The 287,639-nt window shown below is 50.7% G+C and overlaps 1 protein-coding gene across 4 annotated transcripts; it reads right to left on the minus strand.

The window, feature by feature from the left end:
• CARD11 (caspase recruitment domain family member 11) lies at positions 10,465-131,664 on the minus strand. 4 transcript variants are annotated; one of them, XM_021086018.1, is made up of 25 exons: positions 131,404-131,664; positions 53,648-53,777; positions 43,142-43,354; positions 41,473-41,610; positions 40,102-40,427; positions 37,045-37,224; positions 35,476-35,628; positions 34,961-35,086; positions 34,141-34,338; positions 32,189-32,365; positions 31,244-31,295; positions 29,535-29,617; positions 28,336-28,433; positions 27,309-27,361; positions 25,186-25,318; positions 24,680-24,881; positions 24,134-24,260; positions 21,683-21,923; positions 21,091-21,187; positions 20,631-20,726; positions 19,128-19,263; positions 18,083-18,262; positions 17,662-17,786; positions 16,100-16,215; positions 10,465-11,162 (listed from the first exon to the last, which is right to left on the minus strand). In XM_021086018.1, the coding sequence occupies exons 2-25, from the start codon at positions 53,652-53,654 to the stop codon at positions 10,958-10,960; spliced, it is 3,462 nt and encodes a 1,153-aa protein (XP_020941677.1). In that variant the 5' UTR covers positions 53,655-53,777; positions 131,404-131,664; the 3' UTR covers positions 10,465-10,957. The 4 variants fall into 4 exon arrangements, with proteins under 4 accessions (XP_020941677.1, XP_020941674.1, XP_020941678.1 ...); XM_021086015.1 differs by having other exon boundaries at positions 28,336-28,436; XM_021086019.1 differs by lacking the exon at positions 131,404-131,664 and adding an exon at positions 70,900-72,532.

Below are 287,639 nucleotides of genomic sequence, written 5' to 3' on the forward strand. Positions count from 1 at the left end.
CACCAGTGGAAACTGGGCATCTTCCTGGCACAGGGGGCTCCATCACCTTGTGCTCATCACGACTTTGAAGTAACGACAGCCGTCGGCCCCATTGCTGGGTCCTGCTGTTGAATCTTGTTATTTAAGGTATTCACAGAAAAGCACAGAAATTACCAGATTACAAGGTTGCTCTTTAAATATTGTGATAACTGTATTTCAACAAAGACAGTTTCCTTTGCAAGCCGGTGCATTTTATTTTATGCATTTAAAGCTGTTCCTCGGAGGCCGGAGAGGGTGTGGAGAAAAGGGAACCCTCCGACGCTGTTGCTGGGAACGTAAACTGGTGCAGCCACCGTGGGAAACAGAATGGAGGGTCCTCCAAGAACTGAAAATAGAGCTGCCCTATGATCCTGCAACCCCACTCCTGGGCATGTATCCAGAAAAGACGAAAACTCGAATTCAAAAAGATACGGGCACCCCAGCATTCCCAGAAGCACTGTTTACAATAGTGAAGACACGGCAGCAACCTAAGTGTCCGTGTGTGTGTGTGTACACACACAATGGTATAGGCACACACAGTGGAATACTGCTCAGCCATAAAAATAGGAAATAATGCCATTTCCAGCAACATGGGCGGACCTAGAGATGACCACACTGAGTGGAGAAAATCAGAAGGACAAATATTCTTATTGATTATAATTATAAAAATTAATAATAATGTTATTCGCTATTGCTTGCATGTGGCGTCTAAGAAAATAACGCCAATGACTGTCTTTATCAAACAGAAATGGACTTACAGACGTAGAAAGCGCGTTTCTCGTCACCCAAGGGACAGAGAGGGAGGAATAACTTCGGCGAATGGGGTTAACACATGCACAAAACCATATACGGAGACAACCAGCCAACAAGGACCTACGATACAGCACGAGGAGCTCTATAGAGCCAATACCTTGTAATAACCCGTCATGTAAAAGAATCTGTAACTGAATTACTTTGCTCTACACCCGAAAGAAACACAATGTTGTAAATCAATTACACTTCAATTTTTTTTTTTTTTTTGGTCTTTTGGCCATTTCTTGGGCTGCACCCGCGGCATATGGAGGTTCCCAGGCTAGGGGTCTAATCAGAGCTGTAGCCGTCAGCCTACACCACAGCCACAGCAACGTGGGATCCAAGCTGCGTCTGCGACCTACACCACCTCTCATGGCAACGCCGGATCCCTAACCCACGGAGCAAGGCCAGGGATTGAACCTGCAACCCCATGGTTCCTAGTCAGATTCATTAACCACTGCGCCGCGACAGGAACTCCAATTACACTTCAATTTTTAAAGATGTTATTTTGAGAAGGAGGACGTCTCTGGGCTTCCAGACGGCCAAGGGGTTCATGGCAGAGAAATGGGTTAGAATCGCTGCTGGCCGACCAACCGTCAGGGGGAGAGCCGGGCCGGTGGGCTGCGGGGAGCAGGGGTCGGGGCCGGGGCGTGGAGGACTTTGACGGGCACAGCGGGTTCAGTGATGAATAGAGGCTGTGTGTTAGGCGTCCAGTCCGAGGGACCAGTGGGGCATCCCTGGAGCGGAGCGAGGCAGAGGGCTGGGGGGAGCAATGGAGCGTTGGTTTGGTTTTGAACATTTAATTTGGGCAAATCCCACTGGAGCCGCCGAGGGAGGCCAGGCCTCAGGAGACCCGCCGGTAGCAACCACGGAGCGGCAGGTGATGCCCTTTCGGGATTCCCTGCGTGCCCTCACTCGGGCCTCTCAGCGACGCCACGCGGAGTGTCTGTCACCCAGTTTGACGTCTCAGGTGCCTTTGGTGGTGGTGGTGGGGGTTACAGAGAGCTATCTTAGAACTCAGATGTCCCTTCCATCCCTGGGTCCTGCCTCCTCCCGCCCCCAGATGCCCAGGAGCCCTCTGCGTGCAGCCCCACCTGGACACAGATGTCACCAAGACGCCAGATGTCCGGCGGGGGCACAGAGGGGAAGAGGGATCTTGTTCGGGAGGTGCTGATGGCTCTCGGGGTCCTGAGCGCTGTCTCTCCGGGTGTCTGTCTCCTTCTGCTTCTCTCCTCCGCTCCATCTTTCCCCACCCCCACCCTCACCCCGAGGCAAACACAATTTCACCGCCTCACACCCCCGGGCCCATTGGATCAGAGACACCACTGCTGGGGGAGGACACACAGCATCGGGCAAAACAAGATCAGAGCCACACGTGACATGTGATGGGAAAGAGAAATTCCTGTGGTAGAGGTTCGTTTCCAGTCACCCCAACCGGCTCGGAAACTTTCAATACAATTTTCAGGCAAGCACCTGGGGTTTCGCAGCAGCCTCTGCTAAAAGGGGAGTGTGAGGCCTCGGCCCCTCACTCACAGATGGCTAATTTTAGTACCCAAACAAACCAGGTCCCGAAACCCTTCTCTCCTCCTCCTCCCCGCCCGCCTGGCCCACCCCCGAGAGCCCCAGACTTCCTGCTTCGCGGCAGCCCTGCCTGGAAGGGCAAGCCCGGGGACCCAGGGACCCAGGCCGGGGCGCTCCTGGGGGTGAAGGGCTGGCTGGCGCTTCAGGGAGACAGGGTGTTGGGTCAGCATGGATGAGTGGCCAGGGAGGGGACAGGGAGGGACAGAGGCAAGCCCACCTGCATCTCGGTACATGTGGCCTCTCCCACAGGCCCCCCAGCACGGGGGAGGGGCTTCCCTCTCCCTCTTCACGCTTTCCTAAATTTTATCTGACCTTGACCCTGCCCCCTGTCCCCAACTGGAGCCTAATGTGAGCTCCGCGAGAGCCCGCACCCAGGAAGCCACAGGTGGCTCGGACGAGCGTCCCGTTTCCTCTGCAGATGTCAGCTCTGCCCCTTCCTGGTGAGGCCCCTCCCAGACTCAGTTTCCCCATCTGTTAAATGGGGGTGATATGTGCCACTGGCACAGATAGGTGGCAGGCTTGGAAACACCAGGATGTGCCTGGCACGCAGTGGGTACACTGGTCCGCTGGAGGGGACGGCACTCTTGGGCTGGTGTGGGGGGTCTTTTTTGAGGTCAGAGGTCTGGGGCCCCCAAAGCAAAAGGAGCAGGCAGTCCCGCATGGCTTACCTGAAGCGGAGCTCAGAGGCAGGAGCCAGCAAATGACTAGGGGGACAGCAGGCAGGCCCACAGTGTGGGCTGCGGCTGCTCTGCTACCAGCACAGTGCTGCTAACCAGAGGCAGGGGAGCGCCCAGCGAGAGCAGCGGCAACCTGGGCTGACCAACCGCATCCTGACCCAGGCCTGCGAGGGGCCGGACTTTGGCCCCTTAGGAGCCCAGCCAGCCCAGCTCCCTGGAGACCCCCACCAGCAAAAGTGACCTCTGCCTTCCGATTGCATTTTTCTTTTTCTTTTCTTTTTTTTTTTTGGTCTTTTGTCTTTTGAGGGCCGCACCTGCGGCATATGGAGGTTCCCAGGCTAGGGGTCGAATCGGAGCCGTAGCTGCCAGCCTGCGCCACAGCCACAGCAATGCAGGATCCAAGCCACGTCTGCAACCTACACCACAGCTCACAGCAACACCAGATCCTTAACCCACAGAGCAAGGCCAGGGAATGAACCCGCAACCTCATGGTTCCTAGTCGGATTCCATAACCACTGAGCCATGATGGGAACTCCCTACATTTTTAAAAAAGGCACAAAAACACAACAGAATAACTTGCCCTGGAGAGGGAGTTAGGGGAGCTCTGACGGCTCTTCCAACACCACTCTCCCAGGGTCTGTTTGCAGCCAGCTACCTTGTTGTCAGCGGGGTCTGTGAGTCCCCCGATCCTTACAAGTCACTCTCACACACGACAGAACACCTACTTGTTCTTCAGTTGCCCTAAGCTGGTTTCTGTAACCCACCAAGAGTGGATCTTAACACACCCGCAACTGTAGCAATGAGCATCCCCTATAAACCTTCTGTTATTGTAGTCGTCAGGAGAAATAAAACCCAGTTGTTGTAAAGCATCGATGTTATATGTCGATTTATCAAATCATTGCTTCTGGATTTTTTAAATACTAACAATTGCATGACTGAAAACACTGTTTGTTTGTTTGTCTCTTTAGGGCCGCACGCACGGCCTACGGGAGGTCCCAGGCGAGGGGTGGAATTAGAGCTGCAGGTGCCGGCCTACGCCCCAGCCAAGGAACACCAGATCCTTTAACCCACTGAGCAAGACCAGGGATCGAACCCGAATCCTCGTGGATAACTAATCAGGTTCGTTACTGCTGAGCCCTGAAAATACTATTTTTATAATTTTTTTTTTTTGTCTTTTTTGCCTTTTCTAGGGCCACTGCTATGGCACATGGAGGTTCCCAGGCTAGGGGTCGAATCGGAGCTGTTGTCACCGGCCTACACCACAGCCACAGCAACGCGGGATCTGAGCCGCATCTGCGACCTACACCATAGTGCAGGGCAATGCTGGATCCTTAACCCACTGAGCAAGGCCAGGGATCGAACCCGCAACCTCATGTTCCTAGTCAGATTCATTAACCACCGAGCCACGATGGGAACTCCTATTTTTATAATTCAAGATTCTAGGCAAACTAATGCCTCCACACATCAGCCCCTTCCTGCCACTGGTCAGTCTCTGAGCCCCATGCTCCACTGCCTGCGGCTGGCCAAACCAGGGATGGGTGAGAAGTTTAAATGCATGGCCTTTTTATAACCTGTGCCTTTTGAACTCTGAATGTTTGGGCTATTAAAATGGATACAATCAATTCTACTTTAATAAAACATAAATTTAAAACCATGGATACGAAAATTCGACACTAAGAATGAAGGCGAAGCACACATCTTCCTGGAAGCCTCTGCCCCCTCACTCCCGAGGCTCCCAGTGCCGGGCAGCTGGCCTGAGAGGTGACAGGTGGATGCCCCCAGTCCCCATGTCCCACAGCCACTTGGGGATGGCTCAGCAGGTGTTCTGCACTTGGAGAACAGTGGGGGCCGGGCAGGGAGCCCTTCCTGTTGCTTTCTGTTTGGGTCCCTGGGGTTTGAAATGAAAACTAAAAGCCAAGGTTCAGCCTTGGTTGGCACGGCCCCTCTCCTCCTGGAGATTCTGCGCCAGGCCCTCAGAGCACAGAGGCAAGGCTTTCTGGAGGCTGCTGGAACTGTTGCAGAATCTTCTGGGCAATAAAAGGGGCTGGAGCAGCCGCTGGGAGCCGGGCCACCCCATCAAGCAGCCAGAGCATCCTGGTTGCCCTTGGCGGGCCTGCCAGACACAAACCTTGGAGACGGAGCACAGCAGGCCATGCAAGGGATGCCAACTCAGAGGGACGCACTTATAGGCCAACGAGGCCCTCAGATGCAGCAGCTTTTGAGAGCAGCACGATGGCAGGACGCCACGGCGCAAAGATACTCCTTTCCTCCATTCCCCACCTTCCCCTTCCCGGCTTGTGGCCTTGAGGTGGACACCCAGGCCCGCCCAGGCGGCAAGACCAGGCAGGGGAGGCTGCCCCCATCCCAGAGAGGAAGTCTGCCACCTCTCGATATGATCATTAGGCGACCTGGCCCCAAACCAGACACTGCCCTGGACAGCAACCCCTTCCCCCGTTGCTGGACGAGCAGAGAGGCACACAGATGCCACAGGGCCCCACACAGCACCTCTGAAGGGGAAGATCCAGCCTGGGAGCCTGCAGGTGGCCAAGCAGCCAGGCCTGGGTGGAGTTCCAACTATCAGCTGTGTGACTTTGGTCAAGTTGCTTCATCTCTCTGAGCCTCAATTTTCTCCTGCATAACGTGGAGAAGCATTTTGGAATCTGTAAGGACCAGGGCATTTGTAAAATGCTTGGCCCAGAGGAGGAACTGAAAAACAAGTTAATATTTGCCTAAGCCAAGAGCAATGGGCCTTCATCTCTTGGGGCTTACAGGATCCCTTAGGAATCTGAGAAATCCTGGCTTTTGTCCCTAGAAAAATGTAGGTTGACACACACAGCACGCTTGCTGGGGCTCTGAGCTGCGTGGCTGGGGTCCTTGGAGGTAGACCAAACATTTGTCACTGGTGTTATCGGCCTGGCCCAGGGCCCTTTCCAGAGCCTGGGACCTGGGCTCGCTCGCTGTGTGGGTGGCATGCCCCACGGTGTAGCTCAGGGCGGCCTCCCTGAGCCCTGGGCCGGCTCCAAAGGAAACCCTCAGTCTGCAGGCCCCTGGGTGATAGCTGGAGCCGCAGCCAGACTCTGCAGAGCTTATGCTCTGCCTCCCCGGGCCCTGCTTTCCTTCCCGGGCGGCTGACAAACGGGAGCCTGGGGCTTGAGCAAATGATGTCAGGGGGTCTTCCTTGAAATCATCAGGGGACCGATTCCCCGGGGTGCCACACCCCGGGCTCCTGCCAACTTTGTCTGACCTTCACCCAGAATGCAGAGCCCGTCCTCCCGTCTCTTTGCCCACCCGGCTGATGGGCACAGACGCAGCCCCACGGCTCTGCAGCCTGCAGCCTGGCTAGAATTACTTGGGGGAAAAAACACCCGCTACCAATTCTTTTGATGTATCTTTATCCAAGGGTGGCCTGTCTTGCCCCCTCCTTGTCCAGCCTGCCCCCCAGTTCTAGGCCAGCTGCAGGTCTGCTTCTTCTGCAAAAGCCCGAGAATGCTGAGGTCAAAGACATACATATAAATAAATCAGAGGGCACCTTCTTACTGCAGGACTCTTTTCCAGGCATGTCTGTCTCCCTGGCGCTCTTGACATACGTTACAAGGAAGCCTTGTTTCTAAGTGGGAACACGACTGCCTCGGTGCGGGGAAAATTTATTGTTGAACTTGGAGCTCTAACAAGATGGAGGAGGAACACCTGCGGCTCTCACGGCTCCTCAGGTGGCAGTTTATCTGGCCCTAAATAATCACTGAACCTCTGGAATCATGGCCTCTCCAGACCCAGCACATCCAACTTGTTCCTGGGGGCTGTTTGGGAAGAAGAAGAATTGCTAACTGGCTCTTGTGGGAATTTTATTTTATTTTTAAAGGCATCACACTTCTGGCAAACTCATTCAAGCGATGTAGAGCTGGTTTATCACAAGGAGAGGACCAGGCCCCCTCCTAGTCAGTCCCCCCCCCCCCAAAAAAAAACCCTCATTACTCCCAAGGCTTTGTGGTGCTGATGTGATCTCTAAGAGTCGAAAGGCTAGAAAATGCTACAGGATACATGCTATTGTCTTTTTGGGATGAAGTATTCGTTCGTTAAGAGTTCTTTTATTAACAGTTTATATCTCTAATGTGAGGCAAAAACCTACCAGAAGGTCCACTCATGTCCATGGTATCTGAAACTACAAAGGAAAAGGTTGTTCCTCTGTCTGTGAAGAATTACTCTAGGCTGCAAGTAACTCAGAACCGAAATGACAGTCATTTGGGACAAAATAAAAATTTACTCCAGTCTCATGTAAAAGAAACTCAAGCATTACCAAGAAAATTTTTCAGAGAACACGAACAAAATATTTTAAAGTTTGTTTGGAAGCACAAAAGACACAGAATAGCCAAAGATATCCTAAAAAAGAAAAATGGAGCTGGAGGAATCAGGCTCCCAGACTTCAGACTCTACTACAAAGCAACAATCATCAAAACTGTATGGTACTGGCACAAAGGCAGAAATAGAGATCAGTGGAACAGGATAGAAAGCCCAGAATTAAACCCATGCACCTACAGCCAACTCATCTATGACAAAGGAGGCAAGAATATACAATGGAGAAAGGATAGCTTGTTCAATAAGTGGTGCTGGGAAAACTGGACAGCCACATGGAAAAGAATGAAATTAGAACACTCCCTAACACCAGACACAAAAATAAACTCAGAATGGATTAAAGACCTAGATATAAGACCAGACACTATCAAACTCTTAGAGAAAAACAGGCCAAACACTCTCCGACAGCAACATCTTATCAGATCCACCTCTTAGAGTATTGACAATAAAACAAAAAATAAACAAATGGGACCTAATCAAACTTAAAAGTTTCTGCACAGCAAAAGAAACCCTAAACAGAATGAAAAGACAACCCACAGAATGGGAGAAAATCTTTGCAAGTGAATCAACTGACAAGGGATTCATCTCCAAAATTTATAAACATCTTCTGCAGCTCCATACCAAAAAAACAAACAACCCCATCAAAAAATGGGCAGAAGACCTAAACAGATAGTTCTCCATAGAAGACATACAGGTGGCCAAAAAACACATGAAAAGATGTTCAACATCACTCATCATTAGAGACATGCAAATCAAAACCACTACGAGGCACCACCTTGCACCAGCCAGAATGGCCATCATCCAAAAGTCTACAAACAAGAAGTGGAGAGGGTGTGGAGAAGAAGGAACACTAGTACACTGTGGGTGGGATTGTAAATTGGTGCAACCACTGTGGAAAACAGAATGGAGATGCCTCAGAAAACTAAACATAGAGCTACCATTTGATCCAGCAACCCCACTCCTGGGCATCTATCCAGAGAAAACCATGACTCACAAAGACACATGTACTCCAATGTTCATTGCAAGTGCAATAGCCAAGACATGGAAACAACCTCAATGTCCATCAACAGAGGAGTGGATCAAGAATATTTGGTACATATACACAATAGAATATTACTCAGCCATTCAAAGGAATGAAATACCAGCATTTTAAGCAACATGGATGGACCTAGAAATTATCCTGCGAAGTGAAGTCAGCCATACAATGAGACACCAACATCCAATGCTTTCACTGACATGTGGAATCTGAAAAAAGGACAGACTGAACTTCTTTGCAGAACAGATGCTGAGTCATGGACGTTGAAAAACTTATGGTCTCCAGAGGAGACAGTTTGGGGGGTGGGGGATGTGCTTGGGTGTGGGATGGAAATCCTGTGAAATTGGATTGTTATGATCATTATATAACTACAGATGTGATAAATTCATTTGGGTAATAAGAAAGAAAGAAAGAAAGAAAGAAAGAAAGAAAGAAAGAAAGAAAGAAAGAAAGAAAGAAAAAAAGAAAGAAAGGAAGGAAGGAAGGAAGGAAGGAAGGAAAGAAAGAAGGAAAGAAAGAAAGAAAGAAAGAAAGAAAGAAGGAAGAAGGAAGGAAGGAAGGAAGGAAGGAAGGAAAGAAAGAAGGAAAGAAAGAAAGAAAGAAAGAAAGAAAGAAAGAAAGAAAGAAAGAAAGAAAGAAAGAAACTCAAGTAGCAGTCCTGGGCTCCAAAGTCTCACCAGTGACTCTGGTTTTCTGTTCCACCATCCTCTGTATAGCGTTTTTGTCATCAGGGTCACCTCAAGATCTAAGATGACTGCTGGAGCACCAGCCATCACATCTGTATTCTAGATAGGAAACCAGAGGAAGGGCTCTTTATCTGCCCTGTCTCTACCCTAAACTTTGCCTTACATTTCCCTGATCAGCCTAGCTGCAAGGGAGTCTGAGGACATTGGTCATTTATCTGTGTCTCAGGATAAAATCAGGATTCTGGTGGTGAGCAAGGGCATGTAGCTATCAGACTGTCAATGAACAGTTGTTCCTACAAGCCCCTTGAACACAGAGATCTAGGTTTGAACCCCAGCCTGCCCCCTACCAGTGGCTGGATACCGGGCAGGGTACCAGGCTGAAGCTGGCCGGGTCTGGCTGTGCCTGTTGGACCTGAGCCTATACTTAGAAACTCGGCACTGAGGAGGTCGAGGAGCACATGGTTCTAGAATCCAGAGCCTTTGCAGTCAGTTGTCCTGGGCTGTGGGCAGCAAACCCACCACGGGCCCTTGGTCCATATGTCCCCCTCCTGAACCAGAGGATGGAGTGAGGTGACAGCAAGGAGGAATGCTCCATGCACAGAGACGGAGGACACGTGCAGGGGGCCCTGAGTGAGGGGGGGCCTGGCCTTGGGCTGGAGTCGGGAGACGCAGGGGCCTAGGCAGTGAGACCTTCCAAAGCAGCCTATTAAAGGGGGGGCCCTTCTCAGGGTGACAAAATAATCTTCCATCCAAACAGGACACCTCTTCGTCAGAGGGGTTGCTATTAGTAATTAGCCCCCAAGCGGAAGATAAATCAGGCCTGTCTTGGGAAAACAGAGGCAGGTCACCCTATCTTCATGCAGCATGTGACATGGGCCTGAACTTGTAGAGGGGAGGAGGAAGGGCCCTCCCAGAACAGAGGAAAGGCAACCTGCCCTACCAGCATCTGTGCACCTGCGCATGCGCAGTTCTGCAACAATGTAGCATAACCTGTATCCATGAGCGCAGGCGTATGTATAACTGTCTGCTCAAAATTTATGGAACACCTTGTAAGGGGGACAAAGGAATTTAGATGTAGCGGGAAAACTAATGGGGTATATAAGGCGACGTCCCGCTGCGTTTGGGGCTCAGCCTTTGGATATGAATCCGCTGAGCCAGGGCCGGCGGATAAATGATGCTTCCTAGCAAAACGGTCTTGGTGGCCTGTCTCCCTGGCTGAGAATCCTACAACAAACTGAGCTCGCAGGGGGTGGTCTGCATGTTAGCAAGGCGGCAAGAGCTGAAAACCTCTGCAAACTACTACATTTAAAAAAAAAAAAAAAGGTTGAAAACAAGGAAATAGAAAGATTTTAATGCAACAAAAATAATACCACGGTGCATGTCCCCTCCTGCCTGGGACTGTGCGGATCGTGTGTCCCGAGGGCCGGCGGGTGCCTGGCTTTCAGGGTCCCCACCCTACAGGCAGCACACCTGTCCCATGCGTTACATTCAACTGCCACTCTGGCTTCCAGGGGCCACTGGCTTCCGACCTGGCTCTGCGTCCTTCGTGGGGGTCCCACCTCCCTGCTCATGCCCGCAGGGCTGGCCACAGACTCAGGAGGTCAGCCCTGGGCAGAGGAGACGACTCGCTGCCCCGACCCGCGTGTGACTGTCCCCCCAGCCGCAGCCGCCCCCGGGGCTGCCTGGAGGGGCTCCCCGACTGAGGACGGAACCCCTAGGCCGTCTAGGCAGTGGGGTGCCGCCTGGCTCCACGGCGCTGCCCGGCGGAGTCCGGACACCCGGCCCGAGTCCTGCTCAGACTCAGCGGCGCCCCCGCCTCACAGCTGGTCCTCATCTACCCAGACGGTCTTGCGCTGCTCTTCGCAGATCTTGTCCTTGACGACGCGGATCAGCTCCTCCACGCTGCCCCACATGTCAGCCTCCACCGTGGCGTACAGGCAGGGCAGGGCCTCCAGCTCCTTCTCCTTCAGCCGGCACAGGCGCAGGAACTCCTCCTCCGTCTCGGGCCGCAGCAGCATCTTCCTGCAGGCGGGGGCAGGGTGAGGGAGACACACGGGGGCTGTGGCACCACTGTCTGCCCACCCTGGGAGTGCCCGGCCACCCTTGCTGGCACCCACCCACTGACCACTCGGGCCCTCCCTGCCCACCCACCGACCTCCCTTCCCGGCTTTGTTTCTCCAGACCGTCTATCCCTGAGCTTCCTATGTCCTGGACTCTTTTATTCTGTTCTTCGTGGAATCCCTAGAGATGTCCATTTTAGAAAAATGCCCTTGACGGGAGATCAAGATGGCAGAGGAGTAAGATGTGCTGCTCCCCCTTTTCCCACAAACACATCAAAAAAACACATCTACGTGTGGAACGATTTGCACAGAATGTCTACTGAACGCTGGTAGAAGGACTTCAACCTCCAAAAAGGGCGAGAAACCCTCCACCTAACAGGTGGAACAAAGGGAAAAAAAGAGAGAGTGAGAAAAAGAATCAGGATGCGACTAGCACTCCTGAGAGGGAGCTGTGAAAGAGGAAAGGAACCCACACCCCGGGAGGCCACCTAACCGAGGGGGAGATCAGCCGAGACGGAGGGACCTCAAAGTCACTGAGAAAAGCACCGCAGCTGGACTGAGGAGGGCCAAGCAAAGGAAGAGCCACACAGACCATCGGCACCACAGCCCCAGCTGGCACAGCCTGAGATGCTTGGGTGGGTGCTGGGCGCTGAGCCTCAGGCTCCGGAGGTCAGTTCTGGGGAGAGGACAAGGGCTGGCTGTGTGGAGACAGCCTGAGGGGCTAGGGAGTGGTGCACCACAGGCTAGGGAGTGGTGTGCTACTGGCTGGGGAGCAGAGCACCACAGCAGAGGGAACGTGGGAGCTGGGCCTGCAGGAGAAGCAAGGCGCCGTTGTTGGGGAGGGCGAGAGGAGGAGGGCGGACCGCCATAGGAATCTCTTTCCCTGAGCACGTGTGGGCTCCCAGAGGGCGGGGCACCTCTGGCACAGGCCATGGGTGGCAAGAGGCCACTTGCTTGGGCTGCAGGAGACTGGGTGCCTCTTGTGCAGGCTATGGGTGGCTGGGCACCTCTTGTGTGAGCTAAAGGCAGCAGGAGGACTAGCATGAGACAGCGCTTCTTGCATGATCTACAGACAGTGGGAACAAACCACAGCAGTCATCTCAGAAACCAGAGGGGGGCATGGCCTGCCACCACTAGGGGTCTATGGACAGGCTCCACCTGCAGCCCCAGTCACCTCAGAGGTTGGCAAAAAAGAGGGCACTGCAACCAAGCACCATTGATGTTCTCATTCACCTGGGAACACACCCTCCCTGCTGCTGCCAATGCCAAATGCTTGATCACTGTCACTTCCCAGGATCCTGCAACCAGGAGCAGCTTGTGCAGCACTTCCTGCATTGGCTAAACAGGATGGGGTGCTTCTTGCATGGTCTACAGTCATCTCTGACTCAGAGGTGGGCATGGCTTGCCACCATTAAGGGTCTGTGACAAGCACCTCTCAGACACAATCACTTCAGAGGAGGGCATTGTGACTGAACACCACCTATTGTTGCTCTCACTCCCCTGGGAACTCACACACTCTGTCACTGCCACTGCCAAGTGCTCTGGGCACCACCTAAATCTGCCTGAGGCTCATTACCACTTCGCAGAGCCTTGCAACTGGGAGTTGGCTGTGCCACCTTCTGGCAGATCCTTGCTACTGGCAAGAGTGCAGCAACCAGGCACTGACCACTAGCCTTACCTATTGCCTCCTTCTCCCTGGAAACACATTCAGCACCCTATCAAGGGGATAACAGCCTGCTCACACTGAAGAAAGAGACAGCAAATATCCAAACCCCCATGCCAAAAATAAATAGTAACACCCCACAAAATACAAAGGGGTGCTCTTACATAGAAAGACCTTCAAGACTACAGTAGTTCGTTTCCCTAAACTCACAGGAAAAGAAAAATATAAGCAAAACGAAGAAGCTTGGGAACCATTCCCAGTTAAAAGAACAGGAGAATTTACCTGAAGCAGCAGACAATGAAAGAGACCTCTGCAGTCTAATAGGCACTGAGTTCAAAAGGGAGATAGTGGAAATACTGAAGGAATTAAGGGTGAGTATGAAGGAATTAAGAGCAGATATAAACAGTACTTTAGAAAGGAGCTAGAAAATATAAGGAGGGACCAAGAAAAATTAGAAAATTCATTTGCAGAGATGAAAACCAAGCTAAAGGCACTAAAGGGCAGAATGAATAATGCAGAGGAACGAATTGGTGACTTGGAAGATAGCATAATAGAAATCACTCAATCAGGACAGCAGACAGAAAACCAAATGAAAAAACATGAAAGCAATATAAGAGATCTATGGGTTAATACAAAGCAAGCCAATCTAGGCATAATAGGGATTCCAGGAGGAGAAGAAAAAGAAAAGGGGATTGAAAATATATTTGAAGAAATTATGGCTGAAAAGTTTCCAAATCTAAAAGAAACAGATATCAAGATACGGGAAGCACAGAGGGCCCCAAACAAGTTGAACCCAAAAAGGCCCACACCAAGACATATTATAATAAAAGTGACAAAAGTTAAAGAGAGGATTGATTCTAAAGGCAGCAAGAGAAAAACAAAGTGTTAATTGTAAGGGAACCCCCCCTAAGGCTGTCAGCTGATTTCTCTACAGAAACACTACAGGCCAGAAGAGAGTGGCAAGATATATTCAAAGTTCTGAAAGGGAAAAACCTGCAGCCTAGAATACTCTATCCAGCAAGACTATCATTGAAAATAGAAGGAGAAATAAAGAATTTTTCCAACAAACAAAAGCTAAAAGAGTACAGCAATACTAAACCCATTCTAAAAGAAATACTGAAAGGGCTTCTCTAAATAAAAAAGAAGTAACAAGAAACAGGATGGAGGAAATCACTCTTGGGAAGGAATTCCTTATATAAGCCAGTATACAGACCCAAAAGGAAAAACAAACCAAAAAAACCCTACTGTAAAAGTGACAGTAAACATAAGGAACAGCAAAAGGACAAAAGGGAGGATGTTAAAAAAGGACTTCGACATCCCCGAATGTGGGGAAGGAAAGTAAGGAAATCTAGACTTTTTTTTTAAGGGTGCACCTGCGGCATATGGAGGTTCCCAGGCTAGGGGTCGAATCAGAGTTGCAGCCACCAGCCTACACCACAGCCACAGCCATGTCAGATCCGAGCCGCGTCTGCGAACTACACCCCAGCTCACGGCAATGCGAGATCCTTAACCCACAGAACGAGGCCAGGGATCAAACCTGCCTCCTCATGGATGCTAGTCAGATTTGTTTCTGTTGAGCCACAATGGGAACTCCATAGACTCTTTTTTAATAATGTGTTTGAGCCCATATAGGACTATCAGGCTAAAAAGCAGATATAGAAAGGGGTTAACATACTTGAAAAACAGGGCAACCACAAATCAAAACCAACTATTACTTTCTGCCCCCCCAAAAAAAATTGAGACATGTCCCCGCCCCCCGGCCCCGTTTTGGCCACACCCATGCCATAGGATGTTCCCAGGCCAGGAATCAAACCCAAGCCACAGCAATGACAACACCAGATCCTTAACCTACTGTGCCACCAGCGAACTCCTAAAACTGTCTTTTTAATTTAATTTTCTTAAATCTCTCTCTCTCTCTCTTTTTTTTAAGGGCCACATGCACAGCATATGGAGGTTCCCAGGCTAGGGATTGAATTGGAGCTACAGCTGCTGGCCTGCACCACAGCCACAGCAATACCAGATCCGAGCCACATCCGCGACCTACACCATAGCTCACAGCAATGCTGGATATCCTTAACCCACTGAGGGAGGCCAGGAACTGAGCCCACACTTTCTGGGAGACCAGTCAGGTTCTTAACCTGCTGAGCCACAACGGGAGCTCCTCTATGTTTAATTTTTGAGGAGCCTCCATGCTGTTCTCCATACAGCTGCATCCTTTTATATCTCCCACCCCACTGCAGTGTGCAAGGGCTCCAACTTCTCCCCGTCTGGGCCCACCTGTGTCAGTTTCTGGTGTTTGTGCAGCAGCTATTCTGATGCATGTGAGGCGATGAGGTAGGGACTCTGGTCTCATTGACTTATGGTTCCCTAAGCCTGGCACCTAATGGGAAACCCTGGGGGAAGAATGGAGTGGCCTGGCCACCCTCAGTCTCAGCTGCAGCTGGTGTGAGGAGAGGTGGGGACCAGAGACGCCACCACGTGACAGGCAGGCCCCCAATCATGTGACAGGCAGGCCCCCCACCTCGGCATCATCCTGATTTCCTCCTTCTATTAAATCCCACAGCTGACCCCTCCCCCAATCGCACAGGCTTGACCTTGATGGATCCAGGATCGGACTTTCCTCATTGCTCACCAGATGGGACCCAGTCCCGCATCATGGTCCTTTGTCCAGGTTGTCGCCATGCCCGTCTTGGCACAGCAGCCAGTGGGCCTTGCCATCCCACGTTAGATTATGTCATTCCTCAAAACCACCAGTAGCTCTGTCTCACTCAGGAGATGTCACACTGTCCTATGGCCCACATGGGCTGGCGTGGTTGGACCCCACTTGGCTACAAAGTCCCTTCTCATGGCTCTGCCCACACTGGCCTCCTCCAGCTGTCCCACCTCTGGGTCTGGGCGCCTGCTGTGCCCTCTGCACCCGCCCGACCTGGCCTCACTGTAGTGGGTCTGTGCCAACATCAGCTTCCTGGACCACCTGGGTCCTGCGGCGCCCACCTGGCTCTCCTGGCACGCATCCTCCTGGACACCTTCCACCTACGTGTATGTTACTGTCTCTGCTGCTGGAGGTCAGGGCCATGTCCCTGGACTGGGGACAGACACTTGATAAGGATTCACTAAAGAGGTGAGCGGGGCTGGGGGGAACCCAAGCAGCCAGCTGTTCTTGGTGGGACCACAGAGGCTTGGTGGGGTGGGGGTGGAGGTGGTACTTTAAGGCCCTGGGGGTCCTGGAGACCTACCTGAACTTCTTAATGTTCTTCTCTGACACGCGGATGAAGAGCACGATGGGGTAGATGCGGGACTTGATCAGGTCTCGGGTGCAGCTGATCCCAGCCTCCAGCAGACAGTGCTTGTTCTGCAAGCCCAGGGGACAGAGGTCAGCAGGGCCCATGCCACCTCTGCCAGGCTGGGTGCCTGGGGAGGGGCCCGCGGTGCAGGATGCGAGAGCCCCGAGTGCCCCAGATGGACCCCAACCTCTGAGACACATGGCCCTGCTCATTTAGACCCCTCGCTCCCTCTGCCACGCGCAGGGATGGGCACTGCCAGAGCCCCAGTCCCCAGCCTGGGGTGAATCAGCTGGCATGAACGAGTCTTAATAAAAAGCAAAGACAGCGAGAGAACACCTGCTACTCTGTTCTGCCTACAGATGCGCTCTTGGTACTAGATGGGGTGGAAAATGCTTGGGAGGTGAGGTGGGCTGGCTGTCCCCGGGGGGGTGTAAGGGTTCTCAAGCATGACTCCCTGGTGCCCATGAGCTCATCATTTCTGAAAATGATCCCTGTTTTGCTGCAGGTGCCACTTCAAAAAAAAAAAAAAAAAACCCACAAAAACAAAAACACCTTTGCACTGAAACAGAACAAGAATACCGAAACGTACACATGCTCCTAAGCTTGTAGCTCAGAAGACTTGTCACAAACTGAATGTGCTGGTGGGATGAGCACCCAGGGCCAGAGGCAGAGGTGGCCCTGGTCCTCCGGGTCACTGCTTCCCTGTCTCACCAGTGTAGCCACTACCGGAATTCTAACAGCAAAGATTCTTGGACAGTATCACCTTTGCACCTAAAACCTTCGTGGCTCCAACTCTGCCCACTCATTTTCCATCCACGCTGTCTGTGAAAACTTTAATACCCAATAAACTCTTCAAGGCTGGCTAATAGCCTGGCTGTGCTTTGATCTGTGTGACAATGGGGGCAGGTGCTTGAGTGACTGTTGGTTGGACAGCAAATCTGGAATTCCTGGCTGGACGCTTGCTCCTGCCATCCCCCAGGTCACTGCCCACCAGGGAGCCAAACCCCCAACTCTGGGGCAGCACTCATCCACTGTGGACTGAGAATCTCACCTTCGTCCAGACCTGGAGCAAGGAAGAACGCCATGCTCAGGGCTGCCCAGGATCACGAAGCCTGGCTCCAGAAGACTCTAAACCAAGCGCAGACGCCTTTTCTGCATTACTGCCAAGAACCCTTCCGATGCTCCATTTCCCCCTTTTGGAGAACACAGTCCCTACCACCTGCTCGCTCGCCATTTCCGGCCCCTGCTATCACAGCCAGGCTCAACACATCCCTGAACAATGTGGACCAGAGCACCAGCACCAGGGAGCTACCAGAAACACAAGGGGGTTCTGAACCATAAATGGACATTGGAGCCGGCGAACAGGGCTTGGAGAAATTAGCACGTGGCAGAGGGAGAGGAGGAGAAGGTTCACACGCAGGGAGGTGAGAGCAAGTTCTGCTCTAGTCTGTGGCCCAGGTGGCTCACAAGACGATCAGGCAGTGTCAGCCCCACCAGCCTCCAGCCCACCTCACCTTGGCTGCCACTGCCTCGATGTTGGCAGGAACGACACATTCAAAGGTGTTGGGGTTCTTCTCTCTGGAGTAGATGATAGTCTCTGACTTCTGCTTTCTGAGGAACTCTTCTCTCGTGACAACATCTGCAGAGAGAGGGACCAGTCCTGAGGGCAGTGGGATCACCATCCCATCCAGGCGCTGCCCTGCTTCCTGGGCTCCACAAAGCTGCATGGCTGACCCCCTTCCGGCCACGTTTAAATGAATCTCATCTCCTCCACTAGATCCTGAGGTTCTTGGCCGAGGGCAAGGTCAGGGTCACACTTTACACTCCCCCCAGCAGCCCGCTGTCCACACGCTTTCATTAGCTCCAGGGCCCTTGATGGAAGAGGAAGAGGAAGGAGAGGAGGGGAGGGAAGAGGGGGGCCTGCGGGGCACGCACCTGGCTTGCATATGGTGAACTCCATGGCGCCCCCTGAGTTGAGCAGCTTCTGGACCAGCGCCTTGGCCAGCATGGTGGGCGTGAAGAGGACGGGCCGACGGCGCTCGCAGTAGAAGGCGTGCACCGGGCTGTAGGGGATCAGGCTGAGGTTCTTGCCGAGCTCACTCTCAGGGTCCAGCTCTGGGAAGGGACAGCGAAAGGCTGCCTGTGGCTGGGTAGGGGGCACCCCTGGGTGTCCTCTTGGCCCCAGGGAGCTTTGGAAGCCATTCTGGAAGGGTAGATGGGACCCTGGGGGCTGGTTCTCCTAAACCACTGCACAGAGTGATGCAAGCCGGCAGCCCTGGACGCCCTTGGGCCACCCAGGAAGTGTATGAAATGACCTGTGGGTGGGCCCTGTTCTGGGAGCTGGGTCGACAGCGCTGAGTCAGGCCCTGCTCAGAGGCAGGAGGGATGGAGGTGGCAGGAGGTGGACAAGAGTGGGTGACATGGGTGGACGATGCTGAGCTCCCCACGGAGGAGCGTGGCCTGAGGCCCGCCCGACCAGGAGGAGCCCAGGTGAGGGGGAGCAGGAGCAAGGACAGCTGGGGGCAAGGGGTCCCTGTCCTTCGTCCCCTGGCCTGGCCAGCCTGGAGAGGAGCCCCAGGCCCCCCGGCCATCAGTGCGAGGCCAGCAGGCCCTGGGAGGCAGGCCAGGAGGGCTGGCTCGCCACCAGCAGTGCCTTCTATAGGGGACTGTGGCCCCTCGCTGGCTTTATGATAAGTGGCAAGAGGCACTCAGTGGGGAGAGAAATCAATAAATAAATGCTTCATGGCAAACAGCTCCAATTAACACGGCATCTGGGCTCAAACCAACTACAGCAAGCGTCAGCTGGGGTGAGCTCGGCGGAATGCGGCCAGCAGGCTGCTGGTCCTCCCAGCAGGACCCCGCAGCTCCTCCCCAGGCGGCACCCCCTCCCCACTTCAAAGGAGCAGACAGGCTGGCTCTCGGGGACACTGAGGCTGCGGGCATGCGGGAGGTGGGCAGGGGCCGGCAGTCAGCACCCTACCTTCCTGCTTCTCGGTCAGGAGCTTTGTGGCGTCCAGCGAGGCCCGGCCCAGGCTCCCCCGCGGGCTCCCGGAGACGATTCGGACTCGCTCGTGGCTGTTCATCCGCTTGTACTTGTTCTCAGACCTGCTGACGAACTGGGGACAGTGGGGGCGAGGATGGCTCCTAACCCAGATCCCAGCTCTGCCCCCGGGGCCTGGGTCAGTCACTCCCCCCAAGGACAGGGGCCACCTGGCAGGTGCACGTTCTCCTGCTGTTTGGGAGCTGGGAGTCGGCAGGTAAGGAAACAAACGCCTCCTCTCTCCTCCCCAGATGGGCAGGACCTGCCGGGGGCTGCTCCCGAGCAGGCTCCCAGTGGAGCCCCCTGCAGTCTCACCCACTTCCCCAGAGGCGAAGACCCCTGGCTAGGAGCCTTCAGAGGAAGAACCCTGAGTCTTCTGGGGGTACCTCACCCTCCTATGATTCAGAGCTGAGCCCTGGAGGGCGGAAAGTTTTGCCCGGGGTGGGGGCCTATCCCCTGGGTGACTCTGCGTCTCTCCTCAATGTCCCTTTGCAGGCAGGAAAGTCCAGGGAGCGGGGACGGCAGCCCCTCTCTGTCATTAACCGGCCTTTGGGCGAGTCACCTGGAAGCTCAGGGTTTCGGCCTCCCTCGAGCCACGTGGGCACAGAAACGTGTGGTCTCACGTGGTCCTGTGTCAGACTTCACCACGGTGCCCCTCCGCCTCCCTAAGTGTCTTTCTGCTGCCTGTTCACCTCTACCTGGTTTTAGGGTCAGGTCACCCACCATTTCTCTGGGTTTCCTATGTTCCAACATGAGGACAGAGCAGTGGAACAAATGCATTAGTCCCTAATGAGCACAGCGCCAACCCAGGACCTCCTTGTGAGGCTACGTGTTAATACTACTCTCAGTTTTTGTCAGCCGGTGACAGGGAAAAAGCCGGCACACACTGCTCCTGCATTTATGTGAAGTCACTTCTGAATGCCTTACCCACTAAGCTGTTCCTCGTATAATGATCCATGCCAAAAAAACCCACCCCTTTTAGAATCAAGTACAAGGAAAAATCCTTCCTGGTCCCAAGAGCTAAAACGTTTCTGCATCAGCCACGGTTTAAAGTCTCTGCTGGGTTTCCCTTTTTCCCTTGACTGCTGGGATGCTCAGAGATAACAGGGCTGAGTCTGAGGGACGAAATGGACCTGGTGAGCTGGAATGTTTGTTTCCCTCTCCTGATCTTTCTATTAATATTTCAACAGCTAAGGTGTTTCCATTTCTTTTAGCTCTAAGTTGCCCCAAATCTTTCACAGAAGTGAGGTTTGCTTCCAACAGGGACAGAGGCTGTCTGTCGACTTGTCCCTGTGAGGATAAAACGGGATGAGAGAGGGGAGGTGCCGTGAAAGGACAAACACAGCACAGTTGCTCAGATCCAGCCTCCTTTTGCTGGTGCGGAAAGGGCAGGGCAGCAGCAAAGTGGGCCTGTAAAGTCAGCAGGTGCTCCGCGCGCTTTACCTGGAGGAGCTGGCCGAAGAGGAAACTTGCTCGGGAGAGGCGGGGGCTGACCCGGGGGTCTGTGGTGGGAAGGGGTTCTTCGGGCTGCAGGGTGTTCTGCAATCAGTTTATCAACCAGTGAGACCCCTAACACAGTAGTGCCACTGAGAACAGGAGCTCCCAAGCCCCCCACCCCCCACCCTCGCCCGCTCTGCACTGATGGAAGCATTTCAGATGGGGAGCAGGCTCAGGGCTAAGAGGGGACTCCAGACCTGTTCCAACAGAGACCAGAGAGCAGCGGGGCGTGGGGGGGGAGACTGCATCCCAGCTCGGAGAGGGGCTCCTTCTGGCGGGGGTGGCCGGCTCCTAAGGAACCTAGTCCCCTACAGTCATCCCACGAGACTGATGGCTCCCCCTTGGGATCACCCCTCAAAGGGCCCCAGGAGGTGGTGATTAGCTGGCAGGGCGCAGGGCGACCTACCCGGAGGGCCCTCAGCGTGTGGTGTGCCGTGTCCGCCTCCTCCCGGCTGCCCCTGTGCATCAGACGTTGCAGCTTGACCAGGAGCAGTTGCTGGGCGCTGGGGAGGGAGGGGGCGGAGCCTCAGGGGCCTGGCCGGGGCAGGGGGCCCTGGGCAGGGTGTGTGCTCTGAGCCCCAGGCCTACCCCAGGGAGGACTCAGCGTTGGGCATCTGGCCTTGAACCCTCCCTCTGGAGCCGACTCCTCATGGTGCTGGGGTGAATTCCCTTAACCTTCCCGAGACTCGGTTTCCTCATCTGGAAATCGGGTCTACTGATGCTGCCCTCGCAGGGCTGGCCTGGGCAGCAGTGTCAGGGGCTCAGGATGCTTTATGGATGCCTGGGCGTCTGGCCAGAGGATGCTGGCTCAGCCCCTGTGTCATCACCGAACAACGAACAAGGCTGGAGAGGTAAGAGGCCACATCCCCGGGTAGGTGGGGAGGGTTTAGAGGAGGAGGAGGGACTGGCGGGGCTCACTCTTCAGCAGGCAAAGGCTCCCCCTCTGCCGAGCTGCTCCATCCCCCTGGACCCGTCCGCCCCGCCGGTTCTGGCCTCACCGGCTGTAGCTGGGGATGGTGCCCATGTCCAGGTCGTGGTCCGTGAAGGGGTCGACCCGCGCACACAGCCACTCGTGCCTGTCCTGGTACATGGTGTCCAGGACGTGCACGACGTCGTCGCACTTCAGGGACATGGAGCAGGCGTCCAGCTGGCTGGAGATGTTGAGGTTCAGCCGGATGTAGAAGGAGTCGCCGGACGTGATAAGCCCCTCGTCTATGTCCTTCAGCAGCTTCCGGTACCCTGCGGGACCAAGGCGTGGAAGCAGCGCTGGCCGGCTGTGGGCCACCCCCGTGCAGCCCCCGGGATGGCCCCTTTGAGTCCGAGGCCGGGGACCCGTCCTCCCTGCCGAGGGAGCAGCTGGGTCGCTGACTGGGTTCCCTCTTTCTCTTGGCTGCCAGGAAGCTCGGAGCACACCTCTGTGCCACCGTACAACAGATCCAGTGATCCTGAACCCAAGTTCGCTCTGCTCGCTGCAGGACAGGCCAATACATTGTTGGGGCAGGAACGAGGAATCCCAATTTTTAATCAGAAAGCCAGCAGGCCCAGAAGATGGCAGACTCGTGTCTCAAAAAAAACCCCCATCTTCTCTCAGGCCGAATCAGGCTCCTTTTACCCAGAGGAAGGGGACAGAAGGGGCCGCTGGTCACTCCCTAACAGTCCTTGCTTGGGGGCGGGCCCACTGCAAGGCCGACCCGTGGCGGAGTAGGACCAGTCGCTCACACTGGGACCTCTGCTACGATCTCCAAGTCCCCCCCCCCACAACCCATGGTCACAGAGCTTGTGTATTATCATGCTGTTCTTGAATCGATAGTCCCCCTCCACACACACACACACACACACACACACACACACACACACACACACACGAGCAGGCATTCTGTGCTCTTCCGCATCCAGCTTCCACCGCACAGCGCCACGCCTGTGAGATTCATCCGCGATGCTGCGCTGCAGCTGCGGGCATTCTTTTTCTTTGCTGTAGAGTATTCCACCCCACCCCCGCCTCGTGCTGACCGACCTGTGCTTCGGTGCACATCTGTGCCGTTGCCCGTTTTGGCTATTACGGCTAGAAACATTCTTATACCTTTGTAGAGCTATGTATGCTTTTTCTTAGGCATCGTCACAGGAGTGGCAGGACTAAGTCACTGACTGTCTGTAGGTTTAGATTTAGTAGACGCGGCCAGACCGGCTTTCTAACGTGGTGGGACCACGGCACGTATTTGAATGTTAGTTAACACTGTTGCCCTTTCATGTAAATTTTCACCAATCCTTTTGGAAGGAAGTATGGCATAAAGCCATACATACGGTAAAGGCGGGGAGCTGTCAGCTAACGTCCAGGCCATAAATCCCAAATTTAAGTCCTGAAATCGGCCTCACACGCAGAGCGCTACTTAACACGGAGGAAGCTAAAGCAGTCCCGGTAGCCAGGCCTAGAAACAAAGGCCCACACCACCCATGCCCCGGAGACTTGAGGCAGCAGGCTGGCCTCCACCTTTGGTGGAGACGGGGATTCGGGCGCCCTTCCCACTCACTTGGTCGGAGTTACCTCGCATCGCTGTCTGAGCGCCCCTCCCCCGCCCCGGAGGAGAGGCCCTGTAAGACCTTGCTAGAGGGAGCTCTTCTTTCCCTGACTTCCAGACGCAGGGCTCCGCAGCTGATGGGTCCACGGGCCACTTCTCACGCTGCGTCCTAGGGCACTGGGGCCGGTGGGCAGGGCAGCGCCCAGAGACTCACTGCCAGGCTGGAAAGCCAGGCCTGGCAGAGGGGAGGAGCCAGCCCGCGGGTTGGCAGGCTGGGCGCGCTATCTGGGGACAGAGGCTCATTATTATCTGCCGCACCGACCGGGCGCTGCCGGGAAGGAGCGGGCAAGCAGGCCGCCGTGTGGAGAGTGGCTATTTATGCTCTGTTGAAACATTCATGAGCCCTGCTGGGTAAAAATAAGATCCAGCTGCAGAGATAATCATGCAGGCAAAAAACCCAGAGGTGAGAACAAGAACTCAGTTTGGGAGGAGGAAGACAAAGCCTGGTGCCCCCTGCCCGGGGGGCTTGGCCGAGAAAGAGGAAAAAGCTGCTGGGGGCCAGACGAGAAGAGGGGTGAGCTGGCCTGGAGCCTGGCCACAGAACAACAGCCTGCTGGACCCGCCACCCCAGAGTCTCTGCCTATGTCAGGCTGGAGAGAGGAAGCAAACCCCAGCCTGGCAAGGAGAGGGGCGGGCTGGCCAGCAGGGATGCGGCCATCGCCCAGCAGGCTGCTTGGGGCTGGACGTGCCACCTGCACCATGAGCAGGGCGGGTTGCCTGAGGCACACCAGGGCAGGTGTGGGTCACACCATCTGCCCTCCCCTGCCTGCTGCCCCACAGTCCCCTCCGATGGCAGCGGGCCTGCGTCTTTGCTCACAGAGCAGATGCAGAGAGGGCGCCGACACCAGGTCCCACGCCGGCTGGTGAACTCACCTTCCTGGTTGGCCTTGTAGTGCAGAGTGACGGGGCCGCTGCACCTCTGGATGGTCCAGTGCGCCTCCTCTTTGGTGCACGTGTCCAAGGGGACGCTCTGCCTCTCGCCTTTGATACAGCCCTCGAGCTAGAGATCAAAGACACGCTGTTCCGCTGGCGCCACGGGGAGCAGAGCTGCGGGGGCGAGGCTGCCCCGCGGGGAGGAAGCACCTCTCCCGACAGAGATGGGCTCAGCGCTGCCGCGGGAAGAAAGCGTCCGGCCAAAATGCGGTTCCCGCACCTCCCGTCCATGGCCCGGGGCACGCGCGTGCTGCGGTGTGCCCTGTGCGTGTGCACAGGATCTAGAAACACGAGCAAGGAGTGGCAGAGAGAAGGGCCTGGAGAAGGGCTTCTGGCGAGGAAGGGCTGCTCCCCTCCGCCTCCCTCCCCAGCGTAGCACAAAGCCTTGGCCGGGGATGGGGGGGCGGTGGTCCATGCGCTGTCAGCGGCAGATGTGCAGAGGAAGCAGAGGGAAAGCCGTGGGCACTCCGGTGCCCAGCCTCTCACCAGCAGCAACTGGTGGCCCTCGTGGAGGCCGGCCTTCTCGGCCAGGGAGCCCGGCTTGACCGAGTGGATGAAGCTCCCGCTCGCGTTGCCCCCGAGCAGGGTCAGCTGGGAGATGAGGCTGTCCCCGTTCAGCGTGGTGTGCTGCACCGCGGGCCCGGGACCCCGCACGTGCCCCACGGACGTGACCGATGGCCGGAAGGGTCTGGGTCAGGAGATAACGTGGGGGTTAGGCGGCTGCAGGGCGGGCCCCCTGCCAGGACATGCCAGAGGGCGGGGCCCAGGGCTGGTCCTGTTCCTTGTCTCCATCAGGCTGTGTGGCCCTGGGCAGACCCCTCCCTCCCTGGGCCTGACTGGGGGTCAGGGGAGGCGATTTCTGACTCTGGGAGGCTCTGATTCCAGAACGAGGGTGACATGGACACTCCCCTTTGCAGGGGATCGAGGGGTGAAGAGCCTTTACCTCCTCCCTGCCCCCACCCCAGCTGTCCCCTTGCCCACGACCTTGGTACCTTTCCAGCGAGAACTTTCTGAACATGAGGTTGACCTGCTCCAGGTCATAGGCGTCCAGGCCCTCAGACTGGTGGGAGGAGGAGGAGGAGTGGATGGAGGGGGGGCCGAAGGAGTACCGCTCGTGACTGTCATCTGCAAAGGAGGGACGGACGCGTCAGGACCCCAACTGGCCAGCGGAGCAGGGAGGGGCTCCTGGACTTGCTCCAGCCCCTGCCCCTCCCTGCCTGCCTGCCTCCTGGGACATTCTCCTCCGGATGAATGAGGTGGGGGGGGCAGCCTCAGTCAGCCAGCCCCCAAGACCCAGGGGGGCAGAGGGTCCAGCGCTGGCAACCTCTCCTACCCCGCCACTCCCCTGCCCCCAGGAGTCCCTTCTTAGCAGGATGCCTCACCAGTTTTTTTTAAGACTTTTGTTTGTTTGTTTTGCTTTCTAGGGCTGCACCTGCACCATATGGAAGTTCACAGGTTTGGGGTTGAATCAGAGGTGCATCTGAAGCCTACACCACAGCCACAGCAACATGGGATCCTTAACCCACTGAGCGAGGCCAGGGACCGAACCTGCATCCTCATGGATGTGAGTCAGGTTCGTTACCACTTAGCCTCAATGGAAACTCCAAGACTTTTTTTTTTTTTTGGTATCTAGAAAAAGGGTTTCCATCAGCAGGTGCTTGTTCTGCTTTGGAATCGGGTCCGTATTTTCCACTGGGGACCTCAGGTGTCACCAACATGCACTGGCCTCCATGGGGCTGGAAGAGCAGCGTCTGGAGTACAGAAGCCCCTCTCCTCCCAATTCAGCAGGATCCCGAGGCCCCAGGGGAAAGACGCCCACTCTGCTTAGCTGGGGTGGGGGTGGGAAATATGCCAGCCCTGCTCTGGGCTGCCAACAACGGCTCCTCTGCAAAGAGAATCTGTCCCGATGCTGCAAGGAAAAAAACCCCGCGTTGGACCGCTGCCCGGAATTCTCTTCGCAGCGCTCCCCTGCCCAGACTCCTTTAGTTCTTGCCATTACCCAGCCGCTATTAGGTGCTGACCTCCCTTTAACACTTGATAGCTTCTGATGGTCCCCAATTAAGGAGAGCCACTAATCTTTCATTGCATCTGCTGGCAGCCTGAGCCGGTGCGGGGTGGAGGCAGGCTGGGGGAGCACAGGAGTGGGGGTGGGGGGTGGGGCCTGGCAGGCCACACCCGCAGAATTCTGAGCCAGTCTCCACGCTGTCAGCTCTGCACCACCACAAGGCGCCGAGCCAATTCCCCAGAGGCTGGAACCCTCCCTGCTCCCCCCTCTCTCCTATCGGGCCAGCCAGAAGCTCAGGTTTGTAAAATCCTCCCCACTGGCCCAGAATAAAGCCACCACGAGTCTCTGAGTCCCATGCACCTGTCACAGAGCCTGGTGAGGCGTGGTGTGCTAGGGTGACCTGGGCCCCTGGCTGTAAGGGGTGGTGGCTGGAGCTGCACCCATGCGTACTCCCTGGAGACGGAGCCCTGGGCCGAGTGAATATCCCCTCCCTCACCCCCACTCCGCCTGTGGGCTGTTTTAGGGCTGCCACCTCCCCGTCATGTCCCCAGTGCTTGCCTGTCCCACACGTCCAATTTCAGGGAATGAAAACCACCGTATCTCCAGCCCAAGACCCCACCCCATTCCTGCCCCTTGTCTGGGTGAGACTCACTAACAGCTTAATTAATGTGCGGACTCTCAGAGGGTCCCCTGCTTCCAGGCCACCCTCCACCACACTGCTCCTCGGTTTCCCCAAGACTCTGTTTCTTCAGCTGCAACATGAGGACAATAGCATTGCTGCAAATGGGTGCTAAGCGTCACTGGAGTTGATTCACACAGCAAGCACGTCCACATTGCGTGGCTGCAGCCACAAGCACCGTTCTGTCTTAGAAACCCACACCTGGCTCTGAGTCCACGCTCAGCCCCGGGGTGGCTCCCACCACCTGTAAAACAAAAGATGGACTCCTCGGGTGCTTCCTGGCTCAGGCTGCTTCCGACGGCATAGTCAGCTCTCTTCCTAAAGACCTGCCATGTGCAAGGCTTCGCCCTGGCGGGCCCTGGTGGAGGGTCAGGGCACGGCCGGTGTGGCTGCCACACCTGTAAGGCCTCTTGGATGGGCCGGGTACCCACCGTCAAGGTCTAAGCCGTCGAATCCACCGCTGTCGTTGTCTTCTTCGACTGTGCTGCAAGACATAAGGGAGGAACAGGGAGCTCTCCTGGCTGTGTGTGCAGGTGGTCAAGGGAGGAAGCTTCTGGAATGTTCTGGCTATCCAAGAGGCTTTGGTTCTGAGAGGGCAGGATGGGCGGGAGAGGCAGGTCAGCAGGTGGGTGGAAGGCCATGGGCCAAAGGAAGGTGGTGCAGGCTGGACGCTCTGCTGGGAGGGCAGGATGGCCCCAGCAGCCCGCAGAGGCCACGGTGCCTGAGGACGGACACAAAGAGCCGGTGAGCCGATTCCCAGACACCTTCATCTGCGGTTTCCCACTCACTCTTCTCGGATGCAGACGACTTAATATTTCTCAGATATCGGATGAGCTGCACTGTGCCATGAGCCCCAAAGAGCTGAGCCTCCAGGCAGGACTGGGTGGGAGGGAGGCACATGCTCCAAGAATTCTACGTTGTTCCTGGGTGGTTCTTGCGATGGAGCCGTTGGCAGGACCGGAGACACAAAGCCAGCCCGCCAGCCACCCGCTGCTCTGGCCTTTCCAGGAAGCCCCTGCCAAGCTCTAACTCTCACTGCGACAGGTCAACCATCAGCTGAAGTGTATCAGGAACATCTGGGTGCCCTAGGGCATGTCTCACTGGGGACACCGATGGCTTCCAAGAGGTGAGGAAGGGGCGCCGGGGGGCAGGAGTGAGGGGCCGCTCAAAGGGCCTCTCACCGTTGGCAGAGAGAGCCAAGCCGTGGAGCCATGGGGTGGAGAAACCCGATGTCGGGGTAGCACGGGGCAAAGTGACAGAAGTTTCGTCCCTTGCTAGCTAGCGGCGACCCTGGGAAAGCCGTGTCCCTTCCTGGAGCCTCAGTCTCTTCATCTCTGAAGTGGGCACCGTCCTGCTTGTGTCTTAAGCCTACTTTAAGGACGGCCAAGCTAGTGGGTGTTGAGTGGCACAGCAGGCATCGGGCAGCTGCCCTACCTCCTCCGTCGCCCTGTCACTCACCTCCGATGAGGCGCGTCTTCCTTATAGCGCCTGACAATGGAGTCGTTTCCTGGGGGCTCAGCCGTGATTGACATGATGCTGGAACGGCTCCGATGCGGCTGCTTCAACACACGCACACACACACACACGTGTTACAGGGAGCTGGGTATGTCTATGCTGCGCCTCCATGGGCATAAATATTACACACACAGGGACTTAATTTAACTCAGATGGGTCCTGCCTCCTACACAGGCAGTGTGGGCCCACAAGCTGGTTCTCGGCAGTGACCTTGGCCAAAGAAGGCTGGGGTGGTCAGAGCCCCTGAGCTGGGCGCACATCTGCTTGCACATCTGCTGGCCTGGGGAGCGAGGTGGGGCTGGGGGGTGCTGAGATCTGCCAGGCAGTGCCTGGCTTCTGCCCTGCACAGACTGAACTCTCTGTCCCCAGGGCAGTCCGGGCTTGGGCTCCTGCTCCGGAGGAGAGGACCTCTGGGTCTGGTGGTGGTGGGAGCAACACACGGCGACGACGACGCGGACAGCTCAGCTATTGGAGGAGGGTGACCCTTTGGAGCGAGGCTTGTGGGCTGGGGGAAGGGCTGCCTTAAATAAGAGCCTGGGATTTCACCTCCGAGAGCCACGCTCAGACAGGGGTCATTCATGGTCACCTCTCTGTCACCCCCAGGGTCTGATTTTGGAAGCAGAGCTGATGAGCTTCCCAGCGTGTCCCCTGGGGGCTGGAATTTCTAATCCCATGCCTTCGGCTGCCGGCTGGGGGGAGTAGCACCAGGCCGGTGGTATGGTGGTGGGGACCCTGCCTGGCCTGCCTGGGTGAGCTGGAGGGCGGCGTGGGGGCACGGGGCAGGCCCTGCTCTGCCTCGGGCGGCCTCGGCTGCTCCAGCCTTGCCTGCCCCCGCCACCAGCAGAACTGCCAGGGGCTGAGGAGCTGCGGCAGGACTTTCAGTGCCTGTGCCGTGCGCTGCGGCCCCACTGAGGCCCTCTCTTCCTCCCGCCAAGTGTTAAATTGGGAAAGGTGGCGGCAAAAGGTGTAAACACATGGTGAGACAGGGACATATCTTTAAATAAACCTAAGGGGGGCCTGGGCCGCGGCCCCGGGAGGGGAAGGCCAGGGGCGCCGGGCCTGTCAGGGCAGATGCAGCCTGGGCTGGCGGGCCTGGGCCGAGCTCTGAGCTGGAAGCGGGGGGCAGTGGGGACCCTGCTCACCATCTTGGAGAAGGAGCTGGTGACAGGCAGGGACCTGGAGGAGCCCGGGCTGACGTCCATGCCATCTTCTTCATGTCCCCTCCCTGTCCTCGGGGACACACAGGGGTGCAGAGGGAGGAAAGAGAAGGGGGAGGAAGGTCATTGAAGAAGGCCACTGGGAGCCCCTGGGCACTGCGCCACTGGGGGCAGTGGGGGCACACCCTTCCTGGGGGTGGGAGGCGCGTGGAGGCACAGCCTGGTCTTTTCACCAGCACGTCCTGCCTGGCTCTCTGTGTGGAACAGCGGGAAGCAGAGGACGTGTCTTTTGTGGGGCAGGAAGATTACTGCACAGCCGCCCCAACATCAGAAGGGACCCCACTGTCCCCACTTCACAGGCCGTCTGGGGACTGGGGCCCATGGGGGCAGGAGGTGTTGCCTCCAGCAGAGCCCCTAGCGCCCCATGCTCCTCTGGGGCTGCCTGGGGGCTTCTGCCCACTTTTGTTGGCCCTTATCTTGCTGCAGATGGGGAGTCAGCCCATCCATGGCCCCAGGCCTGTGTGTGCATGTATGTGCGTGCACAGTAGCCCAGACTCTGGCTCCTGCGGGGATGAGCCACAGTTCCCTTCCTGGCCCAGCACCGCAGGCCGGGCAGTCGGCAAGGCTCCGTCCCTGCTGGAGTCCTTCCCTCTTCTTGGCACAAACGCCCTCTACTTCCCGCAGGCCACAGGCCCTTTACACCTCCCTTCCATACGAGGTCCTGGAAACACGTGGTCTGGCCCCTAGGGAGGTAGCCGGGCCCCCAGCTCGGGGCTCTCCTTCCCCCAGTGCCCCCACCAGGCCCAGGCGGGATCTGGACCTCTGGGTCCCCTGCTGTCCTCACAGCCCCCGGGAAGGATGAAGCCCACGGACCCGGGCCTGGCCATCCACGTCTGCAGCCTCGTTCCCAGGCCTGTCCCAAGCGCTGCCTGCTCCAGCCCTGGAAGGCGGTGCAGCCTTCCGTATCACACCCTTTCCAGGCTCCACATCTTGTCTCTGCTTCCTGCTCCATCCTGGGCGCCCCTCCAGAGGCCCTGCCCCGTGGCCTAAGTGCTCCCTCTTCCAGGCCCAGTCTACACGTCCCTTTCGGGACAGCTCCTTCTCCGGCATTCCTCCAGCCGCTCTCTGGGAGTCTGAGCCATTTCCTCCTCCTTGCCGACGGCCCCGCCTGAGCACCTGGGCTGCGGAAGTGCCTACGTGGACCTGCCAGCACCTGGCACACCACAGGGGCTCCCTGCACCTGGGCAAACCCTCGCTAGCCAGCTGTCACTCCAGAGCTGTGCTGGGGATGAGGGAGGGGAATTCTGAGCACAGCGTGTCTTGGGAACCAGGGGCAGCTTGCAGGCTGGGGGCCGCCTGGCCAGCAGTCTGCGAGGTCAAGCTGCCCTCCGGCCGACAGGCCAGGAGCAGACATGCAAAGCTCAGCTGAGGGCTCGGGGGCCCTGGATGGACCCCTGGTGCCGGGGGTGGGGGGGTGTGTGGAAGGGAAACCTCAGATAGGACATTTGTGCAGGCAGACTCCTGCCCTCTCCGATGCCGTGTCCATCTGGACACCCCGCCAGCCACCCTGGGACCCCAGTGCCCCCAAGACCCATCCCGAGTTAACCTCACGGGATTGGTGCCCACGATGGCAGAGACAGAGGGACCCCGAGTCAGAGTGACAGCCTGGGGCGGGATCCAGACGTCTCACTAACCTGGAAAATCGGAGGCGCGCTTCAGGCTGATGGGGGACTTGGCTCTCTGCAGCTGGAGGTGGGGAGCAGAAGGAAGAGACAGAGGACACGATCAGACAAGGCCCGAGACGCGTGTCATCGGAGCTCGGGGAAGAAGGAAACTGAGTCGAGCCCACGCCGGCCCTTGCCACGTGGCTGCTGGAATCACAGAAGGCACAGGATGCCCGTCTCCACGCGGCTCCCCGGCCCCACGCGGGCAGCTGCTGGAATAAACAGCCCCCCAACCCCACCCTGAGGGAGGCTGTGCCATGTGGTCTGGATGGTACATGGAGCGGCAGGGGGGAACGGAGGGTGAAGCTGGGCAGAGCTGGGTATAGGACACAGGAGGATGGCAGGAAAGGAGGTGGCATCGCGGCAGGCTTTGCCGCGCCACGTGTGCGAGGGCGGGGGAGCAGAGGCGCTGCCCGGCCCCCTCGTAGGAGACCATTCCCGTCATTCCTTTGCTCACTCGTCCACTCGCTCACGCACACGTGTTCATCCCTCGGCCCAGGGGTGGCGCAGATACTGGGCACAGCGGACGGGTTTGCTGCTGTGAGTCCAGCGCCCGTCACAAGCCACTAACATCCATAAACGCGTGACAGGTACTCAATACCTATTTGTTCGATAAACGAATGAATTCGGAGGTAATGCCTCTTTCATTCTCTCTCCCTCTTGCTCTCCTTTTTTCCCTTCTACTGCAGGCACGAGAGATGAGGGCATGGATAAAAACAGCAAAGGAAAAAGCACAAGGGGGCACGAGTTCCGTTCACAGCACGAAAACAGGTGGAGAGGCATCTGGGCTCCGAGACCCACTGCGGAACCACGTGGGGGCCCCCCCGCTGCATCCTCGCCCACCCACCCCCATCTCACCGGCCCCACCTGCGACGGTCCCGCCGCCGCCGCCTGCCCTCCTCCCCCCGCAAGCACCTGGATGCCCTTGAGGTTCATCCTCCGCTTGGGCGGGTGGTAGGGCAGGAAGTATCGGCTGTCTTCCGGGGACTCCTCTGAGGTTGAAGAATCGTCAGCCTCCTGCCCGTTGGTCCTGGGGCTGCTGTCCCCGAAGTTCTGAGAGATGATGGTCACGGGCAGGTTTCTGGGCAGACTCTGGAGGCAAGGAGGGAGCCGGGTCAGTGATGGAGCCCGAGGAGCGGATGCCAGCCAGGGGAACGGCTCTGCCAATGTGCCATCATTCCCTCAGGCACCCAAGCCTGAAACTCAGGATGACCTGCTCCCCTTTCCCAACCCCCGCACCCAGCCCGATGCCAGGACCTATCATTCTAGCTCTGCTCTCCTCCCCACAAGCCCTGGTCCCCTCCCTCCTGCCAGGGGCTGGAGCAGCCCTAGTGCTTTTTGCAAGGGCAAAGGGACTGCCTCCTTGCTGGTTGCGGCCCCTCCTCTGATATGCCCCCACTGGATCCCTAATTTCTAGCCCTGCACTGAAGCTGCGAGTATAAAAATTGCTGCTGTGTAACACCAGTGCCAGGCACCGCCCTAAGGGACCCATGTCACGATCTGGGGCCGAGGCGCAGGGACCCTCTCAAAGCTGCACGACACCCTTCTGCTAAGTTGCCTCCAAACGCACAGCTTTGGGCCGTGCAAGAAGTACGATGCAAATCATCACAGTCCAAGAATAACTCAGACCAAGGTCCTTGGCTGACGGGCCACTGTGCTCCCTTCTGCTCCGCCCTCCAGCCACACCTCCCGCCTGTCCCCGCCACCCACTCTACAGATGGCAGAACCGCCAGGGGCGGCCCGTCCATGGCATGCCCTGTGTGTCACACCCCCGGACCTCGGCTTGTGCTGTCCCTGTGGCCTGGAACACCGGCCCCATCCCCCTGACCTAGCGGGGGCCTTGGTTCCCGGATTCGGCAGGCGTGCCCGGAGAGTCCACCCCGTGCCTGGCCCCGCGCCACGTGCTGGACAAACAGAGGCGCCTACAGGGAGCTTCTGCATCATCACACACCGTGGGACATGCCCACAGGGACAGCCTAACACAGAGGCTCCTGGTTTCCATTGTGGGGGTCGGGGAAAGCCTCGCGGAGGAAGTGACACTTCAGCCATGCCCAGGAGAAGTCAGAGGGGCAGCTTTCCAAGTGGGGATCTTGGCCTCTCCTGCAGGGAGGCTCTCTGGAACCCTGAGAGAATGGGGGCCCCCTGCCCTGGGCTCCCGCAGCCCCCCTGCACTCATAATTCACAATCTGGGTTGGATGCCGTGTCAGTCTGCCTCCATCGCTGGCTCTGAGTCCTCGGCGGGGGGCGGGGGCGGGGGCGGGGGGTGTTGTCCCAGCTCCTCCAGGCCACGGTCTCGTGATGCCCTCAGGCAGGTGGCTTAGCTATTTGTATTCCGATTCCACCCTTGGCCACGGGAGACCGTGATCTCACCATCCCGGCAGGTCAGTTCCGTGGCCTAAACGAGACCCTGGCACAGCACCTGCATGAGACGGCGCCCAAACCCACAGCTGCAGGAGTAGCAGCATCTGTTCTGATGGCAGGAACATTCACGTCTGGATGCCTGGGACCCTGCTGTGACATGTGCCCTGAACTTTCTATCACCCGTAAACGGCAGTTTCCTTACGGGCCCTGGTGACTTTAATGGGAGCAGGGCATCTTAAACCCAGCGACCGTCCCGATGGGTTTAAGGAAACCCAGGGGCAAGGCTGAGGGCTGGCAGAGGGCAGCCGAGCACGAGCTGCAGTCCTAACGTGGACGTGGCTTGCCTGAGCCCACCCGGCCAGGGGTGGCCAGGCCAGGGTTTTGCTGCATCTTCCAGCTACAAAACGAGCGGCTTCTGCTCATCGCTACCCAGACGCAGGACGGTCCCGGGCCCCGGTGGGGAAGGGCACGGGTCTGCAGGGCGGGCGCAGGCCCGGCCAGCCCACCTGGTCCAGGCTGCTGCTGTCCTTGGAGAGGCGCCGGAGCTTGCTCTCCAGGTTCACGATGCAGGCCTCCCGCCGGACCATCTCGATCCGCATCTCGTCGTTCTTCTCCTCCAGCTCGCGGATCTGCTTCCGGTACTTGTCCTTCTCGATCAGGCACTGTGAGTACTGCGTCTGCGCTTCGTCCCGGGAATGGAAGGCCTGCAGGGAGGAGGAGGAGCAGGACGAGGAGGTCAAGGCCAACGGGTCCTTCGCTCCGACACACACACAGCAGATCCAGGGCGCCCCTCCCCAGCCCCCGTGGCAACCACGCCGTCCCTGGACCTTTTCTTGACCCTGACACTTAAGCGTTTCGGTGGCTCCTTTAACAACAAGTGCCCCAGGCCTGTCTGCCTGTCCAGCCCTGGCTGGGCATTGGGCGCTGGGTGCGGGGCTCTGATGCAGCCCCTCTCCGAGCCCACCCTCTGCCCTATCAAGGGGTGCTCTTCTTATCACTCCCATTTCACTGATGAGGGGACTGAGGCTTCCAGGGAGTGGCAGCTTGTCTGCAGGCACACGTCTGATGAGTGACAGGGCCTGGACTTGGTCATCTTGCTCCCAGGATCAGGGCCCTGGAGTCCAGCTCAGGCCCCCGTGCTCTGCAAGTGCCTGTGCCTTCTGAAAGCCTTTGGGGATAGAATTCATCTTTGGAAGGGAGGCAAGGAAGACAGATTCGTGAGCGGTTCCTGCATGGTTAAGGACAGGACACCAGACACCCCCTCCTGCTGGCCCCCGGGACTTGGTGCCTGCAGTTCCACCGCGCAGCCGCCAGGCGGCCCCGTACCTGGTCCCGCTCCCGCTCCACCTCCTCCAGCTGCAGCATGACCGTGTTCATGCGGTGCTTGTACATTTCGCAGTCCTTCCCCAGTGTCGAGCACTTCAGCTCCAGGTCCTCCTTCTCCTCCAGGTACTGGAAGCAGCAGCGAGAAATCAATACGACCCGCAAGGCAGGGCTGCCGGCGTTTTCGAGCTGGGTCGCCCTGCTGGCTGGCCTGAGCGGGCCTGCCCCTCCCGACAGCGCCTGACCTTCTGAGCATCAGCTAGGCGACTAGAAGGGACCACGGCGGGAGGCCAGTCCACCCACTGGACTGGGTCGGGGAACGTGGTGGGGGACAGGGCGGACACCGCGGGTGTCCTCCTGGGGCCGGTAGTGGGGGAGGGGAGGCAGGTTCCAAGCTGACACAAGGATCCCAAGTACCGGCCAGGTGCTGCTGCTCAGGGTGTTTATACAGGCGTCAGACCCAGTCCCTGGAGGAGGGAGGGGCCTGGACGCTGCCCTGACCGCCCTTGGGCTCCCACCTTGTCTCGCAGCTCCTCCGCCTGGCGGACCTCCTCCTGCAGGTTGTAGATCTTGTTAACTAGCTCCTGTCGGTCCTCCAGGGCCTCCTTGCGGTCATGCTCCAGGATGTCCAGGATGGCCTTGTCCGAGTCCGGCAGGCTGCGCTTCCCGGCCTAGAAGGGTGGGGACAGGTAGGGAGGGAACATTTAAAGGTGTGTGTATGGTGGCGGGGGGGGGACAGGGATCAAGGCACCCCGGAAGGTGGAAGGCGGCAGACAAAAGGGCCAGAGGGAGTTCCCATCGTGGCTCAGGAGCTAACAAACCCAACTAGCATCCATGAGGACGTGGGTTCGATCCCTGGCCTTGCTCAGTGGGTTAAGGATCTGGCATTGCTGTGGCTGTGGTGTAGGCCAGCGGTTGCTGCTCTGATTCAGCCCTTAGCCTGGGAACCTCCATAGGCTGCCAGTGCGGCCCTGAAAGACAAAAAAAAAAAAAAAAAAAAAAAAAGAGGCCAGCGACTGACTCTGAGTGAGCAGAAGGTTTTGTGCCAGGGAAGCAGAGGCAGGAATCACTGTCTCTTGGGTCCTTAAGCAGCTTATTATTTATGAGTTTTATCATCTGCAAAGACGCATAAATCCCACCTCTGCTCAGAAACATCCTGACGCCTATTGTTCTGCCCCAGCTCTTATCAGAGCCAAGAGCAGCGACTGCTGCTCCTCCCGACACTTCACGGGTGACAACAAAGAGAGGGCTGATCTGCCTTCCAGAGGCTTCCCCTGAAATATCAGTTAATCTGCTCCGATTAAACTGGGACTCATCCTCTGCTCTGAATAGGAGCCTTACACGCCAGGCAGCCAGTCCTGGGGCGGGGGGCAGATTCTGGGGGGAGGGGTGTATGTTGGGATGTGATTTCCCCGCAGACGTAGGTCGGGATGTCATTTCTCCACACCCACAGATGATTCCCTGATGACACCGGGGAGGAGCTGCTCTAAGTTTTAACCAATCCCGCTGAGCTGAGAGCTGCGTTTCATGGAATCTTTTTTTTTTTTTTTTGGTCTTTTTGCCTTTTCTAGGGCTGATCCCATGGCACACGGAGGTTCCCAGGTTAGGGGTCCAATCAGATAGCTACGCCACAGCCACAGCAATGCGGGATCCAAGCCGCATCTGCAACCCACACCACAGCTCACGGCCATGCTGGATCCTCAACCCACTGAGCAAGGCCAGGGATCGAACCTGCAACCTCATGGATTCATTAACCACTGAGCCACGAAGGGACCTCCTGCGTTTCATGAAATCTTTAAGGGCAAGGCTGTTTCCTGGATGTCTTTTCCTTACAGCCCTCGTGCACTGATGTCGTGTGAATTTCACGAGGTGCTGCCACCAAGGGAGCAGCGGCACCAGGCCGACGCACATAAGGTCGGGGCAACAAGAAGCAGGTGGGATGGGCACTCTGCACCTGACAGGCGGGGGAAAGGGAGGGGCCCAAGGGTGACATGAGGTCTGTGCGGTCCTGGGCTCAGCAGGCGGGGGCTCCGGGCCTGCAGCCAACCGGCGGGGTGGGGCGGGGGTGGGGGGTCCCCGGCGCTTGCCTGGATGATGGACTGCAGCTCCTGGATCTTGGTCTTCAGCATCTCATTCTCCCGCTCCAGCTCCAGAACCTGCTCCTTCTTGGGCCGATTCTCGATGTCGTTCTTGAGCTTCAGTGACTGATTCCGCTCCAGCTTGCACTCCTCCTCCATCTTATTCAGCCGGTGCTTCAGCTGATCGATCTGAGACACCCCAGGGGGCAGAGGGGAGAAGGCAGTTGGCGGGGAACAGCCAGAAAAGGCAGCGCCTCCCGGAGCCTCCGGAGCTTCCAGCAGGACCTGCATTAGGCTCCCTTCTTTCCTTCCTCTGGCTGCTGACAGAGGAGGGCTCAAACAAACCACCACCTCCTTCCTGAGGAAGGGGCCCCCGATTCGTGCATTTACTCAGGACACGCTCTTGGGCAAGTTTTGTGTGTGTGTTGGGGGGACAGGTTACAGACGAGAATAGAAGATACCCAAGCGGGTGTTTCCCTGAGGTGGGCTACCCATTTGAAAGTTCTTTTTTGAGGGGTTTCAAACTCTGATCTTCAGAGCCAAGATTCCCCGAAGAACGCCCGTGTGACTGAAGCCAGCAAAGGGACGAGGAGGGCGGGTGAGGCCCCTGCTGCATTTACACCCCAGAGCAGCTCTGCCTGCATGTTTTGGGCTCTTGGTTGCACCCAAGATTTTTTTTTCAGCCATGCCCGCAGCACGTGGACGCTCACAGGGCAGGGATCGGACCTGAGCCACAGCAATGATGACGCTAGGCCCTTAACCTGCCGAGCCACCAGGGAACTCCTCATGCAAGATTTTACTTGAACAAATGGCACTGCTGCTAGTAGAACCGCTTGAGATCCACTGGGCTACAGGTTGACAGGCTCTCTGGCCTGAAGGACCTGCCCAGACTCAGTGCAAGACAGAGTGGCTTCCCGGAGGTGGCAGTGTCTATTCCTGGAAGTGGGACACCTGGAGATGTGCTCAGCATCACCCTCAAGAGGTGTCAGGACCTGGGACCAGGACGAGGCGTCTTAAACCGCTGGGACTACACGTGTCGGCTGCCCCGACTGAGCAGCCTTGGCAAAACACCCCAAACAGGACCGTTTTCTAGGGCTGCAAGGAAGGGAAGCCCCAAAGGGCGTGAGTGTCCTTTTTCAACTCTGGGCTTCACTTCAAGCAACCTGGCAGGGGGAGGGCCGTGGCCTTAGCAAGGAGGGGACTGCGGCTGCACGCCGGAGGTCCGAGGGAAAGGAGATAGAGGGAGGGAGCCCGGGCTGAGAAATGACCCAAGACTCAGCTGCCCAGGGTTCTTTCAAGTCCTAGGAGTGCTTGCTCACTATCAATACATGTCCAGAAAACATGAAACAGAAGATATTTGTCAGAAAGAAAGTTCCAAGTCTCTGCCACAGGTTAACCTCCCCTAAGCCTTGATAACAGCACAGAAACCTTTTCTCCAGGTCATGGGGGGAAAAAAAAAAAAGGCCCTCCCCAACATCTTTGAGGATGAACCCAAGTGCCCTGCTATGGGTCCAGAGCCCCAGCCCTATCCAAGCAGACATGAAGTGGGCACTGACGGCGTCAGCCTTTTTGCCAAAGAATTACTTGTCAGTATCTCAGCAATCCTAGGGCACAGGTATTATTCTAAATGTCACTTACAAATGAGGAAACTGAGGCCAACTAAAAGGTAAAGTGAGACGCCAAAAGCCAGATTGGAACGCAGGCCCAAAGACTGTAAAACTCGTGTTCTTTGCCTGCAAGGCCGCTGACGCAATTCACCCAAATTCTAAGGGATGGTTTACTGATCTGTCTGCTTCAACTAAATTGTAAGTGACCCGAGCAGAAATCAGGTTATTTATCCCTCTGTCCCCCACAGTGCTTAGCACCATGCCTTACACGTGGCAGGTGTTTAATAAATATTCCCAGAGTCTATTTTCCACTCCGCAGCCAGAGTGATCCTTCCAGATATAAATCAGCTGTCACTCCCAGCTCTCAATCTTTCGGAGGCTTCTATCACAACTGGAATAAATTCCAAAGTTCTTACCAAGCCCCCATGCCCTGGACCCCAGCCATCTCTCAGGGCTGCTTTCTCATTTGGCTCCAGCCCCACTGGCTCTCTGGCTGTTTCTCAAAAACACCAAGCATGCCCCCTACCTGGGGCCTTGGCATGCTCCCTTTCCTCTTCCCCTGAGACGTGGTACAGGGCTGGCTCCTCCCCTTTCCTCTGATCCCAGCTGCGACACTGTGTCCCCTCTGGGGAACCTTTCCTGAGCATCCTCCTTAAAACAGCATCCCTCACACACTCTCCCTGTACCATTTTTTCCCTCTTCTTAATAGCACGTATTACTACCAGGTATTGACATGTTTGTTTTCTGATTAGAATGTGAGCTCCGTGACAGCAGGGTTTAATCTTGAGTTATGTGTCCCTGGAAAAGAGCCTGGTGCACGGTGGCACACAATAAATAAAACGAATGAATGAATTAAGCCAATTCCCTTCTCTGTGTCCCTTTTGGAGGTAAACTCATTAACGACGTCCATCATTTGGCTACTGGATTATTCACTGATAAGTGTACTGACCATGCCACTGTGCCACGCAGAGCTTTGTGGGTACAGCTATGAAGGGCAGAGTCCTGGCCTCAAAGACCTCATGACCCGCAGGACAGGTGCTGTGCTCGTTTCCTCACTGATCTCCCGGAGGGCTGCGGTCTGGGTGGGCTCCTGGGTCCTCCACCTCCCCTCTCAGGGCAGGCCCTGTGTGCGCATGTCTGGTACCTCTGGCAGGTGGATCTGGGCTCTGGAACAAGGGAAGCCCTACCCGCCTGGCGGCGCTGGTCTGCACGCAGGGGCGCTGGTCTGCACAGGTGCCTGGCCGATTCTCGGGCTCCTGAGCAGGGTCTGTGTGCGCATGTGCAGACACGTGCGTGGTGGATCCTAAGCTGTCGCGCTAGGCCTCCCTGGGTGGGCGCACGCATGCGCACTGTGGATGCAGGCCCTCCTTGCTCCCCCACCTGGCCAGCTGGGAAATCCGGCACCTGCCTGCCTGGTGGTCTTCACTCTGGCCCGTAGGCCCTGCCCCGGGCCCCTCACCTCGAGCTGGAGGTCTCGGCTCCGCATGACGGCCATGTTTTTCTCTTCGCTGAGCTGGGCGTAGCGCATGGCCAAGTTGTAGTTGTCGTCCTTCACCTTGACCAGCTCGTCGTTGTAGCTGTCCCGCTCCTCCTTCATCTTGTAGTACCGCTCCTGGAAGGTCAGCAGCTCCACGCGTATCAGCGTCAGCTGCTTCTTCTCGTCCTCCAGCTGTCGGGACTTGGCCAGCAGCTCGCAGCGCTGCAGGTCCTTAGCCTTCATCTGCTGCTGCAGCTTGATGACCTCGTTCATCAGGAAGTGCGTGAGGCCCTCGTGGCCCTCCTCCACTGTGGAGAGGGGGCACCCAGTCAGGCCCGGGGACTGGAGAGGGGGAGAAGGGGCTTCTAGACGCGGGGCAGGAATCATTCGTTCACTCATTCGCTCACCAACATTTTACTGAGCTCTCACTACCCATTAGGCTCTGGGGGTTCAGGGTGAGCAAGACAGCCTTGATCCGGGTAGAGCTTACAGTCTGGTAAGGGAGACAGACATTAAAAAAACAAATGATCACACACAGATCTAACTACAGATAGGGTTTCACAACGCAAAGGTATTGGGGTCTGAGCGTGTGTAACAGGGGGACCAGATCCAGCCCAGGGGACAGAGGCATCAGAGAAGGCTCCTGAGGGTGAGCTGGAGAGGTGAGGTGTGAAACACGTTCTAGGAAGATGGAACAACATTGCCGAGGTCTTAGGGGGAGGAACTTGGCACATTTCCTAAAGTGAAGGAAGCCCCAGCTGGCTGGAGCCTAGTGAGGGAGGAAGAGGGAGGGAGAGAAGAGTGTCTCAGGGGCTGGACCATGTAGGTCCTTGTGGGCTGCACCTGGGTCTTTAGATGGAAACAATGGAAAGCCACTGAATGGGGGCTTTAAGTGGGGGAGGGTAACAGGAGGAGGAGAGAAACTATGGGAGCAGTGCAGGAGTGGGTGCAGAGAGTGGGGCGTTGCAGAGGTCTTGGCTATGGGAGGGGTATAGATGGAGAGAAGTCTGGCTCAAGAGTATTTAGGAAGGAAAACTAAGGCAGCAAGAGGGCCATGGGCGCTGGCTCATGGGACACTGATGAGAGAGTCGTCAAGACAAGTTCAAGATCCAGGTGGTACGAATTTCTACATGTTCCGTGAACTCCTTTTGGCTCTGCCTCCGTGTGCTCCTCCATCACCTACCTTTCAGCATCAGGCAGAAATAAGGAGTTGACAGCTCCCAAGTGCCACAGGGGCACGGCCCCGATGTCACAGAGCCATAGCCTGAAAACTGTCCCACCGCTAAACACACACACACACGCATACACACCTCCCACCACAGTCCGAATGCTCCTGATGGCAAAGCCACTTACCCACAATGGTGGAGAATCTCCGGGTGGGTTCCTTCCCAGTCACCAGTTTGTACAGTTCTGGGTAGTAAAATTCCAGGCTCTCCAAGAAGACCACGTAGCCCCTTTGCCCCTTGGTATGCAGAATGTCCAACAGTCGGCCTAGAGGACAGGACAGATCCCTGAGCGAGGAGAGGTCATGTTGGACTGGACACACGTCTCCGAGTGGAGTCCTATCCTGGCTCAGGTCCCTCGGGACACTCCTGAGAAGACGGTCTCACCCCGTCCTGTGGCTCCTGAGTTATACCAAAGTGCCAAGCCCTCAGCAGGGATCCAGTGGGGGTTCGTTTCCTTTCTCCAGGAAACTGGTAGAACCAGAATAAATGGAACTGCAGCCACAGGAAACCAACAGTTTTAAAGAGCTTCCCAATCGAGCAGGGCTTCAATTAACCACATAGGCATCAGCTCGTCTGTGACGGATGGAGGTACAACAGCAATTACGGAGTCATATATGGTTCTCTGGGATTCAGACCAGGAAGACATATATTTGGTCAGGGAGCTAGGAAAAGTCATAGGAAGCAGGGATAGCTCCATGTTCTATGGGATTTTCGCAGAGTCTGGAAACATCTTTAATCTAAATGTAATCTGCTTGGCAGCCTTCGATTTTTATCCTACTGGTTCCACTGATTGTTTACATTTCTGCCCCTTCCTTAAGCATCTAACTTTCAGCTACTTCTTCCCTTTGGGTCCTAAAACTCTACCTCTCCTCTAGGAGAGACATAATAAATAAATTTCCTCTCGTGTCAACTGATGGTCTGTCAAAGCTGCCGGGAGCACTGTGTTGAAAAGAATTCTGAAGTTACAAGCACGCTGGGTGGGAGAGCATGCTGTGATTAGTGATGTCTGTCAGGTATGCAAAAGAGAGTCACAGCCTATGAGCTGCTTCTCACCAGTCACACTGCGGGCAAGTGATTTCCCACCTCTTATTCCACGGGGAGCCACAGGAAAAAATGTATTTTACACTGTGACCTCGAGCTTACACCGAGACAAATACACACACATTTGTGTGTGTACACACACACATGTATATAAAACCAAAACAAGGCTCACAAACCACCTTATTCCCCTTAATGAATGTGATAAAGTGTGGTGGAGCCCTAGGCAGTCTAGAAAAGCCTAGGTGTCCTTTATCAGAATAATGCTTTAAACAGATAGACTGCACTGGAATACAAAGGGAATCAATTATCATGAAGTCCCGTTATCAAATATTAAATTTGCGACTCTAATAAATGTGCTTCTTTATTAATGCATTAATAATCCAATCTCTTGGCAGGCCTAATAACTATTGTAATTTCAAGGGAGAGATATTTTGGAAGATCTGTGAGAGCTGTACTGTGATAGGAAGCTATCTGTACTGTTTCCTGTTGACAAAGTCACAGGTATTGCTCATCTCTGTGATCTGCCACCTGCCTGCATTCATAATCGGAGGGGATGCAAAGTCTCAATGTAGGCTGGTGAAATCAAGATGCCATCTCCTCACCTCCTGCGCCCCGTCCAAGTTCATGGATCCTCGCTACCCCTGGACAGCTTGGTGGGGGACCGGGGGAGGGCAGAGGTCTATGGATTCTAGTCAAAGCAGTTCCTGACTGAGAGAAACCATGTTGCTACAGCTAACTGTGGCTCCTGAGGTTACCTGCCCTGTTGATCTTGGATGGCAGCATGGGAGCGTTAAGCACTTCGTCTTCATCTTGCTCATCGATGACCTTGCACTGGCGCAGGTAGGGGGTGAGCTTGGCTGGGTTGATGTAGCGACTCAGCATATGCCGGTTGCACTCCACGTTCTCCCACAAGGCCTCCTCCTCATCCTTCAGCGTCTCCATGTAGTCATCCATCTCGGGCGCTCCTCCTTTTAGACACAAACCCCGACAAGGTGAGTAAAAGAGCCTCACTGGAATAGTTCTATCAACTTCGGCGAGACCGTCAGTACCTAGGAAGTTAAATAAAGTAAAGCAAAGCATGCATAGAGTGTTTTACTTTTTATTTAAGAAAGGATGGGATATGAATACAGGCATATATTTCTTAACGTACTAAACATCCACAATGGATGAATAAGCCATAAAATTTTAAAAAATGATAGGGAGAGAGGGAAGATTGTGCAGTTGGAGTAAATCCTTTCCATCCAAGTTCTTCTATCTTCCTAAGAATTTCTCTCTCCAAAAACAGTACATGCTATTTTTGTTTTACAGTTCCCCATAAACGGTGTCAGACTCTATGCTTTCCTGTTTCCCCTTTCAACTTGCTTCTTTCTCTCTGCGTTTATTGAGATTTTCTGAGATTGGTACATGTACACATCATTCATTCATTTTTTTAAAGCCGGGTTTGTTGAGATGTAACATGAATCATACAATCCCATTTTAAAAGCGTGCAAGTCAGTGGCTTTTGGTATATTCAGAGTTGTGCAACCATCAGCACAATTTGTTGCAGAACACTTTCACCCCCCCCACAAGAAACTTCCTTCCTTTAGCAGTCTTTCCCTCTTTTCCCTTCAATACCTGCCCCTCCAGCATGAGGCAACCACTATTCCACCTTCTGTCTGCAGACCTGCCTCTTCTGGACATTTCACATAAATGGGGTCACACGACTTGTGGACTATCGTGACTGGCTCTTTCCCCCATGACTTATATCATTTTCAAGCTTTATCCACGTAGCATTCTTTTTATTGGTGAACACCTTTCCACTGTACGGATATATCACATCGGATTTATCCATCCACCGATGAGCCTTTGGGTTGTCTGCCTATTATGAATTTTGCTACAATGAAGATTCACGTACACGGTTTTTCTGTAGACCCACGTTTTTCTTTCCATTGGTCAGATATGCAGAAGTGGAATGGATGAGCCATACGGTAATGCTATGTTTAATATTTTGAGGAACTGCTAAACTGTTTCCCCAAGTGGCTGCACCATTTGACACACCTGCTAGCAAGATATGAGGTTCTAATTTATCCACAGTCTTATCAATGCTTGTTACTGTCTTTTTCTATTATAGGCATCTGAATGAGTGGGCAGTGGTACCTCATTGTGGTTTTTGTCTCTATTTCCCTAATGACTAAGGATGTGAGCATTTTTCCATGTGCATGTTGGCCATTTGTGCATAGAGAACTGTCCAGTTAAATCCTTGGCCCAGTTTTACATTGGATGGTCTTTCTCATGGAAATTTTTTTTTTTTTTTTTTTTTTTTGTTGTTTTTTTTCTTTTTTTGGCCACTCCCGGCATATGAGTTCCAGGTTTGAATCGGAGCTGTGGTAGCCAGGCATGAGCGGTCTCCATCGGAGATGTTAAATGGTGGTTTTTGTCGGACGACCAGAGGTCCTCAGATTTATGTGTTTTGGAAAGTCAGATTTGCAGATTCTTTCTCCTGTTGATTTTCTTTTCACTTTCTTAAAGCTATTACTGGTAGCATGAACGTTTAAATTTTGATGTGGCCCAATTTCTTTTTTCACTTGTGCTTTTGGTGTAAGAAACCATTGCTTAATTCAAGGTTATAGAAATATACTTCTGTTTATTTCTTCTAAGAGAGTTATACTTTAAATGCTCACATTTAGGCTGCCGATGCATTTTGAATTAATTTCTGTGTGTGGTGTGAGGTAGGGGTCCGACTCTGTCTTTTGCAGGAGGACATTCAGTTGTCCCAGCACAGTTTTGTTGAAAAGATTATTCTTCCCCCATTGAATGGTCTTTGGCACCTCTGTCAAATCAACTGATCAATTTCTGGACTCTCAATCCTATTCCATTGATCTAGATGGCGAACCTATGCCAGTACCACACGATCTTCATTGCTGTACATGTGTAGTAGGTTTTGAGATTGGGAGTTAAGACTCTTGCAACCATGTTCTCCCCTTCGCAGACTGTCTTGGTTATTCAGGGCTTCTTGCAATTCCATGTGAATTTTAGGAATCAGCTTATCAATACCTGGAGGAAAAAAGTAGCTAGGATTTCAATAGTGAATCCATTGAACATGTAGCTCAATTTGGAAAGTATTACTTTCTAACAATTAAGTGTTATGCTCCATGATTATGGGTTGTGTTTCTATTAATTTAATTCCTCTTTAATTTCTTGCAACAATGCATTGTAGTTTTCAGTGTACACTTCTTTTGCTAAATTTATTCCCAAGTATTCTCTTTTGATGGCATTGTAAATGTGAACTGTATTCTTAATTTCATTTGTTGAATGTTCACCACTAACATATCAATATGCAATTGATTTTTGTATATTGACCTTCCGTTATGCAACTTATTGAAATCACTTATTAGTTCTAATGGTTTGTTAGTATATTACTTATGATAAGATTTTTCTATATGATCTTCTTATATATAAGACAATGTTTATGCATTTAGAGATCATTTTACTTCTGTTTTTTTCAATCTGGATGACTTTTTGTTTCCCCTGTAATTTCCTGGGCTAGAACTTCTAGCACAATGTTACATAAAACTGGCAAGAGTGGACATTCTTGTCTTGTTCTTGATCATGGGAGAAAAGTATCAGATCTATCACCACTGAGTATAATGTTACTTGATTAAGTGTATCTGTGTTTCAGATGTCCTTTATCAGATTGTGGAAATTCCCTGAGTATTTTTGTCATGAAAGCATGTTTGATTTTGTCAAATGCTTTTGCTACAGCCACTGAGAATATCATATAGTTTTTAGTTTTGATTCTCTTAATATGGAATATTACATTAGTTGATTTTCAGGTATTAAACAAGCCTTGCATTCTGACATAAATCCCAGTTAGTTATGGACTTGGTTTCCTAGAACACTTTTGAGCATTTTGCCTTCATTTCGTGAGAGATATTAGTCAGCGGTTTTCCTTCCTTGTGATGTCTGACGGGTCTTGTTATCAGGGTAACTTTTGCCTCAGAATAAGCTGGGAAGTGTTTTCTTCTACTTTTTGGGAGAGTGTATGAAGAACTGGCATACTTTTTCTTTGGTGGAGCTCACCAGGGAAAAACATCTGGACCCAGGCTTTTCTTCCTGGGTAAGTTTTTGATTACTAATTCTTTACTCATTATAGGTTTGCTCATATTTCCTGTTTTTCTCGAGTCAGTTTCAGGCGTTTGTGTCTTTCTAGGAATTTGTAAATTTCATGTAAGTTACCTACTTTATTGGAAACAATTGTTCACCTTATTCCTTTGTTTTTATTTTACCTTTTATTTCTGTAAAGTTGGTAGTAATGTCCCTTCTTTTAGTTCTGATTCTAGTAATTTGAGCCTTCTTTTACTCCTGGTCAGACTGGCTAAGGTTTTATCAATTTTGTTGATATTTCAAGGAACCAACTTTTGGTTTCATTGCTTTTCTCTATTGCTTTGCTCTTCTCTAATTCGTTTGTTTTTGTATTAACATTTATTATTTCCTCCCTTTTGCTTGCTTCAGGTTGGCTTTGCTCTTCTTTTTCTAGTCTATAAGGTGGAAGGTGAGGATACTGACTTGAGATCTTTTTAGAATATTAACATTTATAGCTATAAGTTTCCTTCTGGGTCCTGCTTTAGCGGCACCACTTAAATTTTGGCACGTTGCACTTTCATTTCCTCTCATCTCAAAGTAAATTTTCTGCTTTCTTTTGTGATTTCTTTGACCCATTGGTTGTTTAGAAGTGTGATGGTTAATTTTTCCATATTTGTGAATTTCCCAAGTTAATAATCTGTTACAGATTTTTCATTGGATTACACCTGTGGTTGGAAAACATACTTTGTATCACTTTTAAATGCACTGAAGCTTGTTTTGTGGAGCAGCCTATGGAGAACCTTCCAGGAGGCATGGACAAGAGCGTGGATTCTGCTGCTGGCAGGTGGCTGTGCTGTGGCTACAGGTGTCTGTTAGACTGTGCTGTGGCTACAGGCGTCTGTCAGACTGTGCTGTGGCTACAGGTGTCTGTCAGACTGTGCTGTGGCTACAGGCGTCTGTCAGGCTGTTTGTGCTGTGGCTACAGGCGTCTATCAGACTGTGCTGTGGCTACAGGCGTCTGTCAGGCTGTTTGTGCTGTGGATACAGGCGTCTGTCAGGCTGTTTGTGCTGTGGCTACAGGCGTCTGTCAGGCTGTTGTGCTGTGGCTACAGGCATCTGTCAGGCTGTTTGTGCTCTGGCTACAGGCGTCTGTCAGACTGTGCTGTGGCTACAGGCGTCTGTCAGGCTGTTTGTGCTGTGGCTACAGGCGTCTGTCAGACTGTGCTGTGGCTACAGGCGTCTGTCAGGCTGTTTGTGCTGTGGATACAGGCGTCTGTCAGGCTGTTTGTGCTGTGGCTACAGGCGTCTGTCAGACTGTTTCTTTGTAGTGTTCACATCTTCTATTTCCATGTCAATCTTCTGTCTATCGTTCTATCCATTACTGAAAGTAGAGTGTTAAAATACCCATCTATTATTGTTGAATTTTGTATTTCTCCCTTCAATTCTGTCCATTTTTGTTGCGTATTTTGGGGCTCTGTTGTTTGGGTTAGGGTTATGCTTGTAATTGTTATAACTTCCTGGCGGATTGACACATTGTCATTATGAAATGTCTCTCTTAATTTCCAGTAGCACTTCTGCTTTGAAGTCTGTTTTGTCTGATGTTATCCACTCTAGCTCTTTGATGACTCTTGTTAGTGTAGTATATCCTTACATCATTTTACTTTCAACCTCTTTGTCCCTTTGGACGTAAGATTTTTCTCCTGTAGATAGAATATAGGTGGATCTTATTTAAATCTAATATGATAATCCCTTAGTTTCTATCGGTTTATTAATTTTATTTTTTTATTTTTAGGGCCGCACCTACAGCATATGGAAGTTCCCAGCTGCCAACTGATGCCACAGCCACAGCAATGCCAGATATGAGCTGCATCTGCAACCTGCATGGCAGCTTGCGACAATGCTGGCTCCTTAACCAACTGAGCAAAGTGAGGGGTTGAACCCGCATCCTCATGGAAACTAGTTAGTCAAGATGGGAACTCCTGGTTTATTCTTTTTTTTTTTTTTTTTTGTCTTTTTAGGGCCGTGCCTGTGGCATATGGAGATTCCCAGGCTAGGGGTCTAATTGGAGCTGTTGCTGCTGGCCTATGCCACAGCCACAGCAACGCCAGATCTGAGCCACATCTGCGACCTACTCCACAGCTCACGGCAAACGCTGGATCCTTAACCCACTGAGCAAGGCCAGGGATCGAACCCGAAACCTCATGGTTCCCAGTCAGATTTGTTTCCACTGGGTCACGACGGGAACTCCACTTTTCTTTTCTTTTCTTTTTTTAAAAGTAAAGTTCAGAATACACACGTGTGGTATAATAACAAATATGTTTGGTCTTGGCCTCCGGTTCCTGGCACAACTCCTAAAACTCCTGGAATCTCCAGAGTGGTCACAGTGGGTTTTTTGTGTGGAATGGAGGTGACGCTTGGGTGAGGGGCCCTGGCAGCTCCTGGATAGAGACTGGCTGCCAGAGAGACAAAGCAAGTGACGAGGGGGCTGTAACTTTCAGTCCCACACTCCCCCTCTGGGGTGGGGGGCAGCCTAGAGGCGGGGAATCAGTCATCCACAGGGGGTGACTTAATCCATCACTATAAGGTAATGAAACCTTGATTAAAAACCCCTCAACAGCGGGGTGCAAAGAGCCTCTGAGTGTCTGAATTCAAGCACAGGCTGGGAGGGTGGGGACAGAGGTTCCTGTGCTCGGGGCCCTTCCAGACCTCCTCAGACACGTCCCCATCTGCAACCTTGAAGATCAACCGTTACAACAAATGTTGTGCTTTCCTCAGTCCTGTGAGTCAGTCCAGCCGATTAGAGAACCTGGGGAGGAGGCAGCAGGACACCCCACCTTCCAGTGAGCGCTCAGGTGGACCTGGAGCTGGCATCTGAGGCGGGCTAGGCTGGTGGGGTGGAGCCCGCACCTGGGCGTCCATGCTGATTCTGGACCTCCAGTCGGGTGTCAGAGAATTGGCTCATGTGTGAAAAAATGACACGTGTCTGGTGTCAGGAAAATACTGTTCATTTGATGTCAGAAAAATAACACAATACGGTATAAAATCATTCATGTAATCCAACACTGGTAATGAGATAGGTGTGTGTGTGCGCGCATGCGTGCGTGCATGTGTGCACCCGTGCACATGTGTGTGAAAGGGAGAGAGGAATGGGGATGGGTGGGGCAACGTGATTCCACTGACACCACAGAGGAAGAGGAATGAATTCTGAGGTCAGTGGTCAGGAGGACTTGGCTGTCACCTACACTGGTCTTTCTTCTTCTTCTTTTTGTTTTTGTCTTTTTGTCTTTTCTAGGGCTGCACCCAGGGCATATAGAGGTTCCCAGGCTAGGGGTCCAATCGGAACTGTAGACTCTGGCCTACACCACAGCTGCGTCTGTGACCTACACCACCCCTCATTGCAGTGCCAGATCCTTAACCCAAGGAGTGAGGCCAGGGATCGAACCCACAACCTCATGGTTCCTAGTCGGAACCATGCAGCCTTGTGCTTTAGGGAGGCTGGGCAACTTCCAACCTGCGAAGAGTGGATATTATCTGGTCTCTACTACTGGCATAAGAATAACTATGTGGAGTGCTTTATAGCCTGGAGAACCCACCAGGAAGTCTGCTGGGGCAGTGCTGATGCTTTTCCTTGATCTTTGACAGGAACACAAGGAAGGAATTTGGTCATGGAACTTTGGGACATTAGCATGTGAAGATGTGTGTGATGTTGGGGGTTTCTGCAGCCATCCTGTGACCTGAGGACTTACCTGAGGACAAAAGCTAACATCCCTAAGATGTCAGAGCAGAGAGATGGAAAGAACCTTGGTCTTTGATGGTGTCACTTGCTGGGCACTGAATTAACCAACAATGGGTCCCTCCCACCACTGGAGTCCTTTGTATATAAGACAATAGATGCCTTCTGCTTGAAGCCATTTAAAGCTGAGTCTATCCTTATTCACAGAGCAAAGCCTCCTGACTAGGAGATGCATCTTCCTAGCACAAAGACTTGCTAAGCACAATGAGTGCACAAGAGAACAGAGGGTCAGATGTTAACATGCTTATGCTTTTGGGGGGTGGGGTCAGAACCCCGTGCTTAGAAATTAGTGAAATGGTTGCTCAAGGTAGGAAGACAAGCAGGCTTGGATGGCCCAGAGAAGTTTTTGTTACTGCCTTCACCCACGAAGGAGATTGTGCCAGGCATGTGAGAAACCCCAGCTACGAGCATGCTCAATGCAATGGCAAGGCTTCCTCCAGGGACCAGGCTGGCAATGCAGCCACAGAGCAGGCCTGTTGGTGACCTCCACTGGGAAGAAGACGGAAAAAACCAAGCAGGGAATGAGCAGGGTAAAACAGATGTGAAAGGGACCCTCCTACCTTATATGCAAGGAAATCATGTGACTCATTCTAGCTTAAATCCATCAATACTACCTGTGCACCTCAGCTGCTAGTGAAGGCTGGCAGCACAGACCTCCTGACTTGTGACTGCTTAAGGGCAAATGCCTCAGTAACACGGCCTGAGCGCTGTGCTAAGAACAGGGCATGCGAACTGTTTCTCCGCAGTCTCTGCTCTCGGGAGGTGCTGAGTCTGTGCTAAGAGTGGGGGCCTGCACCACAGCTGCATCAGGTCATGATGAGGCTCGAAGAAGAGGCTGCCGTGGCCCCTGCCAGTGGAATGGGAGGTGCCCTCCAGGTGGGCCTGCCACCACAGTATCAATCACCTCCTTCATACCCATTATCTCCCCCTCTAGTTCCCTATGGACGGAACCGTGTGCCCCAAAGTCCTAGGTTCAAGCCCTAACCCTCTCTGTGGGGCCCTTTGGGATGCATTAGACTAGATGAGGTCACGAGGATGGGACCCCACGACGGGATTGGTGCCCCCTAAGAAGCGACACCGGAGCTCGCTGCCATCCACCAGGTGAGGGCGCTGTGAGCAGGCGGGGCCACCACTCTGATCTTGGATTTCCAGCCCCCACACCACATGACATCAACGTCTGCTGTTTGAGCCTCCCGGTTGGTGGTGTCTGGTTTTGGTGGCCAGGGCTGATGAAGACAAGAGAGCAGCCAAAGAACGTGCTCAAGGTCACACGGCAAGTACAAGGTGGGCTTCCCGCCCGGACCTCCCTGGACCCCTCTGAGGTCCTTCTCCTCGGACAGCAGGTGGTATTCTAAGGGGCGTTCCCTGGGGGAGGGGAGGTAAATTAAAGCGGCCGAGTGAACATGAGCGTTCACCCTGCACAGATCCTGAGCTTGAGAGGAACTATGACCCAGGCCCGCCTGTTCCTCTTCAAGGATAAAAGACTACGGTGATCGGTGATCCACCAGCATCTGTTAGTGGGTAAAAGAAACTAGGATGGGACGACAGGTCGACTTGACCTAGTAGGGTTGGACGTGCATGCCACACACCCCAGCCTTCCCACGTCGGCATCATGCCCACAGAAACTGCCCTGTACACCAGGAGACTCGTGTGTGCATCACGCAGTGGCATCACACGCCCCAAACACCTGGGCACCACACAGAGCTCTGGACACAGTAGAGAGGACAAGGAATGCGTGGATTCAAGAACGGCATGCTCTGTGCTCGCTTTGGCAGTGCATAGACTAAAACCGGAATAATACAGAGAAGATCAGCACGGCCCCTGTGCAAGCAGGATGCACAAATTTGTGAGCGTTCCACATTCTTCAACAGACTCACAGACATGGAGAACAGGCTTGTGGTTGCCAAGGGGGAGGGGGAAGGGGTGGGATGGATGGGGGTTTGGGGTTAGTAGATACGAACTATGACATTTAGATGGATAAGCAATGAGGTCCTGCTGCATAGCTCAGGGCACTATGTCTGGTCTCTTGGAATAAAACATGACGGAAGATCATATGAGAAAGGGAATGTATGTGTGTGTGTGTGTGTGTGTGTGTCTGGGTCACTTTGCCGTGCAGTGGAAATTGGCACGACATTGTAAATCAACTACACTTTAATTAAAAAAAAACAAACAATGATGGACTCTACAACCGTGGGGAGGGAAAGAAACCCAGCTCATCCGGGTGCATCAACATACAACATGAGGCTGTGACATTTCTAAAACATACAGGTGTACGCTACACGGTTGAGGCTATAGAGCGAACCTGTACCAAAGGGCAACGGCGGGAGGGGATGGATTAGGAGTTTGGGATTAAAATGTACACACTACTATTTATAAAACAGATAGTCCACAAGGACCTCCTGTATAGCACAGGAAACTCCACCCTACATCCTGTAGTAATCTTTAATGGAAGAGACTGGAAAAAAAAGGAATATACATATTTATATATACGTATATAGGAATATATATATTTATACATACATATAATGGAATCACTTGGCTGTATGCTTGAAACCAGCACAACATTGTAAAGCAACTCTATTTCAATACAAATATAAAAACAAAACCCAAAAGCTCCCACTACACTGAGGAGCAGAGGTCTGATAAATATCAGATGTGTCCATTTTACGGTTCTGTGTTTCATTGGTAGACACATATATTTTTATATGTGTGTGTTACAAGGTATGTGATATTTCATAGGCAAAAACTGTGGCTAGGGTAGCAAGCGGCAACAGAAAAAACTATCTTAGACACGATTTCAAGTGTATTTCTCTTCCTGAACCCTTCCCTGTAACTCAGCCTGACTCAGCCCCTCCGGCTGGATAAACCAGGATACAACAACCTCCTCTGAGACACACTCTCAGACACGGAGGCCCTGACCTTCAGCAGCCTGGCAGGCTGGATCCCTCCTGCCCCCTCGTTGCAGCCAGAGCTGGTGCGAGATGCAACTCTGACCCAGCCCTCAGCAGGCTCCGGCTTGGGCTTGAGTTAAACCCTAGACAACAGCTGTCTTTCTACAAACAGCAGAAAGGCAGGTTGCAGTTCCCGGCAGGAAGAGGCAGGAAAGGCTACTCTGCTCACCTTTTTCGGTCAAGGAGCCCCCCTGCCCGTGGGCAGGCTCCGTGGCAGCTGTTGGTCTTGCTTTGCTCCCGCATTCACTGCAAACATCGATTGTGGGGCTCCTACTGCTGCTGCGACCCAGCTCAGCATCTGCACCCCGACCTCCAAGGCGTGGTGGTGAGCCTCCCACCGGCCCCCACGGCCTCATCTCTGCGGATCCCTCTGCTTCTCCACAGACTCCCGCTCGCCTGGAGCTCTCCCCTGGCCAGTCTCACTTTATATTTATTTGATAAAGGGAGGGAAGTACCTGGCATGCAGTCGGCGCTCAATGGACGGGAGGTGCCCTCCTGTTACTGAGGCCCGGTTTCACTCCTTCTGGCTGCGGCGGGTCCCTCCCTGAGCCAGTGTCCTGGACATGGAGTCGTGATGGGCCGAACCTGCAAGAGGAAAGATGATGGGACTTGGCCCAGAGGCAGAGGCGGGAGGGGGAGAGAACCATTCAGGTACCGAGGGGTGCCCTGCTTTGGAAGAAAAGGCCACACAATCCTGGGGCCCGCATCTCTCCAGGTGATGGTGACACGGGGGACGGGGGCTTCTGTCCCCACCCATGGGCAGCCCGGAAATCCATGGGCCCTGGGCCCTGAGAGTCTGGCAGTGGAGGGAAGCCAGATGGTAACTATAGGGCTGCTCGGGGCTGGGTGGACAGTCTTCAGGCATCTGCTCACTAATTCAGCAGGTGAAAGCAGCAAACCATCTCCCGAGAACAGCAGAGCTTCCTCCGCTGTGAATTACCCCTGCTGGCTGCAGGGCTGGGCAGGAACAGGCTGTCATTTATTTCCCCGGTTGGCGTTCCTGATGGTGGCTGACAAGGCGGAGTGCCAGGAAGCCTCTCCAGGAGCCTGGCAGGGGCTGGGGGCTTGGGGAAAGGGCCGGTTCTCCTTCTGGAGATAGGGGGGCGGGGGTGGGGGTGGAGGTGAGGCACAGACCCTGAGAAGGGGAGGAGGGGCTGACACCTGTCCTGCCAGCTGCCTGGGGACCCGCTGCCCAGAGCCCCCAGCAATTGCTCCAAACCCATGGCTCCACTCGGGGGTGATGGGGACCCTGGGACACCATCGTTTAATCGGGAACGTGCTCGGTTTTGGCTTCGAGGATTAATCACAAGTGACACCAGAGCTCCCAGGGCTGACAGAAGCGCCTCTCGTCGGGTGTCAGCTTGAATCGGGCTGAGCTGTCACAGACCCCATCTCCGGGAGGGGGCGGCCACGTGTCTCTCTGGAGGACACCATCTCCTTGGTGTCCTCACAGCCACTGGCCGGGGTTGGGGAGCAGGGGAGGGACCAGCTGGCGTCCCAGCCTCGAGCAGCAGGGGTGTGCTCAGCCCAAAGGACAAAGGCACCGGGAAAGGACACTTGCATTAGAACAGAAGAATGCATTTGCATGTCCCTTCTTTTATAATCAGAAGAAAAGCCTTGAAGAAAATTAATTTCAGAGAGGTTCTAATTGCAGGAAAGGAAAAGCAGGTCTCTACTACCCGACATGTCAACATAGGTTCGGAAAACGGAGGCACAAGACACTCAGTAATGAGGCTGAACTTCCTACGTCTCTGCCCTTGGAGTTCTGAGTACGCCCTTGAGAACGTGGTCCTAAGTCGGGGAGAGTGGAGACGATGTGTCTCCTGGGAGACGGACTCATTGGTAAAATATGCAACTGGTACAAACATCATCCCTGGACTTATGGACTATTTTCTGTGCCAGGCGCTGTGCCAAGCCCAACTGCTCAAGGAGCCTTTGAGAAGGGGGGGTGTGCGCAGGGGGGTATCACCCCCACTCCCACCACCATCACCTCAGTATAGCCAAGAATATAAAACTTGGGGCGTTCCCATGGTGGCACAGTGGTACCAAACCCGACTAGTATCCAAGAGGATGCAGGTTCGATCCCTGGCCTTGCTCAGTGGGTTAAGGATCCGGTGTTGCTCTGACCTGTGGTGTAGGTCTAGATGCGGCTCAGGTCTCACGATGTTGCTGTGGCTGTGGTGTAGGTGGCCACAGTTCCAATTTGACCCCTAGCCTGGGAACTTTCATATGCCACGAGTATGGCCCTAAAAAAAAAGGACAGAAAAAAAAAAAAAAAAAAAAAAAAGAGGAACGAAAATAAAGCCTGTGAGAGTTCAAAGAGTCATATAATTAGCATGAAAGGCAGGATTTAGATTTCCTCTTAATCCTTTTAATCACTATCATATAGTTCCTAGAATTGACCTTTTTTTAAAAATTTTTACTTTTTATTTTTTTTATTTTTATTTTTTGTCTTTCTGCCATTTCTTGGCTGCTCCCGTGGCATATGGAGGTTCCCAGGCTAGGGGTCGAATCAGAGCTGTAGCCACCGGCCTACACCAGAGCCACAGCAACATGGGATCCGAGCCACGTCTGCAACCTACACCACAGCTCACGCCAACGCCGGATCCTTAACCCACGGAGCAAGGCCCAGGATTGAACCTGCAACCTCATGGTTCCTAGTCGGATTCGTTAACCACTGCGCCACGACGGGAACTCCAAAAATTTTTTCCTTTTAAATGACTCTCACCCAAAAGTGAAAAAAAAGAAAGAAAGAAAGCAAGAAAGAAAGCGTATGCACCAAAGCTCCCTGAAACATCACTTTTAACACACAGCTTAAGAGAGAACTAAAACCAAGCTCTCAGAGGGCAGATGTTGGCTCAGGGTTCAAAGGAATAACTTTTGCTTCTCGGAAGAGGAATCGAGGGCTTTTTAGTGAGTTATGAGCTCCCCGTCTTTGGTGTTATTCAAGCACAGTCAGTGAGTATTCTGCCTCCAGGAAGCCCATTAGTCCACAAACAGAACTTAAACACACAATTTTGTTGCCTCGCACATAAGAATAAACAGAGGACCAAGGATCACTTGCTGTTCAAGGAGAGCCTCCAGATGAAAGAAGGGATCAAAAGAGACGAATTGATACATGGAATCTGGAGGGAGCAGACAAGGCACAGAATAAGGGAAAACAGAAAAAAACCACAATCCAATAATTAAAATCCATTAAGAGATTAGATATCACAGCCATAAAGCAATAGTAGGGTGCTTTGATGAGGGAACAATCAAAGAGCAAGAGAGAGTTCTAGCAATTAAAATCACATAGGGGAAGTTTATAAGCCATAGAAAGTTTGGAAGATAAAATGGAGAAAATCTCCCAAAAGTTAATAAAGAATTTAAGAGAAGGAAGAAAAGAAAGGGGGGAGGATGAAGTCAATTGAGAGGGTTTAATATCCAATAAATAGAAATCTTAGAAAGACTACAGAAGTCAGGCTTCTTTTCTTGTATGTCTTTTGGGGATATGATCAATTACAGGATGAAATTATCAGTACAATCAGTGGAAAAGAATATCATTCTGAAATTTCAGGGCAGCAAGGACTAAGAGAGGATCCTAAAAGCTTCCGGGCAGAACACAGGAGGTCACGTGCAAAGGACTAGACGTAAGATCACATCAAATCTTCCAACAGTAACACTGGACGCGGAAGATGATGAGAGGATTGCCTTTGCCTTGGCATTTCTGATGGAAAAGATTTCCAAGCCTAGTGTTCTAGTCCTACCCAAAATATCCTGTGTGAAGACAGGATTATGATATTTTCAGAAGGGCCTAGGTACCTGTTCTTCGGAAGCTACTGCAGGCTATGCTCCAGGACAAGGAGGGAATAAAGCAATGACGAGGGAGGCAGGACGGGCAGGAAGCAGGGCAGCAAGGAAAGTTCCAGGACGAGAGGGACGTGGCCAAAAACAACTGGCCTAGATTCTGGCAAGATCAGGGAGGAACCACCAGAGGGAGATTGCCAGGGGGAGAACAAAGAAACGTCATCTAGTATATTTGATAATTCGGGAAAAACTATTATTAGGCAAATAGGTCTGAGAGTCAGAAAAAAACTGACCATAGGTACATTAAAAAAAAAAAAAAAAGCTTGGCAAATACAAAAAAAAAAAAAAAAAAAAAAAAGACAGAGAGAGAGGCACTATTAACTTTGAAAGATACAAAAAGATAAGAAAGGAGACATAGTCACAGCATACACCTTGCCCGGACACAAATAATGTGACCTGGTCACAAAGTAACACACACAATTGATCTACACGTCCGGAGGGAAAGTGCATGGAGCTGGGAACTAGGAAGAGGGAGCTAAGTTATCATTTACCTAACGGTGCATCAATAAATAATGTCTTAAAACCGACACATCAATACGTAGCAACGTGAGCGTACTATTTAGGAACAAGGAGGTAAATAACAGAAGGAAACAACATGCAGCAGAGTTAGACCTGCCTGCCTCATGGGACAGGACTGGGGATGAGGAGAGCCAGGTTGAGAATGGGTGTTTTTTGGGTTGTTGTTGTTTCTGTTTTTTTTTTTTTTTTTTTTTTTTTGGCTGTGCCCACCGCATGCAGAGATTTCAGGGTCAGGGATCGAACCTGCACCACAGCCGTGACCCAAGTCAGAACGGTGACAACACCAGGTCCTTAACCCAATGAGTGGCCAGGGAACTCCAGGAATGGATGTTTTCATTACATGCCTACCTTCCTTGGTAACACTGCATGACCTATGTACGGTCATGGGAAAGAAAAATCATGAAAAATTACAGGTTGATGGTTAGACATTTGGACCATGCACTTGAGTACAAAGTCTGACAGAATGAGAGGCTGGCGGTAGCAGATGTTAAGCTACTGTGTATCGAATAAACAACAAGGACCTACTGCGCAGCATAGGGAACTACAGTCAATATCCTGTGATAAACCATAGTAGAAAAGAATATTCAAAAAAGAATGTATATGTGTGTATAACAATCACTTGGCTGTGCAGCAGAAATTAAAACAGTACACATCAACTATACTTTGGTGAAAAAATATTAAAATAAAATCGGTTACCTCCATTCTCTACACACTTACTGTATTCCACCTTTTGTAACACCTGTCAAACAGCTCACCCCCTCACAGATCAGAAATGCTAGATGCCACCCCACTTAACCTTCACAGGAGCCCGATACGCTTGGTTTTATCATTTCCGTTTCGTGATGAGGAGGTAGGGTCAGACAGCTAAACAATGAGGCGAGAGGCCATAGCCACTAAGTGGCAGAGCAGAGATTCCAACTCCCATTCAAGGGCTAAAAAACGGCGACCCGATCCTGCTTAGCTTCAGAGACCAGATGAGATCGGGGCGTTCAGGGCGGTGCAGCCAGAGACCAGAGCTTCCCACTCAACCCTCGCTGACTCAGCATCACCTGACCTTATTAAACTAGCCACCATCACAGCTAACACTTAGGAACCTTAGCATCTAATCTAACCAATCAGACTCCTCGCGTCCTAGGCTCCATAGCATCCTCTGCTTTGCTTTATTCCTTCATTTTGCTGGAGCGTATCCTCTCAGAGCTGCTTAGGAAAAGGCACACGGGAGCTGCTAGCGGCAGACGCTGTGCTAAATGCTCCATGTGGATGAAGTCCTTTAATGCAACAACCCTGCAGGCTGGATACTGTGCTCTCCCCATGGGATAGAAGAGGGAGCAGGTTAGAGAGGGTCGGCTACCTGCTACACGTCTGCCACATTCTGCATCCTCCCTTCCCCCCATCTCCGCCACAGAGCTCAGCACGACGCCTTCCTCTTAGAAGGTGGTGTTCAGTATGCATTTGTTGGGCGAATAAATAAAAATCCGGTCCTGCATAAAATGAACACCGAGGCTGCTATCACTTCAAATCCAGTGCCAAGCCCTTTGGAAATGCGCTGTCTCTGGGGGACAGACTTCTCCGAGATCCGCCCCAGAGCAAAACCTCGGGAATGAGGAGGGGGTCAACCGTCCGTTAGATGAATGCATCTCTGGTTAATTGATTTGCCTGGATGATTGGAGTGAGAGGCTTGAGATGAAGGGTTTAATTATTCCAATGAAACCTCCACTTAATTGAAAGGACTTCTGGCAAAAAAAAAAAAAGGAAAAAGGAAAAAGATTATTGAAAAAGATGGTCTAGTGCCTGTGAGAAAGTGAGGGAGTCATGGGTGCGCCAGCACTCCGGTCTCTGGTGTTTACCTCCCAGAAATGAAAGCCTTATGAAAAAGAACAGAACCTGCCTCTCCTGCGTGCCTGCTCCCTGCAGTCCCCCGCCCATCCATACCAAGGGGCACCTGGAGAAGCAGCTAGAAAACTCCCCCTGCAAAGTTCTTCTCTGGCCTTCCAGTTAACTTTTTAACCTCTCTCTCAGCTCACTGAACTGAAATATTGAGATGATAATATTTCCCATGAATTAACATGTGTATGGCAATCAGCAGAGCGTCACTGATACATATTTTGAAAGTAGCAATTATCATTTGACATTCACCGTGGAGTGGCAGACACTGCCAGCTGCCGACCCAGCATCCATCCTCTCTCTTACTTATTAACAGAGCCTTGATTTTGTTTGGAACATGACTGGGCTCATCTCGAAAAACCTTATTTCCAGGCTCCCTTGCAGCCAGACTTGTGGGTGTGACACAATTCTGGCCAATGAGATGTCAGGGGGGCAGAATCAGGTGAGAAGCACCTTTTGTTTGTCTCTGTCTTCCTACCTGGAATGTGGATGCAATGCCTGGAGGCAGAGCAGCTATCTTGTGAGCATGAAGACAAAGGCCACACTCAAGTAAGGCTGCACTGAATGCTACAAGGACTTTGGGTCCAAGCCAACCTTTGAGTTCTTGCTTCATGAGAAGAATAAAATCCCTCACCTTGTATGTATAAAACTCTTATTTTGTTTCTATGCCTTGCAGCCCCGAGCCATTCTAGCAGATACACACGGCAAAGAAGATCTAAGCCTTTTGAGAAAATCCCATAGGTCCCAGCCATAGACTTTCAAGACTACAATCTGGGCAGCTTCCGTATCTATTTCTTCCTACTTCTTTTTTTCTAGATACAAAATCAGAGTAAGCAAGCAATCAATATGGACTGACCACTGCCTGTGAATAAAGTCTTGCAGTGACAGAAATGGCACGACTCCGAGGGCCGAGCCCAGGAAAGGGTAACAAACACTACACCCCCGTCCACCTGCTTAGCCATTCCCAGCTGCCAGTGCAGAGGCAGGACCATCTATCCTGCCTGCTAGGTTCCGCCTCAGATCCCTGCTGAGCCCCTCACATTTCAGCCGATCTCTAGTCACGGTTCCCGCTTCTATCACATCCAGTGAACTCATCTCTTCTCTCCAGCCCTCATTATTCCATGTGCACCCCCCCATCTCAAGTTACAGCGAGACCTCTCAGCCACCACCCCAGGCATATCCTGGCCCTCAGCCCAGGGCACTGCCCACCACCCCCGAGCATCTCCTTGGGCACCAGGCCGCCTATAATATTTCTACCTGACACTCCCCAAGGTGCTTCGTCCATCCACCTGCTTTCAGGTAACCCGGGTGAAGGGCCAATAGCCTCCGTGGACTAAACATGCCTCAACTCAATAGCTTTTAGGAAAGAAAGACATAACAGTGGGCTGTCAGGGTTTGGAGGTGGTGGGGGCACACTTACTGAGCTCAGGAACCAAGACGTGGCAAACACCACCCCCTCCCCCTCCGCGGGCCCTGCCACACGTCCAGACGTCTGGGGTAGTGGCTTCTGACTTGCACCCAGGAGGCAGGGCATTTTATTTTATTTACTTCACTATTTGTCTTTTTAGGGCTGCACCCGAGGCATATGGACGTTTCCAGGCTAGGGGCCGAATCGGAGCCACAGCTGCCGGCTTACACCACAGCCACAGCAACGCGAGTCTGAGCTGTGTCTGCGACCTACACCACAGCTCACGGCTACACCACATGCTGGACCCGCAGAGCGAGGCCAGGGATGGAACCCACGTCTTTGTGGATACTAGTGGGGTTCGTTACCACTGAGCCACGATGACGGGAGCTCCCAGGCAGGGAATTTTAGAGGGGCGTTCACACTGCCAGTACCAAAGGAGAGGCTTTTTCTCCCCCTCCGGCTCTCACTTTGCCAGCACCTGCAGAGGAGCTGTTGTGAAAAGCACAATTAGGAAGGACAGATTTAAATTGTCCTGAAATGTGTATCAATGTATCGCATTGGTTCTTTTTTTTTTTTTTTTTTTTTTGTCTTTTTGCCTTTTCTCGGGCTGCTCCTACAGCATATGGAGGTTCCCAGGCTAGGGGTCTAATCAGAGCTGTAGCCACTGGCCTACGCCAGAGCCACATCAACCCGGGATCCAAGCCGAGTCTGCAACCTACACCACAGGTCATGGCAACGCCAGATCCTTAACCCACTGAGCAAGGGCAGGGACCGAACCCGCAACCTCATGGTTCCTAGTCGGATTCGTTAACCACTGCGCCATGATGTGAACTCCTCGCACTGGTTCTTTAGAAGTGTTTGCTCTGTCTGGTTTCCAGGCCCGTGCACACAACAAGCTGACAGCTCCGATGGTCTCTGTGAGCCGTGCCTGGACACCGCTTTCCAAACCCCCGTCCCAGGGTGTGGGCTCACCCTCCCTGGCTCCTGGGAAGTATAGCCTTGCTCCAAGCTGGGCCCAATGGAGATGAAACTCTGCTCTCTGTGGCTGTCTTCCAGGCCCGATCGGCAAGCCCGCCTCGCCCACGGGGCCCTCAGCTCACCCAGACCGCCGGCTGGTTCCAATCCCAGAGGGATCTGTGCTTTCAGAGAGAGATCCTCGGCTTCATCCACCCGCCTGAGAAAATTCCCCATCACTGCCAAACTCTGTGCTGTCTTGGCCACCATTGGATGATCTGGGTTGGAAGCTCGGAGAGTCCACGGTGCGTCTGTGAATTCTTCACGTCCGCCTCACGGCCTGGCGCTCAGCCACGCTGACGGGGAGTGGGTTTTCCATAAACATTTGTTGAACTGGGGTTTGGGGATGAGCACATTCCGTGGCTGCAGAACTGTATTCACTCAACCGAGAACTGAGCGAGTGCCAGTGGCATGATCTGCCCAGGCTGGCGGTTCTGGGGACTCCAAGGGCACGGGCGCGCCCACCGCCCCATCCACGCTGTGCTTTCCAGCTGGTTTGGCCCTTATTTCTTCATCTGCTGCAAACTTGTCATGCTCCGTGTGTCTCCAGCCGCCGCCCACCTGCGGGTTGGGGTCAAGGTCTCCTTCCAGAATCCACCTTGGGGAGAGACTTGGTTTCCACTACTCAGAAGCAACCCTGAAGTGGGGCACGCAGCAGGTATTTTGTTTTTTTTGTTTTTTTTTGTTTTTGTTTTTGTTTTTTTGTTTTTTTGCTATTTCTTGGGCTGCTCCCGCGGCATATGGAAGTTCCCAGGCTAGGGGTCGAGCTGTAGCTGCCAGCCTATGCCAGAGCCACAGCAACGCGGGATCCGAGCCACGTCTGCAACCTACACCACAGCTCACGGCAACGCCGGATCGTTAACCCACTGAGCAAGGGCAGGGATCGAACCCGCAACCCCATGGTTCCTAGTCGGATTCGTTAACCACTGCGCCACGACGGGAACTCCGCAGCAGGTATTTTGGTGCAGAAACTGCAGAGAAGGTGAATTCTAGCACAGGAAGGGTGGGCGGAGACCAGGAGCTCCTTTCCAGGTTGGGGTCTACAGGGGGCTGGCAGCATGGAAGGGACAAACCCGGACCCAGGCAGCCCTAGCCGTGAGCACTCACGGGCAGAGTCCTGCCCCAGTGCCTCTGAAGCTGGCGTGTGAGTGTGGGGTGAGCCCGGCGGCCCCGAGAATCTTCTCAGTGAGAAGCCTGGGTCCTTGCGTTTGGTAGGAAAGGTCGCCAGCATCATCAAATACGAGCCCTCCTGGAGGGCAGCCAAGAATGAGACCTGGAAGCTTCTGCGGGAGCCACAGGCAGACTTAAATCTTCCCTTTTTATCTTCTTGTCTCGCTTGGCTGCACCGCATCCCACAGGAGCGTGAGACAAGGTTAGGAGACGGGATGGCCGGGGCCCCTGGACGTCCACGGGGGCCGAATGCAGAGTTTGCTAAGAGGGTACTTCGGAGGCGTCTTGAAGCAGGCGAGGGGGAGCCTCACTCCCTCATTCATTCACTCACTCATTTACTCACTCACTCCTTCATTCACTGGATTCAATGACCATTACTAGCTGCAGACGACAGAAGACTAAGAAAGAGGAACAGACTAGAGAAGGTTCGGGAGAAAAAAAAGACAAGAACAAGTGAGGCTAAGATACAAGGGACACATGTAGGGACATTCGGAGCAGAGCAGAGGAGGCAGGGAAAGAGAAACTCAAAGGGACAGAGGTGAGAAAGCCTCGCAGATTCCCTGGAAGAAAGAAGGGAGGCGGGAGAGAGCTGGGAGCGGTGGCTGGGGAGGAGGGACAGAGGCAGAGGACCCCGGCCTGGCCTGGCCCTTGTTTGAAGGCAAGTGCCCTCTCCTCTGAGATGCAAAGCTGAGGCCCGGCCCAGCCCGCCACCAGGGCTGGGAGGGCAGTCACTCGGGTACCCCCTGCAGCTAGGATGGAGTTATCTCCTGTGCCCAGAGCTGGCGTCCTTTGAGGCCTGGAGCCAGCTGCACACAGAACATGCTCGGGTCTCTCTCTTCTGCATTTATAAGCCACACTGAAAATCTACTTAGGTTCGATGCGGTCATCAATTTCAAATGCATTTTCAGCGGTGGGGCCGCCTACTTTATGAAATGCCTTGGGGACAGGGAGACGCAGGAACACTCTGAAAAACCCATTTCCATGTGTTTGAAAATAACTCCACCAGAGAGTTCAATCAACTAGAAGGTTTGTATCTAGAAAGAGGCACATTTTGGGTTTTCTTATATGGGAGCAGGGTGATGGTGGTGGGGGTGGGGTGCCTCTGCCTCCAGCTTTGTAACCTCCATCATCCAGGGAGAATGCCGGCAGGTGCATCAGGGCTGCTTCCTTGGCAGCAGCGGGGAAGCCAGAGGCGCGAAGCTCTGACTTTCCCAGCTGCCAAGGGCTCCCAGGGCCTCTTTTCTTGAGAGGCCTTCGGGGCTGGTGGAAAGGCTGAGCAGGAAGCAGCAGACCAGGCTTTTGTGCAGACCTCAGACTTCTGCCGACACCCCGAGGCGCTCAGGGCTCAAGGTCAGAACTGTGCTTCCCCAGACCTCGGCCCCTGCGAAGAGGAAGGGGAAGTAGGGAGATGGTTTGGGGCTGGTGGTGGTGGTTGGGGGGTGACTCTGTGAAGATGGGAGTTTCTCCTTCAGCTGTTGACTTAGAGAGCTGGGCTGGGGGAGGCGACAGGTTCCACAAGCGGGTGCCCTCCCCCCCAACACAATGACAATGGAGCACTTGCTGGTGTGAAGTGACGTCATCCCCCCAAAAAAGGCAGGGGCTGTAGGGGAGAAGGACTGCAGGAATTCTACGCTCATCAAGCAAAAAAGAGTCAAACCCCCAAATCTTTGCATCCAGAGAGAAAGCCAGCTCCTGCTGCTTCCCTGGGCTCTAGAGGAAGGGATCCGGCCCTGAAATGAGAGAGTCCTGGGTTCTGCCGTTTTCAGCTGTGTGCCTCAGGCACCCAGCTTAACCTCTCTGAGCCCCCATTTATTGTTCTGCAAAATTGGACACGCAGCACCTACATCCTAGGGTTGCTGCCATGCACACAAGGCACTTAATCACTATCACTCAGTTCCCCCTTCAGGAGCCTCTGCCTCGGCGTGCCATATACTTACCTCCAGATCAAACGGATCTTAGAAAAGCAGCTTTAAAAATCTGTCCTCAGTCCTTTTGCCTGGGCTTCTGATTTGCAACTCTGCCCTCCGGGGTTGTCAGCATCTGTCTCCCGTGTTGCCTACGATCCTCCAGGGACGCCCGCCTCCAATTTCCCTGTCCCCCTGTGGCCTAGCGAGCATCCTGCACCAGGAGGCGTTTCGCATTTATGAGGTGATCACTTTCCAGTGGATAAGTGTCGGCGCTCCTCTCCCATTTGAGCTCCCTCTCTTCAGTGGGCCGGACTTCCATCTCGGCGTGTGCAGGGCGGCTTTCCCAGGCAGCCTGCTGATGGGATCACACGCCCTTCGTCCGCATCTGACTTGTTTTGCTGAGACGGCAATTCAGATCTAAGTGCCAATCTATCTTGTCGCCTCCATCAGTCAGGGACGGGAGGCCCAGAAGACCCACCCCTCCAGCTTCTGATCTGCTGCGACAGAGCCATCTCATCACAAGCCATCTCTATGGAGAAATGCAGGAAAGCCAGTGGGCCCTCCCACCCTGCACTGGCTGGAACGGCCAAACCTCAGGTCCAGGTGATGGCAACAACGGATTTCTGCAAGGTGCTCCTGCAAGGAGTCTGAAGGACCTGCTGCATTTTCCTTCTTTCCTTTCTTTTATTTATTTACTTTTTTGGCCATGCCCTCAGCATGCGGAAGTTCCCAGCCAGGGATCGAACCGGCGCCCCAGCTATAACCAGAACCACCCAGTGACAACGCTGGATCCTTACTGTGCTGAGCCACGAGGGAACTCCCTGCTGCACATTCAAGGAGAGCCCATTCCGGCCACTGGCGTGCTGGAGTTCCATGTGTGGAATCCTAACTCTTTGAAAATGGAGAACCCAACAGCAGCCAGCATTTGGGGGAGTCGGCCTAAGTAATGTCCCTCCCTCACTGTAAGAGGTCACAGGACATTTACAGAAACCTCCTCACCTGCTGACACCTGGGGGCACTCGTTCCAGGTCAGAGGTGGGGACAGGATGACTCAGCTACAAGCCCCAGGGGTGGGGGCAGGCTGGTCTAAGAAGAGATGCTATAAGGCAAAGAGCTGGCTAACCTGCCCCCTGCAAGTTCCACGTGTGGGACTGGCCAGACCTCGGCCCTGCTTCCCGGCAGGAAAGCAGCAATCCAGACGGCGGGCGACGGAAAACTGCAGGACGCAGCAGCGATTTTTTAGTTTTTAGTGGGGCAGGAAGACAAGACGGGCGCCTCCCTCCCCAGCACATCTGCTCGCTCAGGAAAGGACTCGGGCGGGAACGGGGACAACGGCCCTTTCCCAATCCTTCTGGGACGGACGGCAGCCTGAGGAAGTTCCAGATGCCTGATCTGTGCCATGCCCCCTTTTTCTGTGTGTCTTGTGGCAACATCACCATTTACCGGAGACATTTTTGGAAGAATACAGCGCGATGCCTACAGCCGGCGCACTTACGGCCACTGTTATTATAACAATGAGTGTTTCCATACGACAGAAGTGAAATTCAAACCAGATTTTCTCTCCTGAGATGCTCTGCCAAAGAGACCGCGAGGGAGTAAGTTAGTTTAAATGCATTAATCGAGCATCCACTGCGCTGGGAAAGAAACAGGCGTGTGTGTTCAATTAAGCGTCAGGCTTCAGAGAGGGAGAGAGAGGAGGAGGCTCAGGAAGGGTCTCTCAACTCAGAATTCACTCCGAAATCAATAGCTCTCTCGTGGAAGGGACCCCTGCCCCTCCTCCCACCCCTGCAGCCCCACCCTTCAATCAGTCCTGGGCTCTTCTGGTTCCCTTTACTTGGGTGAGTCAAGGGCTGGCTGTAGTTACCTGTTATCATGCACTCAGGAGCAGACCCAAACGGCAGCTTGGCGAGGCTGGCTGTGGCTGCAGGCTTCTCCCCCGTCAAAGGGGCCACCACAAAACAGAGCCACCCTGGGGTGGGCGGGGGCCATGGGCCGACTTCCCGCTTCTCCCACCTCCCTCTGCCCAGCTTCCCTGCCCAGACCTGGCAGCCATGAACCTCAGGGCCAGTGACCTTTAAAATGAAGACATCTGTATACAGATGGCCAGCAAACACATGAAAAAATGCTCAACATCGCTGATTATAAGAGACATGCAAATCAAAAATACCATGAGATACCACCTCACACCAGTCAGAATGGCCATCATTCTTAAGTCCACACATAACAAGTGCTGGAGGGGCTGTGGACAAAAGGGAACCCTCCTGCACTGTTGGTGGGAATGTAAACTGGTACAGCCACTATGGAGAACAGTTTGGAGATACCTGAGAAATCTATACATAGAACTTCCATATGACCCTGCAATCCCACTCTTGGGCATCTATCCGGACAAAACTCTACTTAAAAGAGACACATGCACCCGCATGTTCATTGCAGCCCTATTCACAATAGCCAGGACATGGAAACAACCCAAATGTCCATCAACAGATGATTGGATTCGGAAGACATGGTATATATACACAATGGAATACTACTCAGCCATAAAAAAGAATGACATAATGCCACTTGCAGCAACATGGATGGAGCTAGAGAATCTCATACTGAGTGAAATGAGTCAGAAAGACAGACAAATACCATAGGATATCACTCATATCTGGAATCTAATATCCAGCAGAAATGAACATCTCCACAGAAAGGAAAATCATGGACTTGGAGAAGAGACTTGTGGCTGCCCGATGGGAGAGGGAGGGAGTGGGAGGGCTCAGGAGCTTGGGCTTATCAGACACAACTTAGAATAGATTTACAAGGAGATCCTGCTGAGTAGCACTGAGAACTATGTCTAGATACTCATGTTGCAATAGAACAAAGGGTGGGGGAAAAATGTATACATGTAAGAGTAACTTGATCCCCATGCTGTATGGTGGGAAAATATATATATATAAAATAAAAAAAAAATGCCAACTATCAAAAAAAAAAAAAAAAAAAAAAAGAAGAAGAAGACGTCTGGAGTTCCCATCATGGTACAGCAGAAACAAATCCGACTAGGAACCGTGAGGTTGTGGGTTCCATCCCTGGCCTCACTCCGTGGGTTAAGGATCCGGCACTGCCATGAGCTGTGGTGTAGACTGGCAGCTGAAGCTCCAATTGGACCTCTAGCCTGGGAACATCCATACGCCACGGTGTGGCCTTGAAAAAAAAAGCCAAATAAATAAAAAAAAATAAAACGAAGACGTCTTGCACATACAATGGAATATTACTTGGTCATGAAAAGGAAGCAAGTACCGATCCACGCTACAACACGGAGGGAAATCTCGCAAGTGTTATAATGAGTCCAAGAAGCCGGACACCAAAGGGCACAGACTGTGCAAGTCCCTCAATGTGACAAGTGCATCAGGGGAAACCCACACAGTCAGAAAGAAGACCGGTGCTGGCCAGGGGCTGGGTTGGGGGTGGTGCTGATGGGAACGGGGTATATCTGGGGGTAATGAGAATGTTCTGGAACCAGAGAGAGGTGGCAGTTGCACCGCATCGTGGACGGGCTAAATACCATGGAATCGTTCGCTTTGAAACAGTGAAGGTTGACATGCAAATCTCGCCTCCTATCAAATCACATCGCAGCAATAAAAACAGCTACAATTCCTTGAGCACATGCGAGGCATCAGGTTGTGAACCAAGACTAACCCCAACCCTTTGAGAGCCCTGCCGGAAGGCATCTGGAAGGCCTGGTTCATTCTGATGAGGAAATAAGGAAATTGAGGCCGGGGGCGGGAAGGGGGGGTGCGGGGAGGGGAGTCAGGGAGTCCTGTGCTCTGCTGTGTTCTTCCTCCGCTAGTTTTTCACAGCTCAGGTGCTGGAAGACGTGGGAATCGGGAGCTCAACTTCCGTGGGATGCTGCGAGAGGAGCAGAGGCAGCAAAGGGGGTTGGGGTGAGGGTTTGAAGAGGGGATGGGGCCAGAGAAAACGGAACAGGAACTCAGAGTTTTATTTAGTACCCACAGGTGCGGGGCCGAGAAAAGGACAGAGAAATGAAGCAAGATGCCAGTAAGGGGAGGCGAGCCGGTGGCAGGGAGCACGGCGGGGGGCCGGGGGAGGGAAAGCGGGGTCCGACGAGGAAGGGCTGCTCCCCTCTCAGCATCCCCGTCAGTCGCATCCCTCCCCTGCCAGCTCCTGTGACCCTTGCACTTGAACTTGAGCAACAGCCTGCAGTCCGGCTCACCTGTTTTAAAAGACGCCAGTGAGCTCAAAACACAAATACTGAGACTCACATTTTCCACGTATCTCTGCATGATCAGGGGCGTCAGAAAGACAGCGTCACAAGACATCTCCAAACACGCGGACTTTCCTTCTGAGGCGCGCTGTGCTGCGACGCCTCCCTTCGCATGGGCTGCTGTGCCAAAGTGCCTTTGATTGGATTTGTCAGGGTTGGGGGCCGGTGGGCGTTTCTTTTTCACTTTCTCTGCCACCAGGAACCGGCAGACAGGAGCCCATGTTTTTCTGATGCTTCACGCTTCCTACACAGTTGTGACGGAAATAACTCGACCACGTCTCTGAAAGTACCAGTGACGGGAATTTGGGAATCGTTGTGCTCAGAGATCACCTCGAGCTTCTCGCTGTGTAAGCGAAAGCTTTTAAATCAGATGCAAACCGGAAAGACTTTTTTTTTTTTTTTTTTTTTTTTGCATGTGCCAAATGACACCATTACCAATAATGAAGCAAGGCACCCCTCCACACTGCCCCCAGACACTGTAGACAGATACAGAGTTGAAGCCGTCAGGGAGTCGGGGAGCCTGGTGCTTCTGTGGTCCATATACAAAGGCCAGACGTGCAGGCCGGCTGGGGCTTCATCTGGCAGGAGGTGACATTTCTGCATCAAGGGGTGTTCTCTGTTGCGTGACTGCGATGCCATGAGTTTATCCCTGTTTCTCATTTTAAAGGATGCCTCTGAGACCCAGCTGGCTTCAAACCAGTGTGGTCCGCTGACCTCCCCAAAGTAGGCTCTAGTCTCTAATAAACAAAAGTTCCTGGAGCAGCGGGGCCGGGGCGGGGGGAGCGGGCACAAAAGGTTTTTCAACCCCCCGGGACTCAATGGATTCCTGAAACATTTCATTAGGAAACGAGGGACCTTCTCAGATGCCTCCCGGGTGGGGAGGGGGAGGGGAGACCTCCCTGGGGGCTGGGCCTCCTGCCTCCCTGGTAAGCCCTTTGCCCCCCTCCAACTGGGCCGGTCCTCCTGGGGATTCTGGATCAAAGGTCTCCTGCTGGGCTCAGCTCTGCCATCTCTCTCTCTCTCTCTCATTCCATCTCACTCGTGGGCAGGGACTGGGCTTCGCTGTTGGACAATGTTTAGCAACAGGCTGGCGTTGGCATCTTAAAACACCTGGGAGGGGCTGATGGACAGGTGCTGCCCGGGGAGGGCAAGCCTGTGGGGCTGTGAGCTTCAGATCAAGGGAAGGGCCCCCGCTTCTGGGAACAGGCGCTCACACACTTCCTCTCCACCCAGCTGGGGCTGGGGGCACCTCACTCCTTCCACAGGAACCCATGGCGGATGCCCACCCCCATTCCTCGGCCCCTTGCACCGGCATCCCTTGGAAGAACGTTAAAAACCCCAGGACGTAAAGATGAGGGCATTTTGGTCCAAATCGCTCATCAGGCATTTATTGGAAGGCTTCTCTGGGCTCCAGTCCACGCTCTGCAATCAAAGCTACAGCAGAAAATAGCTGCCCCGCCACCTGCCGTTGAGAGTCGGCTGTGTTGTTTAGGAAATTAAGACGGAAAAAGAACATGCATGAGCCCGAGAGAGCACATGGCCGGGACGAGGGCAGGACCAGCAGGCGAGCGGCTTGGGAAACAGCGGCAGCTCCCTGACCTGTCGCAGAGGTCACCTCGCTGACCGAGGACGTGGACGCATAGCTTGGCGCACGGGTCCGAGTAAGAGCACCAGCGGGTTGGAAAACATACTCACGTGTTTGCAAACTAGCTCTGCCCAGGTCTGGCCAGGGGTCTCTCCAGGGTCTCGCAAACTCCCTCTCCTCCAGCGCGGTGGCTGCCAGGCCCCAGAAAACGCTGATGCTGCAGGGACGGGTGGCCTCCCCCGGAAGCCCGCACAACACCCTGCTCAGAGGCTGCCTCTATTTTTAGCAGGGGCAGAGGTGGGGGCTGGGGTGGGCTGCCACACTTCCCTTTTTATTTTTGTTCTGAGCAGAGGCTGTGGGTGACTTTCCGCGGAGGGGGAGGCTGGGAGGAGGGGCTGTGCTCTCTCTGGCAGGCGGGGCACTGCAGAGAACAGGGGGGCGTGTCTGCCATGGGGGGGCAGCGAGGATGGGGGGGAAGAAGGAGAGGGAAGAAGGGCCAGGAGCTCAGGGTCACCCCAGCCCCACCCTTCCTGCTGTCCCTGCCCCTGGGCCAGACCTCAAACCTCGGTCCTGAGTTTGAACTGCCCAGAGGAGGAAGGCCAGCTGATGGGAAGTGCGGGGCCCAGAACATCCCAGGAAAGATGCTTCCATGGGCGTCGCTGGGGCTGCCCAGAGCAGATGCACCATCGCGCCTTCCTCCTCTGGACATCTTGCTCTCCCACTGACGCGGCTCCCCCGGCAACGGTGCCTTCCCTTCCCCTGCTGTCTGGATCTCACCCTGCAGGCTGCCACAGGGTGGGGACCCCCCCCGGGGGGGGGGACCCTGGGCACAGACGCCTGGGGATGGATGGGCTGGCAGAACTCTCAGGCAGAGAGCGAGCTGTTGGTGGGGGATGGCGGTGATGCGTGACAGTCGCCTGTCCGAGGGTCCTGCACGCCTGGGTGATCCCTGGCGCTTGGCCCCGTCCCCTTTCCCCGAGGCCTGCGATGCTTCCCTGTTCCCACGCAGCCAAACCCACGTTTCTCACCTTCTGCTCTGTGGCCCCACACGACAGAGCCCGGAGCTACCCATTCAGCCTGGTTCCTCTATTCTCAGCCTGGAGTCTTTCCAGCCCCCTTTCCTTTTCTAAAAAAACCACGGTATGATGAGTAAGCTGCACGCATCTTAAACACTCAGCTTAGCGAGTCTGAAGAGAAGACCGCTGTCACCAAGACCCCAGTCGAGAAACAGGGCATGCCACCACCTCCTCTTCCCCACCCCCACCCCAGAGGCAACTTCGACTGAGCTTTCTCAGTTTTGCCTTTTGCTGGACCTCGGGAAAATGCGTCAGCACGGCAGGCTCTCTCTAGGATGTGGCTTGTGCCGCTCAGCACGTCGAGGGCATCCGCAGCAACATGTCCTTCCGTGTCCACAGAGGTGTGGACCACTGTGTGTCCACTCGCCTGCTGACGGACGTTCGGAGTACAGTCCCAGCTCCCCTCCTGGGACCTCCCCGTACGAATCTTCACGTGTTGTCGGGTCTGTTGCGAAAACGACCCCACATGCTGGGTCACACGGTCCGTGCGCGTTTAACGCTGCAAGAGGCCCAGCCCTGTCATTCTGCGTTCTCGCCAGCAGGGGGCCAGCGTTCCAGTGGCTCCGCGCCCTGGTCAGCGCTTGGCTGTCAGGTTCTCCCATCTCAGGCTTGCCATGCTGTTCCTTCTCTCTGCACACCCCACGCTTCTCGCCTCATATCCCTTCTTGCCCTCCCCCCCCGCCCACCGGGACCACTCCTCCTGTTACATCCGCCCCTCCCTGCCCCCGCCCTGAGTACAAGGCTGAAGAGCGTCCCCTTAGACCCCTGTCCGTCTGGAAGTTCAGAACGTGACCTTTGCCTGGAATCAGGGTCTTTGCCGATGTACCTGAGTCAAGAGGAGGGCTTCCTGGATTAGGGTGGGCCCTAAATCCAGTGACACGCACAGGGCACAGAGGCAAGGTGGCCATGTGAGGACGGAAGCAGAGACAGAGTGATGAGCCCACAGGCCAAGCGCATGGAGCCACCAGGAACGGGAAGAGGCAGGGAAGGCTCGCCCCTAGAGCCTTTGTCCCGGGCACAGGCCTGCCTTGGTTTCAGACCTCTGGCCTCTAAGACTGTGCTAGAACATGCTTCTTGGGTTTTTAGCCATCCAGTCAATGGGCATGTGTTATAGCAGCTTCCAGAAACATGCACACACTCAGAAACATCTCCAACCGTGCCCCCCAGTCAACCTCCTATCCAGCCTCAAGACCCTCCCTCACCAGCGCCTCCTCCTCCATGAAGCTCTCCCTGACTGCCCTCATCTCATGCATCTCCTGCCCACCAGCGACCTCTAGAGAGGACCCACAGTGGCTCCAGGCAAGATGCTCTGAGCACCACTGACCAGGTGGGTGACCCTGAGCAAGCCAGGGGCTGCTAGGACACACATGTCATAGAGCTGGGTCTGGGGAGGGAGTGATGAAGGGCCATCTGCAAAGGTGTGGCAGGGAGGTGACAGGGATGGAGTGCACCAGGCCTGCGATCCCTGGAGTCCCGCTAGACTGAAGGGCCAGAGGGAGGGGGTGTGGGCACTGGGACCCCAGAGCTGCCCTTCGAGGACTAAATGCCTGACCTCCACCCCCTGTGCTCTCCCACAGGCCAAACCCAAGCAGAAGCCAAGGTCAAGAAGCCATGGGCGGGCTTGTTCAGGTCAGTCCCGGGACACAGCAGGGGGGCGGGTCTGCAGGGCGGAGGGAGACCCGCCAGCACATCTCTCAGGTCCTGGGTGTCTCCTCTGTTACGTGGGGACAGTGCCTGGGTGTCTCCTCTGTTACGTGGAGACAGTGCCAGTCTGGCAGGGGAGCGTGAGGACAGAGAGATGATGCCTGGAAGAAGAGAGGCCGCCTGCACGTGGTGGGTGCTGGGGCCTAGGAGCCGTGTTCTCTGTCAGGGACGCCCCGCCAGGCTCTGCTCAGTGCCAGCCGCCTTCCTGAGCAGTTTTACGCATCTCCTGCTCATTCTTCCATGTGCTGGGTGCTCCCAGCATGACTACTGCTTTGAACTGGAAGGGAGTGTGGTGGGGTGGGAGGGAGAAGTAAGCCTGCCCGTCTCTGGGCAGGGGACTGGCTTTCAGAGGGCCTCTTAGAGATGCTAGAACCTTCTTCCTCCTTGTTCCCAGCTTCTGCCACAGCCACCCCTACAGGAATGCCCTGGGGGAGGCCCTGCCCCACCACATTCTCCAGGCCGAATCCCGCGTGGCTCAGGGGAGGTGCAGGGCTTGCCTGAGGTCATGTGATATTCGGGGTGCCCAGGTGGCTTAGCCAGCAGGTGTGCTGGAGGCTGGATGTCTGGGATCAAGGCATTGGCAAGTGGGCATCTGGTGAGAGAGGTTCCTGGTTCATAGACAGCGCCTGCTGACAGTCCTCACGTGGCATTTCCCTGGTGTAAGTTCCACTGTTTCTGCTTCTAGGATCACCCATCCCATCACGAGGGACCCCCCCCCCCAAGACCTCATTAACCCCCATCCCCCCCAAAGGCCCCTCCTCCAAGTACCACCCTGCTGTGGGTCTGGGCTTCAACACATGGATCCTGGGACCCAGTGTTCAGCCCACCACACGGGAGAAATGCTGATGGTTTGGCTCCGCGTGGCAGAGAGGGGCTCTCGCTGTGTCCCCCACAGGGTCAGAGCCCCATTGCCACCTGCTACGCTGGGAGCATCACGTTGTCAATGAGTGACAATGCCCTGGGCCAATCGGTGGGAGGTAGGCACGATGCAAAGGTTCAGCCTGACGCGGTCAGAGCGCAGGGAGTGGCGTTTCAGGGCCGGTGGGGGTCTCGGGTGGCAGTTCAGCCCTCGCCCGGCGGTGTCGCAGCCCAGGGAGGGAGACAGACGTGCTGAATTACAACCATCCACGAACCGTTCACGTGTGGAACACGGCCCTCTGCCCTCCGTGCTGCAGAGGAGGGTCTGGAGGTGGGGGTGCGGGACCTCCTCGGGGACCCCCGGGGGAGTGAGGGGACGGGGACCAACCCTGGTCTTCCCCGCCATCACCGCCACCTAACTCTTCTTCCCTTGGAGGACGCTGGACCTTCCAGGCTCAGGCAGGACAGACAGCAATGATGACAGTGCCCAAAGCAAGCAGAGGGACGCTGCCCAGGCTTGGGGGATGTTTCGGGGCACGGGGGTCCAACCACGCGCAGGTGGGGCCAGACGCCCTCGAAATCCCTTCCAACTCAGGGATTCTGACACATGCCCTGGCGAAGAGACCAACCCAGATGGCAGGGTTTTTCCATGACGGGAGTGAGGAGATTCCCACTGGCCTGGCCGAGGGCCCTGCACAAGTGATGGAGCTGACACCCAGGGGCCCAGGGAGCCGAGCTCCCGGCCAGCCACCCAGAAGAGAGGTTACTCGAGACCACAGTGGAAGGCGGCCCGGGAAGCCCTCGGAGAAGCAGCAGTGACTAAGGGACACGTGGAAGGAAGTGACACCTGAGAGCGTCCTGCACACCCCCTGGGGAGGTTTGCGCCTGAGCGTGGTGGCAAACATGACTTTTCTGGCACGGCAAGAAGGAGAAAGAACAAAACCAGCTGTCTCTGCAAAAACACAGCCCGACAGGAGCTCAGGGGACGAAACCCAGTGGACATGGACCCTGTCCCAGAGCCCCGACCCTGTCCTGCGTCTGTCCTGCCGAGGACCAGTTAGCTCCCCCCAGTGATGCTTGCTTTATTCATCTCTGCCTTGCAACCGAGGTTCTAAATGGAGCAGGTCCCCCGCTGCTGACTCAGCCGCCAGAGCCCAAACTCATAAAATCCTATTTCAAAAAGGTCCAATGATTTTATTTTCTGATCATAAATATGAAATTTAATTAGCAGCTTGCTGCTAATGAAGTCGCCGAGAAAGCAGACAGGGGACGAGAACGTCCCGGGTAAAACAACCCGCCGCGTGTTCACGCTCGCCTCCCCCTCGTCCCCTCGCCCCCGGCAAGGCCTGCAGAGCAGAGGCGACAAGGACAAGGGCCCGGCGCCCGTGCAGGCAGGGAATCAGGTGTGGCTCTGGCACACGCGTCCCCTCCTTGGGTTGCTGGGACATTGCCAGGCACGTCGGCCTTGTGAGAGGCCCAGCTCTGTCTCTACAGCAGAAGGAAGGGGCTGGGAAGAAAACGGAGTCTCTGGCAAGAAGCTTAAGGAAAACCCACTAGAGCTTAGAAAGAGCCCAGTTACTCTCTTGGACGCTGGGCATCTGAGGGTGAATGACCCTGTGAGAGCCACATTTCACCCAACACCAGACCCAACACCCACCCTGTTCCTGTGCTATCCATGCCCTCAGTTCTTCTATAAATAGGAACCCATAAATAATCTAGGGACGGTTTATCTATAAAATGGGAATGGGAATGCCCACGGCTGGCAGAACTTCAGTGATGATGAAACACATTTCGAAAGCACCGGCCTGAAATACAGTAGGTGCTCAATACACGGGAGCTTTCATCATGATCATTCTTGCACGAGGTCTTTGGTTAAACCCAAAGTCCAGAACTTACGAACATCTCAAGTCCTATTATGAAGAAACGGACTCTTCTGAGCATCATCCAAGACGCTGAGGTTAAACATGCTTGCTAATTTCTTAAATGTGACGGGGAAATAACTCATTCTGCGTGGTGAGTGGGGAAACACGGCTAACATCGCCCCAAGGGGGTTCTGCATTCCAGTGCCTAAAACCCAAGTATGTATGGAAAGGCTGATGTGTGCCTTTTACACGTGCAGAGGCCACAGGCATGCACACCGGTGTACACGGGAGCAGGTGCATGGACTCTCCAAACACCAGCACCTACTAGCTGTGACAAGGGACGTGCTCCCTCCCGATGGCGTCTGAGGCATCAAACTAGGACCGTGTGTCCTCAAGGAACATGAGTCGATATTCTAGAAAAAGGTTTCTGACAGAAAGTAACAGCATTTTTGTTTGTTTGTTTGTTTGTCTTTTTGCCTTTTCTAGGGCTGCTTCCCATGGCATATGGAGTTCCCAGGCTAGGGGTCTAATAGGAGCTGTAGCTGCTGGCCTACGCCACAGTCACAGCAACGCGGGATCCGAGCCATATCTGCGACCTACACCACAGCTCACGGCAATGCAGGATCCTTAACCCACTGAGCAAGGTCCGGGATTGAACCCACAACCTCATGGTTCCCAGTCGGATTCGTTAACCACTGCACCATGACGGGAACTCCTTCTTTGTTTTTTGCTTTTTAGGGCTGCACCTACGGTATGTGAAAGTTCCCAGTCTAGGGCTCGAATCAGAGCTGCAGGTGCCAAGCACAGCAATGTAGGCTCCGAGCCACGTCTGCAACCTACACCACAGCTCATGGCAATGCCAGATCCCTGACCACTGAACGAGGCCGGGGATCAAGCCTGCATCTTCATGGACACTGGTAGGATTTGTTTCCACTGTGCTGTGATGAGAACTCCATTTTTTTTTTTTAATTGAGGATTATTTCCATTTTCTGGCACGTGGGTTCTGGAAGTAGGGACAGCCCATGTTTTGACGCCTACAGGGAATTCTTCGAGGGTCGTGGCTGAGATTCCTGGGATGCTAGGCCCTGATGCCCCTCAGGTGGGTAGAACTGTCAGCCCTGCTGGTGCAGGTAGCTTCAAGAATGAAATGTTTTAGCTTAACTAAATGTGTAAATCAAACCCTCCTCTCTCCATTTACAGGTTTAGCACCGTGGTCTCTCCTGGGGTCCAAGCACCAGCAGAGTCCCCAGGAAGGAGCTGCCTGGTGTGAGCTCTGGCTCACAGGTTCAAAGTCCCCACCAGCCAGAGTGTTGTCTGTGGGCCCCCAGCATCAGCACCACCTGGAGCTCGGGATTCACCTCGGACCGGCTCAGACAGAGTGGGCATTCTCACAGGCTTTCCAGGGGGCTGACCACCCTGCTCACCCCCTTCTGAGTCTCCTAGAACCTTCTAGACCCATGCTAGTCTCTCCTGGCCCATGCCCTGCCTTGTCTTTGATGGTGTTGCTGGCTTCCCATTTTTGGCTCTACACACTCAAGAATCTTTGGGGTAACTGAGCCCCAAGTTGGACCAGGTCTTCACACTTCATTCTGCAGCAGCCCTCGCTTTCTTGGGGCCTTGCTGGTAGGCCCTAGATACCCAGACACGTTGACATTTCAGTGGTACATTAACTTCACTCCTGACTGACAACACCTGAATGCAACGTCCAGGACTTGAGGCTGTGGGGCTGTGCTGCCCGTTGCCTAGCTCTGCTCAAAAATCACCATTCAACTTCCTAAAAGGGTCAAGGAAGAACTCTGTTGGCCTGTGGCTAGCCCTTTTGTTAAGTGAAAGCTTCTGCAAAGTAAGAATTAAGACCCACAATTATTTCCTATGAAAATCTAATATTTCACACACCAAGACGTTGAGGTGTACTTAAAGTCTTACCTGGGGACAAGGTGCTCAATGAACCCTACCTACCAAGTCCTACTTCACTGCCAATCTTTTATGATGCCCTCTTATCTGCCCTGGTAAATTCAGATCACTTGTGAGGTTTGTGGAAAGTAGCACATTCTGAACAACAGTGACAATACTGAACAATGATAAAATGGAATCAGATATCGGAAACAACTGTTGGTAAACGCGGACCAGCAGGTGGCTAGGGATGACCCTGGAGGAAGGTAAATCTATGAGGTTAGCCTTAGGATCACTGCTTTTTTTGCCTGCAGATACTTTACATCTCAGGGGGCAGAGCAGTGGAATGGAACTCAAACTGATCCCAGTAGTCCTGCTGACCTGAGGTGACAGACCAAATACAGGGCTGCTGAGGTCTGCACTTGAGGAAGTGGGGGTACCACGAGGAGGCAAATGCAGAAAGAGAGAGAGAGAGAGTTTGGCTAAATGGCAAACTATACGTGCACAAGTAGGATTCCACGAGCTGAGCAGAGAACAAGTACCGTGGGGTTGGGAATGGAGAGATTTCAGATGATACGCAGGACAGACAAATGCTGGAGCTCCAACTAGCCAGACTGGGAAGATCACACTGTTCCCTGTGAATTCAGAGACCTAGAAATTCCACAGCTGAAGAGCAGGGCTACTCGTGCTCCAGAATATGGACCACTCTAGATGTAACAAAGTTTAAAAACAAGTTTAGAAAGAATCAAGCCTATTTATGTATAAATTAACTATTTGCCAGATCAAAACTTACCACATCTTACAGACAACAAAATCCAGACACTGGGCATCCGCAATGACTAGAATTCAATAAAAATTTTTTACTGGACATGTGCATAAGCCAACAAATTTGACTCATAAGGAGAAAAACCAGTCAATAGAAACAGACCTAGAAATTACAGCAGTGTTGGAATTTGCATACAAACCCTTTAAAACAGTTAATTATAAGTAGGCCAAAGATTTAAAGAAAAATATGAAGAGAATAAGGAAAAAGATATGAAACAAGAAATAACCAGGAGTTCCCATCATGGCTCAGTGGTAACAAACCTGACTAGTACCCATGAGGATGTGGGTTTGATCTCTGGCCTCGCTCAGTGGGTTAAGGATCTGGCATTGTCACGAGCTGTGGTATAGGTCACAGACTCAGCTCAGATCCTGTGCTGCTGTGGCTGTGGTGTAGGCTGGCAGCTGTAGCTCCAATTCTACCACTAGCCCTGGGAATTGCCATATGCTGCAAGTGCAGTCCTAAAAAAGCATAAAGAGAGAAAGAGAGAAAGAGAGAAAGAGAGAAAGAGAGAGAGAAAGAAAGAAAGAAAGAAAGAAAGAAAGAAAGAAAGAAAGAGAGAGAGAGAGAAAGAAAGAAAGAAGGAAAGGAAAAGAAGTAACCAAATGGAAGTTTTAGAATTAACATTTAGAATTTATGGATTACAAATTCAATAGATGGGCTTAACAATCACTGGAGATTGCAGAGGAATAAAATCAGTGAACTTGAAAACAGAGCAACAGGAACTATACACCTAAGGCATAGAGGGGAGAAAGGCTGAAAAGGCTGAACAGAGAATCAGTGAATTGTGAAATAATATCAAGTGGTCTAACATCCATGGAATGAGAGTCCCAGAAGGAGAGGAGAAGGAGAAATTGTGGAAGAAAAAAGATTGCTTTAATTTTTTTCCAAATTTAATGAAAAATATCAACCCATAAATCCAAGAAATTCGATGAACTCTAAGCAAAATAAACATGAAACCATACATAAGCATATCTTAAATTGGTGAAAATAAAATATAAAAAGAAAATCTTTAAAGCAGAGAAAAGGAGTTCCCGTTGTGGCTCAGTGGAAATGAATCCGAGTAGGATCCATGAGGATGCAGGTTCGATCCCTGGCCTCGCTCAGTGGGTTTAGGATCTGGCGTTGCTATGTGGTGTAGGTCCCAAACAAGGTTTGGATTCCAAGTGGCTGTGGCTGTGGCAAGCAGCTGTAGCTCCAATTCAATCCCTAGCCTGGGACCTTCCATGTCCCTCTGGTGAGACCCAGAAAGCAAAAAAAAAAAAAAAAAAAAAAAAAGAAAGAAAGAAAGAAAGAAAGAAAAAGGCAGAGAAAGGATACATACAGTGAAATAGTGATACAACACAAATATAGATTATTCCTCATAAGAAACAAAGCAAGAAAGAAGACAATGGAACTACATCTTTTTTGGGGGGGAGGTGGGGCACTGGTATGCAGCTGCTTTATGTGGGATCTCAGCTCCCAGACCAGGGACTGAACTCAGGCTGCAGTGTTGAAAGCACCAAATCCTAACCATTAGGCCACCAGGGAACTCCCTGGAGCTCCATCTTTAGAGTGCTGAAACAAAAGGTCCACTTGGAATTCTTTATCCAGTGAAAAATACCTTTCAAAAATAAGATGGCACATAGACTCTTTCTTTGATAAATCAAGATGGAAAAATATCCATCATCAGCACACCTGTGGTACCAGAAATGTTAAGTGATACTCTTCAGACTGAGAAGAAATACAATGCCAGAGGGAAACTTGGATCTGTGCGGAGGATTGAAGAGTGTCCCAAATGGCAACTATGTGAGTAAAGATAAATGTCTTTCATTTGCAACTTCCTTAAAAAATAATTAGTGGCTTAAAGCAAGATTAACAACAATCTATTGAGTCATTTGTAACAGATGTGGGTAGAAATACATGATAATCAGTAACCAAAGAAGGGATGAGAAGTGGAAATACACTGTTCTCCCTCTTCACACTGTGTGAAGTGATGCAATATTAACACGTGGGCTGTGATCAGGTAAGGGTGCATTTTCTAAACCATACGCGACTGCACACATGCACAAATAAGGCAAGGAAGTGGGCTAACAAGTCAACAGAAGAGATAATATGAAGTACCAAAAAAGACCTTGATTCATTCAAAGGAAAGCAGAAAAGGAAGAAAAAACAACAAATAATGGATCCCTCAAAAAGAAAACACTTAGAGGGAAATGTAAATGGATTAAACACTTCAGTCGAACGGCAGCGCTTATCCGTGGATCAGAGCATGATTCGATGACACGCTGTTTCTAAGAGACACTTTGAATATAAAGACTCGTTTAAAAGTAAAAATATGGAAACAGGATTCATAGCAATTGGAATGGCTACACTGATAACAGAAAAGTTGACTTCAGGAAAAAGAGGATTCATAGAGATAAAGAGGGGTTTTTTTAAATGAAAATAGGAGTTTCCTCCGTAGTGCAGAGGAAACGAATCCGACTAGGAACCAGGAGGTTGCGGGTTCCATCTCTGGCCTCGATCTTTGGGTTAAGGCTCTGGCATTGCCATGAGCTGTGGTGTAGGTCGCAGACGTGGCTCAGATCCCGCGTTGCTAGGGCTGTGGTGTAGGCTGGCAGCTGCAGCTCCAATTCATCCCCTAGCCCAGGAACCTCCATATGCTGCTGGTGCAGCCCCCCCCCCCAAAAAAGGAGTGAATTTGTTAAGAACATGTAACAATACGATCTGTGTATCACCTAATTATAGAGCTTCAAAACACATATGGCAAAAAAAAAAAAAAAAGGGTAAAACTGAGAGAATCTGATAAATCCAAGATCATAGTTATAGACTTCAGCAGTCCTCGCTTGGTACCTGTGTGGACAATTAGATAAAAATTAAGACCGGAAACGACAATCACAAAAGGCGCCTCTTAAGAGCGGCGCGAGGCCCACGCCACACATCTGCTTTTCACATAAATGTGGAATATCCCCCAGGACCTTATGTTGGACAGAAAACAGGTTTCAGCAACTTTAAGAAGCATTAAAATTATATGTTCTCTGACAAAAGGGAATTAAATGGGAAATGGATAATTAAATGGCACCCAGTAAATCCCTGGATATTTGGGAATTAAATGACACAGGCCTAAATAACCCACGGATCAAAGAAGAAACCAAAGGGGAAATCGGAAACTATTTTGAACTGAATAGAAATCAAACCGAAATATCAAAATGTGCAGGACGCAGCTAACACAATGCTTAGAGGGAAATGTAAACTTTTGAATGATTATATCCGAAAAGGGGGACTTCACATGAATCGTGGGCGTTTCTACCCTGAGAGGCCAGAGGAGCCAAAGTAAAGAGATGATAAAGATATGTGGAAACCAGGAAAACAGAAAGTGCAGGTGCAATAAGGAGCAAATCCGTGAAGTCCAAAGCTTTGGAAGGATCAGCAACACTGGCAACTCTCCTGTGAGACTGATTACACAATAAAAGAGAGAAACAAAATCACCAATCCCAGGAAGGAGAGGTGAGCTATGACTACAGATCCACCAGGAAGGGAGAGGATGTTACGGGGATATCATGAAAAACTTTGGGCCCGCAAATTCTATGACATTGATGATAGGCACAAAAAGTTCTCAAAAGACACAGCTTTTCCATTAAGGAATTGGAAGTCATGATCAGAAACCCTTCCACAAAGAAAGCTCTAGACTCATATGGCTTCACGGGTGAGTGCTGTCAAACATAATAAGGAAGACACAACACCAGTTTTACGTGAACTGTTTCACTGTATGTGGCCAACATTATGCTGATTCTAAAACCAAACAAAGGCATTACAGGAAAAGTATGAACGAGTGCCCCTTATGAATATAAGTACCGCAATCCTCAAAAGAATTTCCGCACAAAATATCCGAAATATTAAGGATTACACATCATGACCAAGTGGGGTTGACTCATGTCTTTACAATCTCAACGCAATATCTTTATGACCTTGAGGGAGGCAAAGATTTCCCAGGCAAGATCCAGAAAGTTCTAAATATAAAACTGCAAAAAAAAAAAATCAATTGGACTTCATCAAAACAAAAAACCTAAAAAAATGAAAAACTGCTCATCAAGAACACCAGTAAGAAAATGAACAGGTCAGAGAGAAGAAACAGTCGTAACATATGTATTTGATAAAGGACACGTGCCCGGAACATATAAAGAACGTCTCAAAAACTGAAAGTAACAAGTCAAGAAAAAGAGGACCAAAGGCTTGAACAAGCATTTCAAAAAGGAGGAACTACAAACAGCCAATAAGCACTTGAAGAAGGGCTCAAGGTCATTAGCCAGCAGGAAAAGGCAAGCTGGACCAAGAACGAGATACCCACACACATCCGGTAGAACGGCTAACATTTAACAGCTCACGACACCCAGTGCAGCGAGGACAGGGAGCAACTGGAACTCTCAAACACAGCTGATGGGGTTGCCAACAGCACAGCCACTGTAGGATGCAATCTGTCATTTCACATCGAGTCAACCCTACACTGACCTCGGGCCCAGCGAAGACCTAGGAACCTGTGACCCAGGACCCCGTCACTCACTCAAGAACAATGATTGCATGTTTGCACAAAGATTTGCCCATGAATGTTTGCACAGCTTTATTCGCGACAGCCCCAAACTGCAAACAACCCAAACGTCTGTCCAAGGAAAGTGGATCAACACACCACAGTCATAAAAGGGAATAAAAAGGAACCAACTACTGATACACACAACAAGGATGAATCCCCAAAATGTGCTGAGCCAAAGAAACCAGACACAAAAAGCTACATTTTGTGCCATGTTGGTTCAGTGAAGTTCTCAACAGCTCAGCTGTCCAACACGAAAGAAATCAGAGCAGTGGCTTTTCTGGGGGGATCCGAACTGACCAGAGGGACAGAAGGGAACTTTCTGGGGGTGTTGGGAATGGTCTGTATCTTAAGGGGGTTTGGGTTACCTTTGTCACTGAGGATTAAAACGGGATACTCGGCACTTGGGATCTGTGCCTTTCACAGTGTACAAGTTATATCTCAATTTATTTTCATTTTAAATTTTTATTAGTTTTATTTATCAGTTTTATTTTATTTTTTATTTTTCCTATGGATACTCCTTTCACTCACTTGAAATCCGAGACATCTCAGCAGGTGGTGGGGCGGATAGGTGGAATTTCAGCAAACACCCTGGGGATGGACTCAACCCCATCAGCACCTCGGCACTGTTCACACATGGGAACCCCCCGTCCAAAGGCGTGCAGACAGAAAGAGTTCGGACACAGCTACATGCGACGACACCTGAGTCCGCTTCCCAGGGCGGCCGCAACAAATTACCAGAGACAGAGGGGCTTAAAAGAGAAGAAATTCAGTCTGGCTCCCATCAGAACATTTACGACCTCAGCCGGACTGGTTCCTCCCAGAGGCTCTCAGGGACAGTCTGTTCCAGGCCTACGGACTTCTAGGGGTTTCTGGCAACCCCTCGCATTCCTAGTAGATGCAACGTCTCTCTACTTTTGCCTCCACTGTCACCTGCCCCCCCCCCCTTTTTGACCACACCCATGACCCGTGGAAGTTGCCTGGCCATGGACCGCACCCATGGCACAGTAGAGACCATGCTGGATCATGAACCTGCTGAGCCACCAGGGAACGCCTCTGGCCTTTGTCTCTGAGTCTCTGTATGTCCTCTTTGCTCTTCATAAGGACACCAGCCAAGGCATTGAGGGTCTGCCCTTAATCACGCGCAGCTCATCTCAACTGAGGAGAGATCTACAAAGACCCTATTTCTAAGTCTGCTCACCTTCTGCGGTTCCAGGTGGGCGTGAATGCTGGACAACACTATCCATCCATGAGTGTCTGCCCATAATCCCCCCAATTCACACCCACCCGACGTGCAAAGCGCGTGCCCCTCCCCATTCTGGCATTCCCCAAAGCCTTCAGCTGTCCCCAGAAGGCCCCTGTGACACTCACACGTTCCTGGGAAGAAAGGCTGCAGGGGGCAACCCTCTTCCAGGTGGGTCCCATTAGAACGGCGTCATTTGCCTAGGAAGGCTCAGGGAGCCTGGACCCTGGAGAGAAGCACAGGTCAGGCAAGGTCCAGAAGAGGTGAAATAGGAAGACCCCCCCGGGGGATGAGCACCGAGCATCAACAGCCCCTGTTTGGGTTTGGGATGTGCAGGCCTGGGCAATGGAGAAGCAGCAAATGCATATTTTTCAGCATTAGCATTCAAAAGAGCAAGATCCGTACACAGTCAGGCCGCCATCCCATCAGATGCAGGGCTGTGGGAGGCACCTGTTGAGGCTCCTGGGAAGAAAGGGGCATTTCCAGTGGTCATCCTGGATCCGTCTCTGGTCCAGCCAGAGGCAACGCTGAAATCTGTAGGTTCTGGGGACACACCTCTGATACCTGTTAGCCCTACAGGTAAGAGGAGGGGGCTGTGCCAGGGCCAAGCTCAACGAACACAGAGAGCCAAAGGCTCGCCCTTCCGTTCTGGCCAGAGTGGCCTCTGCGTTGCTCTCAAGGCCATTTGTTTCCTCCAGAGGAATTAAGCTTGAGCAGGATGAGTAACTGCTTCTCAGCTGGGGAACCTCCTGCGGCTTCGGTGGCAGAGCTGGCAGTCAGTAAACCTGTCCTGACACACCCTGACCCCTGACCCCTGCTCTTCTTCCAGGTAGGGGGGCCGGTTCCACCCACCAAGTACTCGGAGTCGTTGTGTCTCTTTAATCTTGTCCCTCAAGCTCCTTGCCCAGAAAAGCATGGAGGGAGCCACAGCCCCCTCTCCAGGAGGAGCGTGCTCACGACCCCCAGGGTGGCACATAACCCTCTGCTCCTTGGGGCACCAATTCCCTGCCAGGCCCCAGCCCCGCTCAGGCATGTCTGGCTCGGGGCCACGGTTTCAGCAGTTGGCCGTTTCATGTGTCACCTCTCTACGAACACCTCTTTCAAAACAGTTGAAGTTCACTCCCCCTGGCCGAGGATTTTCATATACCAGTGATCTGAGGGTGTGTGTCGGTGGCAGAGGAGAGAATTTTTCCCAAAAGGGGGGCTTCAGAAACATACCATGCTTTACGCACGAGAAAAGATGCATTTAAAGGGTTGAGCCGGAATGGTTTCTGCCTGTGAATGCCAGACAGAGGCTCAGAAATCCCCAGGAATGTTTAAAGACACCCCTTAAACACGCTGGGTTCTCTGTTGTGATGTATGGGCCAGGTGACTGGGTACCAGGCAGCTTAGACAACAGACACTGACTTTCTTACAGCTCTGGAGGCTGGAAGTCCACGGTCAAGGTGATGGCAGGGCTGTTTTCTGGTGACGCCTCTCCTAGCTTGCAGGAAACTCCATTCCCACTGTGTCCTCATGTGGCCTTTCCTCTGGGTGCATTCACCCCCTTATCTCTTCCTCTTCCCCCAAGGATGCCAGCTCTACTGGATGAAAGTCCTGCCCTTATGACCTAGGGTAACCCTACCTGCCTCCTTAAAGGGCCCCGTCTCTAGACAGGGTCATGTTGGGGCTTCGGGCATGAATGCATGAATTTAGGGAGGGGCACAATTCAGTCCCTAACAGTCACAGAGTACCCACCTCTTCCCCCCAACATGACAGGGTTCAGGAACCAAAACAGACTTTTTGAAACAAAGAAGGCGTCATGGATGACAGACACTCAAGTGACCAGCCCTTTAAGATGGCCCTTCCAACAACGCTGCGATTGCTCAGTTCATCTGAAATGCACTCTGTGGGTTTATAGGCAACGGTCCCAAAGCTTGAAAAACAGCTGTGGGTGTGACATCAGCCCTGGAAAACGGGGACAGCCCACTGGCAGCCTCACCTCCGCCACAGCCTGTGCTGCTCCCTGGACCGGAACGCCTGTCCTGGGCATGTGTGCTTGGCAGACCCCTCCCTGCCCACCAGGGCCCAGGGCCACCCCTGGATGACCCCCGCAGCAGGGGGTCCCCGTTCCCCCAGGTCTCTCCAAACCCTAACTTGCAGGGCAGCGCTTGCTGCAAAGGCTCGTGCTTTGCCCGTGTGCCTCGTCCCATCCAGGATTTGCCCTCGAGGCAGGAGACTCTCCTTTTCGCCAGTGCAACCAAGGCCTCATCAATGGGCCACCGTCCCTTTCCTGTCCCTCTGCTCTGCCCTGTGACCCTGGTTCAAATCCTTGTCTCACAGAGGGCTTTGGGGGAGCCCCAGTGTAGCCAAAGGTCTGGATGGGAGACAGCTCTGGGCAGGCGAGGCTGACGTCAAACCCCAGCTCCGACCAAGGCTCCTGGGGGCTCCGAATTCACACCAGACACACAATCTGCACCCTGAAGTCTTAAACCAGCACCTCAGGCAGATGGACACGCACCATTTCTCAGGGAGGAGGACGCCAGGCAGCCCAGAAGCCTCCCGCAGTCCAGCCCGCGTGGGCTGGTGCAGGTGGGCAGAACTGCCAGAGTTTGGTACCCTGCGATACTGTGGCGGTGTGGACGTGGAGACAGTCCTGGGACCAGCAGGCCCAGAGCGGAAAAGGCAGCTGCTGCCACGCCTCAGGCCTGAAAGGCAAGCTCCCCAGAGCTGAGCCGGCCTGCATGCAGCTCCTGGGGGGTCCTCTTTGGGAACAGGGTGGTGGTCTGGGCCCTGGGCTCTCAGCTCAGGCCATAAAGGGAAAAGATGGGGTTATTTTCATTTCTCTGCAGACTCAAGCTGACGGGGTCTAATTTTACCCAAGGAAAGATCTAGACCTAGAAAGAGCTCTGTGCTGGATGCCAGTTCTCATAAAGGCCTCCTGCGGCCATTTTCAACAATGACCCCCGATTCTCTGCCACTCCTCCCAAGGATGGGTCCTCACCTACGCCTCCCCCCTCGGATCTGGGCCCTGCAACTGACTTGCTGAGCACACAGCAAAGAGGAGGGGGGCAGAGTGGAGCCTGGACCCAGGCGCTAGGGGAACTGGCAGCTTCCAAGCCTGACTCTCTGCGACAGTCCCTCAAGGCCCAGCCACCATGCAGGGAGGGAGTGAAAGCAGCCGGGAGACCCCGGCGTGCGGAGGGAGGAAGGTTCCCGGCCTTCAGACCAGCTCCCAGCCCTTGGCCCTGTGAGCCCGCCAGCTCGGGGGAGGGGCCTCCGCCCCACCTGGTGTGCGTGGGACAGACACGCTTTTGCAGCCACGCTCAGCCCAAATGGCAGATTTGCGAGCTCAATAAATGATCGGTGTTGTGTAAAGGCATTAGGTCCTGGAGTCGTTTCTATGTCACAGCATTTAATGAGAACACCCGCTCTGCAGCCTCGGGCAGACGCCTCACCTCTCCAGCCCTCAGTGTCCCCCACGGTAAAGAGAGTACGGTTCAAAGCCTTCCAGCAGAACTTTCAGCTCAAATACTCAGCGCATTCTTTTAGTGGGAATAATCTTTTTCCCTGGTTTTCTCATGAAATAATACCTTTTCTCTAGTTCTCTAAAAAATGCCTTATATGGAGTTCCCATTGTGGCTCAGTGGTTAACGAATCCGACTAGGAACCATGAGGTTGTGGGTTCAATCCCTGGCCTTGCTCCGTGGGTTAAGGACCCGGTGTGGCCGTGAGCTGTGGTGTAGGTGGCAGACGCAGCTCAGATCTGGCGTTGCTGTGGCTGTGGTGTGGGCCGGTGGCTACAGCTCCAATTAGACTCCTAGCCTGGGGACCTCCATAGGCCACCGGTGCGGCTCTAAAAAGACAAAAGACTAAAAAAAATTTAAAAATGCCTTATATGTTCAAGAACACGGTGTCAAGTGCTTCTTAAACACTGATGTGCAATTGTCTCCCTGGGGGATCTAGTTGGGTGCAGACTCTTTATGCAGGAGGCCAGAGACGGGGCCTGGGAACCTGCATTTTTAGGGCCGCACCTGCGGCGTACAGAAGTTCCCAGGCTAAGGGTCTACAGCTACTGGCCTAGGCCACAGCCACAGCCACACGGGATCTGAGCTGTGTCTGTGACCCACACCACAGCTCACGGCGATGCTGGACCTTTAACCCACTGAGAATGGCCAGGGATCGAACCTGCGTCCTCATGGATACTAGCTGGGTTCATTAGAGTTGAGCCACAGTGGGAACTCCACTCCAGCATTTAATGCAATGCTAGCCCACCGGTAGCATTTTGAGTGGCAGGGCCTTTGTCCCCTTGTCACCACCAGCAGCCACTAGCCACGGGACTAAATATGGAAAGACAGTCTCTCGTTTAATCCCTGTGACAGCACTCTGAGCAAGGTCTTGGAATCACTTGCATTTGACAGACCGGAGACCGGAAGTCTGGAGAGGTCAGGTGACTGGCCAGAGGTTGCAGTTAGTGCATGGTGTGGCCAGGGTCTGAGTCCAGGTCAGCTCGCAGACACACATTCCCGGGCTGCCGTCTTGTAAACACCAGGTGACATGAGATGAACCATTTTGGGGGGGAGGTTAATCTCCCCCCACCCTTGTGCCTGCAGCTAGCCAGCTGGGATGAAAATCTATCACGTAAGGACAGAAGTGGGGACGTGGGAACACATCGAGAATAACAAAACAGAGTTACCAAAGATAGAGGTGACTTTTTCAGGTTCCCTATCCCCAGCCGTGATTAATTTACAGCTTTTTACATGCTAATGTTTGCCTGCCTTCTGCCAGTAATAAATAACCAATATGCTTTAATACCTAGTTATTATTCATCCCTTCCGGATATCTGGATTTTGATTCTTCGCCGCAGCTCAATCACATTGAATTTCTTTAACCAGGACAGCTCCATTAAGAGTCCCCTCCAAGGACATCCTGGCAGGGCAGTGACAGTAATGGATAATGAATGGGTGACAAGGAAGAGTGGGGAGCCGAGACACAAAATATTTAGCATCAGGGCCGGGAGGGGGGAACCTTAATAAGAAATGCCACCAAACGCCGCTGGAGTCACGGTAAGGTTATGACACTGACCAATAAAACCAAGAAGCGTCACGTTACGGCTGATGTGCCATCTGTCACATGCCTACGTTTGCCTGCTCCTGCAACAGAGACCGGGGTCCGTCTCCTCTCCGTCTGGATGTGGGGGCTCCCCTCTTTCCCCGGAAGGAGTGGCCCATGGCTCGCCAGCCCTGGCCGTGTGTTTCAGCAAGTTCCTGGGAGCTTTCTGCCTCTTTCACGTCCTCAACGTGTTTTTCAAGCAACAAAGGCCAAGCCCTCCAAGCCAAGGCTGGGAAGAAGGACCATGCTTTTTGGAAGAAGCGGTCCTTCCTTTGTCCTAATACTCCAGCAGCCTCTGGCCATCTTGTCCTCCATCCAACACAGGGCAGCTCCTATTCTTTAGGGTCCACGGAGGATCAGACGCACCCAGCCCCATTCTGCCCTGTGGCCACAGAATGCCAGCCTCACTGCTACGGTCCCTGGGGCGGGTGGGGGTTGGGGTCAGGCTGGGCCCTCACTGGACAGTCCGCTGCCTACCCAGGCCAGCCTCCTCCCTTCATGTAGGAACTGCAGGGTGGCACGTTTCCAGAACAAGGGGCCTTTCCCCGAGGGGCAGCACCTCTGAACTCTCCAAAATCCATTTGGTATCTGGAACGGCTCTCAGAAAAAACGATTTTCAACACACGAAATAACATACAGAAGATGACAAATTATATTGAAACAGTTATCAAATTTTTAAAAAATTGTGGTGTTCTAATATGTGTGTCTGCCTACCAATGAAGTCCACGTGAAATCTAGCACTGGGGCCTCAAAGCTACCTGGATTTTGAAAGCGGGGGAGGCAGACGATATTCTGAGTTATCTGCCAAAATCGTAATGGGATACGAAAACATTTGTGATTTCTGCGGGCGACAAAGTTCAAAGTGTCGCTGATATGACTGTCTTGTCACCTGACTTCCCAACGGAAAGATATGGCGACTCCGCATTAGAGTGAGAGGAAATAAAGATATAATTTCTTCCATCCAAGTTCAGGGACCTTCTGAATTCTATCCACGGATCCCTGACGGAGGCGGAGCTCTGGGCTCCAGGGTGAGAGACCCTGCTCCTGGGGTCTCCTTCCTGCCGTTTCCTTGCCAACACCTGCAGAACCACCTGTCTTCCCTGCAGGGCCCCAGGGTCAGGAGCCCCGTCTGTCTTGTTCCCAGCGGCAACATGATGCCTGGCAAAGCGCCTGGCATATCTGCAGATGCATGAGAAATAGCGGATAAAAAATGACTCGTGTGCAACTTTGCTTTGCATCTGTGCACAGCAGTTCTGGGGGCTCCTTGAGAAAGGCAGGGAGTCCTGGGTTTTCCCATTTGCCTCTGTGGGGATTCACTCAATCAGTACACTATACATTTGTTGATTTTAACTGCGCTCTAATTCACATATCGTAAAATTCAGCATTTCAAGTGTACACATCAGTGTGTTTTAGTATGCTCAGAAGGCTGTGCAGCCATCACGACCCTCTGATTCCAGCACACGTCCATCACCCCTGAAGGAAACCCCATTAGCCATCACTCCCCGCCCCTTCTCTGCCCCAGCCCCTGGCAACTACTAATCTGCTCTCTGTCTATGGAGTCCCTCTCTGGACATTTCTTAGCAGTGCGATGCTACACCGTATGGTCTGGTTTATTTAGTGTTATGGTTTCAAGGTCCATCCATGTTGTAGCATCAGCACTGCATTTCTTGGTACGGCTGAAGAGTATTCCATTGTGTGAATGGACCACATTTTTTTTTTTTTTGGTTTTATTTGTTTTGGATGCACCCATGGCATATGAAAGTTCCCAGGCCCGGGATCGAACCTGTGGCACGGCAGTGACTCAAGCTGCTGCAGGGACAATGCTGGATCCTGAACCCACTGAGCTACAAGAGAATTCCAAGAATGGACCACATCTGGCTTCTCCACTCATCTGTTAATGGACATGCAGACCGTCAACAAATACTGATTTAGCACCAAAATGCGCCGAACGGGAACTCAAGGCAGGGAGGGTGCGTGCCCTCAGCGGGTCAGAACAGCAGCCTCCGAGGCCAGATCCCTGGGTGTGACCCCTCAGTTCCCCCGTCTCTAATGTGGGGGAAACATCCTTCTCCCAGGGTGGTGTGGGGGCCTGAGAAAGTGAATAGGCCGGAAAGCTTTAGAACAGTGCTTGGCACACAGCCTGGTTGGGGAATAAATACAATACATTGTAACAGTTACATGACCATTCAGGCTAGGGAACGAACAGGTGCTGAAAGGGACGAGGGGAGTTGTTGAGAGGCCCCAGGAACTTAGACAAGGCGGTCAGCAAGGCCTCAGTCAGTGTTCGTTTAAGACCCAAATGAGGAGGGCAACCAATCTAACGAAGCATTGGAGGCCCAGGGCCACTGGCACAAAGATATGGAATAAAAAGGCCGGTAGTGGTCCCGGAACTCGATGTCCAACAGGAATATGTTGGCCAGGAATGCAGGTCACAGACGTCGTCTTGAATTTTCTATGAGTTCCCGCTCTGGTTCAGTGGGTTAAGAATCTGGGCATTCTCACTGTGGCACAGCAGAAACGACTAGTACCCATGAGGATGCGGGGTCGATCCCTGGGCTCGCTCTGTGGGTTAAGGATCCAGTGTTGCCGTGAGCTGTGGTGGAGGTCACAGAGGTGGCTCGGATCCCGCGAGGCTGTGGCTGTGGTGTAGGCAGGCAGCTGTAACTCTGATTTGACCCCTAGCCTGGGAACTCCCATATGCTGCAGATACCGCCCTAAAAGAGAAAAAAAAAAAAAAAAAAAAAGAATCTGAGTGTAGTGGCTCAGGTAGCTGCAGAGGTGAAGGTTCAACCCCTGGCCCGGCACAGTGGGTTCAAGGATCCAGCATTGCTGCAGCTGTGGTGTAGGTTGCAGCTGCAGCTCAGATTCAATTCCTGTCCTGGGACCTTCCATATGCCACAAATGTGACCATAAAATAAAAAAATAAAATGAAACAAAAATAAATGTTCTATGGGTCATGTTAAAGCACGGCAAAAGAAACAGGGACAGTTAATTGGAATCACATACCGTATTTCACCTAATATAGCTACAACATGATTGTGTGCACCTGTGATCAGCATGGAGCACGCTGGCAGAATCTCCAGCATCCCTCTGTCTTCCACGCTAAGACTGAGCCTGGCGTGTATTTACACACACAGCACATCTTGGTTTGGACAGAGCATCTTCGAGGGCTCGAGAGCCTTGCTGGGGCGTGGCCCCCGTGCTGGACCTCACAGAGGGAGGACGTGTCAGAGGGTGAGCTGAGGGGGGCTGGAGGGTTGGGACCACAGGGAGAGTGGGGCCAGATCATGCGGGGCCCTGACGGTCCTGGGAAGGACGCCGGAGAAGCTGTTGGGGGGTTTCGGGTCGGACAGGGACACGATGTGGTCTGCATGTGAAACAGACTGAGGAGGCTCGGATTGGGAACAGACCCTGCGGAGACAAGGGTGGAGGCGGGGAAGAACCTGGGAGGCCAGGATGATGGTGACCTTGGATGCTGGATGTTGACGGTGGACGTGGAAGGGCTGACCATGTCCATGGAGTCAAAGGACAGTATTAAAGTAGCAGATGGTGAGGGCATGAAGACATTACTGCTGCTGCCAGCCTGAAGGTTTCTTGGTCCCGGGGACCATGTCTGTTTCACCCCCGCCCCTCGTGCCGCTGCAGAGACAAGGGTGGAGTCCTGCCTGGTTCTGAGCCCCAGTTGCTTGGAGGCCGTGCAGGCTGAAGCACATGCACTGGCTTCCTGTGTGGTCTACTGCTCCCCTGCCTAAGGAATCATCACAGCCTGGCCTATGAATAATGAATCTTTGCCTGAAGGCCTCTCATTCTCCTTAATCCACTGTCACATCGGCTCAATGATGCACTTTTGGTAAGAACCCAAAGTCAGGAAAGACATAGGAAGAGACGCCACCATCTGCAATCCACCCCCCAGAAGGCGCCGGGCCTCCTCTTTCCCACACCCCCCATCACTTCTCCCCCTGGGGTCCCTGAGGGGAGGGGCCCCATCCAGGTGTAGGTCCCAGGCTCTTGCGATGGAGGTCACTATGGAGATGAGATGTCGGGTCCCCATGGGGACAGGAGGTCCGCAGAGTTCCCAGGTGAACGAGTGTCTTGGGAGAGCCAGGACTGGCCAGAGTGGGGATTCCAAAGCCCCAAACAGGCTGGGAAAGAAATGGCAAGAGAGCCCCAAAGAGAGGCAGCTGAGGTCACCTGCTGGGGGGCGTGGAGCCGAGGGTAGCATCCTGGGGCGTTTTGAGGATAACAGATGGCCACACACCAGAGGGCTAAAGAAATCAGACCCTGACTGTCCAGTGCAACTATGGGCTAGGAGAGAGGCCAGCAACTCCCCCGAAGCTCTCAGTCTGCCACCACAGCCTCACGTGCCTTCCCAGGTAAGGACTCAGCCAGCTCATCTCCAGGGTTGCTTGAGCAGCTGTCTAAGGACGCCTGAACACAAACGGCACCCTGCCAGGTCTCTTTGGGCAGGAGAGTTTGACCACAGAGAGACAGGTGAAGCTTCCAGAAAGAGACCAGGAAGCTGGTGATGCTTTCATGGGGTGACCCTCCAGTTGGGATGTGGGCTCAGCTTTAATTTTTTTTTTTTTTGTTTTTTGTCTTTTTGTCTTTTTAGGGGCCCACCCACAGCATACGGAGGTTCCCGGGCTATGGGTCCAATCAGAGCTATAGCTGCTGGCCTACACCACAGCTCAGGGCAACGCTGGATCCTTAAGCTACTGAGTGAGGCCAGAGTTTGTGGATGAGGTGGGGCAAGGACCCATCACTCCAGCAACCAGCTCGGTTCAGCCCGCACGGATGACCTTCATTTATTTCACCCCAACTCTTGTCCGGTGGAATGTCAGGATGGCGTTTTCTGAACCTGTTTCCACACCGTGAGACGGACAAACGCCACCAGAACCAGCCGGGTAACTTATGCAAGGTACTCCCCCATCTATAAAGTTAAAATCATAACATCGCCTCCACTTGGGTATGATGAGTGAGTCTTTACAAAGCATTGACTGCAATGGCTTCCACGTCAGAATGGGTGTGTGCATGTACCTGCACCCCCCACCCCTGGAAATGACATCAATGACCTCCCCCAAGAAACTCACCCTCCAGGTGGAGAGGCAAACCAGTACGCCAGAGCAAGCAGGGCACGGCAGGACGATGACGTGCCAATCTGCGAGGGATTAACAATCAGTACATCCTGATGGCAGCGGCTCGCCAATTTCTTATGATAACCTTGAGGATAAGATAATAGCATTTGGAGGGACTGTTTTTCCTGAGAGGTGAGCTGGCAAGTTGTGGAGCAGCGTTACCCAAAGGGTCCTGACCACAGCTCTGTCTTCATAAACGTTTGCTGAAGAAATCAACAAACCTTGGGCAGGGTCTCGAGTGGGGAACCCAAAGCGCTCATGTCTGGGTCCCGCTGGGTTTGACATTTTGGGCAATGATGGCAGTGAAGATGCAAAGGGGTCTTGTCAGACTTGCAGGTCACACGGAGTCGGAGGAGCGCTGATGTGATAAATGCGCTCATCGCCCTTCAAAGAGATTCGACAGACAAAACTCTAAGACCCACACCACACAGTGGAATCCAACAGAAATGGATGTAAAGTACTGAAGCCTGCCTTTAAAAAGTGTGCAAGGATCGGATGGGGAGGACTGGCAAGGCAGAGGCTTGTGGGGAGGAAAAAGAAAAGAAAAAAGAAGCCACACCTCTGTTCTCCATGTGCTGTACCCTAGAAAATGGTCAGAGCACTGTACGCCAGCTGTAATGGAAATAATAAAAATTATTACAATAAAAAAATAATAAAATGTGAAAAAAAAGAAAAAAAAACAGGGTGGGCTTTTTTGATCAATTTCATGTTCAAAGTGACAGTAATGGAAAAATGATAAAAATTACTGAATGTACTTAAAAATAATGTAAGAGTGTATAAAGAAGGAATTCTGCATGTGATGCAATCTCTCCCCTTCCTTCCACCCCTAACTCAGGGGAAGAGAAATTATGAAGAGTCTTTCTTCATAATTTGTGATAATGAGGAGACTGAAAGAGAAAAACCGAAGTCCAACTGGCAGCAGAAAAGGCCACGTCCAAGCTTGAAAGTGCCAGACACAGGAGTGGCCCTGGGGTGATGAGCCAGAGCCCAGCTCAGGACAAAGCAGCCAAGCCGGCTGCCCCACCGCAAACCCCTCCACCTCCCACGGCCAGAGCGCAAACCTTGGGGAGATCTTCCCGCAGGTGGGAGCTGTGATGGGGAGCTTGGTGCTCAGGGAGGCAGGGCGGTGCCTGGGGTAAGAGATGGGGTGTGCAGGCGAGACCCACCAGGAACAGAAATATCTTTTGCCCACAACCCACCTGGGATCATCTGGCTCACAAAACGGCTGCGAGTGAAGGGATGCAGCAGTGGAAGGTGGGTTATGGAGAAGCAAAGTCCGATGTAAATTCAGTCCCCTCACCCAGGAAACACTAGATGTCTGAGCAAAGTCAAAACCATGTGCAACCACGTGCAACAAACAGTACCTGCACCCGGGAAGCTGTTTACAGAGCCAGCAGAACAAATCACTGGCACACACACACTTAACACCCCCTTGAAAGGTGCAAGTAATATGGGCTCAGCCAATGGAGATTTAAAAGGGCTGACACAAGAATCAGCAGGCAGACTGAATTTGCAGAGTTCAGACACAGCCATGACTGAATTACTACTGAGCTGGAAGACTGAATCAAGGAATTCTCCCAGGATCCAGAAAAAAAAAAAAAAAAAAGAAAAAGAAAGAAGAAAGGAAAAGGCTGGGCAGAATGAAAGAAAAGTCAAGAGAATGGAAGCTACATCCAGACTTCCAACATTTCTCTTATAGATGATCCAGAAGGGGAAAAATGAAAAAAAAAAAAAAAATGGAGAGAAAGACAAATCCAAAGGCATTCTAAGAAATACATTTTCAGACATGAGAAAAGACACGAGTCCTCAGCTTAAGAGGACACACGGAGTGCCAGGAAGATGCAAGAGACAAGACAGCATCTATTTACATTGTGGTGACCCCAAAGCTCACAAGAAAAAAATCCTCAAAGCTGGAAGAGATACATTACCTACAAAGAAACAGAATCGGATCGACCAATTGGCAATACCCAATGCAAGAAGATAAGGGGGGCATTATCTTTAAAGTCTCAAGGAAAAATGATTTTTAAACTAGAATTCCATATTCAGCTAAACAATGACTGGGGTGTAACATGTGGAAAAATGTATTTTCACACACACAAGGACCAAAATGTTTACTATCCACAGACCTTCAGTCAAAAATCACCAAGTGGGAGTTCCTGTCGTGGCTCAGTGGTTAATGAATCTGGCTAAGAACCATAAGGATGTGGGTTCGATCCCTGGCCTTGCTCTGTGGGTTAAGGATCCGGCGTTGCCGTGAGCTATGGTGTGGGTCGCAGACGCGGCTCGGATCCCGCGTTGCTGTGGCTGTGGTGTAGGCCGGCGGCTATAGCTCCGATTTGACCCTTAGCCTGGGAACCTCCATATGCTGTGGGAGCGGCTCAAGAAAAGGCAAAAAGACAAAAAAAAAAAAAAAAAAAAAAAAAATCACCAAGTGATGCACATCAGTCGGGAGGAAAGAAATGCCGAGGGGAAAAACAGGATTTAAAAAAATAATGGTCCTTGCCTGTTATGACCTGAATTGTGTCTCCCAAACTTATATGTTAACAGCCTAACCCCCTGTACCTCAGAATGAAAGTGCATTTGAACATAAGATCTTTAAAGATGTGATTAAGTTAAATTAGGCCATTACGACGGGGTCCCAAGAAGACGACACAGGTTCTAAGTTAAAAATGTTTCAGGAGACAAAGAAGGATGTCATACATTGACAAAACGGTCCATCAACTGATTAAATGCAACAGTTTTAAATGTATATGTGCCTAACAACAGAGCCCACAAAATCTATGACGCAAAAATTGACAAAATAAGGGGAAAACATGAGCTCTCCAGTAACAGTGGGAGACTTCAAAAACCCACTTTCAATAATGAACAGAAAAACTAGAGAAACGATCCATACGAAACAAATTCTTCTCAAACGCACATGGAAATTTTACGAGTTAACCATGGATTAGCCACAAAGGAAATGTCAAATAATGAACAGCAGAAAGAACGTATGGCATATTTGCTAATGAAATACAACAAATAAAAAACTGCAAAGGAATAACCATCTCCAACCTAGACATCAAAGAAATTAAAAAATATATCAATATATTAAATATCAGTATAGTAATATTTAAATATAAACCTGTTGTTTAAATATATCAAATATTAATATATTGATATTTTAAAAATATAAATATATAAACATTATATTAAATATCAGTATAGTAATATTTAAATATAAACCTGTTGTTTAAATATATCAAATATTAATATATTGATATTTTAAAAATATAAATATATAAACATATTATTTAAATATACAAATACATACATTAAAAGTTGATTTATATACATCTATAAACTAAAAGTTATTTGTAAAGGAATAGCAATAAATGGCTAGAACTAATAAGAGTTCAGTAGGTTGCTAAATACAAGATCCACTTATGTCTCTCCAGATATTAAAGCATATGGAGGAACAATAGGCCGTAGCAGTACAGAAACAGAAAATCAGATTGAGGAATAAAAGCCTGATAAACAGCTCACTCACGTGTAGACATTTAGTGGTGACATTTCAAATCAACAGTATTCCATAACTGCTGGGGTAATTTGCTAATAATTTGGAGAAAACTATCTTCCTACCTTGCCGCTCTGCAGAAATAATTTGCACCTCTTCATGACTTAAAAATTAAATAATGAATTCCGAAAGTTTTAGAGGAAGCAAAGTTGAAAATATGCTAATAACCTTGGGATAAGAAAGGCCTGCCTCGACCAGGCATAATACGCTAATGTCATTTGGGAAAAGATTGATGAATTTCAGTACATCATAATTTAAAACTTCTGCGTGATGGAAAAAAGTGCAACCACGTTCAAGTGTAAGCTATATTCTAGGAAAACAGCTGTAATACATGAAATAAAGATTAATGTGCAGAACGACGACACGAAAAAGACAAGGAACAAGGTAGAAAAGTCAATTAGGAAAATGAACCAGCCAGTCAGAGACTTTTATGTGATCAATAAACATGAAGCAATACTTTGGCGCAGTAATAATCAAGAAAAATGTTGAAACAATAAGATGCTCTTCCGCACCTGAGTTTTCTCAGCTATAAAACAGGAGCCATAGAGAACCCCACCTCTCGGGATTGTCGTGGGATGAAATGAGTCAATATACAAAAACAAAGGCATTGGGGCAGTGGCCGGTACATGCTCAACAACCTATAAGCATTTGCTATCATTATATCTTTAGCACACTGCTGCAAGCCGAGTGGCAAAGCTTTTCGATCTTGGTAATACAAAGTTTTGGCAATGGTGTAGGTAAAAAAAACAAACAAACATGCTCACGGTGTCTTGGTGAGACTATAAATTGGTCTCAATGAATAGAAATATTCATTGCAATATCTTTGGGCAATCTGGCAATATCCATTAACACATATAATGCATGTACCCCATACCTGGCAATTCCATGTTGGCACCTAACCTGGATGAACGTACACCTCTCTGCACAGGAGGCATGTGCAGACGAGGAAGGGCAGTGCCCTTCAGCAGAGGACAGATTACATGAAACATGGTGCTTTTCTTTCTCTTTTTTCTTTTTTTTGCTTTTTAGGGCCTCACGTGTGGCATATGGACGTCACCAGGCTAGGGGTCGAATCAGAACTGCAGCTGCCAGCCTCCACCACAGCCACAGCAGTGCGGGGTCCTCGACCTCCACTACAGCTCACGGCAACGCTGGAGGCTTGACCCACTGAGAGAGGCCAGGGATCGAACCTGCATCCTCATGGTTACTAGTCAGGTTCGTTACTGCTGAGCCACAATGGGAACTCGCTAAACATGGTGCTTTTATATCATGGGAGACCTTGCAGGTGTGGATAAGAATGAGGTGGCACTTACACTACTAGCGTGGAAAGATCCCTAGGACATAATTTTTAAAGTGAAGAAAGCAAGTTGCAGACCAGTGACCACTGTACGATGCTCCTTAGGAAAACAACCACCCCCCAAATAAAACCTGTATTTCTGTAGCTACATCCATATGCCTGGAGAGAGGTCTGGAAGATGATACCCGAAACCGACCATGTTCCTCTGGGGGGTGTATTGGCACGGATGATACGCTTGGAAAGAAAAATTTAAGAGCCTAGGCTACGTGACTTGAAAAACTTAAAGGAATAGTTGCATGTATGAACTTTTAGAAATAAAAATAAGTAAAATATAAAACAAAGCCTAACACCAATGCAATCTTGGCTACTTCATAATTGTGGGAATAGAGTGTCCAGGTCCAAAGGTGGGATAGACCCATTGCATGTGGGAGGGTCAGACAACATCTGGAGTTCTGTGTCCAGCTGAAGCACTGTGCCTTATTAGGATACGTCCCAGTTTTCCCAGGTCAACACTGGTTTATTTTTTTTTTAAATTTTTTAGTAATAAAGAAGTTAGATATTTTACTTAAAATTTAACTAAGGTTTTACAAGTTTTTAAGGAATTAATGGAAAACATATGAATTCTTTTTTCTTTTTTTTTCTACTTTATTTTTTTAAAATTTTCCCACTGTACAGCAAGGGGATCGAGTTATCCTTACATGTACATATATTTTTTCCCACCCTTTGTTCTATTGCAACATGAGTATCTAGACATAGTTCTCAATGCTACTCAGCAGGATCTCCTTGTAAATCTATTCTAAGTTGTGTCTGATAACTCCAAGCTACCGATCCCTCCCACTCCCTCCCTCTCCCATCAGGCAGCCACAAGTCTATTCTCCAAGTCCATGATTTTCCTTTCTGTGGAGATGTTCATTTGTGCTGGATATTAGATTCTAGTTATAAGTGACATCCTATGGTATTTGTCTTTGTCTTTCTGGCTCATTTCACTCAGGATGAGATTCTCTAGTTCCATCCATATTGCTGCAAATGGCATGATGTCATCCTTTTTTATGGCTGAGTAGTATTCCATTGTGTATATATACCACCTCTTCTGAATCCAATCATCTGTCGATGGACATTTGGGTTGTTTCCATGTCTTGGCTATTGTGAATAGTGCTGCAATGTACATGCGCGTGCATGTATCTCTTTTAAGTAGAGTTTTGTCCAGATAGATGCCCAAGAGTGGGATTGTGGGGTCATATGGAAGCTCTATGTATAGATTTCTCAGGTATGTCCAAACTGTTCTCCATAGTGGCTGTACCAGTTTACATTCCCACCAACAGTGCAGGAGGGTTCCCTTTTCTCCACACCCTCCAGCACTTGTTATGTGTGGACGTATGAACGATGGCCATTCTGACTAACACTGGTTTATGACAATTTCCCTGATGTAATTATTAATGGTGCTCCTTCTTACTCTTAGAAGTTTCCTGGTTTGATTTAAAGGAGTTCCAATACCCCCCCAAACAACAACAACAAGAAACCACCAAAACTCAAAACAAAAAACAACCAAAACTCAAAACAGCCAAAACAGGTACAAGCTCTATAACTGAACAGACACTGATGAAAGAAATCCAAGAAGACCCAAAGAGAGGAGGAAACATACCATTTTCATGGATTAAATAACTGGACATGACCAAGATGTGAATGCTTGCCAAACTCACCTACAAATTTAATCCAATGTCAATAAAAATCACAGCAGGAGTTCCTGCAGATGCAGTCAGGCTGATTCTAAAATTTGAATGGAAAGGCAGAGAAACTAGAATAATCAAAACAATTTTGAAAACCTGTATTTGAAACTGCTTTAATGCCACATTCATCAAGAGAGTGTGGTATTGCTGAAGGGACAGACACACAGATCAAGGAACAGAATAGAGTTCAGAAATAAACCCATAGGAAGAAATACGGCCAAGTGATTTTGGACCAAAGTTCATAAGCTACTCGATAGAGGCAAGGCTCTTCGACACATGGTAAAGGAATAAAAATGACATTCCTATGCAAAAAGTGGACCTGCAATGTATACCTTATGCCTTGTACAAAAATTAGCTCAAAATTGATTACATATGTAAATATAAAACACATAACTCTAAACATTTTAGAAGAAAACAAAAAATATTTGTGGCAATGGGTTAGACATGGAGTTCTTAGACAAGATAACAAAAGCACAGCACACGGAAGGAAACGTTGACAAGCTGGACCTCCCGAAATTAAAACCTTTGCTCTGCAAAAGACACTATGAAAAGAATGAGAAGACATACAGACTGTATGAATTTAGCACACTTTATCCATTCACCTGCCAAATGAATGTATTTGGGTTATCCCCACCTTTGGGCTGCTGTGAACAGCACTGCTGTGAACCTGCGTGTACAGGATTTCTTCGAACACCAGGTTTCAGTTCGTTAGGGTACAGACCGGGATGGGATGAGAATTACTGGGTCACATGGCAACTCTGTGTTTAACCTTTTGAGGGCGGCCAGATGGTCTTCCACAGCACCTGCACCTTTTTACATTCCCACCATAATGGCCTTTTTTTTCCCTTTTCTTTTTAAAGCCGCACCTGCAGCATATGGAAGTTCCCAAGCCAGGGGTTGAATCAGAGCTACAGCTGCCAGCCTACACCACAGCCACAGAAACTCGGGATCCAAGCCTCGTCTGTGACCTACACCACAGCTCAAGGCAATGCCGGATCCTTAACCCCCTGAGTGAGGCCAGGGATCGGACCCACATCCTCACGGATCCTAGTCAGATTCGTTTCTGCTGTGCCACCACGGAAACTCCAGGAAGTCCTTTTAAATCACAAAGTGCAATAGAAATTCAGAGAAGGTAGACAGCAGAAGCTTTCATGGGGCTTGAGGGAGAGGCAGGATGAGAAGTCTGCACAAAGCTGACGGATGGGAGGGGGAGGGCAGGGGGACACCAGGGCAGGGGCCGCTGGGGGAGCAGGTGGGCCTCTGGCCAGGGACTAGCTGGCCTGAGTGCATCTACTGAGTCTAGGACGTTTCCTTGATTGCTGACTCAAGGGCCTCTAGAAGAGGCTGGCCTGGGGCATGCGGGCACTGGTGCCCCTTGGCCTCTGAGTGGATAATGGGAAATGTACAGTAAGAGGCAGGCGGGCCACAGGGAGGGTAGGGGAGCTTGCAGGAAGGTCATTCTTTTGTCCTGAGCTCTCAAGTGCAGAGGCGGGGCACCCAGAGCTGTCATCCGTCTGCTCCCAACTGTCATAAAAGAGATGTGCCAAGCAGGGCAGATACCAAGCTGGATTTCGCCTGCAGCTGAATAAAGGAATGAGCCAGCTCCCGTTTCTCTCTCTGACTTTAAAATGAACTCCCGGAAGCTCCCACAGTGCGTCAGGCGAGCCAATTTTTAAAAAACTAGGAGTTCCCTGGTGGCTCAGCAGATGAAGGATCTAGCCTTATCACTGCTGTGGCGCGGGTTTGATCCCTGGCCTGGGAACATCTGTGAGCTGCAGGTGCAGCCCCCTTCCCCATATTTTTTGACTGTAAAAAATTAAAAAAACATTTTTTTTAAAGTGACCTCAGCCCCATGCCCGGGGGAGGTGCCTCGTAACAGTGGGTAATGGCAGTGGGGGATGGGCGCGAAGTGTAATCGCCTCTCAGGCAGCAGAGCCCTCCGCCCTGCTCTGGGGACCTAGGGCGGTACCTCTGTTAGAATGAGCTGCACTGAGCTCAGGAGCCTGCACCGCAGCCAGCTGCAATACTTAATGCTGCACCACGATTTCTGGTACCCACGGGGAGCGTGCGGTTCTCACCCTTGGGTTGGCACAGAGGTGGGGGCAGGGAGCCACAGCAGAGAAAGGTCAGCAGCAGGGCTCCTGCACCTGTTTGCTGGGGCTGCCATAAGGAAGCACCGCAGATGGCAGTTCCGCAACAGACATTTAGTGGCTCCCAGTCCTGGAGGCTGGAAGTCCAAGATCGAGGTGGCAGAGGTTGGGTCCCTCGGAGACCTCTCCTTGGCTCACGGACGGCCGCCTTCTACCTGCGCCCTCATTTGTGTCTGCGTCCCGACCTCCTCCTCGTACAAGGACAGCCGTCCCCTTGGATGAGGGCCCACCCACGTGACCTCAGTTCACCTTAATCACCTCTGCAGAGACCCCACCTCCACACACAACCACATTCTGAGATGCTCAGGTTAGAACCTGTGTCTTCAGGGAGTGGGAGCACAATTCAGCCGGCTCCCCCACCCTCGGGGCCCTGCTGCTGAGCTGCTCCCAGGCCAGCCCCCCCTCACTGGGGGCTGCGTCAAGCCCCTCTGGCTGGGCAGCCCTTCCGGACTGACTGCAGAACCCACCCAGGGAAGGAACCAACTGCGCTGGGGCTCTGTTACTTAAAACAGCAGCGGCAGGCACTGACTCACCCCAAGCAGCATCCAGGAATCTCAAACCACCCTCACGGTGCCATTAATTAAGACTCACAGCATCTCCGGGGCCTCTGGGTGACTCATCCACCTGGCAGATGAGGAAGCATTGCTCTCGGGGAACAGAACTCTGAGTGCCCGCCATTCACTTAGGAATCTGGGACACATGAAGGTCTGGTTCGGAGAAAAAGGGAAAACAGGGGGCAGAGGGAGAGGCAGCCAGAGGGCCAGGGCCACCCGACTGACCTCCCCTGAGAGGGAGGGCTGGCCCCTCCACCTCTGAGACCACGCAGGGCACCAGAGCGCCAGTCACGCGTGTGCGTGAGAAGGATGGGGGTGGGGCTCGATGGCACCTGTGCCTCCTGCTTCTTCCCATCAGTCCTGGGTCCCACTGCGGTTCCCGGACCCAGTGATGGAGTCCAGTGAGATGACACTGTCACCCAAAGCCTGAGCTTGGCAGCCAGACACTGAGAGCTTCAGGAGTTCCCGTCGTGGCTCAGCAGTAATGAAACTGACTAGTGCCCAGGAGGACGCGGGTTTGACCTCGGGCCTCACCCAGTGAGTGAAGGATCTGACCATGAGCTGTGGGCAGGTCACAAACGCAGCGCGGTTTGGCGTTGCTGTGGCTGTGGCGTAGGCCGGCAGCTACAGCTCCGATTCGAACCCTAGCCTGGGAACTTTCATATGCTGCACAGGCAGCCCTTAAAAACAGAAAAGCAAAAACAAAAACGAAACACCGCCGAGAGCTTCAGATGAATCCAAGATCCCAGGAGAACAAAGTGCTGGGACTTCGACAAGCAGGTGTCTGACTCCAAAACAACACTGTGCTGGTGTAACAACATGTCATTCATATTAAACGCGCAGGAATCTACTCGTTGCCCTCTAGGGCCGTTTCTAACTCTCCAGAATGTTCTCCCAGATCCAGGCTGAGAACTTCTCAAGGCCACGGGCTGTTTTTTACCGTCTCTGCATCTCCTGGGTATCTACCGTCTGTGAAGATCTTACAGCACCACACTCAGAGCCCTGCTCCAAATAAGGATGTGACTGGCTGGGGTGTGGACCAGGCTTCTAACTTCCAAGCTCAAAACCTCTGCTCTTGAGTTCCCAGCTTTATCAGGGACACAGGCGGAGCAGGACAGGGAGTCAGTGTGAGAGGAGAGGCAGGCAATGGGGAGGGGCCCAGGTGGAACCCTAGGTACGGACCACGCTTCTCAAAGGTGTTTCAAGAGCCACAGGGATAACCTGGGGCTCTTGAAACACTCAGAAAGTCTGGGGTGGGGTCTGGGGGCCTGAATTTCCAACAAGAACCCAAAAGAGTCATCTGTCCTGTGGGCCCGAGGACCACACTTTGAGAAGCAGGAGAAAGGAGTACCAGAAGTCGCCAGTAAATACAGAGAAAAACGTTACTTAAAGTGCTTCTAGCTGAATTTCCAGTTAAACCCGTACACATTTCGCTCTGTTCCCTCCTGAAACTGCACTAATTCAGCTGTACAAGGATGGTGCACACACACACTCTTTGCATGCATGTGTATGGGTGGGCGTGCATGCATGCGTTCACATGGATGCAGAGAATGAAGAAGCCCACAGCAGGTGAGAAATGTCAACAAAATTTTGGAAGCCGGAAAGCAGAAAGAGACCACTTTCTCTGGGAAACTATGTGGTCTAAAAACGCTTCCCCCTCATGCATCCAAAATGCCACATAAAATACTTTAAAATATTTACTAAAGAACATGAGTGACCTGGCAAGACACTAAGGGAAGTCCTTGGGGGCAGCAGGAGTCTGGGAAAGTCAGAGAGCAAAGAGGCTCTGGGGCCGCCCCGACGGCCTCTCGCAAGCCCAGGTGAACGAGCCAGGGCCAGATGGCGATGGGGAGTCAGGCCAGATGCCGTCCCCTGAGACACGGAACCCCCAAGGGCTGCGTTCCCAGAGAGTGGTGAATCACACAACCCACAGATGGAGACAGCGGGGAAACCCACCCGTCTTCGCAAGCCCTTGTTCCGAATTTGCAGGCACCAGTTTCCTGTGACTTGGGGACCTTCTCAATTCGCTGGACTTCGTGGACCCAAAAAGCACCAGGCTGAGGATTTGGTTTCCATCACCCTTTGCTCTCGTACTGCTGGGGAAATACAAGGTAGTACAACCATTCTGGAAACCTGTCAGTTTGAAAGCAGAAACGCAATATCCTGTGGATGCCCTCTGCCCACAGTTCCATTCCTGGGGTGAGACTTGAGAGGAAATCAGCATATGCGCACACAAGACGTGCACAGGAAGTTCAAAGAGGCACGTTCGTCATCCCCCAGATGGGATGCACTCAGGTGCTCACCAGCCATAGCAGAGCTGAACAGAACGGAATGCTCCACGGTGATGCCCGTGAACTTGCCCATGAACCTGCAGCCTCAGCATCCACCTGGATGACACTTGTGGGCATAGGCATAGGCCGAGGGAAAGAGGCCAGGTATGGAAAAAGAGCACAGCCTGGACGATGCCATTTACATGCAAACGGGCCAAACTACTCCATGTGCAGGACTGTGGTGACCTTAGGGGAGGAAGGGATTATGCAGAGCAGGAGAACATTCTCTAGTTCTGACCATGACCGGCTTCCTGGCCGCAAAAGCTATGTGTGAATCATCTGTGGATTTTTTTTTTTCTTTTTTGGATATCTGCCACACGTCAATAAAACATTTATATTAAACAAACGATCATTGGCAGAAGCAAACCCGCATCATCTTTGGGGGAGCAAACCCTCAATCAGAGGTTAAAAATTTCCTGCAGGTAACATTTCAAAGAACACGAGCGCATGAATTTAAAAAAACCATAAAAGGAAACAAAGCCCCATAACCACTAGTTAGCAGAACAGCAAAGGCAGCATTAGCTCCACAAGGAATTCGGATGCAAGTTGAATCTGAATGCAGCATTATTATATTTTGTATGTTTAAATAAATAAAAAAGAGAACACAAATACAAAAAGTACATAACTCCTCAAAATAAAATTTGAGGCAGACTTCTAAAAGGACCAAATAGAGAAAGTAGTGAAAAACTATAATGATTGAAATTAAGAATTTATGGAGTTAGAACGGTTAGAGATGAGATGCTAGGGAATTTGGGATTTGCTTTAAACAATCCCATGAGGGCAGCTGTGGGGCGTAAAGATACACAGGAAGAATGTAAGTATAGATAATTACTGAATTTGGACAATGGGAAAAGGGAGAGGGTTCATTATTTGAATCTCTCCATTTTTGTAGGTTTGAAAAATATCCTTAATAATATGGTTTTTATAGCCCTCAAAGAATGGGTTAGCATAGCTACGCCTGAGGTGAGAATGGGTCAACCAAAACCTAAATATGGAAATATTACCTAGCCATAAAAAAAGAATGAAATATTTTGCCATGTGCAACAACGTGGATGGACCTAGAGAATATTACACTTGGTGAAAGACAAATATCACATCATACCACTTATGTGCGGGATCCAAAAAAATAATACAAGTGAATTTATATTCAAAAGAGCAATACATTCACAGACATAGAAAACAAACTTATGGTTACCAAAGCGGGGGATAGGGATACATTAAGAGCATGGGATTAACAGACTAACTACTATACATAAAATAGATGAGAAACACGGATGTGCTGTGCAGCACAGGGAGTTATATTCAGTATCTTATGATACATATAATGGAACATCATCAGAAAAAAACCGTGCATCATTATGGTGTAGACGTGAAACGAAGACAATACTGCAAATCAACTATAGGCTTCTATAAACAATAGATGTGGGCAATTACTAAGATACGAAAGACCAAGGATACGGTACAGCAAGGCCAAAAGATGGAAAACACTGGGGAGGCGGAGGCATGTGGAGAAACAGGTAAAACGACAGCACACGCGTCAAGAGATATCTCAGAAGAGAGACAACACACAGAGGGAAGGGAGTTGAGAATTTTGCAGAACTGATGAAAATGTGAATTTTCGCATTCAGGATGCACCATGAATCCCGAAATGGAGAAATAAAATGTCAGTCCAGACCCAAATATTCTGTGGCAGAACTGCAGAACAAACACCCTCAAACAGAAAGCATTTATAAAAGAAGCCACCGGAGAGAGGTACAAAGCATTAGGTGTAAACTAGTCTACAAGGATTTACTGTGCAATATGGGAACTATGGCAAATATTTTACACTAACTATAAATGGAATAGAACCTTCAAAATTGTGATCACTACAGTTCATACCTGTAACATAAATATTGTATATCAACTATACGCCAATTAAAAAAAAAAGAATCAGCAGGAGAAAAGGACTAGCCTCAAAGGAACAACAATTAAACTCAGAGATGAAAAAAAGTGTATATATATGTGTGCCTGGGTCACTCTGCTGTACAGTGGAAACTGACACCACTGTAAACCAACTGTAATGGACAAAATAAAAACCATTTAAGAAAATAAACTCAAGAGAGGACAAAAATGTCAGCCTGGGTGGAAACCTCGGGCAGGCGACGGACGTATTTGATGACAGAGCTGAAAGACCCCATCAGTCAACCTAGTATCCTCTGTGAACCACAGCGAAATCAAGGCGTCTGCAGACCAACAAAAATACAGAATTTATCTCCAGTGAACCCTCATGAAAGGAATGTCTCATGGACATAATTCTGGAAGGAAGAAAAATATTCTCGGGTGGAAAGTCTAGAGGTGAGAAGAAATAGTGGCCAAAGAAAATGGTGAGGATGTAGATACGTCTAGACAAACACTCGATCGATAAAACAAAACCACTAATGTCTACTCTGGGGCTCAAGAATAACAGAACTCAAGTGTCGGACAGCAGTGCCTGAAGTGGCATGCTCAACATTTGGAAAATCATACTAAAGTGGAGTTCCCGTCATGGCGCAGCGGAAAGGAATCCGACGGGGAACCACAAGGTTGTGGGTTCGATCCCTGTCCTCGCTCAGTTGGTGAAGGATCCGGTGTTGCCGTGAGCGGTGGTGTAGGTCCCGCGTTGCTGTGGCTGTGGTGTAGGCTGGCAGCTCTAGCTCGGATTGGACCACTAGCCTGGGAACCTCCATATGCCACAGGTGCAGCCCTAAAAAGCAAAAAAAAAAAAAAAAAAAAAAAAAAAAAAAAAAAAAAAAAGAAAAGAAAAAGAAAAGAAATTAATATTAAAGCCCTTGTGTTTTGGGGGAGAAGGGCAAAGATATTAATGCTATTAAATATGAATGTTAAAATGTCTAGAGTATCCAGGAGGTGACTAAAAAAACAGACTGCGTAACTTTTGGACCAGAAGCTAGTGGGTGGGTAGGAGGATAAAATCAGGAAAGAAACAAAACAGAAATCCCAATCGATTCTGAAGAACTAGGAAAAAAATACTCTGAAGTGGGGAACAGAGGAAGCATAAAATGAGTTAACACAAAAAGACTGTCCGACTGGCAAAAAAAATACAGCCACAATAAATGAAATCATGACCAAGTTGGGTTTGTCCCAGAAATACAAGGTTGGTTGAATTTTAGAAAGTATGACGTAATTCTATTCCCTAACAGAGTGAAGGCAAAGGGCTCTATTCAGACAGACCTTGGTTTACTGCGTTTCACAGATCCTGTGTTTTTTTGTTTTTTTGTTGTTGTTGTTTTGTTTTTTTTTGTTTGTTTTTTTACAAATTGAAGGTTGTGGCAGCTGTGTGTCAAGCAAATCTGTTGGTGCCATTTTTCCAACAGCTTTGCTCACTGCATGTCTCTGTATCACATTTTGGTAATTCTTGTAACATTTCAAACTTCGTCCCCGTTATTACGTTTGCGCTGGAAACCACAGACCTCATGTTTGCGCTGTGATCAGTGATGTTTGATGTGACTGCGATGCCTTTATTTGCTGTAGGCTCAGATGACGGTTAGCATTTTTTAGCAAGCGAGAAAAGTTAAAGTAAGGTATATACTTTTTTAAAGACATAATGCTGCTGCATACTTAATCGGCTACAGCATAGTGTAAAAATAACTTTTATATGCACCCCCAAATTTGTATGACTACCTTTCCTGGGATGGTCTGGAGGCAAAAACTGCACTATCTCCAAGGTGTGTCTGTACAGTCACTTCAGGAACTGCAGAAAAAGCCCCTGATAAAATCTGACATATGTTCCTGATAAAATATACGGGCAAACTGTGAATGGAACGGAAATAAAAGCTCTCGACCTAATTAAACGTATCCACAAAAATCCTTTCACGAACGCAATCGTTAAGGGTGGAGCTTTGAAAGCTTTTCTTTCAAGAGAGAGCCCAAAACATAGATGCTCACTATTATTGCTGTAATTCAATGCTTTATTGGAGATGCTAGCCAGAACAGTAAAAAAATAAGTAAATGAAGAAAAGAAAAAGACATAAAAGATCAAAGAATGGAAAAGAAGAAAATAAACAACTGTTCTAACTCACAAGTGATATTATCTACCTAGAAAAACCAAAAAGAATCTAGGGACTAATTATCAGAATTTTAAAAAGAGTTTAGTATAGTTATGAATTCAAGATTAAATATAAAAAAGATTGACTGTGTTTCTCTACACTAGGAACAAACATAAATGCGAAGTTTTAAAAGATATTCTTTATAATAGCAGTAAAAAACGAAAGACATTAGGAATAAGTTGAACCAAAACTAAGGAAGCCTTTTACAGAGATGCTTTTAAAACTTTATTGAAAGACATTATAGAATACCTTTACAAATGGGCAGATAAGCCAAGTTCATAGATGAAAAAACTTATTGTCATCAAGATGCCAGTTCCCCCAAACTGATCTATAGAGTCAATACAGCTGAATTCCCACCAGTGTTTCATAGAACACGAGAAGCTGGATCTGAAGTATCAGGAGAAGCAAAGGACCCCAAAGATAGAGCCACGCTGGATAAAGGAGAAGGTGCCATCAGACACTAAGATCTACTAGGAAGTAGAAGTGGTGAGGATGGTAGCTTTTCCTGAAGATCCATTTTCTGTTCCTTTGGGTGCAAAGTCTGAGCTCTCTATGCACTGTGAGCAAAGGCACGGTGTTGCTTCTGGGCTGGGTCCATAATAAACCTGCCATGGGTGCACCTTTCTGCCCTTACCATTCTGCTGCCCGGATGCAAACGACACGAATGACGGCTGGAGGAGGGCTGTCCTGCTGACCCCCCCACCCTGAGTTGTACCTGTGCTCTTTAAGACCTCGATATTGGGGGGGGGAGCTATTTATTACACAATGTAACTAACTAATCTCTTACAGCGACGCTTGGTATTTTGACCCACGGTTTCAGCTGCAACATGTCAAGGGCTTGGAAGTTACCACTTCTCTCCTTACAAGAAAAAGCTGGACAAACTGAAACACCAACAACGTCCTTGGGTCCATCAGAGAACCAAGGTCACAGGACAAATGACCACCCTGAAAGCCCAAGAGACGGGGATGTCTAGAGGGATACAGCAGCTGAGATCCGTTCACAGGGAGAAGAGGCCCCGGGAGCCGTGCACTGGGGGGGAGACTTAAAGGGTGATTTTGAAAGAATGAAATGGGGCCACTTCCAGCAACATGGAGGGACCCGGAGATTGTCATCCTAGATAAGGTCCGTCAGACAAAGACAGACAAATACAATACGGTATCACTTCTCCGCGGAACCTGGAATATGACACGAAGGAGCCCATCTATGAAAGAGCCACAGACTCAGACAGAGAGAACGGACGTGTGGTTGCTGAGGGGAGGGAGGCTGGGAAAGGGAAGGACTGGGAATTTGGGATTAGCAGAGGCCAGCTATTATATGTAGGATGGATAAACGGTAAGAGTCTACCACAGGGCACAGGGATATTCAATTGTGATACACCATGTGGCAGAGAATATGGGGTGTGAGTGTGTGTGTACAAATATGCTCCGGAGCAGAAATTAACACAACATTGTACACTGACTATCCTTCGATACAGTAAATTTTAAAAAGAATAGTGATTTTTTGATGAGCGACTGGAGGCTGGGGACTCATGGGAGAGGGAAAAGCAGGGAGGGTGGCGGCCACAGCTTAGGGGCCACCACGCTTTGGGGGCTTTTCAAAGTTCTCAGGGTGAGGATCCCACAAAGACCCCCTCCCTGGTGGCTCTGGCAGAGGATGGGACAAGGGACCCCTGGGAGGCAGTCCCAGAGCCTTCGTCCTAACAAAGGCCTCTTCTCCAGGGGAGAGGACATGGCCAGATGCAATTCAGAAACCTTACCCCCACCTCCAGGGTAAGAAGGTCCTGCCTTCTTCCCCCCCCCCCCCCCGCCCTCCTGTCTCACCAAATGGGGAGGGAGAGCCCAGCCACCAGGATCAGACATCAAGGAGACAGCCTGGGGATGCTGCAGCTGGGGAGCGGGCAGGGGGCAGAGGGGAAACTACAGCAGCCGAGGATCCCTTGGGAAAGCCTCAGCCCCCAAACGCAGCCCATTAAAACACTAACATTTCATCATAGTCTATACACCACTCCCCTTCCCCACCAAGGGCCACAAGGCTTCAGCGATGTTGTGTGTTACAGCAGAAAGAGCGCGGGACGTTCCTGTGTTCCCGTCGTGGCTCAGTGCTCAACAAAACCGACTGGTATCCATGAGGATGCAGGTTCGATCCCTGGCCTCGCTCCGTGGGTTAAGGATCCGGCATTGCTGTGAGCTGTGGTGTAGGCCGGCAACTGCAGCTCTGATTGGACCCCTAGCCTGGGAACCTCCATATGCCGCGGGTGTGGCCCTAAGAGACAAAGAGAAAAAGAAAGAAAGAAAGAAAGAAAGAAAGAAAGAGAGAGAGAGAGAGAGAAAGAGAGAGAGAGAGAGAGAGAGAGAAAGAAAGAAAGAAAGAAAGAAAGAAAGAAAAGAAAGAAAGAAAGAGAAAAAAAGAAAGAAAGAAAGAAAAGGAAGGAAGGAAAGAAAGAAAAAGAAAGAGAAAGAAAGAAAAGAAAGAAAGAAAAAGAAAGGGAAAGAAAAGAAAGAAAAAGAAAGAGAAAGAAAGAAAGGGAGTTCTCAACACCAGCCTCTCTAAGGAGGAGGACAGAAGGAAGCCCAACATCAAGAAGGAAGACACACACGGGGGAAGTGGAGAAGATGAAGCTTCTAGCACCTGCTACTACAACAGGCAAAGCCTGGCCACATTAACATCTATCCTCGCATGGAAAGCCTTCTCCACCTCCGTTCCTCCTGCCTGACACAGCGTGCCGCCTCTCCAAGGAAGGCACAGCTACGCCAAAAGGCAAGAAAACATACATTTTGAAGTGACAAAGCCTCGATCAGAACCGGACTCCAAGATGACACAGACGCTGGAATGACCAGACAGGGGATTTTTTTTTTTTTTTTTTTGGGCTTTTTGTCTCTTTTTTTGTTGTTGTTGCTATTTCTTGGGCCGCTCCCGCGGCATATGGAGGTTCCCAGGCTAGGGGTTGAATCGGAGCTGTAGCCACCGGCCTACGCCAGAGCCACAGCAACGCGGGATCCGAGCCGCGTCTGCAACCTACACCACAGCTCACGGCAACGCCGGATCGTTAACCCACTGAGCAAGGGCAGGGATCGAACCCGCAACCTCATGGTTCCTAGTCGGATTCGTTAACCACTGCGCCACGACGGGAACTCCCAGACAGGGGATTTTTTAAAGCTATGTTTTTTGTTTTTTGTTTTTTTTTTTTTTTTTCCTGATGTTTAGAGTAGCTTTATTCATAATTGCCAAAACTCGGAGGCAACCAATACGGCCTTCCGTAGGTAAATGGCTAAATAAACTGTGATCCATCTCGACAACAGGGCATGATTCAGTGCTAAAAATAAACGAGCTATCAAGACCGGAAAAGATACAGAAGAACCTTAAAGCATCTTACGAAACGACAGAATCCAATCTGAAGACAGGACAGACCGTACGATCCCACCTATAACGTTCCTTTGTTTGTTTGTTTGTTTGCACAGACCTTTCATAAAGGCGTCATTTAGAAAAATGACCCAGAAACACCTGGCTTCTGCCCTCTTCTTCCTCCCTATTGGCTCCTCCCCGCCTGGAAAATGCAGAACTGTTTGTAGAGTAAGACAGCTATGGTTTTTTTCAAGGAAAGTTTGTCCGGATATATGCCCCAGAGTGGGGTTGCTGGGTCACATGGTAGGTCTAGGTATAGTTTTCTAAGGCGCCTCCATACTGTTCTGCATAGTGGCTGCACCAGCTGACATTCCCACCAACAGTGCAGGAGGGATCCCGTTTCTCCACACCCCCTCCAGCACTTGTTCTTTGTGGATTTATCGATGGGGTTCATAGATGCAGACTACTGCCTTTGGAAAGGATTTGCAATGAGGTCCTGCTGTGTAGCACTGGGCACGCTGTCCACTCACTCAGGATGGAGCATGAGAATGTGAGAAAAAAGACTGTGTACTTGTATGTGTGACTGGGCCACCATGCTGCCCAGCAGAAAAAAACTGTCGTGGGGAAACAACAGTAAAAAATTTTTTTACATTTTTTTTTCCCCACTGTACAGCAAGGGGGTCAGGTTATCCTTATATGTATACATTACAATTACGTTTTTTCCCCCACCCTTTGTTCTGTTGCAACATGAGTATCTAGACATAGTTCTCAATGCTACTCAGCAGCATCTCCTTGTAAATCTATTCTAGGTTGTGTCTGATAACCCCAAGATCCTGATCCCTCCCACTCCCTCCCCCTCCCATCAGGCAGCCACAAGTCTTTTCTCCAAGTCCATGATTTTCTTTTCTGAGGAGATGTTCATTTGTGCTGGATATTAGATTCCAGTTATAAGTGATATCATATGGTATTTGTCTTTGTCTTTCTGGCTCATTTCACTCAGTATGAGATTCTCTAGTTCCATCCATGTTGCTGCAAATGGCATTATGTCATTCTTTTTTATGGCTGAGTAGTATTCCATTGTGTATATATACCACATCTTCTGAATCCAATCATCTGTCGATGGACATTTGGGTTGTTTCCATGTCCTGGCTCTTGGGAACAGTGCTGCAATGAACATGCGGGTGCATGTGTCTCTTTTAAGTAGAGTTTTGTCCGGATAGATGCCCAAGAGTAAACAGTAAACAATTTTTAAAAAGAGATGGCTATGGTTCATGTGCAGAGGGGTCTCATGGACAAACTGGACACCCTGCCTATGGTAACGTAAACAGAGAATGAAGCTCTACATGGACATCAGACACACGGTATCAGAAACACAGTGCCTTGGACAACCTAACCCATCGAAGAGCTCTGGTCATGGAAAAAATCAGTGAGCTTGGTATATAGGTCAGCACAACTTTCAAGCTGAAAGGGAAAGAGAAAAAAGAATGGACGGAAAACAGAATGCAATAAGCAAGGGTTACTGGACGATATCAAAAGTGTGGTATATACAGGAGTTCCTGCTGCAGCACAATGGGTTGGGTAGCATCTCTGCAGCGCCAGGACGCAGGTTCGATCCAGGCCCGGCACAGTGGGTTAAGAATCCGCTGTGGCTGCAGCCGTGGCGTAGGTTGCAACGGTGGCTTCGATCTGATCCCTGGCCTGAGAACGTCGTGTGCTTTGGGGAGGCACACACTCAAAAAAAGGGGGTAAATATGCACAACAGGATGAGCAGAGAGAGAAGAAAAAGAGAAGAAAGCAAAAGAAAGAGCTGAATGCATAATAGCCAAGAACTTTCCCAGCGAAGGACAGCAAAACACACAGACCAGGAAGTTCAGAGAACACCAAGCAGGGCAATAACAAGAAAAGCATAGCTCGGCACGTTAGGTCCAAAATGCAGACATGCAAAGACAAACAGAAAATCCCAGAAGACGCCGGAGACGGGGAAAAACACCTCCCTGTGAAGAATTAATGATGACAGCAGACTCCGTATCAAGAACCCACGCAAGCAAAAAGGACCAGAGCGAAGCACTGCAAGACAAAGGAGAAAAGACTCAGAAGCCTAAGTCCAGCCAAACTGTCCTTAAGCGCAAAGGAGAAATAAAAACCTTCTCAGATAAACCAAGACGGAGGGAACTGACGGCCAGCAGGCTTGCCCTGCAAGACGTCTTAAAAGAGGAGCTTCAGGCAGAAGAAAATATCAAGAAAGGAAGAACGCTGAAGAAGGAATAAATAAGAATAAAATATGACCTTTTGTTTTCCTTATTCTTAATTGATCTACATGATAACTGCTTTTATTTATTTTATTTTTTTTGTCTTTTTAGGGCCGCACCCACGTATATGGAGGTTCCCAGGCTAGGGGTCAAATCGGGGCTGTAGCGGCTGGCCTGTGCCACAGCCACAGCAACGCAGGATCCAAGCTGCATCTGTGGCCTACACCACAGCTCAGGGCAACGCTGGATCCTTCATCCACGGAGCGAGGCCAGGGATAGAATTTGCATCCTCATGGATCCTAGTCAGATTCGTGTCCGCTGAGCCTCGACGGGAACTCCCAGTAACTGTTTTTAAAGCAATCATAGTATCAGTACATCTGGTGATGACAGCGTGTGGCTGCATGAGATGAACAGCTATCTCCAGGCTTGGGAGGGGGAACGGGGGCTCACATGGGAAGAGGGTCCTTTCAAGGGGGACCTGGCCTAAACATGGATTTTCTACTCTATGGGGCAACCGCTGAAAACAACGTAAAAAGAAGGAAAACTGATACACGGAGAGAGGAGTTAAAATGGGATCATAAAATGACCGATTAAACCCTGAGAAGATGGAAACCAAAGGGGGGGAAAGAGAGCCTGGTATGTGGGGGCAAAGGCCAAGCCGACCTAAGGAACAGAACAGCGAGCTCAGACGCAGCGCGGGGGACACGAGGGCACCGGGACCAGAAACTCAGCACTGCAGGTCAGAGGGGAAGGGATGGATGGGCTGAGCGAGCCCTTTGGAAATTAATTTAGCACGTGTCCTTGGGTTTCAAACCATTCACAAAAATAAATTCCATAGACGGAAATAGGAACCCTTTTTGTTAGTATTCTTCATAACATATATATTTATTCTTTTGTTGGGTTTGGGGGGGGGATGTGCAGGGCGAGCCTATGGCATGTGGAAGGCCCAGGCCAGGGATCGAACCAGCGCCACAGCTGTAACCAGGGCAGTGACAATGCTGGATCCCTCACCCGCTGACTATGAAGGAACGCCTTTGGTTTGATTTTTTAAAAAGAAATTTATCCTTTTAAAATGTCTAATGAATGAGAGGAGAGAAGGATGAAAGCTAAGTGCTGAACGGTGGAAGAGCCGGAAAGAAAAAAAAGCCAATGTGCTTTGGCAGAATCCCAGAAAAGTCCAGAAAACAGAGGCACCGTGGACCACACAAGGGGGGGTGCAGGGTGGGACTGATACAAGGAAGATCCGGCCTTCCCGTCGTGGCGCAGTGGTTAACGAATCCGACTAGGAACCAGGAGGTTGTGGGTTTGATCCCTGGCCTTGCTCCGTGGGTTAAGGATCCGGCATTGCCGTGAGCTGTGGTGCAGGTCGCAGACGTGGCTCGGATCCTGCGTTGCTGGCGGCTACAGCTCCGATGAGACCCCTAGCCTGGGAACCTCCACGTGCTGCAGGAGAGGCCCTAGAAAAGGCAAAAAAAGACAAAAAAAAAAAAATATATATATATATATATACGAGGAGGATCAGCTGAAGATACCCCAAAGGAGCAGTTAACCCCCAGATTCTCGCCCCAGGCCTGGCAGGAGAAGCGCGGCTTACTTAAGGAGAAGACTGGACTTTAGGTGTGCGGGGTGAGGGGCCCTCCAGAAGGAGGTGACGCAAATGCCAGGGCAGTGGGAGGGGTGGGCTGGAGGACGGCTCTTTCTAATTTTAAGCCTTGAGGAAGAATCTGACCTTTTCAAGCAATACCTACATTGCTTAAAGATAAAAATTAAACTTAAAAAAGTAAAAAAAAAAAACAAAAAAAAAAACCAAACCCCCAAAAACACCCCCAAATTAAGGTCTCCACTGGGTTTGGTCATTGGGATGGTTTCTCTGTGCTGGTCCAGGGCATAGATTAGGAAGCAGCTGCACCCGGAGCCCGCAGCTTTGCAGGGCATCAGTGGGGCCCGAGGTCCAGCAGAGTGGGGTCCGGGGAATAGAGGGTGCTCCTGTAACGACTTCAAAATTTCTTCCCAACTTAGGCTCTCTCTTCCCTTTCATTTTTCCCCCAAACTCGATAATCTATCATGTACTTTGCCTCGCTTCAGGCTATGCCATTAATAACAATAGAAACAGCATTTTTTTTGCCTGTCGCCTTTCTCCAAGGCAACTTAGATGGTGTCTAAAGCTTTCCTGTGCATACAGAGTACTTGCGAATTTTGTTAAAATGCAGATTCTAATTTAGTCAGTCTTGGGTAGGGCCTGAAGGTCTGCATTTCTAACCAGCTTTCAAGTGAGGCCGTGGTGCCCCTCCATGCACCACGCTCAGAAGCAAAAGGACACGAGGCAAGTTGATGGGTGGTGGAAACCTTTTATATCCTTTTTTTTTTGTCCTTTTTGCCTTTTCTAGGGCCACTTCCCGCAGCAAATGGAGGTTCCCAGGCTAAGGGTCTAATCAGAGCTGTAGCCGCCAGTCTACACCACAGCTCATAGCAATGCCGGATCCTTAACCCACCAAGCAAGGCTAGGGACTGAACCCATAACCTCATGGTTCCTAGTCGGATTTGTTACCCACTGCACCACGACAGGAACTCTGGAAGCCTTTTATATCTTGATTGTGGCAGTGATTACAAAGGTATAAACTTTATCCAAATTCCCTGGACGGTATAGTTAAAATGGGTGCATTTTATTGTACATAAATTATCCTTTATGCAAGATGACTTTCAAGGAAAAATCCATTTTAAATGGATTATAGATATAAATGTGGAAGATGAACCAATCAAGCTTTTAGGAGGAAACACACACCTTGGAGCCAGCATATCTTTCTTAAGCAGGACTCACAAAAAAAGGTGAGCCATGAAGAAAAAACCACATGAATTGGATTCCATGAACTTAAAACCTTCTGAGTTTGATAAGCTCATAACGGAGTCAAAAGGCAAACAATAAACTGAAGGAAGGTGTCTGCAATCTCTGCACCTGACCAATGACTCCTACCTGTCATATGTAAAGAACGACTCCAACTCAATAAGAAAAAGACGAACCAACCAAACAACACAGGCAGAACCCTGAAGAGACACTTCACAGAGGAGGACGGGCGACACGGCTGAGAGACACGTGGAAAGGCACTGGACTTAGTCACCAGTCACAGGTAAAGTGAAACCACAAAAGGATTTGTTTTGACTGCACAGCCTTGGAACAGCTCAAATGAAGAGACCAACAACCCTGCATGTGAGGAAAGTGTGGAGCAACCAGAAGGCTCATCCATGACGGACGGGGGTGTGGTTTGCACCAACATCCTCAGAGAACTACTTGGCTGTATTGATTAGAACTGGATATAAAGATACCCTAAGATCCAGTAAAGCCACCTCTGGGTGGAAATACAAACCCGTGTCTCCAGAACGCAAATATAAGAATGCTCAGAGCAGCCTGATTCATAATGGTCTCAAATCGGAAATAACGCAATTATCCATCAATGGTGGTCCAGATAAAACGTGGAATATCCAGGAGTTCCCTGGCGGCTCAGTGGGTTAAGGATCTGGCACTGGCACTGCTGTGGCTCTGGTTTCGGCTGTGATGGGGGTTCGATCCCAGGCCTGGGAACATCCCCATACTGTGGGCGTGGCCAAAAAAGCGGAATATTTAGAAAACAGACTCTCACAGGCAGTAAAAATAGGAAAGCAATACTGCTCCTTCCAGCAGGATAGATGAAGTCAGGGCTGTCGGATAAGCTACAGGGCCCCCAGGTAGATCTGTATTTTGAATAAACAATGAATCATTTTTTTTTTTAAGAACATGAATGTCCCATGCAGTATTTGGGGACATAGACACCCTAAAAATGATCATTCTATGAAAACTCATTACTCTTTTTAATTACAATATTATTTTTCAGCTGGTCTCGTTCTGTGTCCTGTCTGGGTGCGGGGGGCGCTTTGTGAAAATTGGCTGTGCACACACTGAGAATGCGGGCAATTTGCCGGACAAATGCTAAGCTTCAATACAAAGTTAATTGGAAATAACGACACAGCTAATCCTGGCCCTCGTCCCATCAGGAGGGCCCTCCCTGCCTCTTGCCCTGAGTCTCCCATCTGTTCCCCACACCGCTGCTTGTGATCTTTTGAACCTGCACATCCAGCCTGGCTCCCGGCCACGGCTCCGGCGCCCTCGCCCACGGGACGGCATCTGCCTCCTTGGCGCAGCATCTGGGGGTCTGGGGGCCCCTCCTCCCCCGTCCCCACCTCTCCACATCTTTTGGCCAACGCCGATGCTCATCACACCTCCATGGCTTTTGCCACGTGCTGCTTCTCTGGGGGCCCTCCCCGCTTCGCTGCCTGGTAAAAGCCTCATTATTTTCCCAGTCTCATTCCAGCTTCCCATCGGCCCTGGAGGTCTCTCCGTCTCCCTGGGGCAGAGCTGGGCACCCATATCCCTCACCTCCACCTTCTCTGTGCGTCTTCAGCTTGTAACTGGCTATCTCCTCCCTGGACTACAGGCTTGATGGGCGGGGGCGGGGGGGAGGGGCGGCCCTTATATCTTTTATTCCTGGCACCTAGCGGAGTGCCCGTGACTGGCAGGTGCCGGGTACTTGCTAAGGGCTGAAGAAGTGGGTAACGGGGGTGATGCATGTGAATGTAGGGCTCCGGCGAGGAATGTAAACAAATGTTATACAAACGGATTGTGCTAGACCTTAGGTCTGGTCAAAGGCCTTCAGAACTTGCTACCTGAGCGGCACACCTGTCCCAGGAGTGCACACCTGTTCCCCCAACCGTGCCTTCCTGAGGGCCCTGCACAGGGCGTCCCAGCCATCTTCCTTGGTCGGGAGGAGGGATGCTCTTTCTACACCTGTTTGTTTCACTGATGCTTTCAGTGACTTGTCCAAGGTCACCTGCTGGGAGGGGCAGAGCCCACAAGCAGTGCCCTTGTTATTCTGTGAAACACACCAGGCGCTGAATCACTAAAATGCCCCCACGGAGCAAAACAGACAAGAGAGAAGGCGTCGGTGGCCACTCTGCCTCTGGCAGCTCTGTGACTCAGGCAGCCTTTCTGGTCCCTCTCAAATCGGTCTCCGTGGGTGGCCACCCCCTCTCGTGGAATGGCCCGTGGGGAAGGGACATCCCCCCACCAGGCTGCCAGACACAGCATTCAGCTCTGTCCAGGGGCTCTCAACTCCTGCCTGAGATTTTCAGGTTTGAAGCAAAACAAAAATCTGATTCACTGTTTCCAGTCCTTACAGGAAACTCAAGCCCTTTATTTTTCTGCCACTTAAAAAAAAGAAAAAGAAAAAGAAAAAATCAAACCTTTCTATCTTAGAAGAGGTTTGAATGCTTCTCATTTCACACCGCACCAAACATTGTTCACGACAAAGGCTGCAGACAGAGGAAGCCCAAAGTAAAAGAGGAAAATGAAACGCATTCCAATAAAACACACTCACCAATAAATAAGAGCCTGAGCAATGAATCCGACTCAGAATATACTACTGGCAAGAAGAAATGCCCCAAAGCTTTGCTTAAACCAAATAATGTAAGAACAGATGGCTCCCCTGGGTCTCCGGGAAAAGTTAATGCATACAGGAAGCTGCAAACAGAGACGCTGTTTGGGATTTTGGCAGAAAACACAAGGCATTAACAACATTCAAGGTGAAAGAAGGGAGACTTGTAGATTTAGGGAAAGGATGCTTTTTTTCATCAGGTAACAAAAACTGATATATCTGGATATCTCCCCAGGATTCCCACAGGCTGCAGGGCATAGGCCCGCGCCCGAAATTAACCAAAGCTGCGCCCAGCGTCGCTCTGGGGAGACCCACGGCTCCCAGTGGCCCGGCTGGGGAATTAATTTAACTCCAGAGATTTGGATAATAAGGAGGAGCCCTTGAGGGAGACAAAAATTTATTTAAGGAAGATGTTTCTCCTCCCGTGGTACAGAAGCACCTCGAAGTGATGGGGTGACCAGGGGCGGGAGGCGGGGGTGGCGGCGCCCAGTAGCTGAAAGGCCCTGGAAGAGGCTTCCTGGCTTGCACCTGCCCCAGGGGCTGAGAAAGATGCTGAGACCTTCCAAGCTCAGACAGATCACACCCCACACCCCATTCTCCTCATCACCAGGGAAATTCCAATGGCACTGCCTTGCGCCCCCCTCCCGGGGGGGGGCAACAATGAAGGCAAAGGCTTTTGCCCAGCCTAAGAAGATGGTTTAGAGGAAAGCATGACTAACACAAAGGCATGACTAGGGAGGTCAATTAATAACCACGAAGCCTTGCCTTTCTATAACGCTCTGTTATTTTCAAAGCAATTTTTCACCCACTATCTCACATGCTTCTCCAAGCAATTTTGTACGGTAGGAAGGCAGGGATTATTCATCTCCATCTTGTCCAAGAAGAAACAAAATCTGGGGATAGCGAAGTGATCTGCTCAAGGTCACGGGCGCCAGCACAGATTTTTAAGGCGGGGAGAGTTCTCAGGGGGGAGGAGCCAGGGCAGGGATGCCTGATGGGGGCACCTGGGGCTGCACTTGTCAGTTTCACACCCACAGCAGACATGGGCAATCGATCACAGAGCTGGGGTGGGGGGGGGCGGGCTTCTCCAACAAGCCATGACTAGCTGCCAGGAGCTGACCTCAAGGTGAAACCCGTTTGCCATCAATGAGGAAACTGAGCCCAGAGCAGAGGCGGGCCGGGGCCAAGATGGCCCAAGGATGATTGGCCCAGAACCCCAGGCCCACCTTCGGAGCCCCTGAGTCTCTCTGGTCCATCATGCTAAGCCCCATCGGCCAGGGAACAAGGCCCCCCTGGAAGATGCATCGACCAGGCCCGGGAAGGACACTCTTGGTGGCCAAGCCAGAGCAAAGGGGGTTTCTGTGCTGTGTGTGGACACGTTTCTATTCCTAAGGGAGGAATCCAGGACCAGCCAAGGTTCTGAAGCCTGAGCATTTGGCAGGATGGAAGCGCAGATGTTGGAGTCTGGACCCACTCCACGTCCAGGGGAACACGTCCAGACAGCTGGCTACTTAAGTCCAGCATCCAAGTGGGGAGGCCAGGGAGGAGATGGCAACTGGAAGCCGTGAGACTGGGTGGGACCCCCCGGGAAGGCGCCCCGAGGGGACTCTGACCTTAGAGTGTCAGGGGACACAGAGGAATCAGAAGAGAGAGACTATGAGGAGAGGGCAGTAAGGCAGGAGGAAACCAGGAGAGGGTACCAACTCACAGTTCAAGAAGAGAGATGGAGCCACCATGTCAAATGCCTCGGAGAGGTCCCTGCCCCCCCAGGGACCAAGAGTGGACCACTGGGCTTGGTGGCTTGGAGGCTGCTGATGATCCTGATGAGAGCTACTTAAAGTCAGTGCTGGGGCAAAAGCCTGACTGGAGCAGGTGCAAGACAGAGGGGAGGGGCGGGAACGGGGACTGGCCGTGGACAACACGTTCTGAGAGCTCACCTGTCAAGGTGTGATGCACTGATGTGTGTGTCCAAATTTGGATGCTGAAGCCCTAAGCCCACTACCTGTAGTTGGAGACAAAGCCTTTCAAGAGTGATGGAGTTAAAATGCGGCCCTAATCCACTGGGGCTGGTGCCCTTGTAAGAGGAGATAGGACAGAGAGACGCCAGAGGTGTTCGCACACAGAGGGCCGGCCACGTGAGAAGGTGGTCGCCTACAAGCAAGGAGAGAGGCCTGTGGAGATGCTCACCTGCCCACACCTTCCAGCCTCCAGAACAGTGAGAGAGGAAACTTTGATTGTGTCAGCCCCCGGGTCTGCGGTCCTTGGCTGCAGCAGGCCCAGCAGATGCGCACGGAAAGGGTACAGAGCGAGGCAGTGACAGCTGCGAGGGAATATAAAATCCACGCAGGTTTGATTTTTTTCTTTAAAGATGGATGGAATTGCAGCGTATTTGCACCCTGATGGGAACGATCTTTGTAGGGAAGGGAAAAAGATGATGCGGGAGAGAAAAGATGCGTCCTCAGATGGACAAGGTGGGCTCTGGGGTCTGAGTGCAGAGGCAGGTCTGGGCGAGTGAAGGCTGAGGGCCCAGGGAGGCTGGGCTGGATGCAGGATGCAGGATGGTCATGACCTTAGGGCAGGCGGGCCTCTCGGGCCCAGGTAGTCTGGTGTGAGCGATTGAGTTTTCAAGGTGTATTTTATCTTATTTCATTAGTTAATTTATTTTTTGGCCATGCCCACAGCATGCAAAGTTTCCCAGCCAGCGATGGAACCCGCACCACGGCAGGGACCACACTGGATCCTTAACCCGCTGGGCCACCAGGGAACTCCTCACATGCGCATTTTAAAATTAAGTGCAATTTTAAAAGACACAAAGTTGAGGGGATGGAGTTCCCGCTGTGGTGCAGCAGAAACGAATCCGACTGGGAACCATGAGGTGGCGGGTTGGATCCCTGGCCTCGCTCTGTGGGTTAAGGATCCGGTGTTGCTGTGAGCTGTGGTGTAGCGGGCAGATGCGGGCTGGATCTGGCATAGCTGTGGCTGTGGTGGAGACTGGCAGCTGTAGCTCTGATTGGCCCCCGAGCCTGGGAACCTCCATGTGCCACAGGAGCAGCCCTGAAAAAAAAAAGGAAAAAAAAATATATTGGGAAACAGACTGACACCTGCTAGAGTCAGCTGGTCCCGGGCTTGGAGCAGTTATAGAAAACTATCCTTTTCTTCCTTGGCCACTTGCCTTGATGACCTAACACCTCCCGAAACTGAGACCCATGTGTCTCTGGAGCCGCATGAAAGAGCCTGTTCTCAGATCACGGAAGACACGGCTGTTGAAGATGGAAAAGTCCCACAAGGAACGGGGACCCTCCCTGTGTCTCAGCAGCCCACCTTCAAACAGGGATGGCTATGGACCTCGGCTCCCCAGGCACCACAGGGGTTCACAAATTGGTTTTGAAAAGCATCTGAGAATTGAAGACAGCTGCCTTGGAGAGAAGCGCAAGGGAGCGTTATTATTCAACCGAATAACCATCTGACCCTCGAATCCCTTTTTCAAAAGGCCACGTCTTCTTAGAAAACTTCAGGGAGACACCGACTCCTTGCTCAGAGGCAGGGAACCAAGCTGCAATGTCAGCACGAGGCAGTTTTACTTCCTATCAACATCCGGCCACTGAAATGACCATCGGCTAAGCCTCCAGTAATGCTGGCACAGGGTTCCGGTTTGCCCTCCGATGGGGAAAAAAAAAGGGGGGTCATCATCGCCAAGACTTCTAGAAGAATGTTCGCAGCAGCTCTCTCATAAGCACCCCAAACTGCACACAACGTTCCCGTTTAGCCACGGGAGAATGGACAAATTATGGCCACTGCTCACGATGCACTACGATGCAGCAACGAAAAAGCCCCGTGAGTGCTGCCCGCAGGATGAATCCGAAAACGGAGAGACAAAACAGTGTGCGCCACGCCACGGATGTGAGTTCAAGTTCAGACTAAGGGGGTGGGGGCTTCGCAACTGGGAAGGGACATGAGACACCCCCTGCACCACCCTCCCCACCCCTGGAGGCCTGGGTGACTGGTTACCTGGGTGGGTGTGAAATGGCACCATCAGGCTGTTTCAGATGGGGGACAGTGTTCTGTGTGCCCCAACTTTTTCAAACAAATCCTTTGTTGTTTGTTTAAGCAATCGGTGTGCCTTTCAACTGGAGGGCAAGTGATTTCTCTTACTGGGACACGGCTGAAATCAGAAGTCACTGCCAGAGAGACTCCTTCTGCAAACCAGCAGGTGGGGAACCAGGGCAGCCAGGATTAGGCCAGGCAGCAGTGGATGGGACCATTGCCTCGCTTTCTTCCTGCTATTCTCTTCTGAACTTGGTTTTTCTTTCTCATTTTCTTAATCAGGATGATAATAGCTGCTGAGGGTAAAAAAAAAAAACACTGCTGGTGGGAATGTAAATTGGCACAACCACTATGGAAACAGTATGGAGGCACCTTAGAAAACTATACATAGAACTGCCACATGACCCAGCAACCCACTCCTGGGCATATACCCAGATAGAAGTTCCCTTGAAAAAGGTACATGTGCCCACATGTTCACTGCAGCACTATTCACAACAGCGAAGACATGGAAACAACCTAAACGTCCACTGACAGATGATTGGATTAGGAAGATGTCACACACACACACACACACACACACACACACACACACACACACACACACACACACACAATGGAATATTACTCAGCCATGAAAAAGAACAAAATCATGCCATTTGCAGCAACATGGATGGAACTAGAGACTCTCATACTAAGTGAAGTAAGTCAGAGAAAGACAAATATCTTATGATATCACTTTTATCTGGAATCTAATATACAGCACAAACGAATCTTTCCACAGAAAAGAAACTCATGGACTGGGAGAACAGACTTGTGGTTGCCAAGGGGGAGGGAGTGGGATAGACAGGGAACTTGGGGTTAATAGATGCAGACTATTGCCTTTGGAATGGGTAAGCAATGAGATCCTGCTGTGTGGCACTGTAGCACTGCAGCACTGAGAACTGTCTAGTCACTTACGATGGAGCATGATAGAGGATAATGTGAGAAAAAGAATATATACATGTACGTGTAACTGGGTCACCTTGCTGTAGAGTAGAAAAGTTATAGAACACTATAAACCAGCTATAATGGAAAAAATAAAAATCATTATAAATGAAAAAAAAAAAAGGAAAGGACACAAAATAAATACTAGAATGTTTTCCCCTTGGTCCCTGAACCCCCATTCCCCAGACATCCTACTAGAGGAGTTTCTTTCTTTTCTTTTCTTTTTCTTTTTTTTTTTTTTTTTTTTTTTGGTCTTTAGGGCTGCAGCCTCGGCCTATGGAGGTTCCCAGGCTAGGGGCTGAATCAGAGCTGTAGCTGCCGGCCTGCACCACAGCCACAGCAACGTCAGATCCAGGCCGCATCTGCGACCTACACCCAGCTCACAGCAACACCAGATCCTTAACCCACTGAACAGGGTCAGGAATCAAACCTGAGGCCTCATGGATACTAGTCAGGTTTGTTACCACTGAGCCACGACGGGAACTCCTAGAGCAGTTTCTTATTCATGCCAGTGGCTTCTTCAGAAAGTCCCTCTATGTCCCTGTCTCATTAATAGCCTCCCGAAATTCCACTGTCTGGATAAACCTTGCTTTTTGGAGCATTTGTGTGGTTTTGAGCTTTCCCCCATAAAAACAATGCTACAAGGAACCCCGACAGGCAAAAAAAAAAAAAAAAAAAAAGATGGACAATCTCTCATAAGAGAATTTCTTAGAGGCGGAATTCCTGGTTTACTCACTTATCATCTGGGCAAATGTGGTTAAAGCCACCGCCCATTAGATCACGGGTTTCCCTCTCTTTTGCCAATACTAGATTTTATCAAACGTTTTGACCCTCGCCACTCTGACAGTGATAAAGATGGCACATCCCTGTTGTATTTCTTTACATCTATTCATCATACATGACGGCTGGGGCTCGGTCTATTCGAGTTCTGCTTTTTCACATCCTTTAAGCATTTTTCTCCTGGGTTGGGTGCCCCAGTTCTGGAGTTGGCCAGCGATGGTTGGAGGGCCTCTCCTGCACTGTCCAGCCTGCACCAGGGCCAGATCCGGTCCTGCTACGAGGACAGGGCTGAGCTGCCTCCACAGTGCCATCTGCTCTCAATGCCTAAAAGAACTACTGTCTGGACCTTTTCAGAAAAAGTCTGCCGATGCCTGCATCTCACGGATTTCTTCTGAGAGCGCTCTAAATTAAGGAACTAGCTTGTCACGTGTACCTGGTTTTGCTTTCTATCTCCCACCCCCAATCCTGTCACAAATAACCAAGTCATAAGGGCACCTTTACAGGCAGAGCTCGCGCTCTGATTGGAAAGACTTGAGTCTATATTAACTTAGGAGGCGGGGCTTCAGACCCATTTTACCCACGTGGCAACGGAGGCTCAGAGCCATTGGTGACTTTCAAGGTCACACCGCCAGTACGTGGCAAAGCCAGGGTGGACGCCCTTTCTAAAGCCAGGCTCCAAGTCCCTGGATCTGTCCCCTGGAGGACTCGGACTCTCCACGGACAGGGCCAGCACCAGGGGAGGGCACTGACTGTGCGAAGCAGAGGTTGGGGTGATGCTGGCGCAGCCTCGGGGAGGTATGGGGGACAGCCTGGGGCCCTGCCTGGTCACGGCCACACCTGAGTGTGGTAACTCACATTCCTGAGCTGCAGTGGGGGTGGGAAAGAAGGCCACACCCTCAACACAGAAGCCACTCGGGGGCGCGGGGGGATGCGGAGCACCCCACCTCAGGCTCACCGCCTTGCCTGTGGGGTTGGACCAGGTGGCTTCATCACCTCTCAGCACTGGCCCATGACACAAATTTGATAGCGACCATTCTAATCTCACAGCCCTGAATAAACCACGGACAAGAAGGCAACCCTCCTGAAAAAAGTCACCCCACGAAAACGACTGACCTGCAAGTGGCAGGTGCTCAAAGAGACTTGGGTGGGGGATGGTGCACGGGGCGTGTTCTGCACGTGTCACGTCACCAGCCATGTCCTTCCTGTGGGCTGGACCGCAGGTGAGGAGGCTGGCATCTGGGCATTTGCCAACTTAATTTTTCCTTTGCAGAAAAGTGATTTTAAGGGGCTTCCTTGGCAGTCAGCCTTTCATTTCGGTCTGCATATTTTAATCAATCCAAATTTTTCTGGACCAACTGGCCTGCTTTGGCTGTGGAGAAATGACATGGCCTGAAGCTCCTTCCGCCCCCTCCCCTCCAAGCCTGGGATCCCGAAGGTGGGACCTGGGCCTCCACTCCCTTCGTTCCTTGATCTGACTTTAACACACGCTTCACTCTGTGTCCAGCTGGTCATCTGGGAATTCTGGCCATGGGCTTGACCGTCGTCTGGACTGCCAGAAGGCGCTGTCTGCAAGGCCAAGGGCAAGGCAAGAGGGCACGGAAGGCAGCTTTAAGCTGATAGGAGGTGCTCCAATTATCAGCATCTGGGCCTCCATCTCGTCGCAATCATCTGAACAGTGGGACTCGATCCGGCCTTTCACGCATAAAGTGCTGCTAGACACGCCAAGCCAGCCCTGGCAGCCTGGGGAAGCAAAGCCTCTGTGGGAAGGTGCAGAAACACCACGCAGGACAGTGGAGAGGAAGTCAGCACTTCCTCAGCCCAGAATCTTCTCGTAACCCCTGGGCCCTTGAGTCCCACCACCTCCCCCGCTCGCCTCCCAGCATCCTCCCTTCCCTCAATCCTTCGTCACAGCGACACAGACCGTACAGCCTGAACCACTTAAGGGGAGACATTTGGGTGTCACGTTCCTTCTGCGTGTCCCCCAGACAGTGCCCACTGAGCGATTCTAACAAGGGCCATCACTGTCAGAAGAAGAGTTAGGCGTACGCATCATTTTGAAAGATCGCATAAAGGATGGACAGATAAACAGAATGTGGCCTGTCCGTAAAGTGGAATATTATACAGCCTTAAAAAAGAAGGCAATTCTGACACCTGCTGCAACAGGGATGAAGTCTGAGAACATGATGCTAAGCCAGACACAAGTACTAGAGGATTCCACTTCCACAGGGTCCCTAAAGGAGCCACCTTCATAGAGATGGAAAGTAGAAAAGCAGTTACCAGGGGCTGGAGGACAGGGAAAAAGTGGGGTTGCTGTTTAATGGAGACAGAGCTTCCTTTTGGGAAGATGGAACGTTCTGGAGACGGATGGTGGTGATGGCGCACAACGTCAATGCATTTAATACCCCTGAACCGTATACTTCGAAGCAGTTAAGATGGCAAATTTTATATCAGCTGCATTTCACCACAATTAAAAAACATCATGCAAAGGACCATTCGCGCAGACTCAAGATTGCAGAGGCTGGTGGGGCTATGAGCCTTCCTTTCTGATGTGGGAGCTCATAAAATCCACGTCCATCCAAACCACTTTGCTGGGATGTGACAAAGCTGAGACCCGGGCTCCCTTTGCTCCGGTCCGCGGCAGGACCACCACCTCTTTACAGCGGCTTTGGGGCTGGAGCGAAGCAGAGACAAGGGCCAGGGCAGAAGTGGACAATTTAGCTGAATTCCCACTCTCGCGTTAGCTCACGGCGCTTGGGTTTTCCGATGCACATTAGCCACCGAGCAAGTTCTCAATAGCTGTCCACTCCCGGCCCAACATCCCTTCCCTCCTGGGAGGCTGGTAGCCCCGCACTTTCCAGGAGGGGCTGTCAATGTCGGGAGACCTCTTCTGATGTTACAGGGGCAGGCTGGGCGAGGTGGGTTTGGTCCAAGACCAGGTTTGGGTGGATGGACGGCCCTCTGCCGACTCCACCTGGAGCAGCTGTCAGGAAGCTCAGACACATCCAGGTCCAAGAGGCCCTGCTCCCTGCACCACAACTGGCTCCCTGGGACCCTCCAACTGTGCTCTGAGCTCTGAAAAGAACCCCTCCCCCGTCCTGGGCCAAGAGCTGGGGAGACCCTAGGGGGAAGCCCTTCCAGCCCCAGCAGTGTCTTGGGGGAGGTCAAATCCCAAAGGAAGGGACTTCCGGCCAGAGGCCACTAGGAGCTCATCCTGGCATTTTGGGGGCCTGGGCCCCTCCTGGCTCCACACTCTCCCCGTGGGAGGGGCTGTCGTCTCTCCCCTCCCCTCGCAGGGGCCCCACCTTCTCGGGAGCCTCCGAGTCAGGCCTGGCTGTGGTCTGGAAACTTCCTGCCCTTTCAGGTCTTAGAAAAGGTTTTCTTCCTTCCTCTGGGGCAGGTGTGCACCAAGGGGCACCCTGCTGGGCCGCTGGCCCGGTGCCCCTTTCATCCTTTTCTTCTCTGAGGGGCGTGGGGTTTTTGCCAGGCGGAGCCACTCAGGGACAGGTGGCCCCAGAGGAACCCGGAGGCGAGACACGGAGAGATGGGAAGTGGAAGAAAGGAAAAGGTTTTGGGGGGGGAGGAGAGAGGGAGTTGGAGAAAGAGGAAAAGGAGGAAAGGTGGCGAGAGGGATGGGGGTCCAGTCCCTGCAGACCCCCGCGCACCGCCCGGACTCTGTGCCCCCCGGTGCGGGCCTCTGGCCCCCCCGCATCTCTTCTCCCCCAGCCGCGTCCCCCACCACGACGGCGCCGCCCCAATGTGGCCCCCGCGGTCCCCCCCCCCCGTCTCCACCCCCGCGTCCGCGGCGCCTACCTGGGCCGCTCATGCTCCGCCAGCCACGGCGCCTCCTCCGCGCAGGCCGCCGGCTTCCTCCCAGCGCTCCGGGTCTCGGTCCCGGCCGCCCGGACCGTCCGAGGGGCGCAGCCCGCCCAGGGGCTGCAGGGCCGGGAGGGGGCTGCGCGACGCCCAGGCAGGACTCAGGAGACCAGAGGAGGCAAAAGAGAGAAAAAAGGAGAGAAAGTGTGTCATAGGCTGGAAGGGGGAGGGAAATGCAAAACCCGACAGGAAATGAGACTTAAAAAAAAATGCAAAAGGTTAGAAAATGAGATAAGGAAGAGGGGGAGGGGTGGAGCCTGGGTCCTAGCCCTGGAGGAGGGAGGCGATGAGGTGGGGATGGGGAGTGGCTCCGGCGTGAGAGGCTGCGGGGCGGCGGGCGGGGTGGGCTTGGGGCTGGAGACCCCCAGGCGGCCTCCGGGAGGCCCTGCCCCAGCTGGGATGAGGCTGGGCCCCTGCCTGGGGCTTCAGCCCCCACCTGCTCTGACCCCAGAGCCACCCACTCGGGTTCAGGGACCTGCCAGAGCCCAGGAGCGGCCTTGGGAAGGGTCGCCCCCTTCTAGGCTCTGCAGGCTCTGCCCCCTACTTTGAAGATTCCCCCAGAGGCCTCAGTGGGATGTGGGGTTAGGCTTTTCCCACAGCAGAGTGGGAGGCAAGGAATCCTGCAGCCCTGGGCACTCCCAGGCTGCTTTCTGCCTCAGCCTCTGTTCTGGAAGCTTCCTGGGGCTTGCCTGGCAGTCAGCACACTTTAAAGGCCTCACACAGCCCTCCTGGACACTTGGTGACAGAGTCTATCTGACCCACCCCTGCAGGTGCTCTCAGACACCTGTGACGGAAACCGACTTCTGGAGGCGGGTGTTCCAGCCTCTACCCCCAAAGCTATGGCACGGGGCCCTGGGTATGTTGCACTTGCACGCGGCTGGACAGGTGGGAAGGCCTCAAGGGTTTTCTGAATCGGGAACTTAAACATCTGGACAGGAGTTCCCATCGTGGCTCAGCGGGTTCCGAACCGACTGGTATCCATGAGGATGTGGGTTCAATCCCTGGCCTCGCTCAGTGGGTTAAAGGATCCAGCGTTGCTGTGGCTGTGGGGCAGGCCAGCAGCTGTCGCTCTGATTTGACCCCTAACCTGGGAACTTCCATATGCCGTGGGTGTGGCCCTAAAAGATTTGGGGGCAAACCAGGCACACGCAGAGAACGTTGGTTTCTCATCCACCGACTGCCTGTTTACCCGTTCCCCCGTCCCCCACCCCTCCTACTCTGCCTCGCTTCCCTGGTCCCCCCCCACCCTCCCATCACAGCCGGAGAACACGCCCTCTTGTTCCGTGTTTGACGTCCTCTGAGTAAAGTTCCTTGAGCTCCTGGAGGGAAAGGCACTCGATAAATTAAGCGACTAAGCAGGGAGATAAATAAATAATGGTCCAAGCAGAGCAGAAGGGGAAATCTCGGCACTTTTTAAGGAGAGTGGTTGACTGAGGCACGCGGGCCAGGCGCTCAGGGAGACACGAGTTTGCTTTCTGCACAGCGTGTTCAAAACACAATCAAGAACCGCAGAGAGAGAAGGTTCCTAAAATAAATGCCAAGGCCCATAGCAACCAGGCCCTCTGTCCCCAGTGGCTCACCGGGGACCAGGGTTGACTCTCTCTTGCACTTGACGCATCTTTAAAACCTGCTGCCTGGTTTTAAAGACCACGTCTCCTCCTGCAGAGCGTGAAGGGCAGGCAGGCCTTCAAACCCCCCAAAAGGATACGAATTCCTCAAAACACTTGACAAATTGTCACCAAGTGGACACACCCAGGTCATCAAAACATAGAACTTTCTCTTTGGCCTGGAACTCCCCCTTATGCCCCCACCCCCAATCCCTCCAAGGATAAAACACATTCTGGCCTCCAACCGCATAGGTCTGTTTTGCCGGATCTTTGGCCCCTGAAGTTCAAAACCTTTATATAAATGGAGCCGTCCACAGATTCTCTTCTGGGTCTGGCTCCTTTGGCTCAGGATGTTTTTCAGATTTAGCGACGGGGCCACATGCTGGTGTCATTTCTTGAAGACATCTCTTTTTTCCTGCAACATCTTATGAGAGTGTTCACACATTCAGAAGGCCTGGGAGGACTGAACGGTGGACCCCAATAGCCCCCTCCTAACTCGATAGGGGACTCACGGTGCGTTATTACACCCACGCCCAGGTTCCCCTCGAGCCACCTCAGTCCTTCTCGATGGCTTTTGATGCACTTCAGAGCCAACGGAGACGTCGACACACTGCACGCTTAAATTCGTCATCACACGTATCATTAACTAGAAGGTCTTCGGGGGTCACATTTACATACAGCTTTTTCTGGGTCATGAAACTAGTCTTGACAAATGTATACACCATGTGACTCAAACCCCTGTGAAGACAGACAGGTGTGGTCCAAAATAGCAGCCACACTTGGCTGTTGAGCACTGGACATGTGGCTGGTTTGAATAAGGCACCAAATTGAAGTCCCATTTAATCTTAATTGATTTTCTTTCTTTTCTTTTCCTTTTTACGGCTGCACCTGCAGGATATGGAAGTTCCAGGGCCTAGGATTGAACTGGCGCTGCAACAGCCAGCCTAGGCCACAGACACAGCAACTCAGGTTCGCAGCTGCGTCTGCAGCCTATGCTGCAGCTTGTGACCACGCCGGGTCCTGAACCCACTGTGCCAGGCCAGGGATCAAACCCACATCCTCATGGATGCTATGTCAGGTTCTTAACCTGCTGAGCCACAGTGGGAACTCCTACTTTTAACTGAAATCTAAAAGCTGACACTTGATTCTGTGATGGGAAAATGTTTAAGTACGTTGGGAGCAGCTTAAGAATATTAATCTACTTTTCCAACTGTACATTTTACAAAAGCTGAATACTGGGAAGTATTTTCAAGGAACATTTAACATCTGAATTGGGGTGCTGTGCGTATAAAAGGTGTTCTGGTTTTTTTTTTTTTTTTTTTTTTTTTAAGGGCCGCACTTGTAGCACATGGAGGTTCCCAGGCTAGGGGTCGAATCGGAGCTATAGCTGCCTGTCTACACCACAGCCACAGCAACGCAGGATCCGAGCCACATCTGCGACCCACACCATAGCTCACAGCAACCCCAGATCCTTAACCTACTGAGCAAGGCCAGGGATCAAACCTGCATCCTCAAGGATGCCAGTCAGATTCATTAACCGCTGAGACACGGCGGGAACTCCTCTTTTTTTTTTTTCATGCCCAGGTTTTGAAGCCATGGTATGTGAAAAAGAATGCAAAATACTTCCCTCGGAATTTCGACATGGCTTGCATGTTGAAATAATAGTATTCTGGATGTGTCGTGTTTAATCAAATCTATTGTTAAAGTGAATCTCATTTCTTTTTTGATGTTGCTGCTAGAACAATTTAAATTATACCTTCTGTTTTTATGGGACCATGGAGACAGAAAGCAGAATATTACTATCCCCCGGAAAATTCCCTCCTGCCCAGGTGTGCCCCTTTGAAGACTCGATCCCTCTGTGACCCCAGGGTAATTCAAGATGCAGAAGTAACAAGGACCTACGTGCAGCCCAGGGGCATCTACTCGGTCCCAAGTAAGGACCTCTATGGGAAGAGAATCTGAAAAGGACCAGATGCCCGTGTGTGGATAACTGGCTTACTTGGCCGAACACCGGAAACGAGCACAACTTCGTCATCTATGCGTCCATATAATTTTTTTTAAAGAGTAAATACTGAAAAAAGTCTTGGAAGAAGGACTTCCGTTTCAAGACAAGGAGCGAAACGCGCCTTCAGCTCGTCTTCCGGAGACCGGCTGGGATGCTGGCAGAGAACAGACTGTGAGGGTTGACAGATGCCAGGTGAGGAGGTGAGCCTACAGGTGAACACAAGGCGGGGGGGAACCTGAGGCCCCCGCTGAGCGTGCGGGAGAAGCGGCGCCCAGGGGGCTCGGTCCTCTCACACGCAGCCTCAGAGCTGTTGGGTTTGCAGGCAGGGCAGCAGAAGGGGGGCTGACACGACGCGATGGCAGATGAATTGCTGAACATGGGACCCCCCCCGCCCCGATGCCCCTGCCTCTGACCTCCCACTGTGCGCCCCAGCTTCTCCTCCAGGCGAAGCCAGAGAAGCATTTCTCGAGAAACTTGCTCTGAGGGTCAGGGGCTCTTGGGACAGGGGCATGGCCCAAGGAGACCCCTCTGCCTGTGACATTTAGCCTAGGGGCAGCCGGCCCAGACCCTTCTCTGCCTGGGCCCCGTAAAGCAGGGCCCTCTGACCTCTGTGGCAAAAGTCATCCCCGTCTTCCCAGCTATGAAAACATGTCTGATCTGTTACAGACTGATACTTTTGTCCAATAGCATTTAAAAGAATTCAGAAAATTGGATTAAAAAAAAAAAAAGATATTGGAGATACAGGCCCGCTGACCACACGTGGCTATGGCACGTCTCGATGCTGTAAAGCTTTCTGTGCTCAGTCTTGATTTCTGTTCTGGTCTCGCTCGCTGAGGACTGGGGCGCAGGAGGACACGGGTCAGGGGCTAGTTTCCGCGTGGCGCTGCCCTGGAGAAAAGGCACCTCGCTGGTGCATCTCATCTGCCCCTAGAGCCCAGGCAGCCTCTCGATGAGGAGGTCGCAAGACGTGGGCAGACATCAGCAGCTTGAAAGTGAGGGATCTAGAGGAACAAACAGGACAAGCCTCTCCCCAGGGTGCAGGGGAGCCTGAACAGCGCTGGGGAGGGAACGGAGCATAATAAGCCCCCCAAAGGCTCTGGTGCGTGTCCTCAGAGAGCTGAGAGCAGAAATCCCGTCCATAAAATAAGAACGGGGCTGCCTGCAGAAAGGACGGTCTGCACAAATTAAAAACACGACTGCCACAATACGAGGACAAATGAATCACATTTAACAGCAGGGCTGGAAGAAGATGTGTGTCCAGGGGTCTCCGAGGCTGGAAAGTCTGAGCAAATGAAACCCCCCGAGATGAGAAAAGTTCAGACGTAAATGATCACCTCGAGAAGACCCTCGTCCATGTAGAAAGCGGGAAAAGAGGAGCTCCCATCGTGGCTCAGCGGAAACGAATCTGACTGGCATCCATGAGGACGCAGGTCCGATCCCTGCCCTCGCTCAGGGGGTTAAGGATCTGGCGTGGCTGTGGCTGTGGCTGTGGTGTAGGCTGATGACGACAGCTCCGATTCGACCCCTAGCCTGGGTCCTGGGGAAAAAAAAAAGACCTCCGCCCCAAAAAAGCAGGAAAAGAGAAACTAGAAGGGGAGTTGATCACAAAATGATCGTAATATTTGCCAGAGCTGAAGAGTGAGAGTGATATGGTTCTTCCACATTGTGCGAGGGACCAGGGAGAACCCATGTGACAAATAAAAAAAAAAAAAGGATCTGCCTCTAGACACATCCTCATGAAATTTCAGGAAAGAAAAGAAAAAGATGGATGACACGCACATTCTGCAACCTTTCAGAGAGGCAGAAAGCAAGCACGCCGATGCTGAGGATTGAATGGGACTCTGGGCTGTCATCAGTAACGCTGGATGATCTTCCAGGGAGGCGATAATGAAGAGATGGCTCGACGTTCGCAGGGAAACGTCGGCTAAACACGGACGTCTGCGTTCGGCCAAAGTATCGATCACGTGTAAGAGCCAAATACACACGTCCTTCCGTGGACACGTGGGAGCTTTGCAAATGCGCCCCGCCAGCCCTTCTCCGGAAAAGCAATTACTTGAGTGAAATGGAAAAGGGATCTAAGACGGAGGAAGGCATGGGACCTAAGAAAGAGGGAAATAAATTCCTGAGAACCACACAAAGGAACAGAAACTATGCGGGAGACCCGAAAAAAACAAGACAGGCAAACGCTTATCCACAGGATGGATAAACGGCACCATCCTATTGGACAGGGAACGGCCCTCGATGCCTTGGAAAGCGGAGGAGAGAGAATATACGTAAAACAGAATCACGTTGCCGAGACGAACACGGCACCAGGAATCAGCTGTACATCGATTTAAAAAAAACAATAAGTCAGGATGTATCTGGGTTTCAGTCCAATCCTCACCACCCAAGGACCCAGCAAGCACCATGAAGTTACGGGATTGGACTCCGTATTACGTCAGATGGATCCGAAAGGCTTATTTGGGCAAAAATAGGCATTTCTAAGGGGCTGAATTCAGAAGGAGTCAGGAGGGCCCAAATGGTCTCCACTGGATGTCCTTCTGTTCTGGGAGCTACATTTCATGTCATGGAATTCCTTTAGCATAAAATAGACCCTTTCTGCAAGAAGTGGGGTGGGGGAAGCCTGAACCGTAAACCCCAGGGAGGAACTTAGTTCCGGGTCCGCCCCGCTCCCGTCAGGGTCTGAGCTCGGGCTGGGGTCTCGGGGTCACTCTCGCCACCAAGGCGAGAAAAAGTCAGAGAAAAAGTCCGCTGTACCTGGCCGTGACCTCGTCTTCCTTCTGGGCCCTCCCCAAAGCGCCCCTCTTGCCGCCTCGATGTGGCTGCTTCCTTGTCTTTGGGTGCAGGAGATCTTTTCTGGTAGCTTCCAGCCTGTTTTGCGGATGGCTGTTTGTTCAGCAGTGAGCTGTGGTCTGGGTGTTCTCATCGAGAGGAGGTGAGCGCCAGGTGACCTCTCTCCTTGAGATGTAGCCTGATCCAGTGACGTAGCTCTTTGGGGTATTCTGGAATAAAACGGTTTGGCCTCTCCCATGGCTGCCCCTCCCTCGGTGTCACCCCAAGATGGTGCCCGAGTGTGGGGGAGGAGAGGGGCTTGGGGACCTGAGGACCACAAGGAAGACGTGAGACTCAGAGCTCCCACCAGCGCCCGGAGGACTCCAGACCCAAGTCCCTCTTGGCTTGGGTCAGTATCTGCCATGGCCTCACCCAGCCTGGAAGGCCACCTGCAGCCTCTGCAGGGGGACCACCTTTGGCGCCATAGCAGGCACGCGCTGTCTGTGTCACCTGTCACTGGCAGGCTTGGGAGGAGCTCAGAAAAGCCCAGGCCTGTCTCTGCAGGAAAAGCTGTGCCATCAGGTTTCTCGAGGGCAGCCTCAGACCCGTGTCTGTCCCCAGTACCCCTCTTTCTGACCCCTTTGTGCAACTGCTGGGAGAGTTCCAGGAGCCCCCACCTTCCCGAACGTGAGGGAGCTGACCGGAAAGGTGGTCAGGCGGGAGCTCTGGGCTTCTCTCCAGAGAGGGTCACCCTGAACCAGCCTCCTGGACACGGAAGGGTTACAAACAGCAGGGATCCGTGTCACAGCTGCACACTCGGAGGCAGCGCCCTGAACTAGTTCCACGCCCAGAACTGCCAGCTCCGTTTGCTGTGCATCCTTCTCATTCTTGCTCCCCAGTAGGTCTCAGTATGTCCCTGACCCTTGATTCCCCCCCCCCCCGAACAATGTCAGCGGCGCTCAGCCGCTTAAGAGCAGCTGGAAACGGCGAGCCTGGTTTGATCTGGAACCACATCTTGGCTCCCATCACCGTGTCGTGTTTGGAGAGGTTTCCATGTTGCACTGAGAGCAAAATGCAATGAGGGCGGCAACCAGGAGTTCCGAGGTTCCGTCTCTCAAATGACCCCTCCTTTGACAGTGCTGCCCCCCTCCCCGCCCCCCGAGAGCTCTCTCCTCCTGTGAAGCCTGCCTTCACCTGCCAGGAAATCAGTCCTTATCAGGGAAAGAGTCACACGCGTGGGAGAGCAAGAAGGTATTTCACAAACTGTTGATCGAGAATTAATATATTGCTTTTTTTCCCAGATGCCACCCCTCACCGGCACGATATATTTTCATACCCTCCAAACTAGCGTGGCGAGCCAAACAGAGCCCACCAGGCCTTTAATTACATTTTACCTGCTTTCTACTTTTACGCTATTATTGTTCTTGCCGCCCCTTCAAGCTCCTTCCTCTTCATTTCATGTTGTTTTTTACGTTGTCTGTCTATGCAGAGATGACTCCAGAAAGGCATGAGTGTCTGCATTACGATCCCACACAAATAAAACACACCCCAGTGAAAGAGCCATTTACTCTCTCGTGTGCGGAACACCTTAAATGACCCTTGACTTTTTTTTTTTTTTTTTTTTTAATTCTTGCAGAAAGCATGGCTTCCATCCAGGAGGAAAAAAATGTCCCCATCTGTAGGCTGGTAATGTGCTTTGATAGCTTTCAATTGCTTGAGTTATGAAATATGATGAAAGCCATCTATGTATCTCCTGGGGGAAACGACTCCTTGCATTTCGCTCTGAAAACAGTGCGGGAGGGGAGACATGTCTGCAAGAAATGTGCAAAACGGTGGTGGGCCCCCCATTGTACCCTCGCTGCCGAGAGCTGGGGGCTTCTTGGTCTGAGCCCCGGAGGGCAGCTTCATGAGGCCATGAAGGCGCCGTCCTAGGCACCAAGCAGGCAGAGGTGGGGTAAATGTAGAATCCCCCCGGTCTCTGCACATGCTTTGTCCTGTTCATTCTTCCTCTCCAAGGGGTTGGAGGACAGTTTCTGGGCCACCGTTTCCCACCTCAGTTCATCAGCATTAGGGCAATTGACACCTTACATCCGTTCTACGGCGTGGCGTGTGTGCTGGCGGCTCTCTATCAATAATGAACAACCTCCGTAATGACCAGAAATGCGGGGAGCGCTTGCAACGAGCACGTGATGGATGCTTTGTTTGTCTTCAGGGACTGTGCTACCAGCATGTAACTGATTAGGCTCTAAAACACTCTGGGTTACCTGAGGCCTGAAAGGTGCTTCATCAACCTGGACTCTGTTCCAGAACTTATGCATGGCCCAATATTTGCTTTAGGTCCCCTTGTTCGAAAATGGAAGATATTTAGCCCGGCTCATCCATCACCATGCCTGCCAATTGCTCCTCCCCCCCCTTGCTTTTAGAGAAAGCAACTAGAAACACCCCAGCATTACAAATGGCTCTGCGTTATGTCTGTTTTTAGTACACAGTGTTTGAGCAGGAAAGTCAGGGCTCATTAAAAATACGAATGTTGTCGCTTATAGAATTGGCCACTTTAAACACAGTTGTCTACACACCAGTGGCTCTCAAACGGTTTTATGGTAGTCAGGGTGTTTATGAGGCATCTCTCTGCATCTCTGTGCACATTCCACTTCAGATAATTTCCCCAAGGTCCCGCTGGGCATGGCGTCCACCAGACCCCTCCAGCCAATGAGGAGGCAGGCAGCCCGCCACGACGGATGTGAGAAGCACCTGTCACTGCCTCCCTGTTGGCGCCGATGTGACAGTCATGTTAGGACTATTTAGAAGAATTATATGCATTTCTGAGCGTGGACTTCTGCACTCCTTTTAGCTGAAGCCTTTGAAGTGTTTACATTCTAGAAAATTCACTGCATTGTTATCTTGCTTGGAACTTAACCACACCGACAGTCTTGGGAAGATTTGTTTCTCTGACCTTTGATTTTCTTAATCAAAGCATCGTGCCCCTTGGGAATGTTCCCACTGAAATGGCTGAGTTCCTCGTATAAGAACACGGTGAAACTGTACCTCCGCTAATAAAAAATTAGTCGCGAAGGAAACCGTACAAGGAGCAAGAAAGAAATTTTCTTTCTTTGAAGAAAGGAAAGAAAGATTGGAAAAGAGAGCCAGCAGGAACCCCTCGAGGGGTGATCAGACAGAAGCAAATGTTGGGGAGAGCCGGTAAGGTTCACAACGGTTCAGCCCAAAGGACCAAGGCCATGAGATAAGCACATGGAAGAAATACAAAGAAATACGTGGATCGCTGTGGCGGAGGCAGGGCTTCACCTGGCATATGTGGTCTGAGGCAGCCAGCCTGAGAGTGACAGTGGCAAACTCTGGGAGCAACTTCAAAACCGAACCAAACAGCCTCGCACACAAACGTGTGCCAGTTTTGTATTCCATATAGACACCTTTTTCTTTTTTTCTTTTTTTTTTTTTTACTGCTGGCTTTTGGACATGGTGAGGCTGTGATTAAATTATGATCTGGAAACGGTCCATACAATTTAAAGTACTTGACTAGATACGTGAAATACATCAATATCTTATTCATAACCATTAATATCCAGTGCACCTGCCTCTATTACTCTGGGTACAGCTAGTTTCTTTCAAGTGTGCCCTTCCAACCATTAATGACAGGTCCAGCCCCAGGGGCACCAGCGCACCTGGCACCTGGGACACATCATTCATAGCAAAATCCCCTCTGGTCCAGAATGATGTTCAGCAATACTTATACCAGAATCAGTCATAATCTTTATTTTTCTTTTTTGTCTTTTTTAGGGCTGTGCCCAGGATATATGGAAGTTCCCAGACTAGGGATCAAATCAGAGCTGCAGCTGCTGGCTACACCACAGCCACAGCAACGTGGGATCCGAGCCACATCTGTGACCTACACCACAGGTCATGGCAATGCCAGATCCTCAACCCACTGCGCGTGCGAGGCCAGGGATCGAACCGGCATCCTCATGGATACTAGTTGGGTTCATTAGCCACCGAGCCACAACAGGACCTCCCTGGTTTGTGGTCTTCAGACAATTATCTTTTATAAAAAGAATGAATCTCAATTTTAAAGATAGTATTCAAATTCAGGAAAACATTTCACATATGAACCCGGATTTGTACTTAGCAAAAAAAAAAAAAAAAAAAAGTTACAGTTTGTGCTCACGTGGGTTTCTGTATCCAGCTTCTTTCACTCAGCAACTTGTTTTCAAGATCCACCATGTCATGGTATGTGTCAGTATTTCATTCTTTTTACTCCCAAATATTTTTCCTTTCTGTAAATACAGCACATTTTGCTCATCTGTTTATCAGTTGATGGACGTTTGGGTTGTTTCCACTTTGGGGCTATTACGAAAAATGCTACGAATATTTAGGTACAAGTCTTTGTGTTGACATGTTTTCCCCTCTCTTGGGAAGATGCCTGAGAGTGGGATTGCTGGGTTATATGGTGGTTCCACGTTTACCATTTTGAAGAACCACCAAATGCTTTTCCAAAGCAGCAGTACCATCTCACATTCCCACCAGCAGTGTGTGAAGCTTCCATTTCTTTCAAAGACATTTCTCCATTTCTTTGCCAACACTTGCTATTGTCTGTCTTTTTCATTGCAGCCATTCTAAGGGTGTGATGCGGCATCTCACTATGGTTTTGTTTGGCATTTCCTTCATGGCTGATGATGGGGAGCATCTTCCTCTTTAGAGAAATGTCTGTTCAAAGCCTCTACCCATTTTTTAAAAATGGGGTTGTCTTTTCATCCCTACGTTGTAAGCGTTCTTTATATATTCTGTCTGGATACAAGCCCTTTGCCAGGTTTGTGATTTGTAAATATTTTCTTCTGTTCCATGGGTTGCCTTTTCACTTTCCTGGTGGTATTGTTTGCAGTTCAAAACTTTTCATTTTGACACTAGCCCAAATTATTTTTTTTCTGTTGTTGCTTGCGCTTTTGGGGAAATATCTAAGAAATCATTGACTCACCCAAGGTCTCAAGTATTTACTCCCGTGTTTTCTTCTAAGCTTGCTGAATGGACCGAGACGGTCTGGGGAGCCCGCTGAATGGCAGACTCTGTTCCGTCTCAACACTGCTCGTGGGAGCCTGTGGTCAGAGTGTACAGGACGCCAGCACCGCAGGGGCTACAGTGCTGGGTCCTCGCACCCTTGGGTGGAGCAAGGGCAGATGAGAATGACTCAGTTCTGCTGTTACTCATCGTGTGACCCTAGGGCCCCAGCTGTAGCTCTTTTGGTTTCTCTTCTGCGAAGTGGGGATAAAGTGCCATCTGGACCCCCCCGCCCCCCTGCCCCTCCCCATTTCGCTGCCCGCCTCAGAGTGGAAAGTTGGTCCGTGTGGCTGGTTACCGAGCCTTTCCAAGGAGCAAGATCTTATGAATAAAAAGGGGAAAAAGCAGCTGCCTCAGGGGCTCACAGCCTCGAGTTGTCAAAAGACACTTTAAAGGGGGTTTCACTTTTTTTTTTTTTTCCGGAGATGAGGGGGATAGGGAGAGGGTATGGTTTTCCTCCAGGAGCCGACCAGCCGAGAGTCGCTAGTCCTAGGGATAAGAAAGAGAATTGCAGGAATAGGAGGGCAGCAAATGCCAGCCCAGGGGCCAAACCCACCCTGGAGCCTGATTCTCTCAAGTCTGTGCGCTAAGGATTGGCTTTGCTTGCGCTGTGATGATCTCGTGAGAGAAGGGTGCTGACGTTTAGAGAAACGTGCCTAAGTGCTTTTCTCCACAGTTTTACTGAGAGACGACTGACAGGTAACACTGCATTCGTTTCAGGGGTACAGCATAAGAATTTGAATATATTGCAGACTGTGAGTGTATTCACAAGTCCAGTTGACATCTATCACCTCGCATAATTACAAACTTTTTTCTCCTGTGATAAGGACTTTAATTGTGCTTCTCCCAAGCTGATGAGGGATATTTTTTCCTTTGGCTGCCCCCTGGCATGTGGAGTTCCCGGGCCAGGGATCAGATCCGAGCCACCACTGGGACCTAAGCCTCCGCTGCAGCAACACCGGATCCTTAACTGGCTCCCCCGGGGCTGGGGGTCGAACCTTTGTCCCAGAGCTCCAGAGACGCTGCCATTCTCGTTGGGCCTCAGCAGGGACTCCTGAGGGGATTTATTTTAAAAAGGCGTCTATTCGTTACACCGGATGGTGGTGTGGGTCGCTTCGCGGATGAAAGAAGGTTTCACACGTCCGTGTGGGAGGCCCTTGGGAAGGTGTGCTCTGGGTCACTGGACCATGCATCGAGCAGCCAGTCCCTTTGCTTGGGAAGCTCTTTCCTGTATCTGGGAAACAGGGGTAATAATTCCTACCACAGAGGTTTGCTGTGAGGCGTCAGTGGGGATGGTGAGTAAGCCTGGGACCCGTTTCCTTCCCGCCCCAAAGCGCGCCTTTGACAGGAGGGTGGAGTCCAGCCGAGCTGTGTGTGGCTTCTTTCAAGTTTCCAGACCCTTTGGTGAGTGTCAGACAAGCATCAGATGAAAGGCAGTTTATAAAGTGCTGCTCTGATGACGATTAAGCTTTAGCCCCAAAGTGACGTAAATAACAGTAGTAACAATAAAAAAGAAAGAAAGAAGGAAGGAAGGAAGGAAAGAAAGAAAGAAAGGAAAGAAAGAAGGAAGGAAGGAAGGAAGGAAAGAAGGAAGGAAGGAAGGAAGGAAGGAAGGAAGGAAGGAAGAAAGAAAGAAAGAAAGAAAGAAAGAAAGAAAGAAAGAAAGAAAGAAAGAAAGAAAAGAAAAGAAAAGAAAAGAAAAGAAAAGAAAAGAAAAGAAAAGTGCGGCGGCGGGGACATTGCCCAGCTCTGCCACTCTTCCGGCTCCTCTCCCCCTCACCCCTAGGTGGCGCTCTCTCCCCCTGCCTTGGCGCCTGGCTCTCCCACCTGGACCACTCCCAGCCTCTCCAGGGCCCCTCTCCCCTCCAAGTCCCACCCACTCAAAGGTTACGCCTGCGCCTGAGAGTTAATGCACCTTCCTCTGTGTCAGACTCTTTATATAGACTTTCCATGAATCCTCATAGGAACTTGGCTTCCCGGAAGCGGACGCTGAGAAGTGCATTTTTGTGTAAGTGGTTTCTTTGGGACGCAATCCCAGGAAGCACGGGTGGGGGTGAGAGGAAATGAAGCCAGGAAGGGAAGGCAGCGAACGCAGGCTATTTGATGAGCAGGTCGCCACTGGGAACAAGAGGACCTTGACCCTAGGAAGGCAGCCGTACAGTAGCATCTGGATGACCTGGGGACGCTCTTTCTGTGACAGCTCTTTGATGTCTGGACAATGTCCCCTAGGCACAGAAAGGCAGGTCTAGCTAAAGGGAGCCCTGGTTGCTCTCTAGAACCGGCAGGTCTCGGCGGAGGACGCTGGCTGTTTCAGCCCCACTCTCAGAGTGCGTCAGTCCCCCTTTTGCAGGTCAGGAAAGCAATGCCTTTTTTGTTTATTTGTTTAGGGCTGCACCCACGGCATATGGAGGTTCCCAGACTGGGGGTCCAATCGGAGCTACAGCTGCCCACCTACGCCATGGCCACAGCAACATCAGATCCCAGCTGAGTCTGCAACCTACCCCGCAGCTCACGGCAACGCCAGATCCTTAACCCACTGAGCGAGACCAGGGATCGAACCCACAACCTCATGGTTCCTAGTCGGATTCATTTTCGCTGTGCCACGACGGGACCTCCAGGAAAGCAATGCTGATGGAAAGAAGCTCAGTCTTTAGCCCATGGCGACTGACGCATAGTGGAACTGGAGATTCACAATGTCGTGTTGATGCAGTCTCTCCCTCCTGCTCCGTGCCCCACGCCCAGCACCAGGAGGAACCAAGTTATATATAAAAAAAAGCGTGAATAACACCCATGACCAAACTGCCAGCCCCTGGCCCAGGGCCTTGTCTTTTCTTCTCGGGACGCCCACTGGGCAGAGCTCATACCTTTCATGCCTGTAGCTGAAGGTCAAACCCAGGCTGAATTTGAACTAGCTCCTATTTGTAATCTGAGGATGGCAGTGAAAATTCACCATCAGAAGAAGAAAACCTATACACGGATAAAATCATGATACACCCCAGGGGGGCGTGCGTCTCACAGCTCAATCTTTGCAGGGAGAAGACTTTTAAAAACACAGGTCCGCAATCAAGAAAAATCCAAGTGAATTTCATTCCCAAGTCATGTTTCTCCAAGCACATTACAGGGGGTCCCATCTAAACCCCACATGAGCACTCCTTAAGCCCCACCCCCTCGCCCCAATCCCCAGATGCTCCCAAGGCCCCACCATCCACTCACCCTCCCCCCCTACACCCCTTTCTCAAGCCCCGGCTCTCAGGTTCCTTTCCGACACCTTTCCCAGTCCATCCTTAGACCAGATTCCTGCAAACAAGAATTCCTTCTCTCTCGGAGCTGGAAAACTGACCCAGTGACAGCAGGTTTCTGTCTGTTCAAGAGCAGAGACAACACGTTCTTAATGTGGGCCCCATCGAAGGTTTTGTGTTGTGTAAGGACAAGTCGGGTTGACTGTTGTCTCTGGTTCCTGGGAGGGGGCTGCTAAACCCTTGGGATCTCCCAGTGGACGGAGCATCTGCTGTTCATGGTGGGCCCGTCAGACCACAGCTGTTTCTGCCAGCAGGTGGCACAGGCTGGGGCTCACCAGCACACCAACCGCATGATTGGAGGGATGGAGCTCCGAGGCAGGCGACGTCAGCCTGACCTCTGGGGAGGTCAGGGGCTGGAGACTGAGTTAAATCAGGGTGCCGGCGATTCAAACAATAATGCCCGCAGAGCAACTCCAATAAAAGCTCTGGACACGGACGCTCACTGCTCTGTTGGTTGGGAATGGGAATCTACGTTCAGGGGTTGTAGAGCGTTGAGGACGTGGAGACTTGCCTTTGGGGCTGTCCCAGTCATTACCCTATGGGTCTCTTCTTTTGGCTGGTCCTAATTTGTGTCATTTATTTTATCTTTTTTTTTTTTTAATGTCTTTTTGCCTTTTCTAGGGCTGCTCCTGCGGCATATGGAGGTTCCCAGGCTAGGGGTCTAATCAGAGCTGTAGCCACCAGCCTACACCACAGCCACAGCAATGCAGGATCCAAGCCGCCTCTGCGACCTACACCACAGCTCATGGCAACGCCAGATCCTTAACCCACTGAGCAAGGCCAGGGATCGTACCCGCCACCTCATGATTCCTAGTCGGATTTGTTAACCACTGAGCCACGACGGGAACTCCCTGTGTCCTTTATTTAAAAAAAAAAAAACAAAAAAAAACAAAAACAAAAACAGAAACAACAGTAATCGGTGTTACCACACTTTCCCGAGTTCTCAGAGTCATTCTAGTGAGTCATCAAACCCGAGGGAACGGTGGGGGCCCTGAATGTGGAGCCTGATTGTCAGAAGTGCAGGTGCCCTAAGGAACTTGTGAGCTCTCGGTGCCTGAAGTAAGGACAGTCTTAACCTGTGAGATTGTGGTACTTGTTGTCAGAAGCACATTGTAGCATGTTTCCGCCTCATACTGTGGCTAAGAGGATACAATTTAGATGAGAACTGGCCATTTCTGGGTAGAGAAATCACTTGTTAGAGTGTGACTAATGCCTTACTCGGGGACCCAGATTTTTCCCTTCTGCCCTTGTTTTGTTTTCTGTTTTTGATTGAAGATGAGGATCAGGGTGGAAAATTAGTGTCTGGGATTGGAAAACCAGGCCACGATGAACTGGCAGCCCCGGAGCTGAAGGTCCTGTCTGCGTTTCCCTCTTAGGAGGAGATGGGCCGTCAGGGTCAGAGGCCACGCTCATGAAGAATCCCAAGCTCCCTCCGCAGTTTGTGCTGCCTGATGGCTCTGCATAAATACTTCCACAAGAGCCAACAAATTCATGGCTCATGAGACCCTTTAAAGCCTTGTAAGCAGCAAAGAAACGGAGAAGACCCAATTTGTTTGGTTCAGAGTTATTGGGATCAAGCTGGGCTTGGTTTCTTTTGTTTACTCATTTGTTTCCAAAAATAAATTTCGGGAGGACAGATCACTATGGAGAAAAGATGCTCCAGTGTACTTGAAACTGTTTGAGAACCAGGTAAAAAGGCAGTAAAGTAGAAAATTGATTGTGGCTAAGGGTTTTTCCCAATGCCAAGGACAACAGCTGTAGACAAGCACAGACGGTGGACCATTGATCTTGGCCAGATCACGGCTCCCCCCTCCGCTCTCCCTCTCCAGTTTTCCAGGACAGAAGTCCCCATCTGGTAGACAGGAAAGAGAAATGCACTATTTGTGTTTAGAGCCTGGAATTTGAAGTCTTTCTGGAATACTCATTTCCGTTTTGTGACATACACTGATTAAGCCTGAATTGTGCCTGGCCCACCTTGAGCCAGTTTTGCCTGGAGCCTCCTCTCTGAGCTTCCAAGAGCTCCCCGGCTTCCATATGGAAAGTGCAGTGAGAGCTCAAGCACCTGGGCATCCTAAAATCCTGGGCTGAAATCACCCGTGTTCCACTTACTAACTGTGATCTCGGGCAACCTCAGTTTCCTCTTTCATAAAAAGGCCGATACCAGTAACTACCTGTAACGGGTTAAATGGTGTCCCCCTAAATTTATGTCCACTGGAACCTCACACTGTGGCCTTATTTGGAAATCAGGGCTTTGTAGATGTAATTAGTTAGGGGTCTTGAGATGAGATCATCCCGGGTTTAGGGTGGCCCTTCAATCCTGTGATGGGCATCCTTATAAGGAGAGGAGGGGATACAGAAAGACACACCCTGGGGAGGCCAGGGAAGATGGAAGCAGAGAGTGGGGTGATGTGTCTACAGGCTCAGGAACACCAAGGGTTGCCAACGAGCACCAGGAGCTGGGGGCGGAGGCATGGAACAGAGTCTCCCTCAGGTTCAGAAGCCATCAACTTTGCTGGCCCCTTGATCTCGGACTTCTGGTCTCCAGAACTGAGACAGGGCACTCCTGTTGTTGTGGTCATGTGTTCCAGCAGCCCTAGGAAACTGATCGAGTGCCCTGAGCAGACTAATGGCAGAGTAAATAGAAAGATGGATGTATGTGTTTGATCAATGCCAAGAGCCACCTGATGCTAGTTCTTCTCTCCACTCTAGGCTGTTTTACTAGGTAAATTTGGAGCTATGTGTTGGCTTCATGTACCTGCTTCCTAATTTATTCACTGAACAATGTCTTTGTGCAGGTTCCATGGTGGCCCTAGTTTAGGTCTTCACTTTGGAGTTGTTTGGTTATTTTCGTATGTGTAGCAGACATTGTCAGTGCCCTGCCCACCTGCCCTTGGCGTTCCTCATTTCCACACACACTGACTCACCACTTACAACTGCAGCAGTTACAGCTCTTTCTGAGGGCTCTCCTGGCTGCCGGCACCTGCTTGGTGTGCACGTGGGAAGGAGCCTCCCAGGAAGACCCTCCAATCAATGTTGGCTGAGACCATGAATCAGTTACCCGGTTCCTCGCACTCACACAACCCCACTGGGGTGGCTGTGACATGGGATCCACACAGCGTCACACACTTTCTGCAGGACAGAGCCCCGGTTGCCCACAGCAGTAAGCTGCTAGGTGACATGCACCATATTGGGTTTCTTCCTATATTGGTTTCCTGTGGTTTCCATAACAAACGACCACAGACTTGATGACTTAAAACAACTGACACTGTTCTCTCACAGTTCTGGAGGCCAGATGACTGAACGCAGTATCTTTGGGTTGAAAGCAAGGATTAAAAAAAGAAAAAAGAATGAATGAGCAATTAAGTGAACAAACAAATAACCTTCAAACATAGTAGTGTAACTTTTAACCCCTCCAATGATTTCATTTGTCCCCTCCAGAGGCTCTAGGGGACAATCCTTTCCTTGTCTCTTCCGTTTCTGGTGGCAGCAATGCTTGACATTCCTTGGCTTATGGCCACCTTGTTCCAGTCCCTGCCTGTTTCCATCAAGCCTTCTCTTCCACGGTCAGGTGTCTCTCTGCCTCCCTCCTGTAAGGACACATGCAATGCTCTTAAGGGTCCAGCCACCCACATAAGCCAGGACAATCTCCTTGTCTCAAGACCCCTAAATTAACCACGTCTGCAAAGTCCCTTTGTGCTGTAGGTCACAGTCCCAGGGACCAGGGCTTGGATGCCTTGTCAGCCTGCTGCACATCCCTTCCTCAGCACTTCCTGGAATCAACTCCCCATTGAACGAGTCACACTTGCCTCCTCGGCTCAGGGCGAGGACCTCACTTCTGATGGTGTCATTTAACAGGGAATGAGATTCCTTCTTTCAGGGGATCACTGACTAATGTCTTCACATTTCAGTAACAGTTCCACGTACATGAATTTGAATGAGGTGATTCCATTCTTGAGAGGTTGTTTATTAACTCACAACCGTCACTTCCAGGAGGGAGGAGTGATTGGCTTGAATAGGTTTTTAGATAATAATCATCCAAGAACAAGGAGGCAGGAGATGTCTAAAGGGGACTCTCCCTGCCACTTGAAACATTTCTTTTTTTTTTTTTTTTTTTTTTTTTCTTTTTAGGGCCACACCTAAAAAGCATGTGGAAGTGTTAGGGGCTGAATTGGAACTGCAGCTGCTGGCCTACACCACAGTCATGGCAACATCAGATCTGAGCCACATCTGTGACCTATGCTGCCCCTTGTGGCAATGCTGGATTCTTCACCCTCTGACCCAGGCCAGGGATCAAACCTGCATCCTCGCAGAGACAACGTCGTGTTTTTACCCCACTGAGCTACAGTGGGAACTCCTATGAAGCATTTCTCAGCTGCACTCTCTGTGGTTTATAATTTGATATATCCAGTGGGAGAGACATGTGGGGGGGAGAGCCACAGGCCAGAGAGAGCCAAACTCTCAAAGCTGTGTATTTGCACTTGCAGTGAGTTGGGGAGGCGGGGGAGAAGTGAGGGGTGAGCTCTTCCTGGCAGGCCCCTTTGGGTTGGCAAGGGTGAGAACACCCCTGCTTCCCTGCACCAAGGCTGCGATCATGACCCCACGGTTGGTGCTGTTGACTTTCTTTGGAGGGGCTGCAAATGACTGAACTGTGTTTGGAGGTATTTGCCTGGTCACTTAATTGCTCATTCATTCATTCTTTTAAAAAAGTGAACGGAAGTTTCTTTAAATTCTATAATGATTTACAATTTTCAGAAGTTTCGTACATGATTTCGTATAATCCTGTAATAATCTGTTTTATCCCCCTCCCCCTCTCCAGCCCCTTTCCCTCCCCTCTCCCCACTGGTAACCACTAATTTCTCTGTATCTGTGAATCGGATTCTTTTTTTATTATTCACCAGTTTGTTGTATCTTTTTGATTCCACATATACGTGATATCATACACAATTTGTCTTTCTGTCTGGCTTATTTCACTTAGCATCATGCCCTCCAGGTCCGTCCATGTTGCCACAAATGGCAAAATTTCATTCTCTTTAAAAGCTGAGTAATATTCTCTTGTGTATCTATACACCACATCGTCTTTATCCACTCACCCACTGATGGAAGCTTAGGTTGCTTCTGTATCTTGGCTATTGTAAATAGTGCTGCTATGAACATTGGGAGGCAGGTATCTTTTTGAATTAGTGCTCTTGTTTTTTTTCAGATATATACCCATGAGTGGAATTGCTGGGCCATACGGTAGTTATTCATTTTCTCTTCTGTTGAGCAAATCTCTGTTGAGTGCTTGTCCTGTGCCAGGTGGTGGAAGGGCTTCTTTCCATCACGAGGAAGGAGGTTTGGAGGGCTTTCCTGCCAAAGTGACATTTTAAATGGAGACACCAAGGAGAAGAAGGAGTGAGCCAGTTAGATGATGAGCAGAGTCAAGTGTTTCTTGGCAGAGGAAACAGTACATGCCAAGCCCTGCAGCAGAGAAGGAAAGTCCCAGGAGGAGTTCCCGTCATGGCACAGTGGAAACGAATCGGACTAGGAACCATGGGGTTGCGGGTTTGATCCCTGGCCTCGCCCAGTGGGTTAAAGATCTGGCATTGCCATGAGCTGTAGGTCACAGATGCAGCTTGGATCTGGCATTGCTGTGGCTGTGGCTGTGGCCAGCGGCTACAGCTCTGATTGGACCCCTAGCCTGGGAACCTCCATATGCCATGAGTGCGGCCCTAAAAAGACAACAAGACCAAAAAAAAAAAAAAGCCCCAAGAGCTCAGGGGAGACAGGATGCAAGTGTCCTGAACACAGTGGCTGGAGATCAGAGCTGGACAATGAGGCAGGGGCCCCCTCTGCTACTCTGCTGGAAAATCTGTGTTTATTCAAAACACAACAGAAAGCCACCAAAGGCTGGGGGGAAGGTCATGACCTGAGAGGTATCTTAAGAGCATCACTCACTCTAGCTATGTGTGCAGAAAGCACCAAGAAAAGGGGACAGTGGGAGCAGAGGGGCTAGGTTCAGCTTTGTGGACATCTGGCTGGATGGGGGGTCCCTTGGCTTTATATGTCTTTATGGTCTGAACTGGGTCCCCTGCAAATTCATGTGTGAAGGCCTAACCCCAGGAACTCAGAAGATGACTGTATTTAGAGAATGGGGTTTCTGAAGAGGTAACTAAGGTAAAATGAGGCTGTAAGTGTGGATGCTGATCTAACCTGACTGTGTCCTTGTAGGAAGAGGCGACTAGGACACAGACCCAGCAAGTGACACTGGGAGAGGACGGCCATCTGTAAGCCAAGGGAGGATGCTTCAGGAGGAAGCGACCCTGCCGACAACTTGATCTTGGACTTCTAGCCTTCCAGAATTCTTTGCACAGTCTAGTTCCAGATACCTCCCCCCAAAATTCTGGGCTGCCCTTTCCATTGCCCCAAGGCCCCCACACACTTATAGCAATTCCCCAACAAATGAATGTCACTTTTCCATTATAGAGACAGACCAAATTAGCATTTAGCAGAAAAAGGGACTTCGTCTTCTTCTTCTTTTTTTTTTTTTTTTTGCAAATCATATAACTCTAAATTACCTTCAATTTCCTAAATGGAATTTGGCTCGAGATTCACCCTGGTAGGGAGTAGTCTGTAATGAGATTATATTATGTTTGGGGGAAAACATTCAAATGACCAAGATAATTAATTTTGCATAACAACCAACATATAGCAAGAGCCAAAGCCGTAACTCAAAGCCTGCAACCTGCCAGGGGCCCCTGGGGGTGATAATGTTTCTTTCAAAATACTACCTCAGAGATGGTTCTGGGGACCCGGGAAATGCAGAGGTTTGAAAGCTGGAAATGTCGTGTTCTTTCTGTCCCGGTGGCCATGCTCATCTTTTCTCCGTAGCTGTCATTCACACGAGCTCTCTCCTGGGCTCAGGAAGATGAAAGACATCCCCAGACCCAAGGAGCATCCTGAATGGGTTTTGTTGGGAGGAATCTTTTGAGAGTTAATTCCAAGTGTTTAAAATGTTTGGTGCTGTTTCAAAGGCTCAGCTTATGGTAGGATGTGGGGTGTGTGTGTGTGTGTGTGTGTGTGTGTGTGTGTGTGTACACACACGCACAGGTGTGCTCATCTTCTAAAGGAAAGACTAAGATCAAATGCTCTCTGGTTCTTTGAATTTGCTTTGCCAGGTGGCTTTATTTGTATGATATTAGCCTTGTCTGAACATCTGGGAAGGATCTGACGTGGCAGCAATTTTCTGGTTCTGATTCATTGCTAAAGTCCCCTCAGAAATAGCCAGGACCTGGCTGACTGCCCACCTCCATCCTTGCATCTCTTGGCTGCATCTCCTCCTAACGCAGTCCAAGAACGTACATTGGGTTGGGAGCCAGCGAACCTATATTTTTTGTTTAAGATCTGCTTCTAACCACCTGCATGGTCTAAAAAAAAACAAAAACCAAAAAACTTCTGTACTTACACACTTGTGAATGTTCACAAGAGACAAGAGAGGGGAACAACCTAAATGTCCATCAGTGGACGAGTGGATAAGCAAATTGTGGTATGTCCATACAATGGAATAATACGTGGCCATAAAAAGGCAGGTAGTATTGAAAGCATGATGCTAAGTAAGAGAAGCCAAATCTAAATTATCACACATTTTATGATTCCTTTCATATGAAATGCCCAGGGTAGGTAAATCCAGAGACAGAAAATGGATTGGTGGGTGCCAAGGGCTGGGGAGAGAAAGGAAGGAGGAATGACAGCTTATCAGGTATTGGTTTTCTTTCCAGGTGATGGAAATATTTTGGAACTAGGTAGTGTGATGATGGTTGCTTGACACTGTGAATGTGTTAAATGCCAATGAATCATCCACTTTAAAGTGATTACTCTTATGAGAATTCCACTACACTTTAAAAAAGTTCCCTCCATCCTTAAGCCCACCAGGTCTTAGAGCATTTATCTGGAAAAATCAGATGTTGGACCAGAAACAGATTTCAAACTTTCAGGTTCTAGACCACATTTGGCCAGCTAATACTTAATAGGGCCTCAACAGCAGTTCCCAAAATTCTCAATCTGAATTTCCTTTTGTGGTCAAAGATGAGCCTCTCTCCCCACTGCAGTGTGCCACGTCTCCTGGTCTTCATGTCCTGTGTAGCCCCTCTCACATCGAAACTGGGCTGACCCTGTGATTAGCACTGACCCGCAGAAGTGACATCATGTAACGTCCAAGGCTGGACCCTGAGACACCTGCAGTTTCCACCTGTGACACCATGGAACGTGACACCATGCTGTGAGGAAGCCCAGGCTGCACAAGGAAACACACACACAGGAGCCCCAGGCAGCCGTTGGCACCCACCACCAGCCATGTTAGTGAACGATCTTGACATTCCAGCCCAATCAAGCCTTCAGGGGACACAGCCTCGCTAACCTCACGTGGAGGTTTTCTGCGATGTTGCTGTAGCTACAGCTGTCGATACATTGCTTATATACATATGTATCTCTATCTGAATCTGTATCGATCTAGATATAGTTCATATAGATACAATCATATACATCTCTCTATCTATTTATAATTGGCTGACACAATTATGGGGACTGACAAGTCCAAAATGTACAGGACAGGCTGTCAGGTTCGACTCCCAGGGAAGAGCTGATGCTGTGCTCAAGGCCTAAGGCAGACAACTGGTGGCAGGACTTCTTCCTTTTGGGAGGTCAGTCTTTTTTTTTTTTTTTTTTTTTGGTCTTTTTGTCCTTTTAGGGCTGCACCTGAGGCATATGGAGGGTCCCAGGCCAAGGGTCAAATCAGGGCTGTAGCTGCCATCCTACACCACAGCCACAGCAACGCTGGATATGAGCCACATCTGCAACCTACACCACAGCTCATGGCAATGCTGGATCCTTAACCCACTGAGTGAGGCCAGGGATAGAACCCACAGCCTCATGGTTCCTAGTCAGATTCATTAACCACTGAGCCAGGACGGGAACTCCTGGGAGGTCAGTCTTTTTTCTGATAGCCTTCACCTGATTGGACGAGGCTCACCCCCAATATGGAAGATAATCTGTTTCATTTAAAGGCTGCTGATTTAAATATTAATCACATCTTAAAAATACCTTCTCTGTTAACATCTGGACTGGCGTCTGAGCACACACCTGGGTAACATGGCCCACAAAGTTGACACATAAAGGTCACAGGGGCATGAAGTGACTGCCACCCTTTGCAGTCTCCCAGATTACGCTTCTGTCTATACCCCACCCAGACCCCCTTGGAGCCCCTTTCTCTTTCCCCAGCCCAGGTGCTGTGGCCACCCCCGAGCCTCACCCCTTCTGCAGAGGCCACCCTTGGAGCCACCCTGTGTGAGGCACAGAGGGCTGGAGCCTAGGGGGATCTCCTGCCAAGGGTGATCCTACTCCCTGCTTTGTTACTGTCAGTCTGGCCTCATCCCACGAGAGGCAGGAAGCCCAGGCTGTCCCTTTGGGCTGATACACCTTGGAAGCCTGATTTCAGGCTTTCTCCCGACCCATGTTCCTCCCCTGTGCTTCCCCCAACACCCCAGCCATGCTAGGTTCCTTTGCTTTCTCCCTGTCTGCTCCCCACTCACCCCCACGCCAGTTCCTCTTGCGAGTACTCAAACCCTCCTCTGAGGGTCTGCTTTAGGGGAACCCAACCTAAGACAGACCCCCGTGTGAAGCCGGGAGCAAGACATGGTGTATCACTTGCCTCCCCCAAGCACCTGCTGGGTCCAAGCAGGGGAGGAAACAGGCAGAGCCCCTCTGCTTGTGGAGCTAACATCCTTCCATGTGGCTGACTAGGAGGTTTTTCCAGCTAGAGGTGGAATTTATGCGTCTGTTCTGATGGCGCTGCTCCCTGCTTTGTTACTGTCAGTCTGGCCTCATCCCACGAGAGGCAGGAGAAGGCGACCCTGGGTTTCAGTTTGATTTGTGCTCAGTGTAGCTCCCCATTGCCTCTGGTTTCCTGCTCTTACGAGCAGAAATCAAGTACACGTTACATGTATCTGCCAGTGCGAGGCGGGTCTCATCCTTTACGTAGCATAACCAAGCCCCAGAGGCCGGGCTCCCCATACCCAATGCACAGGGCCCCAATCTCAGCTGCCCCCCCAACTTTCCCACAGTTCTCCTCTCTTCATCACACCTTCTTCCTGTGGCCTCTGCCCCAGTTGTGCCCCTCAAACTGCAAATACACCCCCCAACGCGAGCCAGACCATTCTTCCCCACCACCAGTGGTCCACGCGTCCCAGAGCCCCCTGCGCTGTGATCGCCGCCTTTACAGATGTGTGTGAGGGTGCGTTGGTGTTTTGTGACAGATATGGAAATTCAATAAAAGGCAAGTTAATTAAAACAGAACAAGCTGTTGCCTGGAGCAGCAAAATGTAACTGCTTGTTATGTGACTGAATGTTAAGATACAAGGGGAGTATAATCTTTTCTCTCTCTCCCCCTGCGTTTCTTGGAGTCTGGCAAAAACAGAGCAGGAGCCGGCCAGCCAGGGCTGGGATGTGTGTATGGATGTGTCTGTGGTTGGCCTGGGTACCGAATACAGAAAGAGAGAAACCATAGACCGAGAGCTGCAGGGCAGGGCAGGAATCCCGGCTTGTGCCTGCGAATAACCCCAGTGCAGACACAGTGCTGGCCCTTGCTGAAGGCATCTGTTACTAATGGCCATGATATGCCATGAAACAACACATCCTGCTAAGGGCTGAATCACCCCCCCCCCCGCGCCAAATGCACCTTGGAGTCCTAATACCCAGGACCTCAGAATGTATTAGGAGATGAAGGTCTTTAAATACCCAGAATAGCCAAAGACATCCTGAAAAAGAAAAATGGATTTGGAGGAATCAGTCTCCTTGACTTCAGACTATACTACAAAGCAACAATCATTAAAACCGTATGGTACTGGCACAAAGGCAGAAATAGAGATCAGTGGAACAGGAGAGAAAGCCCAGAATTAAACCCATGCACCTACAGCCAACTCATCTATGACAAAGGAGGCAAGGATATACAATGGAGAAAAGACAGCTTGTTCAGTAAGTGGTGCTGGGAAAACTGGACAGCCACATGGAAAAGAATGAAATTAGAACACTCCCTAACACCAGACACAAAAATAAACTCCAGATGGATTAAAGACCTAGATATAAGACCAGACACTATCAAACTCTTAGAGGAAAACAGGCCAAACACTCTCCAACATAAACGACAGCAACATCTTTTCAGATCCACCTCTTAGAGTATTGACAATAAAACCAAAAATAAACAAATGGGACCTAATCAAACTTCAAAGTTTCTGCACAGCAAAGGAAACCCTAAACAAAACAAAAAGACAACCCACAGAATGGGAGAAATCTTTGCAAATGAAGCAACTGACAAGGGATTCATCTCCAAAATTTATAAACACCTTCTGCAGCTCCATAACAAAAAAACAAACCACCCTATCAAAAAATGGGCAGAAGACCTAAACGACAGTTCTCCAAAGAAGACATATGATGGCCAAAAACACATGAAAAGATGTTCAGCATCACTCATCATTAGAGAGATGCAAATCAAAACCACTACAAGGTACCACCTTAAACCAGCCGGAATGGCCATCATCCAAAAGGCTACAAACAACTAGTGCTGGAGAGGGTGTGGAGAAAAAGGAACCCTATGATACTGTGGGTGCGATTGTAAATTGGTGCAACCACTGTGGAAAACCAGAGGAGATGCCTCAGAAAACTAAACATAGAGCTACCATTTGATCCAGCAACCCCACTCCTGGGCATCTATCCAGAGAAAACCATGACTCGCAAAGACACATGTACTCCGATGTTCATTGCAGCACTATTTGCAATAGCCAAGACATGGAAACAACCTAAATGTCCATTGACAGAGGAGTGGATCAAGAATATTTGGTACATAGACACAATGGAATATTACTCAGCCATTAAGAGGAATGAAATACCAGCATTTTTAGCAACATGGGTGGACCTAGAAATTATCCTGCTAAGTGAAGTCAGCCATACAATGAGACACCAACATCCAATGCTTTCACTGACATGTGGAATCTGAAAAAAGGACAGACGGAACTTCTTTGCAGAACAGATGCTGAGTCACGGACATTGAAAAACTTATGGTCTCCAAAGGAGACCGTTTGGGGGGTGGGGGATGTGCTTGGGTTATGGGATGGAAATCCTGTAAAACTGGATTGTTATGATCATTATATAACTACAGATGTGATAAATTCATTTGAGTAATAAAAAAAAAATAAAAAAGAGGTGATTAAGGTAAAGGGAGGTCACGTGGGGGACCCTGATTCCACACGACCAGTGACCAAGGGAGATTAGGAGTTCCTGCTGTGGCAGTGGAAATAAATCCGACTAGGAACCACAAGGTTGCAGGTTTGATCCTTGGCCTCAATCAGTGGGTTAAGGATCCGGCGTTTCCATGAGCTATGGTGTAGGTCATAGACGTGCCTTGGATCTGGCGTTGCTGTAGTGTAGGCCAACGACTGTAGCTCTGATTGAACCCTGAGCCTGGGAACCTCCATATGCCACAAGTCCAGCCCTAAAAAGCAAAAAAAAAAAAAAAAAAAAAAAAAAGAGAGAGAGAGAGAGATTAGGACATTAGGCACACACGGGAAAGGCCACGTGAGGACACGGGCTACCCACAGTCCAAGGAGGAAGCCTCAGAAGAAACCGACTCTGCCAACACCTTGGTCTTGGGTTCTCAGGCCCTGGAACTGAGAGAAGACGAGTTTCTGTTGTCTAAGCCGCCTCGTCTGACCATTTGTGATTGCAGGTGGACCTGGTGGTTCTGCTGATCGCAGCTGAGCTTACCTGTGCTGGGGGGTTGGCAGGCAGTGGCTCCTCAGTGGCCTCGGCTGGGAGAGGAGCCCTGTGGCCGTGCTGCACTGTGGTCTCTGATGCTCCAGCAGGGAGCCCAGGCTTGTCGTCATGGTGACCGCAGGGTTGGGGGAGAGAGGGAGAAAGGGGACCAGTGCACACGTCTCTCGAGGCCTGGGCTCCAGCCTAGCCCTCCGTCATTTCTGCCACATCCCATTGGCCAAGGGAAATCAGCCCTGCTTCAAGGGGTGGGCAACAGACCTTGAGAGGACCAGGAGGTGGGCTTTGGGAGGAGTGGAGAAAGGGGATCACTTTTTTTTTTTTTGTCTTTTTTGTTGTTGTTGTTGTTGTTATTGTTGCTATTTCTTGGCCGCTCTCGCGCATATGGAGGTTCCAGGCTAGGGTCTAATCAGAGCTGTAGCCACCGGCCTACGCCAGAGCCACAGCAACTCGGGATCCGAGCCGTGTCTGCAACCTACACCACAGCTCACGGCAACGCCGGATCGTTACCCACTGAGCAAGGGCAGGGACCGACCCGCACCTCATGGTTCCTAGTCAGATTCGTTAACCACTGCGCCACGACGGGAAATCCGGGATCACTTTTACAGTCAACCTAGAACATTGCTAAATATTCTTCTTGAGTATAAAAACCGCAACTTCAAGTCTGAGTCATTTGGGGATGGTTAAGGGGGACAGAAGCATTTTGAAATAAAGAATTACAGGTCCCTGCCAAGCAGCTGTCAATCAGAGGTGAGGCTGAGGTTCCCTGACATGAAGTCAAATGGAATAATCAGAATCAATCCACAGAATTTCTAGGGACACGGTTTCCAAAGTTTCTGTTCTATGCCAGGAAATCTACACATACTAAGGGATAAAGCTGCTGGGAATCCCTGGTTTGAGTCCAACAGGAAAACCCCTGATCCTGGCTGCTAGAGTGAGGATTGTTGGCCCCTGATGAAATGTCACTTCTTTGGACGGCGCGTGTCCAGGTCCCCAGCCTGAAGGGGTTGTCCCTGCTCTGGTTTCCCAGAGTCCCAGCTTTCCCCATAGCCCTTGCCGCGTGGGTGGTTGCGGGTCCTGTGAGCTTCCTGGTTTGCTCGATGGCAGACCCCGTGGGGACAGGGCCCTTGCCTCCTGGCTTGCTTTCAAAGCACGTGCCAAGCCCACCAAAAAGATGTGCTGGTTGAGTCCCAACCCTCCCCCCGCCCCCCGCCGCAACTCCCAGGGTGCAAGGCTCTGCTGCTTTCTGGGAAGAAACAGAAAAACCTCTTTGTTGAGAAAGTGCAAAGTCCTTCCTTAGCAGCCCCATTCCTTTCGGGCAGCCCTGGAAATAAGCAGAGATTTATTTACAAGGAAATAAAAAGGTTTGCATTTCTAATGGGCTAAGAACCATTAAGTTGATGCCATCCCCAGCCTGCCTGCCAGGATGTGAGCGAGACAGATGGTGAAACTGTGACCAGCCTTTGCAACGAAAACAAACGGCACCCCCACCAGGCCTGTCGTGGCACCATCGGCCCCGCTCTCTGGGGCATCCTAAAGCTAACAATGCTTTGGTTTATGGCTCAGTTTGAACCCGGCTTTGTCCAGCAAGATGTTTCTCAACAGCTCAGAAATATGTGAGCCCATTCCTTGAACACGTGTAATTTAGTTGCAATTGCCACTTGCTGGTGGAACAGTGCAAATGAAAATAAACAAGATTCATACTTATTTTCAAGCATGCTGCCATATGAGCAAAATTAACGTTGGTAAATAAGACCCTTCTGAAAAAGGATGGAGTTGGTGGAAACTGCTCCATACCCTGGAAACTAATTCTGACGCTGGAAAGACCCAGCAATCAAGACGGGGATAGCAACGCGCACGCAGGAGGCGATGCGGCAGAAACGGGCTGGTGCAGGGAGCTCGGGGCTAGCTCTGGAGTGAGACACAATATGATGCCATTTATTTCTCACGAGCATCTTTCACACGGAAGCTTAACAAAACGTTCCACTGCTAATTACTGACTTTCTATGCAAATAACAGGCTAAGTTCAAAGGGCACAATTCATCAAACGGATGGAATCGGAAAACATTGCAGGACAGTCACAGGCGTGGGGGCCGGGCCAAGGAGAGCATGGATCGCGCCATTAACTCAGAGCTGAGAGGCCACTTGGGGGGGGGCGGTGATGTCAGGGCCAGAGGGGTCTTGGTGTTACTGGGAGGATGAGCTCAGACAGCCAAGATCCCCTGGGTCAGGGCTTGCGGGAGGGGGACCAGGAACCAGTCCTCTAATGATACAGGGGACTGATCAGGAGACAGGAGGTAAGACCCATCCTGGGTGGGGATGGCGGGACACAGGGGCATCTCAGGGAGCAGGGGTGATGCTCCGACTGAAATTCTGATGTGGACGAGAAGCCGTAAAGGTTTGTGGTGACCGCTGATGGAACGTCCATGTGCCCCGCCGAAGATGGAGAGGTGGGAGGGTCCTGCCATGGGGGACCAGCGGTGGAGACATTTCAGGGACCCAGCTTGGTGGGGAGCAAGAAAGTCCCACCCGGACCCACTCTTCGTATTCCAGAGGTCAGAAAAAGACGAAGGCTGGGGTGGGAGAGCTTTAGGTGACAAAATTTGAAGGGGTGACATTGGTTGGTCACCAAGTGCTGGGCAAACAGCAAGTGGAGCTTCACTGTTCAGGAAGGACTTTGGGGCCCCGGGAGACAGACAGATTGGGGCTCAGCACGGGGAGGTGGGGGGACTTGTCACAGAGATAATTACAAAGCCGCCGTAGGAATCCAGATTTCCGATTCCAAATCCAGGTTCCCAAGAGGAAAACAACTTCCAGTGTAAGCTTAAACCCTAATTCTTAACCCCCTAAATGGCCCCTAACCTGGGCACTTCCATGTGCCTCAGGGGACGCCTAAAAAGAAAAAAATAAAGAAAAAAGAAAAAAAAGAAAACCCAGTGTGTTATTCTTTAAAGAACAGAGGATATTGGGCAAATCTGTCCTCAGCCTCTTACAGAACAAACATTTTTTTTTTCTTTTTTACGGCTGCAGGTACCACATATGGAGGTTCCCAGGCTAGGGATTGAATCCCAGCTGCAGGTGAGGCCTACGCCACAGCCACAGCCACACCACATCCAAGCCGCATCTGTGACCTACACCACAGCTCAAGGCAACGTTGGATCCTTAACTCATTGTGTGAGGCCGGGGATCAAACCCGTATCTTCATGGACACGGTGTTGGGTTCTTAACCCACTGAGCCAAAACAGGAACTCCTAGATTAATCGTTTCTCACAAAGGAAAGAAAGAGAACACACCGAAACAGAAGCCCAGTGAAACGACTGATTTTCAAAATTTTTTTTGCACCTTCTATTTTGGCGTTATGGCTTTTTGTCTGTTGGTTGGTTGGTTCTGCGGCATATGGAAGTTCCCAGGCTAGGGGTCAAATCAGAGATGCAGCTGCCTGCCTATACCACAGCCACAGCAACACCAGATCCGAGCCATGTCTGCGACTCATACCACGCTCATGGCAATGCCGGATCCTTAACCCATGGAGCGAGGCCAGGGATCAAACCCTCGACCTCATGGATGCTAGTCAGATTTGTTTCTGCTGCGCCACCACAGGAACTCCCTGGTGTTAGGTGTTTTTAGATTCTGTCATCAGGCCCACATGGTTCCCACCACTGTAAGTTTAGCCTGTTTTCATTTTAGAAAATCCGAAGAGGCGAGACCTCAGACGCAAGCCGAGGGACAGTGTGAACGGAACGGCCCCTCTGCTTCACTGCGGCTGGAAGGCTGGCCGGGCCCCCACCCCCGGGACTTCAGGTCAGACTTGGATATTGTCCTCGACGTCACGCTTCTCACCTTCAGGAGGAGAAGAATTACGATGCTCTTTCAGTGTGTCCTCAGCTGATGGCCAGGGAAGAGAGGTGATATTTACAATTTTGTCCTTACAAAACGCAGACAGAGATGCCGGCCGTATATTTGAGAAGCAGGGACTTAGTATTTTGAGATGGGATGTCAGGCCAGGAAAGGTGGACGGCGTCCTCTTATTTATTCATTTATTGGGGATAGTGGAAACGTCTCGCAAGGACCTCGATGTCATGCCTGCAAAATGCCCAGGCAGGACACGTGGCATCCTTAACTGGGGTGGGGAGAATTACTTGGGATGTGTTAACAAGGCAAAAAAAAAAAAAAAAAAAAAAGCCGGGAGATCTGGGTGCTAACGAGGAGCCATCAGCATCCGTTCCTCTTTGGCTGAATTTAGTCCGAAATGACAGCTTTGCCCGTAGGCTACAAAGCAAAGCCTTCAGAGAAATTTGGGAACGGTCTTTCTTTTATATTTTGCTGAGCTGAAGAGTGTCATTTTTCATTTGCTGTTTGAGACACTCTTTAGTGCTCTCTTTTTCCACTTAGCCGTGGCTGCCGCTTTCCCTGAGAAAAGATGAGGCGTCTTGGATTTCGGGGAGAAGACCTGCTTTGCAAACCCTGGAGGCAGCACTCTTGGGGTGACACCTGGGGGGGCTGCCAGAGATGAGGTTCTCCGCAGGGAGCCAAGCAGACTCCTGACCTGGAAACACTTTGACCTTAGCCCTAGTGAGATGGCTTTAAAGTCTTCGAAGCCCCCACAGAACCAGGAGCCACGTCCAGCTCTTATCACCCCAGGTGACCCCCCCAGCCCCGGAGGGTGACAAAGACCCCTTTTTTCACCGGGGGCGGGGAGCAGCTCAGACACACACCTCTCCTGTGTGGAATCCACCCCCCCATCCCCATCCCACCCAGATGCTGTCATCCCGCAGCTCTGGCAGAACCACCCCGAAGCAGACTGTGCTTTTAGCCATAGGTCCTCTGAGCAACTCAGGCACCTGCATCCCACTTGCTGGCATTGATGGATGAGCCTATCGGTTGGGAGGAGATGCTCAGGTCATGCACCGCTGATGTGTTAGGAAAGAATTTACTGCATAACATTTACTCTCCAGTGCAGGCCTGGGAACAGAAGGCCACGGGACGGTAAGGGGCGTTTCTCCTCCTTGTCAGGGGGTCCCTGGTCCGACCTGCCATTTAGGGGCTGGATGGCAGGGAAACACTTTGGGGTCCGGAAGCACGTCTCCATGTCGGCAGCTATGCGGGGCCAGGCACAGCAGTGAGGCGGTCCATCTGAGGTTGGCTTCACAGTTTCCCAGAACTTGGAGTGGGACCTGCTTCCTTCAAAGGGCTGGTGGGTTTTTTGCTTTTTTTTTTTTTTTTTTTTTTTTGGCCATACCCACGGCATGTGGAAATTCCCGGGCCAGGGATTGAACCTGCACCACAGCAGGGACAATGCCGATTCTTTACCAGGCATTGATGGAGGTTTTATCCCAGGGCTGATGGAGTTTTATCTTGGTGCGGCCCCAAGGAAGAATGAAAACAGGAGATTGGGGAGTGCTGTGGGTGTAACTGAACTGCCAGAGGTTCCTGGTGGAGGTGGTTGCAAGGACTCAGCTTCTCCGTCTTAGACCTTCCATCCTCTGGGCTCTGTGGAAAGACAAGCGACCCTCGCCCCAGCGGGAGGCCTGGGGGAGCAGGGTGGGTGCCAAGGGCAGATGTTCACGTCAGATGACCCACCTGTCTCTGCTGTTCTTAGACCCCCTCCTGGGACCCTCTGGCTCCCACCAGCCCCCCTGCACTTGGCACTTCCCATTGTAGACTTGGGAGAAGACCGCCAGCTGGGGGAGAACTCAGGTTCAATCAGATTGCTCAGCCTCAGCTTCCCCATCTGTGCAAAGGGAACCTCGCCAGGTCGTGGCCAGCCTTGAAACAAGACAACGTGTTGGGGCTCAGTGTCGGTGCACCGAGTCACCAGCTGGAGCTGCTGGTGTTAGAGGGACATGTGAGGACCCAGGAAGCAGGAAGGATGGGATTTGACAGAAGGGGAAGGATGCTGATGAAAGGGGGCCGAACCAGAGGGCAGCTTCTCTGCCACTTGACAGGGTCCAGTGCAAGTCCAATTGCTATACACGAAATGGAACTCCCCGCATGGGTCATTAGCTGTGCAAATGTCCTAAGGCCGGTGGGCCACCCCTAGTTCCTGTCCTCTCTCCTTCTGGCTCTTGCTGTATTAGCCCGGGACGTCCACGGCTGGGAATGTATCCTGTTGGAAGGAATTCTGGGGCGCAGGCAGAGGGCCATGCTCATCCCCCCGCTTCCATCAGGGGACCCACCGGGGGGTGGGGGGGGTCAGGCCCAACTGGGGAAAGCAAATTCTTTTCAAGTCCACTGGGGGGATCACTCGGGAAATCCCCTCAACTGGTGAATCGTGTCTACACTTGGAGAAATGGCTCCCTTGTGTCTTCCAGGGCCTGCTGCTGCTTATTAACCCATGGGCGAGTCCATCTTTCAGGGACCCAAACACGGCCACTTCTTGCTTTTGTTTCTGTTTTGCTTTTTGACAGTGAGCACGAGCGCCCCACACGTGTCCTGTGACATCCTCTGTTGTGAGGACTCAGTCATTGATGAGCAGACATAGATTGTCATTAACCCAGTCACGAAATGTTACAATGTTATTCTATATTAATAAAATGTATTATTAGAGGATCACTTTGCTCATTCAGTGACTATTTTATTGAGCACCTCCTATATGCCAGGCTTGGGCTGGGTTCTGGGAAGACAATGGTGGAAAAAGTAGAAGGTCCCTATCTTCCAGCAGAAAGCCCTCAGCCTCCAACCCCTTTGGCTGCTGGAACGGGTGCTGGCCCCCATCACACCCCTGCCCAGGAGAGCCAGTAACCCCTACCGATCAACGCAAGACAGTGTGACAGTTCATCCCACCTCCAGAATTCCCAGTGGGGCTGTCTGAGGCCATCCTTGGCGCTGGACCAAAGCTAGGAACGCCCCCTGCCCACGCCTGCACCATCTCCCATTGCTCCAGGGAGCTTCCCCCACAAGCCCCTGCATGCTCACCTCAGGAGTCTGCTTCCTGGGACACCCAATCTGAGCCCTACAGTAGGAGAAGGGATCAGGGGGGTGCAGGTGGAGGAGGGAGACCTGGGAGGAGAAGACTTCCCTAGGTTGGGCAGGGGGACTTCCCTGGCATGGGGGTTGGCACGCATGGTCGGGGAGGCACGGGTTGAATGGATGTTGATGTCCTGACCCCACGCAGCTGTGAATGTGCCCTTTCTTAGAAATAGGGTCTGTGCAGACCGTCGAGTTAAGACGAGCTCACGAGGGTGGGTCCTCCTCCAGTGCGACCAGGGTCCTTACCCAAAGGGGAGACCTGAGCACCAAGACTCACACACAGAACAGCAAGCGGAGATGAAGACAGAGGTGGGGTGATGCAGGTGCAAAGCAAAGATGGCCAGCAGACCTCGGGGCCTGGGGAGGGGCCTGGGAAGACCCCCCCCCCACAGCCCCAAGAGGACCCCACCCTGCCCACACCTTGGTCTCGGACTCCTGGCCTCCAGGACCAGGAGACAACCAATGTCTGTTGTTGGAACCACCTAGCCCGTGGTGTCCAATCACAGCACATCCGGCAAACTGGAGTTAGTGGGCGAAAGATGGGGTGAAGTGGGTACCTCTCATCATTACTCAGCTCAAATGATGAACTCACACGTCTGCAGAGAAGCCCAAACTTTAAATACTGGCAAGTGTGAAAAAAAAAAAAGTGACGCTTTAAAAACAATCTGTTGCTGTGGCTGTGGCGTAGGCTGGCAGCTGTAGCTCCAATTCAACCCCTAGCCTGGGAACTTCCATATGCCGCAGGTGCGGCCCTAAAAAGACGAAAAGACAAAAATAATAATAATAATAATAATAAAATAATAAAATTTTAAAAATCTGTTGCTATAAAGGAAGAAGGGTAGGCCTCCCCTCCCCCAGGCTGAAGGAGGCGTCTGCAGCCCTGTTTCCTGCACTGCCTGTGGGTTTTGTGCGTGGTTTCCGTGTACACAGCTCAGGAGACCGCTTGCGGCGGGAGGCCAGGCGGGGAGCAGGAGCTGCGGCAGTGCCAGCCCTTCCGGGCTCCCATCAGCTCCCTGACTCTGCCTTAGACCCACTTCCAGAAGGCAAAAGCCCAAAATCAGGGTGGAGGGGGCTGCCGGACCCTGGGGTTCCTCTCCCCCCAAGGCCCACCCTAGCGCCCTTGTGCAAAGGCCGGAGATGACTGCAAACGAAACATGAAAAAAGAGAAGTTTTTCACGCTGGGTGTTGAAGCAGATTTTTCAGTCTCACCAACTCCATGGCAGAGTCTTGTGTGTGTTGTGTGGAACCATTATTAAAGGTACAAGATCTCCCTGTTCAAGGAATTCAGGATGCCACCAGAACTTTCTGAAGATAAAGGCGAAGAAAAACAAAGCAAAACAACAACTCAAAAAAAACCCAAAAAAACCCCAACCCACATCCAACTCTCATCTTTGGAATAGAATAAGGTTAAAAAAATTAAAATAATCACAAAGGTATGATTTAATTTGTACAGGGTTATAAATATTAATATGAAAACGTCTTTACATTGGGAAATGTTATTATACAGTACAATGCTAATTTTATGAAAATCAATTCATTTAGTGCTCATCCACTTTTTTACTTCTCTCTCTGGCTTTTGCTGACGATTTACGAATTACAGTCTGTGCGAATGTATCTTACTTCAACAACTACCGTCTGGTATCGGGCCATCTGGAGCATGGGATTCTGACAACACAATTATTTCTCCAATGATGCTCTGTGATTGCCCACAGCTGAGCTGCAAGGTGGGTGTGTTTAATGATACGGTGACTTGACTGACATCACGCCCTTCAGAGACACGTGGCCTGAGGCCCTAGAATCCATAGTTCTCCTCTGGGCATGTCACTAGGACGTGACTGGCTTGAGTTGGAAATCCAGGTCCTCTTAGCTCCTTGGCCCGGCTCCAGGAGGACCAAGACCTCTTACTACCTCGGACTAAAACTAGAAATTTCAGGGTGTCCCCTGGTGGGTCCCCTCACACCACCAGCCTTGATCCCAGGGATGCCTCCTCAATGAAGAGTCACAAATCCCAACCAAAGGGAATTAGAAGCAAAATGTCAGTGACCACCGTTGTGTTTAGATGGAGGGACCAGGGTCAGTGTGTCAGAAGCTTCATTCACTGTACAAGAAGTCAACACTCTGTTCCAGTTCCCATGAAATGGGTAGCAGGGTGAAGTTCTTTTTAGAGATGGAGCATTGTGAGAGTGCTGATGGAGGTGGGGGCAGGTAGGGGATATCCAACATAAAATTACATTTGGAACCAACTTCAGCTCACAGAGAAGGATCTGGAAGCCTGGTGGTGGGGCCATGACAGCAACCAGTGAGGGAGCGCCAGGATGGAGTTGCCAGAACCATAGCCCACTCTTCTAATTTGCCAACTGAGAGCCAATTGTGCAACCTTGTTAGGGAGATGACACGGGATGAAAATGGGACATGCTGGTGTCAAGAGTGACACACCAGCTCCTTAGCGAAGGGCTAAGGAACAATCAAGTTGAATTAATTTCTAAGAGACCCTGTGACAGATTCTTGATTATGGTTCCCAATTAGGGAAACCTCGGTTTCGTTTTTGTTTAATGTCAGGAAGTTAAGGGGCTGCCCAGCAGACAGCTGAGAAAGACACCGAGGAGGAAGCCGAAGCTCGTTTGAAAAGTACCAGGACTGTGGCTGCAGACCCTTTCATGCACCCTCAGAAAAGAAAGCTGTGAAAAAATCAGTGTCTCAGTTGATGCCCAACCAGGGAAACGCGGTCACTACAAGATAAAGGGCTTCTCCTCATCCCTGGAGCCCACAGAGGCTAAAAACATCAGACAGGCTTGTTCTGTGAACAAGGGAAATGAAAGATTCAGTCTCAGACTAGAGAAACATGTCTGGGTGAAAACAGGCCACAGAACGAGAAAATCCAGAGAGAAACCTGATGTTGAGCATTTCCCAAGTTGACAGGGGTCTGGTCAATGGGAGCTAGGGTGGCATTACCTGGAGGGGAGGGGAGGTATGCTTAGTTGTCCTATAGGTTGAAGGAAAGGGGGTGAGATATGGGCAAGGCCAGGCCCCGAAGGGATGCATGGAGGGGGGGGGGGACACAGTGGCAGGAGCAGGTGCTGGGGAGACAGAACCCAGGTTCCAGAAGGTGGCAGCACAAGGACAGGATGGACTGGGGAGACTGACACAGGGGAAAAGGGGCAGGAAAGAGGCCAGGATGCCCAGCCCATCAGCACAGGACACACCATCTAACAGGAGGGGGCAGTGTCCCAGCCAGCATGCCAAGGTCTGGGAAGGGATGAGGGTCCTAACCCTGTAAACTTGGGGGTCTTTGAAGTTAGGGGGCAGTCCACAAGACTGCCCTCACTTCTGACACCAGGACCACTCTCAGTTTTGATGATTAGCCCCAGAACTCGCTGAGAGATGTCATACTCATGGTTATGGTTTATTACAGAGAAGAGTACAGAGTAAAACCAGCCAAGGACTGAGGGGCAAGGCACAGAGCCCAGGAGGGGTCCCACATGAGCGCCCATTGTCCCACCACCCAACGGAGGTGTGGACGGTGCCAGATGCTCCCAGCAGTGATGTGTGAAAAGACACATGGGGCATTGTCCCCAGAAAGTCCCAGAGCCTGGATGACCAGTCCCCCCTGGGCCTCCATCGTGTAGTCATGGTTGTCTCCCCATGTGGGTGACCTCGGGCTCCAGCCCTCACAGGGTTGAGTTGATATCTGCTGATCCAGAGCCCCCAGCATAAGTCACATGATTAGTCCACCTGGTGTGGCCTAAAGCCCACAGGTCAACAGATGTCTTATCAGTAAGGACATCCTGAGGGTGCAGAGGTAACCTCCCAGGAGGTTGCCAGCACAGAGACAGAGGCTCAGAGAAAGGGATGGAGAGCCAGAGTTTTACACAGGCACAGTGAGGAGACTGAGTCCCCCAGTAAGGCTACAGCTGGGAATCAAAGATGTGGTGTCAGGCCTGACCTAGAACTGGCTCCAGGAGAGCAGGCAAAGGCACCTGAACCCCCCCCTTCCAGGTGAGGATCGGGATGCGGGAGCAAGTGGAGGGGGAGCAGGGGATCCTGAAGCAGATACCCGCAAACAAGGCAGACCGGGTCACCGTGCAGGCTGGGGCGCAGCACAGGGCCCTCCAGGCCCCCAGGAGGTGGGAAGACCCCTCCTCAAAGAGAAAGGACCATTTCCCAGAGAAAGGATAAAATGTGCACAGGTGAGAGCCGCCCAGCCCCTGTGCTGTCAGAACAATTTGGGACAAGTTTAAGAATTCGGATTGTTTAGAGTCCCATCCCAAGCCCAGGAAAGTAGAGTCTTTGGGGCTGGACCCAGGAATCTGCATTTTAAAAAGCATCTTGTTTGTCTTAGGCTTAGCAGAAGGGCTTTGGGAGGGTGGGCTGGGCCAGTCTCCACCACCTGGGTGAGAGTCTGCCTCTTAGGCGACTGTGTCTCAGATTCTCCAGCTGTAAAGTGGGTTTGTTTGTTTGTTTGTTTTAACTACACATCCTGTAGGGATGGTGAGGGGATGAAATGAGCCATCCAGTGAGCTCAACACATGCTGCTTTAGAATCCAAGGTGCAGAGGTGCTTCTGGGATGAGCAAAGAGTTTTGAAACTAGAGACGTAGAGAGAGATGGCAATTCAGAGTATCGTGATTGTGCTTAAACATCAGCAAATTGTCACCTTAAAATGGGGGATTGTCCATCATGAGATTTTCACCTCACTGATAAAAATGACAGTAATAATAAATCCAGGTGCGGAATGCTCCTCCAGTATGGGGCTGCCTCTCCAGATCAAGATCCAGGACCTCTTGGGCCTTTTGTGCCTGGATGCCCTGGCTTCCCGCCCTTTGGGTCTGCACACACACACCCTCCCCCACCCTAATGTCTCAAGGTTGAAGCTCTCACCTGAACCCCACAGTGTGCCATGTAATAGTCCCTTTGCCCTTTGGGAAGAAAGATATTTATACATGTGTGATAGGTTCCCAAGGAAGGTGGGCCCAGAGGTCACCTCATTCTCTTCTGTAAAGTTTGCAAAGTTGGCAGAACCCAGGACTTTGTATAGTAGCCGACCCGGACTCCCCCCACCCAACCTTGATCTAGCAAGTTTGGAGGACTTGTGTTTAGGTCTCTCATGGCCACCTGGCCAAAGAGCTCTGCCCAGCAGCGTCAATGAGATCGCACCCAGAATGGCTCTGAGGATGCTCCCTGGGAAGATGGCACTTCTGCCCACTAGAGTTGCAAACGGTGGTCACGGATCAGAAAGGCTTGCAAGGTCCCCGCAGGGGCTGGACCATAGATGCAGGGTTGTGACCCTAGACCAGGGCCTGGGACCCTTGAACGTGGGAGGCTCTCCACCTACCTCCAATCAGGGGGCAGGTGGACACCGGGCACAGCCACATTACATTCCGATGGGATCAAAAATGCCCAGAAAGAGATTTTCACCACTTTCCCTCTCTTGGGGGGGTCTTGCTGCAATGAAATAACCTGGTCTAAATAGGTGATCACCTCACCTTGGGGGCAGATCACAAAATAAAGTGTAAAACGTGGGTGTCCCTGTGAAAGGCCTGGCTGAGTAAGCAGACCACCTTGTCAGAGGATGACCCCTGGGCAGCACAAAGGCTGATGCTTTTTTTTTTTTTTTTTTGCACTTTTTTTAGGGCCACATTCTTAGCCTATGGAAGTTCCCAGTCTAGGGGTCTAATCAGAGCTGTAGCTACTGGCCTATGCCACAGCCACAGCAACATAGGATCTGAGCTTCGTCTGAGATCTACAACACAGCTCACGGCAATGCCGGTCCTTAACCCACTGAACGAGGCCAGGGATTGAACCCATATCCTCATGGACTTTAGTCAGATTCATTTCCACTGCACCACAATGGGAATTCCCAAAAGGCTGATCTTTAAAAGATCTGCCCTCCCCATTCCCTGCCACAGACACACTGCCTGGAAAGTGGTCTTCCAGTGCGTGTTAAAAAATGAACACACTGCCTGTCTAGCAAGGTGACAAAGTGGCACAGAAGAGAAAAGTGAATTCTTCTCTGCCCGGTGGACGGGCTTCCCACCCCGGACCAGGGGCACCTCTGAATCCTGCAAGATTGGTCTCTGCTTTCCTGAGTCCAAGATGGTCTCAAGCTGGAAGACCACCCAAGATCCCCAAAGAGTGGCTGGTTACCTAGGGGTCTTGGCTGCTGAGAACATCCATGTCCTTCCTTCGTCTCAAAAGACCCCAGTGAGGAAGGAGGATGTGGCGGGGGGGACATTATTTCCATTGGCCGTGGGACACACGAGGAAAGTTAGAAAGCTCATGGCTGGTTTAAACCAGGAGTGGGTGGTTTAAACCCAGGGTGCTCAGGGCCGAATTCTACCCAAAAGGACCTCCAGACCCCGTCATCCGTAAACCCTATCCAGCAGGCGTTGGGACATTGGTCATTTGCAAATGCTTTATTCGTTTCTGATGTGAAATGATTTGCCTGTGACTAGCCAGCTGAACACTGCTTTTGTGTGTCAGGACAACCAAAACATTCTTCTAGAAGAACACGGACATGGCGGAAAATGAAGTTAAGTGGTCTGTCGGGTCCTTGGACAACACATCGGTCCCTTAAAGGAGTTTGGGGACCACTGCCCGGGACCACTGTTTCCCAGAGCAGTGCCGTGTCTGAGCCCGTGTCCTGGAGAAGCTTAGGGCTGGCAGGTTAATTCTGGGTAGCCACGCCCATGACCCTGGCAGGTTAATTCTGGGTAGCCACGCCCGCGACCCTGGATTTTCCACCAACAGCCGGATCACAGCTCTAATTGAATACATAGGTTATCTCCCCTGACAAAGGCAAGATCCCCGAGGGCGAGGCCACGTCCATTTCATCACCATGGCCCTAGTTTCCACTGTGGGGCCGGGCAGGAAGTAGGCATACAATAAACGTTTATGGAGTGAAAGCTGGAGGTCCGTTTGGGGCCAGCTAATGAGCTTTCCTTTTTGAGATTCACAAAGCAGGTCTGGCTGAGACACAGTTTTTTGACTTTTTGTGATTTTCACTGCAGGACTTCACAGAACCTTTAATAGGCTGGGCTGCTTTGTGAAATCTCCAAGGTGGGGCTACACTGGGCTGTGCTTTCAATATACAGTGTCCCCCCCCTGTGTCCCCCTAGTGTGATGCTTGTTAACATCCTGAGGGACCAGCATTCTAGGGGGTGCACGATGTACTAGGCAGCAGATTGAAATCAATGACAACTCGATTCTGAGATGTGGGACATAAAGGAGCCACCTGGAGAAAGCTGCCCAAGTAATCACTTACTCCCAGTGATGGCTGAGTCGGGGCCAGAGAGGGCAGGGGGCTGAGGGGACCAGACCAGGGAAACCTCGTGGGCAGGAGGCTAGGGGGAGGGACCAAACCAGGGAGCCCCTGTGGAGAAACGGCTGGAGGGGACCAGACCAGGGAGCCCCTGAGGGTAGGGGGCTATGGGGGACCAGACCAAGGAGCCTCTGTGGGTAGGGGGCTATGGGGGACCAGAGCAGGGAGCCCCTTCAGACAAGGGGCTGGAGGGGACCAGACCAGGGAGCCCCTGAGGGTAGGGGGCTATGGGGGACCAGAGCAGGGAGCCCCTTCAGACAAGGGGCTGGAGGGGACCAGACCAGGGAGCCCCTGTGGGCAGGCCAGGAGACCCAGCATTCCGTCACTCAATCAGCACATGTTTCTATTTCTTTTTAAACAGACTCTATTCCTTTTCCAATCACAAAAGTAACAAGTGGACCAGGAGTTTCCATAGAAGGAGAGACCCACCCCTGTCTCTTACCCTCGGTCCAACCAGTACTTGTTGAGTGGGTGAATATGGAGTAAATTAAATGGTAAAGTAGTTTTACAAAGACATGGCATTTCACCATGAGGCCGCCTCTGAGAGTTCTCTCCTGGGATGATTTAATTTTAATAAATATCATTGGGGGAATGTGTTCAAAATAAAATATGGGTTCTAGATTCCCGGGCCTCGCTAGAGAGCTACAGGATCAGAACCTGCGCTTCCTATCACTGCCCTGGATAGGAGCTCCTGGGCTGAGAGTCCCAGAGATCTGCGTTCAAAAGGAGCTCTGGCCTTTTTTAGGGGCTGGGGTTGGGGTGGGGTCCCTCGATGGGATGGTTATCCTGGGAGGCTTCCTGGAGGAGACTGCTGCAGTGACACCAGAGCAGGAGGAAGCAGCCAGAAAGGGGACAGTCAGGGGAACTCAGGATTCCCCGAGAAGCAGCCCCAAGGCAGAGATTCAGGTAGAAGAAGTTTGCTTGTGGAGGTGATCTGTCCGGGAAGGACCCGAGAGGGCTGGGGAGGAGAGACAGGGCACAGAGGCAGCCAATTAAGGTTGCGTGTGGACTTCTCCAACTCAGAGGGCCTGGGGGGCGGAGGGGGGTGCTGCCGACCCACCAACTCCTGCTCATCTTTGTTGAGCATCTGGGTTGGGGGAGGGTGGGAATGACACACACACACCACTGTATAACACAGACCATTAACCAGACCTACAGTAGAGCACAGGAAAGTCTACTCAAGAGTGTATAATAACCTACCCAGGAAAAAAGAAAAATGGGTATATTTAGATGTATGACTCATTCACATCGCTGTACACCTGCAACGAATACCACGTGGTAGGTCAGTTATACTCCAATAGGTTAAACAAAACGAAAGAGGACTAGAAAATCCACAGTTGATTTGATGGACGAATATAAAGTCAGCAGCCACTAGGAGTGTGGGGCAGTACTAGGGACGAGGCAGAATATCTTCCTAACAAAGAGTTCCCTTCGTGGTGCAGTGGTTAATGAAACCGACTGGGATCCATGAGGATGTGGGTTCGATCCCTGGCCTTGCTCAGTGGGTTAAGGAAGATGCAACCGCTCTGATGAGCTGGAGGTGTTCTGGAAGGTTAGAGCGGCGGAGACACTGTGGGGGTGCAGCGAGTGAGCGGGAGCAGGGAAGGGAGTGGGGGACCGCAAATATTTTCAGCTGGCTCTTAAAATAAAAACCCACGCCACCCCCAAGCCTCCCCCAAAACCAAAAATCACCGAAAGCCCTGGTTGGTAGTGTCTGCCCACTTCCAGGGTGCAGACACTCGCATCCCGGCCGATGTGGTCCACGAAGGGGAACCCTGAGCGCAGAACCGGAAGGAGACGCCAGGGGGGCTCTCGGGCGCCGGAACATAATAAGGAGGCGCGGGGAGGGGTTCCGAAAGGAAGACGGAAAACCAATAGAAGGGATTTAGGCAGAGGACAGAGAAGATGATTTAATTTCGGTCTGTCCACGAGGCGTGAGGCGAGGGAGAAAACGGGATGACCCGTAGCACTTAGAAGTGAGACCCAAGATCTCCTCCCTTGAGCATCTTGGCAGCGGGTATCCCTCGCCAGCATCCTGTTCTGAGAAGCACAGCTGCTGAGCCGGGACACCCCCCCCCCCCATTTAAATAGCCTTAAACATCTTTCATAAATTGACAAAACACAAGGGGCCAAGGGGCCACAAATAAAAAGGGACACACCACATCATCACAAGCAACCTGCATTTTCCCCCATGGTTCCCCTTCGCCTGAGTCACTTAAAGCCTCAACACAAGCTTTGGTGACTTTTGTCGGTTTAAGTTAGACCTTTAATACTCCTTAAACATATTTTCCTGTAAGTAATAGAATCAAGACAGAGAAATGAAGCTATCTGTCATATAATGCCAGCGTGGAAGGAACAGGGGTGTAATAATGGGGGGGGGGAAGCTACCAGAATACCTGTGCAAATGAAAATTGATTTTCTTGAGAATTCCTTGCCTGGTGAAATAAATTAAATCTACATTTACTTCTATTTGTTTAAAAACCTCTTTGTTAAAATAAGTACAGCCGTGTATAGACATAATCTAATAAATTAGAGGAGGATAAATTATACCTAATAACATTCTGCACGCAGAATATACACAGAGGGAACCCATAGGAGACAGGCTCGTGGAAGCCACTTAAATGTTTGCACTAATTCTATTTGCAATGGTAAAACTGACAAACAGATATGTTTAGGCCTCTTCAAGCTTGTTTAATTTTATCTTCTTCCAAATCAGTTTTATTATTATTTTAATTGGGAAAAAATAATCTACCGAGTTTCCACTTAGCCTGAAGAAATACAAGTTTAACTAGGTCTTAAAATTTAATGCAGCTTGAATGGTGCACTGTGAGGAACAAACCGTCTTTAATGAGAGGGACCTGCATTACCAGCCTTATAGGAAAACGCATTACATGAAGGCTCACCTCCCACCCCGAGCTCACTACCTGGCCGCTCAGATTTTCACCTGCCCTCACAACAAAAGGGAACTTTCAAAAGCAGTGCTTATTGAATGTCTAGTAAGCCCCTAGCATCTGGCACTGAGTTGCATCCAGGGTGGTGCTGGGGTGGCTGGGCAGGGGTTTGCTTGCCCGCTGCATTTAGGAATCACTGGTGTCCGTGGTAGGGTTAGTGGTTGGTTGCCAGAAACATGAAGTTGTCACCCCAGCTGCTGTAAGCACATCGGGGTGTATAACTACAACACAGGCAGGGTGGTTAATCCCCCATTCAAATCCGCCCCCCCCCGTGCCTTTTTGGGAGCCAAGCTGCAGTTTGTGGACGTTCTGGGGGCCAGGGATTGAACCCGCGCCACAGCAGCCACCCAAGCCACACTAGTGAAAACACCAGATCCGGATCCTTAACCTGCTAAGCTACCAGGGAATTCCTCATTGCTTTTTCTTTTTTCTTTTCCCTTCCTTCCCTCCTTCCGTCCCACACCCGGGGCATATGGAAATTCCCAGGCTAGGGACTGAATCCAAGCCACAGCTACGACATATGCCACAGCTGCAGCAACACTGGATGTTTTAACCCACTGTGCTGGGCAGGGTATCAAACCTGTGCCTTCACAGCGACCTGAGCAACTGCAGCTGGATTTTTTTTTTTTTTTTTTTTTTTGCTTCTTAGGGCCTCACCTGGGACATATGGAGATTCCCAGGCTAGGGGTTGAATTGGAGCTACAGCTGCTGGCCTATACCACAGCCACAGCCACGCAGGATCTAAGCCACAACTGCTACCTACACCACGGCTCATGGCAACACCAGATCTCCAACCCACTGGGGGAGGCCAGGGATCAAACCCACAACCCCATGGTTCCTAGACGGATTCGTTTACACTGTGCCACAACCGGAACTCCTACAGCTGGGTTCTTAACCCGCTGTGCCACAGCAGGAACTCCTCAACTTTTTTCTGAATGTGGATGTTTATCACTATACATTCCCTCTTAGAACTGCTTTTCTTTTGCTGTATCCCATATGTTTTGGTAAATTGTGTTTCCATTTTTCACTTGTCTCAAGATACGTTTTGATTTCTCTTTTGATTTCTTCTTTGAGCCATTGCTTACTCAGGAGCATGTTTAATCTGCACATATTGGTGAATTTTCCAATTTTCTTCTTGTAATTGATTTCTTGTTTAATTGTTGTCAGAAAAGATGCTTATATTTCGGGGTGGTTTTCACACAACAATAGACCACTAGAACAATTGGCAAGCAAAGCTTATTGCCCATTCCCTCTCCTTTGGTAAAAGAATTCTGGTTTTGTTTGGACTGGCTATGTGCCTAGCTAAATACTGGCTCTTCCAGCCTCCCTTGCAGCTGAGGTGGCCAGGTAATACAGCTGAGGGTCCTGAGAAGATGTGCTTCCCTGTTAAGGGGGAATAAGGCCACTTACACTCTCATTCCCTCCCTTTTCTAAAATGAAAACATGATGGCTGGAGCTGCAGCAATCACCTTGTGATCCCGAGGAAAAGGCCAAGCGACTTGCTGAGATGTGGATTCTGACATAACTGAGTGGCTGAACCAACACCTGCAACCACCTACCTGGATCTTCTTGTCACCTCAATCTTCTTGTCATACGGTTTGAGCCTCTCCAGCTAGGATTTTTCTCTTTGCAGTGGATGCATTCCTGACTGGTCCCCTGCTCCCCATCTGTGTTACGTCGCTTCTACCCTTAGAGTTTATCTCCATGAGGGCAGGGACCCCGTCAGTCTCTTTCATCACTGCATTGCCACATCTGGCATGTTGGAGGCGCTCAGATATTTGGTAAATGATGCCGAGTAAGGGAAAGGCATTAATGGATTTTCAATGGGTTAGAAGCAGGCATTTCTGACCTGACAATTTCTTTTTTTTTTTTTTTTCGTCTTTTTGCTATTTCTTGGGCCGCTCCCTCGGCATATGGAGGTTCCCAGGCTAGGGGTCGAATTGGAGCTGTAGCCACCGGCCTACGCCAGAGCCACAGCAACGCGGGATCCGAGCCACGTCTGCAACCTACACCACAGCTCACGGCAACGCCGGATTGTTAACCCACTGAGCAAGGGCAGGGACCGAACCCACAACCTCATGGTTCCTAGTCGGATTCGTTCACCACTGCGCCACGACGGGAACTCCTGACCTGACAATTTCATGTAAGGCGGGGGCAGGGTCTCAGACTCCCATTCCAGCCCCTCCCGTTCCCAAGGTCATGAGACGCCTGACTTCTCTTTGGGGTCGGGGTGGGGTGAGATGGGGAAACGGCCATCCATCGTACATGCAGCCTGTGCTGGGAGCTTCCTCTGCAGGTTTCGCTCCTCCAATGTTCGAAAATGCTAATTTGCCGCAATGATCATTGGCCTTTCGAGTGCCCTTTACACTACTCTACTTTTGTGACCTCACTGAAAATGAATAACCTGGTAATTGCACTTGTCCTTACAGAGCAATCCTTGGGGGAGACGCTTTAAGGCAGGGGCGAGTCCAGGTAAAAATTTCCACCGTGGGTTTCTTCTGCTTTGCATACAGATTTAGGTCGTGCATGTGAAACATGCTGTTGTTTCCATGTGGACTGGACATGCTGCCGGTGGTTACAGATCTCTCATCCCACTGCGTGTCTTTCCGATGCTCTTTGGGCAGAAACAGCCGCACACTGGCATTTAGGCTAATGCCCTATAGTGTCGTTTGGATTTCAAAACAGCCGGTAAAAACCTGCTTTTTCCCGTTGCCTTTGAGTCCTAGAGGACCCAGGAATCCCTTGCCTAAGGCTCCCCCAGTCCTGGGGGCTGATGCTCATCCACAGCTGTGTCACCGGTGTCACTCCCTGGCGCCATCATTGATCGTGTGAGGTGGGGACAGACCCCAGCGAGGTCTTTGGGGCTCCCCTGCCTGGGTGGATTCTGGCTCTTCCTCTCAGTAGCTTTCTGATCCTGGGGGAATTTTCTGAGTCTTTCCAGGGCCTCCTTCTTCCCCTGGAAACCAGCCTCGTAGACCACAGCATAGATTAATTTTTGCTGGGACGTGACATGTGCTGAGAGCGGAGCCTGACGTGCTATGTGAGTGGGTAGCGTCATCATCCCCCCCGAGCCGAGGGACAGGTTTGGAGCGAGCCCTGCGGGGCAGGAGACAGTCAGTGACATGAAACGTCACAAGTGTCCCAGGGCCTCTGCTTCTCCCCTGGGAAGGAGGTGAGAGAGGCGCTTGTGAAAAACCCTTTGCAAGTAACGTGGATAGAGAGAGTTGCTGTAATTGCAAGATTGCAATTTCTATGGCGTAGGGAGACAGCGGGGCGCCTGCTGCATAGATTCACACCTAAGGAGTGTGTGTGTGTGTGTGTGTGTGTGTGCGTGCGTGTTCGTGCACGCGCGGTTTCTATTTAAAACAGGCTTCACAAAGGCAAAATAACCACCAGTCCTGGCATCGAATGAAAAATAACAAGATAGAGGTCGGGATGCAAGAGAGGCAATGCAAATAACGTAGGTTGATAAATCCATCCAAAGCCCTTCCCCAAACGCCGAAGTTAAATTTCATCTCTGGATGCTTTGCATAACAAGCACTTTCAGGTAAGGCGGCCCCTGAGAGCTGCAGAACTTTTAAGCGACAGGCAAATATTTCTGTTTGGTTGTTAGGAGGGGTGACTTTCTGACCGCCGTTCTTTGAGCCAGCAGCTTGGATGGGCTGCAAACGGATGGGAGCTAATGATTTGCTTTTGCAAGGCAGCCACCGCGTCTGCCTGTGGGGACAGGTGGCAGGAGATGGCGCCGCCTGATAAAGGGCTGTAAGAGTGGGAGCCGCTGGCTGAAGGCACAGGACCTGAGCTGCCGTGGAGCCTCCTGTCTCTGATGGGAGAGCTGTTGTCAGGCCGTGATGCCCATTTGGAGAGGAGAAGCCGGCCCCGGGAACACACAAAGGATGGCAATTGTATTATTAAAAACCCCCAAACTCGAAGTGGTTGGTATGATCTGGGAAACCCGTAAGAGTTGAAAACCACACCAGTGCGTCAGCTTCTTTGGCCCCGGAGAGGACGAGGCAAGAGAGACATCCTCCTCCAGTTCTCAGCCCAGACACCAGGCCCTGGGGAGCAGGGTGCAGGGGGTACACACGGCCTCTCTCCAGAGGGGCAAATGGAGGTGTTTTTTGCTGCATCCTTGAGTCTCCCACTCGGCCCCACGATTCAATCATGGCGAGAAATTTGTTGGATGAAACTTGAGCTCGCCCTTGCTCCAAACAGAAAACTTCATTCAAGGTGAATCACAGACCCAAACACAAAGCCCAGAACCGTGGGAGCTCCTAGAGCTGGGGTGGGCAACTTTTTCCCTCAAGAGCCAGTTCTGAGGACCATCTAGTCTCTGAAGCGACTCTGCCTCCGTGATGTGAAAGAAGCAGCCACAGATGCCATGTGAAAATGCACGAGGCTGTGTTCTAATCAGACTTTACGCACATTGAAAATTCAATCCCATATAGACATTTTGGCATGTAACAAAATGTTATGCTGCCTTTGATTTTTTTTTTTTTCCTCAGTGATTTGAAAAATGTAAAATCAGAGTTCCCATCATGGCTCAGCGGAAACACATCTGACTCATATCCATGAGGATGCAGGTTCGATCCCCGGCCTGGCTCCATGGGTTAAGGATCAAGTGTTGCTGTCAACTGTGCTGTAGGTTGCAGACACGGCTCGGATCTGGTGTGGCTGTGGTTGTGCTGTAGGCCGGCAGCTGCAGCTCCGATTCGACTCCTAGCCTGGGAACCTCCGTATGCTGCAGGTGCAGCCCTAAAAAGACAAAAAGTGAATAGAAATTAAAAATGTAAAATCATCCTTCATTTATAAGCCAGACAAGCATAGGATCTGGGCTGAGAACTATCATTTACCAGGCCCTATTCTAACAGGAAGCACAGGAGAACATCTTATGACCTTGACAAAGACTGTCTTATCAGGACTCATAAAGCACTAACCCCAAAATAAGAAAATTGAATCAACTGGATATCATCAAGATAAAATGTTTCTGCTCATCACAAGACAGTGTTAAAGAAAGGCTCATCAAAAGATACCTCTAAGATACGCACAGGCTGAATAAAATATTGGCAGCACGCACATCCGACAAAGAATTTGTACCCAGAACATGGACAGGACACCTACACATTACAATAAAGGGAGAACAGCTCGGCTGTAAAACTTAACCAAAGCCTTGATCAGAACCCTTACAAAAGATCTAAGAATGGCCAATGCATATATCAAAGATTCCCAACATCTTAGTCACCAAAGAAATGCAAATTATAACCACAGGAGATACAATAAAGATGAGCAGCAGCAAGTGTTGGCAAAAATGAGAAGGTGGAACTCTCATCCATTCATCCATGTTACTGACGGAAATGTGAATCGGCACAATCCCTTTGGAAAACTTTATTATTCGGTTCAACGTGTACCTACCATTTGGCCCAGCCATTCCTCTTTGGTGTTTATCCAAGAGAAACAAAAACACATAGTCACATGCTGACCTGTGTGGGACTATGTCTAGCTGCCTTATCGGAACTGTCTGGAACTGAAAAGAGCCCAAATGTACAAATGAGGGAGAAGAAATAGTGGGCTGTCGAGGCAGTGGAATATTACTCAGCCATAAAAAAGAGCACACTGCAGGCAGACCTCATTCTGTTGCTCTTCCCACCCTTGTAAATCACAGATACTGCCTTTTTTATAGATGGGAGGTTTGTGGCAAGGCAGCATTGAGCGAGGGTGCGGGTGCCCTGTTTCCAACTGCATTTGCTCCATTCACGTCTCTGTGTTGCCTGTTGGTGGTTCAAAAAGTTCAAACTTTTCCACTCTTATTACCTTTGGTATAATGATCTGTGATCTTTGATGTCGCAACTGCCAAAAGATTATGACTCCTTGAAGGCTCAGATGATGGTTAGCATTTCTTAGTAAGAAAGTCTTTTTAAATTAAGGTATGTACTTTGTTTTTTAGGCATAAGCCTACCGCACACTTAAACGACTGTTGTATGGTGAGAATATAACTTTTATATGTACTGGGAAACGTAACATTCGTGTGACTCACTTTATTGTAACATCAGTTTTATCACAGTGGGCGGGGACCAAACGCATGGTATCTTTAAGATATGCCTGTACTGACACATGCAAAACACAAGATTAAGTTTTAAATGATTTTTTAGAGCCATTTTAGATTTACAATAAAAATAAGAGGGAGGTTACAGATTTCCTACATCCCTGCTATGCCTATAGATTCATAGCTTCCCCTGTTATCAATGTCACTCACCGGAATTGTACCTTTGTTTTTTACCAAGAATAAACTTCCATCAAAGTCACTCGAATCTATACATCAGGGGGCATTCTTGGTGGGACAGATTCAGTGGGTTTGGACGTAGGTATAGTGACCAGCATCCGTCATAATGTCATACAAAATATCTTCTACCCTAGGAGCATTCTGTGCTCTGCCTGTTAATCTCTGGCTTCTCCCCTCCTGCCAACCCCAGGCACCCACTTCTCCATAGCCGTGCCTTTTCTGCAGCGTCCTACGGTTGGCCTCATAGAGTATATAGCCCTCTCGTACTGGCTTCTTTTGCTTACTAACAGGCATTAAGTTTTCTCCCTGTCTTGCCACGACTTAAGAGCCCATTTCTTTTTATTGTGGAATTATATTCCATTGTCTGAAAGCATCACTGTTTATTCTTTCACCTGCTGTAGGATATCTTGGTTGCTTCTAAGTTGGGGCAATAATAAAGAAAGCAGCCCTAAGCATGTGTGTGCAGGTCTTTGTGAGGACACAAGGTCTCAGCCATTTGGGGAAACTATCAAGGGGTGGGATGCCTGGGTCCTCGGGTAAGAAACGACCCCACGGTCTTCCAAAGCGGCGGCAGCATTTTGCCCCTCGGACCAGGAACGGATGAGGGTTTCTGTGGCTCTGCCGTCTCACAGCCTTTGAGGTTGTCAGGGTTCTGGGTTTGGGCCCTTTGCTTACGTGTGTAGGTGGTATCTCACTGATTCCTAAAAACAATTACACTGAGCAAGATAAGCAGGACACGAAAGAGTACAGATTGTATAATCCCATCTATGCGAAACCCAAGAACAAGGGAAATCGATGATGCTAGAAAGCAAAAGGCGTCTGCCTGGGTGTGGAGGAAGGACACTGAGACGGGGCAAGAGAGGACTTTCCGGGGTGATGGAAATATTCTGAGTGTCACTCTCCAGGGCGGTGGCCCTGAGCTGTGGCTGGTACCACTGAGGAATCGGATTTTAAATTTTAATGGAGAAATGAAAACGGAAGCAGTACGAAATATTCTAACTCTATCGTTGGAAGGATGTCATTTCACATTAATGGTTAGAAAACAAAAACCACCTGAATGGAGACGGGATCTGAGTATAAAATATACACAGTTACAAAGATTTGTTACCCAAAAAAGTAAAATTTCTTATTATAATCGTAATCTTCAGGATGTGTTGAATTGATAATGTCTTAAATGCACTGGGCTAAGGACATGGTCTGAATGTCACCTGCTTCTGTTTACTTTTCCCAATGTGGTCACTGGACAACTGAAAGCGGCGTGTGCGTCTCTCAGTGTATTGCTGCTGGACAAAGCCGGACCGTTTCTTGTCCTGGGTGGTGGTGGTGGTGCCTGAGCGTTCGCAACTGTCAAAACCCATCGAGCCAAATGCCTGAGGTCTGAGCATTTTACTGTGTGTTAATTATAGTTCAGTCGAAAAAGCGACACTCCTATGACCCCTTCTTGGCTAATTTATTCGAAACCAGGTGAGGGGAGAGCCAGTGACTAGGAAGAAAGGGAGGAGACGTCTGAGGAGCTGGAATGTTCTTTTCTTGGTGAGGATGCTGACAAGCCACGTGAGTTCCGTTGGTGAAAATGCACAGAACTTCGTGATGGAAGGTCAACGATATAGTGAAGATATATTCACATACATGCTGTAATAATATATAAAAATGATGTGTATATATCCATAGAGATACATACCATCATATATAAATCTTTAATAAGATCTACAAAATTCGTATATTTTTAATATATAGATTATATACATGTGTATCTTCCTTTACTACAAAGTTAAAAAAAAACTTGTTTGGTACGTTCCTTGAGTCTTTCTATAAACGTGAGCTTTGCTTTCTGGTATGTCCAAGTGGTTTGATCTTTTGAATTGAAAAGGCAGAGTTCTGCAGACCAGCTGGCTCATGAGTTAGGCACTGTCTTGGGAGCCTTTGTGTTTTTCAAGCAAGAAGGGTGCCCAGCCCAGGACTTGTCTCCCTAACTCTTGATCTCGCTCTGGGGCGGGGATGGGAGGGTGGGGAGGACTTGCCCTGCAGGAAAGAGCCAAGATCATGCCCCCCTACCCCGCCGCCACCACCCCGACTCCCTCAGCCCGCTTCCTCTGAATGCAGCCACTGCGCTGCCCTGAGCCCAGTCTCCTGTGAGTCCTTGTCTTCAAAGAAACGCGACCCCCGCCCCTCGCCAGTACCAATGTGCTGAGGCTTAAGCACAATTTTCAGGGGAAGCAAAATGTCCTGACCAAGAAGAGGCCATTCTGTCTGCTGCAGCCAAACCTGGTGCCCGGTGAAGCGAGGGACACGCCGTGTGACCTGAGCTGGGGTGGCTGTGGTGGAGAGGGTAGGCGTTATTCATTCAGATCCACATGTCCTGTTCAGAGTGACCACAACTCTGGGCTGGTTCAGGCACAAAGACCAGACACATGCAGGGCTTCCCTGTGGGAGTGTGGAAGATGGCACGTCCGCCCTGGGCCAGCGGGGAGGCGGGTGGCAGGGATGCACCCAGACTACACGAGGGGATGGCCAGCAGCACCAGGTGACATGGCCAACCTCAGCTCCATCCCCGTCTTTGGGAGGGTCAGACCTGCAGACACTACGTGGCGACAGGTGGAGAGAACAATGGGAGAGCCTCCACCACCACGATGGAGGCGGATGTGGGTCGAGAGCTGGCTGGGGCGCTAGTAGTGCAAATGGGCTCGAGTGCCTGGATTTCTCTCAATCTCTTTTCCTCTCCTGGAAAGGGAGGTAATAATAGCTGCTTGTGGGGTTGTTTAGGAGTTAAGGGAAATGGGTAACTCTAATCCTCATGCTTGGTTAAAGCATGGAGGGTTCAATGGTGGGGGGGGGGGTTGTCCATTAGCAGGACGCCAGGAACCAGACACAAGACAAAGGAGAGAATGAAGCCTCCTAAGGGCTGGTTAAGGCCACAGCCCAGGAGAGCGGAGCTCCCAGAAGGGCTTCGATGCCAGCCGAGAGCCAAGGGCGAGTCATAACGTGGGCAGAGTTGGCCACCGCTGGTGCGTCTTTGACGGGGCTCTCCAAAGGCCGATCCTTAGGGAGGATTCACGGGGAAGCGAAAACCCTCTGATAGGAAGTATCCCCAGGAAAAAATGGATGGGAAAGGAGGGAAGTGGGGCCGGGAAGGGACAAGACCAAGCGAGGGTTTGAAGACGCACACAGCGTATGAGAGGCACCGTGGTGGCCCAGATGGCGCCCAAGGATGCCCCCCACCCCAGTATTTAGGCCCCGGGTGGCCCCCTCTCACTTTGAACAGGGTAGGGTGGAAAAGACCCACTGTGGTTCCTGAGGTTGGGTCATTAGCGACATTGCAGCTACCCCCTTGCTTTCTTGGATCACCGGCACTGGGGAAAGCCGGCCACCGTGTGGGGACACTCGAGCAGTCTCTGAGGATGCTGCCAGCCACCCCAACTTGCCAGCTTGTGAGGGGCCACAGAACCCCCTGCCCTAGTCCAGCCTTCAGACAGGGTGGTCCTTGCTGTCTTTACTGCAACCTCATAAAGGTCCCGGAGCCAGAGGCACCCAGCTACGCCACACCCAAATTCCTCACTCACTAAACAGGGAGTCATCATAGATGTGTGTTATTATTTAAGCTGCAAAAATTTGAGGTTCATCTGTTTATACTGCACTAGAGAAATGAAAAAGTCATTTGACTCAGTTGCACTGGGGTCTCTGGAGACAGGGCAGGTCACGCCTCACAGTGTCCCAGCCAGTGGGGGCTAGAGAAGGTACACCTCCAAACCCATCCATCCTTGGTTCGGAGACCATGGGGCTGGAGGGGCAGGACCTCCCCGTGCAGAAAGGGAGCTGGGCTCCAGCAGCCGGAAGGCAGCCCCCCACAGAGCCCCAGGGATGGCTCCCAGGATCCAGGGCACAGTGGGGTCAGAGGAAGCATGGTGGAGCCCGAGCAAGTTCTTTCCGCCGCCACCGGGGCAGCTGTGGCAGGGGGCAGGGGGCATGGCGAGAGGGTCTGTGGTTAGGATGCAGAGGTCACTAACCTGTGGGGAGGTGGCACAAAGCAGGATGGTTAAGACCATGGCTGTGGCTTCAGGAAGGGCTGGGTTGGGATCCAGGCCTTTTGGTGTCTGAGTCTCCACAGCCACATCTGTAAAATGGGTCAGAACCAGGTGCTCGTTCATAGGGCTGCTGTGCACATTCAGTGAGTGCTTGCGGACTGGCTATTAGCCCATGGTCAGAGCGCAGGGTGCTGGCTATTATTGGGTATTATTACTACCACCATGAATAGGGAGGGTGAGCCAGCACGAGGCATGTGTGCCACCTCCAAGCTAACAGCTTGGAGCAGAGCTGGGACACCGGAGCCTATAGAAATGACACCTGCGTCCAGGGCCGGGGGCGCTTGCTGAGGCACAGGGACAAGACGCAGCTTAGAGGGTCTCGGTGCGTCAGCTCCACGGAAAGACCCCTCCCCCACCTCTCTGGGGGGCTGCCCAGCTGGTGTAGCTACTGCGTACCATGCCAGGTACCTCGGGAGCCTGCTCCAGAAGCCCCCTGCCCTTTGACCTTCAGATGTGCCAGAGCACCTGCTTTTTCTCGCACATTTTGGTCCACACCGTGGCTCCCAGCTCGCTGGTTCAGATGGGGTGTGCAGGACAGTGCGACAGGCACTGCTCGACAGCATGGAGGTGTGGATTCACGCTGACCTCTCCCCCCAGAACCAGGGCTGCCTTTGCTCAGCTCTGGGGGCCAGTAAGGTGGCACCCTGCCCTGCCTGTCCTCAGAGCAGCGCTAACTTCTGAAGCCTATGGAGATGTTTCCCGGGCCCGGAGTATCCTCACAGCCTTGCAGAACCCTGGCCCTGGGAAACCGGGCTGGACCTAGGAGTTGAGAGGTCACCGCTTATCTCAGCCTGGCGGCTTCCTCCACAGAACGCCTGCTATTGATTTCTATTTGATAATGACAGGTGCAGCGCTGGGGCCCTTTCTCAGGTGGATCTAAGCTGTCTGTCAAATGGGAGAGACGGGCAAGAGAGACGCATTATTATTCCAAAGCAGAGCCATTAGATTATTGGTAAAGCTCCAGCCACAGCATTGGGGGGGAGGGGGAATCAATGAGATGACAGAGGTGAGCCTGTCTGCAGATGGGAGAGCTGCGTTTCCAGCCTGGGTCCTATTTATAGATCATGTGTGTTCATTCTGCCCTCTCCCAGCCTTCTTGCCTCGAGCTCTCCTAGGCGAGCTGATTATCATCTTCTAGGGCTGGGTGTCAGCCACATAAACCACCCGCGCCAGCACTCTTCGTCTTTCCCCATGCCCACCAGGAAAATTAGACCCAAACACTGGCCCTTCGTGTCAGAGCCAAGACATTTTTTACGGCTTTTCCGAATGAAATTTGTATCTCCCCACAATGGATCTTTTCCTGTAACTTGAGAAAATAAAAACTTTAAGGGCATAAGCAGACAGCAAACTTTAAAAATAATTTCCCCAAATGGATGTCCCCTGTGCCCTTTTATCCATAAACATTTAGTTTCCCATGTCATAGCTTGTCAGCATGTGACTTTATTTTGATGGCTTTAATTTTTGTCTTGTAGATGGATTATTCAGAATGGGTGCAGGTGGAGAGGAGGGAACTTTTCTAAATGCAAGGAGAGAATTCTCCGGTTCTCAGAGTGGAGCGAGGCTAGAGGTGGTGGTGGTAGGAGTGTGGGCAGGGCAGGGGCTGACAGCTGCTTGAGACCCCGAGTGTGGTAGGAAACTGGGAACAGACAAAGAAAGGAGATTGATGGAGGGAACACCCAGGGTGTAAGTGCAGGGTGACAGGTGGCCAGCCAGGAAGATTGCTATTAGCCGGCACTCCGACCCTGGCATCCTGGCCAACACCCCCTCCATTTAAAAGGAACTCCGCATTTCTCCCGTGTTCATGGACCACTCGTTCTGAACCAGCACTGCATCCTGCTCACCATCGTGTTTTGAGCACCCCCAGCATCAGAGCTCACTGATCCCCCATGGATGGGTTTCCTGTTCCGAGCCTCACCTTGCCCTTTGGACTTGGTGATTTGATGACCCTCCGGTTTTTTTTTTTTTTTTTTTGCCTTGAGCTGATTGCCTCAGATCAAGCCCCTCCTGGGAGCTACAGCATCCTTCTCTCTTCAGTGCCTCCTGTCCTCTCGGGTACGAGTCTCTTGCCTTCCCATCCACCCTAAGGGGGACTTAGAAACCCCGGGGGGAGTCCGAGTACATTACGGCCCCTTCGGCCCAGGAGGCAGCTCCGGTCCTGGGACGTTCTCTCTCTACTGCTACCCCTTGATAATTTCACGTCTGCAAATGCAGCATTTAGGAATCCAGTTTTCTCCCACATGCCCCGTTGTGTTTTGGCAACAGTTCCCATTCAGATGGGATCTGTCCTGCCTCCACATTTTTTCTAGGTTCTAGGTTAGAACTATGGACGTTCCGTTAAGAGTGTATTAAAGGGTATTGTCTGACATAAACTATACAGCACGTTACCAAACACACCAAGTCAGGATAGCATGTAAAACACAGGCCCAGAGCTCATCAGTCCTTAGCTATGATGATTCCACTCCTCTTTCCCTTTAAGACTTTAAGATCACAGCCCTAATAAAATCGGAAGTCATCGAAGGGCTCGACCACAGGGGATGGGTAAAGATACGCCCCCGTCCTCTTAAACAACTGAGTGTGCAGAGCCTGTTCTGTGACTGGAGGAAATGATTCTGAGTCAAACAGGTGGGGTGAAGACGCATCTGCTGCGTGACCCCAGTCCCACGGTGCCCTGCAGCCTCGGCCAGGACACTGGCTTGCAAGGCTGGGGACCATCTCTATCCTCCTTCAAGCCCTGCTGGGCAGAGTATCTGACATCAGTTGTGGGAGCACAGCGCTGGGCGGATGGACTCAGGGGCTGGGGTGGCCAGTGGAAATCTGGGGAGTGACAGGCATCACGGAGGAAGGGCTGCTGCTTCAAGCTGGGGGGAATCAAGGTGGAAAAAGCCTGTGTGTGCCGGGCGGGGTGACAGAGGGCGGGAGGGGTGGGAGTCTCCTCACTGCAGCGTGCTCTACCAGGGGTCAGTTTCTTTAGGTGATGGTGTCTCAGGCTTATCTCCATCCTTTAGTGCCTATCTCGATTTTTAACATGTGATTTATACTGAGGCACAGAATAAATAGAATCATGCTGTGCTTAGAATTTACAAGGCTGATTTCACACACGGTTCAGTTTCACATTCCATCATGTTCTGAGTGCATGCACGCACATACACGTACGCGTGCACGAACGCACGCACCCACACACACAGTTAACCCCACAGAAATCTGAGCACACTGGAACTTGAGGTGGGGGGTCGGTGCTGTCGTGAAAAAGAGGGGGGCAGGCTCTGGTCCCCTGGACTGAGGTTGCCAGATTAAATTTGGATTTCAGACAAACGAATTCCTTTTTAGTCTAAACATTTTTATTTGCCTTATCTAGCAACCTTGCCTGGATTCTTGGTTTCTAAGAAAAGCTTAGATGAGCATTTACTACCTCCTTGGATGGAGAGAGAGAGAGGATTGCTTCCTTAGGCAGCTCTCGCCTGGGCACAAAGCCCCGTTGGGACTGACTTTCTCCAATCCAAGTTTCTCTGCCAATTTGCTTTCCTCTCTTTCTCGAAATTTTCCTTTTTGAGAGAACGCACTCTCCCCATCTCCTATTTGCCTGGAATTTACATGTAATGAACCTCCTCACCGTCTCCCTAGCAACAGGGGCCTCACCGGCAACTTTCGCAGCCTCAGACAGAAACCCTGCAAAAGATCTGCTCTAGAAGCGGCTGGCATCACTTCCCGCTGAACATTTTTAAAGCAACATTTAAACAAGATTTGGAAATGGGTTCATCACTTATTAACTTCTTGCTCTTCATTTTTGGGGAAAAGGCCCACGGATGCTTTTCTCGTACAGAACAGGAGATACTTTTCACTTAGCTCTGCATCTGGGGTAACCTGGCATCGAGAGAAGTTTCCAGATCTTGCTCGATAGGCACAGAAGCCTGGTGCTAAGGACTGCGGGACTCTGGGGAGGATGAGGTCCACACTGAGACAGGGAGACAACAGCCCCCCAGCCGTGATCCTTGTACAGCTTGTACTTCGAAAGGTTTTGTTGACTAAGTTGCACTGATTACTAATGAATCCAATTGGAGTTCTCGTTGTGGCTCAGTGGTTAAGGAATCCGACTAGGAACCATGAGGTTGCAGGTTCGATCCCTGGCCACGCTCCGTGGGTTGAGGATCCTGCACTGCCGTGAGCTGTGGTGTAGGCTACTGACAGGGCTCAGATCCCACATTGCTGTGGCTGTGGCGTAGGCTGGCGGCTGCAGCTCCGATTAGACCCCTAGCCTGGGAACCTCCATATGCCGTGGGTGTGGCCCTTGAAAAGGCAAAAAAAAAAGAATCTGATTTAAAATTGTCATGAATAGTCAAACAAGAGGCAATCTTGTGCCAATTCTGAGCTAAACAGAGTTTCCCTTGTGGAAGGCAAAGACGCTCTGTATTTTAATTTGCCTGAATTCTGTCATGTTCTATAAATGTCTGGGTCTTTCCAATGAGCCTTTGGAAAATAGAGAAACAAGATGAAGGCTCTCTTTCTGCCTGTGTGGATGCTGGCGGGGCGCTGACCTTGGGTCAGACGATGTCATCCTAGCAGGGGGGGGCTCAGGAGGAAAGACAGCAACACAAGGGTTATTTGTGGGGGGTGGGGCTGAATTGAACCCTCCACCACAAACACACCAGGGCAGTTCAACAGAGTGACTACACTGCAAGATTTGACATCCAGCCCCCCCCCCCACCGAAGGTTCACACCTCAGCTCTGCACGTAGTCGAGTAGCCCTGACCTCGCTGAGCCTCCATTTTCCCATCGTAAAAAGGGGCTGATAATGGTAAAAACGTGCAGCATTTCAGCTGCCTGTGGATGGAGAGAAGGCAAACGTCAACTCCAGCTGAGATGGTACCTTGTCTCTTTCCATTTCTGGTCATTGTCCATGTCTTCATATAGTAATTAAGACTGCCACCCAGTCCTGGAGCTGGAAGCATGCCCGGGGGGGGGGGGGGGGGGGGGGGGGGGGGGGGGGGGGGGGGGGGGGAGTCACAGAAGAAGAGAAAGAAAACTTCCTCATGGCGCCTTCACTGAGACCCCCCGGCTTCGCGCAGGGATGTAGACGGTGTACTCCCATCTGAACCTTCAGGGCCCCGGGGCAGGCGATTATAATGGGTCATATCAGTCCCCAGATACCTACCCCTTCTCTAGAGCAGAAGTTATCCCCAAAGAACAACCCTGAATGAAGATCAAGGTACTCATGGGAGCGTCCCACGGATTTAGGAAGATAACACCTGCCCAGTGCCAGGTACACAGTGGCCACTCAATACATGTTAACTATTTGTTGGCTGCTACGGTTTTCCCTGTGAAATTTATGTAACCAGCAGTCTTATGAAAAAAATGATCTATCGAAAATGTTTCTGCTCATATCCTTCATCATAACCACCACCATCACCACACCAACACTACCACTGCCATCATCTCACAGCACCACCATCGCAGCATCACCACCACCACGACCACCACATCACACCAGCACCACCATCACTGACGCCAGCACTGGCTGAGGGCCTCCTGAGTGCCAGCCCTATTTCAGGTGCTTCGCAGACCTCTATCTACTCCCCAGCGCAACTTGCGAACTGGCGCGCACGCGTCACCGACGCCAAATGCGCTCCCCCCCCTTCCTTACTACACAGGACCCCGATGTCTCCAGCATGGCAAGCTACTCAATTTTTAAAACCTGATCTAATAAAAACAAACAACATCCACTTTTCCTCTGAGATGGGATCATCTAAAATAGAGACACAGTTGCAGAAAGAACGCGTCTTGAGAGACGAGAGAGACAAACATGGAAGCGCCGACACCCGTGGCCTCCCCAGCCTCCTTTGCGGCCCGGCGTGGTCACGTGACACACCTGGCCAATAAGATGTGAGCGGAAGTCTGCCCGAGACTTCCGGGAAACCTTCGCCCTCTTGACGCAGGTACCACTCACTCCTGCGTGTTGCTCCCCCCGCCCCACTGCTTCCTGCCCATGACGTGGATGGGAGGCTGTGTAACAGGGACTCTCTCGCGGTGACAAAGATGAAGATCGTGCACCAAGAACGACGGCGCAAAGGGAAGTTTAGGATGTCGAGGACGTCGAGGAACAAGGCGGCCTCCTGCCCATATTTCGTTACTAGTTGAGAAGGAGAGGAAGGCACCCTCCTTGCTGAAGCTGCGGGCGTGGGGCTGCTCACCGGCTCTTGCCCCACATCAGGACAGGCTTTAGGGTGGGAAAAACAGGCGTAGAGAGGGGGAAGCATTTATCTCAAGTCTGGGATCAAAGAGGCTCCAAAGCATAGTTTTTAGAAAGGAGGAGCTTCTAACACAGGCAACGTTATGGATGAACTTTGAATACATGCTGCTCCGTGAGGGGAGCCAGACGCCAAAGGCCAAACACCAAGTGATCGCACTTCCCTGAGGTCCCTGCAGGAGTCATGCTCAGAGAGACAGAAGGTGGGGGGGTGGCGCTGGCGGGGAGGGCAGTGTTTAAAGAGGACAGAGCCTCAGTTTGAGAAGATGAGACCCTTCTGGAGATGGATGGAGGTGGCGGCTGTACAATAATACGAATGTACTTAATGCCACCAAGCTGGACACTTAGAAATGGTTAAAATGGTAAAGTTTATGCCATGTCTTTTACCACAGTAGAAAGAAAAGTGCCATGTGGGAAAATTTAACTAAAAAACCAAAAATGAACAACAGAAACAATTTTTTAAAAAATGCTCGCTCTCATACCTGCCTCCTAAAGCTAAGAGCAATTTGTGCTGCTTGTTGAAGGGGTTCCTGCCTCCTGTTTCCCTCCTTGTCCCTCCCCTAGTTGCTCCCGGTTCTGGTCGACCTCTGGGGTGATGGCTGAGTGTACTTGAAGTGGCTTCTGCCCTTGGGGCTGGCACCATTCTGCCTGCGGCAAGGACGATCGACGGGCTTGGCCTTCTGCTCACAGCTCTCAAGACAGAAGCTGAATTTCTAGTGTCTGAGGAGGGGGAGTAACAGGGCCAAAGCTGGAACCTCAGAAGTGGAGACAAGTGGCAACTCCAGACCAAGAGGGCCAGGGATAACATTTCTCCAGGAACAAGACATTTCCAGCCTGCATACATTAACATTCAAGGCTCCCTGAAAAGACTCAGAGTGCCACCAAGGTCCTGATTTGGGGAGGTGCTCTCCCTTTCCCTAAGTGAAATGTCACTGCTGTGCTTCCTGACCGGAGCTCACAGCCGCTGGACCACTGAGGCATCTTAATTAGGTTAAAGGGTTTACACAGCTTTCCTTCTTGACTCGCATTCGTCATCTCTGTTGATATTTCTGTGTGTGAGGGTTCAAGCTGTGAATCACTTGTTTCCTTCCTGGAGGGGTACATCCAGAGGGCTTAAAAAAAAGTCAATTTCACCCTCTGCTGTTTAAAGCAAATCTCTCTTGCAGGAGGACTTGGAGGGACAGAGACCAGGGTTCATGTAGGACAGTGGATCTCAGCCCTGCTACCCCTGAGGACCTTGACTGACGCAGGTGTACCAGCTACAGCCCAGACCAACTAGAGACCCTCTCGGGAACTAGGCATCAGTAAATTTTTTTTTCTGTCTTTTCTAGGGCCGCACCTACAGCATATGGAGGTTCCCAGGCTAGAGGTCTAATCAGAGATGCAGCCGCCAGCCTACACCACAGCCACAGCAATGCGGGATCCAAGCCATGTCTGTGACCTACACCACAGCTCATGGCAATGCCAGATCCTTAACCCACTGAGCAAGGCCAGGGATCAAACCTGCAACCTCATGGTTCATAGTCGGATTCGTTAACCACTGAGCACGACGGGAACTCCAAGGCATCCGCAACTTTTTAAGTTCCCCAGCTGACCCCAACATGCAGCCAATATGAAACCCAGAGCTCTGGAATCCTTGCCACTCAGTGTGTGGTGCATGGACCAGTAGCATGAGCATCACCTGGGAGCCGGCTACAAACACAGCTTCAGCCCCCATGCCAGTCCTCCTGGATCACCAGGATTGCCCAAGTCAGCACCTACACATTAACAAGATCTCAGGAGATCCTGTGCGTATCACCTTTCGGGAAGCATTTGACAAGATCGCCACTGGGAGGAGTCTTGATTATCGTTGACAGTTCCAAGCCTCATTGCCTGCCCCGAGAGCCAACGGCTCTCCAACCTCTCCCACCTTTAGAGAGATGCAGACCAGGGATGCTGACCACCCCAGGTTCTCCCACCTTTAGAGAGACATGGACCAGGGATGCTGACCACCCCAGGTTCTCCCACCTTTAGAGAGACATGGACCAGGGACACTGGCCACTCAGGGAGACCTTAGAGTCAACTCTGACGTCTTCACCAGGACATGACAGAGAGGGTTGGCTGTACACAGAGCTATGCAACCATTCTAGGACCAAATGCCGCCTCTTCAGCTACTACTACAAAGCTAATAATGATCAGTAATAACAGTTATATTGATTAAAAGCCTACTATGTGATAGGCACTTGGCCCCCCGTGCCTCATTTAATCCTTCTGGCAACCATGTAAGTCAGTGTTACTGCCCCTGATGAAGAGATGGGTAACGGATGCTCAGAGAAGACAGTCACTTGTCCAGCAAGTTCATGCAGCTGGTAGGCAGTGGTGGTACGTGGCTGGTTGCCATCCACCCCAATGTACTTGGAAGCCTGATGGTGGGAGGTGAGAGGGAAGAAGGGAGGGGAATGAGAAGATGATGAAGCAGGAAGACGGAGATGCAGGGCAGGGAGCCCAGAGATGTCAAGTGCGGGTGTCAGGACTGTGACAAGTGACAGAAGCCTTAGACACGCTGAGAGAATCACAAAGAGGAATTTGATGCCTCAGCTGAAACACCGAGGAGCGGCTGTCTCCTAGTGTCTGTCTTTCTTTTCCTCCATCGCTCAGCTCTGCTGTCCTCCATGCTGACCTCTTCCGTGGGAGGCGGGCAGGGTCCTCCAGCAGTGGCCATCCTCTGTCTTAGCTGCGTGGCAAGACCTGCAGCAATAACGTCTCAGTAACTCTGCTCAAACCCTCAGGACTGACTTTGGCTGGCCAGGCCCCAGTCATCTGCTTCTCCCCGTGACGAGAGGGAGCGATCACGTGCCCAATGGAGCTGGAGGGGCAGTTCTCCCAAGGACAACTGTAGCGCTGTCACCAAGCATGGGGGGAAAGACGCAAGGCACACAGGAGCCGTTGGGGGGTGGCTGTTCTGTGTTTGACCCTCCAGCTCTGCACTTTGCCCCTCCCCGTCCTTTCTGCCCCAGACTGATTTCTATTGACTCCATCATCAGGCGTTCCTTCTCGGGCTTTTCTTTATTTTAAATAAGCTTTATTAAGGTATAATTTGCATGCCATACAATTCATTATAAGTGTACAATTCAGTGATTCTTGGTCATTTTATCACCACAATCCTATTTCCGAACATTTCCATAATTCACTCCAGCTTGCTCACAGTAGCAGGCAATATTGAGAATTTGCCTTTTCTGGACATTTCATCTAAATGGAATCATACAATATACAGTCTTTGATGTCTGGCTTCTTTCACTCGGCATAAATTTTTGAGGTTCATCTGTGCTGTAGCCTTCGTCTGTATTTTGTTCCTCTTTATTCTGCAGAGTATTCCGTGGTACAGAAACACCACGTGTGGTTTATCTTTTCACCACGTGATGGACATTTGTGTTCTTTGCAGGTTTGGGCTATTATTAATAAAGCTGTTATGAACATTGACGTGCAAGTCTTTGTGGGGACATGGGTTTTCAGTTCTCTTGGGTCGATGCTGAGGAGTGGAATTGCTGGGTCATACAGTAAGTTTAACTTTAAAAAAAATTTATTACAGTTGATTTACAGTGTTGTATCAATTTCTACTGTACAGCATAGTGACCCAGTCATCATACACACACATAACACACACACACACACATTATTTTTCTCATATTATCTTAAATATAGCACAAATGAACCTATCTACAAAAAAGAAACAGACTCACAGACATAGCGAACAGACTTATGGATACCAAGGGGGAGAGGTGAGGAGTGGGATAGACGGGGAGTTTGGGATTGGTAGATGCCAACTATTAAGTTTAGAACGGATAAGCAAAGAGGTCTTACCTATAGCACAGGGAACTATTCCCGGTTTCGTGGCACAGATTATGTTTAATGTTTATTTTTTTATCTTAAACATAGTTATTTATCTATTTATTGTAATGATTTTTATTTTTTCCATTATAGCCGATGGACTACTACTCAGCCATAAACAAGAACAAAATAATGCCATTTGCAGCAACACGGATGGAACGAGAGACTCTCATACTAAGTGAAGTCAGACAGAAAAAGACAAATACCACATGATTCCCCTTATATCTGAACTCTAATATAGGGCACGAATGAACCTTTCCACAGAAAAGAAAGTCATGGACTTAGAGAACACACTTGTGGTTGCCAAGAGGGAGGGGGAGGGAGTAGGAGGGACTAGGAATTTGGGATTAATAGATGCAAACTATAGTCTTTGGAATGGATAAGCAGTGGGATCCTGCTGTACAGCAATGGGAACTATATCTGGTTACTGGTGATGGAGCATGATAATGTGAGAAAAAAGAATGTGTACATGTATGTGTGACTGGGTCACCTTGCTGTGCAGCAGAAAATTGACAGAACACTGTAAATCAGCTACCATGAAAAAAATAAAAATAAAAATCATTATGTTAACTTTTAAGGAAACTGTCAAGCTATTTTCCAAAGCTACTGTATCATCTTATATTTTCACCAGCAATAAATGAGAGTTCCAATTTCTGCACGTCCTGACCTATACGTGGTATAGTCTGATTTTTTAAAATTATAGCCATTCATTGGGTTGTATCTTCTGGTTTTAATTTGCATTTCCCACAACAATGTTGAGTCATGTGCTTATTAGTCATTTGCAATGTCATCTTTAGAGAAATGGCCATCAAATCTTTCGCTCATTCTAAGTTTGGTTAAGTTGCCTCATTACTGAGTTGCAAAAGCTTTTTGTATACTCTGGATTCAAGGTCTTCATCAGAGATGTGATTGGCAAATACTTTTTCCCAGACTGTGGCTTGTCTTAATGGTGTCTTTTAAAGTGCAAATTTTTTAATTTTAATGATGTCCAGTTTAATCCATTGACTCATGCTTTTGGTGTCATGTCCAAGAAATATGCAGCCTCACCCAAAGTCTGGAAAATTTTCTCCTGTGGTTTTCCTCTGAAAGTTTCACACTTGTTCTTACAGTTAGGTCTATAATCTGCTTGAGTTCATTTTTATATAAGGTATGAAGAGCCTAAACTAATTTTTAACATATGACTAACCAATTGCTACAACACCAGTTTTGCAAAGATTGTCTTTTCCCCTACTGAATTGTCTTAGCATCTTTGTCAAAACTCAACCATGGATGCAAAGCTTTATTTCTGAAGCCTCACGTCCGTTCTTTCGGTCAGTGTTCTGATTCTTACTCCAAGATCATGTGTAGCCCTTGTGACTGTAAATTTAAAGTAAGTTTTGAAATTGGATGGTATAAATATTCCAACTTTGTTTTTCCTTTCCAAAACCGTGTTACCAATTTTAGGTGGTTTGCATTTCCACATACATTTTAGGACCAGTGTGTCAGTTTCTTCAAAAAAAATCCTGCTGGACTCTGACATGGTATTGCAGTGAATCTAGAGATCAATTTGAGGAGATTAACATCTTAAAAATATTAAATCTGCCAGTCCCTGAACATGAACTAGGCTTCTATTTATTTACATCTTTAATTTTTCTTGGGAATGTTTGAGAGTTTTCAGTGTGCCGATCTTACATATGTGTGTTCATTCCAGTGTTTTATTCTTGTTGCTGTTACTGCAAATGAATTTTCAACAAGTTTTATGTCTATTACGGATAATAGAAAAATACAGTTTATTTTTGAGCATTGATCTTTTATCCTGAAAGCTTGCTTAATTTACTCGTTCTAGGAGGACTGCGTGTGTGTATTCATTAAGATTTTCTACACATGGGGTGATGCCATCTGTGGTGAAAAAGTTTCCTCCTTTCGTTCCAATCTGCCTTTGGTTTGTTTGGCTTTATTTCGCGGGCGAGGGTCTTGGGCACAATGCTGAAGAGAAGTGGGAGAACGGCTGTCTCTGCCTCCTTTCCCACCTTTGGGGAAGGTGTTCGGTCTTCACCATTAAGTGCAGCGTTCATGGTGGACTTTGTTGTACAGCGCGTCAGGTTGAGAAAACTCTCTCACAGTCCTCGTGTGCGGATGATTTTTTTGTGAATGGCTGTCGTATGTGTCAGTTACTTTTTCTGCGTCTTTGAGATGACTCACCATACGACTGTGCCATCTGCTTTCTGTTAGGACCCTGACTGATGAAAAACACTCACCGCAAAATGCAATGTGTATGGTGGAGTTGGATTCCCTAGTCTTCACATAATGAATCGTTAAACCGATTGGGTGCCTCCTCTCCCAGCCTTTTGACATAGAGAGATTTGGTTTTAATATCTATGGAAAAATTAGGGGACACGCCTCCTTTCAAAGATGAAGCCTCATTTGCATGTGGACTCAACTTAGCGACTCATTTCTGATGAACAGAATGTGGCAGGAACGGTGGTGTGTGGTTTCTCGGACTAGGTCAGAAGAGGCACCCCGACTTCTGCCCAGCTCTTGCTCTTGGACCACTTACTCACAGGAAGCCAGCCGCCATGCTGTGAGGCCACTCAAGCAGCCCTTCAGAGTGGACCACCTGCGTGAGCCATGTGGGGAGGAGAGCCAAGGTCTGACGGCAACTTCATGAGACACCCTGAGCCCAAGTCATCCAGCTAAGCCACTCCCCAATTCCTGACACCCCCAAACAGCAAGATAACAAATGAGTGTTGTTTTTAGCCTTGATGCGTCGGAGTGATTTGCTGGGCGGCAAGTGAAAATGCAAGAGACATTGCCACTTCTCCTCAAGATGTGTTCAACTTGAAAAATGATGAAAAGGTGGGTCTGAAGGAACAAGGGTTTCTGGCCCCCAGGGGCTTGTTTGGACGTTAGGCCCCGTCAGAATTGGGAAGTGCTCTAAGGAGGAGGTGTGGTGCGTGATTTCTGTGAAAACATTTTGCAGGTGATAAATACCTGGTAGATTATTCCTAGGAGTGCCACTGTGGGATCTAGAGTCACACTCAATGCCATCTTCCTCAGCACCCTTCTTCCCATTCCAACATGTCAGGTCTTTGGTAATTTGTGTTCCTCTGAGAAAGGAACCCAGGGCCGTGACCTCTCAGGACTGACCTGCTGACCAGGTACGTGGGTGATGTTGACACAGGAGCCTGCCCCCATCTGGCTTCCATCAGTTGCTCTTTCTAGAATCAGTTGCCCGGAGCGACCTGCACACTCTGAATCTTGATCACCTGTGGGAGGCTCATCTGCTTTCAAATTAGACTTCTCTGCCCAGGCACTTCTGTGGCAAGTTTCACCCAGGAGGAAAGATCTGCAATGGTTGTGTCAAAGGTTATAGAAGCATTTATACAACAAGCGACATCTCGCTTAATAATCAGCAACCAAAAAATAAAAAAAAAAAAAAAAGAGGAAGAAGAAGGAGGAAACATTTGCCTCCAGCTGCCATCCTGCAATGAACCATTCGTATAAAGTGGAAAGTTCAGTTTCTGTTTTCCGGAAAGAGGACAAGTTGCTGTGCAGATGAGCCAAGAGGTCAACATCCGTCTCCATTTGCATACAAATTAAGTTCTTTCTCATCTTTTTTTTTTTTTTTTCAAGTGGGAGGAAAAATTGGTTTATTGCTCTAAGAAGCAGGAAGCTCTTCTCAAGGAGTCTTGTCAGGACGTTTTGAATGCAAGTCACTGAAACCCAACCCAACCTTATGTAGCTTAAGCCAAACAGGTGACTTTGTCTAATCAAACCATAAAAGCAGATAAGAATTTAGCTGGAGGAGTTCCCGTCGTGGCGCAGTGGTTAACGAATCCGCGTAGGAACCATGAGGTTGCGGGTTCGGTCCCTGCCCTTGCTCAGTGGGTTAACGATCCGGCGTTGCCGTGAGCTGTGGTGTAGGTCGCAGACGCGGCTCGGATCCCGCGTTGCTGTGGCTCTGGCGTAGGCCGGCGGCTACAGCTCCGATTCAACCCCTAGCCTGGGAACCTCCATATGCCGCGGAGCGGCCCAAGAAATGGCAAAAAAAAAAAAAAAAAGAATTTAGTTGGAAAAACAGGGATTCAAGTGCCACCTTCCATCTTAGTCCCTCTTTCCTCCAAAGGAATTGCTTTCCATATCAGGCTAAACCCATGGCCACCTGGAGCTGGATATCCCCAGACTGGAACTCCTGCTTCTGATGCCCAGCCCTCAGCTGGGTGTCACCAATTGAATATCTGGCAGGGCTCTCAAGCTAAGCAGGTTAAAATTCAGTTTCTGATCTCGCTCCTGGAACTTGCTCCTCGCCCAGCGTTTCCCTATGTGGAGGCAGAGTAGGTGGTCCCACCCGTCGCCCCTCAGTCAGCGGCACCAGCCAGACTCCTCAGCATCGTATTTGCCATCGCCCTGTCTTGTCCCCTCAGAGTCAATCAGTAAATACCTTCCCAGCCCAGTCACATTTTTCTTCCTCCTGTCCCCGCTAGCTAACTCCTAGCCAAGCCAGTGTCCCCCCAGTGTGCGTTATGGCAATTATCTTTGATGGATCCATCACTTATCATTCCTGCCTCCCTCTGACTTATTCTCCATTTGGCTGCCACAGAGACCCTTAAAAATGCAGACCCTTCCCTTATTATTAGGATAAAAGCCCCAGTCCTCAGGTCACGTCCCCGCCCCCACACCGCCTGGCTCTCTTCCTTTCCTCTTTGCTCACCAGCCACGGTGCACCTCCCGCCCCAGGGCCTTTGCACACCTCGTTGCCTCTGCCCAGGATGTCCTGCCCTCTCTCTGTACCTGCATAGATCTCATCCACGCTCAGAGTGGGGGTGTGGCTTTTAGAACAAGTCTGCAAATCCCCTGATGTTCCTCCCTCCAAAACAGAGCCTAACCTCCTCCCTTGACAGTGGGCCAGGCTTTGCAACTCACTTCTGATGAACAGAATACGGCAGAGGTGGCGATGGGTGACTGCAGAGACCTGGTCTCGAAAGGCACTGAGGTTTCCTCTTCCTTTCCTCTCTTGGGCGTCTGCTCTGAGAGTTGCCAGCTGCCCCCTGAGGACACTCAAGCGGCTCTCTGCCCAGGTCTGAGAGTTGCCAGCTGCCCCCTGAGGACACTCAAGCGGCCCTCTGCCCAGGTCTGTGGGCTCAATGGCCAGCGAGTGAGTATGGAGGTGGATTCAGATGCCCCAGTTGAGCCTTCAGAGGATGCGGCCCCACCAGCATCCTGTCTGCAGCCTCCTGAGAGGCCCCGCCGGACCCACCCAGCCGAGCCCCAGAAATGGAGGCAATACATGGCTATTATTTTGAGGCACAGAGTTTTGGGGTAATCTCTTACTGGGCCATAGAGACCTGATATGATCGATGCCAACGTTATCCTCTTTCACAGCACTTACGACGTTGATACTTAAATGATTAACTGTGGAATTCACGGAGGAGAAGTGTCTATCACGGTCTCTGCCACAGCCTCAGGGCGGCCTGACCTGCATACCTACCTACAGGACCGAACCTCACAGCGCACCCAACCCGTGCTGGTTCTTACGTACTGGGGGGCAGGTACATCCAAGCAAACCCACACCTGACGCCCACCATTTTCAGTATCTTCCTCCTTTATAAGACGAAATGATTTTCTGTAATAATCATGGAACAGTAATTGTTTTCCTGAATCCTCCTTTCGTTTTAAAACGAACAATAGCAAAAAATAAACTTTTAAAGACACGACTTGAATTCAATAACAGATCACCAGTCCACGCTAAGATCTGCACCTGCCAAGCAAAAATACGATGGCTCTCAGATCTCCTTTCTCGGTTTTCAGTCTTGACGGAAAATACAAACTCCAAGTGATCATCGTGAATGGCGGAACGCAAGTAACTCAAATTCTGTCTTCACCGCAACCAAGCTAGTGTTGATTCTGAATCCACTGTCTAAACACAGACTACACAGTGCCGGGGGGAGGGGGACACAGACCTGAACTGGGCCCCAGGTGAGTCTCAATGATTCCAAACCCTGGTGAACTTTCTCTTCAAATAGACACAGGCAGCTGAGTTCCTGAGTGTTGGGGGCAAAGGGTATAACTTTCCACGTCACATAGAGTGTTTATCAGAGGATGAGGCAGACCATGTGCCGATCTGAAGCTGTGCCATAGAAACCCAGGGGTCACTGGGTAGAACTCAAACCCAAGAGAGGACTTCGGGGAGGAAGCGTACGTTCTCACTGGCCAGGGTCTGGGGATAATAAAAAACGAATCGATGCTGCGTTGGTCGTTTTATTGTTTTTCAATGCTCTCCCGAGGATGCTTCCCTTATCGGGGCCCCACCTTGATAGGCTCCCACCTTGATAGGCCACCACACCTGGGAGGACCAGGAAAGGAAGGATCACCAGTCATGTGGGTCAACTTTTTTTTGAATGAGCATGGGTGGCGTCTGCCACCTAATGACTTTGAGGCATTTTTTCACGCTCACTCTTTGAAGATCTTTGCTGTCCACGCTGCAAGGGCAGGGGTCCCAGTGGTGGGACCCCTGATAGCTCTGGATGCCCGGTGACAGCCCAGTCATGGCTGGTGGTTCATCCGGGGCTTCAGCGGCAGCTTCTCAAACAGCTCCTGCATCTCACGGATGGGGCTCCGGCGCCATCCGCCAAGCCCCTCCCAGAGCAAGCACGGGCTTGCAAAAGACACTCTAGATGTTGTCAGCTTATGGTTCCATTTACCAAGCAGAGTCCTTAAAATGCATTTAAATATTTCAAATCATCTCTAAATTTTTTAGAATTCATAAATTTGGAACAGTAACAAGATAATAAAAGAAAAAGGCTGTTCCCGACCAATGGGAGACAGAACTGACTTATTTATATGTTTATCATTTATTTCCACTTCCCACCTGGATGGTCCCTGGAGATTTGATTTCGCGTTTCGTGGAGAAATCCAGAGACAGAAAGCAGAAGTTGGTGTTAAATAATCTTTACTCTGCACCTGTTCAAACTACCTGCAAGACACCAGTCATTTGTCCTTATGCACAAACATCAATCCAGGGAACATGAAATTTTAACTATCAATAAATATTCCAACATCCGCACACACGCAGTGCCTAATCCCAGCATCCAAATGCAGATAGGCGTGAACAGATATTTGGATTTATGACAAAAGGAATCTCGTCGGGAAGCCCCTCCCGGGAGGTTCTGGGGTCTGGGTGTAAGATATTGGGGACACTGCCTGCTTCCCTGTGCCCGTTTTCACCAAGTTGGTTTTGAAATCCTGTTTAATTAATAATAAACATTGCAGGGCTTTTTCCCCAGCATTTAAATTATGTTTGAAATGTGACGGCTGGATGCTTCTTATAAAAATGCCTTGAAAAATAAAGCATGTTGGAAGTGAGTGATTTATTATCGTTCTGAGCGCTGGCAGGGACATCTCAAAAGAGAGGAAAGACAGGATCGTGCTTCCTGCCGGCACTTCTGCTACCCGGCCGGTCGGAGGCACCTTCCTTCTGGGTCCTCACGTGAGGCGGCTTTCCCACGAGGGCCCCCCCCGCTCTGTTGTCTCAGACCCCCCCTCTTCCCTCCGCCCCAAACCTGCCCACATCGTTGGGGGCCAGGCCTGTCACTGTGCCACAGAGCCAGGCAGGGGGTGGAAGGACCCCTGGGTCCTGGGGGGCTCTGCGCTTGGCACAGCGCCCTCATCCAGTTGCCAGAGTCGAGGGAAGGAAAATGAGCCCCCAGAGCCTAGAAGACTTGTTTTTTTGGCCACAGTCAGGGCATGCCAAAGTGCCCGGGCTAGGGATCCAACCTGCGCCACCGCAGCAGAACTAGCTGCAGCAATGACAACACCAGGTCCTTAACAGCTAGGCCACCAGGGAACTCCTAGAAAACTGTAAATGAGCAGCGTGCCACTGAAAACATCAAAGTTGGGCGAACTTCCAGGCCAAGGTTTTTGAGCAGATTCTGCGGAAACCACAGGGCCATTCTGCTTCTGATAATTTTCTCCGTGAGGAATAGGACTTCTTGAGCATCTACTCTGTGCCGCGCACGAACGCTCTCTGATCTTTGCAATTGGTGGAACCTCTTTGACGGGTGAGGACAAGCAAGGCACACAGCAAGCAAGCCACCAGAAGAGACACCCAGATCTGCGCCTCCAGGATCCAGACACAACCCTCTGGGTACACGGGTGATGACTGACGCTAACAGCGAGGCTTTTCTGAACGCTCGAGCCCGGGTGATGTGCTAAGCCCTTCGCACATACTGTCTCCTTTGTCTCTGCACTGCAGAACAAGAATCACGGTCTGCTTTGGAGCGTTGAGGAAGCTGAGGTCCAGAGAGGGAAGTCAGCTGTCCAAAGGAAGTCTCAGCGCCAACACGTGGACGCAGATCTTGCAAAGGCCATCGCGCGTGCTCGAAATTTACCTTATCGGGTTGCTCGGCTTTATTGAAATGGCAGATGGGATGATGGGGCTGTAGACCTGGCCATGAGGTCTCTGGAGAGCTGGAACCAGTTTCAGGTCTCTTAAGTCGGAGTCCTGCTGTGGTGTGTGTTCCCTCGGCTGCCTGTTCCTAGCTTCACCCGAGAGAGCCAAAGAATGACCCCACGGAAACAATTTGGAGGGCCCGCTCCCCTCGCCCAGCTATCAGATCGTTGCAAAGAACAAAGGAAAGTTGGACCCTGTTAAATGTCGGGGAGAATGTGTGGGAAGAGCCACTCTCACGCCCCGTGGATTGGGTGCAAATCGCTAACAGCCTTTTTCTGGAGAGCCACTGGGAAGCACCCAGGAAAGCCGAAAACGCACCGCGGTCAGCAGCAAGGAAGGGCACACGCCTGAAGAGAGACGCTGCAGGAGAGGACAGCCGAAACGCCCACGGGCAGGGAGACGACGAGGAAGCCAGGGTGTGTGCATATGCCATGGACTTCCACAGGCAAGCGTATCAACGAACAAGATGGAGAGAGGTCACCTCGGGTAACTCCAACAAGAAAAGCGAAATGTTGAGTGACAGTACCTTCTAGGAACCCGAAAGCAGCCCAAACAATAATAGCACAGGTTGCTCGTGGAGACCTTTGCAGTGGGCCGGGGGCAGGGGGAAGCATTCACAAAGGCCTGAACATGTACACCCCAGTTGAGAGGCAAGAGGGAAGCCCCCTGACCCAAGTGGGGTTGAAACGGATGGAGCTTGAGCCGCAATGCTTGGCTCTTTTTCTTTTTTTAATTTTTATGGCCACACCTGTGGCACATGGAAGTTCCCAGGCTAGGGGTTAAATTGGAGCTAGAGCCGAGGCCTACGCTGCACTTAGAGCCACGCTGGATCCTTAACCAGGCGAGGCCAGGCATCGAACCCACATCCTCACAGGGATGACGTCAGGTCCCTCACCTACTGAGCCACAGTGGAAACTCCCCATTTTTTATTTCGAAAACACCCAGAAGGCAGAAGACATTTGTTCCCGGTGGGTGATGGGCACTTGGGCATTTGTTCTATCATCTCTGCATTTTTCGGGGTTTAAACATCTCGTAAAAATAAAGGCCGATTCGAAACTACGCGCCCCATTTTTCTGACCCTCTGCTTCCACGCCTGGTGAGTTGCTCTGCAGCAGAGTCGGTGGCAGAAGGAGATGGAATATGCTCCTAAAGGCAGAGGATTCCTTGCAGACATGCCCTCTGCGGCAGCAGGAAGGGAGCTGGCTATCTCTGCAGTTGCATCCCGGAGACCTTTTAAAGAAAAATCTGGACGTCGTAGGCAGTATTGATTCACAGATACCCGGAGACACAGATGGCGAGGAGAAGGTACAAAGTAAATCAATAGACAAAATGCATTTCTTCTGTTCTAGACCTTAGATCACACGTGCTGATAGAGGGCCTCGTCACTGATTCTTAAAAGCAGTGTTAAATATTAATTATTAGTCATATGCCTTGGCCCCAGGAGGGGCCACCTCCCCCACCCTCAGGGCTCTTGGGGCGGCGGGAGGGGGGTTATCCCACAGTGTCCCCACCCCCACTCCACCACCTGGAAACACAGGCGGCTTTAGATGAGAAATCACCACGATTCTTGCTCTACGAGCATGACTGCGGACAGATAATTACAGAAACAGAATTCATTGTTCGAACAGGCTGAGCTCATAATATTAGCGTGGTTTTTAAAAAAATCATCTCTCGGCCAAGAATTAAAAATAACTTGTTCTCCCCCCCCCCCCATTTCCCCAACCACCACCTCTCTCTCTCTTGCCCGATTTAGAATCTGAGAAACCTTGATAGGTCACCTCCGAGTTAGTATTCCTGCAGCACCTCCTATTTGCAATATGCTTGGGCGTCATTTCCTTTAAATACCAGCTCTTTGCAGTGTTCCTGTGCGGGAGTTCTGAGATATGAGCTCGGTTTTCAAAGCAAGGAGGTGGACACAGCGAGGCAAGGGACCTACCCCCGGGGTCCTCAGGGACCGAGGTGGTGGTTCCACCAAAACTCGGGACTTTGCCCCAAATTTGAGAGCAAGTTCAGCTCCTTCGCCTCATTGGCTCTCTTGTATCTATGCTCAGAGGGCTCCCTGCCAGAGCACCCTGAAGCCCGGTGGGGGTTCTTGCCGCACTGTCAGCCGCCTTCCTTTCTGTCGGGGTCGAATTGTGTCCTCCTCGAAGTTCATGTCCACCCAGGACCTCAGAAGGCAGCCTTCCTTGGAAATAAGGTCTTTGCAGATGTAACCACTGAAGTTGAGATGGGGTCACGCTGGACTAGGGTGGACCCTACAGCTAAAAGCAGGTGCCCCTATAGGAAAGCCGCATGAACAAAGACAGAAGGCCATGTGAAGACGGAGCTGGAGATTGGATGGCCAGGGAACACGGAGGCAGGAAGAATCCTCTCCCCACTCCCTACCCCCGCTCCCCGAACCTTCAGAGGGAGTGTGGCCCCACTGACACCTTGGGGTCAGGCTCCCAGCCCCCAGAACTGTGAGAGACTAGACTTCCGTTGGCATGTGGTCCTCTGTTACGGCAGCCACAGAGCACTAACACACCCTGGGATCTGTCCCCTTTCATGAGCACCTGTGGCTCCCAGGTGCCACTGACCTTGGCATCCAGCATTGGCACAGGTCACGAGTAGCCATGGGGAACAAGTCAACAACCTTCTTCCCGGTCCGAAAAGCCTATTTATGAAATCCAACACTTGAAGCTGCCTGGCGCCAATCACTATTTTTTAAAAAATATGAATCCGGGAGTTCCTGTTGTGGCGCAGCAGAAATAAATCTGACTAGGAACCACAAGGTTGCAGGTTCGCTCCCTGGCCTCGCTCCGTGGGTTAAGGGTCTGGCGTGGCTGTGGCAGTGGTACAGGTCACAGACGAGGCTCGGATCTGCTGTGGCTGTGGTGTAGGCCGGCAGCTGCAGCTCCGATTAGATGCCTAGCCTGGGAAACTCCACGTGCCTCGGGTACTGCTCTAAATGGCAGAAAAACAAACAAACAAACAAAAAGCGAATCCTTGTAAACAAATGATTTTTTTCCACCAGAGACTGGGGTTGGAATGCTTCCCCCCAAATAAAAACATTTTTCCTTTAATTTTTTTCCCTTCTGCCTTCTTTCCTTCCTTTCCTCTTTTTCTTCTCCTCCACGTCCTCTCACTATATCAGAACCCCATACTGTGTGCGGAGGAGTTAATGTGATTTAGGACTCTCAGCTGGACGGATGTGACCTGGAGAAAGCCATCAGAACACCTCTCTCAAGTTCACGTGCACCCTCTGAAAATATTGCTGGAATCCTACTGATTCAAAAATCACAGAGTGACACAATTACAGGCAGACATCAGAGATACAGAGCGAGTTGGTTCCAGAATACCACAATAAAGCAACTCTCGAAATAAAGTGAGTCACATGAAATTTTTGGCTTCCCAGTGAATAGAAAAGTTATGCTTACCTTAGTGTGGGGTATGGAGTGTGCAAACTAATTATGGCTTAAAAAACCATGTATATACCTTAATTAAAAAATACTTTCTTGGAGTTCCCATCATGGCTCAGCAGAAACGAATCTGATTAGTATCCATGAGGACACAGGTTCAATCCCTGGCCTTGCTCTGTGAGTTAAGGATCCAGCATTCCCATGAGCTGTGGTGTAGGTCGTAGACTTGGCTCAGATCTGGTGTTACTGTGGCAGTGGTGTAGGCCAGCAGCTGCACTCTGATTCATCCCCTAGCCTGGGAACCTCCATATGCTGTGGGTGCAGCCCTAAAAAAAGACAAAAAAAAAAAAAAAAAAATGCGAACCATCATCTGAGCCTTCAGCAAGTCGCAACAGTAACACAAACGCACTGAGCACAGATGACCGTCACAAATACAGCAATGACGACGAAGTCTGAAATACCGTGAGAATTATTAGAATGTGGCACAGACACACAAGGGAGCAAATGCTACCGGAAAAATGGCGCTGAAGATTTGCTGGACACAGGGTTGCCGCGAACCTTGAATCTGGGGAAAAGGCAAGGCCTGCCAAATGCAGGAAATGGGGTGTGCCTGTGTGCTTCAAAGAAACGTTCCCAAATGTTTAGGGGGAGCATCACCTCGACACTCTGAAAACTGGCCGCATCCTTGTATCTCGGGGCTCCTTTGGCACAAAAGCTCCCACATCCCTCTGGCTTTTCCATCTGAGAAGCTCCTTCCTAAGTCAGTGCATCTCAAGCTTCAGCATTCCCTGGGTCAGTCGTGAGCCTCGGTAAATCGCCACAGGTGTGGTCTTGGATGCCGCAGGTGAGGTGCGTTTCTAACAAGCTCCTGGGGAGTGCCTGGCTCGTGGTCTTGGGACCACACTTTGAGTGGCCCGAGTTTCTGCCCCCTGTCTCTGCCCCATGAATGACCGACTCCCTGGCTCCCTGGTTCACCTCTCTAAGGCTGACAGGTCACTGACACCACCTTATGTCCTGGGAGCCAAGTACACATTGATGGCACATGATGGAGTAAATGAGGCTTGGGCACAGAGAGGTCCAGCATTTGATTGTTATGCCTTCTGATGCCCTCTGCCTTTGGGGGCTGTGGAATGGCATCAGTGATGCGGAGGAAAGTGCATGCTGGGAGGATTCCTCGGTGCCCCTTCAGACCTTGCGATAAGCAAGCATCTTGGACGTGATAATAAGGGTACCACTGTAAAGAATCATCTTATGATAAGAGGCGATGTGAGCTGCCCAAACCTGGGTGGACTCCCGCCTTGGAACTACGTGTTAAATGAAGAGGTTGGTATCTTTTTCCCAGGGCAATGCCCATCATGCTTAGGCAGTCAGTGCTGTTGCTTTATTCCTAAAAGGTCTGTTTGTTTGTCTTTTAGGGTTGCACCTGTGGCACATGGATGTTCCCAGGCTATGGGTCGAATCGGAGCTATAGCTACCGGCCTTTGTCACGGCCACAGCAACACAGGATCCAAGCCAGTTCTATGAACGACCCTGAAGCTGACAGCAATGCCGGATCCTTAACCCACTGAGCGAGACCAGGGCTAAAACCCATGTCCTCGTGGATGCTAGTCAGGTTCGTTACCACTGAGCCACAAAGGGAACTCCTCTTCCTATAAGATGTTTAAGTAAGTCTGTGCGGTTTTGCCACCGTCCTTTTTTCCTCCTGCAGCACAGCTATTGGGGTGCAACGGAAATCCTTACGATCCAGGGCTGGGACCACAGCATTTGAAGCCGTCACAAATTCAGAAATTGAAAGAGGGAACAATAACTCTAATAGGGAGGAAATGTCACATTCGTCTGTGTAAATGCACTTAACTGTCAAACAAAGACCTTAAAATGATGGAGCCCACATCGTGCCCTGGAGAGACAAAAAACGAGAAGGAAAAATGCTGCTACCATTTATTCTGAGTGCTCGCATGCTTGGAAGGGACCACGTTCCAGTTCCTAATCATTTGCTAAGTCGTTGCAAACTGGGGAGGAAGGATTTCGGCCGTGGAAAGCAGCGTGAGGCCAGAAAGTACTTGGGGGCCCGTGTTCTGGTTCCAGAACGGTAGCCCCAGGCCACGTCTACTGTGGACAGAAAATCAGGGGCAAGGAAGAGAGAGGGGACAAGGAGGTGCCCTGCTCTGGTGAGGGCTGAATATCTCATACCTCCAAGGCCAAAACTAAGAGCTGCTTCCAGGGAGGTCCCACTGTGGCCCATGGCACAGGTTCAGTGTCTGGCCTGGGAACTTCCACATGCTGCAGGCGTGGCATTAAAAGGGGAGAAAAAGAGCTGCCCAAAAATGATTACGGGGTCCTCATGGCCTCCTGTGGGGGAGCTTCTGCCGAATTTTAGAGCTCAGGAAACAGACTTGGGGAGGATAAACTCCCTTCTCGAGGCTGTGCCTGCTGGGGGACCTCTGCAGACCCTCTCCCACCGTCTCCCCCTAGTTTTGGATTACATGGAAACGGCTTTGATAGATAAGGCAAAACTAGGTATCACTAATGAATTTTATGTCACATAGAATTATTGCCAGGTTTTCCTTAATGCCACGTGTAGGCTGATGCTTAAAATGTCCTTTAGGGAGGAAGGGAGGGAGGGAGGCTGGCCTGCATCACTGGAGCACTTTGAGGAAAAGCTTTCAGCTTCTCGCCACTGAGCAGGATGCTAGCTGTGGGCTTGTCACCTGCGGCCTTTATCCTGTTGAGGCAGGTTCCCCCTCTGCCTGCTTTCCAGCAAGTTCTATCATAAACGGATGTTGAATTTTACCAAAAGCTTTGCTGCTGGGTTTTATTCTTCTGTGAGTTAACGCGGTGTGTCACACAGATTGATTTGCAGATAGTGAAAAATCCTTGCATCCCTGGAATAAATCCCACCTCATGGCAGTGTATGAGCCTTTTGATGTGGGGTCGGATTCGGTTTGCTGAGGATTTTTTCCTGCTGAGGAGTTTTGCTCTGTGTTCATCAGGGATATTGGCCTGTAACTCCCAACAAACACAAGCCCAGGAGCAAAGGGCTCCGCAGGTGAATTCTATCAAACATTTAGTGAAGACTTAACACCCATCCTTCTGAAACCTTTCCCAAAAGTTGCAGAGGAAAAAAAAAAAAAAAAAAAAAAAAGCACTTCCAAACTCACTTGCTGGCGCCACCATCACCCTGCCGCCAAAACCAGACAAAGATAGCTCGAAAAAATAAAATTACAGTGCAGCACTTGGAAACAAACGTCCCTCCACTCGGTTCAGGATGCCGTTTTCTTACGTGAAGGTAATTGCTCCCCAGATCAACGCTGTCCTTGAGTTCTACTCCAGTTGAACACCGAACACCCACACACCCAACCCAAGTTAAACCAGGGCGCTTCCTGCAGGCCCCCCTCTTTCCGCCCAAGGCGCAGGCGCTTCCATCAGGCGCTGGTCCACGGCAGTGTCCCAGATACCGCAGACCTAGCCCCATGCACCTCCCCCCCAGGGCATCGGCCCCAAACTGCACAGTGGTCCATGGAGTCAGTCGACATAAACCCAACGCCGCGTGGACTCCCGCCTCCGCCCTGCACAGCAGGGCAGATGCATCGAAACCCGCCCCAGCCCTGCTTAACCCTCCTCAGCCGCTCTCTGCCTGCAGGCACCGTTCAAACCGCCTGGCATGTCCCTAGAGCGTCCCCACAACCAAGGCCCTGCCCATCCTCACGGCCTCGGCCCTCCTGGCTCCCCAGACCCCGCACACGCCGACCCCCAGCCTCCGAGCCTCCCTCCGAGCCACGCTCTTCCCTCCGTGTGCTGCACCCCCCACCCCGTCCTCCCCATCCCTACCCACAGGGCCCTCACCGCCCTCTGACTCGCCACCATGCCTCCTGCGGGCTCCCAGGGCAAAGGCCAGCTGGCCCAGCAACCCTGGGCCCTGCAGAGGGGTCGTTGACCCCAGAGTTCCCCAAAGGGCTGGCAGGGTGGTGGAGGCTGCTTCCCAGCATCTCCCTCTGCCCTCAGGGGCGAGCCCCCTTCTACAGCTGGGTCTGTCTCAGGGAACCCTACCTGGCCAGACGCTGAGGTCGCAGGTACAGTTGGGTGATGGGAGAGGGGCAGCAGGTGAACCAGTAAGCAGGCCTATAGCCCAGACAACACGAGGCACCAGTGCTGCAGAGTCCGCTGTATGCACCCCCGCCTAGGGGGTGGCCTAGGGGCCCGTGAACCACTCCGGGAGGCTGTAGGCGGAGCCGCCCATGGCTCCGATGGAAATTAGAAGATGCACCTGCCTTCCTGCAATTAACCAGTGCCGGCCAGCAGGATTCTCCATTCTCCCCCCGCTCCTTCACCTTACAGGTGTATTGTATTTTCTGCGTTCTGATGTTTTCACGGCTGGGCCCTTACTGACCTGTGCCCTTGCTTGGACCACCGCTCCAAGGGCAGCCAGTTCCTAGAGACAGTAAAGAAGTCACCCGTGAGCACAGCTTTCCAGGGCAAACCAGCCACCCCAGAGCCCGTGCCACTGCTCACCCACGGGGCTCCCACACTCTGGGCCACCATCCCCTGCTCTCATCACCCCAGGGGCCAGGTACCGGACAACCAGGGACAGCCCTGTGCCCCAGAGTCCGCTGGAATGACCAACAGATGCTAAGCCTGCTTGCCCTGCACATCCTTGAGGGGTGAACAGATGTCTGACTGTGCCCATTAGACCAGGAAGCCAGTGACGCACACGGACCAGCTGTTCCAGGAAGGGATACAGCTCCCAAAGGGCTCACAGCTGAAGGCTGTCTGCCCACAACACTGCCAGCGGCTGGACAGACATGTCCCTCCCTGGTGGGGCATCTGGGTGGCACAGGCGCCCCTTACAGCCCTATTCCCCCTCCTCACTCAGAGGAGTCTTCAATCGGTAAACCTCCATTATTTTATTTTTTTTCTTTTTAAGGCCACACCAATGGCACATGGAAGCCCCCAGTGGTGGAATCAGAGGCGCAGCTGCCGGCCTACGCCACAGTCCCAACAACTCGGGATCCTTAACCCAGGGAGTGAGGCCAGGGACCGAACCCACATCCTCATGGATACTAGGCAGTAAACCACCATTATTAGAACATTCCCCTGCTCCCTTTATTTTGCTAAATCTTATTTGCATTCACTGTGTATCTTTAACATATTACTTTGCATTCGCTGATCTCACAGGCTATGTTCATTGCGGTGGAGGGACATTGCCCTGGAGGGTATACACCTGCCTCCTGGAGTGAGGGCATGAAGTGTTACATAATTAGGTTATTGGGTGGGTTTTATTTTTGTTTTTCCCCCACTGCGTGCAGCGACTTGATGTGGGATCTCAGTTCGCAGACCAGAGAGTGAACGTGGGCCACAGCAGTAAAAGTGCCGAATCCTAACCACTAGACCACCAGGGCGCTCCCAGTTATCGATGTTTTAAAGGCTTGATATTATAAATACTTGATGGATTTGGGGGTGATTCTTGGAGAGGCTTAGTAATTTGGGAACTTTTTTTTTTTTTTTGTCTTTTTGCCTTTTCTAGGACCGCTCCCACAGCATGTGGAGATTCCCAGGCTAGGGGTCAAATCAGAGCTGTAGCCACCGGACTACACCAGAGCCACAGCAACACAGGATCCGAGACAAGTCTGTGACCTACATCACAGCTCACAGCAACACTGGATTCTTTTTTCTTTTTTTAATTTTTTTTTATTTTCCCACTGTACAGCAAGGGGGTCAGGTTACCCTTACATGTATACATTACACTTTTCCCCCAGCCTTTCTTCTGTTGCAACATGAGTATCTAGACAAAGTTCTCAATGCTATTCAGCAGGATCTCCTTGTACATCTATTCTAAGTTGTGTCTGATAAGCCCAAGCTCCCGATCCCTCCCACTCCCTCCCCCTCCCATCAGGCAGCCACAAGTCTCTTCTCCAAGTCCATGATTTTCTTTTCGGAGATGTTCATTTGTGCTGGATATTAGATTCCAGTTATAAGTGATATCCTATGATATTTGTCTTTCTGACTCATTTCACTCAGGATGAGAGTCTCTAGTTCCATCCATGTTGCTGCAAATGGCATTATGTCATTCTTTTTTATGGCTGAGTAGTATTCCATTGTGTATATATACCACATCTGCCTAATCCAATCATCTGTCGATGGACATTTGGGTTGTTTCCATGTCTTGGCTATTGTGAATAGTGCTGCAATGAACATGCGGGTGCACGTGTCTCTTTTAAGTAGAGTTTTGCCTGGATATATGCCCAAGAGTGGGATTGCAGGGTCATATGGAAGTTCTATGTATAGATTTCTAAGGTATCTCCAAACTGTTCTCCATAGTGGCTGTACCAGTTTACATTCCCACCAACAGTGCAGGAGGGTTCCCTTTTCTCCACAGCCCCTCCAGCACTTGTTATTTGTGGATTTATTAATGATGGCCATTCTGACTGGTGTGAGGTGGTATCTCATGGTAGTTTTGATTTGCATTTCTCTTATAATCAGCGATGTTGAGCATTTTTTCATGTGTTTGCTGGCCATCTGTATATCTTCTTTGGAGAAATGTCTATTCAGGTCTTTTGCCCATTTTTCCATTGATTGATTAGCTTTTTTGCTGTTGAGTTGTATAAGTTGCTTATATATTCTAGAGATAAGCCCTTGTCAGTTGCATCATTTGAAACTATTTTCTCCCATTCTGAAAGTTGTCTTTTTGTTTTCTTTTTGGTTTCCTTTGCTGTGCAAAAGCTTTTCAGTTTGATTAGGTCCCACTGGTTTATTTTTGCTCTAATGTCTATTGCTTTGGGAGACGGACCTGAGAAAATATTAATGATGTTGATGTCAGAGAGTGTTTTGCCTATGTTTTCTTCTAGGAGTTTGATGGTGTCCTGTCGTATATTTAAGTCTTTCAGCCATTTTGAGTTTATTTTTGTGCATGGTGTGAGGGTGTGTTCTAGTTTCACTGATGTGCATGCGGCTGTCCAGGTTTCCCAGCAATGCTTGCTGAATAGACTGTCTTTTTCCCATTTTATGTTCTTGCCACCTTTGTCAAAGATTAATTGACCATAGGTGTCAGGGTTTATTTCCAGGTTCTCTATTCTGTTCCATTGGTCTGTCTGTCTGTTTTGATACCAGTACCACACTGTTTTGATGACTGTGGCTTTGTAGTATTTCTTGAAGTCTGGGAGAGTTATGCCTCCTGCTTGGTTTTTGTTTCTCAGGGTTGCTTTGGTGATTCTGGGTCTTTTGTTGTTCCATATAAATGTTTGGATTGTTTGTTCTAGTTCTGTGAAAAATGTCATGGGTAATTTGATAGGGATTGCATTGAATCTGTAGATTGCTTTGGGTAGTATGGCCATTTTTACAATATTGATTTTCCCAATAACACTGGATTCTTAACCCACTGAGCAAGGCCAGGGATCGAACTTGCAACCTCATGGTTCCTAGTTGGATACGTTAACCACTGAGCCATGACGGGAACTCCTAATTTGGGGACTTGATTGGGGTTTTCCAACACGTTGGTAAAGCATTATGATATTAAGACACTTAAAATAATGGAGTCTAGTTTCCTATTCACTGAAATGTGACTCTATGACCCATCTGAAGGAGCAGCCTAGGTTGGGTTTTCACTCAGCCATCCAGCATGAAGAGGTGTAATTTGTTCTTTTAAACTGTTACATGATGTTCCCTAATATGCCCTATAAAACCCAGTCAGCTTTCTTTTCCTGGAAACGGCCTTCAATCCATTTCCTCCCATTAAAAACAATCCTTTACATCCTTGAATTGTTTCCATTTTTCCTCCCCTACAACGTTATAGGAATCCTTCCTTTTCCCTACCTTGAGCCGAGCTGCCACAAATATCCCCAAACACATCTTTCATGCACTGTTGATCTGACTCGTGTAGAACTGGGTTGCTTGCTCAAAGGACTTGCGTTTTGCTTTTTCGTAGGTACTGTACGTTTAGTTCCCGTAAAGCTTGCAGCCATTCACACTGTTTCACAAAGTGGGTGAGCACCTCGTGACCCACCTTCTTGCCAGCAGCGGAAGTTACTGCCTTTTTAATCAATCGTTCATCTAATTGATGGAGAATGGCAGCGCATGATCAATTTCATCTGCCTGTCCTGGGCAGCTTGTGGGTCCGAGCAACTTCTCCTCAGCTTGCTGTGCGATTTTTTTTTTTTTTTGGTCTTTTTTTGCGTTTTCTAGGACCACTCCCATGGCATATGGAGGTGCCCCAGGTTAGGGGTCGAATCGGAGCTGTAGCCACTGGCCTATAGCACAGCCACAGCAACGCAGGATCCGAGCCGCGTCTGCGACCCACACCACAGATCTCGGCAACACCGGATGCTTGACCCACGGAGCGAGGCCAGGGATCGAACCCGCAACCTCATGGTTCCTAGTCGGATTCGTTCACCACTGCGCCACGACGGGAACTCCCAGCTATGTGATTTTGACGTCCTCCTCTGGGAATTGTCTGTTTCTACTTTTTCAAACTACTTTTCTCGGAAGTCTTGGTTTCCACCTCCATCAAGTGGGGGAGCGATAGGACCTATCTCTCGGGAGCCCTGAAAATTTACGCACACGAGGACCTTGGAGGGCACCTCGCAATAGAGAAAGCCCCGGATGGGTGTTTTCGTCACCAGTGGGATGGGCTGAGAGCATGACCGCATCTCAGACTGGAAGGCAGGAGCCTGCAGTCGTGAGACCTGAACAGGATCACAGACTGGAGGAGAGAAGGGGGAATTCGGGCTCCAGAAAAATTCAGCTGATGCTGAGCAGCAGCCTGGGGGTCGTGTGCGTAGAGTTCCCACCACAGTCTGAGAGCTTTGCCTCCACAGCATCCTGGGGAGGTGGGGCCCATTATTCATCCTCATTCCGAGACTCAGAGAGGCTAAGTGATTTGCCCAAGGTCACACAGCATGTGAACCGCAGCAGGGCATCAGCGTGAACCCAAGATTGTCTGACCCCAACCCCCAAACTCTCCGCTGTCCCAGTTTGAGAGATTGAACTGACCAGTTCCCAAGCAACCCTGGCCATAAGTGAGGGACCCCTGATCGCCTGGGTCTGGTCCTAACATCCCCATGTATGCCTTTTCCAGTGGATTTCTTTGCTGGAATTTTAGGAAGAAAATCAAAAGCTCCTGAAGTCGTTGTGCAGCTTCTGCATTTCTATATCAAGCGGGCGCTGCATTTGTTACCACACTAATTGGAGCAGAAATTAGCCAAAATGCTGAGTTTTAGTAGAGAGCGATTCTGCTGCAGGTGTCAGTAATTAGCAAAGTGCGCGTCATCTGATGTTTGTAGACACAGCCTTCTCAACTTTCTGTTCAAAAATAAACTTTGTGGGCATATTGTTCTGAACGGCTCCTCCAAACGCATGTGTCTATCTGATATTGTAATTCAGTATAAATATTTTAAATAAATCAATAACATGGGCCTCCAGTGGCAGTGCCCAAATGAAATTTTCAAAAATGAAGGGAGAATGAAATATTTTTTAGTGAGAAAGGCAGACACCTGCAAGACAGAAATGACTGTTTCCTTGCTCTTTCTCTCTTGCCTCTCTCTTTCTTTGGGTTTCTTGGGGGTATAAATAATTCACGTCCAATATCCTGTCCTGAGCAGGGACGGAGCAAATAAAATAAATAGGATGCCAGTAGATATCTGCAGACTTTGGAAACGGCATGAGAAATCCCACTTGGACTAGATGTTCACTGGTTAGTCCAGAAGGTCTCTGCATCTCCTCTGAGATGAGAGGAGAAGAAAAAGAAACTTCCATAGACATGGAAGTGCCTTAAAAGGCAGAATCCACTCCTCTATCAAACCAAGGGCGCTGGCCAGCTCTGAGCTACGAGAGCATCTGTGTTTTCAGCAGGTGGAAAGGGAGCCTGGAAAGTACGTTCCTCGTGAACCATTGTTGTGAGATTTGTTAGCCTGATGTGTATACATGTCTATGGGCAGGTGTGAGAAAATGTATTTTGAAGCTTAGAATCAGTGTCTGCAGCAAACATAACCCAACAAGGCACACCCCCCCCTCCACGGATAATCGGGTTCAGGTTTCTCACTCCTGACCATGAAGGATGCCTGGCCCTTCCTACAACAAGGCTGGGTTCTAGAACAGTTCTCTGCTGATGGCTGCTCTATCTGGGAACCATGTGTCTGCATATGGGCAGATCTTGGATGGACCAAGTGAGATGCTGCAGTCTGTGGCCAGACGAGGGGACGCTGCCTTTCCCCAACCCTGGCAGCCCTGGCGGCTCCTGTGCTGGAAGCTGCCAGACATGTAGGGGGGGTTGGTCCCACAGATTCCTTTCAACAATTCAGCAGCCTTCAGGGTGACTAGTGAAATAGATGGAAACACATCAAATATGTTTAAGCGTATGAATCCACGGTACTTCAAAAAGAAAAAAAGAAAAGCCTCACTGACTACCTTTGGAGGATGCTAGGTTATCAGCTTATTCTTTTAAAAATTGATCAATATCCAAAATTTATAAGCACCTCCTGCAGCTCAACACTAAACAAGCAAACAAACAATCCCATCAAAAAATGGGCAGAAGATCTAAACAGACAATTCTGTTCAGAAGACATAAACATGGCCAAAAAAATACATGAAAAGATGTTCAAATCACTAATTATTAGAGAAATGCAAATTAAAACCACCATGAGGTACCTTCTTACACCGGCCAGAACGGCCATCATCAAAAGGCTACAAACAGTAAATGCTAGAGAGGGTGTGGAGAAGGGGGAACCCTCCCACACTGTTGGTGGGAATGTAAATTGGTGCGACCACTGTGGACAACAGTATGCAGATTCCTCAGAAAACTAAAAGTAGAATTACCATTTGATCCAGCAACCCCACTCCTGGGCATCTATCCAGAGAAAACCATGACTTGCAAAGACATATGCCCTCCGATGTTCATTGCAGCACTATGTGCAGTCACCAAGACATGAAAGCAACCTAAATGTCCGTCGGCAGAGGAGTGGATCAAGAAGAAGTGGTACATATACACAATGGAATATTACTCAGCCATTAAAAGGAAAGAAATAATGGCATTTTTAGCCACATGGATGGACTTAGAAACGATCATGCTAAGTAAAGTTAGTCAGACAGTGAGACACCAACTTCAAATGCTCTCACTTACATGTGGAATCTTAAAAAAGGACACAATGGGAGTTCCCATCGTGGCACAGTGGTTAACAAATCCAACCAGGAACCTCGAGGTTGTGGGTTCGATCCCTGGCCTTGCTCAGTGGGTTAAGGATCTGGCGTTGCCGTGAGCTGTGGTGTAGGTCGCAGACGCAGCTCGGATCCCGTGTTGCTGCAGCTCTGGCGTAGGCTGGCAGCTGCGGCTCTGATTCGACCCCTAGCCTGGGAACCTCCATATGCCGCGGGAGCGGCCCAAGAAATGGCAAAAAAAAAAAAAAAAAAAAAAAAAAAAAGGACGCAATGAACTTCTTTGTAGAACAGCTACCAACTAACAGACTTTGAATAACTTACAGTGTCCAAAGGAGACAGGTGGGGGGTGGGGGATGCACTGAAGGTCTGGGATGGAAATGCTGTAAAATGTGGTTGTGATGGTGGTTGTACAACTATAAATGTAATAAAATTCACTGAGTAATAAAACTAAATTGATCAATAAATGAAAAACTCCAGCATTTATTCTGCCTTTTCCCCTAGCAACTGTCCCCAAGGCCAGCTGACCAAATGGTGAAGTATTACAGCTAATTAATGAAGAAAAAGGTAGATTTCTAATAGGACCGTTTGGCATCCTCGAATAAATGAATGTGTCTAAGCAATGACCGTGAACATCCATGACCTCCCCACCCCCAAAAAAGGAAAAAAACCAAGGATTCTGTGCTCCAACAGAAGGACACAGCACTACCTAAGAAAGCATTCTTGCCCCAAACCAGAACCCAAATCTCAGCAAATCCTCTGGACCCAACGCCCAATATACAGAAGAATGGAGGACAGAGGCACCCCTTCAATGACACCGTGGAGATGCAATCATCGAAATTCAGACCGTGGCCAACTCTGTAAAGCAGATAACTCCGTTCTTTCTCAGATAACTAAATGAAATAATCCTTTAAGTAAGTAATTGCGAGGGGCATCGGTTACAGGAGACTTAGGAGAAAGATCAACCAATCCCCAAAAATGGGCCTTATTTAGATGCGAATGCACAAGTGAAAACAACAACAACAACAAAAAAAAACTGTAGAGGACTTGGATTATTGGCTGTATATTTGAGGATGCTAAGGAGTTAATCTCTACAGATTAAATGACGGAATGCCTGGGATTTGGCTCAAAAAAACCCAGAGCCCCCTGGGAAAGGGATGAGGAATTGGGTAGAACAGGATCAGCCGTGAGCTGGAAATTGTCGAGGCTGGGGGAGGGGCTGTGGGGGTTCAGGATGTGTTCTTTCTACATTTTTTCAGGCACAAGTGAGTTTATATGCTCTTTGGAGTATTTACAGAAATGTCTTTCTAATCGCTGATGTAAAAATCCTTAGTCCTAGCCCTGGAATATGTTACTGATAAATGCTTTTGTTTTTTAATTAACGGTTTATGACATGTTTCCATTGTGTAGCCTTTGCACAATTACATCGCTTCTCTGAATTTCAGTTTCTTCATTGGAAAATGAGCTCAGCACTGCATATTCTTGATGGGACTTGGGGGAAGAGTCACACGATCATTTTGTAAATTATAAAGCTCTAAAAGTGGCTCATTATTATTTTTGTTCTACATGTGACTGCACATGGAATAGATAAATTCCTGATTCAGTTCCAAATTTTCCATAATGAAAAGTCGGTCTCTTTGGTGGGAGTTCCCATTGTGGCCCAGTGGGTTCAGACCCGAGCAGTGTCCATGAGGATTCGGGTTCCATCCCTGGTCTCGCTCATTGGGTTGGGGAGCTGGTGTTCCCTTGAACTGAGGCGTAGGTCACAGATGCGGCTCGGATCCCACGTTGCTGTGGCTATGGCGTAGGCTGGCAGCTGTGGCTCTGAGTCCCCTAGCCTGGGAACTTCCATATGCTGCAGGTGCGGCCTTAAAAAGCAAAAAAAAAAAAAAAAAAAAAAAAAAAAAAAAAATGACTCTTTGGAAGGAAGTCATTGCCATGACCCAGGGGGCAGTAATGTACAGTGGTAGAAGCGTGGGTTTTGGCTTCAGGAAGACTGAAGTGTACCCATCCGAAAAATGGGTTGGTAACAGCCCCTGTCCTGTATGAGTGGTGGGAAGATTCCACTAGATTTTGTCAGTCTGGAGCTTGGTGCAAGGATCAATAAAAGATTGCTCTATGATGCCTGGATTATTTCACGCTAAAGAGCCCTGTGAAACTGATCCATTAGAGCAGATGAGACCTCTTTCAGCAGCCAGAACAGGCAAGGGGGGCAGGGGTGGGGAGACAGCAGGAAGAAAGCTGCTAGGATGGAGCAGAAGGAAGAAAAAAATCAGCCCATGAATGAAAGAACTACGCTGCCTTTCTGGAAACACACACACACACCTCTGCTATGTGTTCAATTGATCCCAATAAGAAGAGGCAGAGAAAGAGTTTTCTGCAGTTTGAGATCATTCGGGGGCCTCTGCGTGGTACTGAGGGGTCCTGAGTGGGACTAGAGATGCAGGGTCTTCCAGACCAGGGAAGGGCAAACTTTACTGGTAAAGGACCGGATGGCAAATACTTAGGGCTTTGCGAGCGGGGCAACTGCTCAGCTCTAGGCTCAGAGCATGAAAGCAGCCCTAGGCCAGGAATAAAGGAATGGGTGTGGCTGGGTTCCAGGGAGGGCACCTGAGGACAGTGGGTTGACCAGTCCTGCCGTCTGTCCCGTTGCTGTCCCGCAGGGCTCTCTGTGACCAGGAAGCGTTCTTTCCCTGCTGTCCAGTGTGGTAGCCACTCCCTGGAGACAGAGACCCAGATTCCAGTCCTAGCCACACTTCCCAGGCTGTGGGACTTGGCGAAAGTGGGGGACCGTTTCTGTGTCGTATCTCTCTATTGGTCCAATGGGACCTTCACCCCAAGCTCCCTATCACTTGGCCTTGCCCACTCCCCGCTGGGGTCACCCGAAGATCAGGAGACAAGATTAAGTAAAAGCCTTTTGCAGACTTCAAAGCGCCCAGGAATCCAAGGGTGTTTTGCATTCATTTATCTCACCCGAGGTAGGAAAGTGAAGCGTTGGCTACAAGAGGCTGGAGAGGGGCTGAGTGATTCTCCGCTGCGTTGAACCCCCACCCCCCAGATTGAATCTCTTTTACAGAGAATTTCCTGGGGAGAATTCAGGGCTGTGTTCCAGCTGACAAATTCATTCCTTTGCTTTGACGCTGAACCAAATTCTGGGATGGCATCAAAGCCAGCCTCTCAGGAACCTGCCTGGGAACCATCTGGGCCCTGCCACCCACCCCCTGCCCTCCAACCCCCCTCCCCACTTCAGCTCTGTGGATGCTGCTGCTCCCCCCACCCCACCCCACTCAGACCCCCACTGTACCCCCGTGATCCCCCATGATGCAGCTGAGGCCGCTGTCATGAGAGTCTTACTCTTTAAATCAGCCAAGGGAAGCAAGTCCCTTTGCCTGGAGAAGGGAGCAGGGGTGGGAGGGGCAAAGCAGGAAAGCCTTGCTCCTGTCTGAATCTGTTCCCTTTGGAAAGAAGACAGTCAGAGGGAGAAGGAGACGAAGCGGTGAGCAGAAGAGCAAATGTCCTACTCTAAACAGGACAGTGAAACCTCAGCAAGCCCCTCCGGCTGACCCCGTCCAGTGCAGGGTCAGGCCTGAGGACGCTCTTAAGGAGCAAACTGATTCCTCTTCCGAGGTGAGGATGGTTCTGGGAGGGGACGTGTTACATGGAAGGGGTAACCCCAAGGGGGCCAACCCGGGCCATTTATTCCCAGTCAAGTTCTGGGCTGGAAATCTGTCATTGTTTGTTTTAAAGGAAGGAAGCTCTGCCTCTCACCGCCGCACTGCCCCACGACGTCAAGGGAGAAAGAATCGAACTCTTAAGGATGCTGAATGAGAGACAGGGTCGCACATCTTGGTCTGGAGAGGTCTGGCTGTAACCTGAGAACCTAATTCAGGTCTAGAGATGGTTTGATGAACAAGAGGGGATCAAACTCATCCCGGGGGCAAAGGAATTCTGCCAGCCCCCCTGCAGGGAGAGAGCTTGGACATGACATTGAGGGTTGGGGGAGCCTTCTCCAAGGGCATGGGCTCTGGGCAAGGGTCTTTCTGGATCTTTCCTTCCCTTGCCAACGGGAAGCCGGGATCACTCAGGGGACAGGTGCAGCTCTGACTGCCCTCCTAGGAGCTGCCAGTCCAGAGGGCATGGGTGGGCATCCATGAGACTGGGCACATCTCCGCTGCCACTGCTGGCACCCTGGCTTCCTGCCTCAGAGGCCAAACCTGTCACCTTTGGCTGTCAGACTTTGGCCAGCGGGCTGTAACCACAGTTGAGACGGAAGAGCAGTTCAGCTTAGAAACACCCCATGAGCAGGCTGCCTGCCACCTGGAGAGGCAGTGGGTGGACACGGGGCTTCGGGTCAGGTGTCAGAGGGCATAGCCGCACTGCCCACTCGCTAGAATTTTACTGACGCAGCTTTCCTGGGCTGCTGTTCTTGCTGCTCCCCCTCCCCCCTTTTTTGTTAGAGGGCCATTTCCGGAAAAATAAGATTATTTGTGGGCCACATTTCTCATTTCACAACGTTTTTTAATGACTATTAGCGACGGCAACAACCTGCATTTGTGCTTCATCACGTCTGTTTCCTTAAAGTAAAACGCTAGAGGATTTTAGTTTCGCTTAAATCGGCTCTTTGCAAGAGGAAAAGATCCGAAGGTGATGACAATGGTTGGTGATGGCTGCACAACTGTGTGGATTGATTCCACAGAACCGCACATTCCAAAAATGGCTAAAATGTTGAAGTCTATGCCACGCGTAATGTTTTACTGCAGGGAAATGGGCGCCGCGAAGCACAAATGCATGTGTGGCAACCTTTGCGATATCATAATGAAAGTCTCCCAGGGGGCTGTGAGAATTAAATGGGTTAATATATAAAGACCAGAGCGGCCCGCCGTCCAGGTTGGCTGTTCGCATCCTCGTCTTGGTCTGATGCCTCGCAGCCAGCCCCCGGCTGCAGTTCTCAAGGAGCCCAGCAGAGGGCGGTAGCTCAAGCTCGTCACAGATTGGGGGAAGGGAGTGGTACGTGATCCAGCGTTTTGTCCTGTGTTCTCAACGCTCTTGGTTTCTCTGGCCGGGGTCGCTACCTCCTGCCAGAGCGCTGGGGTACACCCTTCCCTTTCCCCTGGAAGAAGGCTAGCCCCCAAAGCAGCGCTTTCTCTCCCACGTGCAAGGGGGGCTGTCTCCTTCCGGTCAAGGTGCTGTAATAAAACGCCCGCAAACCCGGAGGCATGTAAACCACGGGCGCTTACTTCTCGGGTTCTGGAGCCCGGGAAGTCCAAGATCAAGGTGCCAGCAGATTCAGTGTCTGGGAGAGAGTCCTCTTCCTGTTCACCCACAGCATCTTCTGCCTGTATCCCGGTGTGGCGGAAGGGGCAGTGGAGCCCTGGGGGGGGTCCCTTCGATAAGGACCCTGATCCCATGATGGGGCTGCAACCTCATGATCGCATCATCTCCCCAAGGCCCCCTGACATCATCGCAGCAGGATAAGAACCGCAGCGGGAACTGTGGGGGGATACAGACATTGGATCCATCACAGAAGCTGACTGGGTCTTCGCGTTCAGGACCGTGCCTTCAGATCCCCGTAGACCTGGAGCTTTCTCCCCTCCCGCTGTCTGTCCTGCACCTCAGCGAAGTGCTTCTCTAGCTGTGATGAGCCCACGGATGAGGGGAAGGCCCTCATAAGATGACGCAGTCAGGGGCTGTGGGTTTCTGCTGGTGCCCGGAACAGCCCCCAAGGAGCAAATCCAAGACTCAGAATGCTGTGTGGTGTGGCAGAGAAAGACAAAAGCAGGCTCTCTCCCCAGACTATGGCCACACGGCTGGTGGGGTGTATTTCCAGTCTTGCCACAGCTACTGGTCACTGGCCGTCGGAGCTCCGTGGCTGGTTTTAATGGAGAGAGTGGAGCCAGTAACCAGGGAGGTTGGCGTTCAGGAGCAATTAGTAGCCTGCCTCAGATCCCACTCAACTTAGTTGCCTGGGGCATCCATAAAGCCCCTGGGAGCGCCCGGGGCAATAGAAAGTTCCAGATGCACTTTGCAAAGACCCTTCTGCATTTCCTTCTATGGAATGTTCCCTCCTAACAAGGAAGAAATAATACCCTGCCTGGTCTGTCTGCTCAGCCTGAAAATCTAACCAGAGCTTCTAGACACACGCTCCCAGGGGAGTAGGGTGAGCTCACATTTGCTGGGGGGGAGGAGGAGGCCAGGATGAGATGCTGGATTTACTGTGCAGGTGGTCAGGCCCATGGAGGGTTTGTTTCCATGCATCTTCTCAGCACACACTCTCCCGGGCTCTTGGCTGAGACCTGAGTCTGGTCCCCGGCTTTCTGCCCAGAGCAGAAATCCCGCTTCCCTAAGACGCCAGGGAGCTCGCTGGAAAGCGGCCACAGTGCGAGCAGATATCCCACTCCAGCCCGGGAGGAAGTTTAAGCTCCCTGGCTAATGAGCAAAATTGAAGCACTGCCCACCCCCATTAGCTCCTACCGGAGTCACGGCTGTCACCGCCGCTTACGTGCAGTCCTGTATCCTGGTGTTTCCCGAAGGCTGGCTTTTCCTCCCCGGATCTGTAACTCGACAGTATAATAGCAGGTCAGTACCAGAAGTTTCCTTAAATGTTTTGCATACTCTCTCCTGTGTGCTGCCTCAAAGGATTTTAATGATGACTGTGTTTAATGGGAAGTCTTTTCTCTCTATTAATCCCCTCCTGCAGAAAACTTGGCGGGTTTGCCAGCCTGCCGGGGGGTTGCTGCGTCTGGGCAAAGCAGCCCCTTCACTCACTACCTATGACGGGAAGGAGCGTGGAGCCACCGAAGAGGGTGTCCGCTTGGCCGGAGCTTGGCTGGAGCGAGCAGGATACGTGGGTGGGTGCCGGTTCTCAGAGACCCCCTCCCTCTGCCCTCTCCAGCCTCCTCTGGTTGGCATCTGGAGCTCTGCCCTGAGCAGATGGGGGTGGGGGTGACAGAGAAAGCCAGGGTGAGTGGGGGTAGGGACTGACCGTGGGGGCCCCCCGAGAAGGCGCATCAGGCCCCTCCCTTCTGATGCAAGGGCACCTGGGCTGGGGGTCCAGGCTCAGGGCACGGGAGGGTCTGAGGGATTCCTCTGATCCCAACGTTCTCAGGCCACAGTTGGGAGAGTGTCAAGTTGGGGGAGTGTCACTTTGTCCCCATGCTTTGTTCTGCTGGCTGTGGGGCCAGGGATGGGCAAGGCAGCTGGGGGATCTGCTGGAATCCCCCAAAACTGTGCTCGTAGAGGTTCCTTCACACACGCAATGAGCCCTGACACCCCACAAAACTGACACCCCAGGAGCATCCAAGATGGGGGGCTAAGGCCTGCTCCAGGCTCTCCCCACGCTTGGCCTGCGAGGCTTAGGACCACCTGCCTTGCCCTGGCCGGTTGCAGGACTGGGACACTCTGGGCATGGCGGGGGGGGGGGGGGGGGCACTGCATGTAAGGCCTGGAATGCTCCCCAAATAGCACAGCAGCAGGCAGCCTGGCGCTGAGGTCAGGTCTGCCACACGCTGACCAGCGTCAGACTCTCTCCCAGGCCTGGCGATGGATTCACGTCCGTCCCCAACAGGCTGTGTTGCAGGCCTAAGCCCCGTCCCCGTGAACGTGGCCTTACTTACTTGGTGAAGAGGGCTTTGCAGGGGACTCGCGTTAAGATGAGCCTGAATCCAGTAGGACTGGGGTCCTTATAGAAAAGAGGAAACTTGGACTCAGAGACGCAAGTAGAGGGAAGAGGATGTGAAGTTGAGGGGACGCCGTGGGAAAACTAGAGCGAGGCCACCCCAGACCAAAGAACGTCTGGGGCTGCCTGAGACCAGAAGAGGCCAGGGAGGGGTCCCCTGCAGGTGCTGGGCTGAGCATGGCCCTGCAGACACCAGCCCTTCTGGTCTCCAGAACAGTGAGGCCAAAAACCTTCTGAGCTGCCGACTTTGCAGTATTGGTTACGGCAGCCGGAGGACCAGATCCTTGCGGAGAAGGGGGTGACAGTACCCGCTGGGGGCTGTGTCGGGTCCTAGAAACGCTTGGCAAGCTGCTGGGCAGCAGGGAGGGCTCGGAACTGGCAGCTTCTCGTCCCCAGGGATCCCGGGGCCTTTTCCCAACCTGCCGAATATGAGCTTGACCTTGAAGGTGCACGACTTCAATTTTATTTCATGATATTTTATTTTGCCAGCTGGGAGGGGGAGAAGGGCAGGGAACTCCGAGACCCTGCCTGGAAATGTATGTGAAACTTGAAATGCCATTTAGACAGCTGAGCCAAGAGCCCTGGGCCGGTCCAGCTGGTTCTCACCGTTTCTCTCCCTCTCTGTGACTCTGCCTCATGCGTGCACACGTGCACGCTTGCACACACACACCCCCTTCCTAGCTCTCCTCAAGGCAGGATGGGACGCAGACCCCTTTGTAAATGAAGCTCCCACTCTTTCCCTGGGTCGCTCCCCTCCCCCCCACCCCATCCACCTTGACCCGCAGAGATCCCTGACTCCGGGGTACCTCTCGCCGCATACTAATGAAATATTTCAAATGGTTCTTATCCATAGTTAAGTGAGGATAAAATTTTAATGATTTAATTAGCAAGCTCAAGGGGGAAAAAAAAAGCATGATGAAGAAAGGTGTTTGCCACTGTCCTGGGTTTGAGCACTTCTTGTGATGCTGCTTTTGAGAAGCTGGGACCTGGGTGGTTCTCGGCCACCCTGCCCCACCCAGACACACCACCCTTCCCCCAGAGGACGGTGTTGGGAGCAGGGCTGCTCTCCTGGGGGCAGAGGGGCCACCCACAGGGGTGCTGGAAAGGAGGGAGAGAAGCAGTGTCGTGGGCCCTTTAGTTTGGAAACCAGTGGAAGCCCCTGATGCTATTTGCCAAGAGGCACTCTGGAGACTGGTCCATTTTCTCATGCCCTCCTGACTTTTTTCCATTTCCCTTTGGCTGTCCAGCTCTGTGATTTTCAACGTGGTGACCGATCGACTTGCAAGCAGCCACATTAATGTTCCGATTTTGCTAAAAGAAATTTCTCGTGTTGGAGGTGGGGTTGGAATGGGAAAATTAACTGCCTTAGTTGAAGATTTTTGATGTTTCCACCTTGGACATTTCCATCTTTCATAGTGGAATATATATATATATATATATATATATATATATATATACACACACACATATATATATATATATATATATTCTTTTTTTTTTAATGCAAAGAAGCAAAGAACCCACACCACCCCCCATAGAGGGATATTTCTCTGGGAGGTGGTACCCTCCCCTGCTCGCCCCCACATCCCTCAGGGCTGCCTCTATGTGACATTCCCACCCCCCGTGCAGACCCCACAGTTTCCCCCAACAGACCCCACCGCTTCCCCGAAAAGGCCTTGTAATGCTCATTCAGCCGAAAACAAGGCGTCCTGAAAAGCCAGTGGGCGACGTCTCCCTGGGCAGCTCTGGCAGGGGGAACAGGCCTGTGCGCTCAGCTGCGTTGAGAGCTGGCTCTGGGAGGGGACCCCCAGTGCCCACTCCCGGCACTGACTAGGTAGAGGACAAGAGTGCCCCATCCTCTGGGGAGTGGACGATGCCTGCGTGCATGGGGGCTCCTGTTCCACCTGCCCTAAGCTGCCACTCCGTGTCCACCTCTGATGCATGATGCCAGCAGGGAACCAGCACTTCCTGGATTTCTCCTGCACTGGGCACAGGTCTTTGTACACGGGAAGTTCTACTAAAAAGTTGAATGCGTGTGTAACAGTTGCTCTCAGTTCATCTTCCCCTTTTGAACCTCTCTTCTCTGGCCTCGTCATTTGTGTTAATTGTTTATTTGCTGTGTTCTGATGCTTTGACACCTGGGGTCCTTGCTGACTCGAGGGACTGTATCTCCCAGGGCAGCCAGATTCTACAGATAACAAAGAACTCACCTATGAGCACACCTTTCCAATGCAAAACCCCACCCCTCCTCCACGGGGCTCCCACCCGCTCTCTGGGCCACCATCCTCTGCCCTCGTCACCCAGGACAGGTGCCAGACAACCAGGGACAGCCCTGTGCTCCAGAGCTTGTGGGAATGACCCAAACCAGCCGGTCCTCAGCCTGCTCCCCCCTGCATTGTCCTCTCCTTCTGCAGAAGCCACATTGAGGGCCCTTGTCCACAGCATCCCCTGCTCTGGCCCTGACGAACCCTGGTGCTTCTCCGTGTGGCCCTGCCGAGCATAGGCCTCCTGATTCTGGGGACACACGAGGACTAAAACTTCTCCCTTCATGACTGTCACATGCATGACTGCGTGTCATCTTACCCTACCTGGTTAAAACTAATCTCAAGTACCTTTGAATCCTTTGTGGCATCGGACTATGTGGAGCCCAGCCCTGAAGAGCTGTCTTGGGGTTTTCCTAAGAGCTACAAATATCCATATCTGCTCTCTATTCTTTTCTTCCACCCTCAGCCCAGGAGGCTGATCCCAATGGACTAGCCTGTCTGTGGCTTCCTGTTGGGGTCAATGGATGGGGAGCCCTCAAGAGGATTCAGAGGGACAGAAGGTTGCAGGCTGGTGAGTTGATTTCTCTGCTTCCCTCCCGGGTGATGGTCTTGGGCCAGCTGCTCCCTCGGCTGAAGTTATAAGTCACCTCAAGGTGGCCCTCTGTATATGACTCTCTCCTCCTTAGTTCTTGTCATCGGCTCCTCCCCGGCCCTTTGGGTCTGTACGTGGGGGCACTAGCCCTGGACTCCCTGGTTTCCCTTGTGGTTTCCCAGAAGACTTCCATCCCTTTGTGAACAGTCTTTCTTAAGCCCTTCTGGAAGCATCTTAATCGGAGGGAGGGTCTTTGCAGCGAGGGTCCTGAGAGAGACATCCCTTTTCTTTGAGTTCGTCCCTGTGAACCCCTCTTCCTTGCCACCACCTTGTGTGAGTTTGGGAGTCAACAGACAGAGGAGTGTCTGTCTGAGACCCCCACACTCTAAAACAACGCTGGTGGACGCAGGGGTCTTTTCAGGGGGCACGGGTTCTGTTGTATCTGCTTCACGTCCCCACACAGCCCCGCCACTTTCTTTCAGAGAGGAGAACCCAGGAAGGAGATAGTTCTGCCAAAAGCCTTTTCCTGTCATTAGTATGTTAACAAATGCTGTCAAATAACAGTTGCAGCTGACGGAATTTGCTGTTGGCAGAGACTGCCTGCTGCCAGACAAGGTTGTGTCTGTTCCACAAAAGCCCAGCTCCCTCTGCCAGGAGCTCTTGGCACCGGAGGTCACCAAGCCCGCTGTGGGGCCTACCTACGCCATCAACAGTGATGATGTCTCATGTATGAATAATGCCTTGACAGAGCGTTTCTCAACTCCTTCCTGCAAAGAAGGGATCAGAGAGTCTAGGGGGAAGGTAAGCGCCTGCCCAAGGCCACACGGTTGTGAGGGGGAAGGGCAGGAGTGAAAGCCAAGGTCAGGGTGGGAGCAGAGATCAGGGCAGGACCAGCCAGCTCCGTGTGCTGTGGACTGAGAGGTTCAAAGGAAGTAGAAATGTCAATACATGGGAAACAGGTGGACTGAAAAATCGATGGCGGTGCTGAAGGGTCTTAAGCAATCAATATTTGTGTAGGATGTGCGGAGAAGCAGCTGAGCTAACATGAGCTTCATCTGCTGAAGGTGCTGATGAGCTAACGTGTGGAATGGGGAGGACCGAGCAGTTCACAGGAAGGGTGTGTATCAGTTAGCATGAAACTGCTGCGTAACAAAATAGCCCCAGGCTCAGGGGCCTAAAGGTCAGCTGATGGCCTAGTCTGGGCTTGGCCAGAGAAGCTGTTTTTTTTTCTCCAGAGACAGCAGGCCAGCCAGGCCTGTCCTGCTCCTGATGCTGGCAGAAGCATGAAAAGACAAATGCAAAGGTGCAGACACTTGAGACCCAGACCCGGAGCTGGCTGAGAATGCTCAGGCCCTCCTGGTGCTCTTGGGCAAACAGGGCCCACGGGGGACCCCGCAGGCAGGGGGTGGGGAAGTAGTCTTCACCCCTTCAGTGGGAGGAACTTCAGAGTCCTGCAGTGAGGGGGTACGGGGAGGGGCCCATGGTGGGTGAATGCGGGGGGGTGGGGGGTGAGACTGGAACTGGGGGCTTCCCATGGGAGCCTGGATCTGTCTTCTCCTGCTTTCCTCCCTCTCTTTCTTTTCCAGCCACTGGGCTGCACACCCTCTGAGAGCAGGACTTAGTGAATTCTGCCGTCTGGCGGATCTTCTGTCCTCGAGCGCCACCACCACTGGCCAGCGGGTCGGGTGGTGTGTAGATGTTTACGGCGGACCTTCCAGCGAGGGTCCCGTGGGATGAGAGGATACTTCCTCGTTCCTTTACTGGGTTATGTAGAACTCCGTACATGTGTACCTGGTCCAAGGAAGAGGTGACTGCGAGACAATCTAAAATGACTTTAAAATCCGAACAGCAATTTCGAACTAATTGGATGGTGAATTTTCCTCAATGTCTGAAAAGGACTCCGATTTCTTTTATTTTTCCTTTTTTTTTTTTTTGTTCTTTTGTCTTTTGGGGGCCACACCCTTGGCATATGGAGGTTCCCAGGCTAGGTGTCCAATCAGAACTGTAGCTGCCAGCCTGTACCACAGCCACAGCAACGCTGGATCTGAGCCACGTCTGTGACCTACAACACAGCTCATGGCAATGCTGGATCCATAACCCACTGAGCGAGGCCAGGGATCGAACCCACATCCTCAGGGATGCTAGTCTGATTCGTTTCTGCTGAGCTTCAACGGGAACTCCCAGAAGAGCTTTTTCAAGCTTCCTCTGTTTAGCAAACTCACATAGAACGCTGAGACTCTCCACCTAAAATATCTTGCCCCCAGTGCATGTTTTCCCAGAAAGCAAAATTTCTTTTTGGTGTTCTGTCTGGATCATCTCTCGGCTTCGCAGTTACAGCCCAAGAACCGGAATGGCTGGAACCAGATGGAGTCCGAGCCCTCACCGGTCCAGGAGCCAGGGGCTGAAACACTGTCTCTGCCCAGGACCATGGTGTACACAATGCATTTGTACTGGAATCCTGAAGTGTCCCCCAAAACGCAGCTCAAGTAACCACCCCCCCCACTGCGCCCCAACAGGGCTCTGTTCAGTATAGGGTCACATTGGCAGAAGCAAGCCATTCAAATAACACTAATTAAAGTAATTCCAATATTGGATCAGTTTTCTCATAAAACATTAAAGGAAATAGAATTGTAAGCAGTAACAGCCTTCTCTTAAAAAAAAAAAAAGCTTAAAAAAAATCAATAAACAACTTTCCCAATGGGAAACTCTGGCAAATCAAATTCTTCACCCTGTGCATTCATCAGGGTGCTCAGTTGTGCTTGGTGTTTGGGGGTAACCTTGGAGCCCCAGCGATACATTCGGCTCGGGGACTTTTCTCCAGCCATCTCGGGGAGCAGGCAGTGTATTCGGGGGTGGCCCTCTGTTTTCTGAGCAGCATTTGGAAGATTTTCACGTGGCTTCCAGCCCCATGCCGGTCCAAGTGGGAAATTAATCGGAAGAAGTCAATAAATCAAGAGCTGCGCATAACAGTTCCATTTGCTCCAGCGAGCGGACGTGAGCCCCTCTCCCCTCATCGCAAAGGCGGGTCTTTAAATATCACTTAAAGGGGGCAAAACACTTAGGAGCCTCATCAGCAGACGGGATAATTGGATGGAGCAGACGGGGAATCTCCCAAAGCAAACCTCCTCAGTTCATTACATATCTCATCGATCGGACCCGGGGTCTCTACATCTCTGTCAGAGCCCCGAGGAGGCGCTCATTTTTCCTGCTTTTATTCTCCCCAAGTCACAGCCATTGTCATCCTGGGTTGGCAAGCAGGGTGGGACAGGGGAGGGTCCCCCCCCAACCCCCCGGCCCTCAGGCTCCCTGGAAGTGGGAGACACAGCCTCATCACCAAGGCACTGGCCCCAGAGAAACGCCGTCCCCTAGACAGAAAATGGAAAGGGCTGCAGAGAGCGTGGGAGGCACCCTCTGTGTCCCTGGGGGTCACGTCCAGATCATTCGTCTTGCTAACAGACCACAGGTGGGGTGCCCTCCCCACCGAGCCGGTGCCTGGGCACGAAACGGTTTCAGATTTGTTCACTGCAAAAGCTCGGCTGAAGGGCAGAGGGAGGCTGAGTTCACGGCTTTGCCTGGTCAGGAGCACCCTTCCCTGAGCTCGGAGAAAAGCATCCCCTCGCCCCGTCACGCTCGTGGGGGCAGCACGGGAGGGAGCCCGAGCAAGACCCTGGCCTCTGTGGACACTGCAGCCAACAGGCCAAGACAAACCAAAGAGCAAAATCTGAAGGGCCTTTCCAAGCATAGCTCTGCCTCCGTGTGGTTTTTTCTTGGGAGAACTGTAGAATGAAAGCTCCAGTTCAACGTGACTCCCCTGGACCCGGCTCCCCGCGTGGTACCAGGTTTGGGGAGTGTGGGAACATCTCAGGGCCCCGCTCCCCACCCCCTCACTCCTGCCACCTCCCTCATCCCCCACCCCACCCAGGAGCGAGTTTCCAGAAGCCTCTGGTAAGTGGACAGAGGACCCTGGGTGTCAGCAGTGGCTGATGAGGCAGCCGCGAGGGGGGTGGGAGCTGCTGACTCACGGGGATTTCCACCCCTAGCTTGACCCTGACCCCACCATGCAGAGCCCCTGGGGGCCCTCAGAGCGATGAACACAGTGGATCATACCTCTGCTGCAAAGGGTAGGTTGAAGGCTTCACCCCTGGTACCTGTGAATGTGACCTTAGTTGGAAATGGGGTCTTTGTCGGTGTAATCAGCTTGGGATGAGGTCACACTGGATTGGACTGGGCCCAGGTTGGCAGAAGACAAGGAAAATCTGGGCACACGACCTGTAGGAGAGAGAGGTCCTGTGAAGACAGAGGCCGAGTTGGGGTGATACACCTACAAGCCATGGAGTGTTAGGAACGCCAGCAGCTTCCAGGCATAGATTGTCCCTAAGGCTCCAGAAGGAACCAGCCCTGCGGACACCTCAAACCTGGACTTCTGGCTTCCAGACGCAAGAGGCTGTCTTTCTGTTGTTTTCAGCCACAGCTTATGGCCGTGTGTGTGTGTGTGTGTGTGTGTGTGTGTGTGTGTGTGTGTGTGTGTGTCTTTTTGCTATTTCTTGGGCCACTCCCACGGCATATGGAGGTTCCCAGGCTAGGGGTCCAATCGGAGCTGTAGCCACCGGCCTACTCCAGAGCCACAGCAATGCGGGATCCGAGCCGCGTCTGCAACCTACACCACAGCTCACGGCAACGCCAGATCCTTAACCCACTGAGCAAGGGCAGGGACTGAACCCGCAACCTCATGGTTCCTAGTCGGATTCGTTAACCACTGCGCCATGACGGGAACTCCTGGCCGTGTTTTTTTTAACAGCAGCCCCAGGACACTGATACAGCCTCCTGGGGAGTACTGACTGTCAGATGTTGGGGGTGTGGCATAGACACCAGCTCTCAGGAAGGCAATTTGGCGAGACTGCTGCGAAGGCCAGCAACCCTTACCTCCTGGCCCAGCTTTTCCTCTCCTACAAGTTTGTATTCACAAGATGTTTCTCCCACAAGATGTATTCACGCAGGTACCCAGAAGCATTTCTTCAGCGTATTCTTTCCAACATGATAGAAATTAGCCTCCAAATGGAAAACAACCCAAGTCAACAGGCATCTGCCTGACTAAATTACGGTGCTTTCCTCCCACGAAAAGGAACGTGCAAAAACAAACGAAAAAGAATGAGGAAGTTCTTCTGTGCCAACACGGAACAGTACCCAAGTCGCATTGTTAAGTGAAAAGAAACCCAGGTGCCAAAGGAAGTATGAGTCACTATCCGTCTTGGAGTTAAAGGAGCTGCACATATGCGTGAGTGTGTAAGAAGTATTTGAAGGCAGTTGCAGGCACTCTTGTCTCTTCGGGAAAGACGCACGAGCACGGGTGACCGTCTCTGCTCCCGGGGAGGAGGAACAGGTGTCAGGACAGGGCGATGACGGACCCCCCACCCCCGCATCCCACTTTGTACTGATGAAACGGCTCCCTTCGGCAAGGAGTATGTGCTCGTTTTTATAAACCGAAGTTCTTGCACTGTCTATCAGGACCATCACTTTGGGTTCACGAGCTGATGTTCCGTGTGCACAGTCTGAAGATGAACTTGGTGATCGGGGTGGGGGGAGTGGGGGGAGTGGGGGGTGCAGCCCCTGGTATGAGCCACGCAAGTCATCCTGTGTGTGAGTCCTACCGATTCACTCACCTCCCCTCGCAGCTCAACTCGTATTCCACACATGACCTTGTGTGGGGCTGCTTCAGAGGCTGTGACACCGCACCCCCTGCCCGGCTCGAACACGGAGACACCAGGCAAGAAGGTTTCACTCCTGCCACACCCTCCCCACCGACCACGGGGTGGGAGAGCACCTGTGTTTTCGAAGCCAGGCATTTCCGAATTCCTGTAACTGCATCTCATGCAGTAACGTGGGGAGGGCTGCCACACTGTCCCCATTTGACAGATGGGGAAACTGAGGCAGGGCCTCGGGGGGCCAGGCCATGATCTCAGAGTGGGAGCTTCAGCTCGGGTGTCCTGACAATGACTTTGTGCTCTCTCTCCAGGGTCCAAAATGAGATCGGAGAATCAGAAACCAATTTCCCAGCAAAACCTCACTGAGTTCAAACATTTTTTAAAAAGCATTCCCATTGCGGCTTAGCAGGTTAAGAACCTAACGTAGTGTCCGTGAGGATTCGGGTTCGATCCCTGGCCTTGATCAGTGGGTTAAGGATCTGGCGTTGCTGCAAGCTACAGGGTAGGTCACAGATGCGGCTTGGATCCCGTGTGGCTGTGGCTGTGGTGTAGGCCAGAAGCTTTTGCTCTGGTTTGACCCCTATCCTGGGAACTCCCATATGCCACAGGTGGGGCTGTAAAAAGAAAAAAAGTTTTTTTCAGTGTTGCTTTAACCTTTCCCCTGATACAGAATATTCTCCACCCGGCAGCCGTGGTACCCATCCCTCTTTTCCTAATTCCCTCTTGAACAGTGTTCAGGGGCTGGTCACAAGCCAGACCAAATCTGTGGTCATGGATCTGCCTCCCCGCCTCAACCCTTGGGAAGTTGCGGAGTCGCTGGCTAATCCAGATTTGCCAGCTCAGGGTCACCAGATGTACTGGTGACCTTTTTAGCATCTCGAAGGTGAGACCTGTCAAGAGCTGCCAGTTATGGAGCAGGTGGGTACCCGTTCTGCTGACTCCAACGGCCCCACCTCGGGTCCAGTGCGTTCAGAGGAAGCCCTGCAGGCTCCAACCTGCCACCACCCTCCCCAAGGCCCCCAAGCTGGGAACCCGCCACATCGTGTGACGTCGAGACAGCAGAGACAGCGCGGGTCACCCCATGCCTGACCCTGGACGGCAGGCGCCGTTTATTTTCTGTGTCTGGTGCCAAAACCTGAGACACACGCCATATGCCCACTTATTTCTAAAGATGCTAGGATTCTAGGAGGCCCTGGTGCCGTTCGACACGTGGGGAGCCGCAACCATCGCCAGCACACGGAGCGCGCCTGTGTCTGTGCGCCAGGAGGCTCCGCCATCCTTCCCGGCCACATCAAACAGACGCATATGGTGCTGGAGGTGTCATAATTCTAGACACAGAGCATATGTCCTTGGAGCAGACAAGGCGCTAAATTAATTCTAAACGCCGGTTGTAAGTTTCTGGCCGAAGCGTTCCCTCACTGCATAAATAGCTTTGCCTTCCCCATTTCCTATCGCGGGCTCTCCGGAAGCCCAGCTATGCGATTCTGGCTTTCTTTTTACAGCGCTGAGCATTCTCGAAAATAGCCCCATCTCCATAAAGGGGGGTCGGAAAGAAACGATGAAGCACTAGGCAAAGGGACCTGTGCCGTCTCTAACGTGGAGTCCTCTCCTCCTGCTCCAGCTCCTCAGCGCAGAACGGTGCTCCTCCCGACCTTCCAGGGAGGGACCTCTTGTCCTGTTCTTTACGTCTCTTCTCCAAGAGAGGCTGCGTCCCCACTGCAACCTGGGGTCTGGCCCAAGTCCTGCCTCTTGCGTCTCTTCTGAGTTGAAGGTTGGCTCCATGTTTATGTGGAGTCATTGGTGACATCGGGGCCTCCTCTATGAACTTGAGGTGCACCGGATTTGGGAGGAGAACAAACTAGAATGCTGCCCAGAGGATGGCAAAATGAGATGGAAGATGACTTTCTGGGGGGGGGGTGTCTGGGGAGGAGGGGGAGGATGACAGAGGAGTGGGATCCCTAGTCTCAGCCTGGGTCTTCAGCCTCTCCTGCCCTCTCCTCACCCTCTAGTTCTCCTGCTCATCTTCCCCAGGACCACAGCAGTCCATGTGGCTCCTTTATGGGTATTAGGAAAGTGTAGCCCTCTGAGTACACACAACTCGGTAGGGTAAGGTTGTCACCTTAGCATGTGGACAATGCCCTTTGCAAAGGAGAAGTCTGCCCTCTCTGAGCAGATGCAGGTTTGTGCATGAACACAAAGCTTGATGAGTGGAGTGGATGGATTTCAGATCCTACTTGCCTGCTCAGCTGGATGCTTTTGTGCAGTGCACAACCTGCACAACAGTCCCAGGCGGCCCAGGAAATATTTCCCTTTCTCTTAGTCTAGAATAGACACTTTCTGTTTGCTCTGGCTTTTGTGACAGAGTCTATTCTCTAAAAACTGGCAGCAGTGATATTTTCCATTTCATATGATCTTACAATGAGACTTCTTTCATCTAGATGTGGAGTCTACGTTCTTGCCCCTTGAATCTGGAGAGGGTGTGACTTGGCAGAGGTGATGCTGTACGACTCCCAAGGTTTAAAAAGGTGGTTCTCTTGGGACGCTAACCCTTGAGACCCAGCTGCCATGCTATGAGGAAGCCCAACTAGCCCATGCAGAGAGCACAGAGAGAGGTCCTGGGTTCATGTTCCAGCTGCCAGGACAGATGAGGTCCCGGCCGACAGCCAGCACCCACTGCCAGACATGCAAATGAAGAAGCATCCAGATGATTCCATTCCTAGCCCTCCAGCCGTGCCTGGCCTTCAGGTGTCCCTAGCTGGGACCCCAGACACTGTGGAGCAGAGAGAAGCCAGTCTTGTTGTGCTTTGTCCAAATTCCTGGTCCATGGATCTGTGAACATAACGAAATGATTCTTTTCTGCCACTAGGTTGGGGTGTTTTTATTATTGTTTTTGCAGAGCTGTAATTACTAGGATGGCCTTCAAAACTCAGCTCTCTGCTTCCTCCTTCAAGAAGTCCTCCAGGATGCCTAGGCTGGATCGAGTCATCCTTCTTCTGTGCACTGCCCCCTCCTGCCCCCCGCCTTGCCCCAAGCTCTTTGATCATGGCCTCATATTGTGGATTAATCCTCATGCCAACTCTGGGGTCTCACTGGCCCCATTTTATTTTATTTACTTTTTGTCTTTTCTAGGGCTGTGCCCATGGCATATGGAGGTTCCCAGGCTAGGGGTCTAATCAGAGCTGTAGCCACTGGCCTATGCCACAGCCACAGCAACGCGGGATCCGAGCTGCATCTGTGACCTACACCACAGCTCACAGCAATGCCAAATCCTTAACCCACTGAGCCAGGCCAGGGATTGAACCCGCAACCTCATGGTTCCTAGTCGGATTCGTTAACCACTGCGCCACAATGGGAACTCCATCACTGGCCCCTTTTTACACACCGATGATGGAGCTGAAGCTTGGGAGGTTAGAGGACATTGTCCCTGCCTGCAGCTGCTAAATGGCAGGGCCAGGTCTCTTAGTTGGAGGGACTGTGAAAACTGCAAATGCACAAAATAAAATCCACGCGATGACCCGGTACCAGGTTCTTGGACCCTCTCACGGTGCCTGTGGAGCTCTTGGTTAAGGACCCAGACAGAGGAGAAAGAAGCCCACAGCACCCCTCCCACGAGGCACCCTTCGCACAAGGCAAGACGCCTTCCAGAGCTGCCAGGGAGGCACCAGGCAGGAAGAAACGGCCAGGGGATGTGACTGATGCTTGCTCAGGGGCAGAGCAGGGAGTGGAAGAAAGCCGTTCTGTTTTGCAGCCTCCTCTGGGGCCAGGCTGAGAAGCTGGAGGCACTGGCCTTGCTTTGGCGGCCTCAGAGCTGCTGCAGGTTCCTCGCTGACTGCTGACCAGGAAACGCATGCATCTGTGAAGTGGGGTCAGGCGTTGGTGGAGCAGAGGGCGGGCAGAACCACCCCTCATACAATGAAACCCTTTCTTTCCATAACACAGCCCTTTTATATATTGATTTTGAACATCACAAGTGGCTTGCATTTTAAAGAAATCATACAGTGCAACAATACACTGTAAAAAAATGGTTTTCAAACAGAACATAGGATAAGAAATTAAAGTTTCCTCTTTTACCCATCTCTCCACTTTCTCTCTATAAAGGAACAATTGTTAACACTTCGGTCTGTTCCTTTGTGGTGTTTTCTCTAGGAATTTGCACACATACACACATGTGCGTAGATAGGCTCAGACACAAAGTTTGACGTTAAGTACAGTTATACTATTTGGATTATTCTTGATTTTCACCGGACTTTCCTTTTTTCTTTTCTTTTCTTTTTTTTAGACTACTGTGATGGTGCTTTGTAATAAGTTTTTTTTTGTCTTTTCTAGGGCCACACCTGTGGCATACGGAGGTTCCCAGGGTAGGGGTCTAATCGGAGCTATAGCCGAAGGCCTACATCACAGCCACAGCCACACGGGATCCAAGCCACGTCTGCAACCTACACCACAGCTCAAGGCAACGCCAGATCCTTAACCCATGGAGCGAGGCCAGGGATTGAACCCACAACCTCATGGTTCCTAGTCGGATTCGTTAACCACTGAGTCACAACGGGAACGCCTCTTTTTTTTTTTTTTAATTTTAATGATTTTCATTTTTTTCCATTATAGCTGGTTTACTGGGTTCTGTCAGTTCTCCACTGTACAGCAAAGTGACCCATTCACACATAATATGTATACATTCTTTTTTCTCACCTTATCATGCTCCATCCTAAGTGACCAGATATAATTCCCAGTGCTATACAGCAGGACCTCATTGCTTATCCATCCCAAAGGCAATCGTTTGCATCTATTAACCCCAAATTTCCCATCCATCCCACTCCCTCCCACTCCCCCTTGGCAGCCACAAGTCCATCCTCCAGGTACCGGACTTTTCAAATTGATTATCTTGGGGGTTATTTCCTCTTTGCACAATTCACGGATTCTTTTCACAGCTGCATAGTTTTCCACTGGGCAACCGTGCCATGATTTATTTAATCAAGTCCTTCTGGGAAGCCATCTGAACTGTTCTCCATGTTTGGCTGTTACCATTGCTCCAAACCATTGAATTCTGTCCACTTGACTCCTTTGTGCTTTTGTGCAAGAATTCCTTTCAAACAGGTTGAGGTGCCGTCTTCCAAGGTGAGGTGCATTTAAGGTTGGGGGGGATGCTGAAGTGCCCTCCCCAGATGCTGTTCTAGCGATGACTTCCTCCCCTCGTGCTCAAGAGCTCAACCCCCCCCGGCCCCCCAGCCGTGGCAGCCTTACCGATTATTAATCTTTTTACTCTTTCCCCACCTAACGGGCACCAATGACTTCGTCATTTGCATTTCCCAGTTCAACACTGCTGCTGAGCATATTTCCATATGTTTATTGGCCCATCACGTCTCATCTAGAAAAGTGCCTATTCCTATCTGTAGTAAGGAGGGTGCTTTTGGGAGCAAGGAACAGAAAACCACGACTCAACTGGCTTTGACAATAAAGGGATGTCTCTTCTTATAGGAAAAGAGCTGGAGATGATGGAATGCAAAATGCTACAGCTGCTTTGGAAAACAGTATGTCTGTTCCTCAAAAAACAAAACGAACAAACAAAAACACCCCACATAGAATCCCTCCAGGACGCAGCAAATTCCATCTCTGGGCTTATACCCAGAGGACCTGAAGCAAGGATTTAAAGAGATCTTTTTTGCCCACGTTCCCAGCAGCCAAAAGCCAGAAGCAACCCACTCGTGCACTGAAGGGTGAATGGGTACACACAGTGTCGGCCAACCTCACAGTGCGATGTTCTCCAACTTAGAAAGGAAGGAAGTTCTGGCCCGTGATGCCACACGGATGGACCTAGAAAACACCACGTCGAGTGAAATAAGCCAGTTATGAAGGGGCACACACCTGAACGTGAGCTCCCTAAAGGAGTCAAGTTCTCAGAGAGAGAAAGCGGAAGTGGGCTGTCTGTCGGCGTGGGGGGAGGGGCTGGGGAGGGAGTGTTTCCTGGGGACAGAGTCTCAGTCTGGGAAGATGAACAAGGTTTTGAGATGACAACGGCGATGGCTGCACAACAATATGAATGTGCGCAATGGCCCTGAAGCTGCCGACTCGAAATGACTACTTTATGTTGCATGTATTTTACTATAATAAAAACAATTTTTTAAGTAAAGTGATTTTTTTTTCTTTTCTTTTCTTTTTTTTTTTTTTTTTTTGCTTTTTAGGGCCACACTGACGGCATATGGAGGTTCCCAGGCTAGGGGTCGAATCGGAGCTGCAACCACCGGCCTACGCCAGAGCCACAGCAACGTGGGATCCGAGTCGAGTCTGTGACCTACACCACAGCTCACGGCAACGCCGCATCCTTAACCCACTGAGCAAGGCCAGGGATCGAACCCACAACCTCATGGTTACTAATTGGATTCGTTTCCATGGCACCACAATGGAAACCCCAGTAAAGCAATTTTTAAGTAAAAATTTGTTTAAGTAAAAAAAAAAAAAAAAAATGCAGCCTAAAAGTAGACCAGGCGGGAGCTCAGCAGCCCAGTGATGCCCAGAGGCCCTGGCTCCTTCCAGGATTCTGCTCCACCATCCGAGGAGACACCCTCATCTTTAGCCAGATCCATTCCTGGTCCAAGACGCCTGCCTCCACTTCAGGCCTCCACACCCCATCCACCCCCCCATGACTGGACGCAGGAAAGGGGGGCTTTTCCGGGTTTCTTTTTAAGAATAAGAAAGACTTTTCCTGAAAGCCCCCCTCCACCCCGCACCCAGCAGATGGGATAAGGGACATGACAGTCTATGGGCCCCAGGCAGGGAGCATGTTCCCCTGCAACTGGCCACGACGAGCCTGGATTCCAGGGCCCTGGGACCCGGCCCTGCCCCAAGCACCTGCCCACGTGGGGGTGGGGACCTGAGCAGAAATGGGACCTTGGGACAGGGACGCAGAGGTGGCTGACACAGAGGTAACCAACACTGCTGGTGACACTGTTCATTGTCCATTTTTTTACGGGGCCATTTGTCTTTGGACTTTGTTGTTGTTCTTTTTACAGTCACACCTGCAGCATATGGAAGTTCCCAGACTAGGGGTTGAATCAGAGCCATAGCTGCCGGCCTACACCACAGCCATGGCAACAACAGATCTGAGCCGCGTCTGTGACCTACACCCCAGCTCACGCAATGCCAGATCCTTAAGCCACTGGGCGAGGCCAGGGATCGAACCCACATCCTCACGGACACTCTGTCAGATTCTTACCCTGCTGAGCCACAGGGGAGCCTCCAGGTCTTTTTGGTTTTGATATGCGGGAGCTCTTTATATATTATCCAAAGCAATCCTTTTTCTGTGACAAGTGTTAATGATATTTTCCTGGTGTGTTACTTTTCTTCGAGTGGACTGTACTGATGTCAGGCTGAGGCTCAGCTAGAAGTCTGCTTTCTCTCCCCACATCTTGACTTCATTAATAATACAGAGGCTTTTCTCTTACTCAGTGGAAGAACTGGAGGTAGCTGAGATCACTGAGGCCATCATTCTTGGCCTTCAGGCTTTTGAAGTATCCAGCTTGAGGCAGCTGAGGAGCTGAGTGATCTGGGGACCAGAGGTAGGCTGGCACTCCTGTCACCTACGGACACAGGAGGGCAGGGACGTGATGGAGCTACTGCGGCCGCAGAAGGGGAAGAAGCTGCCCTGTGGGCCACTGTGTTCATCCCAGGGGCTCTCTCAGAAGTGGGGCTGTGCCCTTGGGACGAAGGTGGCTGTGCCTTGCCTCTGCCCGAGCCCACACACAGGACCTGGCCGGGAGCAGATCCTTGGTCCTCATTGTGTTGCCAATGGGTTAACCACAAACAAGCTAATTGAATGGAGACCATTAAAGAATCTTAACTGGAAAAAAACAAAAACAAAAAAACAGGTGCAGCTGAGGTTGTGTTTCTATAGGGGACCTACATGGAAGAGTCACCTGCTGGGCGCCCTAGGGGGCAAAGCCGACTGGTGGGGCGGGGTGATCACACGCAGGCAGACAGATCTGAGACCCCAGGTGCCACCAGGAGCCATGCAGGCCTGGGCTGGCACGATGGCACTGAAGATGCCTTTGTAGGGAGAACAGTGCCTGACGTGGCTGAGCGGACAGCCTGGGACCGTGCCCGGCTCCTGGTCCGCAGCCCCTGGACAGTGGAGGGCGGACTTGAAGCTGCGCAGAGAATGAAGGGGCAGCTTGGCTCTCAGTGGCCTCACTCACCTTGTTTAGGGCCAGGGGGACAAGGGGGTATCACTTAACAGGGATTCCCTGGCACATTCGGGGACATGGGTGGAGTGAACGCAGCTCCCCCATGTGCTGGGATCCTGGTGCTCCTGGTGCTGTTCTCGGTGCTTCGCCGGCAATAATGACCCTATGAGGTTAGAACTACCTTTGCCCCATTTTATGGATGGGGAGACTGAGGCCTGGGGGAGGCCAAATAACCATGAGCAATGCCCCAGATCTTCCCTCCTAGTCACGAGGCCTTGGTCTTTTTGCCAAAACCCGCATCCTGGTCCCTGTGTGACTGGCGGCTTGCCTTCCTCGCCAGGACCTGGACGACCCCGTCACAGAATGGAAGGTCACAAGGGGCTCTGGGGAAGGAGGAGGGAAAGGCCGTGTGACACCAAGGAAGAAAGGTCCACTCCTGGGCTCCAGGGTGACACGCAGGAGGCAGGAGTCTCCCCCACCAGACGCTCGGGGCGCAAAGGGAAGGCCGGGTTCTAAGTGGGGGTGACGGGCAGGCACACTGAACAAACACATGACCCTCTGAGTCTTTGTCCAGGGGGGGGCCCCCCGCGTCCTTGGGCTGCATGATGTCCTCACGCTGCCCTAGCAGCTCTCTAACCATAGGGTGTTTGCAACACACAAGGCGCTTGCACCCGGCCAGCTCTGCTTCCATCCGGGACACCCACAAACACCCTGAAACTGTGCACGCGCCTGCAGGCGGGTCTGTGCATTTTTTCTGCAGAAAGAATGTGCAGCTTTCAGGGGGGGCCTCCAGAATGCCTCCTCCACAGGTTAAAGCCATTGTTCTCTGGTAACGGCCAGCTCTAAAACGGGCAATGGATTGGGAGTGAGATGCCTTAATCTCCAGATCCCGGAGCTGCAGGCTGGCCTGAGTAGGAGGACTGCGGCAGCAGGAGGGGCCCTGGGTCAAAATCGCCCACTGAAACCCAGGGAGATTCCAGGCTGGCTTCCTACCCCGTCTGAACCCTGCATCCTCATCTGTAAAAAGGAGAACCTCTTTCCAGGATGGGTGTGAGGCGTCCCTACGATGCTGCGCCTAGAGCCCTGGCCCGGGTCTGAACTACAGTCGGGTTCCTCTCCCGCCTCTGGGAACGGCTCTCTTCTCGCTCCGCTTGCACCTGGTGCATCACCGCGTATCACCCAGGGTGGGGGAAGCAAGGGGCAAAAGCTTCAAAGTCTGACAACTTTTAAGTAGCTGCAGTTAATATCTGGGGGAGAAAGAAGCTGTGCTTTCAAATATTCCTGCAGCTTCTCTCCTCTGCAGACCCCGCCCTGGTAGGGAAGATTCCAGAACCTGATGAGGGTTAAGTTGCTTAACGCCACCTTTCACAGCCAACATCTGGGGACACTCAGGCCCCAGAGGCACCACAAGAGAGGCGGGACCAGACACGCATTTCCTCTTTGGCCACGTCGCAGCCTAAGCCAGCTGTCCCCACATGGCCCCCATCTGCTTCTGGCCCACAGAGGTGAGAGGGGGTGAGCTCCCGGGCCTCGGCCCATTCATCTCACTCCCGGCGCTAACGCCAGAGCACATTTATGGCCCAATCAGTCCTTGCACCTCATCTCTTCGGAGTCTCTGCTTTTTTAACATGCAGCTTCCGTATTTTCTGGTGACCAGCTAGGTCATGTCCGCAGCAAAGGGTACTCCACAGTCACAGCAGGTCATCGTTATTCAACTAAATAATACTGACCTCAGATGGGTGATTCATCCTTAATTTGGCTGGGATGATCAAGACCCCACCCCCACCCCCGGATTTCTCGGCCCCGCCCCCTCTGCCTAAGTGGCACCGTGTGACTGGCTCTGGCCTTTGGGTGGTGAGCAGAGGGGGCACCCACCGCTTCAGGGCAGGAGCTGTTAACAGCTGGTGGGAGATGGCCCCACCCTCTTTAACTTGCTACAGAACTTGGCGGGGGGGCATGGGGTGAAGGGGGGGCTCTATGGGAAGAATCCTGGAGGGCTGAGTCACCGAACGGAGGACTGCTCTAAGATGCAGTGCAGTGAGTCCAATAAGGTCATCCGATCAGGATACAACTGCCATTGGAAAGATGGCTTGTTACTCACGGTTCCCGGGAGCAGGGGGCACGGAGGCCAGGCAGGGCCACATGGTGAAGCCCCAGGGTCCGTCTGGAGGCAGAGGAGGGGGCTCTGTGGACAAGAGCCCTCGCTGAGGTTTCTGCAGAAGGAAAGGACAAGGCAGGGGGAGCAGGCTGAGTTCTGGCTGGTTTGAATAATTCTTGTGGGCTCCAGGGCACAGGGCTGTCCCTGCTTGTCTGCTGCTACCTGCCCTGGGTGATGAGGGTAGGGGATGGTGGCCCAGGGGGTGGGAGCCCCACGGAGGAGGGGTGGGGGGGGTGGGCTCTGGGTTGGCTGGTCTGCATGAGAAAGGTGTGCCCGCAGGTGAGTTGTTCGCTGTTTCTAGGAATTACCTAATCCTGGGAGGGGCCGTCCCTGCAGCATCAACAGGGCATCCGAACAGAAAATAAAGGATGCGGTTCATAGGAAGACAACTCACATTGGCTTTGCAGGAGGGAATTAGCCTGCATTGTGTCTGGCCCTGGAGATCTGGAATCGATTTACTAGGTCAGTACACTACTGTGCGAACACAAGGAGAAGCCTGGGGACACGGTTTCGATGCCGAGTCCCAGCACCAGTCTGCCATCTGTGAAGTCTGTTCGTTCACCCACTCATTTGTTCATATATTCAATCAGTGGGCTTTGCCTACCAGCTGTGTGTCAGGCCCAGGTCTGGGTCTGGATTCACAGAGGTCAAACACTGGCCCTGCTCTTAGTGAAACTCTCAGTCTCCTGAGAGAGGGAGACACATCGAAGGAGAGGGAACTAAAGGGTGAGGACTGCCACACAGAGGCGGGGACTGATGGCTCTGGTGGAGGAATCAGGGAGGGCTTCTCAGAGGAGGTGATGTTTGCGACAGGTCCTGATGGAGTTACGTAGTATGAGTTCCCCTGCAGAGACAAGGGGCATGGATGTCCTAGGCAGCCTAGGGAAAGCAGAAATAAAGGCAGAGCCAGGCTCTTTAAGGAGTTCAGCAGGGCCAAAAAACAGAACAAAACAAACAAAAGCGCTTTAAAGATGAGCCAAGACCTGAAGAGATATTTCGCCAAAGAAGACCTACAAATGGCCAAGAAGTGTGTGAAAAGATGCTCAGCATCACTCATCCTCAGGGAAATGCAAATCAAAGCCACGGCGAGCTATCCCTTCACACCTGTCAGGACGACTATTCTCAAAAAGACAAGAAATAGCAGGTGTTGGCAAGGCTGTGGAGAGAAGGGAGCCCGTGTACTCTGTTGATAAGAAGGTAAACTGGTGCAGTCATGATGGAAAACAGTATGGAGCATCCTCAAAAATTCCAAACCAGAAAGAAAGCATGATCCAGCAGTCCCACTTCCAGGTCTACACACAGGAAGGAAAGGAAATGAGACTGCTGAATAACCTAAGCATCCACTGACACGGAAATGGATAAAGAGTGTGTGGACTTTAGCCTTTAAAAAGAAGGGCATCCTGGAGTTCCCGTCGTGGCACAGCAGAAACAAATCTGGCTAGGAACCATGAGGTTGTGAGTTCGATCCCTGGCCTTGCTCCGTGGGTTGAGGATCCAGCCTTGCCGTGAGCTGTGGTGTAGGTCACAGACGCGGCTCGGATCTGATGTTGCTGTGGCTGTGGTGTAGGCCGGCAGCTGTAGCTCTGCTTGGACCCCTAGCCCAGGGACCTCCACATGCGGCCCTAAAAAATATATATATTTTTTTTTTGAAGGAAGGGAATCCTGCCATTTGAGGCAACCTGGATGAAACTGTGAACACCATGCTGCGTGGAGTAAGCCAGAAACAGAAAGAAAAATACTGCGGAGTCTCACATGTAGAATTTGAAAAAGTCAAGCTCATCGAACCAAAGGGTGGAACAGTGGTTACCACGGGAGACGGGAGAAGCTTCCAGTTAAAAGAATAACTCTGGGCGCGAATGTGCAGCATGGTGAGGCGGTGAATGGCACCGTAGCTATACTGGGCAGTGGCTGAGGGTTTAAGGGTTTTCACCACACCACACACAAAAAGGTAACTACATGAGGTGATGGATGGATTAACTTGATTGTGGCGGTCACACCACATTGTAAACACACAGTAAACCACTGCCTGTATAGCTTTTGAAAACCACATCGGGCAACCTCAATATATACAACGCTGTGTGTGTGTGATTGTGCCTTCAAAAGCTGGGGGGAACAGTTCAGTGAGGCTGGAACAGAAAGTATGTGGCTGGAAGGCCAGGTGGGTTGACATCTGGGACAGCTCCGAGAGCAGGATGGGGCCCTGGGCTTCCTGCTGCAGGCTTCTCAGAGCCTGGACAGACCAGAGGGTGACCTGATGCGATGAGCACTAAGGAGGCTTTCTTCTTAAGTCCCTCCTTCGGTGGCCCGGCTAGCAGGTTTTTAGTGTTCCTCCAGCCACTCCTGCCACCACCTGGGGCAGTGTGTGTGTGCTGGGGGGTGTGGGGTAAACCCTCTCTTCCCTTCTTGCACCCACAGCAGACATAACTAATCAACCAGAGATCCACTGCATTACAGGCCAGATAGAGCCCCTGAGGTTTCTCAACACAATGCTTCAGGCAACTACTAGCTGGCATGCATGTCAAATGCACACGTGCATGTGTCATTTCTGTTTTAAGGGAGCAAGGGCATAGCGTTCGCTTTCTAGAATTATTTTTACTTTTTTTAAAGAAGAAGAACTGGCAGAGGGAGGGCAAAGTTTAATCAGAGGAAGAGATCTCTAATGGTGGAATTTTAGTCAGCAGAAGCTGGGGGAAGAGCAGAGACAGAACCCCCTAAATCAGACCTGCCCACACAGAACTTTGTCCTCTCTGCAAACCCAGGACATTCTCTTTGTTTTCTCTCTTTCCTCCCTCCATTGTTCCTGTTGTTTGTTTTCCCGGCCAAGGTAAATACCCCTGAGCAGGAACGGAGACGTTTCCATGGTAAGCTCCTCCCACGTAGTCTCCCTTTGTGTCCCCACAATGCCCACGATCTTCAGGCAAAGAATAGACTCTCAATAGACGGTTATTGATCGAATCTAAATTGCAATTTTGTCTACAGCCCTCAGGGAAGCGGAGTGGAAACGAAATTCACCCCCACACAGTGCTGAAATGCAATGATTGTCCAGGAGCAAGCGTAGGGCAGCCCGGACTGTGAGATGGTGTTTTACAAAAGCCACATGCATCACGTCGCTCCTTGGTCCCTCAGGGATTCACACACTTGTACCCGGGTCATTTTCACTGCTCAGCATCCTGTGACCCGGCCCCAGAGGACGCTGGCAATCAGCGCGTGCGCAGGACTGAGACTGTTTGTGGCCCAGGTGGAGGAACCAGGAGGCTCCCCATCCTCCTGCCCAGCCAGCAGGGGTGGGGGCAGTGTGGCTGGGTGCAGGTGGCGGCACAGGCAAGGCCAGAGGGCACCTGGAAGGGCAGGTGGGAGGGGCGCTGGGGGGAGGGGCCATGCCCCGACGGTTCCGTCCTGAGCTGTGTTAACTTTTAACTTGACTCGTGGGACCTACTTGGAGAGCCTGTGAGAACGGACATCGGGGTCCTGGCAGCGATGGGGGAGCCCTCAGGGGCGGGGACCAGCCAGGGAACGTGTGAGGAGAGAGACGGGAGGCAGGTCAGTTTCTTGGGGGCGGAGGGGAAAGCGAAGCTGCGGGGGAGAGTCAGGGAGCGGATGTGTGCGGGGGTCGGGAGAGGAAAGCCAGGCTTCCAAGAGTGCCTTCATCATAGAGCGAGGCCCACAGACGGAATGCTGAGCGTGGACGGCGGGGGCCTCTTACCACCCACCCCCGCCCCCAGGGCCCTGTCCTCCCGGGCCAGCCTTTGCAGAGCTGAGTTTTGCACCGTTAAAACTGCAGAATTTCAGACGCAGCCCCCACCCCGTCCCTGGCGCAAACCCTCGTGGGGGGATTTTTTTCAGAGGCTCAGGCAGCAGCGTGCGTGACCCCTGCTTACGCTTTGGCCCCGCCTGCGAGGTCAGGTCGGAGGTCCCGGATGTGTGCACTGACCCAGCCCAGAAGAGTCGACGAGCGGGGTGGCGGCGCTTCCAGACGATGGGGCGAGGGCAGAGAAGCAGCCCAGGAATCTTCAGCGTCCTGGACGCTGTCGGTGCCTCTCGGGTCGGGAGTCGCTGAATGTTTCCAACCTTTGTGCTGAGAGTGGACCAGCAGCCTTTGCTCGGGGCCCGCTCCTCAAGCTCACAACGCGGACGGGGAACCCGCTCGTGGGGCGGTTCGGTCCCCTGAGCCACTGACAGTGTTATGGCAAGGTGACAGAGCCCCCGGAGGTGGGGACAGCGGGACCTCCTCCTGCCCTCCTCCCCTGCCCCCACCCTCGCACCTGCCTGGTTCAGACGGGTCAAGGTCAGGGGCTGCAGGGTGACGGGAAGGGCTCCTAGAGGACACCTCCCAGTTGACTTTGGAGGACAGACCGGAAGGGGACAGCACGAGTCGTGTCACGGCCTCAAGGTAAGAGGACGAGTCTTTGGGATGTGAGGTGAGGGCGGGAAGTGACACAGGCATGGAAGGCAGCCCAGCAGGCGGCTATGGCTAAGCTGGCCACCACGTGGGCAGCTGGGATAGGGGTCGGGGGCGCTGAACCCCACAGGGAGATCTGGGAAGTGGTGCAGGGCACCTGCCTCAGAGGGTCCCGCCGCGGAGTGAGGGGCTGCGGCGGAAAAGGCTGCCTCTGGGGGATGTTGGTTCCCAGGTGGCTCTGGGAATTCACTGCCGCTTTCCAGCAACTCTTGTCGGCGATGAGGTTCTGGTCTTTGGAGATCAGACTACTCTGTGTGCACAGACTCAGCAGGTCCAGGGACTGCAGGAGGTCACAGAGAGCTGCCCCAAAGCATTGCAAGGCATCGGGGACAGTTGGGGGTCGAGGGTGGGGAGATTTGGGCAGGGGGCAGAGAGGCTGGCCAGGGCCAAACTGCGGTGTTGCTTTGCAGGGCTTTGTCCTGTCTGCCTGGGGAGCTGTGGAGGGTTCGAAGGTGGCCTGTGGCAAGCTCCTTTCAGTCTATAATGTAAGGAAGGGATTAGAGGAAGGAGGAGGGTTTGCAGTGGTCTGGGGGGGACTGGAGCCAGGTCCCACTCACCCCACCCACTGGACTTTGCCTCTGAGCCTGCTGTCACCCTGTGTGTCTCACAGCCGCTCCGACATCCGCCTTCTGACCACTGCGGGCTTTTGACTGTTTGCAGAGCTGTATCCAGGCGTCGTTGCACCATGACCACCAGGTGTTTGCCATCCACAGGTGGCATCCATTTCCCCACCTGCTGAATCCTCCGAGACTTGCCTTGGCCAATAGAGTTGGGTGGAGGTGACACGTGCCGATTCTAAACCCCATGAGGTTGCATGCTTCTGCTCTCTCTTTTGGGACTCTGCAGACACCAGGGGAACCAGCCAGGGCTAACCTGCTGGATAATGAGAAATATCATCTCCTATATTAGTTACTGCTTGCTGCACAGCAAATCACTCCCCAACTAAGCAGCCTAAAACAGCATGCTTTTATTTTCTCACCCTCTCCATGGGTTGGGAATCAAGGCGTGGCTTAGCTGTATCCTCTGGCTTGGAATCTTGCAGTGGGGGTGGGCGGCGTCAGAGCAAAGTTTACCTGGGATGGAATCCGCTGCCAGGCTTGATGAACAGTTCCTGGGAGAATTCTCCTCCTCTGAGGCTCTTGGCTAGAGCCAGTCCCCAGGCTCTTGGCACATAACTTTGCCATAGGACTGTTCATGGGGTGGGGGGAGCTGGCTTGTCGGGAGGAGAGAGGGAGGGGAGGGGGAGGGGAGCTATCAAGCTGGCCATCAGACTTTTGTAAGCTCATCTCAGAAGGACATCCGCCACTTTGGCTGTCATCTGTTCACTAGAAGTGGGTGGGTGGGTCAAGCCCGCCTCAAGCTTGTTGAGAACTGCCTCTTCCACGAAGCTTCCTGAGACCCTCCTGGCTTGGGGTCTTCCCCGTGTCTGACTCCCTTGCGTTTGGTTGTCTCTGCCACCACGTGGCACTTCTCACTTGCCCCAGGAACCTCTGCTGGTGTGTTTGGCATGGCCTGCCCCCACCCCCACCCCCGTTCCCTACCAACCAACCCCGCATCTCCTTCCCGGAGAAAGACACGAGCATGCAAGTTCTGGGCGTTTCCAACGCTGTGTCCTCTGACTCACCCAGAAGCACTTCTTCCATTTAGCAGGAGCATCAGGAGTGATGTAACTTTGAGTCCCTGGTCCGTATCACACAGGTGTAACCTTTTAGAAAAACCTTTAGACTGTAGTGAAGAGGCAGGTGGTTGTAAGAAACAAGCAGAAGGATCCTGGGTACCTTTCACCTACTCTGCATCGGTGATACCGACTTGCATGACTTATTACAGTATCCCAGCGAGGGAGTTCCCGCTGTGGCTCAGTGGGTTAAGGATCTGCATTGCCTCAAGCTGCGGTGTACGTTGCAGATGAAGCTCGGATCTGGCATTGCTGTGGCTGTGGCGTAGGCCAGCAGCTGCAGCTCTGATTCGACCCCTAGCCCAGGAACCTCCCTAGGCTGCAGGTGCAACCATAAAAAGCAAAGAAAACAAAATCCCAGCAGGAAGGGTCCGTGGCTCTGACCCACCAATGTTACTCAGCTCTTCCAGTTTTACAAGCATTCGTTTGCATGTGTGTATGTGTGTATTCAGTTCCATGTGGTTTTATAACGTGTGGGATGTGTGACCACTGCCAACCACAGTCGACACAATTCCATGAAAAGGATCCCTCGTGCTGCCTTTTTAAAGCCAGAACCACCTCTCCTTCCCCCACTCCTCGGAAGGCCCTGGCAAGCACTAATCTCCACCTCTAATTTTATCATTTCAAGAGGGTTATAAAAATGGAATCATGAGCTACGTCACCTCTCAAGTTTTGGATTTATCACTCAACACAATGCTCTTGAGATCCGTCCAAGTTCGCGAATGTATCGCTCGTTTTTTCGTTTTATTTCTGGAGCGGGTTCTGTGGTACAGATGCATTGCCATTTGCTGAATCACCCACCCTTTGAAGGACATTTGGGTTGTTTCCAGTTTGGGGCTATTAAGAAGAAGCTGCTGTGACCATTCCTGTATAGATTTTAGTGTGAACATAAGTTTTAATTTCTCTGGGATAAGTGCCCGGGAGGGCAGTAGCTGGGTCGAGTGAGAAGCACGTGTTTCGTTTTATAAGGAAGCGCCACACTCCTTCCCAGAGGGCCTGTTCTGTGGTGCTGTGTTCCCATCGGCTTTGTAGGAGTGATTCTCTCTCCGCATCCTTCCTCGCCTGATCTTAGCACTGCTTCTTATTCGCGCCTTCGGATAGGCAGGGAGTGTCGGTCCTTGTGGCTTGGGTTGCGTTTCCCTGCTGACTCGTGGGGTAGATATCTTTTCCTGTTCTTGTTGCCTTCTCTATATCCTCGTTGGTGAGATGGGGCTTCCTGCCCTTTGCCCATTTTCTAATTGGATTGTGTATTTACTGTGAATTTTGAGACTTTTTTTTATATTCTAGCTATGAGTGCTTTGTCAGACATGTAGTTTGCAAATATTTCCCTTCCGTCCACTGCTTGTCTTTTCATCCTTTAAAGAGGGTCTTTCAACAGAGCAAAGTTTTAAATTATGAACTGCAGTGAACCAATTTTTTCTTCTATTAAATGTGCTTTCGGTAAACTTTATTTTTGCCTGCATCTGTGGCATATGGAAGTTCCTGGGCCAGGGATCGAACCCACGCCACAGCAGGGGACCTGAGCCGTAGCAGGGACAACACTGGATCCTTAACCCATTGCACCACCAGGGAATTCCTTCAATAAACTCTTTGGCTGCCCCCATATTGCAAAGATTTTCTCCTATTTTTTTTCTAAGGATTGTATACAGTTGGCCCTGGATAACACAGGTTTGAACTTCGAGGTCTTCTTACAAGCAGATTTTTCTTTCAATCATAAAGACTACAGTACCTGGAGTTCCCGTCGTGGCTCAGTGGTTCACGAACCCGACTAGGAACCATGAGGTTGTGGGTTCATCCCTGGCCTCGCTCAGTGGGTTAAGGATCCAGCGTTGCCATGAGCTGTGGTGTAGGTCGCAGATGCGGCTCAGATCCCACATTGCTGTGGTGTAGGGTGGCAGCTGCAGCTCCAATTGGACCCCTAGCCTGGGAACCTCCATATGCCATGGGTGCGGCCCTAGGAAAGACAAAAAATAAAATAAAATAATAAAATAAAGACTCCAGTACCACACAATCCTCAGTTGGGTGAGTTGTCAGAGGACCAAATACAGAGGAGACTCCTGTACAAAGGGCTGTCTGTAAATGGATTTGCTCTACACAGATTTTCGACTGGCTGGAGGGCTGGCATCTCTAACTCCCAACATTGTTCAAGGGTCAGCTGTAATTGTAAAAAACATTTAAGTCCACGACCCATTTTGAGTAAATTTTTGTGCAAAGCGTGAGGCTTGGATAGAGGTCCCTTTTGTTTTCATTTTTGGGCGTCCAGTTATTCCAGCACTGTTTGTTGAGTGGACTCTCCTTCTTCCCTTGAATTGCTCTTCTCCCTTTTCCAAAAAATCAGTTGGGCATTTGTGAGTTTATTTCTGGGCTCTCTATTCTGTTCCACTGATCTGTGTACCAAATCCCTCTGCCAAAACTACAGTTTTGATTACTGTAACTACCTTATAAAGCAAGCCTCATTATTAGAGAAATTTCTCCCAATTAAGTCTTTTTCAAGAATACTTTCAGGAGTTCCCACTGTGGTACAGAGGGTTAAGGATCTGGAGTTGCCATAGTTGTGGCATACATTGCTATTGTGGCTCAGAGTCATCCCTGGCCTGGGAACTTCCATATGCCAAGGATGTGGCTGGGAAAAAAAAAAAAAAAAAAAAAAAAAAAGACTTCAGGGTCCTGTGATTTTCCATAAAAACTTTAGAATCTTCTTAGCTGTAAAAAATCTTTCTGGGATTGTGACAGTACTTGCATGAAAACCATAGATCAATTTGGGAAGATTTGGTATCTTTTACTATGTTGAATCTTCCAAGCTGTGAACATAGTATATGTCTCCATTTATTTAGGCTTTTTTCTGTTTACTTTATTAGTATTTTGTAACATTCAGAATAAGATCAGGTACACGTTTTATTAGATTTATACCGATTTCATTTTCTTTACAACCACGGTAAATGTTTGTAGTTTCATTTATCACACGTTCACTGTTTGGACACTGAAATGGGATCAGAATCTGTTCGTTGCTCTTTCATTGTGGGATGTTGCTAAACTCACCAATTAGTTCTATGAGCTTTTTGGTAGACTTCTTACGATTTTCTCCATAGGCAGTCATGTGTCATTTGTAAACAGTGACAGTTTTATTTCTTCTCTTCCAAGCTATGTATCTTTTATTTCCTTTTCTTGCTTTATTGTGTTGGCTAGAACCTCCAGTACTGTAGCAAATAAGGTGGTGAGCAAAGCTATCCTTCTTTTGTTTCCAAACTTTTCATTTAGTATTTCGCTGTTAAGTGGTGTTAACTGAAGCTCTTGGCACATGTTCTTTATCAAGTTGAGGACGTTCCCTCTAATCCTAGTTTTCTGAGAGCTTTTATAACGCATGCATGTTGGATTTTGCCAGACTTGGGTTTTTTTCCTGCGTAGGTTGATATGGTCATAGGATTTTTTTCTTCCTTAGCCTATCAATATGGTAGATTACATTGATTTTTTTCTTTTTAATATTGAACCAGCCTTGCATCCCGGGAATAAAATCCCATTTATTTATGGTATATGATTATTTTTTATAATTAACTGAATTCACTTTGCTAAGATTAAAATTTTTTTTTATTAAAGTGTAGCTGATTTGCAGTGTTCCTTCAATTTCTGCTGTACAGCAAAGTAAGGCCATTTTCAGCACCATGGATGCAACTAGAGATTCTCATAGTAAATGAAGTCAATCAGAAAGAGAAAGTCAATTTGCTAAAATTTTTGTTTAAGAGCTTTGCATTTAAATTCATGAGAGATAGTGGCTTGAATTTTTCTTTCTTTTTTTTTTTTTAACTATCTTTATCTGGGTTCGGTAATATTAACCTTATAAAATGAGCCGTAAGTGTTACTTTCTCTTCTGTTTTCTGGATGAGATTGTATAAAATTATTCATTGCTGTGGGGATTCATATATATATACATATATACACACACACACGCACACACACAATTTTTGTAGTCTATTATAATTAATGCTTTACCACTCGAGTAAGATGTAAGAATGTTACTTCCACTCAGTTCCCTTTAACCTTCTCATTAAAAAATATGTATATATATATACACACACACACACATATATATAATATATGTGTATATACTTATATGGTTATATATATAATTGTCTTAAGAATATTCTCTACATACATGGATATCACATCAGATGTTATAGTTTTTGCTTCAATTATCAAATACAATTTAGGATACTCATCATGAGAGTTATAATCTATTATATGTATCCTTATTTCTGCACATCCCAAAGTTCTTTTTTTTTTTTCCTTTCTGAAGTTCTAAGCTTTCTTGAAACAAATGAAAAAATAGAAATTCTCGGTAAAAAACCAGACGTTATATTTTACAAAGCTTCTGTTTAGACCACGTCTTTTACCCAGTCTTTAAGAGTGTGTTTGCTGACAATAAATGCTCTTGGTTTGCCTTCATCTGAGAATGTCTCTTTTTCCCTTCATTTCCGAAGGATATTTTTGCCAAGCCGATTTTGCAGTTCATAGTTCTTTTTATAGCACTTGAAAAATGTCAAACCACTTCTTTCTGGCCTCCATAGTTTCAGATGAGAAATCTGCCATCATTCAAGTGGATGTTTCCTGGTAAGTTATGTATTGTTTCTTAGTGCTCCCAATAGTTTTTCTTTGTCTTAATTTGCGGAAATGTAGTTTTTATGTGAGCGTCTTTACATTTATCCAGTTTGAAATCGAGTCAGGGCTTTGAACCTGTAGTTTATGTCTTCCTCCACCCAGGAAAGTTCTCAGCCATGATTTCTTTGAATACTTTTTCATTCCCACTCTTTCTTCTTTTTCAAACTCAGAGATAGGAATGTTAATTCTTTTCTTACTGTCTCAAGGACCCAGAGGATCTTTTGTCTTTTTTTCAGCTTATTTTCTGTCTGTTGTTGACACTGGGAAATTCTATTACTCTGTCCCCAAGTTTGCTGAGTCTTTCCTTTGTCATCTCCCCTCGTCTGTTGAGCCCAACCTGTGAGGTTTTTGGGTTTTTTCCCTCCTGGTGATTGTGTTTTTCAGCTTTTAAATTTCCATTTGGTGTTCCTTTTTTTTTTTTTTTTTTTTTTAATTTGCCTCTATTTTTATGGCTGTGTTTATTTTCACATGACTTTGATGTGTCATTTTTTAAAAAAGTATTGTAGTTGATTTGCAGTGTGCTCACTTCTGCTGTACAGCAAAGTGATGCAGCTACACGTATATATTCTTTTTCGTGTTCTTTTCCCTTACGGTTTGTCATGGGATATTAAATATAGTTTCCTGTGCTCTACAGTAGGACCTTGTTGTTTGGGTCTTCTTTTTATAACTTCTGTTTCTTCACTGAGAGTTTCTATTTTTGTTTGTTTCAAAAGAATTCATGAGGGCTTGCCGAGGCATTTTTATGACAGCTGCCTTTGCATTCTTGATCATCCCAACCTCTGATTCATTTCTGTATTGATCCCTGTTGAGTGTCTTTGTTAATCCAAGTTGTGATTTTCCTGGTTCTTGATCCTGGGGGTGATTTTTCCATTCTATCCTGGACATTTGGAGTATTATCTTACGAGACCCTTGCTCCTGTTCCGTTTTTCTTTTTGAGCAGGCAGCTCCCGTTGAGATGTAGTATGAAGGCTGGATGGGTTGTATCATCAGTTTCCCACTGAACCCCTGACACCATCCGGGCAGTGGTGAATGCTCACTCTCACTGCCTCATTGCAGCTGGGTAGATGGCCGTTAGCGTCCCCCTGGGCTCTGCTGACACCTTTCCAGTGAGAGTGGAGAACCAGCTCACACCACCTTATCAGCTCTGAGCCCTGTGCTTGGCTTCCTTGGCACAGGGATGGGAAAAGAGCGAAGAGCTGGCTCCCTCTGCTTTGTTGTTGCAGGTAGGGAGCAGAAGCCCTGCTGACACCCACTGGGAGAGGGGAGAGGGGAGAGGGGAACTCTTGTTATGCTTCTTTGCTCTGTAACATCCAGGGATTTTCAGTTGTAAGAAGGAGGACCCGGGAGGAATGAGGATTCACTATCTTGTCCAGGGTGGGAAGTTCAGGCATATCCTTTCTGTTCTCTCCATTTCTTCACTTGTAAATGGGCATAATGACACACCTGCACTTCAGAACTGTTTTGAGAATTAACTAAGATGTTTACGCATATGAAAGGGCACTGGGAAATCTTAAACTAGTAGAGAATGTTATTATATGGTTGTTATTTCTGAATCGAGGGTCTGGTAAGTAGGAGCTTGAAAAGAGACAGGATACAGGCTGAGGCCCCTCCACCCCCATCTATCAATGTGCTGTTGGTAGAAGCAAACTTGACAGCCAGGAAGAAGGCAGCCTTCTCGTGCCCGTGTCCCTGTTTCTTTTGCGTCTGTGGCAACCTTTCTCTTGATGATCAATAACCCCGGAGAAAGCCAGAGGTAAATGAAGATTAGGGTCATGGCAAGGAGAGAGCAGTAAAGTAGCTTTAAAGAGCCTAATAAACCAGGATAATTGAATGTCACAAGGATGGTGGCTGGGACAAGGGTGGTGTCTCCAGCAGCATTTCCAGGAAAACAATCACAAAAGGGAAATAACACTGAGCCTGGGAGGGAAGGAACGAGCCATAAAGGGGACCCGGAGTGGGTAGAGAGAGCCATTCCAGACAACCAGGAATGGCCCTGCCTCACTTAGGGGCCTGGGACAGGACTGCCTATTGGCGTGGCCCCAGTGTCATCAATCAGGAGACGTGGGTCTCCTGTGTCCTTGGCGCCTTTTCCAGACGGGCAAAGGGCTGTGCACGTCCTGTGTTTGAGTCTCAGCCCTGCCATCTTGTGTCTGTGTGATCTTGGGTAAGCTCCTCAATCCCTCTGAGCCTCTGTTTCTCCATCAGTTGACACTGGCAAAGATGCCAACCCACCAGGTTGTTTGAGGGTCAAAGGTGCGTCATGAACCATTCAACCTGCCCATGGTAGGTAATCGATGTCTAAGGTAGTTCCCTTCCTGGCTCCAGGCCTAAGAGTTTTGACCTCAGTCTAGGCTGGGCCCTTCTTCAAGACCTTACATGCCCTGCCATTGTCTCCTGCATGTGGTGGCCCAGATCTGGGAAGGGTCCGTCAAGGTGATTATTCCCTAGGGTTCTCTCTGCAAAATACTCTTCATTCCAGTCTCCTGGTTCCTCTTCCTCTCCTGTCCTGGTGGGTATCTCACTGTGTGGAGGGAGGTGGGCATCACAGGAGCTCTGGAGTCTGGGTTCTTGGGGAGGACCCTGAAGAAGAGGCATTCCTGGACCAGACTGGAGGCTGGAACAACCTGTGGGACCATTTCATCTCCCACCTTCTGCCTTTTGACAAGTAGATGCTGGGTTTAATAAAGCATGCGATCCCTCATGAAACTGCGAGGTCAAAAGATGGGCTCTCTCTGCCCCGTGCATGATTAAAATCCCCACCCAGCACTGGCCTAACGGGCCCATGGAGGGGACTGTGCTCTGCCTTTCTGACAAGCCCCCAGGTGACACAGATGTTGGTCATGGACCACACTTGGAGCCAGCTCCTCCTCCAGCTTGGGAGAGCCAACTGTTACATTTTAAGAAATATTGTAAGCTGGTGGTTAAATATAGACATTATTAAAAATTAAATTATAAAACTTTGTTATACTTCAAAGATAATGAATACTCAAAACTCATCACTTCCTAGTGATTGTACTCTTAGCTCTCTCTCTGCTCTTGGGGTTGTTCACATCTCTTTATCTGGAGGGTGGACACCCTGTGTAGCACGGTGCTGTGTGACGTCATGTTGGCAGCTTGACGCTGCCTGTGGTGGGAGTATTTACACCACAGGAATCAGCACACACTACAGATCAGAGCTTGGTGTATTGTTTGGTCGATCATCCAGATTTAAGCCCAAAAGGTTGATAGGGTAGATTAAACTTAAACGTGTGTTGTGTTAAATTGACAATAGCACAGAGAATTAAAGAAATAGTCTTCCAGTATTTGGTAGCTGTTATCAGACCCAGCCAAGCGGTGGCTCGGGTCACGGAGGAAGAGGTGAAGTTCCAGTGTGTGCCTTTGTTGTTCTCCTTCTGTCTTAACACAGATGGAAGTACTGATGGAATTCCTCCCTTAGAGCCAGTTGTTAAACACTAACCAGCACACCCCTGCCCCATGTCTAGAGTAGTACCTCACGGAAAGGGCACACTCAGTCAATACTTTTTGGGTGATTGGAGTCATAGAACACAAGCCACAAAGGACAGAGGGTGGCCTCTCACCCATTTTGCCTTGGCAGGGGTGGCCCTGTGTGTTTTGGGTCCCGTCTCCCTCCCCATCCTTGTTCTGCGGCCCCTTTGCGTCTGTCCAGCTGTGCTCTGTCCCAGGGTTTCTCCAGCTGGGAAGTGCACGCAGATCACCTGCGGGTCTCATGAACATGCTGGTTCTGACCCAACGGGCTCTTGGCGGGGACCAAGCTCTGCATTTCTGACAAGCCCCCGGGTGACCTGGATGCTGGTCAAGGACCACAAGGCTGTAGCCACAGTGACCTCCTTCTAACATGCCAGGGGCAGGGCTGCCATGTGACCTTTGAACTTGCCCCCTTCCTTACCTTCGGCGCTGGTCCCCCCGATCCTCACAGATGCTTCCACGCATCTTTCAGGTCGCTGCTCAAGTGGCTCCCCTGGAAAAGAAAGTGCTTCCCTGATTACTCCCCGACAGCACCCCACCTCGCTTCCCTGCACAGCATTAGCTCCTGTTCTCTCTGTTTTGGTTGTTGGCTCCCCTCACTGCAAGGTAAGCTCCAGGAGCTCTCCTGTCCCCTCTGCTGACTCTAACAGTCGGTGCTCAATAAATGTGTGTTGGACGATAGTGGTGCTGTTGCAGATATTAAGGGTGATAGGAGTCGGGGTGCTGGAAGTGATGCTGGGGAGGGAGGGGTTGATGAGATGGGGGATTTATACCTCGACTCTATGTAAGTAAATACTTTTCTTACAAAATCATGGACTTGGAGAATAGACTTGTGGCTGCCCGACGGGAGAGGGAGGGAGTGGGAGGGGTCAGGAGCTTGGGCTTATCAGACACAACTTGGAATAGATTTACAAGGAGATCCTGCTGAATAGCATTGAGAACTTTCTCTAGATACTCATGTTGCAACAGAGCAAAGGGTGGGGAAAAAAATGTATACATGTAAGAGTAACTTGATCCCCTTGCTGTACAGCAGGAAAAAAAAATAATAAATAGGCAGGAGACCCTCTATTCAGTCATTGGTTCCTCCACACTCATGACCCACTATCAAGAATACAAGCCCCGCCCCCAACCCTTTTTCCCATTGCTTCTTCCCTGGGCCAGGCTTCCCTGGTGCACGTGGATGAAAGCAGAAAGGACCCACCTGAAGCTCTGAGTAAAGGCTGTCCGGGTGCCAGCTTTCTCATCAGTCTCTCTGGAGTTTTGCACAAACATGGGATATGGAGCTATAGACGTGGAGACCCAGAGGCCCGAGCTGGCCAGCCTGGTGCCCCCAGCATGTGTCCTTATCACGTTCTTTCTCTGGAGCTAAATTGCAGCTTGGGCGGTGTTGCCCTCCACCGCCGACTCAGCCAGGAGATGCCGGGGGGCCCTTTGGTTTAGGGAGGAATATGAAGTCTCCGGAATGTCCTGACATTCCCATGTGACAACTCCTTTTTTTTTATAATGATTTTTATTTTTTATTATAGCTGGTTTACCGTGTTCTGTCAATTCTCCACTGTACAGTGAGGTGACCCAGTCACACATACATGTATGCATTCTTTTTTTCACATGATCATGCGCCATCATAAGTGACTAGATATAGTTCCCTGTGCTATACAGCAGGATCTCATTGCTTATTCATTTTAAAGGCTATTTGCATCTATTAACCCCAGATTCCCCATCCATCTCAACCCTTTCCTTCCCCTTTGGCAGCCACAAGTCTGTTCTCCAAGTCTATGATTTCTTTTCTGTGGAAAGATTCATCTGTGCTGTATATTAGATTCCAGATACAAGTGATATCATATGTCTTTGTCTTTCTCTTTCTGACTTACTTAGTATGAGAGTCTCTAGTTCCATCCATGTTGCTGCAAATGGCATGATTTCGTTCCTTTTTATGGCTGAGTAGTATTCCATTGTGTCTATAAACCACATCTTCTTAACCAGGCATTTGTCCATGTGACTACTCTTAACATTAAAACAACACTTGGAGTGATTTTGTTATTTTTGTCTTTTTTAGAAGCAGTGTCGTGACTAATATCAGTAGATACCACATGTTGAACACTCTACCTCCATTGCACACCAGGCACATGTTTCATCTCACTGAATTCCCCCAACAAGCCCATGGAAACAGAATCTCATTCTGCCCCGTTTTAGAGACGGGACACTTGAAGCTCAGAGAATTTAAGTCATTAAATTAATGGTTAAAAAGCCAGTCGGGTGAGTCCCTCCCCCCCGGGGCCAGGAGCTCAAGTGCCTAGAGCAGAGGCAGCGAACTGTTGGTTCAGGGCCAGATTATAGATATTTTAGGCTTGGCAGCCCCGCCAGGCTCGGTGCAGCTGCTCGTCTCTGCCACTGAAATGTGAACGAAACCATGGACAGTCTGCAAACAACCGAGCCTCAGGATGTCCTAATAAAACTTTATTTAGGAACACAGGTGTTGGGCCAGACTGAGCCCATGGGCACAGCGTGCTGGCCCCTCCCTAGAGAAGCCAGTAGATAAAGTCCGTGAGTAAGACGTGCCGGAAGCAAAAGCAAAAGACACACACACACAAGCCCACTCAGGATGCCCCGTGGTTCTTGCTCCTTGTCTTCCCAGTTCAAAGGGAGGTGAGAGGACACAGCGCAGGTGCCTGCTGCATGGCCACCATCACCGAGTGGCCACTGCAAAGTTGGGAGGGGCTGGTGCCCACCTGCCCCATCCACGAGCAGCAGTTGGCACTCGCTACAGCCCCTTGCCGACTTTCCACCCCCAATCCAGACGTGTGGCCAGTGTGACCAGTTTTTAAGAGAAGGCGTAGTTCTGTCTTTGAGGGGTGTGTCTGTGTGTGCGTGGGGGGGGGATCTACACTCTCTAATGCTGGCTTCAACAAGTCAAACCAAACCCCAAACCCGGCGCAGACCACGGAGAAGAAGCCCTATAGGCTGCCAGTTTTCAACCCCTGCACTCTATAAAAAACTCCCAAACACCACTGCATTTATTAAGTAATAATTCATCTGTTTTCCTATATTTTATTTATCAAAGACCTCAGTAACTGTCAAGCAGAACCTCTTAGCAGCAGGAACTGACCAGCAGACAAGTGTTACCTCGCAGGCCGATTATAAATCCCGGGGAGCCAGGGAGCCCTGACATTTTCATCATCCGCAACATGCCTTTCAGTGGTCAGTCCTGAATGCGGCGTCTCGCCTCGTCTGTGGGCCCCTGATTGGGAACCTCTGATTTGGTCCCTCCGGGGCCACTCGTCTGCACGGCTCATCCTCATTATTTCACTGTGCCTGCTGCCTTCATATGACTGAACACGCCGCCAACCCCATCAGAGGGAGCGCAGCCTCCTCTGACTCGGCGCACTGCGTGGCATCCTGACCTGCTGAAATTGAGAAACGAAAAAAGGGGGGTTCTGTTTGCTGCAGCCCCAGAAAAAACAAAAACAAAAGACAAACAAAAAACAGATTTTTTTTTTTTAAACGCAGAAGAATTATTCCAGACCAAGCAATGTAGTGGACAGATTTTCCCTTATTTGGACTCGTCATGGAACTCTCTAGGGGGACCATACGGGGTGAAGTCCCTTGCAGTTGTTCTCCATGCAGCATGTAAAGAGAAAAGGATAAAACAGGAGGTATCCTGGGAGAGTGAGAAATGAACAAATCAAGCAGCCGCGGTTGCGTTCACAACGGGCCTCCAAGAGTGGTTCTTAAGGTTCATAAAGAGACTTGCCGCTGTCTTGAAGTCCGCTTGAGTGGCAATGCCCATTGATGCTGGCTCCACCTTTGAACGAACCACCTCCCGCTGCTCTGCTGTCGAGCAGCTGTGTTTCTCATCATGTGACCTCACCCGGCAGCAGGTGGGACCAGAGGTGAGGGCCTGACCGCGGGCAGCCAATCCGGAGGGGGGCCAGCCCCCTCCGGGTCACGGAAGTCGGGGAGAGGCCCAGTCGTTGTCCCTGTCACAGAGATGCAGAAGGCAGCTGGGGGCCGATGTGGGCCTGGCGCTGCCCACGTGGGGAGTGCGGCGGCCTGGCTGCCACATCCCGGCCGACGTCCTGGACCAGCTGGGACAGGAAGAGGCAGAGTCGGGGTGAGGTGGAGGGAGAGGATGGAGGACCTGCGGGGAAGGCGGGGATGCGGAAGAAGAGGCTCCATGCAAAGCCGGCTCCTCAGTGGAAACGGGGGCGCAGGCGGGGCCCTGTGCTTCCTCGTGATGGGGGGAAGCCACTGAGCCAGAAAGACCCGAGCCTTCCCGAAAACCACAACGCTCGGGGCCTCCCATGCAAGGGCTTTTCCTCTGTCCAGCGAAAAACCCAAGTCCAGACTTAGGAAGGCGGGACTTTGTTCGGAGGGATTTCTCTGAGCAGGAAGGGGGGGTGCGGGGAGCCTTGCCGTGCGGGGGACACCCTGACAGTAGCGTGTGAGCACGCAGGGTTGGGGAAGGTTTTTCTTTTAATGGAAAAGCAAGGCTAGAAAGAGTGGGGGTGGGGAGGTCATCTGAAGGGGAGCGGGACAGAGAGGAGTGGCCAGCAGGTGGGCGACCGGCTGGCCCTGAGGCCAGCCTGTTCTCCAGGGTGGGCGAGGTGGGCGGGGTGTCTGCCAGCTCACCTGAGAGTGACCTGAGGACCTGCAGGAAGGAGGAAATTGAACCCAAGTTGGGTTAACAGGGGTTTGGGTGACCAGTGGGACAAGCAATCCAGTGACTCATTTATGGATGTTTGTCGGGGCGGGGGCGTGGGGGCGGTCCTGAGCCCGGCCTTGTCAGAGGCAGAGAAGGCAGCAGCACCCTTTGGTCTTAGGAGAGCATGTTGGGTGAGGGTGTTTCTTTCATTGTGCTGTTTCTGGAGCACGAGAGGGTGGGGGGTGTCTTAACCAGGGTGTTTTTCCCAGTGGAGTGCAGGGCTCGGGTGAAATCCTGCATTCCCACCCCCGGGGGTCACCTAAAATACCTCCTGGCTTACGGATATTTACGAATACTGTCCCCTTCGCCTAGTGCTGTGTCATGACCCTCTGGGCCTACGCCTTCTGGAACCTTCCTTTCTACCCTGTGCCCCCAAACCGGCTGGTCCTCTGATTCTCGGGGCGGGGGGCGAGGGGGGAGTTGGAAGCAAAGGCTGAGCAGAGAGGTTGGCCTCAGCCTCCCCTGAGTTTGGGGGAGGCCTCTGCTGAGGTCTGTCCATCCTGACCCCCCCCAGACCCTGTTGTTAGGGGGTCCCTGTGATACCCAAACCCTTGCCCCCCCCACCTCTTTCACCCTCATCCCCAGCCAGCTCTTTTCCCAACAGCAGACTCCTACCCTGCCTACCAGGTTCTGTCGCCAAACCTGAAAATTTTGTGATTGTGCATATCTGCCTGTGACAGTATTGCCATGAGCTGTGTCGCCACGGATGGGGAGGGTTCAAGGCTATTTGCACGTGACAGTAAAGCTAATACTCACTGTTATCATCATTGTGATAAATATGATAACTACTGAAAGTGCCATGGCCGTGACTGCGTGCCGGGCACTGCTGCAAGCACGGCACACGTGTGAATTGATTCATCAGATCCAAGCAACAGCCCTGCAGAAGTGGGTAGTCTTATTCTTCCCATCTTACAGGGGAGGAAACTCAGGCTCCGAGAGGTTGTCACTGAGCTGGGGTTTCAGCCCAGGCAACCTGACCTCACAGGCGGCCTTTTATCACCACCACCCGCTACACTCAGGGCTCCGAGGCAGCACAGCCTTATTCCCGTGAAATAGTCTGTCCGCTCCTGGCAGCTGGCGTGGAAAGACACCTGCTGTGAAGGTAAGACCGGTTTTTGCTGCCCAGGCAAGGGGGCGGGTCTGTCCCCTAAAGCTGGCTGTTGACACAAGTGTCTGGTTACCCAACGCATTGTTTCTAGACCAGAGCCGGGAACCTGGGTGCTGTTCCCTTCAAGAGGTTCTCAGAGAGAGTTGGATGAACTTGAGATTCCATTAAGATAGCTGCCGAGGAAGGAAGCCGGGCAGTCTGGCTGTACAGGTTTTGTCTTTCTTGTTTTGTTTTGTTTTAAAAGCCGTACCTCTTTTTCCACTGAGATTGGTATCAGTTTGGCAGTCCTCTTTCCGCAGGTGACTCACCTTGCTCCTCAACCTGGCTGGGAGGGGCGGGGACAGTGGCTGCCGCCTGCGGTGCCCGTGGTTTGCGGTTCGCCCTGGAGCTGAGTGGGGCCAGCGAGAGGACAGTCACCCAACAGCGGCGTCTCCCTGTGGATGATTGGGTCCTACTGTGTGCGGGGCGCTTGGGTTAAGCCCTTAACATTCGTCGTCTCTAATTATTTCAGTAACCCTGGAGGTGTGTTATGAGTAAAAGCTTGGGCCTTGGAGTCGCCCCGAAATGGGTTTAAATCTCCGATCGGCCACTGGCTGAGCCTTTGGTGGGTTGCAGTCGCCTCTGTCATTTCAGCGTCCGCCTCTAATAAGATGGCCATCCGGATAGTACCTGCCGAAGGGAGCTCTTGTGAGAATTAATCAAATCATGCATACGCATTAGTCTTGCATAGACAGTCAGGATTACATAAAGACGTGTTCGTCTTTAAATGAGCCTGGCCGTCCCCACTGTATGCAGGAGGAGGCTGAAGTTCGAAGAGAAATGACCTGTCCCCAGGTCGCAAAGCCGGTAAGGGGAGAGATGAAGCTGGCAGATCTGGATCCAGAGGCCAGCTGTAGAAAGCAATGAACACCTGGGAAGTTGAGTTCCCATCGTGGCTCAGTGGTTAACCCAACTAGCATCCATGAGGACGCAGGTTCGATCCCTTGGCTCGCTTGGTGGGTTAAAGACCTGGCATTGCCGTCAGCTGTGCTGTAGGCCGGCAGCTGCAGCTCTGATTGGACCCCTCACCTGGGAACCTCCAAAGGCTGCAAGGGCGGCCCTAAAAAGACAAAAAAGGAAAAAAGAAAAAAAAAAAAACCAGTGGGAGGGAATATTCATTGTATTATTTATTATTATTGTTGTTGTCGTTATTGTTATTACAAGCCCGTGGCTTGGCGGGGGGAGGGTCCCCAGGAACCTGAGCCGACCCCCTACTGTGACTTCCGTCCTGTGGGGACTCTGGGAGAGGGAGGCCCGTGCCGATGAGGACGGGGCTCGTGAGAGGACTCTTTAAAACAACTTCCTCCACGCCTCGCTTTGTTCCCTTTACGTGCAGGTGCAGCAGAGGGTAGGCTGAAGCTCACCTGACCCCTCAGGTGGCGATGCCATCCTGTCTGACATTTGCAAACCCAGCACAGGTACTCAGGGAACCACGTCAGGAACACACGAGCCCTTTCAGAGCTGTTGCGGGACTGCCTGTCTGGATGATGATGATAATGATGACGGTAACAGAGAGGCAGGTGTGCACACCGGTTGCAAGTACAGACTGAGAGCGTCAGCCCCAGTGCTGGGTTCAGAACCCAGATCCGTCACTGGCTTGGTCGTTTTATATATACGTGTCTTTTCTGTTATTATTACAAAATCCCATCCCCATCTCACCCACCCCTCCAAGCACACATTTGCTAGCTGTGCCACTTTAAACAAGTTCCCCAACCTCTCTGAGCCTCAGTCTCCCCATCTATAAATGGGGACAATAACAGTACCTACCCCTCAGAGCAGGGTGAAGATGGAATGAGATAATGCTTGTCGAGTGCCCTGCACGCGGCCAAGCCCACGATGCAGTTTAGACATAATTTGGCAGGATGGGTCCCTCTTGGCTCCCGGGGAGGCCGGGGTCACACGTGGGGGTCGTGATGGTTCTGTGGCACTGTGTTCATATGCTGTCTTATCTTCGAGCACAGCGTGATGGCAACTTTGGTCTCACTCCCGACCTCTCGGAAGGAAGTAAACAAATGAAGATTGGGCAGGTCCCGGGCCTTGCCCTCCGCTCCCCGCCCGGCCCCAGCACACCTTCGACCCCCTCTCTTCAGTGTCTGAGTTCTCCTCCCTCCTGGGGAGAAAGCCAAGCCCTCAGTTGTGACATTGGCCTCTCTTCCCTTTTGTTTAAAAAATACGGTGAGAAATCTTCCCTTCCTGCATTCCTGCACCGTCTCCTCTGTCTCTCCCTCAATTTCTTAGGAATGAAATCAGCCAAGATATAAATAAAATGTTCTAAATAAAGCTGCGCTCCACTGCAGCGTAAGACATATCTGCGTGTGTATGTGACTGTCGGCCAAGATAAATTAACCTCCGATGGAAGTCATTTTCATGTAATTAATTATTCCTATATCAGCTAAAAGAGACAGGTGCACCGTAGGCGTGCTTTGCCCGGACTCCTCAATGAACTCTGTAAGAAATCTGCACTTAAAACACGCCAAATGCCTGGTACGCAGCTCTGGCTTTTGTTCTGATACTGTTTCTTGACTCGGAACCTTCATTTCTCAATTACTGCAAATGGAAAACAAAAGAACTGACATCAGAGGCATTTTTGAAGCACAGGATGTGCTAATTAAGGAGCAGGAATGCAGTGTTTTCTGTCAGCTGATGTTCTCCTTCTCCAGCCTACAAAGGGGGTTTGTTTGTGGTTTTACAGCAAAACAACCTGTGAGGTGGTTAAGGCTGTTCTTAGCACAGGTTCTCTCTGTGTCTTGGCATCGTCAGAGTCCTGGCATATTAAGATATCTGGATAAGCTGGAAAAATAACAGGATGAATGACAAGGTGGCTGGGGGACTTTGCAACTTACAGAATGAGTGTCCAGATGAGCTCGCCTGGGGCGTTGGTGTCTCCAGTGGAGTGCCTTAGGGCTCTTTTTTGGGCTTTTTTCCTGAAACTATTCAAGGCTGATCACAGGGGGGACAGGTCATGAAGCAGGGCAGAATCAGACCAACCAGCCCCCAAAAGACTGAAATGACAGGTCTATCGAACCAGCTGCTGTTTCCAAAATAAACAGTCTGTGCTGGGCCCAAGAGATAAAAGCAACTTTGGGATACAAAGAATGAACTTAACAGCCACCTTGCGATATTAACCTTGATGAGTCGTTTGGTTTTGTGTGCCTCTTTTTTTTTTTTAATAAATAGCATATAACTGTTTTAAATCCAGTTTGATACTTGATATGAGTTTAACCCAGTCACATTTATTGTGATTCCAGGTATATCAGGATTTAATTCTGTCGTCTCATTTTGTATTTTTTCTCTTTGCCGTGTTTCTGCCCCTTCTTTTCTTTTCTTCCATGGATCGATTTTGTTCCTTTCTTTTCTTTTGCTTCTTCACGGTGACAGAAATGATGGCTTATGTTTCTTTCTTCCTTTGTTATCCGCAAAAATATTTAACGGAGGTATTTATATTTTCTCAAAAGCCTCAAGTTACACAGTGTCTCTGTTCTTCCCTCAGGCAAGAAAAGGGCCTTAGCAAACTCCACCCCTTCCCCCCCATTTTCCATGTTACTGCTCTGTAGAAGGGCACATCTGTCTTTTGGTCAACACACAAATAGCTTTTTGTACAGACAAGCCTTATTGAATCACGTGATGATGTGCCTGTTTACTCTGGCTTCCTCTGTCCCCATCCTTCACCAGGATGTACGTTTCTTTCTGCTGAAGTACGTCCTTGAGTAGCCTTCTTATGGGTGGGGGGGACCATCTGTGGAAATAACTCTGTTAATCTTTTCATGTGTGAAAACATCTTTATTTTGTCCTCACCCTTGAATGATAGCTTATCTGGGTATACTATTCTAGATTGACTTTTTTTTTTTTTCCCTCGGTAGGTTTATGGTTCTTGGCATCGAATGTTGCTGATGAGATGTCTTCCTAATTGTCTTTGCTTTGTGAGTGATCGATATCCTCTTCCTGGCGAATCTGTTTGTTTATCTTTAATACTTGGCAGTTTCACTAAAATTGCCTTGTGCATTTGCTGGTATTTATCCTACTCAGCACAGTGGCAAAATTTCTAATTAAGGATCCAATATCCCTCTGCAAAAATAAACTTGAGCAAGTGGAAAGACATCACTTATTTTTTTTTTTTTTTGTACAGGATGGCTCGGTAACATGAAGATGTCAATTCTTCATAAAAATGCCAAGTTTTTTTTTTTTTTTCCTGCAGCTGGACAAGTTGATTTGACTGTTCAAATAGAAAGAAAAACATGCAAGAATAGGAAAACCATAAAAAGAGTAATAAAGTCTAACTACTCCCCCAGAGATTCAAATATATTATACAGCCTCTATAGCGAAGAGTGTGGTGCTGATGCACAAACAGGCAGAAAGAGCAATAGGAAATCTGGAAATATACTCAAAGATGTACAGACATTTGTTATGGAGTAAATGGGACATCTCAAAATCACTGGGGATAAACAGACTTTTTTAAAATTGAAGTATCGTTGTATGATATTATGTAAGTTACAGGTATATGATATAGTGATTCACAATTTTTAAAGGTTATACTTCATTTATAGTTATTATAAAATGATGGCTATATTCCCTGGGTTGTACAAAATATATCCTCGGAGTTCCCATCGTGGCTCAGTGGTTAACGAATCTGACTAGGAACCATGAGGTTGTGGGTTCGATCCCTGGCTTTGCTCAGTGGGTTAAGGATCCAGCGTTGCCATGAGCTGTGGTGTAGGTGGCAGATGAGGCTCAGATCTGGCATTGCTGTGGCTGTGGTGTAGGCTGGTGGCTACAGCTCTGATTAGACCCCTAGCCTGGGAACCTCCATATGCCGTGGGTGTGGCCCTAGAAAAGGCAAAAAAAAAAAAAATACAACAGTATGTCCTTGTAGCTCACTTTATACCTAATAGTTTGGACCTCTTAGTCCCCTATAGGTATATTTCCCCTCTCTCTTTCATCTCCCCACTGGTAAACCACTGGTTTGTCCCCTAGATCTGTGAGTCTGCTTCTTTTTTCTTATATTCACTAGTTTGTTGTATTTTTTTAGATTCTACGTAGAAGTGAAGTCACACAGTATTTGTCTTTCTAAGACGGACTTTTAAATAAATGGCTTTGTGATAGGTATTTCAACATATAATCAAAATTTAATCCATTCTTCAGACCATAAACTAGAATAATTCAAAATGGATTAGAAATCTAAAGTAAATAATGAGGAGTTCCTGTCGTGGTGCAGCAGAAACTAATCCAACAAGAATCATGAGGTTGCAGGTTCAATCCCTGGCCTCACTCAGAGGGTTAAGGATCTGGTGTTTCTGTGGCTGTGGTGTAGGCTGGCAGCTGTAGCTCCGATTCGACTCCTAGCCTGGGAAGCTCCATATGCCAAGAGTGCATCCCAAAAAGTCAAAAATAAATAAATAAAAATAAATAATAAGTAAATAATGAAACCACAAAATGTTTTTTTAAATAATGGATAAATTCCTTTACAACCTTGGAATGGAAAAACCCTTTCTAACTATGATTTAAAAATCTATGTAAATAAAAAGACTTTCACATTTAATTTCATGAAAAATATACCTTTTGTGATTAAAAAAAATCAATGTAGAAGTTTCCATTGTGGCCCAGCAGGTTAAGACATAGTGTCTGTGAGGATGCAGATTCGATCCCTTGCCTCACTCAGTGGGTTGAAGATCCAGCATTGCCGCAAGGTGCAGTATAGATTGCAGATGCGGCTTGGATCTAGCTGTGGTGTAGGCCTGCAGCTGCAGCTCTGATTTGACCCCTAGCCCAGGAACTTTCATATGCTGCAGATGTGGCCCTAAAAAGGAAAAAAAAAAAATCAATGGAAGCCAAGTGAAAAACAAACAACAAATGAGAAATCCGGGAAGAAGACTATAACCTCTATCATAGATAAAGGGCTAATATCCCTAACATATACAGGAAGAGTGAAAGACCACAAACTTGACTGAAACAGGAGCAAAAGGCACAACCACATGGTTCATAAACATCAATACACAAATCACCCTTTTAGACCCCCTGAAAAAGTATTAAACTTCACTCTTAATAAGAGAAATAGAAATTACAACTACTCTTAGGTACCATTTCTCCCCTTTCATTGTGGCAAACATTCAAGACCTGGACAGCAGTCTAGGCGATGATGCAGGGGGGTGCAAAACAGCTGACCCTTCCAGAAAGGAATGGGGCAGTATCCCGCCAACGACAAAGCATCTACTCTTTGACCCACCAATCCTACTTCTAGAAATTCACCCTGAAGACACACTTCCACAAATACAAAATGACATATGCTTTAAGTCAGCTACTGCAGCCTCGTTTCTGCAAGCGAAATATCAGAAACAACCCGACTACCCATCAGTAGGAGACTGACTGAATAAATTAGGATACTTCCATATACTAGATTACTGAACATCTGAAAAAAACAAAAACAAAAACAACGAGGAGGCTGGAACTTTAAGAATTGATAGAATGTTTCCCAGAATTTATTGCTATGTAAAAAAAGCAAAGTGCAAAAGAGTGTTAATACACTAAGTTTTGTATATATGTACCTATTTGATTTTTTTCTTCTGTAAACACATAGGAGAGATCAGAAATTAATGAAAGCAATTACCTACAAGGTTTAGGGGACTAGGGTGGAAGTGATAGGAAATTAGATTTCTCTGAGTATAACTTTTTATAGTTGGATTATATAGCTACCGTATTTCTAATTTTCTGTTCACAATCCTTCCTTCCTTTCTTTTTCTTGGTCTTTCTCTCTCTCTCTCTCTTTCTCTCTTTCTTTCTTTCTTTCTTTTTCTTTCTTTCTTTCTCTCTTTCTCTCTCTCTCTCTCTCTCTCCCTCCCTCCCACCCCTCTTTCTTTCTCTTTCTTTCTTTCTTTCTTTCTTTCTTTCTTTCTTTCTTTCTTTCTTTCTTTCTTTCTTTCTTTTCTCTCTTTCTCTCTTTCTTTCTCTCTTTCTCTCTTTCTCTCTTTCTCTCTTTCTCTTTCTCTCTCTCTATCTCCTTCTCTCTCTCTCTCTCTCTCTCTTTTTGTTATTTCCCCAACACAATTTTTTCCCCACTGTACAGCATGGGGACCAGTTACACATACATGGATACATACTTCTTTCTCCCATGGTCATGCTCAGTGGAGTAAGTATCTAGACATAGTTACCAGCAGGATCTCATTGCTAATCCATTCCAAAAGCAATAGTTTGCATCCGTTAACCCCAAGCTCCCAGTCCGTCCACTCCCTCCCCCTCCCCCTGACAGCCACAAGTCTATTCTCCAAGTCCACGAGTCTCTTTTCTGTGGAAAGGTTCCTTTGTGCTGTGCATTAGATTCCAGATATGAATGATATCATACGGCATTTGTCTTTCTCTTTGTTTCTTTTTCTGACTTCTCTGTTTTGAATTAAGCATTTTATGTGATTCCATTTACTCTTCTCTGTTAATATGTCAGTTATATTTCTTTTAAGAAATTTTTTATGTTTTCAAAATATGTTTGCAGCTAGTCAAACTCCACTTTCAAATAACACTGCACCTCTTCCTTATAACAGACTATTCCCTGTGTCTTTTATAACATTGCTGTCATGCATTTCATTTATCTATTAGCTATAATGACCCAGTTCATTGTTGCTATTATTTTTTGAACAGTTATATATCAGATCAATTAAGAATAAGAAAAATAAAGTATTTTTAAAATGTAATCTTCATTTATTCCTTCTCTGCTGCTTTTCCCTTCTTTATGCAGATCTGAGTTTTTGCTCCTTATCACTTTCCTTCTCACCGAACTCTTTTTTTTTAGCATTTTTTAGAAGGCAGAGCTACTGGCAACAAATTCCTTCCTTTTTGTTTGTCTAAGAAAGTATTTCTTCTTGTTGAAAGATAACTTTGGTGGACAGAGATTTCTAGGTTGGAAGGCTTTTTTTTTTTTTTTTTTCCTTTTGACGCATTAAATGTTCCACTCCACTCTCTCCTTTTGCTTCCATGGTTTATTAAGAGAACTCTGATGTAAATTCTCATTCTTACTCCTCTGTAGGTAAAGTGTTTTCTTCCTCAGTCATCATTCAGGAGTTTTCTCTTTGTCTTTGATTTTCTGCAGCTTGAATATGGTATGCTTAGGTGTAGATATGTAGGTGTTTATCTTCCTTGGTGTTCTCGAAGCTTCCTATAATTGTAGTTTGGTGTATGTTATTAATTTAGAGACGTTCTCAGTCATTATTATTTTAAATATTTTTATGTTTCTTTTTCTGTTACTCCCATTACATGTTATACCTTTTGTAATTGTCCCACAGCTTTGGGGGTATTCTGCCCCTGGTTTCCCCTCATTCTTCTTTCTTTTTGCATTTCAGTTTGGGAATTGACATTTTTCGAGCTCTGAGCTCTGTGTTTCTTTCCTTGGCCATGTTCCATCTACTGATTCGCCCATCAAAATAATCCTTCATTTCTGTTACAGATGTACAGATTTTTTAATCATTTCCTTTTGATTATTAGCATTTCCATCTCTCTTTTTACATTACCCATCTTTTATCACATGTTATACACCTTTTCCATTGGATCCCTTAGCATATTAATCACAGTTATTTTAAATCCCCAGCCTGATAATTTCAACATCTGTGTCATATATGGGTTTGACTCTGGTGCTTGCTTTGACTCTCCCGGCAGTGTTTTTTCCTTGTCTTGAATCATGCCTGTAATTTTTTGTTGAAAGTCAGACATGGTGCATCAGGCAGCAGGAGTAGAAGTGAGCAGGACTTCAGAGTGAGGTTTTCTGTTTCCTTGGTAGGGGTTGGGCTTTGTTAATGTTTGCTGCAGCTTCAGTGTCAGAGGCTTCAGCTTGCTCTGGTGTCCTTGTTTTTTCCTCCCTGTTGTCTTTGGGTTTCTCTGGAAACTTCTTTTTAAAATAGAGTCTGTGTTTTGCAGACACACTTCTCAGTTGTAATTCACCATGACTGTGCTGGAGCCCTACTGACGTGGTGGTGAGGTACTGGTGAGGGGAGATATCCTGTCATCTTATGATTGAATCTCATGGCTTTTTTTTTTTTTTTAAAGTGAATCTGGGTCCCTGGGCTATGACCTTCAGAAGAGTTTCTCAGCCTTTCCCCCTCAAGTTACATGAGATTGGAAGGCTGGGTAGGGCAGAGGGACTCCAGTTGTCTAATTGCCCTTCCCCTGGATCAGAGAATGTTCTGGAAATTTCTCATGAGAGGAGGCTTTTGTTGCTGAGTACTGAATTTTCTGGGTGTATTTCAAAGTGGTAACTTTTTGCTTCCTCCTGCCCGAAACATGGGGGGATTTTTCTCCATTTTTCACTGAGAGAACCTGGTGAGTCTCCTGGGCCCCCAGGAGTTTAAATTCTCCAGAAGCTTCCGTTCACATAAGGTATGATTCTCCATGTCCACTCACCTCTCCAAATTTCAAAGCAGTGATTTGCCCAATGATTCAGTTCTATGATGGATCTAAGAAGAGTTGTTGATTTTCAGTTTGTTAGGTTTTTTCCTTCTCTGAAGGTTGGGAATGCTAAACTTCCAAGCTCTTTACATGTTAGAGCTAAATGTTGGAAATCAGTTTCCTGTTTTCAATTCCTGTTTTCCTTTCCCTGCTTTCTTGTGGGTTACTTCACCATTATTTTCTAACTCCACTTTGATTTATGTATAGTGTATTTGAATGAATGTATGTCTTTTATAGATTTGAGAGTCATTACTCTAGCTGTAACACTATATATACAAAACATTTAACAGTCTACTTGTGTCCATATGTTAGCATATTGAGAAAAACCTTATTTCTTTTTAATGTCCTTTTACCTTCCCCTATTGGCAATGTAATTGTCATGGAGAATCACATCAGTCTTTTTTGTTTGTTTGTGTTTGTTTTCTTTTTTAGGGCCACACCTGCAGCATGTGTAAGTTCCCAGACTAAGGGTCGGTTTGGAGCTACAGCTGCCTGCCTGTGCTGCAGCCAAGGCAACACTGAATCTGAGCTACGTCTGTGACCTATGCCACAACTTGTGGCAATGCTAGAATCTTAACCCACTGAGAGAGGCCAGGATCCAACCCACATCCTCATAGGTTGGATTCTTAACCTGATGAACCATAGTGGGAACTCCTGACAGTGTTACAATTTTTGCTTTAACCATCAAACATAATTTAGAGATTTCAAGCAGAAGAGTCTCTTGTGTTCTTTCTTCTTTCCTTTGTTCCAAGCTTTCTTCTTTTATCATTTCCTTTTCTATTTATAAAACTTCCTTTAGCTATTCTCTTAGCGTAGTTGTGCTGGTGATGACTTCTCTTAGCTTCTATTCATTCGAAATCATCCTTGATTCCTCCCTCCTGAAGGAATTTTCACTAGATATAAAATTCTGGGTTGACGGTTCTTTGATGTTGGCACTTGGAAAATGTAGTGTCACTTCCTTTTGGCCTCCATAGTTTCTGATGGGATATCGACTGTTGTATGAATTGCTTTTCCCCTTTAGATAAGGTCTCATTTTTTTCTCATTGCTTTCAATAATTTTTTTTCTATTTTCTTTGGTTTTCATAAATTTGATCATGATACAGATTTCTTTCAGTGTATCCTGTTGATGGTTTACTCAGCTTCTCAAATCTGTAAATTTGTATCTTTTGCCAAATTTAGGAAATTTTTAGCCAATATTTCTTTGAAGACATTTTCATTCCCACTCATTTTCTCTTCTTCTGGGACTCAGATAACATGAATATTAGGTATTTTGTTATACTGCCACAGACTTCTGAGGCTGTGTGTGTGCATATTCTCTGTTGTTTAGATTGGGTCATTTTAATTGTTGTTTCTTCATGCTCACTAATTCTGTCCTCTCCATTCTGCTATTAAGCTCATCCACTGAGATTTTTATTTTGGTGGTTGTATTTTTCAGTTTTACATTTTAAATTTTATTTTTTTTTAAATATTTTCTATTTCTGTACTGAGAGTTTCTATATTTTCATTTGCTTCAAGTGTGTTCACTGAAGCATTTTATGATGAGTGCTTTACAATCTTTGTCAGCTAATTCTAACATCTGTGTCATTTCTGTGTTGGCATCTGTCTTAGTTTGCTCAGGCTGCCATAACAAATTACCTTAACCTGGGTTACTTAAAACAGCAGTATTTATTCTCTCCCAGTTCTGGGAGCTAGGAGTCTAAGATCAAGGTGTCAGCAGGATTGGTTCCTTGTGGAAGCGCTGAGGGAGAGCCCATACCCTGCTCCTCTCCTAACTCCGGGCGGCTGCCAGCAGCCCTTGGCATCCCTTGGCTTGTAATGCACCACTCCAGTCTCTGCTTCTGTCTTTATGTGGCTGCTTCTTTGTCTATCTCTGTGTCCTTCCTCCTACAAGAATAGGAGAGGAATGTCAAGGTGAAATCACATCCGTGGTGGTTTCATCCTGATGTTCGTACCTAATGACATCTGCAAAGACCCTCTTTCCAGCCACAGTCACATTCTGAGGTTCCAGGTGGGTGTGGACTTTGAGGGGGTGCTGTTTAACACATCACAGCAGCTGTTGAGGCACTTTCCTCCGTCAAGCTGAGGGGTTCTTTTTTTCTTTTTCTGTTTTCTTAAGTTGTCTTTTCTTTCTTTCTTTCTTTCTTTCTTTCTTTCTTTCTTTCTTTCTTTCTTTCTTTCTTCCTTCCTTCCTTCCTTCCTTCCTTCCTTCCTTCCTTCCTTCCTTTCTTTTCTTTCTTTCTTTCTTTTCTTTATTTATTTTGGCCATACCTGCAGCATGCAGACATGCTGGCCAGGAATCAAACCCACTCCACAGCAGTGATCTGAGCTGCTGCAGTGACAACACCAGATCCTTAACCAACTGAATCCCAAGGGAACTCCTCAAATTGAGTTTTTGTGTTCTTCATATGATACATAGTATCTGATGGAAACAACAATCTGAGTAGTGTTATGAGATTCTGGGTTTTATTTCAATCTTCCGTTTTAGCGGGCCTTTTCTACACTTTTTCAGCTGATGAAGGCCCCCCCTGCCTTGTTCCTTCCAGGGTTGGGGTTGGGAGGGATGCAGGGTTGGTCTCATTGCCATCAGAGGGAAAATTTTTCTACGTTAGTGCTGGGTGGAGGGGTGGCTTCAGGCTCCCCACCAGCCACCGCTGACGTCACCCTGGCTGGTGGGCACACAGGTCCTTTCTTACTCTGTTCTAGGTGGTGTCCACTGTCACCACGTGAAGGTAACCTTGTTACTGCCTGACCATGTCAAATGGTCCAATTCTCCACGTGGCTCTTCTGACACCCCTCCCGCCAGGAGGGGGATGAGCAGGGCATCCTGCCAGGTCCCCATGTGGTCTCCACTGACACTGCTCGGGGCGGGGGGCAGGGGTGCTTAGAACCACTCAGTGGGGATGGACGTTCTGGCTCTCACTGGCCTTGCTGCTGTAGGAGGGGGTCGCAGTATTTTCTGTGGTGTTGCTTTACGGTGGAGCAGTTATTGTCTAAACGCGCTCTGTCTTTCGAGGCTGCCCCACTGCTAGTTTATTAGCTAGAGCAAGCAGGCTTCCCTGAGACTTGGCTTCCTTTGTGCCTGTGCCTCTTGGTGTTTCCACGTTGCTCGCTTTTCTGGTGGGACATTGAGTCCAAAGGAAACGAAAGAGCTCAATGCTGTCTCCTTTCTTTGCTCCTAGGAGCTCTGCCTTCTCTCCATCTCTCAGCAGCTTCCCGTGTTTGTTTTATACACAATGTTCAGGGTTTTTAGGGGCAAGTATGTGAATTCCATCTTTCAGTAGGTGGAATTTCTTATTTCCAGGATGTTTCATTTTTTAAAAAACCTCGCTTTTTTATTCATTCTTATCTGCTTCATTTTTAGTCCTTGTCTGGGGGTCATTCGAAGGCTGCCTTTATCTTTGAGGAATGTAGTTATACTTATCTAAAGGCCATTTCAGATTACCCTGGTTTTTTCATTTCCTTGGGACCGAGGAGTCCGTCGGCCATCTCCCAGAAGGCGTGCCTTGGAATTTTGGTTCGGAGGCGCATCCTGAATACAAGTTCTAAGGGCCTGCCTGTCTGTTTCCCCAGCTCTGGGATCACCGCTCTGTGACCAGCCATTTTGCAGTGGCCTTCACCTAACCCGCTGGCTTTCTGAATGTAAATTGGTGACCTGGGGTTCTTGTCCCACAGGGACATTGTCCAGGTGTGATGTGACATAAGCCCAGTTCCGCAGGTGCTTCTGCTTGTTCCTGCTGCCTGTGGCAGTCACCCTGGGCCTCCATTCGTGGCTGAAACACCCTTCCCAGACTGGACCCCGTTCTAGGGTACGTGGAGACCGTTCTCTGTTCTCTTTACCTTGCATGATTCAGCTCCCAAAGAATCGAAGTGTTTTTCAAAGGTAGTTACGTCTTTTTTTTTTTTTTTTTTTTTTGGTCTTTTTGTCTTTTTAGGGCCACACCTACAGCACATGGAGGTTCCCAGGCTAGGGGTCCTGTTGGTGCTGTAGCTGCCAGCCACAGCCACAGCCACAGCAACGCAGGATCCAGGCTGCGTCTCTGACCGACACCACAGCTCAGGGCAACCCACTGAGCGAGGCCAGGGATCGCACCTGCATCCTCATGGATGCTAGTCGGGTTCGCTAACTGCTGAGCCACAACGGGAACGCCAAAGGTAGTTAAGTCTTAAAACGTGTTTTTATACTTTATGCATTATCTCTATGATTTTAGAGATGGAAGGGCCAAACGCTGCGTGAACTCATGTTGCCATTTTTATGGGAAGGAACCTCCTCTCCCCGCCTACAGCTCTGAGAAAGAAGCTCGGTTTCACAGAGCATGGATTGCTTGGCGATGCAGTTGCTATCTTAATTAGCTTGTAGTCAGGCATTTGCTTGATAACGATATTAAGTCTGGATAATGATAACAATCCTTTTAAAAGAGTATTGACTGGTACTTGAGATTTTTCCATCAAAACCCTTAAATTGCAAAATTATATATTTCAGGCGTGTTTTAAGTTGGGTAACAAAAGTAAAGAGGCCGCAGAGACTCTTTGAACATCATTGAACTTCCTGCTCTGGTGCACAATTATAGTATTTTTGTACAATTCAAAGGAAGTCAGAGGATGTGATGTTTCTCTCTTAAAGACAATTTCTTTTTACAGCCCCTCCCCGGGCCCATAATCCCCGAAGCCAGGCAGGGTTTCTGCTACCTGGTCCTCCCGGCCGTTGTTCACATGCAGTCCAGGTGATCTGCCAAGACATGTTTGAACAGAAATAGCCATTTTGCCCACCCCCAATCCGCTTTCTTTTCTGTCCCCCGTTGCCACTCCAATTTGGCGGTAATTGTACTGTTCCCATAACAACAGCCCAATACTGGATCTTTGTGGAGGGCTCATAGCAGGGATGTCCACAAAGCCGCTGGCAGTGCTGTATAGACGCTGCATATCCACATCTCACAAAAGAGGCAGCTATTGGGGCGAACGCTTCCTGGCAGCTCCCAAGCCAGCTTGCGGCAGGTGACTCTGGCTGCATTTCAAAACTGAGGCCCGGCCCCTGTCCCTCTCCCACAGTCCTCACGGGCACGGCGCCCTCACACGCTCATCCTCATGTGCCTGCCTGGGATGGTTACACCTGCACACATGGAGAGAAACACACAGAAGTTCCTGTGTCAGTATTTTGCCAAACTGCAGCAGGAGTCAAAGCATCACATCCTCCATGAGGTCTCAGGGCTGTGCTTCAGGTAATGGGGCCGTGCGACCCCCGTGCCGGGAAGCAGAACAGCTGGAGGTGCTTCTCTCTGTAGATGGGGGCAGAGCCACTGTGTGATTTCAGGAAGCATGTTTATCCATCCAGGTGGGAAGCTCTTCGTCATGGCCTGCAGGTACATCAAGCGAGGTTAGGTGTGTCTCTACCAACAGCTCTTTCGCTCTCTCAGTGGTAAATGAGACGACCGCTGCAGGAAACCCTAGGGCAGAATCCCACATCCTGTCTGAACATAGCACTGGGATTCTGCACACGGCCAGCTCTGGCACCCTTGCTGGTGTGCAGCCCACGTGTGAATTGGCCGCACCGAGATCCAGGCTGAAGGGAAGAAGCTAGAAGTTGCAAGTCCTGTTCACATCCAGCTGCAGACTTGCAGGGTTTGCTTGTAAGGACGATGTCGCGTCGGAGCTGCAGGGGGAAGTGGAAACAGAGCCCGGGGTCTCCATGCTGCAGAGCGAGATGGTGCCTGACCGCCTCTGGTGGCCCTGGGAGCCAGGCTGGGCTGGGCCAGGGCACAACCTGACACCGGGCAGCAGGTGGGCTCTGAGAGCTGAGGCCTCAGGTTAGACCTCTCAGAAGGGGGTTTCACACGCATCACTTTGAAGCAAATTAAGTTTGGGTGAAAAGTGTCCCTGGCCGGGGACAATGTCAATATTTTACATTTGCAGGAACAACTGTCTCATTCTCTGAGCAAGTTCTTGTGTTTTACGAATGATTCCGTCTGTCTCATGTGCCTTGAATATGCTCTGACATTTGAGTGTGCAAAGTGCGGTCACAGAACCACAGTGTGGGCGCCACTTGGAACTCATGAGAAATGCAAACTCCCCCTGCCCCCCATCCCACCGCTTCCACCCCTGAGCGGTTGTCCGGGCTCAGCACCTGCATTTGACAGGGTGCCCAGGTGGTTCACGGTCCGTTGGGATTTGGGAGGCACTATTCTGGGTGCATCCTTGGCCCGTCCTTTCAGAGTGCTCCTGGATTTGCGTTTCCTTGGGAGAGATACATTTGTTTATCGTCTTTTATAAGATACGCTTTGGAATTGCTGTTGAAAGCTCCCCTTGAATAAGTGTCTGTGTGTGTGTGTGTCTGTGCATGTTAAGAGCCTGCTTCTGTGCATGGTGTGCGCGTTTCTTTTTCTCTCGAGGCCCTGGGGACCTCCGCTGTGAAAAGCTCGAGGTTCACAGTCCACCCTGCCCGAGGGTGGCCCCTGAGTCCGGAACTGAGCAGGTGTGTGGTCCTGGAGCAACGGCCTCATCCCCTCGAGCCTCGGTTTGCTCCTCTGTTCCGCGGGGAGGATGATCCCGACCTGGCCCAGTTGCGGGGATGGGAAGGAGGCCTGTGAAGAGATCCTGTCCCAGTGCTGAGCGCGGTGAGCGTTGAATCCGTGGCCATCCGTGGTCACCAGCCTCTGTTTCGCTGAGGTGTGGTGTGACAATTAAAGGGGGCAGAGCTCAGCGTGGGGCTCTGTGAATGTTACACCTGTTTGCACCTCTGTAACCCCGCCTCGCCAGGTAGGGATCGTTGCCCTCCCCTCCCCCTCCCCGAAAACTGTCGGAAGTGGTGGTTATTGAAGAGACGTAAAGAGGCGGGGTTTGCCATCGAGGAGCTTTGACATGCCTCGGGGACAAGCAATCTGCGATACCTGCAGCGCTTCGTGAGCTGCCCTTGGGGAACGTGTCTCCGCGCGCGTTGCGGGCTGGCGTCTCCGGCCGCTCGGGCGGCCACAGCGCAGGTGTCACGGACGGGGCGGCTTCAGCCACAAAGGTTTCTTCCGCACCGTTCTGGAGGCCGGCAAGTCCAGGGTCAAGGCGCCGGCAGATTCGGTGTCGGGGGAGGATCCGCTTCCTGGTTCACAGGTGCTCGCGCGGCGAGGGGGTCGCGGGAGCCGGGGAGTCTTCTACGAGGGCACTGATGCCACCCACGAGGGCTGCACCCTCTGACCCCATCACCTCCCCAAAGCGCCGCCTCTGTGTACGGTCACCTTGGGGGTTGGGATTTCAGCCTGTGCATTTTGGGGTGACATAAACCTTCAGTTCATGGCAGCCGGGGCCTTTTAATGAGAGACGTGGGGGGTTTGAGAAGACAGAATGCAAGAATTGCTGAGGAAGGCAGTACGGGGTGAGCAACTCTGAATCATCTTCCTGAGGCGAGGGAGAAATTCTTGCCCTTCGCAGAGCAGACCCTGAGTGTTAGATTGGTAAACCGGGTGAGATTAGCGCTTCTCATCTTGCAGAGTCCTGGTTCTCCGTCCTGATTCTCTGACATCGGCTTCGATTGCCGTCAGGCATGGAGGATGGCGCAGAATTTCATGGCTGCTATTCCCAAGTCCTTTGTGGGACCATCACGAATTGGGAGGTAGGTAGTTTCATGGATGAGTTCAGGGAAGGCTTCCTGGAGGGGGTGTCGCGGGATGTGCTTCTCGAAGGCTGAGGAAGCAAAAGAGGCATGGAAACAGAAGTTTTGCCTTCTGGCTCTAGTCGGCCAGTCCTGGCTCGGATGGAGCAGGCCCATCACGCCTCATCCTGGTGAACACCTTGAGTTAGATCTCTGTGTGTTTACCAGCTACGAAAGGCCGTGAATTTAAACAGTTTGAAGCCCTGGGGCACCCTTAGCTGGGAGTTGAGTGCTGTGGGTTTGGTAAGCCCTCAGCAATGTGTGCTAAAATAACATGCCAACCCTCTCAGCATTGCCAACTCCTGACAAAGAGATGATGGCTCAGCTGAGGGAACAGTTAGTGCAACTCGTGCCCTCTGGCAGTGTCACTGTTCCCAAGTTGGACCAGCCAGATGAACAAACTGAGAACGGGGACATCTGTTTGAAGGCAAGAGAGGAACTGCCTCTCTCCTCAAGCTTCTCCAAGCCAACGCAGGCGGCTGGTGTGCTGACAGGATGCAGCCCGAGGAAGTGGTGGCCAGTATTCAATCAACAAGATGCCACGGATGCAGACCTGTTCACTTCCAGCCAACAAACACTTGGGGAGGGTCTGCCTTGCGGTGGGAGGTGTATCAGGCAGAATGTCCCAGAGAAGATCTCGCCGTCATGGAGCCTACAGATTTTTTCAGTGTTTTTGCTCTAAGCGGCTACCTCGCCAGTCACTCAGTCACCCTCTGGCTTGTTAACTCAAGTATTTATTGAGCACCAGCTGTGTTCCAGGCATTGCATGGAGTTCTGAACCTAGAATGCGCTGCCAAAGCAAAGAGCTGCTGGGCGACTTACTTAAAGGGGAGAGAGAGAGATGTGAAGCCCAAATCTTCCAGAACTTTTTTTTTAAGGCCAAGATAGAAAATGTTGTGTATTTTGTGACTACTCAACCAAGTTGTTTCAGCATGAAAGCCACCACACACAGTACATAAATGCGTGAGCTTGGCTGTGTTCCAATGAAACGTTATTTACAAAAACAGGTATCAGGCTGCATTTCGCCCTCTGGTTATAGTTTGCCAACCCCTGATTCAAAAAGGTCACATGCCCAGTACTTAGAACACACAGCATCAGAATCAGAAGGAGCCAGACAAACTGTCATCTCCCTATAGAAATTGTCTCTAGGTTGCCATGTGATCCAGCAATCCCCACACCTGGGCATATATCCAGACCAAACTGTAATTTGAAGAGATACATGCACCTCTGTGTTCCTAGCATTATTCATCGTAGCCAAGACACGGAAACAATCTAATTGTTCGTCAACAGATGAACGGATTAAGATGTGGTACATATATACACAATGGAATACGACTCATCCATTTAAAAGAATGAAATAGTGCCATTTGCAGCAACATCCATGCAACTAGAGATTCTCATACTAAGTAACTCAGAAAGAGAAAGACAAATACCATATGATATGACTTCTATGTGGACTCTAAAATATGGCACAAGCGAACCTATCTCCAAAACAGAAACAGACTCGCAGACATAGAGAATAGACTTGTGGTTGCCAAGGGAGGTGGAGGCAGGAAAGAATTGGGAGTTTGGTGTTAGAAGTTGCAGACTATTATATATAGAATGGATAAACAGCAAAGCCCTGCTGTAGAGCAAGGGAATTGTAGTCACTATCCTGTCATAAATCATAATGGAAAGGAATGTGAAAAAGAATACACATACATATATAATCGAGTCACTTTGCTGCACATCAGAAATTAACGCAACATTGTAAATCAACTCTACTTCAATAAAATAAATGTTTAAAATCGTCTCTAAGACAGCGCCGAAACGTAATTAGCCAGCTTCACGTAGGAAGGCTGTCCTCCATCAAGTGGTCGGCTCATCTCATGGCTGGACAGTTCTGGTCACTAGAACATCTTTGCTGGGTACAATTTGTACCTGGATATAGAGAAACTCTAGTACCGATATTCCAAGTCTACCCCAACGGGGTTTGCTTAAAGAAAATTTGGAAATAGCCTAAATGACCATCCGTACAAGAGATGCATTAGAACATGCATGTGAGGTGATCTCATAAGTGGATAAAAATAGATTCATGCTTATCAGAATGAAGAAATCGCTAAATACAGATATTTCAGAATAATGTGAAAATATATGGCTTTTGTGCAAAATTGCAAAATACACAAAACAATACCATACATTATTTACAATCATACTTCTATGTAGAAAAATATAAAATCAAGAATTTAATGTCTTTATACCAAATTTCTCATGGTGGCTGCCTCCGGAGAGCGTAGGGAAATAATGCAACCAGTACAGGAGGTAAATCTAACTGCATTTTCACTTGCTATGCTCTGTCTTTATTAAAAATTTGAAGAAAATGATTAAAAATATCAGCTAAGAATGGAATGCTCCTTAATCTCTGTAGTCAGCCACGTACACGGGAATTATAAAAACAGTCAATCAGATTCTCCTATTTAGCTGATAAAAATATTCTTTTTTTCAAGAGTTGTTTTTAGAGGTGCATCATGATTTTAAATACAATGTTACAAGCTTAAACTAGTTAAGTATTTATAAAAACAAGTCTTTCAAGGGAGATACTCATAAAGGGAAGAGACTGAAAAAAGTCTATGACTTTTCGAGGCCCAAATGCAGTGTATAATAGCCATGACTTTGTTCCAATTTTAAACCCTTGAGCCAATCTCACAGCCTCAAAGAAGCAAATGGGACAATTCAAGGTGAACATAAGGTTCATTCCCTTCTTCATTCAGGAAATGTTTCTTGAGCAGCTCTTCTGGGATGCCACTCTCCAGGCTCTGGGGCCAATGATGGTGACATCCCTGCCTCGTGGAGCCTAGGACCATTCAGGGTGGAGGGTGTATTCTGACCAAATAATCACGCAAGCAAATGTGAGAGCACATGCCTGACAAACAAAATTAAGGAGCTGCTCTGAGGCTACCAGGGCAGTGTTTGGCTTACCTGGAGGGACGTGAACCAAGAAGATTTATCCGTTCAAAGAGAGGAGGAAAGGGCAGGAGGCCAGCAGGTGGGTGAAGGAAATATTACAAGGGCAAGAAAACAGAAAGGATTGAATTGGAGTGACGGAAACAATGGGAGAATCTGATGTGAGATTAAGTTAGACAGTGGGCTGGGCCTTGTGTGCCATGGAAAATAATTTGGATTTCATCTGGAGGGTACTTGGGAAGCCACTGGAATGTTACAGGCAGCCTCTGCAACATGATCAGATGTTGAAATGATCATTCTGCCGTCTAAGAGCTAGACTGGAAGGCGTCAAGGTGGGTGCAGCTAGAATGGTCAGGAGGCTTCTGAGGGTGAAATGGTTATAGGTGGCACAGATGTGATGGTGGTGGCAGAGGAGGTGGTGTTGGTGGAAGTGGTTGTGATGATGGTGATGGTGGTGGTGGTGATGGTGGAGGTGATGCTGGTGGTGATGGAGGTGATGATGGTGGTGGTGGAGGAGGTGGTGTTGGTGGAAGTGGTTGTGATGATGGTGATGGTGGTGGTGATGGTGGAGGTGATGGTGGTGGTGATGGAGGTGATGGTGGTGGTGATGGAGGTGATGGTGGTGGTGAGTGGGAGGTGGAGGTGGTGGTGGTGGAGGAGGTGGTGGTGATGATGGTGATGGTGGTGGAGGTGATGGTGGTGGTGATGGTGGAGGTGGTGACAGTGGTGGTGACAGTCATTGTGATGGAGACGGAGACAACTGGAAATATGCACAATATTTAGAAGGGAAATGGACAAGATTTATTGATTCTTGGAAATTGCTTAGAAATGGAGAATGAGAAGCAAGGGCAAATCAAATGTATTTTGTACGAAGTCTAGTAATTACCGTAAGTTACTCTTAGTTTAGTGGATCACGCACACTTGTTAACCTGCTTCATACAGTCCAGTGTAACAATGTGCCTCAAACAGTAACATTCAGTCTTCAAAACAACCCCCACTTTGCATGTGTTCTTGATGACTGTGGGGGGGGCGGGGGCGGGATGCATATTCTTTGACAGTCTTTTCATCAAGAGCTGGAGTCTCTTTCCCTTCCCCTGAGATCTGGGCTGGCCCATGACTGTTTTGACAAACAACTTACAGGAGACGTGCTGTGCCTCACTTCCTCCCACAGCCTCCTGCCCCTGAACCTGGGGAGTCAAGGCTCCAGTGATGGATGCTCCGTCCGACGGCCTGGTCCCTGAGGGTACCATGATGCATTGTCTAGTCACTG

The sequence above is a fragment of the Sus scrofa genome, chromosome 3 (genome assembly GCF_000003025.6).
Source record: "Sus scrofa isolate TJ Tabasco breed Duroc chromosome 3, Sscrofa11.1, whole genome shotgun sequence".
Taxonomy (NCBI): domain Eukaryota; kingdom Metazoa; phylum Chordata; class Mammalia; order Artiodactyla; family Suidae; genus Sus; species Sus scrofa.

What these genes read in the sequence shown, in the direction of transcription:
- CARD11 (XM_021086015.1), bottom strand. An exon ending in TGAACCTCAAGGGCATCCAG is followed by an intron (nt 31,296 to 32,188) that starts GTGCTTGCGGGG and finishes CCCCACCTCCAG; the next exon opens with CTGCAGAGAGCCAAGTCCCC. An exon ending in GAAGACGCGCCTCATCGGAG is followed by an intron (nt 27,362 to 28,335) that starts GTGAGTGACAGG and finishes TATGTCTTGCAG; the next exon opens with CACAGTCGAAGAAGACAACG.